The 288,358-nt window shown below is 45.2% G+C and overlaps 6 protein-coding genes, 1 long non-coding RNA gene, 2 other non-coding genes and 2 pseudogenes across 34 annotated transcripts; 6 read left to right on the top strand and 5 right to left on the bottom strand.

Annotated features, from left to right (window-relative positions):
- Window positions 1-47,971: 47,971 nt before the first annotated feature.
- IGFL1 (IGF like family member 1) lies at window positions 47,972-49,501 on the bottom strand. The gene is made up of 4 exons (XM_004061013.5): window positions 49,444-49,501; window positions 49,082-49,135; window positions 48,726-48,969; window positions 47,972-48,422 (listed from the first exon to the last, which is right to left on the bottom strand). Exons 1-4 carry the CDS (start codon window positions 49,466-49,468, stop codon window positions 48,413-48,415), a joined length of 333 nt encoding a protein of 110 aa, XP_004061061.1. The 5' UTR covers window positions 49,469-49,501; the 3' UTR covers window positions 47,972-48,412.
- Window positions 49,502-54,698: 5,197 nt separating this feature from the next.
- LOC129528579 (large ribosomal subunit protein uL11-like) lies at window positions 54,699-60,343 on the bottom strand (annotated as a pseudogene).
- Window positions 60,344-62,014: 1,671 nt separating this feature from the next.
- Window positions 62,015-198,125, bottom strand: IGFL2 (IGF like family member 2). 14 transcript variants are annotated; one of them, XM_063701469.1, is made up of 11 exons: window positions 127,634-127,744; window positions 126,508-126,720; window positions 115,072-115,125; window positions 114,659-114,926; window positions 110,624-110,738; window positions 94,170-94,275; window positions 86,207-93,442; window positions 82,944-83,096; window positions 82,292-82,346; window positions 81,920-82,180; window positions 80,915-81,078 (listed from the first exon to the last, which is right to left on the bottom strand). In XM_063701469.1, the coding sequence occupies exons 2-5, from the start codon at window positions 126,557-126,559 to the stop codon at window positions 110,639-110,641; spliced, it is 474 nt and encodes a 157-aa protein (XP_063557539.1). In that variant the 5' UTR covers window positions 126,560-126,720; window positions 127,634-127,744; the 3' UTR covers window positions 80,915-81,078; window positions 81,920-82,180; window positions 82,292-82,346; window positions 82,944-83,096; window positions 86,207-93,442; window positions 94,170-94,275; window positions 110,624-110,638. The 14 variants fall into 14 exon arrangements, 5 of the variants coding, with proteins under 5 accessions (XP_063557539.1, XP_055225765.1, XP_055225766.1 ...); XM_055369790.2 differs by lacking the exon at window positions 127,634-127,744 and having other exon boundaries at window positions 126,508-126,738; XM_055369791.2 differs by lacking the exons at window positions 86,207-93,442; window positions 110,624-110,738 and having other exon boundaries at window positions 127,634-127,741.
- On the top strand, window positions 94,797-114,299 carry LOC129528578 (uncharacterized). Of its 3 annotated transcripts, XR_010131992.1 has the most exons (5): window positions 94,797-94,902; window positions 95,972-96,023; window positions 101,515-101,632; window positions 110,893-110,966; window positions 111,328-114,299. It is a non-coding gene; the product is annotated as an uncharacterized lncRNA (long non-coding RNA). The 3 variants fall into 3 exon arrangements; XR_008673858.2 differs by having other exon boundaries at window positions 110,893-114,299; XR_008673859.2 differs by lacking the exons at window positions 110,893-110,966; window positions 111,328-114,299 and adding an exon at window positions 102,046-102,112 and having other exon boundaries at window positions 94,818-94,902.
- On the top strand, window positions 137,894-144,818 carry LOC134757690 (homeobox protein TGIF1-like; annotated as a pseudogene).
- On the top strand, window positions 142,375-152,167 carry IGFL3 (IGF like family member 3). Its single transcript, XM_063701193.1, has 3 exons — window positions 142,375-142,504; window positions 151,174-151,227; window positions 151,339-152,167. The coding sequence occupies exons 1-3, from the start codon at window positions 142,375-142,377 to the stop codon at window positions 151,611-151,613; spliced, it is 459 nt and encodes a 152-aa protein (XP_063557263.1). The 3' UTR covers window positions 151,614-152,167.
- Window positions 152,200-155,599, top strand: LOC101145317 (uncharacterized). Its single transcript, XR_010131989.1, has 3 exons — window positions 152,200-152,235; window positions 153,952-154,027; window positions 155,141-155,599. It is a non-coding gene; the product is annotated as an uncharacterized protein (transcript).
- A 36,907-nt stretch (window positions 198,126-235,032) lies between the features above and the next one.
- CCDC61 (coiled-coil domain containing 61) lies at window positions 235,033-280,252 on the bottom strand. Of its 8 annotated transcripts, XM_063701466.1 has the most exons (16): window positions 275,642-276,268; window positions 272,548-272,706; window positions 272,213-272,295; window positions 269,014-269,171; window positions 267,431-267,592; window positions 260,433-260,643; window positions 260,237-260,319; window positions 259,446-259,615; window positions 259,276-259,351; window positions 258,836-258,975; window positions 258,600-258,678; window positions 258,365-258,422; window positions 257,519-257,591; window positions 247,702-257,379; window positions 247,487-247,598; window positions 235,033-235,210 (listed from the first exon to the last, which is right to left on the bottom strand). In XM_063701466.1, exons 1-14 carry the CDS (start codon window positions 275,652-275,654, stop codon window positions 257,282-257,284), a joined length of 1,563 nt encoding a protein of 520 aa, XP_063557536.1. In that variant the 5' UTR covers window positions 275,655-276,268; the 3' UTR covers window positions 235,033-235,210; window positions 247,487-247,598; window positions 247,702-257,281. The 8 variants fall into 8 exon arrangements, with proteins under 8 accessions (XP_063557536.1, XP_030860414.1, XP_030860415.1 ...); XM_031004554.3 differs by lacking the exon at window positions 235,033-235,210 and having other exon boundaries at window positions 246,903-247,598; XM_031004555.3 differs by lacking the exons at window positions 235,033-235,210; window positions 247,487-247,598; window positions 275,642-276,268 and adding an exon at window positions 280,192-280,252 and having other exon boundaries at window positions 257,055-257,379.
- On the top strand, window positions 235,215-240,075 carry IGFL4 (IGF like family member 4). Of its 4 annotated transcripts, XM_055369788.2 has the most exons (5): window positions 235,217-236,308; window positions 236,678-236,725; window positions 236,803-237,086; window positions 237,307-237,400; window positions 237,828-238,082. In XM_055369788.2, the coding sequence occupies exons 1-4, from the start codon at window positions 236,290-236,292 to the stop codon at window positions 237,349-237,351; spliced, it is 396 nt and encodes a 131-aa protein (XP_055225763.1). In that variant the 5' UTR covers window positions 235,217-236,289; the 3' UTR covers window positions 237,352-237,400; window positions 237,828-238,082. The 4 variants fall into 4 exon arrangements, with proteins under 4 accessions (XP_055225761.1, XP_055225763.1, XP_055225762.1 ...); XM_055369786.1 differs by lacking the exons at window positions 237,307-237,400; window positions 237,828-238,082 and adding an exon at window positions 237,462-237,670 and having other exon boundaries at window positions 235,215-236,308; XM_055369787.2 differs by lacking the exons at window positions 237,307-237,400; window positions 237,828-238,082 and adding an exon at window positions 239,688-240,075.
- PGLYRP1 (peptidoglycan recognition protein 1) lies at window positions 252,693-256,433 on the top strand. Its single transcript, XM_004061009.5, is given in 4 exon segments — window positions 252,693-252,806; window positions 252,808-252,980; window positions 256,024-256,145; window positions 256,252-256,433. Coding segments are annotated over 4 exon segments (591 nt in total).
- On the bottom strand, window positions 256,620-256,730 carry MIR769 (microRNA mir-769). Its single transcript, NR_106352.1, has one exon. It is a non-coding gene; the product is annotated as a microRNA mir-769 (primary transcript).
- Window positions 280,253-288,358: the final 8,106 nt, after the last annotated feature.

The raw sequence follows: 288,358 nt of genomic DNA, 5'->3' as shown, positions 1-288,358 counted from the left end.
TTTGAATGATGTCAGAGACTCGAGAATGCGCGGCTGGTCTTCAGTGGTCCAGTACTTGGCCCTGAGTGATTTAGGCAGATTGATGTGTGAGGGTCAGATAGAGGAGGTGGCTGGGGTATGAACTGGGGATGGAATGGAGGGTTCGTAATATGATTTTTATATGCCTGTAAAGGATTTCGGGGGAGATGTTAACCACTTTGGCTGTGTAGGGGCAAAGAGGGAACACATCCTCAGTCACCCTCTGAAGGTCCAATGAAAATGAAGTGACAAAAGGCAGACTAGTAGAAGAAGGCAGCATATAAATGTATTTTTAACATGCATTGCCCAGGGGACTCACAGGAGAATGATTACCCAATAACCCAATGAGGTACAGATACTTCTTAGCCTTTTTCATAGGGAAAGGGGACATGGGGGAAATATGGCAATTTGCGTGATATTCAGTGATTTTTAGGGGGAAATGAATGGCCCTAATGCTCAGACAATGGTTAGTGTCAGGCCTCTGAGCCCAAGCTAAGCCATCATATCCCCTGTGACCGGCACGTACACATCCAGATGGCAGGTTCCTGCCTTAACTGATGACATTCCACCACAAAAGAAGTGAAAATGGCCTGTTTCTGCCTTAACTGATGACATTATCTTGGGAAATTCCTTCTCTTGGCTCATCCTGGCTCAAAAGCTCCCCTACTGAGCACCTTGTGACCCCCCACCCCTGCCAGCCAGAGAACAACCTCCCCCCTTTGACTGTAATTTTCCTTTACATACCCAAATCTTATAAAACGGCCCCACCCCTATCTCCGTTCCCTGAATCTCTTTTCCGACTCAGCCCGCCTGCACCCGGGTGAAATAAACAGCCTTGTTGCTCACACAAAGCCTGTTTGGTGGTCTCTTCACATGGACGCGAGTGAAATTTTGGTGCCATGACTCCGATCAGGGGACCTCCCTTGGGAGATCAATCCCCTGTCCTCCTGCTCTTTGTCCCGCGAGAAAGATCCACCTATGACCTCAGGTCCTCAGACTGACCAGCCCAAGGAACATCTCACCAATTTTAAATCAGGTAAGTGGTCTCTTCTTACTCTCTTCTCCAACCCCTCTCACTATCCCTCAACCTCTTTCTTCTTTCAATCTTGGCGTCTCCCTTCTCTTAATTTCAGTTCCTTTCCTTTTCTGGTAGAGACAAAGGAGACGCATTTTATCTGTGAACCCAAAACTCCGGCACCAGTCACAGACTTGGGAAGACAGTCTTCCCTTGGTGTTTAATTGTGTGGGGATGCCTGCCTGATTATTCACCCACATTTCAGAGGTGTCTGACCACGTGGGGATGCCTGCCTTGGTCCTTCGCCCTTAGCAGCAAGTACCACTTTTTTGGGGGGCAAAAACCCCCCGACCCCTTCTCTCCATGTCTCTACCCCTTCTCCACTTTCCTGGGGGGCAAGCACCCCACACCCCTTCTGTGTCTCTACTCTCTCTTTTCTCTGGGCTTGCCTCCTTCACTATGGGCTACCTTCCACCCTCCATTCCTCCCTCTTCTCCCTGAGCCTGTGTTCTCAAAAACTTAAAACCTCTTCAACTCACACCTGACCTAAAACCTAAACCCCTTGTTTTCTTCTGCAACACCACTTGGCCCCAATACAAACTTGACAATGGCTCTAAATGGCCAGAAAACAGCACTTTCGATTTTTCCATCCTACAAGATCTAAATAATTCTTGTCGTAAAATGGGCAAACGGTCTGAGGTGCCTGATGTCCAGGCATTCTTTCACACATCGGTCCCTCCCTAGTCTCTGTTCCCAATGCAACTCGTTCTAAATCTTCCTTCTTTCCCTCCTGCCTGTCCCTCAGTCCCAACCCCAAGCATTGCTGAGTCTTTCCTCTTTCCAATCTTCCTTTTCTACAGACCCATCTGACCTCTCCCCTTCTCCCCAAGGCTGCTCCTCACCAGGCTGAGCTAGGTCCCAATTCTTCCTCAGCCTCTGCTCCTCCACCCTACAATCCTTTTATCACCTCCCCTCCTCACACCTGGTCCAGCTTACAGTTTTGTTCTGTGACTAGCCCTCCCCCACCTGCCCAGTAATTTCCTCTTAAAAAGGTGGCTAGAGCTAAAGGCATAGTCAAAGTTAATGCTCCTTTTTCTTTATCCCAAATTGGATAGCGTTTAGGCTCTTTTTCATGAAATATAAAAACCCAGCCCAGTCCATGGCTCATTTGGCAGCAACCCTGAGATGCTTTACAGCCCTAGACCCTAGAAGGTCAAAAGGCCGTCTTATTCTCAATATACATTTTATTACCCAATCTGCTCCTGACATTAAATAAAACTCCAAAAATTAAATTCCGGCCCTCAAACCCCACAACAGGACTTAATTAACCTCAGCTTCAACGTGTACAATAATAAAGTAGAGGCAGCTAAGTAGCAATATATTTCTGAGTTGCAATTCCTTACCTCCACTGTGAGAGAAACCCCAGCCACATCTCCAGCATGCAAGAACTCCAAATGCTCCAAATGCCTGAACCGCAGCTACCAGGGGTTCCTCCAGAACCTCCTCCCCCAGGAACTTGCTACAAGTGCTGGAAATTTGGCCACTGGGCCAAGGAATGCCCACAGCCTGGGATTCCTCCCAAGCTGTGTTCCATCTGTGTGGGACCCCACTGAAAATCGGACTGTTCAACTCACCTGGCAGCCACTTCCAGAGCCCCTGGAACTCTGGCCCAAGGATCTCTGACTGACTCCTTCCCAGATCTTCTCGGCTTAGCAGCTGAAGACTGACACTGCCCGATCATCTCAGAAGCCTCCTGGACCGTCACAGATGCTCTAGGTAACTCTCACAGTGGAGGGTAAGTCCGTCCCCTTCTTAATCAATACGGAGGCTACCCACTCCACATTACCTTCTTTCCAAGGGCCTGTTTCCCTTGCCTCTATAACTGTTGCAGGTATTGACGGCCAGGCTTCTAAACCTCTTAAAACTCCCCAACTCTGGTGCCAACTTAGACGATACTCTTTTAAGCACTCCTTTTTAGTTATCTCCACCTGCCCAGTTCCCTTATTAGGCCGAGACACTTTAACTAAATTATCTGCTTCCCTGACTATTCCTGGGCTACAGCCACACCTCATTGCTGCCCTTTTCCCCAGTTCAAAGCCTCCTTCACATCCTCCCCTTGTATCCCCCCACCTTAACCCACAAGTATAGGACACCTCTCCTCCCTCCTTAGCAACCGATCATGCACCCCTTACCATCCCATTAAAACCTAATCACCCTTACCCCACTTAATGCCAATATCCCATCCCACAGCATGCTTTGAAAGGATTAAAGCCTGTTATCACTCTCCTGCTACAGCATGGCCTTTTAAAGCCTATAAACTCCCCTTACAATTCCCCCATTTCACCTGTCCTAAAACCAGACAAGGCTTACAGGTTAGTTCAGGATCTGTGCTTTATCAACCAAATTGTTTTGCGTATCCACCCTGTGGTGCCAAACCCATATACTCTCCTATCCTCAATACCTCCCTCCACAACCCATTATTCTGTTCTGGATCTCAAACATGCTTTCTTTATTATTCCTTTGCACCCTTCATCCCAGCCTCTCTTCACTTTCACTTGGACTGACCCTGACACCCATCAGGCTCAGCAAATTACCTGGGCTGTACTGCCGCAAGTCTTCACAGACAGCCCCCATTACTTCAGTCAAGCCCAAATTTCTTCCTCATCTGTTACCTATCTTGGCATAATTCTCATAAAAACACCCAGGCTCTCCCTGCCAATCGTGTCCAACTGATCTCTCAAACCCCAACACCTTCTACAAAACAACTCCTTTCCTTCCTAGGCATGGTTGGATACTTTTGACTTTAGATACCTGGTTTTGCCATCCTAACAAAACCATTATATAAACTCACAAAAGGAAACCTAGCTGACCCCATAGATCCTAAATCCTTTCCCCACTCCTCTTTCCGTTCCTTGAAGACAGCTTTAGAGACTGCTCCTACCCTAGCTCTCCCTGACTCATCCCAACCCTTTTCATTACACACAGCCGAAGTACAGGGCTGTGCAGTCGGAATTCTTACACGAGAATTGGGACCGCGTCCTGTAGACTTTTTATCCAAACAACTTGACCTTACTGTTTTGCCTAGCCCTCATGTCTGCATGTGGCGGCCACTGCCACCCTAATACTTTTAGAGACCCTCAAAATCACAAACTACGCTCATCTCACTCTCTACGGTTCTCATAATTTCCAAAATCTATTTTCTTCCTCACACCTGACACATATACTTTCTGCTCCCCGGCTCCTTCAGCTGTACTCACTCTTTGTTGAGTCTCCCACAATTACCATTGTTCATGGCCCGGACTTCAATCTGGCCTCCCACATTATTCCTGATACCACACATGACCCCCATGACTGTATCTCTCTGATCCACCTGACATTCACCCCATTTCCCCATATTTCTTCTTTCCTGTTCCTCACCCTGGTCACACTTGGTTTATTGATGGCAGTTCCACCAGGTCTAATCGCCACACACCGGCAAAGGCAGGCTATGCTATAGTACAAGCCACTAGCCCGCCTCTTAGAACCTCTCATTTCCTTTCCATCATGGAAATCTATCCTCAAGGAAATCACTTCTCAGTGTTCCATCTGCTGTTCTACTACTCCTCAGGGATTATTCAGGCCCCCTCCCTTCCCTACACATCAAGCTCGAGGATTTGCCCCCACCCAGGACTGGCAAATTAGCTTTACTCACATGCCCTGAGTCAGGAAACTAAAATACCTCTTGGTCTGGGTAGACACTTTCACTGGATGGGTAGATGCCTTTACCACAGGGTCTGAGAAGGCCACCACGGTCATTTCTTCCCTTCTGTCAGACATAATTCCTTGGTTTGGCCTTCCCACCTCTATACAGTCCTATAACAGACCGGCCTTTATTAGTCAAATCACCCAAGGAGTTTCTCAGGCTCTTAGTATTCAGTGAACTAATGGTCTTTTAAAAACACACCTCACCAAGCTCAGTCACCAACTTAAAAAGGACTGGACAGTACTTTTATCACTTTCCCTTCTCAGAATTTGGGCCTGTCTTTGAAATGCTGCAGGTTACAGCCCATTTGAGCTCTTGTATGGACAATCCTTTTTATTAGGCCCCAGTCTCATTCCAGACACCAGACCAACTTGGACTGTGCCCCAAAAAACTTGTCATCCTTACTATCTTCTGTCTAGTCAACTCCTATTCACCGTTCTCAACTACTCATAAATGCCCTGCTCTTGTTTACACTGCTGGTTTACACTGTTTCTCCAAACCATCGCAGCGGATATCTCCTGGTGCTATCCCCAATCTGCCACTCTTAACTCCCTCTTAAAGTAAATAAATAATCTTTGCTGGCAGGGCTATGCTGAACCTCCCTAGGCACTCTCTAATTGGATGTCCTAGGTCCTCCCAATTCTTAGTCCTTTAATACCTGTTTTTCTCCCTGTCTTATTCCGTTCTTTTTTCAATTCATACAAAACCGTATCCAGGCTATCACCAATAATTCTAATGACAAATGTTTCTTCTAACAACCCCACAATATCACCTGTTACCACAAAATCTTCCTTCAGCTTAATCTCTCCCACTCTAGGTTCCCACGCCGCCCCTAATCCTGCTCAAAGCAGCCCTGAGAAACATCGCCCATTCTCTCTCCATATCACCCCCAAAAATTTTCACTGCCCCAACACTTCAACCCTATTTCATTTTATTTTTCTTATTAATATAAGAAGACAGGAATGTCAGGCCTCTGAGCCCAAGCTAAGCCATCATATCCCCTGTGACCTGCACGTATACGCCCAGGTGGCCGGTTCCTGCCTTAACTGATGACATTCCACCACAAAAGAAATGAAAATGGCCTGTTCCTGCCTTAACTGATGACATTATCTTGTGAAACTCCTTCTCCTGGCTCATCCTGGCTCAAAAGCTCCCCTACTGAGCACCTTGTGACCCCCACCCCTGCCAGCCAGAGAACAACCTCCCCCCTTTGACTGTAATTTTCCTTTACATACCCAAATCTTATAAAACTGCCCCACCCCATCTGCATTCGCTGACTCTCTTTTCCAACTCAGCCCGCCTGCACCCAGGTGAAATAAACAGCCTTGTTGCTCACACAAAGCCTGTTTGGTGGTGTCTTCACACGGATGCGAGTGAAAGTTAGTAAATAATTTTCTTTGCCAGTTGAATAAGATGGAGAGCAGACAGTGGTTTGGGATGCAGTTTGCCTGGCTTTCAGGTGTGGTGTTTTATTTTCAGCCTTTTTCTCTGTGATGTAAGTTTTTCTTTCTTTTTTTTTTTTTTTTGAGACAGAGTTTTGCTCTTGTTGCCCAAGCTGGAGTCCAATCTCCAGTGCGATCTCAGCTCACTGCAGCCTCCGCCTCCTGGGTTCAAGTGATTCTCCTGCCTCAGCCTCCCGAGTAGCTGGGACTACAGGCGCATGCCACCACGCCTGGCTAATTTTTGTATTTTTAGTAGACACGGGGTTTCACCATGTTGGCCAGGCTAGTCTTGAACTCCTGACCTCAGGCGATCCACCCGCCTCGGCCTTCCAAAGTGTGGGATTACCAGCATGAGCCACCGCACCCGGCCTTGTGATGTGAATTTTAATCTTCTAGGGTTAAGGAAATTTCAGGGAAGGCAACTGTGTTACTCTTTGGCAGGTCCAGTTTCTTGATAGATGAGGGAACTTTCTTCTTCTCCCTCCCCTCCCCTCCCCTCTCCTCTCTTTCTTTCTCTCTTTCTTTCTTTCTTTCCTTCTTTCTTTCTTTCTCTCTTCCTCCTCTTCCTCTTCTTTTTTTTGAGACAGGGTCTTGCTCTGTCACCCAGGTTGGAGCTCAGTGGGGCAATCTTGGCTCTATGCAGCCTTGATCTCCCAGGCTCAAGCCATTCTCCAACCTCAGCCTCCCAAGTAGCTGAGACTACAGGTGTGTGCCACTACACCCAACTTATTTTGTTTGTTGTGGAGACAGGGTCTCGCTGTTTCCCAGGCTGGTCCGCAACTCCCAAGCTCAAGCGATCCTCCCACCTCAGCCTCCCAAGCAGCTGGGACCACAGGCACACTTGACCACGCCTGGTTAACTTTTAACATTTTTTGTAGAGACAGGGTCTTCCTGTGTTGCCCAGGGTCATCTCAAACCCTGGGACTCAAATGATCCTCTGGCCTTGGCCTTCCAAAGTGCTGAGATTACAGGCATGGGCCACTGCATGTGGCCTGGTTTATTTTCTTACTTTCCAGATATGTCAGTTTTGCTTGACAGAGAGAAGCTGAGGTGGGCAGAAAAATACTCAGACTATGATTCAGAGCTGAAAGAAAATCTTGGCAAACCTCAAAGGGTGCTTCACAACAAAGATTTTCCACTTGAGGAGTCCTGCGTTTGGAAGAAACGTCCAGGTCATTGCCCAGGGAGTGCACGATCTGGTCTCCCAGGCTATGACAGATCCTGAAGGTATTACAGCTAAAGTAAAGCTAACTATGCTCTGTGGCTGACCCGTGGGTGACATGGTTTGGCTCTGTCCCCTCACCCAAATTTCATCTTGAATTGTAATCTCCAGATGAGGAGGGAGGGACCTGGTGGGAGTGGACTGGATCAAGGGAGCAGTTTCCCCCATGCTGTTCTCATGATAGTGAGTGAGTTCTGATGAGATCTGGTTGTTTCATCAGTGTCTGGGAGTTTCCCCTCCTCACTCTCTCCTGCCACCATGTAAGTAAGATGTGCCTTGCTTCCCACTTCACCTTCCGTCATGATTGTAAGTTTCCTGAGGCCTCCCAGCCATGCAGAACTGTCAGTCAATTAAAACCTCTTTCATTTATAAATTACCCAGCCTCAGGTAGTATCTTTATAGTGTGTGAGAACAGACTCATACAGTGGGCTTCCTTTCTTTTTTTCTTTCTTTCTTTTTTTTTTTTTTTGAGATGGAGTCCTGCTCTGTCCCCCAGGCTGGAGTGCAATGGTGTGATCTCAGCTCACTGCAACCTCTGCCTCCTGGATTCAAGCGATTCTGTTGCCTCAGCCTCCCGAGTAGCTGGGACTACAGGCACGTGCCACCACACCCGGCTGATTTTTTGTATTTTTAGTAGAGAGGGGGTTTCACCATGTTGGCCAGGATGGTTTCGATCTCCTGACCTTGTGGTCTGACCACCTTGGCCTCCCAAAGTGCTGGGATAACAGGCAGGCGTGAGCCACTGCGCCCGGCCAGTGGGCTTCCTTTCTTACAGGAAGATCTGAGCAGCACACATCCGTGGTTGCCCATCTCCGAACAGAACCAGTTTCCATTTGTTGCCAAAGCCCTGCAGAGATAAACTCCTCACACTGCCATACAGCACTTAGAAAATCTCTTTCTCTCTCTCTCCCTGAGCCATAGTTTTCTTACGAGACTGACATCTTAAGGTGATTTTGTGATTTAATTAACTAATACATGGAAATACAGAACTTGAATAGTATTTATTCAATAAAAGAATGCTTTCATGTTATTGCTGTTGTCCTGGTGTAATACCTAACCTTGTTTTTATATGAATAGACTCTCCCTTAGCTGAGAAAACCGGACAGACTCCATTTGGCTCCTTCATTTGCAAGACATCCAGGACTCCTTACCGACCCCCTTCCTCAAGGAGTTAACTCGTGTAAGCTGACTCTCAGCATATCAAAGAGTCCAATTAACTGATAAGGTACCGTGGCAATCAATGTCCGTAGTTCCCAGGAATTCGCTCAGGAGATAGTGCCATAAAGCCCCCGTGTTTGTGTCCGGCAGAGCCCTCACGCCTATCACCTCATGATGAATTTAAAGCCCCTGCACCTGGAATTCTTTGTTTTCCTGTAACCATTTGTCTTTTAAATTTTTTATCTGTTTTACTTCTGAAAGATTGTTACAGCTAGATTCCCCCCCTCCCCTCTCTAAACCAACGTATAAAAGAAAATCCAGCCCCTTCTTCGGGGCTGAGAGAATTTCGAGCGTTAGCCGTCTCTCGGTCGCCAGCTAATAAAGGATTCCTGAATTTGTCTCCAAGTGTAGCGTTTCTCTAACTCGCTTGGGTACAATACTGGTAAATGTTTTCTTGTTGTTTTTCTTGTTGTTGTTGTTTTTGGAGACAGGATCTCTTTCTGCCACCCAGACTGCTAAGCAGTGGCGTGATCATGGCTCACTGAAACTTGGAACTCCCAGGCCCAAGCGATCCTCCCACCTCAGCCTCCCAAGTAGCTGGGACCACATGTGCATGCCATCATTCCTGGCTAATTTATTTAAAAAAAATTTTTTTTTTTAAAATAGAGATTGGGTCTCACTGTGTTGCCCAGGCTGGTCCCCAACTCCTGAGCTCAAGTGATCCTCCTGTCTCATATCTAAGAGTCTTTTAATAAATCCTGACAGAAGATGGAAAGCTGAAGACTAATACTTATAAAAACAAGAAGGCTGGGCGCGGCGGCTTATGCCTGTAATCCCAGCACTTTGGGAGGCCGAGGTGGGCTGATCACTTGAGGTCAGGAGTTCGAGACCAGCCTGGGCAACATGGTGAAACCCTGTCTCTACTAAAAATATAAAAATTAGCTGGGTGTGGTGGTGTACTCCCAGCTATTCAGGAGGCTGAGGCAGGAGGATCTCTGGAACCTGGGAGGTGGAAGTTGCAGTGAGCCATGATTGTGCCACTGCACTCCAGTCTGGGTTGACAGAGTGAGACTTAGTCTCAAAACAAAACAAAAAATAAAATACAGTATTCTTAGATATGATACCAAAAATATGAACAACAAAAGAAAAAAATAGATAATTTGCATTTCATCAGAATTAACACTTGTGCTTCAAGGGATACAGTCAAAAAAGTGAAAATAACACACAGAATGGGAAAACCTATTTGCAAATCATGTATCTCCTAAAGGACTTGTACCTAGAATATAGAAAAAAACTCCTGCACTTCAATAATAAGACTGATAAATCAACTAAAAATGGTCAAAGGATCTGAATTGACATTTCTTCAAGAAAGATATACAAATAGCCAATATGCAATGAAAATATACTTGACATCATTAGTCTCCAAGGAAATGCAAATCAAAACCACAATGAGATGCCTCTTCACACCCACAAGGCTGGCTAGAACCACTTCACACCCACGAGGATGGCTAGAATTAAAAAGTGAGAATGATAACAAGTGTGATGAGGATGTAGATAAATTAGAGCCTTCTGGCCGGGCGTGGCGGCTCACGCCTGTAATCCCAGCACTTTGGAAGGCCGAGGCAGGCAGATCATGAGGTCAGGAGATCGAGACCACCCTGGCTAAACAGTGAAACCCCATCTCTACTAAAAATACAAAAAAAAATTAGCTGGGTATGGTGGCACGCACCTGCAGTCCCAGCTACTTGGGAGGCTGAGGCAGGAGAATTGCTTGAACCCAGGAGGTGGAGGTTGCAGTGAGCCAAGATTGCGCCACTGTACTCCAGCCTGGGTGACAAAGCGAGACTCCGTCTCAATTAAAAAAAAAAAAATTAGAGCCTTCATACATTGCCTGTGGAATGCGGAACGTTTCAGCTACCACTTTGGAAAACAGTCTGGTGGTTTCTCAAACAATTAAGCATAGAGTTACCATATGACTAAAAATCACAGGGATTGGAAAGGAAGAAATAAAATTGTCCTTATTTGCAATGACATGATTGTCTACATAGAGAATCCCAAGGAATCTACCAAAAATCAAAAAATAAAACCAAAACCTCAAGACAGAAAAACCACAAAACCTCCTACAGCTAACAAGCAAGCTCACCATGGTTGAGATAGACAAGATAAACATACAAAATCAATTGCATTGATGTAGATCAGTGAGAAACAGCAAAATTAAAGATAAAATCAATACCAAATACAACTGCTTAACAATGAAATATTTAGGTGTAAATCCAATATTATATGTACCAAGCGTGGGCAACATAGTGAGACCCTATCTCTATAAAAAAAAATTTAGCCAGGTGTGGTGGCATGCACCTGTGGACCCGGCTACTCAGGAGGCTCAGGTGGGAGAATTCCTTGAGTTTGGGAGGTGAAGGCTGTAATGAGCCATGATGGCACCACTGCACTCCAGTCTGGGTTACAGAGTGAGACCCTGTGAAAAAAAATGAAGAAAAAGAAAGGGAGGAAGGAAGGAAGGAAGGAAGAGAGAGAGAGAGAGAGAGGAGAGAGAGAGAGAGAGAGAAAGAAAGAAAAGAAAAAATCAAAATGAAACAAACAAAAAAGTACCAGACTTGTATCCTGAAAAGTAAAAGCCTCTGATAAAGTAAATCAAATACTCTCTAAAAGAATGAAAAGGTATAGTATGTACATGGACTAGAAAGCTTAGCATAGTAAACATGTCAATTTCCCCTAAATAAATACACAGGTTGAACACAATTCCTTTTTTAGATATCGACTAGATTATCCTAAATTTTTTTATGGGAATGGCAAAGCAACTAGAAAGTGTAAAACAATTTGAAAAAAGAAGAATTGGCTGGGTGCCATGGCTCATGCCTGTAATCCCAGCACTTTGGGAGGCGGAGGCTGGTGGATTACTTGAGGTCAGGAGTTTGAGACCAGCCTGACCAACATGGAGAAACCCCGTCTCTACTAAAACTACAAAAATTAGCTGAGTGTGGTCATGCACGCTTGTAATCCCAGCTACTTGGGAGGCTGACACGGGAGGATTGCTTGAACTTGGGAGGCGGAGGTTGCTGTGAGCCGAGATCACACCACTGCACTCCAGCCTGGGTGACAGAGCGAGACCCTGTCTCAAAATAAATAAATAAATAAATAAATAAATAACCCAGAATAAAGTGAGAAGAGTCAGTCTACCCAATTTAAAGACATCTAGCTGCAGTAATCAAGACTGTGTGGTATTACTGGCAGAGGAATAGAGAAAATAATAGAATAGGAACAGAACAGAGAACTCAGAAATAGACCCACACAAATATGTGCAACTTTTTTTTTTTTTTTTTTTTTTGAGACAGGATTGCCCAGGCCGGAGGGCAGTGGAGTGATCATGACTTACTGCAGCCTCGAACTCCTGGCCTCAGGTGATCCTCCCATCTCAGCCTCCCAAAGTGTTGGGATTACAGGCGTGAGCCACTCTGCCTGGGCCCGGCTGATTTTTGACAAAAGCGCAAAGGGAAATCAATGGAGGGAAGAGAGCTTATTAACAAATGGTGCTGAGCAATTGGACATCCATAGGAATAACAAAACAAAACAAAACAAATCAACCTCTCTCCTCTCTCACACCTTATATAAAAACTAACTCAAAATGGATCACAGACTTAAATGTAAGACATAAAACTACAAAAATTTTAGAAATGAACATACAAGAAGATCTTTAGGATTTAGGGCCAGGCAAACAGTTCTTAGATTTGACATCTGAAGCACAGTCCATAAAAAGAAAAATTGATAGTTTGGATGTTATGAAAAGGAAAAACTTTTGCTCTAAGAAAAACCTAGTTAGGCCAGGCGCAGTGGCTCACATCTGTAATCCCAGCACTTTGGGAGGCTGAGGTGGGCAGATCACAAAGTCAGGAGATCAAGACCATCCTCGCCAACGTGGTGAAACCCCTTCTCTACTAAAAATACAAAAATTAGCTGGGTGTGGTGGTGCACGCCTGTAGTTCCAGCTACTTGGGAGGCTGAGGCAGGAGAATTGCTTGAACCCTGAAGGTGGAGGTTGCAGTGGGCCGAGATCGCGCCACTGCAGTCCAGCCTGGGCAACAGAGCTAGACTCCGTCTCAAAAAACCCCCCAAAAAACAAAAAACAAACCCAGTTAGAAGGACAGATAGGCTATAGTCTGGGAGAAAATATTTGCAAAGCACATACCTGACAAAGGACAATTATCTAGAAAATGTAAAGAACTGTGAAAACTCAATAGTGAAAACAAAATCCATTAAAAAAATGGGCAAAAGACCTGAAGAGGATCTGGCATGGTGGCTCATACCTGTCATCTCAGCAGTTTGTGGAACCAAGGTGGGAGGATTGCTTGAGCCCAGGAGTTCGAGACCAGCCTGGGCAACATAGTGAGACCTTGTCTCTATGAAAAAATCAAATGAAAATACAAACTTTTTAAAGACATGAAGAGACATCTCAATGAGGAAGAGATACAGATGACATGTAAGCAGATAAAAAGATGTTCAACATCATTAGCCATTAGGGAAATGCAAATTAAATTAAAATGGCTAAAAATTTTGAAAACCGCAACGCCATTAAAAGCTGGCAAGGGTGGAGATAAATTGGATCATTTATACCTTGCTCTGAAAAACAGTTTGGCAGTTTCTTAAAAAAAACTTAACATCCAGGTTGGGCGCAATGGTTCATGCCTGTAATCCCAGCATTTTGAGAGGCTGAGGTGGGAGGATTGCTTGAGCCTGGAGTTGGAGACTAGCTTGCACAACATAGAGAGACCCCCATCTCTATGAAAAAGAAAAGAAAAGAAAAAAATTAGGCAGGCGCGGGGGTGCGGGCCTATAGTTCTAGCTACTTGGGAGGGTGAGGCAAGAGGATCACTTGAGCCCAGAAGATTGAGGCTGCAGTGAGCTGAGATCACACCACTGCACTCCAGCCTGGGCGACAGAGCAAGACCGAGAGTCACAGATGGCCTGTTCATTCCCTGCCTGTCTGGGGATGGGACCAAAGGCATATTATTTGGGACAGGTAAAAATCCTGTCAGTATATATGCTCATGTACAAGGACGATTAGCAGAAAAAGTAGTTGGAATCCCCTCGTGTCAAGGACAGGGAGAGAAATAGGAAGAACTTCATTGTTTTGTTTTGTTTTAAATAGAGACGGGCTTTCACCATGTTGCCCAGGCTGGTCTCAAACTCCTGGGCTCGAGCGATCGCTGGGTCTTCCAAAGGTCTGGGATTACAGGCGTGAGCCACCCTGCTGGGCTGAAAGAGGAATTTAAAAAATGAATATGCCCCCCTCCACCACATGGGGGAGCCATAATCCACGTTAATATTTCAGAAGCAGACCCCCCCCCACAAGTGAGAGTCAAACCAGCTCTGATGTCCCTCCAGGCTGAGGATGTAATTTAGGGGCATTTAGAAAATTCAGCTGAAACTCATACAATTGCCTAAATGAACAGGTCTCCGAAGGATTTTCTTTCTCCAGTGTGGTTTGCCTAATTTTGTGGCCTCAGACAGCTGCTAACATTGTCCAAGTTTGGAGGTCCCAAATTTTCTGGCATCTTCAAAAAGATGCCACCTGCCCCCTTCACACTGCCTGGGTCAAAATATTGTGTTTTGCTTTTTGTTTTGAGACGGGGACTTGCTATGTTGGCTAGGCCGGTTTCAAACTCCTGGCCTCAAGTGATCCTCCTGCCTTGGCCTCCAGGCTGGAGTGCAGTGATGCAATCTCAGCTCACTGCAACCTCCGTCCCTCCGGTTCAAGAGATTCTCCTGCCTCAGGCTCCCGAGTAGCTGGGATTACAGGCACCCGCCACCATGTCCAGCTAATTTTTGTATTTTTTTTTAGTAGAGACCAGGTTTCACCATGTTGGCCAGGCTGGCCTCAAACTCTTGACCTCAAGTGAACTGCCCGAATGGGCCTCCCAAAGTGCTGGGATTACAGGCGTGAGTCACCGTGCCAGGCTTTGTTTCCCACCTTCTAAAATCCCATACAGGGTTAGATTATATGTGGGAACTGGCCATGGGCACCCTGGTGGGCACCACCCCTTATAACAGAGAAAGTTCCTAGTAGGTGTAGCTAACTGATTAACCTTTAACCTCTGCATTCCAATTTATTGGAGCTCCCATACAGATATGTGACTTTCCACTAGAGGATCTGAGATATATATGTGTGTGTGTATACATATATGTTGAGATGGAGTCTCACTCTGTCTCTGTCGCCCAGGCTGGAGTGCAGTGGTGCCATCGCGGCTCACTGCAAACTCCACCTCCTGGGTTCAAGCAATTCTCCTGCCTCAGCCTCCCAAGTAGCTGGGATTACAGGTGTACACCACCACACCTGGCTAAATTTCGTGTTTTTAGTAGAGATGGGGTTTCACTGCATTGGCTGGGCTGGTCTCGAAATCCTGACCTCAGGTGATCCACCCACCTTGGCCTCCCAAAGTGCTAGGATTACAGACGTGAGCCACTGTACCCGGCCGAATCTGAATGATATCAATTGAGGTATTGGAAAGCACTAGAAAATTCTATGAGGTATCACATGTTCTATGAGAACCCCAACTAAAGCAACAGTGTTACTCTCAGCGCTTCTGTAAGGGACACTGCAATATTGATGCTCCTGTGTTTTCTCACAGAATTACCCCATTAACCAGGGCAATCTAGTGGAGTTAGGAAAAGGATTGTGTCGTAATTCGAGAGAGCTGGGAAGATGGTCCTTGGGCTCCCTGGATCAAAATATTATAGAGTTTTATTTTTCCAGAAGAATCAACCAATGCAGGCAGAGCAAGCAGCCCTGGAGTTGGGCATTAAACCGTCAAGGATGTGGCGACTTAATAGCACGAGGCAGTGACAGCTGAGCGTCGAGGATGGGGTCTCCAGCCCTGTGTGGCAGAGCTGCTCCCTCCTGCCTGGCATTGTGGATCCCGAAAGTCCTCAACTTGCTCCTCCACAATTGTCAGGGGAGATGTGTTCCTGGCCGGTCCTTTGTTTCTGGCTTCCAGAAACCAGAAGCCAATTGCAGAGATAATTTCCTACCTCTAGGAATGGTGTCTGCTCTGATTCTGTAAGCAAATTCCAGCAGCAGGGCCGGGCATGGTGGCTCACACCTGTAATCACTTTGAGAGGCTGAGGGGGTTTGGATCACTTGAGGTCAGGAGCTCGAGACCCGCCTGGCCAACATGGTGAAACCCCGTCTCTACTAAAAATACAACAATTAGCTGGGTATGGTGTGCACACTTGTAAACCCAGGTACTCGGGAGGCCAAGGCATGAGGATCCTGGGAGGAAGGGGTTACAGTGAGCTGAGATCACGCCACTGCACTCCAGCCTGGACGAGAGTGACACTCTGTCTCAAAAAAAAAAAAAAAAAAAAATTTTAAATTAAAATTTAAAAAAAGAGAAAATTTTAGGATAAGGTGCTATGGAGAAACCTCAGAAAAACAGCCAAAGGTGACAGAATTCTTGAATAAAAATGGGTCATAGGGATTTGTATCAAAATAAGTTGACGGTGTTTCCAGTTTGTTGAGTAGAGCAGCCACGTGAGGGTTTTGGGTTCCTGCTCTCCTCCTCCCATCCTCCTCCTCCAAACGTTCTGCTTCATGAAGTGGGGTTAACCAGGGTAGGGATGTGGTCTGACCACTGTGAAAATAAATATTATTTAAAAGCCACTTGAACCACAACAGCACTTTAAGTGATATGACTGTGATCTGAGTCACATATGATTACAACTTCCGTTTCTCACATTACAGGTCAACTCACTTTCTTCTTCTTTTTCTTTTGTTGTTGTTGTTTGCTTTTGAGACGGAGTCTCGTTCTGTCGCCCAGGCTGGAGTGCAGTGGTGTGTTCTCAGCTCACAGTAACCTCCACATCCCAGATTCAAGCAATTCTCCTGCCTCAGTAGCTACCCAGATCTCGAGTAGCTGGGATCACACCTGGCTAATTTTTGTATTTTTAGTAGAGACGGAGTTTCACCATGTTGGCCAGGCTGGTCTTGAACTCCTGACCTCAAGTGATCCACCCACCTCGGCCTCCCAAAGTGTTGGGATTGCAGGTGTGAGCCACTGCACCCAGCCTAATTCATGTTCTTATTTTTCTTGTTCTGTATAATGACTAGGGAGAATTAAATCACTTTGGGGCAAAAATCACTGCCTTCTGGTGTTTGTTTGTTTTTAGACAGGGTCTGGCTCTGTCACCCAAGCTGGCAGGTAGTGGCGCGATCTCAGCTCGACTCTACCTCCCGGGTTCAAGTCATCCTCTTACCTCAGCCTCCTGAGTAGTTGGGACTACAGGTGTGTGCGACTGTGCCCAGTTCATTTTTGTATGTTTTGGTAGAGGTGGAGTTTTGCCACGTTGCCCAGGCTGGTCTTGAGCTCCTATATATAAAATGTCATATATATATGACACATATATATGACATTTTATATATGTATATCATATATATGTCATATATATCATATGTATATCTCATATATATGACAAAGACAGAGGAGTCTAAATAAATGTATGTACTTCTTCAGAGACAGGGTCTTACTCGGTTGCCCAGATAGGAGTGCCGTCTACTCCACTTCCACCCCCAGGGCCGGGCAGGTGACGCTTTGGCCCCTACCTGGGAGACACTAGAGCTCACACTGTGGGCACCTCTGGAGCTGACTGGGGAGATTTTTCTGAATCCTTGGCTCCCGCTGGGTCTGGACACCCTGTGGTTCCCTTGTCACAGGATGGCCTCACACCTCTTCTGCTGTCCTGGGCCCTCGCACTGATTCACGTCTAGAAGGCGACCAGGTCATGGAGCAAACTTCAGTGCATGTCTCAGCTCTAGATTCACAGGGTCAGCTGTGAGACTGTGGATGTGTGAGTGTGGGAGGGTGACGACGACCCCAGGAGTGTCCTGCAATTTCCTATTTGCCAAAGAAGCCTCCGTTCTGGAGGAGAGAGGGACAGAGGGTGGAGGGAGCATCGGTCCTCTCCTGGCTCTCAAAGGACCTGGCATCAAATCCACCATGACACATACCCTGTCTGGGACCTGTCTCGCTCCAGGGCCCAGCATGTCTCTGCAGGAAGGCAGGGCATCCCACGATATCACCAGCTCCTCTAGGAGTATAGGAGCCAAGGAGCTGCTGAGACCTGCTGATCACCCACTCACTCCACTGCAGCCACCCCAGAGCCATGGCTCCCGAGGCCACATCTTGGGTAAGGAGGACAGGACCCCATTCCCACCCGAGCCCATCTCCCATCTCAGCCACCACCGAGGCTCACTCCCCACCCCAAACTACACCTCATCCCTGTTCCCATGCCCGGCCTCCTCCTCAGACATGGCTCCATCACAGCAATTCCCCATCCACAGCCCCCGGGTCAGCCTCATCCACAGCCATTTCAGTCCCCAAACCACTCCCCAAAGTCTTGCCTAGCGCTAGTTCCAATCCCAGCCCCATCTTCTTCTAAATGTTGGTGCCAGTCACACCCATAGCACAGCACCAGTCTCAGCGCAGTCCCTTCCTTCCCTGACCCCAGCTGAGCCCCCAGCTCTGAGCTCCTCCAAAACCAGGAAACAACCACATTGCCCTGAACCCTAGGCCCATTTCTTCTGAGAGTCCTGCCTGCACCCCTTGACCACAGAGAGATTGAGGGTGGAGAGGGCATCGATCCTCTCTTGGCTCTCAAAGGACCTGGCATCAAATCCACCACGACACAACCCCTGTCTGGGACCTCTCTCACCCCAGGGCCCAGCGTGTCTCTGCAGGAAGGCAGGGCAAGGTCAGCTTCTAGCCCTTCCCTGAGTCTCAGTCAGGGCAGAAACTCCCTCGGAGCCCCCCTTCCCCAGGCTGGGCTTCCAAGGATCGCCTGTGGTTTCCCGATCACCCCCTCTTCCCCTTCCCTCTCCCACAGCAGTCTTGGCCTCTCTCTGCATCCTCAGGCTCCTGTGCTCACACGGAGCCCCAGGTGAGCCCAGGAGGGACTGGGAAACTGGGGGATGAGTGTGGCTCCGAGGGGACCCCCCGCTGGGACCCATCTACCAACCATCTGACCTCACCAGCTCTGTCTCCTCCAGTGGCCCCATAAGTGCTTACCTCATGCTCTGCCAGCGGCATGTGGGATGTGGGGGCAAGCTCTACGACCCCTTGCGGCACTGTTGCTATGACAGTGCTGTCGTGCCCTTGGGCAGGACCCAGAAGTGTGGAAACTGCACCTTCAGTGTCGCTTCGAGCAGTGCTGCCCCGGTCCCTCAGCTCCCAGGCGTCCCTCATGGTGAAGACGAAAGGCCAGAAGTACTCCTCAGCCCTGACCTCGGGTGACAGGCTTTCTCGTAGGTGAGATCCGGTCCTCTCCATGGCATTGTGTGTGCAGGGGAGCGAGGCGCTGCATACTTGTTCTGCGCTGGGTGGAGTCCCCATTCTCCGTGTCTCTCTGTCTCTGTCCTCCCGCCTCTAGGTAGTGTCATCTTCATTTATAATGGCGTTGTTTTAAATTTTAATAATAGACAAAAAAGGCCGGGCGCGGTAGGTCACGCCTGTAATCCCAGCACTTTGGGAGGCTGAGGCGGGCGGATCACGAGGTCAGGAGATCGAGACCGTCCTGGCTAACAGGGTGAAACCCCGTCTCTACTAAAAATACAAAAAATTAGCCGGGCATGGTGGCGGGCGCCTGTAGTCCCAGCTACTCGGGAGGCTGAGGCAGGAGAATGGCCTGAACCCAGGAGGCGGAGCTCACAGTGAGCCGAGATTGTGCCACTGCACTCCAGCCTGGGCGACAGAGAGAGACTCCGTCTCAAAATAATAATAATAATAGACAAAAAAATCTTCTTTCCCTATTACACTCCATCAAGTTTTACTTGACAATATTTGTGCAGTTAGCTTTAACACCTCCAAAGTAATTTTCTAAAGCTTCCTCCTGAAAAATAGCAAAATTTAGAAATGCAGATTGAGATGAAAATTTTTTGTAAATATTGTTTGGCTTTGGGAACAATGACCAAAATGTTTAATACTTCCCGTCCCAGAGGTTTATTTACTTTTTTTTTTTTTGCCTCTATTCAATCCACCTCTCCTTTTCCCTCCACTTGTTTCTCTTCCTCCATCTGTTTTGATTTCCCTCTCAGAACTTTGCTCTTTCAGCATCGTTGTCACGAGGCAGTGGCAGCTGAGCACCGAGGGCGGGGTCTCCAGCCCGTGTGGCAGAGCTGCTCACTCCCGCCTGGCAGGAGTCCATCAACAGATAAAGCTAATAATGGCAAACTGATATATGAGAAAGGTGGCATTATACATTAGAAGAAAAGGGATGAAACTAGTCAACAAGTAATTTTAGATTCAATAGGCCACATAAGGATGCAGAATTTATTTTTTTTCTGGTGACTCAAAGCCAACAAGAATGAAGAAGTGGCCAGGTGGCCGGGCACGGTGGCTCACGCCTGTAATCCCAGCACTTTGGGAGGCCGAGGCGGGCGGATCACGAGGTCAGGAGATCGAGACCATCCTGGCTAACACGGTGAAACCCCGCCTCCACTAAAAAATACAAAAAAATTAGCCAGGCGTGGTGGCGGGCGCCCGTAGTCCCAGCTACTCTGGAGGCTGAGGCAGGAGAATGGTGTAAACCTGGGAGGTGGAGCTTGTAGTGTGCGAGATCGCGCCACTGCATTCCAGCCTGGGCGAGAGAGGGAGACTCCGTCTCAAAAAAAAAAAAAAAAAAAAAAGTGGCCAGGTGCAGCGGCTCACGCCCGTAATACCAGAACTTTGGGAGGCTGAGGCAGGCAGATCAGCTGAGCTCAGGAGTTTGAAACCAGCCTGGGCAACATAGTGAAACCCCATCTCTACAAAAACTACAAAAATTAGCAGGGCTTGATGTGAGCCTGTAATCCCAGCTCTGGGGAGACTGAGGCCCAAGAATCGCTTCAGCCTGGAGTTGGAGGTTTCAGTGAGCCAAGATCCCACCATTACACTCCAGCCTGGGTGCCACCCTGCCTGGCCCAGGTTTATTCACTTTTTAAAATTAGATCTAGTTTTATGTTCTTAAGTATCACTTTATGGTTTCCTTACCACAAATCTTACATATTTCTTGATACAATTAATTCCTGTGTAACATAACCTTTTGCAATACTCTACTTTTTTACATTTCAATTCCCCTGGTTATTGCTAGTATAACATTATCTGTTGATGTATGTACATTTAATTTATATTCAGTCAAAATATTAAATATTCCTAATCCATTTATCTTCTTTTAAGGCAAATCTTTTGGGTTTTCTGGATATACAAACATATTGTCTAAAAATAATAATATCTTTTCTTCCAGTGCTCATTTCTTTTCCTTTTTTTTTTTTTTTTTGGGGGGTGGAGTTTTGCTCTTGTCACCCAGGCTGGAGTGCAATGGTACAATCTCAGCTGACTGCAACTTCTGCCTTTCAGGTTCAAGAGATTCGCCTTTCTCAGCCTCCCGAGTAGCTGGGATTACAGGGATCCACCACCATGCCTAGCTAATTTTTGCATTTTTAATAGAGATGGGGTTTTGCCATGTTGGCCAGGCTGGTCTTGAACTCTTGACCTCAGGTAATCTGCCCACCTCAACCTTCCAAAGTGCTGGGATTACAGGCGTGAGCCACCACACCCGGCTCTAACTCATTTCTACATGTTACTGTATTGCGATAGTTAGCAACACCAAAGTAATACTGAATAATAGAGATTGAAGAAGACATATCTGTCTTATATGGATATTAAGGAGAATAATATGATGACTTCTGTTGGTTTATAATAAACATCTTCAAATGTATAAAGGTTTTAAAAATCCTATTTTACTTAGTCATACTTTCATATTAGAAATTTCTGCTGAAGGTATTTCATCAAATTCTTTATTCATAATTATATATGTATAAAATCATATGACTTTCCTCCTTTAATTAGTTTGGTTAATTAAGTTAGTAGCCATTTGCTGAGAAAGTACGGTGTGCCTGCTGCTGTTTGGGATCTGAGGACCCAGCACTGAACCAAGATGTTAATTCCATAATCTCAAATTCTATTGGTCATTTCAAAAATTAAAAAGATAAAAGACCAGGCATGGTGGCTCGTATCTGCAATCTCAGGATTTGGGGAGGCCAAGATGGGAGGATTGTTTGAGGCCAGGAGTTTGACACCAGCCTGGGAAACTGAGTGAGACCCCATCTCTACAAAAAATTAAAAAGTTAGCTAGGTGTGGTAGCACCTGCCTAGGTACTCAGGAGGCTGAGGCAGGAGGATCACCTAAGCCCAAGCATGGAGGCTGCAGCAAGCCATGATTGTACCATTGCACTCCAGCCTTGGTGATGGAATGAGCTTCTGGATCAAAAAAGAAACCACCAAAAATGAAAGAAATAGGGATAGTTCCAGTGGCAATAGTTCTATGACGAAGAAACATATTATGAAGGCATAGGGTGATCGCTGATGCTATTTTAGAGAGAATGGTATGTGAGGCTGCCCTAAGAAGGGATATCTCAGTAGAGCTCTGAAGGGAGTTGGGTTAGAACACTGTGAAGAACGCAGAGGGCAGTAAGGCGGGCAGTGCTGTGTGAAGACGAGTTAGGGCAAAGCTGGTACTGCCTTATGTCCAGAATGGCATTTTTTTTTAGGTAAAATTCACATAATGTCAAATTAAGTTTCTAAAAATGTACAACTCAGAGGCAGTGAGTGCTTTCACAATGTTGCGCAACTATTACCACTATTTCCAAACAATCACATCACCCTAAAGGAAGCGTGTATCCATGAAGGAGTCACGCCTCATTTTCTCCTTCTTTCAGCCTCCAGCAACCACTAGTCTTCTATCTCTATGAATTTGTCTCTTCTGGATATTTTGTATAAATGGATTCATGCAGTATGTGAGATGACAGGCTGGATGGGGCTCGTATGTGAGCTCTTAGTTGACAACATTGAGGAGCACTAGCTGTCACAGGGACAATGTTTATTATAGAAAGGATTTATTTAAAAAAAAAAAAAAACAGCTGGCTATGGTGGTGGTGCATGCCTGTAGTCCCAGCTACTCTGGAGGCAGAGGCCAGATGATTGCTTGAGCCCAAGTTCATCCAGCCTGGGGAACATAGTTGAGACCTTGTCTCTGGAAAAAAAAAAAAAACCCAAACCAAAACCCCAAAAACCCTGTTCTCTTTTATCTCCATGGAAGAAATGAGCCCAAGGAGGGCACCTGGAGAATCGTCAACATGAGAAGTCCAGCATTCGCTGATGCATCCAAACTAGTGCCAGCATTAGTTTTGCCCAAAGTGTCACAAAGTCCCTCATGGAGGTATCTCTTTCTGCTTTTAGAGAGGTGTTAAAGGAGAGTGGTAAATAATAGGTTTTGGTTTTATTTATCCACTTAAAGTAAAATGTTTACTCAGTACCTCTGTGTACCTGGCCCTGTGACACAGGGTGAGGTCACTGTGTTGCTCATGGTTTGTTAGTGTGTAGAAATGCAATAGAGTTTTGAGTGTCAATTTCACACTTTGCAACTTTGCTGAATTTTTTGTTAATTCTTTTTTTTTTTTTTTTTTTTTTTTTTTTTTGAGACAGACTCTCACTCTGTTGCCCAGGCTGGAGTGCAGTGGTGCAATCTCAGCTCACTGCGACCTCTGTCTCCCAGGTTCAAGCGATTCTCCTGCCTCCATCTCCTGAGTAGCTTTGATTACAGATGCGTACCACCACACCCCGCTAATTTTTTGTATTTAGTAGAGACGGGGTTTTGCCATGTTGGCCAGACTGGTCTTGAACTCCTCCTGATCTCAGGTGATTCACTCACCTCGACCTCTCAAAGTGCTGGGATTACAGGCGTGAGCCACTGCGCCCGGCCTTGTTTGTTAATTCTAACAGGTGTTTTATTTGGGAGGTGTGTGTGTGGAAGGTTTAGTGTTTTCTATATATAAGATTATGTTTCTGTGAATAGAGATGCTTTTACCTCTTCCATTCCAATTGGATGCTTTTAATTTTTTTAACCACCAAAACAATTCTCTATTATTTTTTTGGTCATGAAGTCCTTGTAATGATAGTAGGGCTTGGTACCATGTTGGTGTCACACTCTGCCAGTCATCCAAAGAATATGCCAGACTTTTTTTTTGTTTCAGCTCCTGTGTCTACTAGTACGTCACTGGGCCCATCAGGTGGCTCACCAAGAGAATTTCAGTAATGGATTTCGGCTCTCTGTGCATAATAGATGACAGTCCTTACGAAGGATTCCGTTTGTCTTAGAGCTGAGAGATTTGAACCTGCTGCAGATGTCACATTTAAATTCTTGGATGGGTTTTTATCATCAGTTTCACCTCCTCCTCCTCTTCTTCCTCCTCCTTTTCTCTCTGGATGCTTTTAATTCTTTTCTTTTCTTTTTTTTTTCTAAAGGTTCTGGCTAGCACCTCCAGTACAATGTTAAATAGCAGTGGTAGAAGCAGGTCTCTTTGTCTTGTTCCTGATCTTGGAGGAAGAGCCTTCAGTCTTTCACCCTGGAGCTCGCGGCCTAGAGAAGAAGACACAGAAATGAGCAAATTATGCAAGTTAATGTATCATTTCAATTAGTGATATGTGCAACAGCAAGTAGCACAAGACATATTAATGTGTAGAATTTTGTCTCGGAAGGAGGAGAAACTTTCTCAAAGAATCTGCGTCCTGAGTAATTGGTAGGAGTAGGAAATCTATTAAGGTGATAGATACTCTAGCAGGGATTGCCCTAATTTCTTTTTGGCGTTGGCCCCACTTAACAACGGAATAGGAAAACCTCCAGGAAAGAAGGAAGCTAAAGAAACCAGACTGGTTAACCAAGGAACCAGATCTGTTGCCTAAAAGTGAATCATCAGGTTCGTGGCTATTCCTGTAGGGCATGGTAAATGGCCACAACACATGGCCCTGAAGTTTGTTCTTCTTTCTGACTTTGGTGGAGTTCAATTTATTGGTGTTTACTATTTTGCCTGGACTTTTGGTGTCACATCCAAGAAATCTGCCAACTCCAATGTCAGGAAGCTTTCTCCCAATGTATTCTTCTAAGAGCTTTATAGTTTAACTTTTGCATTTAGGCCTTGGATCTCATTAGTTTTTTGAACTAATTTTTGTGTATGGTTAGAGATAAGGGTCCAACTTCATTTTTTTTTTTTTTTTTGAGATGGAGTCTCGCTCTGTTGCCCAGGTTGGAGTGCAGTGGCGCGATCTCGGCTCACTGCAAGCTCCGCCTTCCAGGTTCACACCATTCTCCTGCCTCAGCCTCCCAAGTAGCTGGGACTACATGTGGCCGCCACCACACCCAGCTAATTTTTTGTATTTTTTTTAGTAGAGACGGGGTTTCGCTGTGTTAGCCAGGATGGTCTCGATCTCCTGACCTTGTGATCTGCCTGCCTCGGCCTCCCAAAGTGTTGGGATTACAGGCATGAGCCACCGCGCCTGGCCTGTTCTTTCTTTTTCAAAATTATTTTGTCTATTCAGGGTCCCTTAGGAGTCCATGTGAATTTTAGGATTTTTTCTGTTTCTGCAAAATTGTCATTGAGATTTTGATAGAGATTGCTTTGAAGCTGTAGATCACTTTGGGTAGTATGGACATTGTTACAATATTAAATCTTCCAACCCATGAACACAGACTGTCTTTCCATTTATTTGTATCTTCATTATTTTTTTTCAACAATGTTTTGTAGTTTGCACTATACAAGTCATTTGCTCTCTTGGTTAAGTTTATTCTGAATTATTTTATTCTTTTTTTATTTTTATTTTTTGAGACTGAGTCTTGCTCTGTGGCCCAGGCTGGAGTGCAGTGGCACGATCTTGGCACACTGTAACCTCCGCCTCCCGGGTTCAAGCAATTCTCTTGCCTCAGCCTCTGGAGTAGCTAGGATTACAGGCGAGTGTCACCATGCCCAGCTAATTTTCGTATTTTTAGTAGAGACGGGGTTTCACCATGTTGACCAGGCTGGTCATGAACTCCTGACCTCAAGTGATCCACCTGCCTCAGCCTGCCAAAGTGCTGGGATTACAGGCGTGAGCCACCATGCCTGGCCTGAAGCACTTTATTCTTTTTGATGGTATTATAAATGAGGTAGTTTTCTTAATTTCCTTTTTGGCTTGTTCATTGTTAGTGTATAGAAATGCAAGAAATTTTTTTTTTTAAGTTGAAGTCTCGCTCAATATCCCAGGCCGGAGTGCAGTGGCACCGTCTCAGCTCACTGTAGCCTCTGCCTTCCAGGTTCAAGTGATTCTTCTGCCTCAGCCTCCCGAGCATCTGGGATTACGGGTGCCCACCACCACACCCAGCTAATTTTTGTATTTTTAGTAAAGACTGGGTTTCACCATATTGGCCAGGCTGGTCTTGAACACCTGACCTCAGGTGATCTGCCCACCTCGGACTCCCAAAGTGCTGGGATTACAGGTGTGAGCCAACACACCCGGCCTAATTTCATATATACAAATATATAAATATCTCTCTCTCAACAGTGGTAGAACATACATTTTTTTCAAGTCTATGTTAAACATTTATGCTAAATTGATCATATGATGGGTCATAAAGAAAGTCTCAGCTTCCAAAAGATGAATATTATTAAAAGTAGGTTTTTGAGCTGGGTGCTATGGCAGATGCCTATAATCCCAGATACTCAGGAGGCTGATGTGGGAGGATCACTTGAGCCTAAGAGTTCAAGTCTAACCTGGGCAACATAGTGATACCTCATCTCTAAAGAAATGTTCTCTGGGACTCCCAGCTTCCAGTCAAGCGTGTAAGAGGCTTGGAACTCATCACTGCATCTTAACAGAAAGTGAATACTGAACAAAGTAAAAAATTAACAACTCTTACATCCATTAGAGGAGTGGGATCACAGGGCAAACCACTGCCCTTAAGATTTCGAGAGACAGGCAGGTGGATACAGAGAATCAAAACTACTGCAACAGAAACCCATGACCAGAAACCCCTGTGGGAACCAGTACCAGGACAGGAAAACATGAAGTCTAATGAATGAATTCCTGGAGGCTCAGGGTGGAGCAATCTGAGAATTAAAAACTCCAGGGGGCCCAGTCTAAGGGGAGCCTCTGCACTTTTCTAAGAGTTTTACCTCCAGGAACCCTATCAGGTTCTCACAGTGAACATGGGAGAAAAATCTCCTTCATGGTCTGGCATGAAGTGGGAAGGGGGAAAGTAACCGCTGTGAAACACACCAGAGTATTCTGTTCTTCTTAACAAGCTCTGCCATTAAGAGAAAGCATTTTACCAGAGTCTAAATTATTAGGGTTTTTATCAGAGCCTAAATGACCTGGAGGAAGAGAGTATTATTTTTATACAGGACAGTAAACAAGTATTCTTTGCTCTAAAGGGAAACCTTACCTCTATCTTCCAAGGCAGTTCACTACACAAACATCCTTGAAAAGAGTGTGGAACAAAAGGACAGTCAATGCCTCACTGCCAGGCCCCAAAAATGCAAGAGATCCACGGGGAATTGTTTCTGACACCAACAAACCAATATTTTTGCAAAGTAAATAAACACATGAGCAAGGTGATAATAGTGTGCCGGAAAACGCTGCCCTGCTGCAGTGGTGACTGTGATAGTCCCGGGTGTCTGGGAAGACACGCCAGGATCACAGAGTGGGGCCTGGTTTTAGAAGAATGCAAATCTGGTCATGAGTTTCACTGCTTAAAATTATTGAGTGATGGCCAGTCGCGGTGGCTCACACCTGTAATCCCAGCACTTTGGGAGGCCGAAGGAGGGTGGATCACCTGAGGTTGGGAGTTCAAGACCAGCCTGATCAACATGGAGGAACCCCATCTCTACTAAAAATACAAAAAATAAAAATAAAAAAAATTAGCTGGGTGTGGTGGTGCATGTCTGTAATCCCAGCTATTCAGGAGACTGAGGCAGGAGAATTGCTTGAGCCTTGGAGGCAGAGGTTGTGATAAGCCGAGATGGCGCCATTGCACTCCAGCCTGGGCAACAAGAGCAAAACTCTGTCTCAAAAAAAAAAAAAAAAAGAAAAGAAAAAAACAAAAAAATTATTGAATGACTCCCCACCACCTCTAGGATGAAACCCAGGCTCCCAGCTTGTCCCACAAGGCCCTTTGCTACCTGGGCCTGCCTTCCCCTCCAGCACCTTCTCTACCTACACCCACGGCGTCCCTTTTTCATCCAACCAAAGAGTCACTCCTTGAAACAGTGCAAACAGGCTTCCACAGCATGACTCACCTAGCAGCACCTGCTCCCAGTAACTTAGTTCCCTTCAGGGTTTCTCTTTCTCCCCATCTTCCCACCCTGCTTCCAACTTCCCTCACTGATAGAGAATTAAGGACTCACTCTATGCATCCCATAGGACTCATGCTTACCTCTCTCATTGTCTTGTCTTGCCATTGGTCACTCTCCTGGGTATTTGCCCAACCCAAATGCACCCTAAATTATTAGAGATATGCATGCAAAGCATAAAACTTTCAGCACATGGTTTTTGAAAATTAAAAATGAAAATCTCCTTCCCCTCCTTTTACCTCCCCCCTCATTTGCTCGTTTGCACTCCTCAGAGACCAATGCCTTTAGCAGTTTCTGCCTTCGGTACCTTTGAAGTTTCCTATCATACTCTCATAATTCTGTCTCGTGACTTTAGGGACCCAGGTTTACCATTACTAGTTGTGGTACTTAACCTCTCTGAGCTACAGTTTCCTCTTTAAGCACAATGAAATGACGTATAAGCATCCAGTAAAGTCAATGTGTTTGTAAATATCATGTAAACTGGGAACCCCACACATATGTTGGGTCATAAAGAAAGTCTCAGCTTGCAGAGGATGAACATTATTAAAAATAGGTTTTTGAGCTGGGCACTATGGCACATGCTTATAATCCCAGATACTCAGGAGGCTGATGCCGGAGGATCACTTGAGCCCAAGAGTTCAAGTCTAACCTGGGCAACATAGTGAGACCTCATCTCTAAAGAAATGTTCTCTGGGACTTCCAGTTTCCAGTCAGGCATGTAAGAAACTTGGAACTCATCACTCCATCTTAACAGAAAGTGAATACTGAACAAAGAAACAATGAACAATTCTTCTTACATCCATTAGAGGAGTGGGATCACAGGGCAAACCACTACCCTACGATTTGTTGAGACAGGCAGGTGGATACAGAGAATCAAAACTACTGCAACAGAAACCCATGACCAGAAACCCCTGTGGGAACCAGTACCAGGATAGGAAAACATGAAGTCTAACGAATGAATTCCTGGAGGCTTAGGGTGGAGCAATCTGAGAATTAAAAACTCCAGGGGGCCCAGTCTAAGGGGAGCCTCTGCACTTTTCTAAGAGTTTTACCTCCAGGAACCCTATCAGGTTCTCACAGTGAATACTGGAGAAAATGTCCTTCATGCCCTGAGTTTTGAGCTGTCTGAGAACATGACAGCCCTGGAACAGGTCCAGTAGCATCCTACTAATCTGTCAATGCTTTTATTTTGTTATGCTTTCTGTGGCTTTTCATGCCCCACCCTTTTTAAGAAACCACTGCTTCTGCACACCTCCCTAAATATGGGTAAGTTCATACCCTATAATAATCTCCCGTGTAAAGTCACTGACCCATTTCCACCGCTGCTCTCTCATCTGCTGCTCTGAAGCCTAAACCATGGTGCCCAGAATCTTCGGTAAGTCATCCCCAGCCCCAAGTTGAGCTAATGCCTAATGTTATCCCTAAGGTACCTCTGAACTTCAAACTTAATTTTCTCTTTTCTGTTTAATTCTCGGTTTCCCACCTCATAATCACCCGTGTCCTCTCTGACTGCATTGCAATCTCTCTCCCCACCTGCAAATTCCAGAAGCTTAACCCTTTCCAGAGCCCTCCCTGCCTTTCTTCACCTGCCAAGCCCAGTCCCCAGGACCTACATCCAGAGTCAGTCCCAAAATCCACTGTGAGCTCTTACAGCAACCAAAGAAACTCAGAGACATCATCTTGTGGCCCAGTGATCATGATCCGGTGACCCCAGAAACATTGTCATTCTCCTTCTGCTCTCAGCTGATCTTTGGTTTTGAACTCCTGGGCTCAGACTCAGAAGGGACCACAGATGAGAAGGGGTGTGGTGAGTGGAGGGAGAAGAGAGGAGGGAGGATTATAGCACTGTGGATAGGGTTGGGGACTCCCAGAGGTCCCCTGTCAGCTCATCAGCTCTGACTCTTCCAGATATTGGACTGTGGTTGTGCCAGTTGACACTCCAGAGTGGAGACCAGATCTGCAATCTCTTGGGGCTGTAATAAGGGGGTCATCCTGTCCTTGAACAAGACCCAGCTCTGTGGTCCCAACTGCACTTCTGGCCCTGCTTCCAGCACTGCTGACTGGAGCCCCTGGGCTCTCAGCTCCAGGCAGTAGTGAGGCTCCACGTCCCAGGAGTGAGGCCTGACTACCCCAGGAGTGTGCTCAAGTAAGGGCAGCCCAGGCGGTGGACGGAGTTTTGTTGTGTGTATTCCACCAAGGTGAGCAATGCCTGCTGTGTTCACTAACTTCTTTTTGCGCAACCATCAATCTCTCTCTCTCTCTCTCTCCCCCTCCACTGCCCCACTCTCCTCTCTTCCCCTCCCTGTCTTTTCCCTCCTCTCCTTCCTTCTCTTCCTTTCTCTCTCAAGTTGAAGGAAGAGTAGCTCAGTCATCTTCCAGAATTGCTTTTTAGCTCCGAGTCACCTGGCTTCACAGCCCCCGACCACCGTATGCCCACTTAGCTGTTCCTCCCCTTCCCCTCCACCCTCACTCTTGGCAACTACCAGTCTGCTTTCCATCTCTATGGATTTACCTATCTGGGACATTTCATATAAATGGAATCACACCATATGTGACCTTTTGTGTCACTTTCTTTTTTTTTTTTACTTTGCTTATTGTTTTCATTGTTACAATGTCTACAATTGTATCCCCATTGTAGAATTTATTAGTACTTCATTCCTTTTTACAACTGAATAAATTCAATTGTATCCATGTATCAGCATTCATTTATCCATTCATCTGTTGATGGACACTTGAGCTGTTGTGAATAGTGCTGTTATGAACACACATATACATGTATTTGCTTGAGAACCTGTTTTCAATTATTTTGGGGTGTACATGTGGGAGTGGAATTGCTGCACCACATGGTAATTCTGTTTAAGTTTTTGAGGAATTGGCAAACTGTTTTTCACAGAGCTGCATCAATTACATTCCCACCAGCAGTGTCTGAGGGCTCACATTTCTCTCCAGATTCTTCAACCTTTGTTATTTTCTATTTTCCTGTTTATTACAGTCATCTGGGTGGGTGCGTATGATATCCTGTGTAGTTTTAATTTGCATTTCCTTAATGAATAATGACGCTGAATATCTTTTCCATGTGCTTATTGGCCATTTGTATTCCTTTTTGAAAAAAGTTTATTCAGATTTTTTCCATGTTTTAATTGGGTTGCTTATTTTATTATTATATAGTTGTAAGAGTTTTAAAATATATTCTGGATACTCATCCCTTATCATATATATGATGTGCAAACACTTCTCTCACTATGTGGATTGTCTTCATTTCCTTGATGCTTGCAGTGCATAGGTTTTTAATTTTTGATGAGGTCTATTCTTCCTTTTGTCTCTTGTGTTTTTGGTGTAATATCTAAGAAAATATTACCTAATTTGAGGTCATCAAGATTTACTTCCACGTTTTCTGCTAGGAATTTTTTTTAGGAAATTGACAAAGAATAATTGTGTATTTACATTGGGTAAAATGTGATGATTTAATGTAGGCTTAACTTGTTGAATGATTAAATCAAGTTAATTACGCTATCTATCACCTCAGGTACTTATAATTTTTTTATTTTGTTTATTTTTTGTTTTTGTAGAGACAGGGTTTCATTGTGTTGACCAGGCTGGCTTGAAACTCCTGGCCTCAAGTGATTCTCCCCACTTGGCCTCCCAAAATGCTGGGATTACAGGCATGAGCTACCGTACCTGGCCCTTAGGATTTTTAACATACAAGATCATGTCATTTGCAAATAGAAACCATTTTACTTCATCTTGCTCAATCTGAATGCATTTTCTCTTCTTGCCTAACTTTCCTGGCTTGAACCTCCAGAACTATGTTGAATAGAGTGGTAAGAGTGAATATACTTATCCTGTTCCTGATGTTAGGGGGAGAGCATTCAATCGTTCACAATTAAGTATGATGTTAGCTATGAGTTTATTGTAGATGCTCTTTAACAGGTTGAGGAAGCTCTCTTCTGTTCCTAGTTTGTTCTTTGTATTTTATCATGAAAGAGTGTAGATTTTGTCAAATGCTCTTTCAGTATCATTTGAGAGAATTATGTGACTTCCTCTATAGTCTAGTAATATGGTATATTATATTGATTGATTTTCTTATGTTGAACCAACTGCATCCCCGGGATAAATCCCACTTGGTCATGATGTATCATTGTTTTTTTTTTTTTTTTTCGGAGTCTCGCTCTGTCACCCAGACTGGAGTGCAGTGGTGCGATCTCGGCTCACTGCAATCTCTGCCTCCCAGGTTCAAGCAATTCTCCTGCCTCAGCCTCCCAAGTAGCTGGGACTACAGGAGCGTGCCACCATGCCGGGCTAATTTTTTGTATTTTTAGTAGAGACAAGGTTTCACCATGTTAGCCAGGATGGTCTCGATCTCCTGACCCCGTGATCCACCCACCTTGGCCACCCAAAGTGCTGGGATTACAGGTGTGAGCCACTGTGCCCGGCTGATATATCATTCTTTATATATGCTGCTGGATTTGGTTTGCTATATTTTGTTGAGGATTTTTGAATTTATATTCATAAGAGATGTTGGTCTGTAGTTTTTCCTTTTTAATTTCTTGTGATATCTTTGATTTTGGTGTTAGGGTAATACAGACCTCAGAGTAAATTGGAAAGTTCTGTTTGACTTTTTTGAAAAGTTTGTGAATGATTGGTATTAATTCTTCTCTAAATGTTTTGTAAATTTTACTGTCTGGGTCTGGAGGGGCATTTCCAGTATATGAGCATTCCCCTTTCTCTGCATCCTTGCCAGCATCTGTTATTCTTTGTCTTTTTGATAAAAGCCATTTTAACCGAAGTGGGACATCTCAATGTGGTTTTGATTTGCATTTCCCTGATGATAAGTGTTGTTGAACATTTTTTCATATATCCGTTGACTATTTGTATGTCTTCCTTTAATACATGGCTATTCAGACCTCTTGCCCATTTAAAAATCAGATTCTTTATTTTTCCCAGCAATACAATTACATACATATTGTCTCATGCCATGACTTTTAAAACCAGTTAAGGGAAGAAAGGGTAAGAAATAAGCGATTATGCTGTTTTTATAAGTAATTACACAATTACATATAAGCAATAATTATATAACATGCATATAAGTAATAATTACATAATTACATATGAACAATTATGCCTTTCTTAGTGCTCTCCAGAGGGTGCAGCCCTGAGCATACGCACTGTCTCTCTAACTACTCCAGATAGTTATGGCATAAGCTGGCCTCTTTTTGACTGTCCTTTCCTTGATGTTTCTGTTAAGCTTCTGGCTTGTCTGCCTCTGTTGGTATCACTTGCATCTGTTAGACTCCTCTTATTGTTAATTGATTGCTCTATTCTTTTTAATAGGCCTATAGCACAATGCATAAATCATTCTGTGGGCTGATTAAAGTCTAGCTTCTTTGCCAAGTCAGAGTGTTGCCAGGGTTTGAGGCTGTCTCTCACTCCAGGAGGGCCCTTCTTAGTTATCTCTTTTTCTGATTATCTCTGTTAAGCTTCTGCCTTGTCTTTTTGTTTGTTGTTGCTACTGCAAACCCTTTTTTTGGTTTTTCAGCACCAAAATTTCCTTTTTTATTTTTTCAATGTCATTGAGCATCAACTTCTCCACACTCTATTTCAAGTAAAGCCAGTTTTAGGGATACTTGTGGAGCTCTCTGTTCTGATGGCCTCCCTCTCCCCCGGGCAGAACTGCTGAGCCACTGGACTGGAGCTGGTGTCAGGGACAGCAGCCAGCTTCTCCTGCAGCGATGTCTTTCCTCTACAGCTAGAACACTGGGAGGGGGTGGTAGCTGCTCCTCTTCTCGGTTTGCCCTATCTTGTGTGGAACCTCTGCCCCATGAATGAACTCAGGCAGGATCAGTGAAGCCCAGTGTGCTTCACCTGCTAAACCTGGCGTGGAACTTCCACGCTAGGAGGAGGGGCTGGATGGGAGAAGGAGCCCCGGTGCTGTAAGCCACAATTTCTAACTAATATAGCACATCCGCAACATGGAGACAGCAGGATAAAAGATGCTGGTGCACTGCCCTTTCTGGACTGAAACTGTAGCCCTAGGCTGGGAGCTAGGGAGAGGTGGAGTCCCATTTTCTTGACTGTGACTGACCATAATAGAGCTTCAATTACACAGAGTTGGCTGGGGATGTGGGGAATAGGAGTAATGTGTGGCTTAAATGCCCTCAGACTCTTGCTGCTGTTTACAGATTGAGTATAATGTCTTTTTCTTTTTCTTTCTTTCTTTTTTTTTTTTTTTTGAGACAGAGTCTCGCTCTGTCATCAGGCTGGAGTGCTGTGGCGTGATCTTGGCTCACTGCAACCTCTGCCTCCGAGGTTCAAGGGATTCTCCTGCCTCAGCCTCCGAAGTAGCTGGGATTACAGGCATGCGCCACCACACCCGGCTAATTTTGTATTTTTAGTAGAAACGGGGTTTCTCCATGTTGGTCAGGCTGGTCTCGAACTCCCGACCTCAGGTGATCTGCTCTCCTCAGCCTCCCAAAGTGTTGGGATTACAGGTGTGAGCCACCGCACCTGGCTAACAGAATTTCTTGAATAAACATTTCTTCGTTTGCGATATGCCCTAGGGACAATTTCCAGAGACTTAATTAGTTGTTTTTATTAAAAATTTTTTTTCACCAGTTAAATGGTTGTTTTGCTGGGAGGAGGGCGCCCATGCTCTTCACACTGGCTTTTGGAAATCCTGCTTTATAGTTTGAAATCTTTTGCTTTTAAGTCTATGATCCATTTCAAATTAATTTTCACATTTGGTGTGACATAAGGGTCAAGATACATTCCCCCCATATAGATATCTATTAAAAGGACTAATGTCTGCCTGGTGAGTTGTAGTGGTACATTTGTCACAAATCACTGATTGTCTATGTGTGGATCTGTGTCTGAACTCTGTTTTTTTCCATTGATTAATTTGTTTACCTTATACAATACCACACCCTAAATTATGATAATTTCATAAAAATTCCTGATCTGTTAGTGTAAGTCCTATAACTTTGTTTAGTTTCTTCAATATTGTATTGTCATTTTCATTTTCTGTCATTTTCATTTTCTGATCCTTTTTTTTTTTAATTTGTGCAAGTAGAGTCAGGGTGTCACTGTGTTGCCCAGGCTAGTCTTGAACTCCTGGGCTCAAGTGATCCTCCTGCCATGGCCTCCCAAAGTGCTAGGATTACATGTGTGAGCCACCACACCTGGCCATCATTTTCTGATAAATTTTAGAATCAGTTTGTTAACTTATACAAAACCTTGCTGTAATATTTATTGAGTTTGCCTTGAATATATAGATCAATTTGGGGAATATTGACATCTTTATTACATTGAGTCTTCCAAAGCATAAATATGGTTTATTTCCCATTTGTTTAGGTCTTCTCTAATATCTTTCAGCAGAGTTTTGTAGAGGTCTCTCACTTTCTTTAGATTTAATTCTAGGTATTTGTTATTTTTGATGTCATTGTAAATGGTAATGGAGAATTGACTTCTATCTAGAGCCACAAAACAAACCTCAACGAGTTCTAAAATCTTGAAATTTAACAGTGTGTTCTCTGACTATAAGTTGATCAAACTAACGATTACAGAAAGATCTTCAAGCACTTGGAAGCTAAGCAACACAACTCTAAATAACTCATGGTTTAAAGATGAGTCTCAAAGATTTTTAAAAGTATATTTAACTTAATGAAATGAAAATACAATATATCAAAATTTGTGGAACATATATAAAGCAGTGCTAAGTGTGAAATTTATTGCACTAAATAGTTGTATTAGAAAAAAGGAACGATCAGGTAAGGCACAGTGGCTCAAGACTGTAATCCCTGCACTTTGGGAGGCCAAGGCAGGTGGATCACCTGGGATCAGGAGTTCAAGACCAGCCTGGCCAACATGGTGAAACCCCATCTCTACCAAAAATACAAAAATTAGCCGGGCATGGTGGCGGGTGCTTGTAGTCCCAGGTACTCAGGAGGCTGAGGCAGGAGAATTGCTTGAACCCAAGAGGCGGAGGTTGCATCGTGCCACTACACTCCAGACTGGGTGACAAGAGTGAAACTCTGAGAAAGAAAGAAAAGAAGAGAAAAGAAAAGACAAGACAAGACAAGGAAGGGAAAGGAAAGGAAAAGAAAGGAAAGGAAAGAAAGGAAAGAAGGAAGGAAGGAAAGGAAAAATCAATAATCTAAGCTCCCACAGCAAGAACCTAGAAAAAAATAAGAGAGCAAAATAAACCAAAGCAAGGAGAAGGAAGGATATAATAAAGAGGAAAGCAGGGGTCATGAAAATTGAAAACAGAAAAACAGTATAGAAAATCAATGAAATAAAGAGTTAATTCTTTCAAAATATCAATAATGTATAAATTTTTGGCAAAACTATCAAAAACAGAGAGAAGACACAAATTATCAATATCAATAATGAGACAGGAGATAGCACTATAGGTTTTGCAGACACTAGAAGACTAATAATGGAAAACTAGGAATAACTCTACACAATTGGACAACTTAGGTGAAATGGACCACCCATTTAAAAGCACAAATGAGCACAACACACCCAATATGAAATACATCATTTTAGTAACCTTATAACTATTAAGGAAATTGAATTTAGAATTTAAAATATTTCCTAAAAAAGAAATCTCCAAGCCCAGATGGTCGACTTGAGGATCTACCAAATGTTTAAAGGGAAATTAACACCAGTTCTGTACCATCTCATCCAGAGAATAGAACAGGAAGGAATACTTCCCAATTTATTTTGTGAAATCAAATTACTGTGTTACCAAAACCATAAAAAGACAAAGAATGATGACAACAACCAAGCAATAAAACTATAGATGAGTATCCCTCATACAAAAATCCTTGGCCAGGCACGGTGGCTCATGCCTGTAATCCCAGCACTTTGGGAGGCCAAGGCGGGCAGATCACCTGAGGTCAGGAGTTTGAGACCAGCCTGGCCAACATGGTGAAACCTCATCTCTACTGAAAATACAAAAAATTAGCTGGGTGTGGTGGTGCACGCCTGTAATCCCAGCTACTCATGAGGCTGAGGCAGGAGAATTGCTTGAACTCAAGAGGCGGAAGTTGCCGTGAGCCGAGATCACATCACTGCACTCCAGCCTGGGCGAGAGGGAGACTCCATTTTTAAAAAAAAGAAAAATAAATTCTTGACAAAATATTTGTAAATGAAATTCAGCAATATAAAAACTAATTACACACCGTGACTATTAGGCTTTATTCTAGAATGTAGGCCTGGCAGAATATTTCAAAAATCACTATCAATGGAATGCACCATATTAACACGCAAAAGAAGAAAAATAACAGGACCACATCGACTGATGCTGAAGAAGCATCTGACAAAATTTAACACCCACTCATGATAAAAACTCTCAGAAAAATAGGAATGGGGGGGACGTCGTTTAGGATTCTAAGAATGTGGTGAAGTTTACCGGTTGGGAAAAGCATGGAGCAGCTGTTAAAGATTAACCATGATTAAGATTAAGGTGATTAGGAAGGAGGAAGGAAGCTGAGTAAGACTGGCAAGGAGAGAATAGGAGTGCAGAATTGTTTTAGAGATAGGATTGGGCTTGAGTGGGTCTTGTTTTGTTTGCTTGCTTTGCTTTTTGAGACACGGTCTTGCTCTGTTGCCCAGGCAACAGATTTGGCCAGTCAGGCAATTGTTTTTTATTGAAATAGCCTGCCTTGTTAACCACATCATTCCTTTATTTAGATGAGTCCATTAGTACATTTTATGTTTCTAGCCCTCTTTCTTAATAACCCAGTTCCATTTAAGCTATTTGGAATGTGAATTCTAAGATGTTTTGAATTCTTCTCTCTTCATATGTGACTTCTGATTGAAGACGGCTTTTTTTTCTTTTTTCTTTTTTTTTTTTTTTTTGACAGAGTCTTGCTCTGTCACCAGGCTGGAGTGCTATGGCGCAATCTCAGCTCACTGCAACCTCCGCCTCCTGGGTTCAAGCGATTCTCCTGCCTCAGCCTCCCGAGCAGCTGGGACTACAAGCATGCGCCACCATGCCCAGCTAATTTTTTTGTATTTCAGTAGAGACAGGGTTTTACCATGTTGGCCAAGATGATCTCGATCTCCTGACCTTGTGATCCACCCGCCTCAGCCTCCTGAAGTGCTGGGATTACAAGCGTGAGCCGCTGCGCCTGGCCATTTTTTTTCTTTTCTTTTTTTTTTTTTAGAGGGAGTCTGGGTCCCTTGCCCAGGCTGGAGTTCAGTGGTTCCATCCCGGCTCACTGCAACCTCTACCTCCTGGGTTCAAGTGATTCTCCTGCCTCATCCTCCCAAGTAGCTGTGATTACAGGCACATGTCACCATGCCCAGCTAGTTTTTGTATTTTTGTAGAGACGGGGTTTCACCATGTCGGCCAGGCTGGTCTCAAACTCCTGACCTCAAGTAATCCACCTGCCTTGGCCTCCCAAAGTGCTGGGATTATAAGCATGAGCCACCGCGACCAGCCTGACTTCTGATTCAAGACGGCTTTCATAACACTTGTTTATCTACCTTAAATTCCTTGCTTAATCATTATAATTACAGCCTGCTGATTTCCATTGTCCTTTGTCTCCCCACTGTTTGGTAAGACTCATTTAGGAAAACCACAGCCTTATCTAAATCCAGTTCTCCACCTATCCCCTTCCTACATCTTTAAAACCATATATGGCTAGAGAAAAATACAAAACACATTGACTTGTAGTGAGCCAGGGTGTAGCCTGCAAGTGGTAGAAATATCTGGCTCCCATGGGCCAGATGGGGAATCAACAGGTATATAGCTTCACTGTAGCGAAAATATCGTGTAGTAAGAACACAGAACACCTGCTTAGAGCTATATCATTGTTAGATAAATGCCGATAGCAATATTACACGTATTAGTCTGTTCCCATGCTGCTAATAAAGACATAGCTGAGACCAGGGTAATTTATAAAGGAAAGGGGTTTAATGGACTCACAGTTCCACATGGCTGGGGAGGCCTCACAATCATGGTAGAAGACGAAGGAAGAGCGAAGGTATGTCTTACACGGTGGCAGGCAAAGAGAGAAAGAGCTGAGAGAAAGGGGAAACCACTTATAAAGCCATCAGATCTCGTGAGACTTACTCACTACCGCAAGAATAAGTCTTATGTGGGGAAACTGCCCCAGTGATTCAATTATCTCCCACCGGGTCCCTCCTACAACATGTGGGAGTTATTGGAGCTACAATTCAAGATGAGATTTTGGTGGGGACACAGCCAAACCATGTCATTACACAATGCATAATAATGTTCATGCACTTCTTAACTGAGAAAACAGAGTCGGGGAAGCCAGAGGGGATTCCCCTGAGTGTCTCCCTGAGATGCTTGGGGAAGGTGTAATTTACTTATACCTTCCCCAAGTAAAGAGAAGCAGCTGTAAAATGGAGACGACTCTCCAGAATTGCCAGAATTGAATCTTTTCAAATATTTGTATAATTTGCTTTCAAATAAATGGCACCTAGCTGAGATCTTTGCTAATGTCTTGCAATACTTGGTGGAGCAAAAAACATTCCAAATTGATCTCAAGAGTTGTCTGTTTAAGTAGTAGAAATCAAGTGATTAAGCTCATTGTCTGAACATTCTGTGTGGCCACAAGGGAGACACAAGGGCTCCATGGCACTGTATGGGAGGTATGAAAACGAAATAGAGATAGCTAAATGACATGCCCAGGGCAGCTCACCAAGTAGATGCAACCAGAGAGAGCAAGAATCAGACTTTGTACTGAGAAAATAACTGAACTTAGTTAGACTGTACCATTCATGAGAATGACATGGAAATGCACATTCCAGAGTACTGTGTCTTGATTTTCCCTGCCTCTATTTTCTGTCGGGGCAAATTAATTCTGAACACAGTTCATGGCTGTCTTCTTTTCCTTAGGCTCAGCATAGCTGTCAACAGTCTCCTACCTTGTAGGGACAGCCTGCTGTTTCTCATATTCCATAGGTCTAATTTATTGTTGACTTACCCAACCTCTCAAGGAGAAAATGCCAGTGCACTTATTTTATCTTTCGATAACTCCCTTCCTGAACTCCTTATCAATATGAAACTCACCCTGTTGAAAGACCTAGACGGAAGATATTACAAGGAACCAACAGGAAATTCAGGAAAAGTGAGAATTTTTTTTTACCAAATGATAAGTTTTATAAGATAAGAATGAAAAGTAGTTCCTATACAGGTAAAATTGGTGCAAATAATATATTGTTACACCAGAAGGAATTTGATGCTCTGAAAAAATTTAACCAGGAATCTGCTTTGCAAAAAAACCTCAACATTATATATGATGAAGATTAATGATATAAACACCCTTAATTCAAAAGGTCTTATTTTTGCTTTGGGTTAAGCATGCAGAAATCTGGAGTAGTCCTTGGCAGGGAATGTTCTTGCTGTTGACTCCAGAGATATGGACTTTGGAAGTAGAAGGCATTAACCTGGCTCTAAGTGAATGGTTATATAGTCTAAGGTAGAAGAAATTGTGTAAAGCCTAATGGCCAAAAGTGGCAAATTGTCCTGATTATCAAGGGGGGGGGATTGGGTAGCTACCACACAATGGGCAGAAGACAGTATAACTATACCACTCACACAAGGCATTCTGTGGGATGCCTCTTAGAACTTCTATGTGCCACAGTAAAACATGGGAAAACTACAACAATTCACTACAGAAAAGACTCCTAATGGCATATATACTTCAAGAATGAAGACGTGGGTAATTTCACCAGGTTAAAAATCACAACCAGAGCAAAGCAAAGCAAAGTCCTCTGTGAATATACACAGAGGCCACAAGAATAAATAAAGAATAGCATGGCTGGAGGGAATAGACACAGAGAAGGGGTTGGACTACCAATCTGGGAAGTGGCAAGGGAAACTGAGTCGCTCACAATATCCTCTATTCACCTTATCTTTTTTATATATGGAGTTGTAGAGAAATCATATCTGCAACAAGAGAGGGATGTAAAACAATTCTATTAAAGAGAGAACGAGGCTGCAGTTGGGACAAGAAAATGTTGGGAATTACTAGGGAGATACTTAGACAATGCGTGGGAGGCCTACTTAAGATGGAAATGAGGTTTCAGGTGATAAAATGGAAAAAAATTCAAAAAATGGCAGCACTCTAAGCAAGTTAAGGAGAACGTCTGATGCAAGAGGTTGGTTTGTGGAGGGAGACAGAAAGACAGTGAATCAATTGAACTTCAATAAACTAATGGTATTGCATGTAAAACTTGAAGACTGAGTTCAAGGTCCCAATGAATATACTTTTTTTTTTTTTTTTTTTTGAGATGGAGTCTCGCTCTGTCACCCAGGCTGGAGAGCAGTGGCTCGATCTCGGCTCACTGCAACCTCCGCCTCCCAGGTTCAAGCGATTCTCCTGCCTCAGCCTCCCGAATAGCTGGGACTACAGGCACGTGCCACCATGCCCAGCTAATTTTTGTATTTTTAGTAGAGATGGGGTTTCACCAAGTTGGCCAAGATGGTCTCGATCCTATGACCTCGTGATCCGCCCACCCCGGCCTCCCAAAGTGCGAATATAAATTGTAATTATGTACTGAGTTTGGAGTTTATAGACCCTAAACTGCATTCTAACAATGGAATGATTGATTTTTTTCGGGGAGAGAGGGAGAGGGTGATTCATGTAAGGATGAAGAGAAGACAATATAGTCATTAAAAAATAAAAAAAAATCACAATCAGATGAGGTGGTTGCTGAGAGCAAAGAGATTATAGAATGGAGTGAAAGACATTTTTTTTTGGGTGGAGTTTTGCTGTGTTGCCCAGGCTGGTCTTGAAATCCTGAACTCAAGTGAGCCTCCTACCTCAGCCACCTGAGTCGTGGGAATTACAAGCATGTGCCACTGTGTCTGGCTTGAAAGATGAAATTTTTAAATGCCAGCTTTAGCCTCAAGGCCAGTTGCTGAAACAAGGACTAAGTTGGACTTTTATATAATCTTCCTCACTTTGAGGTGAACATATTTTATTTATTTTTTTCTTTTTTTCAGACAGGGTCTCAATCTGTCATGCAGACAGGAGTGCAGAGGTGTGATCTCGGCTCACTGCAACCTTTACCTTCCAGGCTCAAGTGATCCGCCCGCCTCAGCCCCCTGAGTAGCTGGGACTACAGGCATGTACCACCATGCCTGGCTAATTTTTTTTTATTTTTTGGAGAGATGGGGTTTCACCGTGTTGCCCAGGTTGGTCTCGAACTCCTGGACTCAAGCGATCCTTCTGCCTTGGCCTCCCAAAGTGCTGGGATTACAGACACGAGCCAACATGCCTGGCCTATGTGGATATATTTTCTATGTTAACTGATTCCGTTGCTGTTTGTCTCAATGCCTTCATACTCCTCTATCTAGTATTGGTTTATATTGTTTGATTCTTGGTATTTACAGTATGAAATAGTAAGAGAGGTTGTTAATCATCTGGGAGATGGACAATGCATTTTCAAACCCTTCTTCTCTAGAGAAGATTAAAAGTCTTTAGGTGGTAAAACTGATAGTTGCATCACATTACTTGGAAAATGGTATTGTTGCTGCCTTTATTTGGAAGTTGAAAATGTCTATAATGGGTGTCAATAGACGCTTATTTTTGAATGGGGTGGACTGTGCTAGACTTTCTATTATCACCTTGTCCCCAACACCCACTCCCTTCTGAGATGGGAACCACATTTTCCAGAATCACTTCCCCTATATGGGGCCCAGAAGGTGAATTGCATGATGTGAAAAATTCAGGGATAATGGGCACTATCATCATGTCCTCATGCAATTCACGTTCTGACCCCTCATAAAGCGACTACATTAGTCCATTTGCATTGCTATAAAGAAATACCCAAGGCTGGGTAATTTATAAAGAAAAGAGATTTAATTGGCTCATGGTTCTATAAGCTGTATACAGGAAGCATGGTGCCTGCATCTGCTTCTAGTGAGGGCCTCAGGAAGCTTACAATTATGGCAGAAGGCAAAGGAGGAGCAGGCATGTCACATGGCAAGACAGGGAGCGAGAGAAATGTCAGACTCTTGTTACCAGCTCTTGCACAAACCAACAGGGCGAGAACTCACTTATTGCTGTGGGGAGGGCACCAAGCCATTTGTGAGGAATCTCCTCCCATGACCAAAACACCTCCCCAGGCCTCACCTCCAATATTGGGGATCACACTTTAACATGAGAGTTGGAGGGGACAAACATCCAAACTGTGTCACAGACAAGGGCAGGTATTTGTAAGTTTTCAAAACCAGAGCTAGACTGTGCCCCAACCACAGATGCTGTGCCAGATGTTGTATCTTTATTGGGGCAAATCAAAACAGGGTTTGATCCTTGGTATGCAATTATTGATCTGGCAAATGTGTTCTTACCAAAACCCTTCAGTAGGAGTGGAATTCTGCTTCCAGAAAGACCAGGTAGGCATATGTTTCCATATCTCTCCTGCTCAGTACAGCTATAAAACAAGCATAAGAAGACTCAGAAAGGTAGGGTAAGAAGGCAGACGAAGGGAGGACCTTGGGACCACAGAAATGGCCGAGCAGGGAGGTTCCCTGAGTTTTCTTTTTTGCCTCATATATCCTAGATGCAACTCATGAGAAGCTGGAGAAGCTGGAGAAGCTGGCAACTCAAAAAGGCCAAAGGGTGCAGACAATAAAAGCCCCAGACAAGCGTATAGAACCACACGCCGTCTTTTCACTTGCCGTAAGTGTCACATTTTTCTTCTTTAATGTCACATAAGAGCAATATTTCCTTCAGGTATCTAATCACAAGAACCACCGCAAATTCTAGATCCATGAGATCAGTCTTTCCCTGGAGAATTCATGTAGAGATCCCTGATCACACATTTGTCAAATAGAAAGTTTCCCAGAAAATCAGATACCATGTGTTATGAAAGAAAAGAAAGTATCTAGTCACTAAACACCTAGTTTAGAATAAAACGCCAAACACCCAGTTTAGAATAATTTCCCAAAAAGTGTTTTCCTAAAGTAATTGAAATTTTTGAAAATTGTATGAGGAGAAAGTACATTTGATTTTCTTCCTTTCTCTGACTCTTGCATCCTTCATTTTCCTTCTGCCTGTGTGAATCCCCCAGGACTGCCATAATCAGGGGCACCAGAGGGGTGGCTCGAACAGGAGAAATTCAGTTCCTCACAGTTCTGGAAGCCAGAAGTATGAGATCAAGGTGTTGGCAGGATGGTTTCTTCTGAGGGTCTATCTCTTGGCTTATCCATGGCCAACTCCTCCCTGTGTCTTCACATGGCCTCTGTGTGTGTGCCTGTGCCCTAATCTCCTCTTCTTATAGGGACACCAGTCAGCTTGGATTAGGACCTGCTCATATGACCTCATTTTACCGTAATCGCCTTTTCAAAGACCTTATCTCCAAATACAGTTATATTCAGAGATACTGGGGTTAGGACCTCAACACATGAATTTAGGGGGAGACATAGGTCATCCCATATTAATGTCCAAACAAAATTTATTACTTCACATAGTCATGCCCCAAATGAAAATTAAACAACTCAAAATTAAATAGAATTTTTAAATTTCATCATTTATTATTATTATTATTATTATTTTTGAGATGGAGTCTCACTCTGTTGCCCAGGCTGGAGGGCAGTGGCATGATCTCAGCTCACTGCGAGCGCCACCTCCTGGGTTCATGCCATTCTCCTGTCTCAGCTCCCGAGTAGCTGGGACTACAGGCGCCCGCCACCACGCCCGGCTCCTTTTTTGTATTTTTAGTAGAGACGGGGTTTCACCATGTTAGCCAGAATGGTCTTGATCTCCTGACCTCGTGATCCGCCTGCCTCAGCCTCCCAAAGTGCTGGGATTACAGGCGTGAGCCACCACGCCCAGCCGATTTCTTTGTTTCTTTTTTTTTTTTTTACTATCAATGTTATTTTTTGTGAGAGATAGCACACCAAGTATTGCTATAAATATTAGGATTAATTCTATTGATGTGCTTCATGATCATGTATATTTTATGAAGATTTATTAGATCAAAAATTACAAGATTTATCTTAATCACTCATATTAACTGTATATTTTAGCACTATTTTTATCTATTGGAATATTTTCATAGCTATAGTTAGTAAAATTCACCATAATCATTAATTAGAGCCATAATTACACTTTATAATAAATATACATTTATACTTTAACTGATGGATAAAACATCAACCTAAATATCCAAAAGGAAATTTTTAATCAAGTGACTTCTAGGAGGGTGCCTGTTCTGACGGTGGCTATTCAGGAACAAAGAGCAAATCTGAAGAAAAGGCCTGGTTCCCACTCTGGCCACACCTGTTGCCACACTCATGGGATGTGCTGATCACAGCAAGATCACAGGCTAAGTGTGGGGCCAGCAATGGCCTCGCTCAAGGCACTTTGTGCTGAGGACACGTGACAGCCTGTGTGTGTGTGTGTGTGTGTGTGTGTGTGTGTGTGTGTGTGTGTGTGTGTGTTTGCTTCTGTTTTTCTGTGGGTAAATACATGACCCAGTAATTTCTCAAAATAATTTTATTCTTACTATATAAGATCCACTCCATCACAGCTCTTTCTGTTCTGCTTTCTTGTTTATTGGATACCTCTTCAGGCCCAGGACGGCTCATGGAGCAAACAAGGACCCTCCCGAGGGCGAAGGTCCAAAGCCTGGATGATGGGGTGGGGCCCAGGATGGGTGCCAGGGGTCTGGAGGACATGAGTGGATGAAGGCCCTGGGCTTCAGCTTCCTTTTGGTGGAATGTGGGTGATGAGGTCCGACCATGCAGCGCTGCTGTGAGGACCAGGTGAGAGGATCCCTGGGAGGTGGCCAGTGACTTGGTACCTCAGTGACTGTTCTTCATCCTCATGGATGTTCAGAGAAGACTTGCCCACTCTCTCCACCAGACACAACCAATAAAACCTCTGAAAATTTCAGCCGAACTTTATAGCACTTTCATTCTTTTCCAATTTATTTGATGCTATTTAAATCAGTCCTGGTGATTCTGGGATGCCTGAGATTCCTGTCCCTTAGAAGGGACGTCAGGTGCCTTCTGTGCGCACGCGTGGCATTTGGGCGGGAACCCAGAGCCCCGACTCTGGGCTTGTTGAACTCGGGTCCAAGTAGGGATTCACCACGTTGGTGTAACGTGTGGTCTGTGTTTCAGATTCTTGCGCCAGATGAGGTGATGCTTTGATGTCAATACCTCGTGTTGGGGAAAGGTTGGGGATCTGGACCAGTGGTCTAGGGGGCCTGTATGGGGCAGGACCCAGACACCTGAGGATTCCAGGTTTAAGAAGGGCAGGGCTGAGCGAGGCCTCTCGGCGCGTGTAGGTGCCTTGGGCACCTACATCCTGCTGTGCGGCTTCCGTGGGGGCGTCCAGGGCGGGGTTTGAGCCGGGAGACCCGCCTCTCTCCTGCTCTCACGGAGTCACTTAAAACTTTTTAGTTTTCCACTTAAATGACCAAATGAGATCATTTCATGGGGTGGTGGAGGGAGTGCAGGCAAGGAGAGTCACATGTGGACAGGGTGAAGGTTTAGGACGCTCACTGTGGAGGATGAGGAAGCAGCCACCCCGTGGGTGGGGTAGGTCTGTCGCTCTCTAGGCGCTAGCACAGCTCTCATGCCCTGCAGAATCCTAGCGTGGGGAGGCAGAGCTCACCCAGCATTGGGTGTGCTCCCACTGATAGGCCCTGAGCTAGGGTTAGGCCTGTGAGACAGGGCGTTTGCCCTGTGATGCCAGATTGCTGCCATGGTGATGTGCCGGGTCCAGAGTTCCCGCACGTGCAGACACCTGGCCACCGGGCCCGTCTGGGGCCACTGAGGCGAGGCTGCCAACTGTGGGGCGATGATGGAACCCTTTGAGTCAGAATCTGCCCAGGGAAGCCATCGGGCAGTCCGGGAGCCTGGGTTGGCCTCGGGTGACTGAGGCCCAGGGACGCAGGTCTGGGCCCTGTGCAGACCCCCTGGCCCTGAGAAACAGGACCCAGAAAGGTGGTGGCTTCTTTGACTTTGGGGAATCCAGGTTGGTGGAGACCCTAGGGCTGAACCCTCCCTAAGGAACCTGCTTCTGGGTTGGGTAAGCAGCAGCGTGGCCCCTCCTTGCGATCTATTCCACATCAGCACTGGCCACGAGGGTTTGTCCCTGGCACAGGGCCTGAACAATGTGCTTCAGGTGCCTTGGCCAGCCTTTGCTTCCTCCTTCCAACCCCGAGGGCTCCTGCATAGCCCACATCCTCCACACCCCGCCCCACCCACTCCCTCTCAGGCTCCAGCTTTGGCCCAAAGTCAGACTAAGTGTGGCATCTCTGGGCGTTGGACCTGCCGGGTGGGTTTTCCACGATCCCAGGGGACGCGTGCCTGGGATGGGTGTGTGGCAGATCAGGTTTCTGTTAGCGACCAGAAGAGTCAGTTTCCACTAAACTTTATTTTTGATGAATGCATACCTTAAACATTATAGAACTGGATAAACTAGTGCCTGGGGACGAGGGCGGGAATGAGAAAACAAGCCCATTAAAACCCCAGCTGGGTTTTCTCAGACCCTAAAATCTGATCAAATAATAATAGCATTCTTCCACATATTCCTCATACTGGGGTCCATTTAAGATTAAGAAACTTTCCAAGACTCTGGAGAAAGCTTTCCAGACCCTGGACACTACCTAAAGATTAGATATTGATACGAATGAAACACGCTGTCTTGCAGGTGCACTCCGCACATAGGCGTGGAGCTTAGAATGCATATAAGCACTAGAAAAAGAAGTTTGTAGCTTTGAGTTGGTCCGGTAAGCTACTCTGACCTTCTCCCCACAGCCGGTTGCAGAAAGAACCTCCGTTCTTTCCCAGTCTGTCTGCATCTCCTTAACATACATCAAGAACGAACAGCCGGATCCTGTTCTGTCCCAGAACTGGTGGGAGAGGAAGTGCCTCTCCGAAGCCCTCTCGCGATCCCCACCTCCTCCCCACCCCACCTGGGCTGCTCCTGATGCTGTGACTGGGTTCAGGGAGCCATGGGGTGGTGGAGGCTGGTGTAGGATGGTGGCCCCTGTCCCAGGGGTGGCCAGGGTCCTAGTCACTGAGCATGAATAACAAAATAATAAATTTAAAAATAAATGGAAAAAGAAAAAATAAGTGTGTGCATGAACAGAACAAATGGAAAGGCCCGGATGCCTCAGGGTGACAGACAGAAGGGGCCCCACGTCATCCTTCGTGACCCCTTTCAACAGTCCAAGCTCTCTAATTCATGAATTCTACAGCATTAATTTATAAAGTACATAAATTTATTATGATCCTGTGCTTTGCTCCTGGATAGAAGAGAACTTGAGATGATGGAAAATCTCACAGAAGGGTGAAGGGTTCCCCAGCCAGCCTTGGGGTGGTGCCTGGTTGATGTTGGCCATAGGGGTCATCAGGAGGGGTCAGGGTCCCTGGGCCCCCATCAGCACACGCATCTCACGCTGTCCAGAATTCTAGAAGGGGACCTGTGGGCCTCCTCAGGGCAGCTGCAGGGTGGGCCTCAGACAGGTCACAGAATGAGGTGGGCGCTTGAGTGTGTGTTTCTCTGGCCCCCAAACAGCCACTCAGCATCCCAGATCTCAGGTAACACCAGCCTCTTTCTCCAGGCCCACCCAGGAAGGAGAATCCAGGAGTCATCGTTCCCCTGATGTTCCATTAGCTGACACTGGAGACAGTGACAGAGAGAGATGCTGAGCAGGACAGAGATGGCCAGAGATGGGGGCGACACTGAACAGGGGCAGAAATGAGGACAGGAGAGCCAGGAGGAGAGGACAGCGGGGTAGAGAGAGTGAGATTGTGAGAGGGAAATAAAAATGGATGGAGACACAGGTATAGGGAAAGGGAGAGGTGGATTGAATAGAAGCAGGGGGCAGAGACAGGGAGACAAGGAGAATGGGGGCTCCACCCAGGGCAGAACAGGCATGCAGCTACCCTGCACCCACAATCCCATGGAGGGGACAGGACTCACCTGCGACAAAGCCTGTCATCCGAGGTCCGGGCTGAGTCGCAGTTCTGGTTTATCAGCTTCACCATGAAGGTCCAGGGACAGCACTGCTCAAAGCAGACTCTGAAGGTGCAGTTTCCACACGTCTGGGTCCTGGCCAAGGGCACGACGGCATCATCATAGCAACAGTGCTGCAGGGGGTCGTAGAACTTGTCCCCACATCTCTTGTGTGGCTGGCACAGCATCAGGTAAGGAGTCATGGGGGCCACTGGAGGAGACAGAGCTGGTGAGATCCAGGAGGTGGTGGCAGGTGGGTCCCAGCCTGGGGTCCCCTGGAAGGTGTACCCCTCCTCCAGCTTCCCAAACACTCCTGGGCTCACCTGGGGCTCCGTGTGAGCAGAGGAGCCTGGAGATGCAGAAAATGGCAAAGACAGCTGTGGGAAAGGGAAAGGGAAGATGGGGTGAGTGGACAGCCACAGATACGACTGGCACTGACATTTAGAAGAGGATTGGGTGGAACCAGGGCTCGGTATGGCTTTGAGCAGCTCAGGGACTGAAACAGCGCTGTGGATGGGGCTGATCTGGGCACTATGGTTGGGGAATTGCTGTGAGCAATTCACGCCTGGAGATTTGGCTGGGCATGGGAACAGGGATGAGGTGTAGTTTGGGGTAGGGAGAGAGCCCTGGTGGTGGCTGAGATTGGAGATGGGCTCAGGTGGAAATGGGGTCCTGTCCTCCTTACCCACGATGCAGCCTCGGGGAGCCATGGCTCTGGGTGGTTGCAGTGGAGTGAGCAGGGGATCAGCAGATCTCAGCCACTCCTTTTATCCCATATTTCTAGTGGAGCTGGTGATGTCATGGCATTTCCTGCCCTCCTGCAAGTCCTGCAGAGACAGGCTGGGTCCTTGGGCAGGAGAGGTGCCAGGCAGGGTACGTGTCATTGTAGCTTTGATCTCACCTTTGTAATCAGGAGAGAAGCGGTACACCCTCCACCTTCTCTGTGCTATGTGCCCCAATCCTCCCCCACACTGAGTCCTCTGGAAAATAGGAAGGTTCAGGATGCTCCTGGCATTAACACTCTCCGACACTCACATGTCCACACAGCGATTCCACAGGATCCTACTGAGCTATGAATTTCCTCAGTTTCCTTGGGACATTGCTAACCCATGACATCATTTCAAATGGGCCCATTAGGTCCCAACCTCACAACCGAAACACATGGTCAAGAATCCAGTAACTGCTCAGTCACCTGCAGCTCATGGCATTCAGGTGGGAGAGACTGTGTGACTCAGGCACCTGACTTTCACAGGTTTGGAAGGTGGGAGTGGAGCTGGCGGGACCCCTGGGACTCACACTCCTCTGGGGGCTCTTCAACTCCTTCTCTGTCTCATTAATGGTCATTTACCCAGGACAGGTCCACTTGGGAGCCCACATGTCCCAGGCTTCGTGTCAGACACTGGTGATGCAGTGCTGAGTAGAAAACGCAAAGTCAGTGTCTTCGTGACGTTCATGACAGTGAGAGGAGAGAGAGAGAGAGAGAAGGTAGGAGAATAAAACTCCTGATTTTGGTTATTGTCGTTCTTGTGTTTGGTGTCATTATCACTGTGAAGTTCTGGTGGAGAAATTCCACATCCCCCCTGAGATTCTCAAAGGCGTTTTTCCTTAATGTGCTTTTTCAGAGGGTTGGGTTGTGATTTTCCCTGAGAAGAGCCATCTTGGGGTCAGGATGTGAGGACAGAGGGGAAGGAGCTGTTTTGGGTCAGTTCTGTGCCCCCCTACCCCCGCCCAGCTTCTGCAGGAATTCCTCCGCTCAAGCTCACAGGCCGCACATGGCATGGACAAGCCGTTCTCCTCCGGGCCAGGCAAGGTGACCTGTCACCCTCTAGGCATCATGGCTGGCTCCTAGCAGGGCATGGATGTGGTTAGATTTGTGTGTGTGGAAGATCCTGCATCTGTGTTCCTGGGGAGCACGGATAGGGGCTTCTCTCTGGAGGCAGGAGACACAGGAAGAGGCTGCAGAGAAATGACTTCAATAAATACCAGAGTGCTCAACACCCACCTTCTCCCTCGACAGAGCAGACCCTGCTTCCAGCACCATCTCCCTGTCTGCTCCCTTGGCCTCCATTCCTTGCTGCTGTGGGGTACAGCAGTGTTTTCTAGGACACAGATTAGGATGTGCTAGTAGCATGGAAAATCAATTTACTTGGGCATAAACAATGTTATTTTTAAGTGAAGAAATGGGTTAGAAAATGGGACAGTGTGCATTCACCAGAATGCTGTGCTCAACTGTTTATGACACTTTAAAAAATTATTTATTTATTTTTTTGAGATGGAGTCTTGTTCAGTTCCCCAGGCTGGAGTGCAGTTGCACGATCTTGGCTCACTGCAACCTCTGCCTCCCAGGTTCAAGCAATTCTCCTGCCTCAGTCTCTGAGTAGCTGGGATTACAGATGCCCGCCAACACGCCCGGCTAATTTGTGTATTCTCCATAGAGACGGGGTTTTACCGTATTTGCCAGGCTGGTCTTGAACTTCTGACCGCAAGTGATCTGCTCACCTCAGCCTCCCAAAGTGCTGTGATTACAGGTGTGAGCCACTGCGCCCAGCCTGTTTAGGACCCTCTTATTGGGACTGTGTATATTCCAAGTAATGATGGAATATTATTATATTGTTCTATCATATGATATTATTATATGATAGCATAGCACATATCTAGAACTAGATATCTAGTTTCTAGAGGGAGTCACAGCCAAATGGTGAGGACACTTGGGAGCACAGAAGCCTCCAGGATCATCTCCTTCTTCTCTAAGAGCCACTGACATGTCTCCCCTTTGATGTCTTCCATAAAGGGGTAGAGTTCTCAGGTCCTTGGTTCCAGGCATTTTCTGGGAGGCTGCAGTGGAGCCCTGCACTGGTCTTACTGTCTCTACCAAGAAGAGGCAAGGCTGCCTGCATATGAGCCAGAGTGAGAGAGTGGAGCACCTTCCCCAGGGCAGGGGCAGGGTGGGCACCTCTGAGGAGGGAGGAGTCCAGCTGCTCCTTCCTGGCCTCTCAGAGCAGCTGAGTCAGCGCAGCATCTGGAAGGTGGAGGGAGATTTTAGCAGATCATGGGGGCCTCGGAGGCTGGGACAGTGTGAGGCCAGTGGGCACCCGTCCAGGGCTCCCTGGACACTAAGAGCCCCCGACTAGACATGAGGAGGCTTTAGGGTCAGTCAGCCCTGCGTTCAAACCCTGTCCCTGCACCTTCCTGAGGTGTCAGAAGAGTCTGTGTACACAGCCATGTCCAATCCCGCCACCAATCCCTCGGAGTCCCCCTTCCTAACATGCCCACTCTGGAGCGTCCACATCTGGGCATGGGTCTGTCTTCTGCCTGGGGACTCAGATGTGTGAGGTGGGACCAGGATTTCCCAGTGGAAGCCTGTCCTCAAGTGTCTGGAGAAGATCCCAGGTGTCTGGACAGTAAATGTAAACCCTGACCTCAGACGACCATCACCATCATTCTCTCACCCACTTCCTGGATCCAAGCAGGACACGGGCTGAGGTTCTGCTGCTGGTTGTCAGTGACACAGGCTGGGCCAGGACCCAGATCTCCTGACCTCCTACCCAAGGGCTGCCAAACTCCCCAGGCCTGGCCCCTCTGGGAAGGGCAGGAAGGCTCTGTTCACAGACACTCCTGGAGGACACCCAGGTCTGATGTTCCCAGTGCTCCCGGGCAGGGCTGGCAGATCTTGGCTTCTAGAATGTGAAACCCCAGAGGATGTTGGCATTTCCCGCTGTCAGCAGCTCCCCCACTGCTTGCCCTTTTACGCCAGGAAAAAATAGGAATCTCCCTCCTGGCAGCTTTGGAGTGGCCTTTCCATCTGCCCTCAGGGAAGCCCTGCTAGGAAACAGGTGGGAATGAGGTGGAATTTCAGGTGTGCAGGTATGTCAGGTATGTAGAAGGAAGGCCGGGTTTCCCCAGGCCAGAGGCCCCTCTGCTGCTGGCTGACAAGGAGGTCTGTGTGAGTCATTTTCTCCAAACACAATGTTGGGATTTCAGAAGCTCCCAGCAAGGGGGGTTTCTGTTGACCAAAGCCTGATCCCTGCTCTGGCAGGATCCTTCGTATGATGCAGACCAGTGAATTAAGAGCCTCCATGTCATAGGAGGGGCTGGAGGAGAGGCCCCAGGGTTTGCCACCAGGAATGAAGCTAGAACAATTAAGATCCGGATGCCAGTTCTGTGGCTAGAATAGTGTCTCAGCAATTCAGGGCCATCACCTGGACATGAGATGTTCCTGTGGCTACACCGAGAGACACAATGGCTGCGCTGCCCAGAGATTCAAATGCATCCAGAACCCCAGCTACAAGGTCCTCTGGGAAGGAAAGTGTGAAGCTTCCAGCCTCTGCAGGCAGAAGGTCCTGAAGATGTAGGCTGGATTCCAAGTGTCCACACCCACATCCTGCACACCCTCCCTGGTTCTCACTGCCCTTGGCTTAACACAGCTAATTGGGAGAGCCACAGCATCACCCCTGCTTCTGCACCCAATACCCCATCCTTCTTCATTCTTCTTCTTTCACTTAAATGTCACCCATCCTCTGAAATCTTCTTGAGCATCAAGGCTGAGGTCAGTCACCTGTTACCTCCTGATGGCACTGTGGTTGTCATCTGCCATGCCCTCACCACAGTTCTTTGTGGCTTTTCTGTTAAGGCAGACACCCCAAAATCAGGTCTCTGCTGTGGTTTCTGATCATCAGCAGGAAGTGAACAAGTCTTTTCAGTGACCAAATTGATCGAGGGCTTTATTTTTAGTTGAACCAGAGCAGACCATTCAGCACCAGAGGTCTGGACAGTTCTTTTTGTTCTCCCGCCAACACTCTCCACCAGTTAAATACACATTTTTGCTTAACTTTTCATGTGTGTATGTGTGTGTGTTTTCAAGTGTGCAATTCAGTGGCATTTCACAATATTTTGCAATTGTCTGTGATAATCTGAGCAAAAAACTTTATAATTATTTCCAGACTCTCAAATACATTATGACCCCAGGACAGTTAAGACCACAGAACCTCCTCTGTGAAAAGGTTTTTCCTCCTCTGCTCTACAGGAATTTAATCTCCTTCCTGTGTGAATGAATGTGCTTGTTCTGAGAAGGAAGGAGGGTTCCTCTGAAAAAAGTCATTTGGGATCCAAATTTGGAGATGTTCCCTTTAGGGAGGCTGACACACTCTTGTCAATTTTTGCTTTCCCTTTTCTTTGTGACTGTGTGTAACCCACGTGATGAAGTCACAACTATTTTTCCTAGTAGTTTCAGCCAAGGGATTTATAAACATAGTAAGCTGGAAGGCTCTGAGTCTCACCCGTCTCTACCCTCTCCTAGCAGGTGGTTGATGCTATTGGCAGCCTGGGCTCCTGCAGCCCTGCATGTGGCTGTGTCCTGTGTTAGGAGGGCTAAGCGGGGGAAAGGTGGGCTGCGGAGTCCAGCTTTAGAGCGTCCCCCATGCATCTGACTCTGTAGGGCACAGCTGAGAAGCAGCTTCACAGGGAAGCCCTGGGGCTGTCTGGAAGACAGGGAGGTTTGAAGACCTGCAGGCAACAAGTCTCACCAAGTCACCATGACAGGACAGACAGGTTGAGTGAGACACACCCTGAACATAGGGCTTTCATCGTCAATTCACTTTTTTCATTCATTCATTTAATACACCCTGTGCACTTACTCTGTGCCAGTGGATTCTATGGCCACAGTTGTGACTTAGTTCCAGGTCCTGCCCTCCTGGTTTTCATAGTCCAGGGAGGACAGAGACACCTCTCCAAACAGTGACGACCCAGGGTGAGCAAGGCTGGGAGCAGTGCCCAGGGCACCAGAAATGGCTTCCTGGAGGAGGGCACCAGGAGACAATCGTTGGATGGCTCTGGCTTTCCCACCTTTCTTCTTGCCCAGAGTTCCCAGAATCACTGTAGAATGCACTAGAAGTGCGTGTTAGTTCATTTTCATGGTGCTATAAAGAATGACCTGAAACTGGATAATTTATAAAGGAATGAGGTTTAATTGACTCACTGTTTTTCATGACTAAGGAAGTCTCAGGAAATGTACAATCATGGCAGAGGGTGAAGGGAAGGCAAGGCACGTCTTCCATGGTGGCAGGAGAGAAAGAGAGGGAGCAGGGAACTGCCACACACTTTTAAGCCATCAGATCTCATGAGAACTCGACCACTATCACGAGAACAACAACAGGGAAATTGACCCCATGATCCAGTCACCTCCCACCAGGTCCCTTCCCTGACACATGGGGATTACAATTTGAGAGAAGAGTTGTGTGGGGACACAGAGCCAAACTATATCAGAATGCACCATCCTAAGAAAGCAGGAACTGCCTGAAAGTGCCCGGGCTTCGTTTCTATTCTTCCCAGAGAATGCAACAACTTGAGCTACAGAGAAACTGCCCAGGACAGCCCTGGCCTCATTCCCACCCCTTCTAGAGGGGGTCTCCTGTAACACTAGCCCAGGACGTGTCCACCACATATAAAACCAAGAGCTGACTGCTGAGTCCTCAGCTGTGGTGCAAGTGGGGCAAGCATGGGAGACTCTATCTGCCCTGGTCCGTGCTCCTGAGCCTCGGGGGACCAGTGAGGCATGAAGCCTAGGCTTCCGCTGTCCCTCGCTGCCTGTCTGTAAGTAATTAACCTGCTTTGTCGAACTGGCTGTGGTTGTGGGTGTTCTGTTTACCACACTCAGTGTAGTCAGAGTGCAGCCCAAGATGCAGTGGCTGAAGTGTTCAGACCCCTATTCCGGGTGGTTAGCGCAGTGGTGACCTTTGCCATCCTCCCTGCAGTGGGAGTCCTCCCTTGGGATTGGTAACTCATGAGTGCTGCAAATTTGGCAGAGTAAGGGGGGGTCCAATCTGATGAACCCATGGCTTACCAGGTGTGCTGTAACATGAAAATGTTTGTTCTTTGGCCCTCTTCCTATTATGATGCTAAACTTGGAACTTCCTGAGTGACAGGAGTGTCTTTTGTTATTCCTAATGAGCCTCTTTCAGATCACACAGCATTAGCTCATGCTAAAAATATGACTTAGGGTAGGACCCCCAGGTAGCCTCAGCATCACAGCAGTCACCAGAAGAAAGACCAAAAGATTTGAGGATTAGAGGGAAGGAACCTTTGGTGTCACCCACTAACCTCCAAGAAAGGTGATGATGGGGAGGCGATAAAGACCAAAGTATAAAAACTTTTTTTTTTTTTTTTGAGACAGAGTTTTGCTCTGTCACCCAGTCTGGAGTGCAGTGGCACGATCTTGGCTCACTGCAACCTCCCCCTCCCAGGTTCAAGCAATTCTCCCTGCCTCAGCCTCCCGAGTAGCTGGGATTACAGGTGCCCACCACCACGCCCGGCTAATTTTTGTATTTTTTAGTAGAGATGAGGTTTCCCCATGATGGCCAGGGTGGTCTTGAACTCTTGACCTCAGGTGATCCACCCGCCTTAGCCTCCCAACGTGCTGGGATTACAGGTGTGAGCCACCATGCCCAGCCTAAAAACTCCTGAACAAGAAGAATTGAACTTCCTGGCTGCTGAACACATGGAGGTGCTGAGAGGATCTGGAGTCCAAGGAGGCCATGGAAGCTCCCACCATACCCATCGCTTCCCCTGTCCACCTCCCCTTATGAGCCTTGGTGAGAACTGGTCTTTCTTCTCAGTGCACCCGAGCTACAGGCAGGCCCTAAGCAGGGAATATAAGTGATCAGATTGTGATTCAGGAAAGTCCGTGTGTCCTTCTGTTGGGAGGAGGCTGGTTGGGAGGATTGAGATGGGAGCAGGAGACCAGGCAGGAGGCTGATGGAGCAGAAATACTCATGCAATTTCCAGAGTCCTGCAGGCCCACTTGCTCTCATGGGTGGATGAGATAAGCACTCACATCCCCGACCCCATTTCTCACTCTCACTTCTGGCCTCCCCTCTCCTGCAGCTGCAGGGTAGAGCAGTGATCTCCAACATGGGGATTGTGACACTTTTTCAGGTTGCGAACCAATTTATTTGTCACCGTGGGTATCTTAGATATTAAACTAGCATCAGTAAAGAATAGAGGAATGTGCACGCTACAGTATCTTATTCGTCTGTTTAATTAAACTTTGTTTTGGGCTGTGTGTAAGCCATAAATAATGTGATATGAGTTTTTCCTAGTGAGTCACAGCCAGTTACTACACACTGGGAGGAAAAAATCCTCTGGGCACAGGTTCACCTCGTCTTTCCTAAAATCACTGACTAGCTGCCCTGGCCTGTTGCCCCAAAAAAACAAGTTGAGAGCTCACAGCCTCAGTCCTAGGTCCTTCCTGGGCGGGCTGAGATTGGGCTTGGCATTCAGCCTGCTAAAAAGAGGGTTGAATTTAGGTCTGGAGACCAGCCAGTGCCAAGGAGAAGCACATTCCTCAGGGCAGGGTTGGGTTGGCGTCTCTGGGGAGGGAGGAGCCCAGCTGGCCGTCCTTGGCCTTGGTCCTGATCTCTCAGGGCAGCTGAGTCAGGCTGGGAAGAGAAATCAGCAGAGGGAGATGATGACAGAGCTGGGGAGTCACAGGCTGAGTGGGAGGGAGGGCAGCAGGACCGACCCGGGGCTCCGTGGATGCAAGAGCCCCTGTCTCAGCAATCCTGAGACTTTGCGGTCACACACACCTGGGTTGGAACCTTTTCTTTACATTTTCTCAAAGGGTTAGATAAGCTATTTTCTAGCAGCCCTTTCATCTCCCTGTATGGCAAGAACATTCAGTTTTGGAGATTATCAGCTTTCCAGTCCTTAGTCACATCCACTGCACATCTGGGCAGAGCATGTGCTCCCTCTCTGCACAGCAGAAGGACATTCAAACCCCTCAAAACCCAGCCCACATGCAGCAACCCTCACCATGGGCCCATGCACAAAAAATAGGCAAAGCCACCTGCCTAAGTGCCCACTTGCTTCACACTGGACCAAGCCTGAATCCTTCTTCTTGGGGAGTGCTGACACTGGGTTCTATTTTGGTTATAAAATTTATTTTATATCCATGAGCAACTGTGTCTCATTTCTCCTGAAATCGATTACAATTCCAAGGTGGGGAATTTTCCCAGCAAGCAGCAGGGGCCACTAAAACCCCATATCAAAATTCCCAAAGAAGCAGCCTGTGCCTGTCCCCCATCCCAGAGCTGCCCACTCTGGGTTGTCACTGTCCAGGGACAGTGGGCCTGAAACTCTTTGAGGACAGGAAGCCGGGCTGCATCACTCACTGCCATGTCCCTAGTTATTGGGGACCCCATCTCTTTCCAGGGTCACAGGACTCTCATGGCTTCCTTGGAAATAAGAGTAAACTCCAACTCCCATTGGTCACATTTTGTCACCCTAGTTTCCTCTATGTAAGAAAGAACCTGGCATGAGGGCCCCCTGCAGCTCATAGACACCATCTGGACGGGACTCAGGCACTCCTGTTCCAGCCCAGAATCCCCCTCAGTCCTGAGCTGAGCCCCTCCAGAAAGGCAAGCAGCCCCTGATCCCAGATGCCCCAGGCTGGCCTCAGGAAAGACTTTCCCACAACCCCAGGTGCTGCTGGGGAACCTGAGCTTCTGGAACGTGGCACACAGGAGAGCATTGGGATTTCATCGTGTCGTGGGCTTGCCCTCTGGAATAAGTGCAGAAGAGATTGAGTCATTATCCTGGTGACACCTGGGTGTGATTTCCACCTGGCCTCAAGGAGTCTCTCCCAGATGACAGGCAGGAATGTGGTGGAATTTCAGATGTTCAAAAAGAATATTAGGAACGCAGATGTCACTGAGGGAGAGGGTTGGGCCTCACCAGTGCCTGAACGCCCATCCTCTGATATCCACCTGGGTGGGTGGAGTGCTCTGTGTTCCACCTGCACACTTCACGCACGTAGGCTGGTCCCTGCTACCTGCAACAAGAACTTAGGTCCCAGCCCCTGAAAGAACTGTAACACGAACAGGGCTGAAACATGACCTCCCACTCTGCACATTACCAGTAACAAGAAGCAGAGAAAAGCTGCAGCTTTTTGAGGACTGGAGACCTACGGGTTTGTCAAGCTAGGCTGTGACACCCTCTTTGGGGCTCTGTAGTTCTTGGTGTCTCCAAGCTTCCAGGCACTGCCATGTTCCCTTGTCCAGATGTACCACATGCAGCTTCTGCTGCAGGCACCTGCATCTGGGCCAGCCACGGCCTTGCATGGAGATGGCATCTATGCCAGCTCATGGAGCTGCCCACTCCACCAAAGCAGCCAGAGTGCTTGGCTGTGCACAGTGGCCAGACCTCACGCTCGCTTGCTTACACACCGCTCACCACTCCATGCCCGGCTTGCCTGTGGCAGGTGTGGGATCTGGCGTGGTAGTGTGGTCTGAGTGCAGCCAGGCCGAGTGGGTGGATCAAGCCCAACAGGCAGGAGCAATACTCAAGGAGTCTCAGGACCATGCGACAGCCCTGAGTCTGCTGAAGTGCTAAATCTGAAAAATCCCTCAAAGGCCAGTTCTTTAGGTTTCACAGTAGTGATGTGATCTACAGAGACAGTGTTGGGGAAGTGGCTGGCAGCATCTTTTGCCTTTCCCTCAAGATGAAACCAGAGATTTTCTTCTTTTTTTTTTCCAGTTGCCAAATGATCTTTTATTGAAATATTTTCCTCTGTGCTTCTTAACTAGCTGGGCATTCCACAGCACCACTGTTGATGTCATCTATGATGTCATGAGGGTGGCGGCCATCAACATCACAGCCCACAGACTGGGCAGTCCCCTGGATCTCTTTAATGGTTCCAGAGAGTTATCTGGCTAACGATTGGTGCCGCATCTGTCGAGCAATGTCAGCAACCTCATGAAAAGTGATATTCCTACTGCGTTTAATGTTTTTCTGTTTCTTTCTGTCTCTTGGTGGTTCCTTGAGGGCTTTGATGATCAGGGCAGAGGCAGAAGGCGCCACCTCAATATGGGCCTGTCTGTTTTCAATGTTCAGTTTTACTGTAATCCTATGGCCCTTCCAGTCACCTATTGCCTTGTCAATGTCATTACCAACCTTTTTTGGAGACAGACCCAGGGAGCTAATCTTGGGGGCCAGCGCAGAAGTGGCACCGACTTCACCGCCAGTGCACCTGAGGCATATGACTTTGATCTTATTGGGGTCAAACTTCAGCGGCATGGTGGAGGCGGCTGGTGTCAGATGAACCCGGATTTGGGACGACCGAAGAAAGGTGCACCTTGGCCTCCTCCAAGCCAAAAGCTGAAAGCAAAGCCAGAGATTTTCTAGCATCCAGTTCCTACATACTAATGCCCAGGGAGCAGAGAACTACACACCTTCTTTTTACTCACCTTAAGTGTCACATTTTTCTTTTTTAATGTCACATAAGAGCAATATTTTCTTCAGGTATCTTATCACAAGAACCACCACAAATTCTAAATCAGTGAGATCAGCCTTTCCATGGAGAATTCATGTTGACATCCCAGTCCCATTTTGTCAAACAGAAAGTTTCCCAGAAAATCAGATACTATGTGTTACGAAAGAAAAGAATTTAGTCTTGAAAAATTAAGGATTCACAAGACCTCAAGGGACAATCTATAAAGAAGTGAATGAATGAAGAGAAACTTCCCAGTGGCTCACGCCTGTAATCCCAGCACTTTGGGAGGCTGAGGCGGGTGGATCACGAGGTCAGGAGATCGAGACCATCCTGGCTAACACGGTGAAACCCCGTCTCTACTAAAAAATCCAAAAAATTAGCCGGGTGTGGTGGCGGGTGCCTGTAGTCCCAGCTACTTGGGAGGCTGAAGCAGGAGAATGGTGTGAACCCGGGAGGCGGAGCTTGCAGTGAGCAGAGATCGCGCCACCGCACTCCAGCCTGGGCGACAGAGCGAGACTCAGTCTCAAAAAAAAAAAAAAAAAAAGAATCAACCAGGAGGCAGAGGATGACATTTGACTCAGCAAACAGTCTACACATGGTCTGAGTGTCCCTTCCTAGCCTGTGTGAAAAGCCTGTGAAAGATGTTTTCTACAATGACTTTGGCGATATAGGATGACAAGCAAATTTGTTACCCAATGAATAGCTTAAAAGGAAACCAATAATGGAAACTCATGGATGGTGGGAGGCACCTCACTCCATGCCTGTCTTCTGATGTTCATATGTTTTCTGCCTTTGCCTGACAACTCATCTACCTCCCAGCACACAGCCAGAGGCACATGTTCAGCACCACGGACAGAGCCCCATTCATCCTGGCAGCACGTTGTGTGAGGATGGAGGCAACTTGAGAGTTTCCCACCCTGGGATACAGAGAGCTCTGGGAAATGTGTAAGAAACATATCCTGGGATGACAGAGTCAGATCTGAATAAGAAGTCTGAATGAGCCCTCAGGAGGCTGAAATCAGAGAACTCTGCAGGGACCCCAGGGCCCAGAACCATTGTTAAACAAACCATGTATTTGTGCAAGCAGCCTGTGTCATTCCTCCCTGAACCCTAGTCCTACAACATGAGATCCCAAATGGCCTGAGCCCTGTTCAAACCTCCACTACTTTCCAAGCCCACCTGTCCCCACTATACAACCACCAGTGGTGCGGATGGGTAGATTAGGACTCTCCCAATACAAGGCTCTAGTTGCTTCCAACGTGGGGTTAACTTTGAAGAGACCAGAAAAAACAATGATAACACCAGCATTTTCCAATCAGCTGTAACAGAATATTGAAGAGGTTTGGCTGTGTTTTCCTGACGACTGTCAAATAAGACCTTATTCTAGGTATCCTAGAGACATCTCACTTTCCAGTCCAAATTTGACATAAAAGTGGTTTAAATAACACCCAAATTCATGAAGCATTCCATAAAAAAATTAATCAAAAGGCCAGCTCAGTGACTCATCTCACTTTCCAGTCCAAATGTGAAGAAAAAGTGGTTTAAAAATTAATAAAAAGGCCGGCGTGGTGAATCACACCTGTAATCCCAGCACTTTGTGAGGTCGAGGTGGGCGGATGGCTTGAGGCCAGGAGTTGGAGACCAGCCTGGGCAATATGGTGAAACCCCGGCTCTGGCTACCCATCTTGTGCTCTGTGTCTCTGGGTTTCCCGACAAGAACCTGTCCATTCTCTCTGTGTACCCTTCCTGCCTCTGCTATGCAGCACATTCCCAGGCCCTCCCTGGAGTATGTGCCTCCTCTCTCACTTATCTCTCCTACCCCTCTCATCCTCTCAGCCCTGCTGCCAGGCTTCCAAATGCTCCCTACACTCTCTGGCAAATGTCCATTTGTAAGATTTACCCTAGTGCTAAAATTCCTGAGAGACCTTCTCTTTTCTCTAGACCCCGAGGCTGAAGATGAATATCACCACCAAGGAACAAACTGGGGCAAAAAATGATGAATCTAGAATGTTATCAGATTTTTTAAAAATAAGTTTTATTGTTGCTGTGATTAGCAGTCAATTTTCAAGCTTGAACTCATTCTTCAGTGCTGCCAGCTGCCAGAGGACCCCTGAAGCCTCACACTGCCTGTGGACATGCTGTAGGGATGGACTCTCTTAGAAGGCTACATTGCAGGAAGTCACTCACATGTCTATGTCTAGGGCAATATCATTCCCAGGCAGTTATTAGTAATATATTCTAAAGAAGGAACTGAGGCACGAGAATAGGGTCTGGAGACAAGGAGCCTAAGGCCAACCCACAGCTGACTTCTTGGAATTAAACCAAAGGGAGAACTTCAGCCTTTGATGGCCATGGGCCAAGCCTTCACTTCGGCCTCTGATTGGCCGCCAATCAATTCTTCATTTGCATAGGATGTAACTCCACTTCAGTCTCTGATTGGCCACGTGCCAAATCCTTCATCTGCATAGGGTGCAACCAATTGGAGGCCTCTAAATGGTACCCCAGGGGGGTTACCAACACTCAGGGCTCTTGAGCTGCTTGCTCGAGCCCACTCCCACTCTGGGGCGTGTATTTTCACTTCAATAAATCTATGTCTTCCTCTTCCGCTGTTTTGCTTGTGATTTTTGTTCAATTCTTTGTTTAACATGCCAAGAGCCTGGACAACTCACAGTCAAGACTTTCCATTGGTTACAGAACCTTAGCCAGGAGTCATAATATCATCAGGTTTCAAATATGTTTCCTCTTCAACTATTCAAATAGTTCTATTAATAGTAAAAACTTCAAAACACTTAAAACACTAAACACCCAGTTTAGAATAAAACGTCAAACACCCAGTTTAGAATAATTTCCTGAAAGTGTTTTCCTAAAGTCCATTATTTTGAAAATTGTTTGAGGAGAAAGTACATTTGATTTTCTTCCTTTCTCTGACTCTTGCATCCTTCATTTTCCTTCTGCCTGTGTGAATCCCCCAGGACTGCCATAATCAAGGGCACCAGAGGGGTGGCTTGAACAGGAGAAATTCAGTTCCTCACAGTTCTGGAAGGCAGAAGCATGAGATCAAGGTGTTGGCAGGATGGTTTTTTCTGAGGGTCTATCTCTTGGTTTATCCATGGCCAACTCCTCCCTGTGTCTTCACATGGCCGCTGAGTGTGTGTCTGTGCCCTAATCTCCTCTTCTTATAAGGACACCAGTCAGCTTGGATTAGGTCCTGCTCATATGACCTTTTACCGTAATCGCCTTTTCAAAGGCCTTATCTCCAAATACAGTTATATTCTGAGATACTGGGGTTAGGACCTCAACACATGAATTTAGGGGGAGACATAGGTCATCCCATATTAATGTCCAAACAAAATTTATTACTTTACATAGTCATGCCCCAAATGAAAATTAAACAACTCAAAATTAAATAGAATTTTTAAATTTCATCATTTCTTTATTACTTTTATTTTTTTATTTTTTTGAGATGGAGTATCGCTCTGTCACCCAGGCTGGAGTGCAGTGGCATGATCTCGGCTCACTGCAAGCTCTGCCTCCTGGGTTCATGCCATTCTCCTGCCTCAGCCTCCCGAGTAGCTGGGACTACAGGCATCTGCCACCACGCTGGGCTAATTTTTTGTATTTTTAGTAGAGACGGGGTTTTGCCGTGTTAGCCAGGATGGTCTCGATCTCCTGACCTCGTGATCTGCCTGCCTCGGCCTCCCAAAGTGCTGGGAATACAGGCGTGAGCCACCGTCCCTGGCCGATTTCTTCTTTTTTTTTTACTATTAACGTTATTTTTTATGAGAGACAGCATGCCAAGTATTGCTATAAATATTAGGATTAATTCTACTGATGTACTTCATGATCATGTATATTTTATGAAGATTTATTAGATCAAAAACTGTAAGATTTATCTTAAAGTTATCACTCTTGGATTAACTGTACATTTTTAGCACTATTTTTATCTATTGGAATATTTTCATAGCTATAGTTAGTAAAATTCACCATAATCATTAATTAGAGCCATAATTACACTTTATAATAAATATACATTTATACTTTAACTGATTGATAGAACATCAACCTAAATATCCAAAAGGAAATTTTTAATCAAGTGACTTCTAGGAGGGTGCCTGTTCTGACAGTGGCTATTCAGGAACAAAGAGCAAATCTGAAGAAAAGGCCTGGTTCCCACTCTGGCCACACCTGTTGCCACACCGATGGGATGTGCTGATCACAGCAAGATCACAGTCAGGCTAAGTGTGGGGCCAGCAATGGCCTTGCTCAAGGCACTTTGTGCTGAGGACACGTGACAGCCTGTGTGTGTGTGTGTGTGTGTGTGTGTGTGTGTGTGTGTGTGTGTGTGTGTTTGCTTCTGTTTTTCTGTGGGTAAATACATGACCCAGTAATTTCTCAAAATAATTTTATTCTTACTATATAAGATCCACTCCATCACAGCTCTTTCTGTTCTGCTTTCTTGTTTATTGGATACCTCTTCAGGCCCAGGACGGCTCATGGAGGAGACAGGGACTCTCCCCAGGTCGAAGGCCCAAGGCCTGGATGATGGGGTGGGGCCCAGGATGGGTGCCAGGGGTCTGGAGGACATGAGTGGATGAAGGCCCTGGGCTTCAGCTTCCTCTTGGCGGAATGTGGGTGATGAGGTCCGACCATGCAGCGCTGTTGTGAGGACCAGATGAGAGGATCCCTGGGAGGTGGCCAGTGACTTGGTACCGTCACCTCAGTGACTGTTCTTCATCCTCATGGATGTTCAGAGAAGACTGGTTCATTCCCTCTGGTGGCCCTGTCTGTCCACCAGACAGGACCGATACATCCTCTGAAAATTTCATCACTTTAGGCAACACTTTCATTCTTTTCCAATTCATTTGATGCCATTTAAATCGACCTGGTGATTCTGGGAAGCCCGGGATTCCTGTCCCTTTGAGGAGACGCCAGGTGCCATCTGTGTGCATGCGTGGCATTTGGGCGGGAACCCAGAGCCCCGACTCTGGGCTTGTTGAACTCAGGTCCAAGGAGGGATTCACTACGTTGGTGTAAGGTGCGGTCTGTGTTTCAGATTCTTGTGCCAGATGAGGTGATGCTTTGATGTCAATACCTCGCGTTGGGGGAAGGTGGAGGATCTGGACCAGTGGTGTAGGAGGCCAGGATGGGGCGGGACCCAGACACATGAGGATTCCGGGTTTCAGAAGGACGGAGCTGAGCGAGGCCACTCGGCGCACGCGCGGTGCCTTGGGCGCCTACATCCAGATGTGCATCTTCCGTGGGGGCGTCCCGGGGCGGGGTCTGAGCTGGGAGACCTGCCTCTCTCCTGCTCTCCTAGAGTCACTTAAAACTTTTTAGTTTTCCATTTAAATGACCAAATGAGATCATTTCATGGGGTGGTGGGGGGAGTGAAGGCAGGGAGAGTCACAAACAGAAAGCGGCCAAGACAGCTGTGGGAGAGGGAAGGGGAAGATGGGGTGAGTGGACAGCCACAGATACGACTGGCACTGACATTTAGAAGAAGATTGGGTGGAACCAGGGCTCGGTATGGCTTTGGGCAGTTCAGAAACTGAAACAGGGCTGTGGATGGGGCTGACCCGGGCGCTGTGGATGGGGAATTGCTGTGAGTAATTCACGCCTGGAGATTTGGCTGGGCATGGGAACAAGGATGAGGGAACAGGGAGTTTGGGGTGGGGAGCGAGCCCTGGTGGTGGCTGAGATGGGAGATGGGTTCGGTTGAGAATGGAGTCCTCTCCTCCTTACCCAGAACACGGCTTCGGGGAGCCATTGCTCTGGGGCGGCTGCAGCGGAATGAGCTGGTGATCAGCCGATCTCAGCCACTCCTTGTATCCCATATTCCTAGAGGAGCTGGTGATGTCACGGCATGTCTGGCCCTCCTGCAGAGACAGGCTGGGTCGCTGGGCAGTAAAGGAGCCAGGCAGGGTATGTGTCATAGTAGATTTGATCTCAGACACTTTGAGAACCCAGGGAGAAGCGGTGCACCCTCCGCTTCTGTGTCCTGCATGCCCCCTCTTTGGCAAACAGGAAGGTGCAGCATGCTCCTAGAGTTATCGCCCTCCCCCACTCACACAGCCACACAGTGATTCCACAGGATCCCATTGAGCTATGACTTTCTCCACTTTCCTTGGTACATTGCTAACCCCTGACATCCTCCAATCAGGTCCTGACCTCACAACCCAAGCCCATGGCCCAGGATGCAGTAACTGCTCACTCACCTGCAGCTCATGGCATTCGGGTGGGAGAGACTGTGTGACTCAGGCACCTGACTTTCACAGGTTTGGAAGGTGGGAGTGGAGCTGGCGGGACCCCTGGGACTCACACTCCTCTGGGGGATCTTCAACTCCTTCTCTGTTTCATTAATGGTCATTTATCCAGGAGAGGTCCACTTGGAAGCCCACATGTCCCAGGCTTTGTGTCAGACACTGGTGATGCAGTGCTGAGTAGAAACTGCAAAGTCAGTGTCTTCGTGACGTTCATGACAGTGAGAGGAGAGAGAGAGAGAGAGAAGGTAGGAGAATAAAACTCCTGATTTTGGTTATTGTCGTTCTTGTGTTTGGTGTCATTGTCACTGTGAAGTTCTGGTGGAGACATTCCACAGCCCTCCTGAGATTTTCAAGGACATTTTTCCTTAACGTGCTTTTTCAGAGGGTCGGGTGTGTGATTTTCCCACAGAAGAGCCATCTTGGGGTCAGGATGAAAAAACAGAGGGGAAGAAGCTGTCTTGGGTCAGTTCTGTGGGCCCCTCCCGGCTTCTGCAGGATTTCCTCAGTTTGTGAGTTCACAGGCCACACCTGGTATGGACAAGCCATTCTCCCCAGGGTTATTCCCAGCAGGGGATGTATGTGGTCAGATTTGTGTGTGGAAGATCCTGTATCTTTCTGGGGAGCATGGACAGGGGCTTCTCTCTGGAGGCAGGCGACAAGGGAAGAGGCTGCAGCAGAAATGATCTCACGATAAATACCAGAGTGCTCAGCACGTACCTTCCCCAGGGGAAGAGCAGACCCTGCTTCCAGCACCATCTCCCTGTCTTCTCCATTGGCCTCCATGCCTTGTTGCTGTGGGGTAGAGTGTTGTTTTCCAGGACACAGATTAGGACGTGCTGATAACACGGAAAACCATCAGTTGGGCATAAGCAATGTTATTTTTTAATTGAAAAAAAAAAATGGATTAAGAAATGGGACAGTGTGCCCTAACCAGAATGCTGTGCTAGATTGTTTATGACACTCTTATTGGAACTGTGTGTATTCCACGTAATGGTAGAGTATCATTCTATCATTCGATCATATTATACTATTGTACAATAGAAGTAGGGAAGCTGCTGAGAGCAGGAAATGCCAAGTCCTCAGAGGTTTCACATTCCAGGAACCAAAATCGGCCAGCCTGGCCTGAGAACCTGGGTATCATTCAGGAGTGTCCGTGAACAGGGCCTGTCTGCCCTTCTCAGAGAGACCAGGCCTGGGGAGTTGGGAAGCCCATGGGTGAGAGGTCAGGAGACCTGGGTTCTTGCCTGGCCTGCGTCACTGACCAGCAGCAGCACCTCAGCCCGTGTCTTGCTTGGATCCAGGAAGCGGGGTGAGAGAACAGGCAGGGCTGGCAGATCTTGGCTTCTGGAATGTGAAACCCCGGAGGATGCTGGCATTTCCGGCTGTCAGCAGCTCCCCCACTGCTTGCCCTTATACGCCAGGAAAAAATAGAAGGAATCTCCCTCCTGGCAGATTTGGAGTGGCCTTTCCATCTGCCCTCAGGGAAGCCCTGCTAGGAAACAGGCAGGAATGAGGTGGAATTTCAGGTGTGCCGGTATGTCAGGTATGTAGAAGGAAGGCCGGGTTTCCCCAGGCCAGAGGCCTGTCCGCTGCTGGTTGACAAGGAGGAGTCTGTGTGAGTCATTTTCTCCAAACACTATGTTGGGATTTCAGAAGCTCCCTGCAAGGTGGCTTCTGTTGACCAAAGCCTAATCCCTGCTCTGGCAGGATCCTTCGTATGATGCAGACCAGTGAATTAAGAGCCTCCATGTCATAGGAGGGGCTGGAGGAGAGGCCCCAGGGTTTGCCACCAGGAATGAAGCTAGAACAATCTGCTGAGCTGAGACTCAAGATGCAGGTGCCATTTCTGTGTCTGGAACAGCCTTTCAGCCATTCAGAGCTATGCCTGGATGTGAGATGTTACTGTGGATACACCCAGAGACACAATGGCTGTGCTACCAGAGATTCAAATGTATCCAGAACCCCACCTGCAAGGCCCTCTGGGAAGGAAAGTGTAAAGCTTCCAGCCTCTGCAGACCAGAAAGTCCTGAAGAAGTTGGCTGGATGCCAAGTGTCCACCTCCACATCATGCACACCCTCTGTGATGGTTAGTACTGAGTGTCAACTTGATTGGATTGAAGAATGCAAAGTATTGATCCTGGGTGTGTCTGTAGGGGTGTTGCCAAAGGAGATTAACTTTTGCATTAGTGGGCTGGGAAAGGCAGACCCACCCTTAACGTGGGTGGACACTGTCTAATCAGCTGCCAGCAGAGCCAGAATATAAAGCAGGAAGAAAAACGTGAAAAGGCTAGACTGGCTTAGTTTCCAGCCTACGTCTTTCTCCCGTGCTGGATGCTTCCTTCCCTCGAACATCAGACTCCACGTTCTTCAGCTTTGGGACATGGACTGGCTTCCTTGCTCCTCAGCTTGCAGATGGCCTATTGTGGGGCCTTGTGATTGTGTGAGTTAATACTACTTAATAAACTCATATATATATATAAATTGTGTCCCTCTAGAGAATCCTGATTAATACACCTTCCCTGGCTCTCACTGCCCTCGACTTAGCACAGCTCCTTGGAAGAACCACAATGTCTCTCTGGCTTCTGCCTCCAATTCCCCCATCCCTCTTCATTTTTCATTTTTCCCTTAAATGTCACCCACCTTCTGGAATCTTCTTGAACACCAAGGCTGAGGTCAGTCACCTGTCACCTCCCGATAGCACCGTGGATGTTATCTGCCACGCTCTTACCATGTTTCTTTGTGGCTTTTCTGTTAAGGCAGACACTTGAGAATCAGTTCCTGCTAAGGTTTCTGATCATCAGCAAGAAGGGAACGAGTCCTTCCAAAGGTTTCTGATCATCAGCAAGAAGGGAACGAGTCCTTCCAGTGACCAAACTGATGAAGGGCTTTATTTTTAGCTGAACCAGAGCAGAATATTTACCACCAGATGTCTGGATGTTTCTTTCTGCTCCCCCCGCTGCAGCCCCCACAATTAAGTATATGTGTTTACTTAAGTTTTCATGTGTATGTGTGTGTTTTCAAGTGTGCAATTCAGTGGCATTTCACAACGTTTGGCAATCATCTGTGATATTCTGAGCAAAAAAGTCCACAGTCATTACTGGACTCTAAATACATTATGGCCCAGGATAGTTAAGACCAAAGGACCAGTGGAAGGTTTTCCTTCTTCTTTGCAGGAATTTAATCCCTTCCTGTGTGAATGTGCTTGTTCTGAGGAGAGGGGAGGAGGTTTCCTCTGAAATAAGTCATTTTAGATCAAAGTTGAAGAAGCCACTCCCCTGAGGGAAGCTGACATATTCTTGACAATTTTTGCTTTCGCTTTTTGTGTGTGTGTGTGACTGTGTGTAACCCAGTAATGATGCCACACCTATTTTTCCTAGTAGTTGCAGTGAAAGGATTAATAAACTTAGGAATCTAGAAGGCTCTTGTGAGTACCAGCCATCCCTACCCTCTTCTAGCAGGATGCTGATGCTGTTGACAGCCTGGGCTCCTGCAGCCCTGGACGTGGTGTGTCCTATGTTGGGAGGGCTAAGGGGACAAAAGGTGTGCTGTGGAGAAGAGCCTTAGTTCTTCCCCAGTGCATCTGACCCCGTAGGGCACAGCTGAGAAGCAGCTCCATGCGGAAGCCCTGGAAGGGAGAGAGCTTTAAAGACCTTCAGGCAACAATTCTCACCAAGTCACCATGACAGGACAGACAGGTTGAGTGAGACACACCCTGAACACAGGGCTTTCATCATGCTTTCACTTTTCTTTCATTCGTTTAACACACGCTATGCACTTACTCTGTGTCAGTGGATGCTGGGGACACGACTGTGACTTAGCTCCAGGCCCTGCTTTTCTGGGTCTTATAGTCTGGGGAGGACACAGACCCCTCCAAAAACAGTGATGACCCAGGGTGAGCAAGGCTGGGAGCAGCGCCCAGGGCACCAGGAATGGCTTCCTGGAGGAGGGCACCAGAAGACAAGCATTGGATGGCTCTGGCTTTCCCACCTCTCTTCTTGCCCACAGTTCCCAGAATCACTGTAGAATACACTAGAAATGTGTATTAGTCCATTTTCACACTGCTAAAAAAAACTACCTGAGACTGGGTAATTTATAAAGGAAAGAGGTTTAATTGACTCATAGTTCTGCATGCCAAGGTGGCCTCAGGAAATGTACAATCATGCTGGAGGGTGAAGGAAAAGCAAGGCACGCCTTCCATGGTGGCAGGAGAGAAAGAGAGCGAGCCGGGAACTTCTACACACTTTTAAACCATCAGATCTCCTGAGAACTCCCCCACTATCAGGAGAACAGCATGGAAAAAACTGCCCCCATGATCCAATCACCTACCAGATCCTTCCCCTGACACATGGGGATTACAATGTGAGATGAGATTTGTGTGGCAAGACAGAGCCAAATTATATAAGAATGCACCATCCTGAGTAAGGAGGAACTGCCTGAAAGTGCCCAAGCTTGGTTTCTATTCCTCCGAGAGAATGCAACACCTTGAGCTAAAGAGAAACTGCCCAGGACAGCCCTGGCCTCATTCCCATCCCTCCTAGAGGGGGTGTCCTGCCACACTAGCCCAGGGCGTGTCCACCACATATAAAACCCAGAGCTCACTGCTGAGTCCTCAGCTGTGGTGCAAGTGGGGCAGGCATGGGAGACTATCTGCCCTGGGCAGTGCTCCTGAGCCTCGGGAGACCAGTTTGAATGTCCTTCTGCTGCCAAGACAGAAAGCACATGGTATGCCCAGATGTGCATTGGATGTGACTGAGGAAGAGCTGGGAAGCTGACAATATCCAAAAATTGAATGTTCTTGTCGTACAGAGAGATGAACAGTCATGAAGCCTAGGCTTCCGCTGTCCCTCGCTGCCTGTCTGTAAGTAATTAACCTGCTTTGTCGAACTGGCTGTGGTTGTGGGTGTTCTGTTCACCATGCTCAGTGCAGTCAGAGTGCAGCCCAAGATGCGGTGGCTGAAGTGTTCAGACCCCTATTCCGGGTGGTTAGCGCAGTGGTGACCTTTGCCATCCTCCCTGCAGTGGGAGTCCTCCCTTGGGATTGCTAACTCACAAATGCTGCCAATTTGGCAGAGCAAGGAGAGTCCAATCTGATGAACCCATGGCTTACTGGGTGTGCTATAACATGAAAATGTTTGTTCTTTGACTCTTGTTCCTACCATGAAGCTAAACTTGGAATTTCCTGAGTGATAGGAATGTCTTTTGTTCTTCCAGATGAGACTCTTTCAGATCACACCAGCTGAGTTCATGCTAAAAATGTGATTTAGGGGCCAGGTGCGGTGGCTCACACCTGTAATCCCAACACTTTGGGAGGCCAAGGCGGGTGGATCATCTGAGGTCAGGAGTTTGAGAACAGCCTGGCCAACATGACAAAACCCCGTCTCTACGAAAAATACAAAAATTAGCTGGGCATGCTGGTGGGCGCTTGTAATCCCAGCTACTCGGGAGGCTGAAGCAGAAGAATTGCTTGAACCTGGAAGGCAGAGGTTGCAGTGAGCTGAGATCATGCCACTGCACTTCAGCCTGGGTGACAGAGTGAGACTCCCTCTCAAAAAAAAAAAAATGTGATTTAGGGAAGGGTCCCCAGGTAGCCTCAGTATCATGCCAGTCATCACAAAGACCAAAAGATTTGAGGATTAGAGGGTGGAAACTTTCAGTATCACCCACCAACTTCCAAGAAAAGTGGCAATGGCGAGGAGATAAGGACCAAACTTCATAAAAACTCTTGAAAAACTAGAGTTGAACTTCCCACTTGCTGAACATGTGGAGGTGCTGAGAGGATGGAGTGTCCAGGAAGGCCAGGGAAGCTCCCACCATCCCCATTGCTTCCCCTGTCCATCTCCCCTTATGAGCCTTGGTGAGAACTGTTCTTCTCAGTGTACTCAAGCTACAGACAGGTCTTAAGCAGGGGATAGAAGTGATCAGATTGTGATTCAGGAAAATCCGTGTGTCCTTCTGCTGGGAGGAGGGTGGGTGAGAGGATTGAGATGGGAGCAGGAGACCAGGCAGGAAGCTGATGGAGCAGAAATTCTCATGCAATTTCCAGAGTCCTGCAGGCCCACTCGCTGTCATGGGTGGATGAGATAAGCACTCACACCCCCGACCCCATTTCTCACTTTGCCTTCTAGCCTCCCCTCTCCTGAAGCTGCAGGGTAGAGCAGTGATCTCCAACATGGGGATTGTGACACTCTCAGGTTGTGAATCAATTTATTCATCAACATGGGTATCTTATACATTCAACTAGAATCAAAAGAAATAGAAGAGTGTGCATGGCACAGTGTCTTATTCATCAGTGTTCAATTAAACTTTCTTTTGGACTGATGTAATATGAGTGCTTCCTAGCAAGTCACAGCCAAACAGTTACTAAACACTGGAAGGAAAAATCCTCTGGGTATAAGTTCGCCTCCATCTTTCTTAAAAATCACTGACTACCTGTCCGGGCATGTTGCTCCCCTCCCCTCCGCCCCCCCCACACACAAAGAATTCAGAGCTCACATTGTCAGTTCTAGGTGCTTCGTATGCTGAGACTGGGTGTGGCATTTGGCCTGGTTTTCTGTGCTAAAAACAGGGTTGAATTTAGGCCTGGAGAGCAGCCAGTGCCAGGGAGAAAAGCACATTCCTGAGGGCAAGGCTGGAGTTGCCATCTCTTGGAAGAGAGGAGCCCAGCTGGCCCTCCTTGGCCTTGGTCCCCATCTGTCAGGGCGGCTGAGTCAGGCTGGGTAGAGAACAGCAGAGGGAGATGATGACGGGGCAGGGGGTGTCAGAAGCTGGGTTGGAAGGAGGGCAGCAAGGCAGGGCCAGGGCTCTGTGGATGCAAGAGTCCCTCTCTCAGCAATCCTGAGACTTTGTGGTCAAACAGCCCTGGGTTGGACTCTTCTCTCTACATTTTCTCAAAGGGTCAGATAAGCTATTTTCCAGTAGCCCTGTTCATCTCCCTGTATGACAACAACATTAGATTTTTGGATACTGTCGGCTTCCCAGCCCTTCCTCAGTCACCTCCAATGCACATCTAGGCACACCATGCGCTTTCTGTCTTGGCAGCAGAAGGACGTTCAAACCACTCAAGCCCCAGCCCACATGCAGCAACCCTCACCATAGCCCCATGCTCAAAAACTAGCCAAAGCCACGTGTTTAACGGCCCATTTGCTTCACACTGGACCAAGCCTGAATCCTTCTTCTTGGGGAGTGCTGACACTGGTAATGTGGCGTCATCATCTGGGGTAAATACACAAGGTTCATTGTCTCAAACCAAGAAAATCGAGTACATGGACACAAGAAGTGGGTTTAGAAGCAGGGGTTTAATAGGCAAAAGAGAGAGAAAGAAGAACAGCTCTCTCTCTCTCTCAGCACCTGAATGGGACTTCCAGCCTACAGCAGAGTGCACTGGATTTTATAGACGGGTTTGAAGAGGTGGTGTCTGATTTCCATAGGGCCCACAGATTGGTTGTAAATGACAGCTGTGACATTTACATAGTGCTCGAAGAAGCTGACCACCCCACCCTAATCTTATTACGCAAATGGACTTTCCACTTGGTGGATGCCATGTTATCTGCTTTCTACTGTGCATGTGGTTGGAAAAGAAAAGGGAAGATGGAGCTGCCATTTTGAAAATGCCTAGTCCCAGGTAGCCTTTTCCTATTGGCACAAATGCTGGCATTCACCTGTGGAAGCTTCTAGCCTGCCTTTCTATGTCTGCGGCTTGATTTTAATGGCTGCTGTTTGTTAGAAAAGTATATGATTTGGAGGGTGCTTTTCATTAAAAGAAAAACCTTACCAAGGACTTTCTTACCTTCACTATCTGCCTAAAATAATTTCTTCTTAACTCCTATATTACTGGGTCCTATTCAGGTTATAAAATTTATTTCATGCTGGGCACGGTGGCTGACGCCTGTAATCCCAGCACTTTGGGAGGCCAAGGCAGGTGGATCACCTGAGGTCAGGAGTTTGAGAACAGCATGGCCAACATGGCAAAAGCCCGTCTATACTCAAACTACAAAAAAAAAAAAAAAAAAAAATTAGCTGAGTGTGGTGGCAGGTACCTGTAATCCCAGCTACTTGGGAGGCTAAGGCAGGAGAAGTGCTTGAACCCGGGAGGCAGAGGTTGCAGTGAGCCGAGATCATGCCACTGCACTCCAGCCTGCGCGACGGAGTGAGACTGTCTCAAAAACAAACAAAAAACAAAACAACAACTTATTTCATATACACGAGCACCTGTGTGTCATTTCTCCTGAAGTCCATTACAATTCCCTGAGGGATTTTTCCCAGCAAGCAGCAGGAGCTGCTAAAACCCCATATCAAAATTCCCGAAGCAACCGCCTGTGCATTCCACATCCCAGAGCTGCCCACTCTGTGTTGTCACTGTCTAGGGACAGTGGACCTAGAGCTGTTTGAGGACAGGGAGCAGGGCTGTCCCACTCACTGCCATGTCCCTAGTTATTGGGAACCCTGTCTCTTTCCAGGGTCACAGGATTCTCATGGCTTCCTGGGAAATAAGAGTAAACTCCAACATCTGTTGGTCATATTTTCTCACCCTAGTTCCCTCTATGTAAAGAGCACCCTGGCATGAGGGGCCCCTGCAGGTCACAGACACCATCTAGACTGGACCCAGGTATCCCTGTCTTAGCCCAGCAACCCCCCTCAGTCCCAGGCCCAGCTCCCCCAGAAAGGCAAGCAGGCCCTGATCCCAGGCACCCCGGGGCTGGCCTCAGGGAAGACTTTCCCACAACCCCAGCTGCTGGTGGGAGACCTGAGCTTCTGGAACATGGCACACAGGAGAGCACTGGGTGTCCTCCTCTCATGGGCTTCCCCTCTGGAACAAGCGCGGAAAGGGCTGAATCATTATTCTGGTGGCATCCGGGTATGATTTCCACCTGGCCTCAGGGAGCCTCTCCCAGGTGACACACAGGAATCTGGTGAAATTTCAGATGTTCAAAAACAATGTTAGGGCTGGGATCAGAGACTCACGCCTGTAATCCTAGCACTTTGGGAGGCTGAGGTGGGTGGATCACCTGAGGTCAGGAGTTTGAGACCAGCCTGACCAACAAAGTGAAACCCTGTCTCTACTAAAAATACAAAAATTAGCTGGGTGTGGTGGCATGCACCTGTAATCCCAGCTACTTGGGAGGCTGAGATAGGAGAATTGCTTGAACCTAGGAGGCAGAGGTTACAGTGAGTCGAGATTGCACCATTGCACTCCAGCCTGGGCAACAGAGTGAGACTCTCTCAAACAAAAACAAAAACAAAAACAAAAAAACCCAGAATGCTAGGAATGCAGATGTTACTGAGGGAGAGGGTTGGGCCTCACCAGTGCCTGAAGGCCCATCCTCTGATATCTGCCTGGGTGGCTGGAGTGCTCTGTGTTCCATCTGCACACTTCAAGCTTGCAAGCTGGTCCCTGCTACCTGCAACAAGAACTTGGGTGCCAGTCCCTGGATGGTTGAACTGGATCCCTTCCTGCTTAAATGCTCTGCAGCAGCAGCAAAAACTGTAAGAAACCACTGAAATTCAAATCAGGAGAACAAAGCAGCTCTAGTGCAGCTGGCCAACTGTACTGGGGTGTTGGCCAACTCTCTGGCGTCAGGCCTCTGAGCCCAAGCTAAGCCATCACAACCCCTGTGACGTGCACGTATACATCTAGAGGGCCTGGAGCAACTGAAGAACCACAAAAGATGACATTCCATCATTGTGATTTGTTCCTGCCCCACCCCAACTAATCCATCAACCTTGTGACATTCCTCCCCCAGACAATGAGTCTCATGATCTCCCCACCCTGCACCTTGTGACCCCCACCCCTGCCCACAAGAGATAACCATCTTTAACTGTAATTTTCCACTACCTACCCAAATCCTATGAAACTGCTGCACCCCTATCTCCTTTTGCTGACTCTCTTTTCAGATTCAGCCCAGTTGCACCCAAGTGAAATAAACAGTCTTGTTGCTCACACAAAGCCTGTTGGTGGACTCTCTTCGCACGGACTCATGTGACATTTGGTGCCGAAGACCTGAGACAGGAGGACTCCTTCGGGAGACCGGTCCCCTGTCCTCGCCCTCTCTCCGTGAGATCCACCCATGACCTCGGGTCCTCAGCCCAGCCGAAGGAACTTCTCACCAATTTTAAATCGGGTAAGTAGCCTCTTTTCATTCTCTTCTCCAACCTCTCTTGCTAGATATCCCTCCACCCTTTAATCTCTCCCTCCCTTAATTTTGGTTCCTTTCCCTTTCTGGTAGAGACAGAGGAGACACGTTTTGTCCATGAACTCAAAATTCTGCTGCTGGTCACAGACTCGGGAAGACAGTCTTCCCTTGGTGTCTAATCACTGTGGGGATGCATGTCTGATTATTCACCCACTTTCCAGAGGTGTCTGACCACTGCAGGGACGCCTGCCTTGATCCTTCACCTTGGTGGCAAGTACCACCTCCCCTGGGTGGCAAGTACCAACCCCCCTCTCCATGTCTCTACCCTCTCTTTTCTCTAAACTTACCTTTCTACTACGGGCAACCTTCCACCCTCCATTCCTCCTTCTTCTCCCTTAGCCCATGTTCTAAAAAACTTAAAACCTCTTCAACTCTCACCTGACCCAAAACCTAAGCATCTTATTTTCTTCGGCAACAGCATTTGGCCCCAATACAAACTTAACAATTGTTCTAATGGCCAGAAAATGGCACTTTTGATTTCCCCATCCTACAAGATCTAGATAATTTTGTCGAAAAATGGGCAAATGGTCTGAGGTGCCTGATGTCCAGGCATTCTTTTACACATCGGTTCCTCCCTAGTCTCTGCTCCCAATGTGACTCATTCCAGATCTTTCTTCTTTCTCTCCTGTCTGTTCCTTCAGTCTCCACCCCAAGCTCTGAGTCCTTTAAATCCTCCTTTTCTGTGAACTCATCTGACCTCTCCCCTCCTCCCCACGCTGCTCCTCACCAGGCCAAGCCAGGTCCCAGTTCTTCCTCAGCTTCCACTCTCCCACCCTATAATCCTTCTATCACCTCCCCCACTCACAACCGGTCCAGCTTACAGTTTTGTTCCGTGACTAGCCCTCCCCAACCTGCCCAGCAATTTCCTCTTAAGAGAGGTGGCTGGAGCTGAAGGCATAGTCAAGGTTAATGATCCTTTACATCTTAACAAAATTATCCACTACCCTGACTATTCCTGGACTACAGCCACATCTCAGTGCCGCCCTTCTCCCCAACCTAAAGCTTCCTTCACGTCTTCCTCTTGTATCCCCCAACCTTAACCCACAAGTATGGGACACTTTTACTCCCTCCCTGGCAACCAATCACACGCCCGTTACTATCCCATTAAAACCTAATCATCCTTACCCCGACGTGCTGCTGAGGACACAGCAGAGACATAATAGCGGGCCATGTGCCATCACTGGGAACATAGATTGTCCTCAGGCCTTGATGACTCAGAGAGTCAGGGCTGGGTTGGGGACGCGTAAAGGCTTGGGAGCCCACAGTGGTTGCCTCACCCAGCCTGGAAGGCCAGCGATGTCTTCTAGGAGAAGAAGACATTTGAGCTACTATTTCAAGAATGAATGAGAACTGCGCCTGTTTTGACAAAGCTCAACCCAGAGAGGCCAGAATGCAAGGTAGGAAGAGGAGACTGGAGTGGGCAGCAAGGCTGGGGCATTTTTATGGGCCCTTGGAGAACTCCAGTCTATCCTGAGGGCACTGACCATGGCCCAGGCCTAAGCAGGGGATGGAAGTGATCGGATTTATGTTTGTAGAACATCCCTGCATCTCTCTTGTGAGGAGGGTGGAGAGGAGGGTTGAGTCTGGAGCTGGGTAATGGTGCAATCACAAGGGGCCTGCAGTCCTCTTCCTCCCTTGTGGAGAGGGGACAGCGTGTTCTCCTTCTCCATTGCTCCCTGCTCTCCTGGCTTCTCCATTTGCAGCTCAGGAAAGAGTAGTGTCCTCCATACTAAGGGTGGCAACATTTTATTGGGTGGTATAACTGCTTGAGTATGTCATAGATCTAATTTTTTTAATTCAAGAAACAGACACAAAAATGGGTTAGTGTACACTGCACAGATTTTTATGAACTGCCTTATAGTGAAATCTTCCTTCATGACTGTGGTAAGTCACATATTGAGGCAGAATTTATATTTTTTCCAGTGAAGCAAAACCAACAAGAATGAAGTGGTCAGGTATGGTGGCTCCTGCCTGTAATCTCAGCATTTAGGGAGGCTGACGAGGAAGAATTGCTTGAGGCCAGGAGTTCAAGACCAACCTGGGCAACATGGCAAAATCCAGTCTTTACAAAAGTTCTTTTTTTAAAGCTGGACATGGTGGCACACACCTGTGGTCTCAGCTATTTGGGAGGCTGTAGCAGGAGGAACGCTTGAGCTCAAGAGTTCCAGGTTGAAATTAGTCATGATAAGACCATTGCACTCTAGCCTGGGCAACAGAGTGAGACCCTGAACGAAAGAAAGAAAAGAAGAAAAGAAAAGAAAAGGGCCGGGTGTGGTGGCTCACACCCGTAATCCCAGCACTTTGACAGGCTAACTCAGGCTGGTCACCTAAGCTCAGGAGTTCAAGACCAGCCCGGGTAACATGACAAAACCCCATATCTACAAAAAATACAGAAATTAGAATTAGCCGGGCATAATGTCATGGGCCTGTAGACCCAGCTACTCAGGGGCTGAGGCAGGAGAATTTCCTGAGCCTGAGAAGTGGAAGTTTCAGTGAGCTGAGATCACATCACTGCACTGCAGCCTGGGTGACAGAACGAGATCTTGTCTCAAAAAATAAAATAAAATAAAAATTTTAAAAAATTAGGGCAGGTGCGGTGGCTCACACCTGTAATCCCAGCACATTGGGAGGCCCAGGTGGACAGATCACGAGGTCAGGATGGTGAAACCCCATCTCTACTAAAAATACAAAAATTAGCCAGTCGTGGTGGCATGTGCTTGTAATCCCAGCTACTCGGGAGGCTGAGGCAGGAGAATCGCTTGAACCAGGGATTCAGAGGTTGCAGTGAGCCGAGATCGTGCCACTGCACTCCAGCCTGGCTACAGAGCGAGACTCCGTCTCAATTAAAAAAAAAATTTAAAAAGGAATGAAGAAGTGTGCAGGCATGGCCTGGCTTCCTTCTTGCCTAAGTGCTGCTGACTTAGATGCCCCAACACATCTTCCAATAACGAGCTTCATCTCTCAAACCATGATTCCAGGCATTTCCTGGGATGGCTCAAGGCAGGTAGAGGCCTAGATGCAGGTGGGAGAAAGCAGGTTTCTTGGGTCAGGATTAGGATTGTGTCCCGAGGAGAGAGGAGTCTAGCTGACCCTCCTTGGCCTGAGCCTGATCTCTCAGGGTGGCTGAGTCAGGCCTGGGGTGAGACAGTGGAGGGAGATCATGACAGCGCAGGGAGCTCTCAGAGGCTGGGAAGTGGGGAGGGTGGCCAGGGCTAGTCCAGTGCTCCTGTCTCTGCCCCTTCTCCAGGTGTCAAAAAAGCCTTTGCACACAGTGCTGTCCAATGCCTCCGCCAGCCCCGTGGAGTCCCCAACCCTATCCAATCCATTGTCTGGGGACAGGTCTGTCTTTGGCACTGGAGCCCAGCTCTGTCTTGGTGGAACTGATCCTCAGGGGTTGGAACTCTACCTCTACCCACGGTGAAAGGAGGTTCTGTTTTTCTGACAAGTAAGGGCAAGATCCTGACCTCAGACAGACATTTGTTTAATTCTCCCATACCACTTTCTAATCCAAGCAAGACACGGTCCGAGGACCCACTGCTGGTCACAGACACAGGCTGGACCAGAGCCCAGGTCTCCTGAACTCCAGTCCACAGGCCTCCAACTGCTGCCCTACCCCGCCTCCGCTGGCCCAGCCACTCTGGGAAGGGGAGGCAGGCCTTGGTCACAGATATCCCTGGATGAGACCCAAATCTGACATTCCCAGGGTTCCTCGGTGGGGCTAGCAGAGCTGGGCTCCTGGAATGTGAAACTGTGGGGGCCTTGACATTTCCCACTCTCAAAGGCTCTCTCTTCACTTGCTCTTTTGTCCAGGAATAAATAGAATGACTCTTCCACCTGGCATCTTTGTGGTGTTAGTTCCATCTGGCCTCAAGGAGCCCCTCCCAGGGGATAGGCAGGGATGGGGTGGCATTGCATGCGTGTACAGGAGGGATGGAAGCTCTCCAGCCTAAACACCTCTCTTTGCTGGCTGATGAGGAAGCTGTATCACTCATTTTCTCCGAGCATAGTTATCAGAATTGAAGGGGCTGATCTCTCTCTCCTTGCAAAGGGGCTTTGGTGACCAAAGACTGGATGGTGTCAACCTGGTGATCAAAATGGTCAGAATCTAATTTAAAGAGAGTTTATTCCAGCACGAATGTTGAGGATAGCCCACCCAGAAACACCAACTCCAAAAATTGGAGCCAGCACCCAGAAACTTATGGTTTCATTTCTATATATGAAACTGCCTTGTAGTGAAACCTTCGTTCATGACTCTGGTAAGCCACATACCGAGGCAGAATTTATTTATTTTTTCCAGGGACGCAAAGCCAACAAGAATGAAGGAGTGGCCAGGTATGGTGGCTCATGCCTGTAATCCCAGCACTTAGGGAGGCTGAGGAGGAAGAATTGCTTGAGGCCAGGAATCCCAGACCAGCCTGGACAACATGGCAAAATCCAGTCTTTACAAAAAAATTTTTTTTTAATTGCTGGGCATGGTGGTACACACCTATGGTCCCAACTACTTGGGAGGCTGTGGCAGGAGGATTGCTTGAGCTCAAGAGTTCCAGGCTGCAATTAGCTATGATCAGACCACTGCACTCCAGCCTGGGCAACAGAGTGAGACCCTGAAAAACAAAAAGGAAGGAAGGAAGGAGGGAAAGAAAGGAAAAAGAAAGAAAGGAAGGAAGGAGGGAAAGGAAGGAAGGAAGGAAGGCAGGACGGCAGGAATGAAGGGAGGGAGGGAGGTAGGGGGAGGGGAGGGGCCAGGTGTGGTTGCTCACACTTGTATCCCAGCACTTTGGGAGGCCAATGCAGGCAGGTCACTTAAGCTCAGGAGTTCAAGACCAGCCTGGGCAACATGACAAAACCCCATCTGTGATGGGAGGAGGGCAGCCAGGGCCAGTCCAGGGCTCCTGTCCTGGCCAGGCACAGTGACTCACACCTTTAATCCCAGGACTTTGGGAGGATGAGGAGGGAGGATCGCTTGAGCCCAAGAGTTTAAGACCAGCCTGAACAACATGCTGAAACCCTGTCTGTCCAAAAAATACAAAAATTAGCTGGGCACAGTGGTGCACACCTGTGGTCCCAGCTGCTCTAAAGGCTGAGGTGTGAGGATCACTTGAGTCTGGGAGGTTGAGGCTGCAGTGAGCTGTGATTGAGCCACTGCCCTCCAGTCTGAGCTGACACTGAAGACAGAGACACTGAGCAGGCCAGAGATAGGGGAGAGACTGAACAGTGCAGAAAGGAGGACAGGAGAGCCAGGAGGAGAGGCCAGCAATGTTGAGAGAGTGAGGTTGTGAGAGGAAAATAAAAACGAAGGGAGGAAGAAACACAACTGTAGGGAAAGGGGGAGGTGGATTGACTAGAGGCAGGAGGACAGACACAGAGAATGGGGGCTCTACTCAGGGCAGAAAAGGCATGCAGCCCCCCAGGACCCACATTCTCATGGAAGAGACAGGACCTCACCTGTGACAAAGCCTGTCATCTGAGGTCAGGGTCAAGGAGCACTTCTGGCCTTTCATCTTCACCATGAGGGACGCTGGGGGACTGAGGGACCAGGGGCAGCACTTCTTGAAGCAGACTCTGAAGGTGCAGTTCCACCCCTCTGGGTCCCATCCGAGGGCAGGATGGCATTGTCATAGTAGCAGTGCTGCAGAGGGTCACAGAACGTGTCCCCACATCTTGCCTGTGGCTGGCACAGCATCAGATAAGCACCCATGGGGGCCACTGGAGGAGACAGAGCTGGTGAGGTCCAGGTGGAAGGGCAGGTGGGTCCCAGCCTGGGATCTCCTGGGAGCCACACCCCTCCCCCAGATTCCCAGCCCTTCCTGGGCTCACCTGGGGGCTCCACATGATCACAGAAGGCTGAGGATGCAGAGAGACGCCAAGACAGCTGTGGGAGAAGGAAGAAGAGGAGGGCTCTGGAGGAGGCCACGAGCCATCTTTGGGACCCCAGCCTGTGGCAGCACTGGGTCCAAGGGGGTCTCTGTCCTGACTGGAGCTCGAGGAAGGGCTAGAAGGTGATCTGAGGTCAGGCGCAGTCTCCCTGTGCTCAAGAGTCCTGGGCAAGGCCAGGGAGTGCAGGCAGGACTCTCAGAAGAAATGCGCCTAGGGTTCAGGGCAATGTGGTTGTTTTCTGGTGTTGGAGGAGCTCAGAGCTGGAGGCTCAGCTGGGGTTGGGCAGGGAAGGGGCTGAGCCGAGACTAGCGTTGTGCTATGGGTGTGGCTGGCACTGACATTTAGAAAAAGACTGGGTGGGACTGGAACCAGGGCTAGGCATAAGTTTGGGGAGTAGTTTGGGGACTGAAACAGCTGTGGATGGGGCTGACCCAGGGGCTGTGGATGGGGAATTGCTGTGATGGAGCCACGTCTGAGGAGGAGGCCGGGCATGGGAACAGGGAGGAGGTGTAGTTTGGGGTGGGGAGTGAGCCTCGGTGGTGGCTGAGATGGGAGATGGGCTCGGGTGGGAATGGGGTCCTGTCCTCCTTACCCAAGATGTGGCCTCGGGAGCCATGGCTCTGGGGTGGCTGCAGTGGAGTGAGTGGGTGATCAGCAGGTCTCAGCAGCTCCTTGGCTCCTATACTCCTAGAGGAGCTGGTGATATCGTGGGATGGCCTGCCTTCCTGCAGAGACATGCTGGGCCCTGGAGCGAGACAGGTCCCAGACAGGGTATGTGTCATGGTGGATTTGATGCCAGGTCCTTTGAGAGCCAGGAGAGGACCGATGCTCCCTCCACCCTCTGTCCCTCTCTCCTCCAGAATGGAGGCTTCTTTGGCAAATAGGAAATTGCAGGACACTCCTGGGGTCGTCCTCACCCTCCCACACTCACACAGCCACAATGTTACATCTGACCCTGTGAGTCTAGAGTCGAGACACGGACTGAGGGTTGCTCCATGACCTGGTCCCCTTCTAGATGTGAATCTGTGCGAGGGCCCAGGACAGCGGAAGAGGTGTGAGGCCATCCTGTGATCAGGGAGTCACAGGGTGTCCAGACCCAGCGGGAGCCGAGGATTCAGGAGAATCTCCCCAGTCAGCTCCAGAGGTGCCCACAGTGTGAGGTCTAGTGTCTCCCAGGTAGGGGCCAAGGCGTCACCTGCCCGGCCCTGGGGGTGCAAGTGGAGTGGATTTTACTGCTGTCCAGACAACAGAGTGAGACCCTGTCTCTAAATAAATATATACATTTAGACTAGACTCCTCTGTCTTTGCATGTATATAAGCAAAGACAGAGGTGTTTTTATCAGGATTACAACATTTTTCATACAAGGTTGGCACATCATTACAGCAAGTTGCTTATAGGCAATGTTTCTCTATGAGAAGGGCACATTTAACATTTTTTACAAAGGGTGTAATAGTCATGGTTTTTCTGTTATCTGATCTAAGCAAGGCAGGACAACAAAGGGGAACTTAATTGATAACAAGGGTCATTAATTAACAGGGCACCACTGGGTGGACACAGTGGCATCTGTAATTCCAACACTTGGGGAGGCCGAGGTGAGAGGATCGCTTGAGGTCAAGAGTTTGAGACCAGCCTGGGTAACATGGCAAAACTCTGTCTCTACCAAAAAATACAAAAATTAACTTGGCATGGTGGCACATACCTGCAGTCCCAGCTACTTGGGAGGGTGAGGTGGGAGGATAACTTGAACCCGGGAGGTGGAGGTTGCAGTCAGCTGAGATCATGCCACTGCACTCCAGCCTCTGGGACAGAGAGAGACTCAGTCTCAAAAAAAAAAAAAAAGTCTTGGTCAGATGCAGTGGCTCATCCCTGTAATCCCAACCCCTTTGGAGGCCAAAGCGGGAGGATCACTTGAGGCCAGGAGTTGGAAACCAGCTTGGCCAAAATAGCAAGACCCTGTCTCAAAACAAAAAACACTACCAAAAAAAAAAAAAAAATATATATATATATATATATATATATATATATATATATAAAATGAGGAAGCCTGGGTCTTGTTCTGTCACCCAGGCTGGAGTACAGTGACACAATCTCAGCTCACTGCACTCTGCTTCCCGGGGTTCAAGTGATTCTCCTGCCTCAGCCTCCCTAGTAGCTGGGATTGCAGGTGCCCGTGACCATGTCTGGCTAATTTTTGCTTTTTTAGTAGAGATGGGGCTTCACCATATTGTCCAGGCTGGTCTTGAATTCCTGATCTCAAGTGACCCACCTCCCCCGGCCTCCCAAAGTGCTGGGATTACAGGCGTGAGCCACCGTGTCCAGCCCTTGATTGGTTTTTGCTTGCATTGTCCCTGGCGAAGCCATTGAAAAGCTTTACTGCTTTCTGCAGCAGAATGGGATCAGACCCAATGAGTGATGAAAGTTAAAATAAACAAACAAAGTCAGAAGACTCTAAACCCAAGCGCTTGTGCCAGAGGCATACCCTGGAGTCTACATCGGCCTCCCAACCCCAAATCAGTCTCTTTTCTCCTCTCCCTCCCATTATGGCCCTGCGTCTTCCCTTTCTGGGCTGAGTTTTGTAGTATCTGTTTTCTGTGGGCTCTTGAAATTATACTAGAAGTATGATTTTTCCTTTATTAATTCTATATTTAATAACTTTTTTGTTAAATTTAGAAAGGAAGGTGACATATCTCTAACATATCTAGAATGAAGTCTTTCTTGACATGCCTCAGAAAAACATACCTGCTTCTCCCCCACTTTGAGGTCCAGTCCATTGAGAAATGCTGGCATTGTGGGGATGGTGCATACTGAGGGGCCTGAGGGGAGATGGAGCTTGGACTGGAGGCTCAATCATTCCTGGTGTTCCTAGCACCACAGATGACTGAGCGGGACTCCCGAATAGTCAACCCTTCTTCTGAGGGCGAGGGCCAGAGTCTCAGGGATTGTCTTTTCTGAATTTTTCTTTTTGATGGTAAAAAGATCCAGGTCCGTGATTTTGCAGAATACCCTAAAGCCACATGCATTTTTGGTCTCTTCAAAGTCAACCCCCACCCCCCACGGGGGAAGGAATGATGCAAGGCTCTTTGCCCCACAGGAGAGGGTTGGGGGATTACCAGGGGGCGTGATAAATATCCTCAGCCTTGGCAAAGAGGGCTGGGAGGGTCTGTGGTAGGCTGCAGATACAGTCCTGATTATCTCTCCTTCCTCATTCACACACTTGCAAAATATGACTTTACGTCTATTAAGATTTGGTATCCATGTCCCCATTCCCTTGACTGTCTTCACCCTGTGGAATTTGTGGTCTATAGGACACTGTGGAGTGATCGATCATGTGCCAGTTTTGAGTTAAGACTTTGCTCAAGGACTCTGGTACTTCCACTTTCTCAGGAAATTAAAGCAATGTGAACACCCTCTGGCCAGCCTGTTGGAGGGTGAGAAACCACATGGAGGAGACAGAGCCCTGATGTCCCAGCTGAGGACATCCCAGAAAAGCCTATTTCCAGACAACTGAGGACAGGTGAATGAGTTATTTGTAGATGAACCAGAATCCAGTCTATCTACCTGCTGAGCACACACATGTGAGCGACCCCCCCATCAAGGTCAACGGAGCCTGGCCCAGATCAACAGAATCACGAGATGACCTATGGACTCAGGAGCAATCATGATATGGTTGTTCCATGACACTGAATGTAGAGGTCGTTGATTCTGCAGCACCAGCAAACTGACACATAACACCATGTTTAATATTGGGTTCTGGGCTTTGGGGTCCCTGCAGAGTTCCTGATTTCAGCCCCGAGGGCTCATTCACAAATTTATTACTCAGATTCTACCCTGTCAACCCAGGACGTGTAACTTACACATTTCCCAGTGTGGGCAGCAAGCTACCCAGGTGCCGAGGCAAGAGACCGAGGGCACGAGCTGTTCCAGTATAATAAAGAAAACATATAAAATAAGAATAGTTATACTAGATATAGATCGTAGATATGATTATATATGAACATTACTAATCATTAGTCTGTAGCAATTACTCTTTATTCCATTATAATAATAATCTTCTCTCTACAATTATAACTTAAGAGAAACCAGGCCATACAGAGATAGGAGCTGAACGGACACAGTGAGAAATGACCAGAAGACAAGAGTGTGAGCCTTCTATTATGCCCCGACAGGGCCACTAGAGGGCTCCTTAGTCTAGCGTTAACGCCAGTGCCTGGGAAGATGCCCGTTACCTAGCCGACTTTGGTCTAGCGGTAGCGTCAGTGCCTAGGAAAAGCACCCACTACTTAGCAGACTGGGAAAAGGAGTGTCCCTTTCCCCGGGGGAGTTAGAGAAGACTCTGCTCCACCACCTCTTGTGGAGGGCCTGACATCCGTCAGGCCCGCCCGCAGTTATCCAGAGGCCTGTCTCCCTGTGATGCTGTGCTTCAGAGCAGTCACGCTCCTGGTCCGCTTACATGTTCCATCCTGTACACCTGGCTCTGCCTTCTAGGTAGTAGCAGAATTAGTGAAAGTACTAAAAGTCTCTGAAATGCAAAAATAAAGGCATAAACTGTCTCCTTTCTCTCCACCTCGGCTGCCAAACAGGGAAGGGCCACCTGTCCAGTGGATACATGACCCACATGACCTTACCTATCATTGGAGATGGCTCACACTGCTCACCCTGCCCCCTTGTCTTGTATCCAATAAATAACAGCGCAGCCTGGCATTCGGGGCCACTACTGGTCACTGTGTCTTGGTGGTAGTGGTTCCCCGGGCCCAGCTGTTTTTTCTTTTATCTCTTGGTCTTGTGTCTTTATTTCTATGATCTCTCGTCTCCGCACACGGGGAGAAAAACCCACAGACCCTGTAGGGCTGGTCCCTACATCCCAGGACTCTCTATCCCACTGTGGAAGACTTCGCAGTTGCCTGCCATGCTCCCACAAAGAGCTGGCCACCTGCCCCAGGATGAATGGGGGCTCTGTCCGAGTTGCTAAAGGTGTGCCTCTGGCCATATGCTGGGAGGCAAATGAACTGTCAGGCAAGGGTAGGAAATATGTGGGCATCAGAGGACAAACAAGGAGTGAGGTGCCTCCCACCAGCCATACATCTGAAGTGCTGTCAGATGGTCATAGGGGCCAGCTGGGTATGGGTCCCCAACAACCAGGAAGGACACTGAGCATCTGAAAACCATTGGTCATGGAACACAGAACCCACGGGGAACACTATGGGTTCACAAAGACCCAGGAGGTCTACTGTAAGCCTCAGTATAGAGAGAGGAACACACTGAGCTTCTGATCACCCATTATCAAGGCTGTGCTGCTTTATGTTGATAGTCCAAAATTATCCTGCATGGGAGTTGGTCCACACAAATTATAATCACAAAGGCAATACAGAGGAGAGTGGGGGGGGCGGTCACAGGAATGAGCGTCACGGTGGCTGGCGATGGACCTTTCACTTAGCTGATCATGTGCAAACAGCAGGATTCATGATGAACTGCTCCACCACAAAACAAATAAACGGGTGTCTACAGTACACACACTGGGCCCCCCACTAACCCTGACATGCACAAGATGCCCTGGGGTTACCTGCCTTTCTGGGGGCTGGACCAAGGACCGATCTGGAACAGGTAAAGATAGGGAGAAATAGGTATTGGGGGAGGGTGAAACTGGAACTTTTGGAGACTCTCATAAATTATTCAAGAAAGCACTAACCCCATTTATGCCTAGTGTTCCATTATTGGAATGCCAAGCATGTGGGAATTATTTATATCCTATTGCTCAAGGTCATCACCAAGGTCCGATTTTTCAAATTTAAAAACTGTAACCTCAGATACAAACGGGTTAATGCTCACCGTCTCTGATCAAGTAGCACACACCAGCAACACGATCTCAGGTTTAAACGGGTTAATGCTCCCCATCTCTGATCAGGTAGCACACATCAGCAGCACAACCTCAGGTATAAATGGGTTAATGCTCCCCATCTCTGATCAGGTAGCACACACCAGCAGCACAACCTCAGGTATAAACGGGTTAATGCTCACCATCTCTGATCAGGTAGCACACACCAGCAGCATCGACTGGGTCCAACCACCAGCAGGTCTGACATCTTTCAAGTGCTAAAGAAAAGCCAGGTCTAGTCTCCCTATAAGCAAGTGCTCATCCTTAGGAACCCCCCCTTTCTAATGTCTCCCCACTGTGAAATACTTTACACTATCTACCAGGTTCCTCCTGTTTTATAATCGTGTGATCTGAGAGCAAAACTTAAATAAACTTAGGTTATTTTTTTCTTTCACACTGAAGAGCAGGCTCGTTAAGAGAGCAGGCATCTTGTCTTTCCTGTTAGCCAGGGACTCCCTGTGCCCCTAAACAATGCCTGACACATAGCAGCGGACTTCAGTGTTTTTCAATTGTACACTTTAGTGAAGCGTAGAAAAGAGACGCCTAATTTGCTAATTAACACCCCATATCTGTCCCTGTAGCCATCAAATCTATGCTGTGCTGAAAAGCCTTCCTTCTTGTAATATCTTCTGGAAGGCCAGACTATCAACTGGATAGAGGTTTCCTGGGGAAGGAGGACAAGTGACTAGGAGGAGAAACAGGATGTGATGTTCATTTTATCAGCTGGGCTTTGATAAACTTGTGGACAGTGAATCTGATAAGCAGCCTCCATGTGGGACCATATCCAGGCCGTAGCACTCTTTCCCTGCAGGAACAAGGTCAAGGAATTTATTCCGCAATAGCATGGGGTCAACACCGATAAGAGCCTGCCACCGCTGCCAGGGTCCTGGAACGCTTCTGTGGACACCGCAGCTGGGTAATATCCCATCCAAAATTCTCTGGAGCGCCAGAGAAAACCGTCTAAAAGTGACTGCCAGGTGGCGCCCGACAAGCGGCATGGACGGCACCAGGTCTGATCTGGGTCTTCGGGTCGGCGGGGGTGCCCTGCCTGCGGCCTGATCCATGGCCGTTTCCTGGTGCCCCTTGGACGGAGTTTCTTCACCCAGGGCTGTCGGCACGCAATCAGCCCGGCCCCAGTAGGGAGTCTTGGGGAAATTCGGGGCGAGCCTCCTGTGATCACTGGGCCCTGCCAAGCAAAGGACACACTCACCTCGAGCCTTCCTGGCTGGAACAGGAGGTTCCCGAGACCTGGAGAACGATTAGGAAATTTTCCTAGAGTCTCGTAAAGACTACCCAGCACCAGATGGGACCGAGGCCGGGCCGATGACGCCCACCATAGGCCTCTCAGGCCATCACTGATCTGTCCCTTCCTTCAGAGTGAGTCTTAAAAATTTCCCGGGGCTCACAGGACTGCCTGCCTGGCATGTGCATGACCTTGGGAGGCCGGGGTGCGAGGTGTGTGTAGGGGACCCTCTGTCGTCAACTTCAGTAAATCAAACCCATTTCATGGATAAACTTTAGTCAATGTTATAACAACAATAAACATCAGTAATAATAACAACAACAATAATAAAACAACCTCAATGATCCAAGCTCACTGTATAGACTGGGTATATTAACCAGGTCCGGTATTTTCAAAGCTCTGGGAATAAACAGGCTTCTCTTCAGAAGAAATTAAGGACCAGGTCTCCTCACATCCAACTTTTAGAAAGAGAGGTGCCCAGTATTGGCTCTGACCACGCTGTGTGACTGCTAGACTCCCACACCACCCTACAGTCCCCACCTTTATCCAGCAGAGGGAAGAGCCCAGGTTCCTTGATTTGGCAGCTGCTATCTGGATTTTCTAAGGGAGCAGGAGTGAAGGCGGGTGCCTAAATCTCCCCATCATTGCCTCCTCCCCATGTCTCTGATTCTGAGCACCCACAGTGGCCCTTCCCCAGGCTGGACTGGAGGCATGGCCCACCCTAAGGAAGGGCAGTAGACACAAGGAGACTGAGCTGGCAGGCAGAGAGAGGAGCAGCTGCCCAGAGAAGAAGAGAGGAACTGAGAGGGAGGGGGGTAGAAAAAAGGAAGAAACTATCAGCAGAGTGAACAGACAACCTATAGAATGGGAGAAAAATTTTGCAATCTGTCCATCTGACAAAGAGCTAATATCCAGAATCTACAAAGAACTTAAACAAATTTACAAGAAAAAAACAAAAACCCCATCAAAAAGTAGGCAAAGGACATGTACAGACACTTCTCAAAAGAAGACATTTACGCAGCCAACAGACACACGGAAAAATGCTCATCATCACTAGTCATCAGAGAAATGCAAATCAAAACCACAATGAGATACCATCTGACGCCAGTTAGAACAGCAATCATTAAAAAGTCAGGAAACAACAGAAGATGTGGAGAAATAGGAATGCTTTTATACTGTTGGTGGGAGTATAAATTAGTTTAACCATTGTGGAAGACAATGTGGCGATTCCTCAAGGATCTAGAACTAGAAACACCATTTGACCCAGCAATCCCATTACTGGGTATATACCCAAAGGATTATAAATCATTCTACTATAAACACACATGCACATGTATGTTTATTGTGGCACTGTTCACAATAGCAAAGACTTGGAACCAACCCAAATGCCCATCAATGATAGACTGGATAAAGAAAATGTGGCACATACATAACATGGAATACTATGTAGCCATAAAAAAGGCTTTGCAGGAACATGGATGAAGCTGGAAACCATCATTCTCAGCAAACTAACATAAGAACAGAAAACTAAACACCGCATGTTCTCACTCATAAGTGGGAGTTGAACAATGACAACACATGGACACAAGGAGGGGAACATCACACACCGGAGCCTGTCGGGGGGTGGGGGACTGGGGAAGGGATAGCATTAGGAGAAATACCTAATGTAGATGACGGGTTGATGGGTGCAGCAAACCACCATGGCACATGTATACCTATGTAACAAACCTGCACTTTCTGCACATGTACCCCAGAACTTAAAGTATAATTAAAAAAGAAAAAAAAAGAAAAAGGAAAGCAGTGACATTGAAAGAAAGAGAGAGGCACATATAATTTTGAACTACCCAAGTAGACACCATGCATTTTGTGGTTGATTATGACCCACAAGCAAAATTATACATGTGTTGAATGCAATGAAAACCTTACCAGAACAAAATTAGAAGTGTGTCCAATAAAATTAGAATTAAATAATGAGAAAATGTGATCTCCATCATCACTGGAAAATTAAGAAATATGCTGACAGATATCCCTTAAATCAAATAGGAACTCAAAAAGGAAATAACCAATTTTGGGGGCAAAAACCGATGCAACTAGAAGGGGAAAAAATGCTGAAAACCTAGAAGGCTGGAGAAATTAGAGAAGCATGGGAGTGATGGGACTGAGGAATTAGTACAGAAGCGAAAGACAAGGAGAAACCTGTGACAAGAGTCTGCAAGGCTGGGCGTGGTGGCTCATGCTTGTAATCCCAGCACTTTGGAAGGCCGAGGCAGGCAGATCACCTGAGGTCAGGAGTTCAAGACCAGCCTGGCCAACATCATGAAACTTCATCTCTACTAAAAATACAAAAATTAGCCAGGCGTGGTGTCAGGCACCTGTAATCCCAGCTACTCGGAAGGCTGAGACAGGAGAATTGCTTGAACCCAGGAGGCGGAGGTTGCAGTGAGCAGAGATCACCCCATTGTACTGCAGCCTGGGTGACAGAGTGAGACTCCATCTAAAAAAAAAAAAAAAAAAGTCTGCAGAAAGAAGAGAGAGACAGAGTAGGGGAGAGACTGGGAGACAGAAGAGGAATCAGGAGAGACTGGGAGGGGTAGGCTGAGGCCCAGCCTGGGAGAGAGAAGAAAGAGTGGCTTGGAGGGAAGAAATGAGAGAGGGAGAGAAGGCTGGAGAGAGAGGGAGAGAGAATGGAAACTGGGAGAGTCTGTGATATGCTTTGGCTCTGTGTCCCCACTCAAATCTCATCTCGAATTGTAATCCTACATGTCAGGAGAAGGACCTGGTGGGAGGTGATTGGATGATGGGGGTGGTTCCTTCATGCTGTTCTCATGATAGTGAGTGAATTCTCATGAGATCTGATGGTTTAAAAATGTGGCACGTCTCCCGTCTTGCTCTCCTGCTGCCATGTATGACATGCCTTTGCTTCCCCCTTTGCTTTCCACCATGATAATTGAAGTCGAGTTTCCCGAGGCCTCCCCAGCCATATGGAACTGTGAGACAATTAATCTCTTTTGTTTATAAATTACCCAATCTCAGGTAGTAGCTTTATAGCAGTGTGAGAATGGAGTAATACAGTCTGGGAGAGATGGGGAGAAGTGGGAAGCATTGAGAAGAGTATGAGGAGAAAGGGAGAAAGGGGTGAGGTGAGGAGAGACTAGAGAATGTGAGGAGAGACAAGAGAGATGACAGAGAGAGGCAGGAGAGATGGGGAGAAACCACAAGACAGAGGGCAGGAGTGTAGGGAGAGCAGGCAGGGAAAGGCAGGGCCACACTGACCCAATGTCCTTCAGCAGGTGGATGGAGAAACTAATGGCAGTACAGTCATCAGCAAAGTCCTGCTCGGCAATGAAAAGGGACGATCTGACACATGCAACACCGTGGCTGACACGTGCATCGAGAAAGAAAGGATCCAATCTCTAACTCACACAACAAGTTCAGTGCACGGAACGGATGGAGTTTACTGTATGTACATTATGCCTCAATCAACTCAGCTAACAAAAAAGGACTTGAGCTATGCCTGTGACATTATAAGTTTTTTCTTGTACTTGGCTCAAGTTTTCGTTTAGCAAATAGAAATTATGTTAAGATCTCAATATAAACAGTAATTAAGAATGCACTAAAAAAACACAAGCAAATTGTGAGAGAAAAAATGTTCTGAGCATCCAGAATTTTTTTTTTTTTTTAGGCAAAGTCTTTCTCTGTTGCCCAGGCTGGAGTGCAGTGGTGCGATCTTGGCTCACCACAACCTCCGCCTTCCAGGTTCAAGCAATTCTCCTGCCACAGGCTCCCTGGTAGCTGGGACTACAGGCATGCACCACCAAGCCCAGCTAATTTTTGTATTTTTAGTAGACACAGGGTTTCACTGTGTTGGCCAGGCTCATCTCGAACTCCTGACCTTGTGATCTGCCCACCTCGGCCTCCCAAAGTGTTGGGATTACAGGTGTGAGCCACTGTGCCTGGTCCAGAATTCTTTATCCACTGAAAATACCATTCAAAAATAATGATATAAAATTAGTACATTTTTATGCACACAAAAGTTCAGGGAAATTGTTGCCAGTGAACACGTATTATAGGAGATGCTAAAAAGAAAGTTCTTCCTAATGAAAGAAAATGATGTCTGACTGGAGACCAGATCTGGAGGGAGAAAGGAGGGGTGCTGGGAAGGTAATCAGGTTGTAACAATCCTACAAGTTCACCTTGCCCACTGCCCAGAGAGCCAAATATACTGAGAACCGGTATTGTTGCAAAGACTTTTGTTATTTCATGGCTAGCCAAGCAACGAAAACAGAGAGAAACTCCTCAAACCCGTCTCTCCAAGAATTTGGGGGCCAGGGCTTTTTAAGGATCCTTTGACAGGCAGGGAGCTGGGAAACTGAAACAGTTGATGACATCACAGGGATGTCTAAAGCTGTCTTCACGCAGCTGAGTCAGTTCCTGGGAGGGAGTCTCAGGACCAGGCGGCAGCCCTGGGTCTGCCGAAGTGCTAAATCTGAAAACTCTCTCAAAGATCAGTGCTTTAGGTTTCACAATAGTGATGTGATCTACAGAGGTAGTTGGGGAAGTTATAAATCTTGCAACCCCCTGTTATATGACTCTGGGGCAGGAAGCAACTTATAGAAAAACAAGTTAAGTGATGGCAGGTCATTGTTTGACCACGCCTATTCTTTAGCAAAATTCAAGTCCCCTTCCATAATTTTAAACTCACCTTATGAATGTGGCTTCAATCTCTGGACAAGAAGGAGGGTCAGTTTCCCTTGTCTGCAAGTTGAACTATAAGTTAAATTCCTCTCATAGTTATCTTGGTCTCTGTGCTGGAATAAGAAAAAAATAAATAAATAAATAAAACAGAAAACACACAACACACAACCAAATGTAGCAGTGAGGCTGGAAGCAAGATGGAGTCAGTCATGTTTGATTTCTCTCCTTACTTATAATTCTGCAAAGGAGGTTTCAATGTTGGGATGGCAAATATTAAGTATCAACTTGATTGAATACAAGAATGCAAAATATTGTTGCTAGGTGTGTCTGAGAGGGCATTGCCAGAGGAGATTCACATCTGAGTCAGTGCACTGGGAGCAGCAGACCCACCCTCAATCTGGGGAGGGCACCATCCAATCGGCTGCCAGCCCAGCTAGGAAAAGTAGGCCAAAGAAAACGGAATGAGTCAACTTGCTGAGTCATCCAGGCCTTCATCTTTCTTCTGTGCTGGATGCTTCCCTGCTCTTGAACATCGAGACTTCAGGTTCTTCGACTTTTGGACCCTTGGACTTACACCAGTGGTTTGCCAGGTGCTCTCAGGGCTTCGGCCACAGACTGAAGCCTGCACTGTCAGCTTCACTGTCATATTTTTCAGGTTTTGGGACTCAGACTGAGCCACTGCTGGCTTCCTTGCTCCTCAGCTTGCAGATGCCTATTGTGGGACTTCACCTTACAGTCATGTGAGTCAATTCTCCTTAATAAACTCCCTTTCATATATACATATATCCTATTAGTTGTGTCCTCTAGAGAACCTTGACTAATACAAATGTAGTAAATATAAAAGGCTATTTTAAAATTATCAAAATACCGCTGGGCGCGGTGGCTCACGCTTGTAATCTCAGCACTTTGGGAGGCCGAGGCAGGCGGATCACAAGGTCAGGAGTTCGAGACCAGCCTGGTCAATATGGAGAAACCCTGTCCCTACTAAAAATACAAAAATTAGCCGAGTATGGTGGCAGGTGCCTGTAGTTCCAGCTACTCGTGAGGCTGTGGCAGGAGAATTGCTTGAACTTGGGAGGTGGAGGTTGCAGTGAGCTGAGATCGTGCCACTGCACTCCAGCCTGGGCAACAGAGCGAGACTCTGTCTCAGAAAAAAAAAGAAAAAAGAAAAATATCATCAAAATACCAGTGCCTCAGTAAAGCAGGTGTTTTCTTGGCTCTCAATCAAGATGGAGTTAGGGCTAGTCTGAATACGAAACTCCATTGCAGCATTCCTGTTTCTCATATATGAATATATACATCACAGATGCGTGTATTTGTCTTCTGGAGAGATGGTGAGGTGTTACCAACGAGAGGGAAAACCCTGGGGGAATCTCTATAATCTCTGCCACCCCCAACCAATAGCAATGTTTTTTTGTTTTTGCTTTTTTTGAGACAGAGTCTCACTCTGTCACCCAGGCTGGAGTGCAGTGGCACAATCTCAGCTCACTGCAACCTCCACCTCCTGGGATCAAGCAATTCTTATGCCTCAGCCCCCCGAGTAGGTGGGATTACAGGCATGCACCAACACTCCCAGCTAATTTTTGTGTTTTCAGCAGAGATGGAGTTTCATCATGTTGGCCAAGCTGGTCTTGAACTCCTGACCTCCCCTCGTGGCCTCCCAAAGGGCTGGGATTATAGGCATGAGCCACTGAGCCCAGCCCAACAGCAATGTTTGTCCTGAGATGCCACTGTTCAGTAAACGATCCACCCATCCTCATAAATGCTCTTCCATTCTACCCTCTTTCCTGCTGTGCTCGGATTCATCAGACCCGATGTGAAGCCTGACTGAGCAGAGTGGAGACCAGCAGCTGCACGTCAAGTAAGGAGGACCCCACCCGAGCCCAAGTCAGGCTGCTCAGATCCTTCCCCTCCTGCAAACCCCTGCCTCTCACAGACCCTGCACACCACAACCAGCTCTGCTCGGACTCCTGCACCCTTGCCTCTCACAGACCCCCCACCCCATGACCAGCTCTGCTCAGACTCCTGCACCCCTGCCTCTCACAGACCCCCCACCCTATGACCAGCTCTGCTCAGACACCTGCACCTCTGCAGCCCTGCCTCTCACAAACCCCGCACCCCACAACCAGCTCTGCTCAGACTCCTGCACCCCTGCCTCTCACAGACTCCCCACCCCATGACCAGCTCTGCTCAGAGCTCACCCTGCAGTCCTGCCTCTCACAGACTCTGCACCCCACAACTAGTTCTGCCCAGACCCCTGCATCCCTACCTCTCACAGACCCCCCACCCCACAACCAGATCTGCCCGGACCCCTGCAGCCCTGCCTCTTTCTCCTCCTCACCTATCCTCGTCTCTCCCACCCTGGTCTTCTCTCTCTGCCTCTTCTCTCTGCTCTACTCACTGTGTTGATTAAAAAACCAAACTCTGTAAAATATTTAAAGAGGTTTATTCTGAGCCAATGTGAGTGACCACAGTCTGGGGAACAGAGTCGAGGAAGTTCTGAGAAAGTGTGCCTGAGTTGGTCAGGTTACAGCTTGGTTTTACATATTTTAGGGAGACAGAAGCTACAGGCAAAGACATAAATCAATACATGTAAGGTATACATTGGTTCAGCCTGAAAATGCAGGGCATTTTGAAGTGGGGGCTTATGGGTCATTGGTGGATTCAAAGATTTTCTGATTGGTTGAAAGAGCTAAGCTATCTCTAAAGACTTGAAGTCAGTAGAAAGTAATGCTTGCGTTCAGATAAGGGAAGTTGTGGAAACCAAGGTTCTTTTTATGTGGATGAAATCTCAAGGTAGCAGGCTTCAGAGAGTATAGATGATAAATGTTTCTTTTTAGACCTAAAAGGTGTCAGACTCTCATTGAATCTCTCCTAGATCTGGGAAAGACCTAGAATGGGAAGGAGATTCTGTACAGTTGTAAATTTCTCCCATAAAAAAATGGCTTTGTAGGGCCATTTTAAAATATGTCAAAGAATTATATTTTGGGGCAAAATATTTTGATTTCCTTCAGGGCTGGCTATCTGTAGTGTGATGTTATAAGACAGTCAGGTTGAAATTTGGTATCTTATTGTCACAGTCTGTTGTGTTAGCCTTACGATCTCTATTTTTTTTCTTTTTGAGACAGAGTCTTGCTCTGTTGCCCAGGCTGGAGTGCAGTGGCACGATCTTGGCTCACTGCAACCTCCGCCTCCTGGGTTCAAGTGATTCTCCTGCCTCAGCCTCCTGAGTAGCTGGGATTACAGGCATGCACCACCATGCCCGACTAATTTTTGTATTTTTAGTAGAGACAGGGTTTCATCATGTTGGTCAGGCTGGTCTCGAACTCCTGACCTCATGATCCACCCGCCTCAGCCTCTCAAAGTGCTGGGATTACAGGTGTGAACCACCGCACCCAGCCATGCTCTCTATTTTAATGTTAATGATGGTCAGTTGTGCCTAAACTCCAAGAGGGAAGGGATTGAACACAAGGGGTGTCTGACCTCCCTTCCCATCATGGCCTGGAATTTAGTTTTTCAGATTTCTCTTGGGTCCCCTTGGCCAAGAGAGGCTCTGTCCAGTTGGTTGGGGAGCTGAAGATTTTATTTTTGGTTTAGAGCTCCTCCTGGTCTCTCAACTGCCCCACTGCATCTCCCAGCCCATCTGCAGTGCCCCTCATCTCCCCCAGCTGCAGCCTCCATCCTCACCCTCCTGTGTCCAGGTGCGGGTGGAATCACAGGACAGCAGGGAGTGAGGGGTAGGAGGACTCTCCAAAGGGATTTGGAAGGGTCCCTGGACCCTAAAAATGTTGGGGCTCTTGACTACCTTGGACCATGCCCCCCAGAGTTTTCTCATTCTTTCTCATTCTTTGATGGCCTGATGTGCATAATTACATCTTTTTTTATTCTTATGTGGAGTATTTTATATATAATGCGTATATATATGTATATGTATATTACATTGCCTGATTCATAGTTCAGTACACATTTGATAAAGGATTAAGTAAACTATCTGTATATTGTTTTGAGACGGAGTCTCACTCTATCATCCAAGCTGGAGGGTAGTGGCACGATCTCAGCTCACTACAAGCTCTGCCTCCCAGGCTCAAGTGATCCTCCCACCTCAGCCTCCCCAGTAGCTGGGATTATAGGTGCCCACCACCACACCGCTAATTTTTGTATTTTCAGTAGAGACAGGGTTTCACCATGTTGGCCAGGCTGGTCTCGAACTCCGCCTCAAGCAATCCTGCCACCCCAGCCTCCCGAGTAGCTGTAACTACAGGTTTGCACCACCATGCCCAGCTATTTTTTTTTTTTTAGTAGAGGACAGGTCTTTTGAAACAATCCAGTCAAACAAAATTAAGGGCTAAAAAAGAATGAAGATGAGCAAAACCTTCAGGATATCTGGAACCACATAAAGTGATAAGGGCAGTGGGTAGGGTAATGCGTGTGCTTAGAAGAGCTTGGACTCCCCTTTTCTTCTCCCAACTGGGCAATAGATTCAGTCACATTGCCTCCAACTCGGCCTGAATGTGGGGTGCAGCCCAGTGATAAACTGAAAATGGTGCTTTCGGCCTTGGACCAGAGAGGATGGGGCACCTCTCAGGCAAGCAGCATGGGCAACAGGCTGGGGGGAGTGTGGTCCGGTCACATCGCAGTCTCAACAGCAGCCTGCTGCAGGGTGGCAGGGACCCTCCCAGGGGTGAATGACAGCCCCTAGGATCCCCACTTCCCCCTAGGAGCAGCACCCACATGTGTAGATCCCTGGCACCTGGGCTCTCAAATGGCTCCCAGTTGAGGTTATTCCAGGTTCAGATGCCTGTGGGCTTCTGTGAGGGCTCCCTTTCTGCAGCAATGGCCCTGTGCAATCTTTAGGCAGCTCTGTATGTCAGGCCTGTGGCCTTAGTGGTTGAGGGTTTCTCCCAGAGTCAAGATCATAAAAGTTCATTTTGGATCCTTGCGGGTTTCTCTCTCACTGTTTTCCTGCATCCCAGAGCATCTCCAGCTCTCAGTGTGTCCCCAAGTGGGCGAGTGGCCTCAAACCCTCTTGTTACTTACTTCTGCTGTTTCCTGTCTCTTGCCTGGTCAATGCTAGAATTCTCTCCTAAACAATATATTCAAAATGTGAATATCTACTTCCTGTTTTTGTTCCTCTCTGTGGAAGAGGCACATACTACCTGCATCTAGTCATCCAATTGGATCCTTCTCCAGTTTTCTTTTCTTTTTTTTTTTTTGGCATTAATTTTGATTTTTAAAAATAGTGCCGGGCTGGGAGCGGTGGCTCACGCCTGTAATCCCAGGACTTTAGGAGGCCGAGGCGGGCAGATCACGAGGTCAGGAGTTCAAGACCAGCCTGACCAACGTGGTGAAACCCCGTCTCTACTCAAAAAAAAAAAAAAAACAAAACAAAACAAAACAAAAATTAGTCGGGCATGGTGGCATGCACCTGTAATCCCAGCTATTCAGGAGGCTAAGGCAGGACAATCGCTTGAACCAGGGAGGCGGAGGTTGCAGTGAGCCGAGATTGTGCCACTGAACTCCAGCCTGGGTGACAGAGCGAGACTCCGTTTCAAAAAAAAAAAATAGTGCCAGGCACGGTGGCTCATGCTTGTAATCCCAGCACTTTGGGAGGCCGAGGCAGGAGGATCACTTGAGGTCAGGAGTTCGAGACCAGCCTCGCCAACATGGTGAAACCCCGTCTCTACTAAAAATACAAAAAAATTAGCCAGGTGTGGTGGCGGGCGCCTGTAATCCCAGCTGCTCGGGAGGCTGAGGCAGGAGAATCGCTTGAACCTGGGAGGCAGAGGTTGCAGTGAGTAGAGATCATGCCATTGCACTCCAGTCTGGGTGACACAGCGAGACTGTCAAAAAAAAAAAATTGCACAAAGCATTACTTATCTTATTCATTTTTTGGCACAAAGTATTACCTTACTCATTTTTTGACACCCTCTTAAATTTTGCACCACAGATGTATACCTCTCTCATTCAACTCTATTCCCTGCCCTGCATGGAGGCATTGTAGAGTGATGTTTAAGAACCTGGGCTCTACAGTTAGATACCTTGGGTTCAAATGCTGATTCTGATTCTTACTATCTTTGTAGTCCTGAGTCAGCTACTTAACCTCACTGTGAATTATTCAATTTTATTATCTGTAAGTTTGAAATAGGAATTAGTATTAACAGATAAATGTGTTGGGAGAATAAAATAAGGTAATACATATAAGAAAATTAGGGTAATATTTTGGATATATTATGTGCTCGATAAGTGTCAGTCATTATTAGTTTTCAGAGACAGATTCATGTATTAATATATTACTTCTCTGGGAGGAATATATAGACCAAGTTATTAATAATTTACTAATTTTTAAAAACTCTTCTATCATTCTTGCACTTCTCAGACTTCAAATATCACAATATTTGAACACCCAGATTCTTGACAAGCAAGTTTTAAAGATTTTAAAATTCAGATAATTGGTCTTGGTTTGTAGTAATATCACACCTGGTAATTTGGATCAGTCCTTTTGCTAAAGACAATAAAAGAAGCTGAACAAAATACAAAAACATCTTAAAAGCATCAATGACCTAACAAGGTAACGAGCAATTACCGAGCCACATTCCAGAAGAGGATGGGAATTTAGAGAGTTAATCTGGGAATTTGGTTGGAGTCACCTGCCAATTCCAAAGAGGGTCTGAGAGACTGGGCTGCATTTTTGACAGCTCCCAACCCCAGGGTTAGAAGCATAAATGTCAGAGGATATCAAGTGTGGGGAGCACTGGGGAAAGGTCTTTCCTATTGCCCTACCCACTCCTCATACATTTATTATATGGAGGTGCCTTTACTTGTCACTAGGGAAAATTGAGAACAAGTCCTCAATGTTTTCCCACCAACATCCAGTTTTTCCATGATTGGGAAACTTCCAGTTATGCTGAGGGTGTTACCAGCCGCTTGTTTCTTTCCCACCTGATATTTTATTCCTCCTCCCTCTATGTAGTTTTTGTTCTGGAAAAACAAGGAGGAAGAGTTCTTACATAATTGTAATCTCGTGTCAGATCTCAGGATGTGGATCTCCAGAGCCAGCCACAAGGGCGGGTCCCCTGCACTTAGAAGGGCCCGGTGTTGGTTTTATGCTTTGCTGTCACTGTGTTGAAATCCAAAACACATATTAAACAAGCAGCGCTGCGTGTTCACTTTGCACTGAGCCCTGAAAATTCTGTGGTCGGTCCTACCTCGACTCCAGGTCCTGTGATAGCTCACTTGTGCTTTTCTGGGTGAGGAAAAGGTGGGTCTGTATTCGCCAGTGCTAAGTCCTTTCTCAGCCCAGGCAGGCAGGGGTGCTACCTGCTCATCTGTCCTGTTTCTGCTCCCTCCTCTAGGTGGCCTTCCAGGACTTGACTCCATATGCATGTTCTCGTCCATGGGCTCATACCCAGTCCAAAGGACTTTACCCCAGCTCCATCTTTGCCCAGACACACTTGAGGCTGCAGGGTTTCGGTAAGAACACAACTGCCAGATCAATAATTGCATACCAAGTATCAAACTCTGTTTTGATTTGCCCCAATAAAGATACAACATCTGGCACAGCATCTGTGGTTGGGGCACAGTCTAGCTCTGGTTATGAAAGTTTACAATTTCCTGCCCTTGTCTGTGACACAGTTTGGATGTTTGTCCCCTCCAACTCTCATGTTAAAGTGTGATCCCCAATGTTGGAGGTGGGGCCTGGGGAGGTGTTTTGGTCGTGGGAGGAGATTCCTCACAAATGGCTTGGTGCCCTCCCCATAGTAATAAGTGAGTTCTCACCCTGTTACTTTGTGCAAGAGCTGGTGACTTGAGTCTGACATCTCTCCTGTTCTCTGTCTTGCCATGTAACGTGACTGCTCCTCCTTTGCCTTCTGCCATATTGTAAGCTTCCCAAGGCCCTCACCAGAATCAGATGCTTGCACCATGCTTCCTGTATAGCTTATAGAACCGTGAGCCAATTAAATCTCTTTCCTTATAAATTGCCAAGCCTCAGGTATTCATTTATAGCAATGCAAATGGACCAACGGAGGTAGTCTGCTTTATGATGGGTCAGAACGTGAATCACATGAGGATACGATAGTGCTTGTCATTCCTGAATTTTCCACATCATACAATTCACCTTCTGGGCTCCATATAGGGGAAGTGATTCTGGAAAACGTGGTTCCCACTTCAGAAGGAACAGTGGTGTTGGGGACACGTTGACAACAGAAAGTCTAGCACAGTCCACCCCATTCAAAAATAAGCATCTACAGACATTTTCAACTTCCAAATAAAAGCAGCAACAATACTATTTTCCACCTAATGTGATGCAACTATTCATTTCACAACCCAAAGACCTTTAATCTTCTCTATAGAAGAGATATTTGAAAATGCTAGTCCATCTCCCAGATGACTAACAACCCCTTTTGCTCTTTCATGCTATAAATACTAAGGATCAACCAATATAAACCTATATTAGATAGAGGGGTATGAAGGCATTGAGACAAAAAGCAGAGGACTCAGTTAATACAGAAACTATATTCACATCAGCTGGGCATGGTGGCACATGTCTGTAGAGCTACTCAGAGGGCTGAGGTGGTAGGATTGCATGAACCTGGAAAGTGAAGGTTACAGTGAGCCGAGATCGCACCACTGCACTCCAGTCTACACGACAGAGCGAGACCTTGTCTGAAAAAATATATATATATACACATCAAAGTGAGGAAGATTATATAAATATCTAACTTAGTCCTTGTTTCAGCAGCTGGCCTTGAGGCTAAAGCTGGCATTTAAAAATTTCTTCTTTCAAGTTAGACACAGTGGCACATGCCTGTAATCCCAGCTACTCAGGTGGCTGAGGTGGGAGGCTCATTTGAGTTCAGGAGTTCAAGACCAGCCTGGGGAACGTAACAAAACTCCACCTGAAAAAAAATTTCTTCCGCTATCCATTCCATAATCCCTATGCTCTCAGCAAACACCTCAACTGGCTGTGATTTTTTAACCTGGTGAAGTTACTCACGTCTTCATGAAGTATACATTCCCTCAGGAGTCCTTCCTGTAATGGATTATTATCATTTTCCCATGTTTTACAATGGGACGTGGGAGTTCTAAGAGGCATCCCACAGAATGCCTTGTGTGAGTGGTATAGTTATACTCTCTTCTGCCGATTGTGTAGTAACTACCCAATTCCCCCCTTGATAATCAGGACAATTTGCCACTTTTTACTATCAGGCTTTACACGATTTCTTCTACCTTAGACTATATAACCATTCAGTTACATCCAGGTTAATGGCTTCCACTTCCAAAGTCCGTATCTCTGGAGTCAACAGCAAGAACACTTCCTGCCAAGGACTACTCCAGATTTTTGCATGCTTAATCCAAAGCAAAAATAAGACCTTTTGAATTAGGGATGTTTCTATCATTAATCTTCATCACACATAATTTTTTTTTGCAATTCAGATTCCTGGTGAAAGTTCTTCAGAGCTTCAAATTCCTTCTGGTGTAACAATATATTATTTGCACCAATTTTACCTGTATGGCACCCACTTTTCATTCTTATAAAACTTATCACTTGGTAAAAAAAATTCTCACTTTTCCTGAATGTCCTGTTGGTTCCTTGTAATATCCTCCATCTAGGCCATTCAACAGGGTGAGCTTCATACTGATGGGGAGTTCAAGAAGGGAGTTATCAAAAGATAAAGTAAGTGTACTCGCATTTTCTCCTTGAGAGGTTGGGTAAGTCAACAATAGACTAGACCTATGGAATATGAGAAACAGCAGGCTGTCCCTATAAGATAGGAGACTGCTGAGAGCTATGCTGAGTCCAAGGAAGAGAAGGCAGTTGTAAATTGTACTCAGAGTTAATTTGTCCTGACAGAAAATGGAGATAGAGAAAAATAAGACACAATACTCTGAAATGTGCATCTCCATGTCATTCCATGAATGGTATGGTCTAAGTTTGATTGTTTTATCAGTACAGATTATCTTCGAACTCATCTGAGTGAGCAAGTCACCACTCTTGCCCAATAGCTTCTCTCTGTCAATCTGAACCCCACCCATAATCTGGTCTTGAATAGCACCTCCCTCTGGCTGACTCCCCTTGACTTAGCTCCTGGCTCTTGACCCAGAAAGTGACTCATTCAGGCTATCACTTATCGGGGCAAGCAGTCCCCGATAATTCAACGTAGGTTCTTTTCTGTTTTCCCTAAGTGTCGGCCAGTCTGAGAAATAAAGGGAAAGAGTACAAAAGAAAGAAATGGTAAAGCTTGGTGTCTGGGGAAGACATCACAGGTCGGCAGGTTCCATGATGCCCCCTGAGCCGTAAAACCAGCAAGTTTTTATTAGCAATTTTCAAAGGGGAGGGAGTGTACAAATAGGGTTTTATTAGCAATTTTCAAAGGGGAAGGAGTGTACGAATAGGGTGTGGGTCACAGAGATCACATGCTTCAAGGGCGACAAAAGATCACAAGGCAGAAGGTCAGGGCGAGATCACAAGGTCAGGGCGAAACTAGAATCACTAATGAAGTTTCATGTCCCGCCGTGCACGCATTGTCATTGATAAACATCTTAACAGGGTTCAAGAGCAGAGAACCGGTCTGACTAGAATTCGCCAGGCTGGAATTTCCTAATCCTAGCAAGCCTGGGGGCGCTGCAGGAGGCCAGAGCGTGTTTCATCCCTTATCTGCAACTGCATAAGGCAGACACCCCCAGAGCGGCCATTTTAGAGGCCCCCCTGGGAAGGCATTATTTTCCCAGGGCTGTTAATTATTAATATTCCTTACTGGGAAAAGAATTCAGCAATATTTCTCTTACCTGTTTTCCGTAATAAGAGAAATATGGCTCTGTCCTGCCCAGCCCACAGGCAGCCAGACTTTAAGGTTATCTCCCTTGTTCCCTGAAAATCACTGTTATCCTGTTCTTAAGGTGCCCAGATTTCAAATTGTTCAAACACACATGCTTTACAAACAATTTGTGCAGTTAACGCAATCATCACAGGGTCCTGAGGCAGCATACATCCTCAGCTTATGAAGATGATGGGATTAAGAGATTAAAGATAGGCATAGGAAATTATAAGAGTATTGATTGGGGAAGTGATAAATGTCCATGAAATCTTCACAATTTATGTTCTTCTGTTACGGCTTCAGCAGGTCCCTCCATTCGGGTTCCCTGACTTCCCACAACAATCACTGATACACAACAGTGAGTGACACCAACACAGGGAGTCTCAAGCTTGAGAGCCCGATTCTTACTCTCTCTCGGTGCACCCACTTAGTAAGCTACCCTGGACATGTCATTTAGCTATCCCTATTTTATTTTTCATATCTCCCATATGGTGCCATGGAGCCCTTGCATCCCCCTTCTAGCCACCCAGAATGTTCAGAAACTGAGCTAGTCATTCAATTTCTACTACTTCGGCAGAAAATCTGAGATCAATTTGGAATGTTTCTTGCAGGACATTAGCAAAGATCTCAGCTAGGTACCATTTATTTGAAAGCAAATCATACAAATACTTGAAAAGATTAAATTCTGGCAATTCTAGGGTGTTATCTCCATTTTTTTTTTTTTTGAGACAGAGTCTCACTCTGTTGCCTAGACTGCAGTGCAATGGCACGATCTCAGCTCACTGTAACCTCTGACTCCTGGGTTCAAGCAATTCTCCTGCCTCAGCCTTCTGAGTAGCTGGGATTACAGGCACCCACCACCACACCTGGTTGATTTTTGTATTTTTAGTAGAGACAGGGTTTCTCCTTGTTGGCCAGGGTGGTTTTGAACTCCTGACCTCAGGTGATCCACCCACCTCAGCCTCCCAAAGTACTTTATTTAAATAAAGGCATTATTCTTTGCTCACCCATATTCTCATACAATTACTCCTAGTTTTGTTCTCATTAGGTCTCCAACACTATCACCAATACAGATTTATTTATTTATCCACCTTGAAAACATCTATTCACTCTCTCTCTCCACTTTCTTCTTTTGAGTGGCATTATTTTTGCTTTAGAGTGTATTGCCTTTATTTTACTTTGTATTTTTATGGTCATTGTTCTTTCTCTATCACTGCATTCAATTGAAACAATCTTGATATTTCTACTGTCTTCAGGTTGATTCACCTAATTTAGTCCACTGAAATTCAATTTATATTGGATTGGGCAATTCTATTTTTAAGGTCTTAAAGATTTCTGAAAACATTTTTAATTTATTTTATTTTTTAGAGATAGAGTCATGCTCTGTTGCCCAGACTGGAGTGCACTGGTGCAATCATAGCTCACTGCAGCCTTGACCTCCTGGCTCAAGTGATCTTTCAGCCTCAGCCTTCTGAGAAGCTAGGACTACAGGTACATGCCACCAGACCTAGCTAATTAAAAAAGAAAAATTTGTGGAGCTAGGGTCCCACTATGTTGGATATAGCAACCAGTGGGCAAACAAACACAGTTTCCAAATAATCTTAGTGGAGAAAAAAGGTACACATACACATACACACACACACACATACACACATACACACAAACACACACACACACTCAATCTACTGATCTATTCAGGAAAAATAAGTACAGAAAAAAACAGGGAAAAAAATTACACCATGTAGGATATGCCAACCTTAAAGGAATAAGCTGAAGCAAAATTATATAAGTAGAACTTTATTTGGGCCAAGCTTGAGAACTGCAACCTGGGATCATGGATGCAAGTTGCACTGAATGCACACTCTGCTTAGCAGCAGTTACAAGTGGATATTTAAAGGCAAAAAAGGGGGACAAGCAGTGGGGTTGATACAAAGTTGTTTATCAGGAGTTTTCATGGGTTTACAGAAATGGCACTGGTTAGTGACTGGCTACATATTATTAAGTTATAGGGTGTGGGTTATAGTGTCAGGTGTGGCATTATTAGGTTAATTTATAGCTACTTGTGGCAATAGCAAGCAGTTTCCAGAGATGAAGATATAGCTCAAAGGGAGGAGTATGACATGATTGTATGTTTCATTTTAATGCCTCTCTGGGCCTGGAAATTGAAAATATTTTCATTCCTTAGATAAAAGTTCTTTTCTCAAAAACGTAAGAGTGAAATGCTTTAAATAAGACCAGACATTTGCCCAGCAACTGCCTGTCCAAACTAAAAACTGATGCCACCCTTGTTATTAATCTTTTTAACCAACGATAATGTTTTTCAAAACAATCATGTAATCCTTGTCTGGGTATGGCAGCTCATGCCTGTAATCTCAGTGCTTTGGGAGGCCAAGGCAAGAGAATCATTTGAGGCCAGGAGTTTGAGACCAAGATGGGCAACACAGTGAGACCCAGTCTCTACAAAAAATACAAAAATTAGCTGGCATGGTGATATGTGCCCGTAGTCCTCGGTATTCATGGCTTTGACTTTGTTTTAGCCTTTCCTCCTTCTAGATAATACATATTAAGATATCATAGTAGGACACTTAGGCTGCCATAACAAAATACCACAGACTGGGTGGCTTAAACAACAGAAGTTAATTTTCTCACACTCTGGAGGTTGGAAGTCTAAGATCAAGGTGCTGGTCAATGCCGTTTCTGTTGAGGGCTCTCTTTCTGGCCTGCAGACAGCCGCCCTCTCACTGTGTGCTGACATGGCCTCTTCTTTTGTGTGTGCAGGGAGAGAGTACAAGCTCTCTGGTGGCTCTTCTTATAAGGACACTAATCCTATCAGATCAGGGCCCTACCCTTATGACCTCAAGCACTTCCTTAGAGGCTCCACATTCAATTACAGCTACAGTGGGTTTCAGGGCTTCAACATATAAATTTTGAGGAAGACATAAACATTCAGTCCATAATAGATAATGTATTTTTGTCCAGTAAAGTGTGAGCCCTGGTCCCCGTCCATATCGGTAGGGGATGCCATATGTTGCACACAGCTGCTCTAGTCTTTTTATGGTGGTTTTCTGGGTGGCACGCTTGCTGGGATATGCCTGCATTAGCCCCATTGTAGGGGTCTGCACAAGTCAAGGCATAGCAGCAGCCATCAGATACGGGCAAAGGTCCTATATAGTCTACCTGCCACCACGGAGCCAGGCTCCGACCCTGGCTGATCTGCCCAGTATCATGCAGGCAAGGGGCTGCGGTTCTCCTGCACACACGTAGGACATTATTGACAGATGCGTACTATGTCTTTATGTCATAGTGGTGGGCACCAGTTCTTCACTGTGGCCCAAAGGGTACCTGTTGCGGGAAGTCAGGGACCCCAAACGGAGGGAACGGCTGAAGCCATGACAGAAGAACGTGGATTGTGAAGATTTTAGGGACATTTATTAGTTCCCCAAATTAATACTTCTGTAATTTCTTATGCCTATCTTCACTGCAATCTCTAAACATAAATTGTAAAGATTTCATGGACACTTACCACTTCCCCAATCAATACCCTTGTGATTTCCTATGCCTGTCTTTACTTTAATCTCTTAATCCTGTCAGTTGAGGAGGATGTATATCATTCCAGGACCCTGTAATAATTGCGTTAACTACAAAAATTGTAAAGCATGTGTGTTTGAGCAATATGAAATGCGGGCACCCTGAAAAAAGAACAGGATAACAGCAATTATTCAGGGAATAAGAGAGATAACCTTAAACTCTGACCGCCGGTGAGCCGGGCAGAACAGAGCCATATTTCTCTTCTTTCAAAAGTAAATGGGAGAAATGTCGCTGAATTCTTTTTCTCAGCATGGAACGTCCCTGAGAAAAAAGAGAATGCGCATCTAGGGGTAGGTCTCTGAACTGGCCACCCCTCCGGGGCGTACCTGTCTCTTATGGTCGAGATTGCAGAGGTGAAATAAACTCCAGTCTCCCATAGCGCTCCCAGGCTTATTAGGAAGAGGAAATTCCCACCTAATAAATTTTGGTCAGACCGGTTGATCTCAAAACCCTGTCTCCTGATAAGATGTTATCAATGACAGTGGTGCCTAAAACTTCATTAGCAATTTTAATTTCGCCTCAGTCCTGTGGCCCTGTGATCTCGCCCTGCCTCCACTTGCCTTGTGATATTCTATTACCCTGTTAAATACTTGATGTCTGTCACCCACACCTATTCATACACTCCCTCCCCTTTTGAAAATCCCTAATAAAAACTTGCTGGTTTTTGTGGCTTGTGGGGCATCAAGGATCCTACCAATGTGTGATGTCTCACCCGGACGCCCAGCTTTAAAATTTCTCTCTTTTGTACTCTGTCCCTTTATTTCTCAAGCCAGCTGATGCTTAGAAAAATAGAAAAGAACCTATGTGATTATCGGGGCAGGTCCCCCGATAGGTATCTTGTTCTTAATGTCCTTTTTGTTAGCCAGTGGGCCACATCTTCTGTTTCTAACACCTTTTTGGAAGTTAGAAACAGAACTTCATCCAGTAGTCCACCTGCTGATTTCCAGGTGGTGCAGGTGCTGTGCAGGCATCCACATGCTAGGCCATTATATGCATGTCCGAGATACAATGGAGAATGTCCTTCCACATGTCAGCCTCCCCAAAGGGGGCGGCCAGCTACCATCCAATCCGGTGTTTCCCACTGTAGTAGCCACATGGTAAGTCCCTTAAAGATGGACCAGCTACTGATGCACAGGACTATTGGGTCCGGCTCACAGAAGAGACAACCCAGGCGGCTCACAGCTCAGCCCATTGGCTATTATGTCCTTTGCCTGTATCAAGCCAGATACTATCAGTGGATGGCTGGATGACCATGGCTATCCAAGTGCAGGCATTGCCTCGTGACAAGCCACCTCTGTACCAGGCCTGGTCAGAAATTGGGCCCTGTCCCTCTTGCTTGAGGAGGTAATTTGCGGAGGCTCAGTGTCTGTGTCAAAGGCCCTCCTTCAGCTGTCATGTAGGTGACAGGGCCACGCACCAAATGGAGCCCTGTGCTAGTTAATGTGCTCCCTGTGCTAGTTAATGTGCTCCTCTGTGCAAGCATGCATGCTATTTGGCCACACTCTGTGTCTGGGCATTCCCAGACTTTGGTTTCTGGAAGGTGTCCTTCAGCCAACCTGCTATGGGGTGCTGGCTGCAGACTAGAATGGGGCCCCCTTTGTAACATCCTCCCCTTGCTGTAAGGCATGATATGTAGTGTAGCATTGTTGATCCATGATTCTACAGATAACTTCAGCACCCTTCCATAGTTGGGACCGGAATACTACAGGCACATATCTCTGTCCTCACCTTTGCCACAGGCTGCGCCCAAACCTCTTGGAGTAATTGGTTATGTCAAATTTACAAGGCTGTCCCTGCCCTAGAACACCCAAGGTTTGTATTCACTTCACTGTGAGTTTAGCTTGTCCAAAGGCATCATCCTCCTTTGTGGACCAGTCCCAGTGGGCCCCTTTCTTGACTAAGCAGTACAAGGGCCTAACAAGTTGGGCCACATGGGGAATAAAAAGACACCAATACCCTAGAAGGCCTAAGAAGGTTTGCAACTGCTTTGGTGTGGTAGGACACAGTTAGGCCTACACCATATCTATAATGACAGATGGAACAACTTTAGTCTTACCTGACCAGACGACACTCAAGTATTTGATAAGCCTGGACCCTGAACTTTGTCGACATTGACCGCCCATCCTCTGTTCACGAAGTGAGACAGCAAGGTGGGGCCTGCAGTTTGTAAGCTGAAAAAAGACTCAGTAGTTAGTGATATCATCAATGTAATGCAAAACACGTGCCTTCTCCAGCGCACTCCATCTACTCAGGTCAGCGGCCACTATAAGGTTATGTAAATATCCCTCACGCAAGACGTAAAGGTCTATTGTTCTCCTTTACCAGGTGACTGTAAATTGGTCTTGACCCTCTGAGGAAATGGGGATGCTGCAGAAGACACTGGCTAAATTGATAAAATGGTATGTACCAAGTGCTTCTCCTATCCTCATCAGGAAGCAGGTGATCAACTGGGGCCTCCAGCCACCCCTGCTGATGTTCTCCAGCTGACAGAGGTTTGAATTCTCCCTGGGATGGAAACCCCAGAGGGAGGGGTGGGCTGCCATCTTTGCTGTTTGGGTGACTTAGCTGTTTCAGCCTTTGGGTATTGGAGAGTCTGAGCTGACTGGGGGCAGAAGAGGTCCCCCAGCACAGCACAGCTGCTCCACCAAAAGGTGGTCAGACTTCTTCTTTAAATGGGTCCCTGATCCTGTTCCTCCTCACTGGGTGAAATGTCCCAACCAGGACCTACAGTCACCCCTGTTTGTGTTCTCCATCCTACAGAGATTTGTAACCACCCTGGGACAGAGCTCCCAGAGGGAGAGATGGGCCACTATCTTTGCCATTTAGATGATTTAGCTGTTCCAGCTTTCAGGCCTCAGAGTATCTGAGGAACCAGGGGCTGACATGGACCCCCAGCACAGCACAGCTGCTCTACCAAAACATGGCCAGACTGTTTCTTTAAGCAGGTCCCTGATCCCATTCCTCCTCACTGGGCCGGACCTCCAAAATGGGGTCTTCAGCCATCTCCTACAGGTGCCTTTGCATTGGCAACAGGCCTGTACCATCCTGGGATGAAGCTTCAGGGAGGGACTGCTGCTATTTTTGCTGTTTCACAGTCTTCACTGGTGATACCTCCAGGTACTGGACTATCTGAGGCAACTAAGGACTGGAGCAGGCCCCCAGAATACCACAGCAGCCCTACAGAAAAGAGGACAGACTGTTACATTGGTGCCCATTCCCATGTCTCCTCATCAGGTAGATTCTCCAAGCCTAGGCCTCCAGCCACCCCCCGCCAGAGCTATGAAGCCAGTAGCAACTCAGCAACTCCATGAACAGAGCCTCCAGCGCCATCTGAAAGCCCCTCTGCCACTGCCTCTGCAGTGGAACTGTCCTTGCCACCCTCAGACTAACAAAGGAGCAAAGGCCCTAAGTGCTTTATTCACACCTCCAACAAGCTGCAGTCAACCCAAGGAGAGGAGATCAGTCTGTTTCCCATGGGTCCCATACTCCCTCTCCCACTGCTCATCACCAGGCAGGGAACCCCTGGCATGGACCCACGGCACAGATGCTCCACCTTGAGCTGACTGCACTGAGTGGCTGCTGACCTTCATCTCTCTGGAATGGAGCCCCCAGGAGACAAGCAAACAACCCTTGGCCACAACCACTAATAAGATCCCTTCCTCTGCTGCTTCCAACTTGAGGAAGGAACATAAACACTGAGATCACCCCAGAGCTGCAGTGGGCAGCCCAGGAGTCCCAAGTCATAATCACAGCCAGCACTCAAGAGGGAGAGGAACCCACACTTTCAGAGCATTGTGAGAAAACACAGCTGCAACTGTGAGGAAACATAGGGGAGCCATACAACTGACCAATAAGCCTAAGTGCCACCTGCTGGATCACACCCCAAAGCGTCAACATAAATAATACCTTACTAACATATCCGGCCTCTGAAACCAGAGACAAGAAGTCAGCTTCAAATAAAGACCCCACACAAAGCCTCAGCCCAGGAAAAACATCCAGAAAAGAAGTCTATTGACTGTACTTAATCTACACTGCGGTTAAAGAAACACCCACACACAGAGATGAGAAAGAAGCAATGCAAGAACTCCAGTAACTCAAATGGCCAGAGGGTCATATGTCCTCCAAACGACCACACTAGTTCTGCAACAATAGTTATGAACCATGCTGAACTAGCTGAAATGACAGAAGTAGAATTCAGAATACAGATAGAAACAAAGATCACTGAAATTCAGGAGGATGGCAAAACCCAATCCAAGGAAAACAAGAGTCACAATAAAGTGATACAAGAACCAAAGGACAAAATAGCTGGTATAAAAAAGAACCTAACAGGTCTGACAGAGCTGAATAACACAACACAAGAATTTCACAATGCAATCACAAGTATTAACAGTAGAATAAACCAAGCTGAGGAAAGAATCTCAGAACTTGAAGACTGATTCTTTGAAATAAGAGAGTCAGACAAAAATAAAGAAAAATAAAAAATAAAAAGAAATGACCAAACCTCCAAGAAGTATGGGATTATGTAAACAGGCTAAATTTATGAATCACTGGCATCCCTGAAAGGGAGAGGGAGAAAGCAAACAACTTGGAAAACATATTTCAGGATATTGTCCATGAAAACTTTCTCAACCTTGCTAGAGAAGCCAACACACAAATTCAGGAAATACAGAGAACTCTTGCAAGATTCTACACAAGGAGATCATCCCCAAGACACATAATCATCAGATTTTCCAAGGTTGAAATGAAAGAAAGAATGTTAAAGGCACCTAGAGCGAAAGGGCAGGTCACCTACAAAGAGAAGCCCATCAGACTAACAGCAGACTTCTCAGCACAAGCCAGAAGAGATTGGGGATCTATATTCAACATTCTCAAAGAAAAAGTCTTCAACCAAGAATTTTATATCAAGCCAAACTATGCTTCCTAAGATCCTTTTCAGATAAGCAAATGTTGAGGGAATTCATTACCACCAGGTCTGCCTTACAAGAGATTTTGAAAGGAGCACTAAATATAGAAGGAAAGACCACAACCAGCTAATACAAAAACACACTTAAACACACAGACGAGTGTCACTATAAAGCAACCACACAAACAAGCCAACATAATAACCAGCTAACAGCACAACGACAGGATCATATCCACATATATCAATACTAACCTTTAATGTAAACAGTCTAAAGGCCTCACTTAAAAGACACTGACTAGTAAGCTGGATAAAAAAGCAAGACCCAATGGTATGCTGTCTTCAAGAAGCCCATCTCACACTTAATGGCACTCATAGGCTCAAAATAAAGGAATGGAGGAAAATCTACTAAGCAAATGGAAAACAGAAAAAAGCAGGAGTTGCAATCCTAATTTCAGACAAAGACATTAAACCAATGAAGATAAAAAAAGAAGGGCATCACATAATGGTAAAGGGTTCAATTCAACAAGAAGACCTAATTATCCTAAATATATTTGCAACCAACAGAGAAGCACATAGATTAATAGAGGAAACTCTTAAAGACCTTCAAAGAGACTTAGACTCCCACACAATAATAGTGTACTTAAAAACTCTCCAGCCTTTCGTTTCAGCAGAACTGAGTTCAATCTCTTTCCTCCATTGCAATAGTCTTGAATAGTCTTCCTTGCCTATTTAAATCCAAAAAAAAAAAAAAGAAAGGAGACGACATTGGGTACAGGTGTGTACATTGGAAAAACCACTTTATTTATTTCCTGATAATCTACTGTCATTCTCCATGTCCCATCAGTCTCCCACATGGGCCATACAATGGCTTGGAGCTGCATCATTTTGTAAATTCCTCAGGCTTCTCTACTGGTACACATATTACCCTAGCCTATGTTTCTGAGATGCCTTAGTGAAAGTTGATTTTCTTTCTATGTCTTCTCAGGGAAAATGTCTTCTGCTACAGAGAAAAAGAAACCAAGAAATTACGAATAACAGACAAGGAGATAACTGAAAATATTTGAGAAACTGCTAGAGATTAGACTACAGGGCCAGGGCTCTTCAAAAGGAGTGATGAAGACATCTAGACTCCCCTCCTCATTTCCACCTCCCTTCCCCTGACCCCCTGGCCAGGGACGGGGTCCCTACCTTTCACATTTACTGGAGATGGGAGATGAGTGGCACTGGGAATTCACACCCTGAACCTTCAGCTTCACAACAAAATCGTTTGTGAGGCCAAAGGAATCAAGACAGCAGAGCTCAAAGCAGGGCCAGAAGGTGCAGTGGGGACCACATTGGCGGGTCTCGCTCAGGGACACGATGGCGTCATTGTAACAGCACTGCTCCAAGGGGTTGTAGATCTTGTCTCCACACCTGGGTGCCGGCTGGCACAGCCATGGTTCTGAGCCAGCGGGAGCTGGACAGATGGACAGACATTGTTGGTGTGAGCTCAAGGATAACCAGGCACTACATCCCCCAATCAGGAGCCCTCTGTGAACCCCCATGCCCACTTTCCAAAGTCAGCCTCCTTCCTCTTCACTCTTGCCCATCCTTGTACTCACCGATGACTTCCCTTGGACACAAGAGGAGGAGACAGACTGACACATAAGCAGGAGCTGGGAGAGAAAGAAAGGAGGTTAAGGATGGGGCTGGAAGTGTGGCCACTAGGTTGATCTCAGGGAGGGCAGGCCAGGGTGGGGAAGGCTTAGTTCCGGATTAGCTCTAAAGGCTTGGGTTTGGAACTATCTTTGCATAGGATCTAACTGACACAGTTAAGAGTCCAGACAGCAGGGCCAGAGAAGCATGGACCCTTCTAGGAAAGAGAATGCAGGGAAAACTCTTGGAATATCTTCGTTTATGATTCTAAGAATATGGTGAAGTTTACCAGTTGGAAAAAGGAGGCAGCAGCTGTTAAAGATTAACCATGGTTAAGATTAAGGTGATAAGGAAGGAGGAAGGAAGCTGAGTAAGATTGGCAAGTGGAGAACTGGGGTGCAGGATTGTTTTGGAGATAGGATTGGGCTTGAGTAGGTCTTTTTTTGTTTGTTTGCTTTTTGTTTTTTGAGACAGGGTCTTACTCTGTCACCCAGGCTGGAGTGCAGTGGTGCCATCTTGACTCACCGCAGCCTTGAACTCCAGGGCTCAAACGATCCTCTCACTTCAGCTTCCTGAGTAGGTGAGACTACAGACATGTGCCACCATGCCCAGGTAATTTTCTATTTTCTGTAGAGACGGACAGTAGGTCTAAAATTTGGGGCTCTCCTCATTTGTTTTGCAGTTTCTGACACCATGACTGTGGGTGAAGGTTGAGAGATAAAGGAAATGGAAAAAAATGATGGAATATGAAGGTTTTTTTATGGATGCAATCACCTGACTAACATAGTGATCCAAGTTCAAATATTCCATGGTTGAAAGCATGTACAGGCAGGTGAAAACATGTACAGGCAGCTTTTGAAAGCATGTACAGGCAGGTGACAATGAGGTTATGTGAGCAAAATAAGAGGAAGGGTGTTCGTTTTTGTCTTCTGTACTTGCAAATGAAAGATGTTCCCCTTATACTATAACCTTTTTCCTCTCCTGGGCTACTCCATATCAGAGAGTGAATGCAGCCAAGTCCTACTCCATGTTGTGGCTTGAGGAAGCTGATGGCCTCCAGTACCACCGGCCATTACCAATGAACATGAAACCAGAGAAGGTGGCTCTTCCCATCTATTTTAATCCCCCTTCTACTAAACACCTTCTAATTCTATATTTCCCAGGCACTGTATCCTTAGAAGTTTCAAAAGATGATGCCCCAAACCACTTTGTTTACTCCCTGGAGAACTATTTGGAGTCATATCCACAGTTTTCACGTGATCTAGCAGAAGTGCACAGGCACCATAAACTCCAAAAGAGAACCAGAGAAGAGTGACAGCTGCGATTTTTTCATGGAGTTGTTGTGAGGATCCAAAGCGCATGTGGTTCTAGAGTGCAGATTGTAATAATAGTAATAATAGTAAGTGGCAGATGATATGTGATACAGCACCTGAGAGTGCAGCCCAGATAAACAAAATCACAAGGTAAACCGATGCCTATGAGGAAGGCAGCAAATCTGGCAGGACCCGGGCAGTAAGGAAGCCAGCCCTCAGTGATGACGACTGATCTGACACTCCATCCCCCACCTGCTGCCACAACTTGTGGGGGAGCCCTTACTCTTAATCATCCTGACCGCATCAGTAACCTTAGGGAGGGCTCTTCTCTCCCAAGCTCCATTCTTAGCCTCCCATGCACGTTGAAGGGTATTGGCCTCCTTTACAGAGCCTAAGAAGATCAAGAATCTGGATATTCTTGATGAGCCTCACCTGCCAGCTTGGTTATTCAAGAAAAGTTGTACACGAAATTAACAAGAAAAGGTACAAGTGTCAAAACTGTTTTAGCTATTCTAGTTCCTCTGCCTTTCCATATATAGAATCTTGTCTATACCCACTCGCCCCCCCAAAAATAAAATCTTGCTGGGATTTTGATAGAAATTGCAATCAGGCCGGGCGCGGTGGCTCACACCTGTAATCCTAGCACTTTGGGAGGCCAAGGTGGGTGGATCACAAGGTCAGGAGATCAAGACCGTCCTGGCTAACAGGGTGAAACCCCATCTCTACTAAAAATACAAAAAAATTAGCCAGGCATGGTAGTGCGCACCTGTAATCCCAGCTACTAGGGGGCCTGAGGCAGGAGAATCACTTGAACCCGGGAGGCGGAGGTTTGCAGTGAGCCAAGATCGCGCCACTGCACTCCTGTCTAGGTGACAGAGTGACACTCTGTCTCAAAATAAAATAAAATATAAATTGCAATCAATTTGGGGGGAACTAACATCTTTACTAGTTGAGTTTTACAATCCATGAAAATGGCATGTCTCTCCATTTATTTCTTTCAGGAGCATTTTGTAATTTTCAGCATATAAGTCCTGTACATGTTTTGTTAGATTTACACCTTTTTCATTTTTGAACAATTGCAGGTGCTATTTTGTTATTAATTTCAATGTCCACATGTTCATTATTGGTATAAAGAAACACGATTGATTTTTTCTATGTTGATCTTGCATTCTGAAACCTTGCTAAACTCACTTATTAGTTATAGGAGTACATTTTTAGATTCCTTAGGACTGTTTACATAGACAGTTGTGTGGCCTACAAATATAGGAACAGTTTTATTGCTTACTTTCCAATCTGTATAAATTTTAATTCTTTTTTTCCTTGACTTATTGCCCTGGTTAGAATGTCCAGCAATACACTGAATAAGAATGGTGAAAGCAGACTTCCTCTCCTTTGCTCAGTCTTAGGTGGAAAGCATTCACTTTTTCACCATTACTTATTATATTAGTTGTAGGGTTTTTGTAGATGGACTTTATCGAGTTGAGGAAATTCCCCCTATTCCTGTTTTTCTGGGAGTTTTTAAAATCACTAATGGGTGTTAAATTTTATCAGATGCTTTTTCAGCATCAATTGATGTGATCATGTCATTTTTCTTGTTTAGCATGTTAATATGATGGATTACACTGAAAGTGATTTTTGAAATATTCTGCCAGGCTTACATTCTGGAATAAGCCCTACATAGGCATGATGTGTAAGTATTTTTTTATATTGCTGAATTTAATTTACAAATATTTTGTCAAGGATTTTTGCATGAAGGATATTGGTCTATAGTTTCATTGCTTTGTTGTTGTCATTGTTCTTGTTTGTCTTTTTATGATTTTAGTAGCAAAATAACTCTGATTTTATGAAATGAATTGAATTCCCTCCTATTCTATTCTCTGGATGAGATTGTGCAGAATCGGTGTCAATTTCTTTTTAAACATTTGTTAGATTCTCAAGTGCAACCATCTGGGCTTGGAGATTTCCTTTTTAGGAGATATTTTAAATTCTGAATTCTATTTCCTTAATAGTTATAAGGCTACTAAAATGATGTATTTCATATTGGGTGTGTTGTGATCATTTGTGCTTTTAAATGGGTGGTCCATTTCATCTAAGTTGTCAAATTGTGTAGAGTTATTCCTAGTTTTCCACTATTATTCTTTTAGTGTCTGCAAAACCTATATCTCCTGTCTCATTCCTGATACTGACAATTTGTGTCTTCTCTTTGAATTTTTGAGAGTTTTGCTAAAACTATCAAAAGATTATTGATCTTTTCAAAGAATTAACTCTTTATTTCATTGATTTTCTAGGCTGTTTTTCTGTTTTCAATTTTATCGACTCCTGCTCTCCTCTTTATTATTTCCTTCCTTCCTTCTTGCTTTGGGTTTATTTTGCTCTTTTATTTTTTCCTAGCTTCTTGATGTGGGAGCTTAGATTATGGATTTTTCCTTTTTTCTAATACAACTATTTAGCACAATAAGTTTCACACTTAGCACTGCTTTATATATGTTCCATAAATTTTGATATATTGTATTTTCATTTCATTAAGTTAAATATAGTTTTAAAAATCTTTGAGACTCATCTTTAAACTATGAGTTATTTAGAGTTGTGTTGCTTAGCTTCCAAGTGCTTGGAGATCTTTCTGTAGTCATTAGCTTGATCAAATTATGGTCAGACAACTTACTCTGTTAAACTTCAATACTTTAGAACTTGTTGAGGTTTGTTTTACGGCTCTAGATAGAAGCCAATTCTCCATTACCATTTACAATGATATCAAAAATAACAAATACCTAGAATTAAATCTAAAGAAAGGTGAGAAACCTCTGCAAAACTCTGCTGAAAGATACTAAAGAACACCTAAGTAAATGGGAAACATACCATGTTTATGCTTTGGAAGACTCAATATAACAAAGATGTCAGTGTTCCCCAAATTGATCGATAAATTCAATGCAAATTCAATAAATATTACAGCAAGGTTTTGTATAAGTTAACAAAGTGATTCTAAAATTTATCAGAAAGTGATGGTTGGGCACGGTGGCTCACACCTGTAATCCTAGCACTTTGGGAGGCTGAGGCAAGAGGATTGCTTGATCCCAGGAGTTCAAGACCAGCCTGGGCAACACAGTGACACCCTGACTCTATACATATTTTTTAAAAAATTACCAGAAAATGAAAATGACAAGATAGCCAATACAATATTGAAGAAACTAAACAAAGTTATATGACTTACCCTAACAGATCAGGAAGTTTCATAAAACTATAATAATTTAGAGCGTGGTATTGCAAAAGATAAATAATTTTATCAATGGAATGAAACAGAGTTCAGATACAGATCCACACACAGACAATCAGTGATTTATGATAATTGTACCACTACAACTCACCAGGCAAAGATTAGTCCTTTTAATAGATATCTATATTGGGGGGGAATGTATCTTGACCCTTATCTCACACAAAATGTGAAAATTAATTTGAAATGGATCATAGACTTAAATGCAAAATATTTCAAACTATAAAGCAGGACTTCCAGAAGTCAGTGTGAAGAGCATGGGTGCCTTCCTCCCGGCAAAACAACCATTTAACTGACGAAAATTATTTTTTTTATAAAAACAACTAGTTAAGTCTCAGGAAATTGTCCTAAGGGCATACAGCAAATAAAGAAATGTTTATTCAAGAAATTCCACTCAATCTGTATAGAGCAGCGAGAGTCTGAGGGCATTTAAGCCACAAATTATCCCTATTCCCCACATCCCCAGCCAACTCTGTGTAACTGAAGCTCTATGCTGGGTAGTCACGGACAAGAAAATGGGACTCCACCTCTCCCCAGCTCCCAGCCTAGGGCTACAGTTTCAGTCCAGAAAGGGCAGTGCACCAGCATCTTTTATCCTGCTGTCTCCATGTTGCGGATGTGCTATATTAGTTAGAAATTGTGGCTTACAGCACCAGGGCTCCTTCTCCCATCCAGCCCCTCCTCCTAGCATGGAAGTTCCACGCCAAGTTTAGCAGGTGAAGCACACTGGGCTTCACTGATCCTGCCTGAGTTCACTCATGGGGCAGAGGTTCCACACAAGAAAGGGCAAACCGAGAAGAGGAGCAGCTACCACCCCCTCCCAGTGTTCTAGCTGTAGAGGAAAGACATCGCTGCAGGAGAAGCTGGCTGCTGTCCCTGACACCAGCTCCAGTCCAGTGGCTCAGCGGTTCTGCCCGGGGGAGAGGGAGGCCATCAGAACAGAGAGCTCCACAAGTCTCCCTAAAACTGGCTTTTCTTGAAAAGAGTGTGGAGAAGTTCATGCCTAAGAACACTGTACAAAAATATCTGAAATTTTGGTGCTAAAAAACCAAGAAGAGGGTGGTAATTCCATGACAGTAGTAACAAGAAACAAAAAGACCAGCTGGGCGCAGTGGCTCACGCCTGTAATCCCAGCACTTTGGGAGGCTGAGGCGGGCAGATGACGAGGTCAGGAGATCCAGACCATCCCGGCAAGCACGGTGAAACCCCGTCTCTACTAAAAAAAAAATACAAAAAAAATTAGCCAGGCGTGGTGGCGGGTGCCTGTAGTTCCAGCTACTTGGGAGGCTGAGGCAGGAGAATGGCGTGAACCCAGGAGGCAGAGGTTGCAGTGAGCTGAGATCACGCCACTGCACTCCAGCCTGGGCGACAGAGCGAGACTCCGTCAAAAACAAAACAAAACAAAACAAAACCCAAAAATCCAGGCAGAAGCTTAACAGAGAAAATCAGAAAAAGAGATAACTAAGAAGGGCCCTCCTCCTGGCGTCAGAGACAGCCTCAAACCCTGGCAACACTTTGTCTTGGCAAAAGGGTTAGACATTAAGCAGCCCACAGGCCTATTAAAAAGAATAGAGCAATCAATTAACAATTAGAGGAGTCTAACAGATGCAAGTGATACCAACAGAGGCAGACGGGCCAGAAGCTTAACAGAAACATCAGGAAAAAATAGTAAAAAAAGAATGAGTTCCTGTCCTTTGCAGGGACATGGATGAAGCTGGAAACCATCATCCTCAGCAAACTAACACAGGAACAGAAAACTAAACACCACATGTTCTCACTCAGAAGTGAGAGTTGAACTGTGAGAACACATGGACACAGGGAGGGGAACATCACACCCAGGGGCCTGTCAGGGGCTTGGGGGAAAAGGGAAGCAGCACATTAGGACAAATACCTAATGCATGCGGGGCTTAAAACCTAGATGACGGGTTGATAGGTGAAACAAACCACCATGGCACATGTAACAAACCTGCATGTTCAGCACATGAATCCCAGAACTTAAAGTAAAAATAATATATATATATATATACACACATATATAATTTGTAATAAAAAGGCAAAAGCTACCCCAAAAAAAGAACCCAGCTAAAACCATAATTATCTGGAGTAGTTAGCGATCCAGCACTCATGCCCAAGGCTGCACCCTCTGGAGAGCACTAATAAAATAGAATTGTGTAATAATATAAGCAATTATATAACTTGTAACTACTTATTAAAACAGTATAATTGCTCATTTCTTATCCTTTCTTCTCTTAACTGGTCTTAAAAGTAATGGCATAAAACAATATGTACATAATTGTATTGCTGGGAAAAATAAAGAATCTGATTTTAAAATGGGCAAAAGATCTGAATACCTAGTTCTCAAAAGAAGACATACAAACACTCAAGTATATGAAAAAAGTATATGAAAAAATGTTCAACATTACTTACATTAGGGAAATGCAAATCAAAACCACAATAAGATACCTCATCTCAGTTAAAATGGCTTTTATCAAAAAGACAAGAAATAACAGATGCTGGCAAGGATGCAGAGAAAGGGGAATACCCATACATGGGAAATGCCCATCCAGACCCAGATGGTGAATTTTACAAAACAATTAAAGAAGGCTTAATACCAATCATTCACAAACTTTTCAAAAAAACCAAACACAACTTTCCAGTCTATTCTGAGGCCTGTATTACCCTGATACCAAAACCAGACAAAGACATCACAAGGAAAAAAAACTACAGACCAACATCTCTTATGAATGTAAGTTCAAAAATCCTCAACAAAACATAGCAAACCAAATCCAGCAGCATATATAAAGAACGATACGCCATGACCAAGTGGATTTATCCCACGGATGCAAAGTTGGTTCAACATATGAAAATCAATTAATATAATACACCATCTTACTAAACTATAGGAGGGAGACACGTAATTCTCTCAAATGATACTGAAAGAGCATTTGACAAAATCTACACTCTTTCATGATAAAATACAAAGAACAAACTAGGAATAGAAGAGAATTTCCTCAACCTGTTAAAGAGCATCTACAATAAACTCACAGCTAACATCATACTTAATTGTGAACGACTGAATACTTTCCCCCTAATATCAGGGACAAGACAAGTATATCCACTCTTACCACTCTATTCAAGATAGCATTGGCGGTTCAAGCCATGAAAGTTAGGCAAGAAGATAAAATGAATTTAGACTGAGAAAGATAAAGTAAAATGATTTCTATTTGCAAATGACATGATTTTGTATGTTAAAAATCCTAAGGACCAGGCACAGTGGCTCACTCCTGTAATCCCAGCATTTTGGGAGACCAAGTGGGGAGGATCACTTGAGGTCAGAAGTTTGAAACCAGCTTGGTCAACATAGCGAGACCCCATCTGTATAAAAATAAAAACATAAAAAAATTAGCCAGCGATGGTGGCACATGCCTGTAGTTCTAGCTGCTCAGGAAGCTGAGGCAGGAGGATTACTTGAGCCCAGGAGTTCGAAGCTGCATTGAGCTATGATCACACCACTGCACGCCACCCTGCATGATAGAGTGAGATTCTGTCTCAAAAAAGAAAAAGAAAAAAAAAAAAAACCTAAGGAAGCTACTATGACCTAAAGACTAACAGAAAAACTCAACAGGATTGTAAGATAAAAGAGATCAACATATAAAAAGCAATTGTATACACTAGTAAAAAACCATCTAAATATGAAATTAAGAATATAATTCCACGTACCAAAGAGAATAAAATACTTATGAATAAATTGAACAGAAGAGGTGCAAGATTTGTGCATTAAAAACAACAAAACATTGTTGAAAAGAATTAAGAATATGTAAATAAATGGAAATACATCCATGTTCGCAAATTGGAAGACTTAATACTGTTCAGGTGCCAAAAATCCCAAATTGATCTATAGAATCAATGCAATCCATATCAAAGAACTTTTGTGAGATGAAGTGTCACTCTGTCACCCAGGCTGGAGTGCAGTGGCGTGATCATGACTCACTGCAACCTCCGCCTCACAGGCTTAAGTGATCCTCCCACCTCAGCCTCCCAAGTAGCTGGGACTACAGACGCACACCGCATGCCTGGCTAATTTTTTGCATTTTTTGGTAGCGATGGGGTCTCACCATATGGCCCAGGCTGGTCTCTTAACGCCTGAGATCAAGCCATCCACCTGCCTTGGCCTCCAAAAGTGCTGGGATTACAGGCGTGAGCCACAGCACCCAGCCTTCTCTGAGGAAATTAATCAGTTGATCCTAAAACTCATATTGAAACATAAAGGACCGAGAATAACTAAAACGATCTTGAAAAAGAACAAAATTGTAGAATTGATACTTCATGATTTCAAAGCTTACCACAAAGCTATAGTGACAGTGTAGGAGCTGACACACAGGATAGACATATAGATCAATGAATAAAACTAACAGTCAGAAAATAAACCCTTAGATTTGTTGAAATCAAATTTCAACAAAAGTGCTAGGACTATGAAGTAAGGGAACAAATGATTTTTCAACAAATGGTGCTGGGAAAACTGTATATTCATACACAAAAGAGTGGGCAGAAAGAGGATCTCTTCCTCATGCCATACACAAGGATTAACTCAAAATGTATCACAGACCTAAATACAAGAGCGAACATATAAAACTCTTAGCAGAAATGTAAAATAAGCAACCCACAGAAAGACAAATACCACACCATCTCACTTGTATGTAGAATCTAAAAGAGTTGAACTCATAGAAGTAGAGAGAAAGGCAGTTACCAGAGGATTGGTGTGGGCAGATGGGCAACAGGGAGATAAGCAAACGATATGAAGTTACAGTTAGACACGAAAGATAGGTTTTAGAGATCCACTGCAGGGCACGGTGACTATAATAAATAATAGTGTATTGTGGGCTAGACGTGATGGCTCATACCTGCAATCCCAGCACTTTGGGAGGCCAAGGAGGAGGGTTGCTTAAGCCTACAAGTTGGAGACCGGCCTGGGCAACACAGTGAGACATCGTCTCTATGAAAAACAAAATTAGCATGGTGTGGTGGTGCGTGCCTGTGGTCTCAGCTACTTGGGTGCTGAGGTGGAAGGATCACTTGAGCCTCAGAGGTAGAGGGTGCAGTGAGCTGTGATCACACCACTGCACTCCAGACTGGGCATCAGAGTGAGACCCTGCCTCTTAAAAAAACAAATGGTGTGTTGTATATTTCAAAATTGCTGAAGAGTATATTTTAAATGTTCTAGTGACAAAAAGTAATAAGTATATTAGCTGGTAGATATGGTAATTAATTTGATTTATCATTTAACAAGGCAAACATACATTAAATCATCATATTTTACCCCATAAATATACACAATTATTCTTTGTCAACTTCTTAAAAAGATTCCTAGCAGAAAACATACAAGTAAGTCTTAATGACCTTGAGTTAGGTAATATTTTCTTAGATATTACACCAAAAGCACAAGAGAGAAAAGAAAGAATAGACTTCATCAAAAATTAAAAACCTATGCACTGCAAGCAATAGCATCAAGGAAATGAACACAATCCACATAATGAGGAAAGTATTTGCAAATTATATATATGATAAGGGATGAGTATCCAGCATATCTTCTAAAACTCTTACAACTAAATAATAATAAAATAAATAACCCAATTTAAACATGGACAAATCTGAATAAACTTTTTCTCAAAAAGGAATACAAATGGCCAATAAGCACATGGAAAAGACACTCAGCATCGTTATTTACCAAGGAAACACAAATTAAAACTACACAGGATATCACACCCACCCACCCAGATGACTGTAATAAACAGGAAAATAGAAAATAACAAAGGTTGAAGAATCTGGAGAGAAATGTGAGCCCTCAGACACTGCTGGTGGGAATGTAATTGATGCAGCTCTGTGGAAAACAGTTTGCCAGTTCCTCAAAAAGTTAAACAGAATTACCATGTGGCACAGCAATTCCACTCCTATGTGTACACTCAAGATAACTGAAAACAGGTTCTCAAGCAAATACACATATACATATGTTTGTAACAGCACTATTCACAATAGCCAAATGGTGGAAACAGCCCAAGTGTCCATCAACAGATGAATGGATAAATGAATGCTGATACATGGATACAATTGAATTTATTCAGTTGTAAAAAGGAATGAAGTACTAATAAATTCTATAATGGGGATATGCCTTGAAAACATTAAGTTAAAAAAAAAGTTACACGAAAGGTCACTTATAAATGCTGTGATTCCATTTATATGAAATGTCCCAGATAGGTAAATCCATAGAGACAGAAAGCTGACTGGTGGTTGCCAAGGGTGAGGGTGGAGGGGAAGGGGAGGAACAGCTAAATGGGCATGCGGTGGTCGGGGGCTGTGGAGCCAGGTGACTCGGAGCTAAAAAGCAATTCTGGAAGATGACTGAGCTACTCTTCCTTCAACTTGAGAGAGAAAGGAAGAGAAGGAAGGAGAGGAGGGAAAAGACAGGGAGGGGAGAGGGGAAGAGAAGAGAGGGGGATGTGAGACAGAGGGACACAGGGAGATGGGGAGGGGGAGGCGGAGAGGGGAAGGGGGAGAGGGGAAGAGGGGGAGAGGTGGAAAGGGTGAGGGGGGAGAGGGAAAGAGAAAGAGAGAGAGAGAAAAAAGGGAGAGAGAGAAAAGAGAGAGAGAGAGAAAGAGAGGGAGAGAGAAAGAGAGGGAGAGAGAAAGAGAGAGAGAGAGAAGAGAGAGAGGGAGAGAGAGAGATGGTTGCCCAAAAAGAAGTTAGTGAACACAGCAGGCATTGCTCATCTTGATGGAATACACACAACAAAACTCAGTCCACTGCCTGGGCTGCCCTTACTTACCCAGCACACTCCTGGGGTAGTCGGTCCTCATGCCTGAGACACTGAACCTCATGATTTCCTGGCGCTGAGAGCCCAGGAACTCCAGGCAATAGTGCCTGGGCTACAGGGCTGGGTCTGGTTCGAGGGCAGGATGATCCCCTCATCACAGTCCCAACAGATTGCAGATCTAGTCTCCACTCCTCAGTGTCAACTGGCACAACCACAGTCCAATATCTGGAAGAGTCAGAGCTGATGAGCTGGCAGGGGACCTCTAGGAGCCCCCAACCCTATCCACAGTGCTATAATCCTACCTCCTTTCTTCTCCCTCCACTCACCACACCCATTCTCACCTATGGTCCCTTCTGAGTCTGAGCCCAGGAGTTCAAAAATAAAGATCAGCTGAGAGAAGAATGACAGTGATTCTGGGGTCACCAGATCATGCTCATGGGGCACAAGATGATGTCTCTGAGTTTCTTTGGTTGCTGTAACAGCTCAGAGCAGATTTTGGGACTGACTCTGTGTGCAGGTTCTGGGCATTGGGCTTGGCAGGTGAAGAAATGCAGGGAGGGCTCTGGAAAGGGTTAAGCTTCTGGAATTTGCAGGTGGGGAAGAGAGATTGCAATGCAGTCAGAGAGGACACGGGTGATTATGAGGTGGGAAACCAAGAATTAAACAGGGAAGAGAGAATTAAGTTTGAGGTTCAGAGGTACATTAGGGATAACAGTAGGCATTAGCTCAACCTGGGGCAAGGGTTACCTTACCGAAGATTCTGGGCACCATGGAGCTTCAGAGCAGCTGATGGGACAGCAGCAGTGCAAATGGGTCAGCGACTTTATACAGGGACTTACGTAGGCTATGAACTTATCCACATTTAGGGAGGTGCCCAGAAGCACTGGCCTCTTGGAAAGGGTGGGGCATGAGAAGCCACAGAAAGCATAAGAAAAAACTGCATCAACAGCTTAGTAAGATGTTCCTGGACCTGTTCCAAGTGGCTGCTACCTTCTCAGACCTCTCGAAATCTCAGAGTAAAGGCTTCCCTAGAACCTTTCAAAGCCGTGAGTGAGTGTCATTCTTTGAACTCTGCCCACGGCAAAGCGACTTGAAAGAGACTCCTTGGCTCTCACTTACCTGAGAGCATACTACTCACCAAACATCACAGCTGGTGATGAAACTTCATATTCATCCACCCTGAAGTTTCAAGGGGTCCCTCTACTCCCCATCTCAGTCCAGCTCCAGACCTGCACTATGAGAAACAAACGCACCCGTCCAAACCCAAAGAATGGACTCAGAGACACAGAAAACAGTGGAAGCAAGACTTTTAATGACGGTCTTGCAAGATTGAACGTCTGGTAGGCAGGCACACCCAGTACGGTTACAACAAGCAATTTATCCCCTAGTGCACAAGTCTCTCCCCTGGTTCCTCGTAGGCTAAGTACGATGGGGTCACAATCTTCCCAGACGTCGCCTATTGGTTGCTGGGTTGAGGCTTTTAGGTGTTTTCTTTAGGATTGTCTCACTGCATTTTGTTGCAGCCTATAATGCACTGCAATCAAAGCCAGCTCCAGGGCTTTTCAAGTATTTGACTTATGACCTAGGCAGTCAGGCAAGCTGATAAGAATAGATAAAGTGAGCTATTTTGCTGGCTAGTAAACTTTCATTCTAGACTAAACTCTGGTTTGGGAGAGGGTAACTAAGGGGACCCCGACAAGCATGCACCAGCTATGGGCCTAGTATATTCTGTCCTTCCATAGTTTGTGGGCCTCAGCCTATCTGAGGTACTTTGTCTTGGAAATGGACCACCATATCCATTATTATAATTGTAGACAGCACTGTCTATAATTCTTCAGAGTCATTTAGGGGAAACTGTGAAGATGCAGCATAATCTAGAAAAAGAGCAGGGGCTGTAAAAACCCTGCCAGGGAGAACAGAAAAGGAACAGACAGTGATAGAATAGACATCTGGGATTCATAGAATAGATGGAAAGGCAGCCCCTTTTTGTTGTTGTTTCTGGAGTGCTTTGTCCAAGGAAACGCTCCTTCTGTGTTTCTTACTGTTATTTTATTGTCACCATCACTATTATTTGTGTCACGGGATAGCATGTGGGCTATTATTAGAATGCACTCCTGTGTTTTCCATTGACTTCCTTCCCATCCCACAGTGAGACGGGTGGGAGGGTGAGACAGAGATCAGGAGAGGTGTTAGGGCTTTATAAAAGTGCATTGTTAGTAGAAGAGTTCTGGACCTGATAAGTGAATTTAGAAAGGTTGTAGGGTATGAAGTTAACACACAAAAGTCAATTGTATTCCTTTATACTGGCAAGAACTAGTGGATACAATAATTTAAAGAAAAAAAATGCCATTTACAATACCCCCCTCCCCAAAAACTGAACTGGTATACTGTAAATCTAGGAGAACATGTAAAGGATGTGTACGATTAAAGTATTCAAGGAAACCTTAAATACAGAGTGGTATATCATGTCGTGGTTTGGAATCTGTAATTTAGGTAAGATGCCAATTCCTTCCAAATTATCTACAGATTTAACACAATTCCAATCAAACCCAAGCAGGATTTGTCTGAGAGAGAAACAAAATAACTCTAGAATTTATACAGAAAAGCAATGGAAACTAGAATGGCCAACACAATTTTGGATGAGGAAAGACGGTAGAGGACTCACACTATCCAATTTCACAATTACTCAAGCTACAGTAATGACAACAATGTAGTATTGGCAAATGGATAGACATGGATAGACACATAGAACAAAGGAACAGAATAGGTTCCAGAAATAAACCCAAACAAATATAGTAAATTGTCTTTTGGCAAAGATGTAAAGGCAATTCAATGGGGGAAAAGATAGTCATTTCAACAAATGGTGTGAGACAATGGGCATGCATATGAAAAAAAAAAGAAGACTTCTACCAAAGCTCACACTCTATACAAAAGTTAACTCCAAATGGTCTAGATATGAAAAGTAAAACTACGTATTTCAAGAAGAAGGCATCAGAGAAAACATTTATACCTTGGGAAAAGACATCAAAAGCATTATCCATTTTTTAAAAACAGATTGGACTTATCAAAATTTTAAAGTTAAACTTGATGAACAAATTGTTAAGTGAAGCAACAGACAAGCTACCAACTGCAGAAAGTGTCTGTGAATCACATCTCTAACATAGGACTTGAATCCAGAGTATATGAAAAACTCTCAAAACTCAAAGTGAAACAACAAACAAAATCATTAAGCATCGGCAAAATATCTGAACAGATGCTTTACAAAACAGGATATACAGATAGCAAATAAGCACACGAGAAGTTGTTCAACACCATTAGCCATACTGGAACTACAAATTAAAACCAGTGAGATACTATCTCCCATCTACTAGAATTGGTAAAATTTAAATATATATATTAAATAAATAAATACACACACACACACACACACACATATATGAGTGTGTCCTTAATTCTCTACCAGTGAGGGAAGCTGGAAGCAAGATGGGAAGGTGGAGAGAAGAAACCCTGAAAGGAACTAAGAGTTACTGGAAGGAGGGCTTTAATCTGGTGAGTGGGTCATTCACTGGTAGGTAAGTCATGTGTGGAAGCCTGTTTGGGGTGTTGCAAGGATTGACTGTGTTGGACTGGACGAGGGAGGGCCACTGGGGGTGTAAGTGAAAAAGTACCGGAGTATGTGTATTTAGATATTATGAAATTATACACAAACATATATGAAAGAGAGAGAGAGAATATCGACAATACCAAGTGCTAACAAGCAAGTAAAGACACTGAATTTCTCATATTTTACTGATGGAAATGAAAATGGTATATATATATAATTCCGAAAAACATTTTGGCTGTTTTTATAAAATTATACATTTACCATACAACCCATCATTCACACTCCTGTGTATTTATCCCAGAGAAATGAAACTTATGTTCCCACCAAAAAAGCACAATCGTTCATAGTATTTTACTTGTAATAGCAAAAAAGTGGAAACAACTCAAATATCTATCAACAGGGGAAATGGGAGACACACCGTGGTACACACACACAATGGAAACTTTTGAGCAATAAAAAGACAAGGAACTATTTACATACACCATGACTTGGCAAGATCTCAAAGGCACCATGTCAGATACAAGAAGTTGGTCTCAACAATTACATAGGTAAGAATCAACTTAGCCTTTCCTGTGACACTCAGGAAAGGCAAAACTATAGGAAAGAGTGAATGCCAGGGGTTGGGGTTGGGTTTGGGGTGATGGAACTGCTCTGTAACCTGATTTTGGTCGTGACTACATGAATCTATACCTGTGTTTAAATCCATTAAGTTGTGCATAGAAAACAGTCAACTTACTGTATGTTTTTAAATAAAATAAAATCAGGGTGTGGAAACTGACCTTTGTATTCACTTATTTATTCAGAAATAATTTTGAATACATATTTTATACTAACTGCTGTTCTAGCTGCAAAGAATATAGCAGTGAGCAAAATAAGGGGTTTAATTTTGTTTAGAAGACACAGAAAATAAACATCGAGTAAGTATATTTGATATGATATGATATGAGATATGATATGATATGATACGATATGATACGATATCAACCAATGATGTATGCCATGGAAAAAATAACAAAGGAGTTTAGGAGATAGAGAATTACGTGGACAGGTATCAGCAAGTCATGACTTGAGGGTCGACTGCCAGAAGCTAAGAATAATTGTGTTGTATCAATGGTCAAAAAGATCAAAAGAGGAGTAACATTTCATGACACATTTAAAATATATGAAATTATATGAATTATATGAAGTTGGCATTTCAGTATCCATAAATAAGGTTTTACTGGAACACAGCCATATTCACTCATTCATTCATGTATTGTCGTCATGCTTCTTCACTACAATGGCAGAACTGAGTGGTTGCAGAAGAGACTTATGTTTTGCAAAGCCTGACTCTTTACATAAAAAGTATGCCAACCCCTGCTGTAAACAATGCTAAGTGAAGGTGGTCAGGGAAGGCCTCTGTGATGAGTTATTTTCTGAGCAGAGGCCTGACAGAGGTGAGGGGTGGGCCCACAGGTTACTGGAAGAATCCCCTGGGGTTCTAGCCCCAGTTGGGGTTGCCTGCATGGGGCACTCAACAAATAACAGAGGCCATGTGTTGGGTCTGAATGAGGGAATGTGAAGTGGCAAGTGATGGGTCACAGTAGACCAAGGGCCTGTTTATATAGCTCAGTAGGCCACTGTGCACAATCTTGATATTCTCTGAGCCACAGGGAAGCCCTTGGAGGGGTTTGAGCAGAGACAATATCTATAGTGCCTGGCAAATGGGAAGGGGTTTATAAATGTGAGCTATTGTTATTGCCAACGATACCATCTGATAATATAGTTGACTCTTGAACAATGTGTGGATTGGGGTGCTGACACCCTTGGGCAGTTGAAAATCTGCATATAATTTTTGATTCCCTAAAAATGTAACTACTGGCTGGGCCTGGTGGCTCACACCTGTAGTCCCAGTACTTTGGGAGGCTGAAGCAGGAGGATTGCTTGAGCCCAGGAATTCAAGGCTGGAGTGAGCCATGATTGCACCACTGCACTCCATCCTAGGTAACAGAGTGAGACGCTTGTCTCAAAAAAAAAGAAGAAAACAAAAAACGTAACTACAAATAGCCTACTGTTGATGGGCAGCCTTACTGATAACATAAACAGTAAATTAATACATAGTTTGTATATTCTATGTGTTATACACTACATTCTTACAATAAAGTAAAATAGAGAAAAGAACATGTTATTAAGAATCACGAGAAAGAGAAAATATATTTACTATGTGTTCAGTGGAAGTGGATCATCATAAAGGTCTTCATCCTTGTCTTCACACTGATGAGGGTGATGAGGAAGAAGAAGCATTGGTCTTGCTGTCTCAGGGGTGGCAGAGGTGGAAGAAAATACAAATGGACCTGCATAGTTCAAGCCTGTGTTGTTCAAACATCAACTGCAGTAACATGTAACAGTCAACCCCTGCATTTCCACCCAGCAACCTCACACAGCCAGTGCATTTATAGGAGTTAAATGAAATTTTCTCTCATTTTGTAATGTACAGGTATTCTTCACTATATAAACTTACACTATAACAATATTTGCTGTGAAGGCTTGACAGTGATAAGCTAAATGAGATTATCTGTATCAAAAGCTGTTATAATGTGCATGTAGAAGCCAGTGGAAGCTTTTAAATTGGCAGAAGTACAGGCAAAAGGATGCAGAGTGCAATTAGCCAATGTCAGCAGCTCTCTGGGCTTGTCTGTACATACAGAGCAGTATCTCTCATCTTCCCTACCATTTTCCAGAGGCTTTCACCCAGCATGGGTCCCAGTAATAATATCTGTCAGCCACCAGTCGTGCTACCTACTAAAGTCCAATTTAAATAGTCTCTTTCATATAATTATTTAAACATAGATAGATAACATACTTGTATATTTATATTACATCACAGTGCATTGTTTTTTCATTGCAGAAGGAATAGATAATTTGATTCAGATATTACGCAACATATTTCTTACTTCAGATACCCATACTCACCAGTGAGTAAATGTTAACAAAGAATAACTCTTCTCAATGCTATATTTCACGTAGAAACCCTGGATAGACTGCTAGAAAGCTTTTTAAGAGTATTTTTGTAATGTTTGAGGAAATTACCTGGTGGTATTAACTGGGCTAGGAACATTATTATTTTTGTCACTTAAAATAATAGAATGCAAGTTTCTACATTCTGAAAATTTTCCATCCAACATACTTCCCAAGATGGATTCACTTGGCATGATAAGGGGTGTGTGTGGGGTCCCAGTTTACATGAACTTTATACACACATTTACGTTATTGGATGCTTGTAAGTCATTATTTCATTGTGCTTAAAGAGGAAACTGTAGCTCAGAGAGGTTAAGTAAATTTTTAGAATTCCACAACTGGTAATGGTGTACCTGGGTCCCTAAAGTCATGAGAGAGAATTATGAGAGTATTATTGGAAACTTCAAAGGTACTGAAGCCAGAATCTGCTAACAGCACTGATCTCTGAGGAGGGCAAATGAGCAAGGGAGGGGTGAGGTAAAAGGAGGAGAAGGATACTTTATTTGTAACTTTTAAAAACAGAAGTTTTGTTCTTTGCATGCATATCTTTGATAATTTAGGGTGAATTCGGGTTGGGCAAATACCCAGGAGACTAACCAATGGCAAGACAATGACAGAGGTAAGCATGAGTCCTGTGGGATGCATAGAGTGAGTGCTTAATTCTCTATCAGTGAGGGAAGTTGGAAGCAGGGTGGGAAGATGGGGAGAAGGAGAAACCCTGAAGGGAACTAAGAGTTACTGTGAGGAGGGCTTCAAGCAGGTGCTGGTAGGTGAGTCATGTTGTTGAAGCCTGTTCTGGGTGTTTCTAGGAGTGGCTGTTCAGCTGGATGACGGAGGGCCACCGTGTGTGTAGGTGGAGAAGGTGCTAGAGGGAAAGGCAGGCCCAGGTAGTGAAGGGCCTTGTGGGATGAGCTGGGAGCCTGGGTTCCATCCTAGACATGGTGGAGAGTCGTTCAATAATTTTAAGCAGTGAAACTCATGACCAGATTTGCATTCTTCTAAAACCAGGCCCCACTCTGTGATCCTGGTGTGTCTTCCCAGACACCCGGGACTATCACAGTCACCATTGCAGCAGGGCAGCGTTTTCCGGCACACTATTATCACCTTGCTCATGTGTTTATTTACTTTGCAAAAATATTGGTTTGTTGGTGTCAGAGACAATTCCCCATGGATCTCTTGCATTTTTGCTGGCCTGGCAGTGAGGCATTGACTGTCCTTTTGTTCCACACTCTTTTCAAGGATGTTTGTGTAGTGAACTGCCTTGGAAGATAGAGGTAAGATTTCCCTTTAGAGCAAAGAATACTTGTTTACTGTCCTGTATAAAAATAATACTCTCTTCCTCCAGGTCATTTAGGCTCTGATAAAACCCTAATAATTTAGATTCTGGTAAAATGCTTTCTCTTAATGGCAGAGCTTGTTAAGAAGAACAGAATACTCTGGTGTGTTTCACAGCGGTTACTTTCCCCCTTCCCACTTCATGCCAGACCATGAAGGAGATTTTTCTCCCATGTTCACTGTGAGAACCTGATAGGGTTCCTGGAGGTAAAACTCTTAGAAAAGTGCAGAGGCTCCCCTTAGACTGGGCCCCCTGGAGTTTTTAATTCTCAGACTGCTCCACCCTGAGCCTCCAGGAATTCATTCATTAGACTTCATGTTTTCCTGTCCTGGTACTGGTTCCCACAGGGGTTTCTGGTCATGGGTTTCTGTTGCAGTAGTTTTGATTCTCTGTATCCACCTGCCTGTCTCAACAAATCGTAGGGTAGTAGTTTGCTCTGTGATCCCACTTATCTAAGAGTTGTTAATTTTTTACTTTGTTCAGTATTTACTTTCTGTTAAGATGGAGTGATGAGTTCCAAGCCTCTTACATGCTTGACTAGAAACTGGGAGTCCCAGAGAACATTTTCTTCAGAGATGAGGTCTCGCTATGTTGCCTACGTTAGACTTGAACTCTTTGGCTCAAGTGATCCTCCCACCTTAGCCTCCTGAGTATTTGGGATTACAGGCTTGTGCCGCTGTGCCCAGCTCAAAAACCTACTTTTAATAATGTTCATCCTCTGGAAGCTGAGACTTTCTTTATGACCCAACATATGATCAATTTAGCGTAAATGTTCTATGTAGACTTGAAAAACATGTAAGTTCTACCATTTTGATATATATATATATAGATAGATAGATAGATAGATAGATATAGATATAGATATAGGCTGGGCGTGGTGGCTCATGCTTGTAATTCCAGCACTTCGGGAGGCTGAGGTGTGTAGGATCACCTGAGGTCAGTTCAAGACCAACCTGGCCAACATGGTGAAACCCCGTCTCTACCAAAAATACAAAAATTGGCCCAGCATGGTGGTGCACACCTGTAATCCCAGCTACTCAGGAGGCTGAGGCAGGAGAATCGTTTGAACCCAGGAGGTGGAGGTTGCAATGAGCTGAGATCATGTCACTGCACTCCAGCCTGGGCGACAAGAATGAAACTCCGTCTCAAAATGTGTGTGTGTGTGTGTGTGTGTGTGAGTGTGTGAAATATATGTGTATCTCATACTATATATACATATATACATATACACATATAAATATATACACACATATAAATATATATAGACATATACACATATAAGTTTGGTTATGTGTGTTAGTTGCATTGTTCAAATTTTTAGCACATTCTGATTTTTTGTTCTCCTTATTACATAAGCTATCCCAAAAAGTGTATTAAAGTCTTTCACCACAGTTGTGAACTTGCTTATTTCCACTTTTATTTTAGTTACTTTTTTCAAGCTAAGTAATTAGGTATATTCAGATTCATAATTATTATATGTTCCATTTGGATTGATCCCTGTGTCATTATTACTTGTCCTGCTTTATCTCTAGCTTTATCTTTTGCATTAAAGCCTACCTTGGTATTCACTTAGCTACAGTAATTTTCTTTTGCTAGTGTTTGCATGATGTATCTTTTCTACATACTAATTTTTAACATTTCTGGAACCTCATATGTAACATAGATTTCTTACATGTGCAAAGAGGTTCTTTCTTAAATTCAGCCTTAAAATCTTAGAATTCAATTTGAATGATTTCGTTTTTTAAAAAAAAAAATTGGTTTTGATTGGGGAGAGGAGCTGAGATGGCCAACTAGATGCAGCCAGGAAGAGCTTCTCCCACCAAGGGACTGACCATCAAGAAGACCAGCATACACCAAGCAGATCTTCTAAAGGAAGGCATTGAGAGTGGAGTGAGGGAGGCAGGCCCTCAGCTGCAAGGGGAGGAAGCTGGAAACCCTGCACAGGGTTGCTGAGCATGAGGACTTGTTCCTGGCCCTGAACAGCTCCTGGGGAAGTAGGGAGTTAAATAGGCATGGAGTGGCCCACTCTTGCCAGAGACCTCCAGAATCCTAGCTGCAAAAGGTCCCACAGCCCCCATGGACATTTGCGCTGGCACAGAGAGCTGCTTGGAGAGTTGGCAGGGACAGGACTCTAGCCTGTGTAGAGCCCAGAGAGTCTGGTTTGGAAACAGCTGCAGTGGAGCATGGACAGGGATGCTCATTCTCCAAGGCTCACCTTGCTCCTCTAGGTGGCTTTGGCCTTTCTTGACTGTCAGACCTGGACAGAATAGGACTATCTTGCCTAGGAGATGGGGCCAGTCTGATACAAGTGCCTCTCAGTGTGCTGGCCTCTCCCAAGTTCCCTACCTGCCACATCTGTTTGTGGCAAAGCCTCAGTTGCCAAACTAAGGTGCTTCCCAGGGGCCACTGCCTTAGCCCTTTCACCAGTAGACCCTGTCCAACTATCAGAGAGCCTCTGCAGACAGGTCCCACCAGGATGCACCCAGCCAAAGCCTCCTCTCACCACTTTGCCAGCAAGCACTCACCCACAGCCTCCCCTCAACACTTTGCCAGCATGCACATGCACACAGACATCAATGCTCCACCACCACCAGCACATGTGTGAGTGAAGATCCCACTGCTGTGACCCAGATGAAGCACTTTTGTCAACACCCCACGTTGGAGTGTCGTTGCTAGCAAATGGGGAACACCTTAGCCCCTCTAGTGCAGTAGGTGTTTAACCCTGAAGATCCAGGGGACAAAGCCATGGGCCTGGTACCAGCTCCCCAGGGTTAGACGATGCAGCCCAGAAGTGCTGAGCTGAGCCTTGGCCCCATGAAATCATCCAGAAATGAAACCAGTTGACTAAACCCAACTTATACCATAGTTAAACCCTCAGGGGAATCAAAGAATGTAAAACCCAAAAGCCCCATCCAAAGGACAGCAACTTCAAAGATTAAAGCAACTTCAGCCCACACAGATGAGAAAAAACCAGCACAAGAACTCTGGCAACTCTAAAAGCCAGAGTGTCTTCTCACCGCCAAATGACTGCACTAGCTTCCCAGCAATGGTTCTTAACCAGACTGAAATGGCTGAAATAACAGACAGAATTCAGAAGCTGCATGGCAATGAAGATCGTCAAGATTTAAGTAGAAAGTCGAAACTCAATCCAAGTTATCTAAAGAATCTACTAAAATGATTCAAGAGCTTAAAGAGTAAACAGCCATTTTAAGAAAGGACCAAATAGATCTCACAGAGCTGAAAAACTGACTACAAGAACTTCATAATATAATCAGAAATATTCACAACAGAATAGACCAAGCTGAGGGAAGGATCTCAGAGCTCAAAGACTGGTTCTTTGAATCAACTCAGTCAGACAAAAATTTAAAAAATAATTTTTTAAAATGAAGAAAACCCTCTCCCTGAAGCCGGGGACCAAGGCTGGGCCACACTGGCCGCATAGGTGTCCCCATCCTGGGGCACGCAGGGTCCTGCTCCTCTGCACTGACTCATGGAAACAATGAAAGGTATTGTTGCAGCATCTGGCAGTGAGACGAAGGATGACGATTCCATGGACATTCCCTTGGACCTTCCTTCATCCTCTGGCTCAGGCAAGAGAAGGAGAAGGGGCAACCTGCCCAAGGAGTCTGTGCAGATTCTTCAGGATCGGCTGTATGAGCACCATTACAATGTCCATCCTTCCAAGCAAGAAAAAGCACTGTTGTCCCAGCAAACATATCTGTCTACACTACAGGCCTGTAACTGGTTCATCAACGCCCGCCACAAGCTTCTCAGATAAATGAGCCTACGAAGGAGATAATATTTCATGTGGTGTACGCATCCTGACACGCTGAGAAAGGATGGCAAAGATCCAAATCAGTTCACAATTACCCGCCGTGGGCCCAAGATTTCTGAAACAAGCTCTGTGAAGTTGGTGATGGGCATCAAAAACTTCATGCCAGCTCTAGAGGAGACCCCATTTCATTCCTGTACAGCTGGGCCAAACCCAACCCTAGGGAGGCCATTGTCTCCTAAGCCGTCTTCCCCAGGATCAGTTTTGGCTCGTCCATCAGTGATCTGCCATGCCACTGTGACTGCATTGAAAGATGTCCCTTTCTCTGCCAGTCAGTTGGTGTGGGACAAAACACAGATATACAGCAGGTAGCAGCCAACAACTTTACAGACACCTCTCTCATGTGCCCAGAGGACATGTGTAAATCTAGACCAAGTACCAATACACAGAGTAGTCTTTTCAACACTCCTCCCCCTACTCCAACGGATCTCAACCAGGACTTTAGTGGATTTCAGCTTCTAGTGAATGTTGCACTCAAACGGGCTGGAGAGACAGAGCTTCAGCCAAAACTTACAGCTTAACCCATTTTCAAGCAAAACAGTTCTCAGAAATGTCATGATTTCTGGGGTGATGGCAAGAGATGAATTGCATTATTTTATATTTTTTTATTAATATTTGCACATGGGATTGCTAAAACAGCCTCCTGTTACTGAGATGTCTTCAATGGAATACAGTCATTCCAAGAACTATAAACTCAAAGCTACTGCAGAAACAAAGAGTATTCTTTTTTAAATGTTTATTGGTAGATTATTCATAATGTGAGATGGCTCCCAATATCATGTGATTTTTTCCCCTTTCCTTCTCCTTTCTTGTTATTTTTTTACACTGTGCAATTCTTAGAGAACCTATAGCATCTTTTCATTCCCACGTGGAACAAGATGCCCACATTCTGCCTATTTAATAAATTTTCAATTCTTGTTCAAACAAGTATGAATCTAGTTAATTGATGACTTTTTTCATGACATAATATTTTCTTAAAAAAAGAATGAAACCACCAAGAAATCTGGGACTATATAAAGAGACCAAACCTACCACATATTGGCATCCCTGAAAGAGAGGGAGAGAGGGCAAGCGACCTGGAAAAAACATTTGAGGATGCTGTCCATGAAACTTTCCCCAACTTTGCTAGAGAGGTTGACATTCAAATCTGGGAAATTCAGATAACTCCTCTGAGATACTATACATGAGGACCATCCCCAAGACACAGTCATCAGATTCTCCAAGGTCAATGTAAAAGAAAAAATATTAAAGGCAGCTAGAAAGTAGGGGAAGGTCTCCTGGAAAGGGAATCCCATTAGGCTAACAGTGGACCTTTCAACAGAAACCCTACAAGCCAGAAAAGACTGAGGGCCTGTATTCAGAATCCTTAAAGAAAAGAAAGTGTTTGCTGCCACACTTTGAAAAATGTTGACATGGGTGAAGTCTGGAAGCCAAGAATTGTTAGATAATTGTCAGCTAATAAACATTTACACAACTGTTACTGGAAAAGAGATACAGAGTCAGGAGTCAAAGGCAGTGGGATGTTTCCACTCAGGGCTGCAAGCCTGTCCAGGAAAGTCTTCCCTTTGAGGTGGAAATTAGTTCTAGATCTACACAGCCACAGAAGACTGGAATGGAGGTCAACTTGCTATTCCTCCAGCATGTTTCTTGCATCAGTGAGGTCCTACCTCCCTCACTGAAGGACCTCAGATCAAAGGTCTCAGGAACTTGTGTGCTACTTCAGTGAGGTTCCTGTAGGAAGTGACTGAAACCTTTTATCTAACCCTCTTCTCTCCCCTACACTAAAGGGGATGGTTCGGATGGTTCAGAGCAGGGGTTCTGGCTCTCGGGGGAGATGCAAACAACTCTGACCATGAGTTAAACCCTGTAGTTAATGGATACCAAATAGAGAAATACAGACTCTAAGAAAACACAAAGCACTATCCCAGTTGGGAGGGCACAAAGGAGACATGATCATCAAAAGCAATGTGGGATTCTGGATTGGATCCTGAAGCAGGAAGTGGACATGAGGGGACAACTGATAAAATTAAAATAAAGCCTGTAGATTCATTAATAGTGTTAGTCAATATTCATTTCTTGCTTTCAATAATTGCATTAAGATCATTTAAGATGTTAACATTATGAGAATCTGTGTGAAAGACAGAAAGAAACCAACTGTACAACTTTTTTGTAAGTTTAAAATTATTTCAAGATAGTAGTTAAGAAAATTTTGTAAATGATACCTACAGATGTATCAAGATAGTGACAGTGAATATTCATTAAAGAGATAATCAGGATGCCCAATGATGCTTCCTTGTGCCTAAAACTGCAATTACAGAGCTGCTCCTCTTCTCAGTATTATGTACCTAGGGCTCTCCTTGAGACAGAGAAGAGTCAGGGCTTGGCTTCATCTCACCCCTACTAGAGCAGAGGTCCCCAACCCACAGGCCATGGACTGGTACCAGTGTGTCTCCTTTTAGGAACTGGGCTGCATAGCAGGCAGTAAGCAGTGACTTAGTGGGTGGAGCTTCATCTGTATTTACAGCTGCTCCCCATCACTCACCTTATTGCCTAAGCATAGCCTCCTGTCAGATCAGTAGGAGCATTAGATTCTCATAAGAGCATGAACCCTATTGTGAACTGTGCATGTGAAGTATTTAGGTTGCACACTCCTTATCTAATCTAATACTCCTTATCTAATATGAGAATCTAATGTCTGATGATCTGTCACTGTCTCCTGTCACTCCCAGATGAGACCATCTAGCTGCAGAAGAACAAGCTCAGGGCTCCCACTGATTCTACAGTATGGTGAGTTGCATATGTAATATATAATGTATATTATTTCATTATATATTACAATGTAATAATAATAGACATAAAGTCCACAATTAATGTAATGTGCTTGAATCATCCTGAAACTATCCCCCTCCTCCTTTGTCCATGGAAAAACTGTCTTCCTTGGGAAACCAGTCCCTGGAGCCAAAAAGGTTAGGGACTGCTGTACTACAACATTCCTGCTGATCACAAAACCCACGCCACTACCTCATTGCTAACAGTCCTTTAACTTAAAGAATCCCAAGAACTGGTCTTAGGAGACAACCAAGATTCCAGAAAGAATGTTGAACAACTGATTCACAGCCTTGCTGCCACAGGCCAGACCACCAGGTGGTCTCTTCCTCAAGAAAACCATCCTAAGCAGATACTGCTGACCTGCATACCCTACACCTCTCCTGCTTTGCCCAGCCCAGCCTGCATACCCTACCCCTGATGTCAATTCCCACACTTTGCCTAATAAAAAAAGCCCTACCAGCTCTTTTCAGGGAGTCATCAGGGAATTCTTTCTCTCTTGTGCTGCCTCTCTTATGTCCAGGAATAATCTCCAATGAAGCTTTGTCTGGGAAAACTATTTTGACCTCATGTCAGTTTCTATTGCATTGAGAGCCCAAGAACCCATGACCAGTAATGCATTATTTAGGGGCTTGCCTGGGATCATGGTGTAGAAAATAAAATAAGTAGAGGTTCCTCTTCAAAGGGACTTTCCTCCCAGTCTAATTGAGAATAGATAGTAACCTCTCTTAGAAGCAAAATTTACTCAAAGACCTGTGCTAATATTCTTAAATATCTGCTAGACGTAATAAAGAAATCAATATACTCTGCGTTCTTAGCTACCACATTTTAGCCTAGATATTTGCCCTGGCATGCCTGAACAGGCCCAAGCAAGCATTAGGTCATAGCCTATTCCTCTTCCTTATTTGGAAGTGCTTTTGCCTCTCTCAGCATTCCACAAGTTACTTCCTGTCTTCCTTTGTTCTCCTCTGCCTTTGCCTCTTTGGGGAAGTTCTAAGTTGCTAGCCAATCAGGTCAAGTACAGAATGTGAGGTCCCATTCCAGCCTATGGAAGCCGGACACAGCAGTAGGGTGGCATATCAGGTTATAAATGACCCTGTCTCCTTTGTTCGTGTGTGCTCTCATGGCAAGACTGCTAGCAAGCGGCCCTCTTTCTGCAGAAAGTAAACTAGCCTTGCTGAGAGATCCTTTGTCTCAGTGTTGATTTTTGTGACACCGAGCACCCATTCGCAACAATGGGATGTGGGGAGCCTTTCTCTCCCTGAGGGGGAGACTTGTGAGCTGATGGGACTACTGGACAAGATCCCTTCACGGCTGACAAGCAGCTGCCTGAACTTCCGATTCAGTGTCGCCATGCTGGTTGAGTCTTTCTCCAGCCTGCCAGCCCTCCTTGCCTCCCCCATCCCTCCTGCAGGCAATGCTTTTCTCCCTTCCCTTCTTGCTTTCTCTCCTTTTCACTTCCTAACTTTTCTGTCACTTAGGGTGCCTTGTCTCTCCTCTCCTAATCCTTAGTGGTTTGGGTCACGTGAACGGATATCTGTGAGGGACAGGTTGAAATCGTTGACTACCTGGATCTGATCAACTCAGCAGGCAGTGGGACAGGGTGTACCTTTTCCCTGGCCTAAGTTGGTTTGGGTTCCAGTCCCAAGAAAAAATTCTATCCATCCCTCCCTCCCTTTCTCCCTCCTTCCCTTTCTTCTTCTTTCCTCTCCCTCTCCCTCCCTCTCTCCCTCTATCGTTTTCCCTCCCTCTTCCTCTCCCTCTCTCTCCCCTTCTCTGTCATACTGGCCCTCAATCCTGTAACTCTATTCAAAACCCCTCACCACTTCACTTTCTCTTTGCCACACCATGTGAGGAGGGGAAGCCTGTGGACTTTTCTGTCATCTATCTGTTTGGGTGTGTGAGTCTATCAACTTTGGGTGCTGGCTTTTTAAGGAGAGAATTGACAGCATGTGGAACCAAAGTTTGTGTCACTTATGTCCCAATGAATTTTTTTCTTTCTGTGCATTTAATTCAATATCTTATTTTCCCATGCAACCCACTGGTTGGCCTCTTGTAAAAAGGAGAGACTTTTGCCTATGGTTCCATGAAATGGAAAGGGATCATTTTCTTTTGTAACGTGGCTTGGCCCCCACAGCTATGCCACAGGGAGCAAGGTCACCAAAGTTGCTCAGAAAAAGAGAACCCAAAACCATAGCATGCCAGCAAAAGGGTAAGAATTTCTTACCAGCCAGGCTTCTGGACTTTCTCTGTGTGTGTGTGAAAACTGGTTAAGTGAATGACAAAATTCACTGTTTCCCTCCTCTGCAAGGCTTTAACCCATTTCCTGTTGGCCAAGAATATTCTTATCTTTAATACTAATGTAAAATCGTATACATTTCTGTTACGTTAGTATTAGAGACAAGTTCTGTTTAGAAACAACTCCAAGAACAGTTTTGTTTTTGTTGTTGTTGTTTGAGAGGGAGTCTCGCTCTGCTCCCCAGGCTGGAGTGCAGTAGCATAATATTGGCTCACTGCAACCTCCACCTCCTGGGTTCAAGAGACTCTCCCACTTCAGCCTCCTGAGTAGCTGAGACTACAAGCATAGGCCACCATGCCCGGCTAACTTTTGTATTTTTAGTAGAGACAGGGTTTCACCATATTAGCCAGGCTGGTCTTAAACTCCTGGCCTCAAGTGATCTGCCTGCTTCAGCCACCCAAAGTGCTGGGATTACAGGCATGAGCCAAGAAGGGGTTTTTATGTTTTATTTTCACATTGAAAATCAGTCATATTCGCTTCAGCCTCGAAGAGCATGTTTACGTAAAATTAAATGGGTGTTGACAGCAAACTAGACCTAATAAAAAAAGAAGTCGATAAACCTCTGAGACAGAAAGTATTAAAACATTAGAATGCTCATCCTTTCCAAAGCCAAACAATGTTTACAAAAAAATTTCATCTGAATTCCCATTTTTAAATTTTGCTATTTTTTAGGAGGAGGGTTTAGAAAATTACTTTGGAGCTCTTAAAGCTGACTGCACAAATATTGTCAAGTAAAGCTTAATGTAGTGTAATAAGGAGAGAAGTTTTTGTCTATTATTAAAATTTAAAACAAAGCTACTGTAAATGAACCAGACACTACCTAGAAAAATTACACATAAATCAATTGAACAGAGTCCATCAACAGATAAAGCTAATAATGGAAAACTGAGATATAAGAAAAGTAACATTGTACATTAGAAGAAAAGGGATGAAACTAGTCAACAAGTAATTTCAGATTCAATAGGACATTCATTAGCAAGAAAACTAACTTAGACTCAGCATCACATCTTATAGAAAAAGTTATATGTGAATAAAAATGACTAAAAAGAAAGTAAAAATATAGAACTATTCATAGAACTTTAAGTTGGAGATGGCCTCCTTACGTAAGCGGAAGCCAAAAAAGTGGAAAGAAGATGTAGGGCAGTGGTGAAAGACACTGCTGCATAAAAATTTAAAATATCTCAAAAAAGAAGACTCCACCAGCATTACTGAGAAACAAACACAAAGGCTTGAAAAACATGCGAGGAAAACATATAACAGACAAAAGGTTAGTATCTCCAATATACAAAGAGCATTTATAAATTAATAAGAAGGAAGCAAACAACCCAAAACAATTATTCTGAATAGTGTATCATTTACAGAAAAGGAAATATACATCATTAAACATAAAAATAATGAGAAATACTGGGAACCTTCATCCAAGCTCATAAATTTCTTCTAATCTTAGTTCTTGCTCACTTTATTTTTTAATTTGGAACCTACCAAAGATAATAAATTCCTCTTTTTGCCACAGCTTAAGCTAGTTTAAACTGGCAAGCAACCACTTGCAAGTAACCAGTTTATAAACATAATGAAAAGGTGCTTCCAAGAACCTCAATATACAGCATGTAGACAAACAAATGCCATATTTAAAATAACATGGTATATTCTTTAACTCATCATCTGATGCTCGCTGGGGGAACTAAAATATTTATCAAAACTCTAAAGAAGTTATTGCCCTGTGAGATAATGAAAAAGGCTGTTTTATAGGAAACGTGTACTTCACCCACTTAGTTCAGGAGATCATACCCTGTAGTATTTGGTTTAAATAAACAGTGAACCTGAACCCTTGAAACTGCATGCAGTCCATCTCACATGCAATTACACCCATAGGCTCAAAATAAAGGGATGGAGGAAAATCTACCAAGCAAATGGAAAACAGAAAAAAGCAGGAGTTGCAATCCTAATTTCAGATGACTTTAAACCAACAAAGATAAAAAAAGACAAAGAAGGGTATTATGTAATAGCAAAGGGTTCAATTCAACAAGAAGGCCTAACTATCCTAAATACATATGCACCCAACACAAGAGCACCCAGATTCAGAGAGCAAGCTCTTTGAGACCTTCAAAGAGATCTAGACATCCATACAATAATAGTGGGAAACTTCAATACCTCACTGACAGTATTAGACAGATCATCGAGTCAGAAAATTAACAAAGATATTCAGGACCTGAATTCAGCACTGGATCAAATGGGCCTGATAGACATCTACAGAACTCTCCACACAAAAGCAACAGAATATACATTCTTCTCACCACCACATGCCACACATTGAAAAATCAACCACATAATCAGACACGAAACACTCCTCAGCAAATGCAAAGGAACTGAAATCATAACAACCACTCTCTCAGACCATAGCACAATCAAATTAGAAATCAAGACTAAGGAATTTGCTCAAAACCATACAATTACATGGAAATTGAATAACCTGCCCCTGAATGACTTTGGGGTAAATAATGAAATTAAGGCAGAAATCAAGAAGCTATTTGAAACTAATGAGAACAAAGATACAATATACCAGAATCTCTGGAACACAGCTAAGGCAGGAGTAAGAGGGAAATTTATAGTACTAATTACCCACTTCAGAGAGTTAGAATTCAGCTTCACAACCTAACTTCACAACTAAAAGAACTAGAGAACCCAGAGCAAACAAACCCCAAAGCCGGCAGAAGACAAGAAATAATCAAAATCAAAACTGAACTGAAGGAGACAGAGACACACACACACACACACACACACACACACACAAATCAAAAGATCAACAAATCCAAGAGTTGGTTTTTTGAAAAAAATTAATAAAATAGAACACTAGCTAGATTAAAAAAGAAGAGGGAAGATCCGAATAAATACCATTAGAAATGTAAAGGGGGATATTATCACTAACCCCACAGAAATAATAACCATCAGAGAATATTATCAACACCTCTATGCACATAAACCAGAAAATCTACAAGAAATTGATATATTTTTGGACATATACACTCCCAAGATTGGACCAGGAAGAGATTCAGTCCCTGAATAGACCAATAACAAGTTCTGAAATTGAATCAGCAATAAATAGCCTACCAACCAAAAAATTTCCAAGACCAGATGGATTCACCGTTGAATTCTACCAGATGTACAAAGAAGAGCTGGTACCATTCCTACTGAAAGTATTCCAAAAAATTGAGAAGGAGGGACTCCTCCCTAACTCATTTTATGAGGCCAGCATCATCCTGATATCAAAACCTGGCAGACACACAACAAGAAAAGAAAGCTTCAGGCCAATATCCTTGATGAACATCAATGCAAAAAATCCTCAAGAAATCCCGGCAAACCGAATCCAGCAGCACATGAAAAGTTAATCCACCATGATCAAGCAGGCTTTATTCCTGCGATGCAAGGTTGGTTCAACATATGCAAATCAATAAATGTGATTCATTGCATAAACAGAACTAAAGACAAAAACCACATAATTATTTCAGTAGATGCAGAAAAGGCTTTTGAGAAAAATTCAACACCTCTTCATGTTAAAAACTCTCAATAAACTAGGTATTGAAGAAATATACTTCAAAATAACAAGAGCCATCTGTGACAAACTCACAGCCAACATTATACAGAATGGGCAAAAGCTGGAAGAATTCACCTTGAAAACTGGTACAAGATAAGGATGCCCTCTTTCACTGCTCCTATTCAACATAGTATAGGAAGTCCTGGCCAGAGCAATCAAGCAAGAGAAAGAAATAAAGGGCATCTAAATAAAAAGAGAGGACATCAAACTATCCCTGTTTGCAGATGACATGATCCTGTATCTAGAAAACCCTACAGTCTCCACAAAAGCTCCTTCAGCTGATAAGCAACTTCAGCGAAGTTGCAGGATATAAAATCAAAGTACAAATGTACATTTTTTTGTACAATGTACAAAAATCACTAGCATTCCCATACACCAACAGCAGTAAAGCCAAATCAGGACTGCAATTCCCATTCACAATTGCCACAAAAAGAGTAAAATACCTAGGAATACAGCTAACCAGGGAGGTGAAAGATCTCTACAAGAAGAACTACAAAATAGTGCTCAAACAAATCAGAGATGACACAAAAAAGTGGGAAAACATTCCATGCTCATGGATAGGAAGAATCAATATCGTTAAAAATGGCCATACTTCCCAAAGTGTTACAGGATCCTTGGGGTGTCGCTTCACCAACCAGAAACTTCTGTGGCCAGTGGCTCCTTTGCTCAAGTAACCAAATACCACCTGTACCCCAATAACTTACGAAAAAATTAAAAGTAGATTTTTTAACATTTTAAAAAAGTAAAATTAGTGACTCTAAAAAAAAAGAAATTGCATGCAGTCTGTCTGTTGTCTATCAATCTAACATCTATCTAATATCCAACCACCCATCCATCCATCATCTATCTATCTGCCTACCTACCTATCTACCCACCTACCTACCTACCTATACATCTTACCTATCTACCTATACATCCGTTTAAGAACAATTTTCTGGGAGGATTGATAATTTTCATTAAATCAGCAAAAATTGTCCGGGACCTAAATTATGTTGAAACTTAGTGCCAGACAGAAAGTTATTTCTTCCTTCAAGAAAATTTAGACTAAGAATGATTGCCTATGACCTAAATTGTCAATAGTTCATGGAACAAGATGTGTATATTTTGTTCTTTCTTTCTTATTCTTTCTCTCCTTCCTTCCTTCCTTCTTCTTTCTTTGCAACAGCATCTCACTCAGTCACCCAGGCTGGATTACAGTGGTGCCATCACAGCTCACCACAGCCTTCCGAGTAGCTGGGACTGCAGGCATGCACCACCATGCCCAACTAATTTTATTTTTGTTTTCTGGTACAGACAGGGTCTCGCTTTGTTGCCCAGGCTGGTCTTGAACTCCTGGCTTTAAGCTGTTCTCCCGCCTCAGCCTCCCAAAGTGCCAGGATTACAGGTGTCAGCCACTGTGCCCAGACTGTTTTGCAGCTTTCTTAAGAAAGCACAGTTGAGGAGAGAAAATACTAAAAGCTTGACACACGCCAGCTACTGTGCTGGGAGCTTTTCAAGTATGACTTCATCTGATCCTCATAAATATACTAAGTTTCAAATTAGAATGACTCTCCTCCACTCAGAGATGTACATATATATTCTACATTCCCATACCCTTGAACTAGTGATGCATCTTATCATCAATAGGGTCTTGCAATAGCTGTCAGACAAGCAGAGTGACATAGCTGCTGCCACTTGTACAGGGACGAACTAAGTCTTCAGGTTAATATTCTTGACACTTCAATTAAGTTGTGTGGATTGCTTATGTTTCATGTGTTGAGTGTAACTGTCATTTTAAATATCAGAAAACACCATGATTTGGCTCGTGTGTTGTGTGTGCAGAATGACACATTAATAGAAGACGATGACGTAAATTTACTGTTAATGAAGCACATGCTCATTGTTTTAGGAATGAACCCAAGTACATATTTTCTTGCAGATCAACAACCAAGTGCTTTATGGGGCACAAGAAGATAAAGGGATGAAGAGTATCACATTTTGTTTCTGAGACAGGCACAAAAGGATTGCCTAGCACAAGGAAAACAACATAATGAAAGGCAGAAGGAGTTCTCAAAATCTCTAGGAATAGATGAAAGAAAATTCAAAGAAAGAAGGGGCTAGTGTCACCAGTTCAATGATAACTTGCAGTATGGGTGTCAGCAGCTTAGAATAAAACCAAACTTTGCATGACCAATGCTGTTGGTAGAACTGAGAATGATGTTGTGTAAGAAAGCACAGGAACCAATCTGGGGTTGAAAGATGATTCACAGGAGGCAGTCTCCAAATGTGGAGACATTTTAAGAAATCTTTAACAGATTTATTTCCCATATATTTTTGTTTTTCTATTCGCCTTCCAAAAGTCTACATCTCAACATGTTGCAAGAAGCTCTGTTAATAAACATTCTAAGTGATGAGATTGCATCTTAGAGTTGCAAAACAACAGTGTATCTTTCAATAACATCTTAGTGTTAATGAGATACAACATAAGGATTTCTCTAAATGATTATCATTATAAAATGCATTAAAAATTATCCCTTCAAGCTGCCCCTTGCCACCTCTGCAAGATGAAAAATTAAGTATACATTAACTTCCCAATGCCCAATAGTAAAGCTGAAGTTTCATTTGGAATAAGAATGATAATTGTATATTAAAGATGTTATTATTTGTCCTTTGTATTTTACCTAATCAAACTCAAACGTTTCTTTTTAACATTTGGTAGTAAACAAGCTGACAGCCTGGGCTCACTAGGAATCTTCACATTGTTGGCCTTCTTAGGTTCCGGGGTAGGGAAGAGCAGCCTTGTGCATCCAAACCACACCCCACACCTCCGCACGTGTACAGGAAGCTAAGAATGAAGCTCAGAAAAGGAGAACCATTTCAAAGGCTATGGTACAGGCTGGATGAACTTAAGTCAGCAACTCTTCCCTATGCTGTGCCAGCAAGTGGAGGATGGAAAGTCTGGCCAATCCTTAGACATTTTCTGATTGAATCATCACACATCCATGAAGACTGAGGTCCTTTCCACAGCTTCGGGATTATTTGAATTTGTCCAAGCCCTTCCCTAGCTGGCACTTGCCTGGCAGGCCTCAGTTTGCCCTGCCCTTCCCTCTGTCTGCACACCTAAGTACTACACACACCTATGTACTACATCACATATCATTGGCCACTAATATAATATGATTATGAAAAGCAGGTGTTTAGTACTTTCCCTGACCATGTAACTAAGATGCTGGAGGTCTCTGAATCCTCACACCAAGCACACCAGGAGATTTGGGCCACTGCTATTCTCCACCCCTACCCCCTTTATTGGAGTTTCCAGAGCCGTGGCTCGACTGCTAGAGCAGGTGACAACTCTAATGACTCCAGAGCAAAAAATAAAGTGGCTTCATAAAGGGTCCCCTTGACATTTCCAGAGACGTCGTGCTTGGGGAATATAGAAGAAGCAAGTATTAGGAAGGGGAGGATGTGAAACCAGATGGGGAAGTGGCTGAAGCATTCTCTCTGATTGGAGCTTAGTTGGGCACTGTCTCCTCAATGTCGGAGCTTGAAAACTCTTAGAAGCCTAACTTGGAGTAGGACCAGCCTACACTCATTCACCCTGAGGTCTGCAATAGTATACAGAGAATGCAATGAGTCAGTCTGCAACATTCGGCTCTGTGGTCCCTTATGCCACCCAGTCTCCTCCTTAAAGAAACTAAGGAATGTGCTTGGGAGACTTTGGTTATCTTCAAGGAATGTGCTTGGGAGACTGCAGGTGGCATGATCAGCAGCCATCCAATCAGTAAACTTACCAGGTTAACAGACAACCCCATTTAGGCTGTCTCCATAAGTTCCAGCCTTTTACCACTCTTCTTCAATTCTCCTAGAGCATCTTTGGAAGCATGAGGCCACGATGCTGCATCTTGGGCAAGTAGGACCCCAAATCCAAACATCATCTCATCTCATCCCCAGTGCAGCTCCCAAACCTCAACCCGATTTATTCCTCTTTATCTCTAACATTATTCCAGCCTCCTGTGCCCTACTAGTCACCTCAAAGGGTGACTGAGCGTGCTGCTCAGGGCCTGCCTGAACGGGATCCCATACAGACTTAGCCCCAAGTGATAATCTCCACCTTTAAACCACCCTAACCTCTGTTTGTTTGTTTGTTTGTTTGTTTTTTCCATACTTGTCACATTCTCAGCTCCATGTTCAACCTTTTTTCTTTCTCCCTTAGCTCTTGTCTGCTGGATAACAGTCTTCCTCCTCCAGTGTTCAAAAGCAACTACAGGTAAGGACAGGACAGGGAAAAATGAGGAGGGAAGAGGTGGTGTTGGGAAAAGAGACTGGGAATTGAGTATCTGTTCTTCCTTGGATGTACACCATCAATGTCTGCCCCCAGACGCTCCTGTTGGCTCAGGACTGTGGCTGTGCCAGCCGGCGCCCAGGTGTGGGAACAAGATCTACAACCCTTCAGAGCAGTGCTGTTATGATGATGCCATCTTATCCTTAAAGGAGACCCGCCGCTGTGGCTCCACCTGCACCTTCTGGCCCTGCTTTGAGCTCTGCTGTCCCGAGTCTTTTGGCCCCCAGCAGAAGTTTCTTGTGAAGTTGAGGGTTCTGGGTATGAAGTCTCAGTGTCACTTATCTCCCACCTCCCGGAGCTGTACCAGGTAAAGGTCCCTACCTTGCTCTTAACTAAAGGAATGAGGGAGGGATGAGGGATACAGAGGGCTTGAAGAGGAACTCCTGTTTGTGGAGTTCTAATGGCAAAAGAGTCAGGCTGGTGGGAGCAGGGGAAAGCAAAAAGAAGCAGCAGATAAGCTATAAGTCTGCCTTTCTTCCTGGTCGAGGACAAACAGTCCTCCTGCATAAATAACTCGCAATCTTCTTGCACCCAGCTATCACCAGATGCTCAGCTGGTAGAAAAATGCAAGCCGTGCAGTTGCCTTCCTGATGTAAAAAAACATGCTAAATAATCCAGTGTCGGGAAGACAAAGATGTTTTGCTTCTCTGAAGAAGCTTATAATAATATACAGTATATGTATATGCAGGGAACAATTGGTCAAAAGTGGCTTTTTGTTTCCCCAAGGGGAAAGACTGGCTTTGTAATTATAATTTTTTCCTTACTTTACTTAAAACTGGTAGAGTCTAAGTATTGTATGAAGTGTCCATGATTCTGTCAGTAAATTTGAGCATATTTTTATTAGTTAATGTCAGTTTAAGTAGTCCTTTTGTTTGTTTCTATTTTTAAGGTGAAATCAGTAAGATACCTGGAGAAAAGCTGCAGTGAGAGGAGGTCAGTATCCTTTTTCAGGAGGAACTGATATCTCTGGCTAAATATCTGTCCTTTTATTATGGTTTCTAAATCAGTTATTTTCTTCAGCTTTAATTTCATAAAATTAAAAAAACTATTAAAAAATTCCTGTAGCTGTTGGAATAATTAAAAATTCTGGTGCAGTGGTGGTATACCAATCTTTAGAATTCTTAAGTAATCTAATGTTTCAAGTTGAGGTCGTGCTTGGGAAAATCATGTCATAGCATTTACATTATTTTCAAATGTCATTTTTTTTACCCTGGAAAGAAGTAATAATGTTCATCATAACCCTAGCAGTCTGGACAGTGAGCTAAACAAACCCTTGGAAGATTACATTTTAATCAAGTAGACTAGGAATACAAAAAACAAGTTCTTCCTCCCCTTCCTCCCACCTTTACAATCTTACTGGAAGGGTGTTCGGAAATTAAAATTTGTGTTTGCTAAGACTTTATTCTGTTGGGGGTTTTAAGAGGTAATACATGTAATGTAAAATGTATGTAAACCATTGCAGTTTTTTGGGGCATTTTTCCATGCAACAGTAAGTTGTCTGACAGTAACCGAATGTAACTTACAGAAAGTAATTAAAAGTTATATTCAGAATAATAGCAATCAGGCCTTGGATGTTCTTTATTAAACTCTTTTCAGGCAGTAAACTTTACCAAAAAAATCTGTCATTTTCTAAAGTCCTTGTGCTAAAACTGTTGACTATGGAAAACAAACAACAAAAAGGAATGTTTTTAGTCTGCTGCTATTATTAACATTTATTATCTGTATCTTTTGGCTCAGGAAATGACTTCACCTATTTGTTCCATAAGCTGATCTTTAACAGGGTCAGCTAGCTAACTGGGCTGTGTAAACAGATGTGCTGGGAGAAAATTATAATATTTAGTATTTGTCCTAAATATCAAAAATATTTTGACAAGTTTCTTTTTAAGATAGTTTCTAAAGCCTTACCCTGGCTAAAGATGTTTTGTGCAAATTATATATAGCCTGCCTGATCTACCAACATGGCACAGAGAATCACAATCAACAATGTGGGGAAAGTCAGGGCAATGGAAGTGGATGTACACTTTTTATTTTGAGGGCTTCAACCAAATTGTCTTGGAATTAAAGGTGTATTTCTGCAGCTTTCAGTACAGAGAAAAAGAAGAAAGTGAAGCTGTGTCAGTTTTAACATTAGCTATATCACAGCATGTTTTAAAAAGATAGATGAAGTCATTTGCATAAAGGTACAGCATTGAAATACTATGTTGTGTTTGTTTTTACATTTTTACATTTTAAAAATGCAGTAAAAGCCAAGTTAAATTTCATTAAAAAAGAAACATGCAAATCAGCTCACTGCAACCTTGCCATTATCAGTACTCTAAGTAGCTCTCTCCAGCACAAGCACCATCCTATAAAATCCCCAGCAAGCCTTTGTCTCTTTGCAGTCAACTCCGCACTTGCTGTTTTGCCTTTGCTTTCTTGCAACAATTTTTCTACGTTTTCTAAAAAATCTGCCTTTCTTTACCTACGTTTTCTAAAAAATCTGCCTTTCTTTACAACTGTCTTGGTGAATTCTTTTTACTACTCACGTGACACTAACATCAGATAGTCGTCACCTGCAACACCGTTGTTTTATCTCTGGCTAATTCTGACATCTTTCCTCTCTTCTCCTTGTCTTTGTCTCATAATTCCTCAATTTTTCTTTCTCCACAGCTGAGAGAAAATACTACTCCTCTCAGTGAGCTGTTGAGATGCATCTTGGGAAGATGCTCAGGCTATGAGTGTTGGAGTAAGTAGGATGGGAGGAAAATCTTAGAAATTTTCTTTTCTTCTTCTTCTTTTTTTTTTTTTTTTTTCAAGACAGGATCTCACTTTGTCACCCAGGCTGGAGTGCAGTGGCATGATCTCAGTTCACTGCAGCTGCAGCCTCAACCTCCTGGGCTCAAGTGATCGTCCTACCTCAGTCTCCTGAGTAGCTGGGACTACATGCACATGCCACCACATCTGGCTAACTTTGGTTTTTTGGGTTTTTTTTTGGTAGAGACAGGTTTTCATGATGTTACCCAGATTGGATTCAAACCCCTGAGCTCAAGCAATTTGCCTGCCTTGACCTCCCAAAGTGCTGGGACTATAGGAGTGAGCCACCACTATAGTGGTGCCTGGAACTTTCTAAGCGCTGAAAAATGTACATGTTCCATCAAATATGTATCTTGAAATGCAAACAAATTATTTTAAAAAGGGCTACAAGTTGGATATGAATTAAAAATAAACCTAAGGCTTCTTAAGTTTATTTTTTAATTTTTTATTTTAAATTGACAAATTATAGTTGTATTTATGGGGTACAGCATGACTGATGAATTCAATGTGGAATAATTAAACTCAAGGAAATTAACATATCTATTACCTTCAATATTTCTCATTTTTCTGTGGTAAGAACACTTGAAATTTACTCTCTTAATAGTTTTGAAATATACAATACATTGTTTTTTTACTATATGCATCATGCTATGCAATAACCAAATTATAGAAGTTTATAATATCTGTATCTCTTTGGTAAATTTCTCATTCATATCCCAAACTGAATTTCTGATTTCTCTGTATTGGTTTTCAGATTTCTATTGCATTGCATTTTCTTTAAGATCAATATTTTTAATTCTTTATCTGGCATTTTGAGGAATTCTTTGTTATTGGGATCTGTTGCTGGAAAATTGTTATGATCTTTCATGTGGTGTCCTATCTTCCTGCTTTTTCATGGTGACTGTGTCCTTCTGTTGATATCTACACATCTGGTGTAGCAGTCAAGTCTGTTAAAGTCAAGTTTGTTAAAATTGCTTTTGTAGGGGATAATTTTTTCCTGAGGATATATGTTGTTAAGACACTTTGATTTGGGACACTGTGATAGGAACAGGAGGCACGTCCTGTACCCATAAAAACCCCAGGCTCCACTGGCAGACAGCAGACAAGGGGAGAAGAGACGAAGCAGCTGGACATCGGAGACTACAGTTGAACTTCGGAGAGAAGCAACTTGACTTCAGAGGGATGGCTCGATGACATAGCTTTGGAGAGGAGCCCAGCTGGGGATGGCCAGACTTCAGGGGAAGAATGCCTTCCTGCTTCATCCCCTTTCCAGCTCCCCTTCCTGCTGAGAGCCACTTTCATCGGCAATAAAATCCCCCACATTTACCATCTTCAATTCGTTCATACAACCTGATTCTTCCTGGACACTGAACAGGAGCTCAGGATACAGAGGGCTGTCACACCGAGCTGTTCAACACCTAAGCCATTCATGGATGGCAGAGCCAAAAGAGCACTGACTGTAACACTCCCTCTGAGGCTTCATGAGTTGTGGGCATCCCCCAGATGCTGCTGCAGGGCCAGTACACAGTTGTGCTCCTGCCAGTGCCCAAAACACACCCACCCCGGCTCCTGCATCCCCTTGCCGGCAAGCTCCACCCCCACCCCACCCCACCCACTGGTGAGCAATTGAGCACTACAGGCTGAGCGAGTGAGGCACCTCTGTCACAAGTCTCGTGAAGGGGTTAGGGAAATTATCCCAATTGATCTGCAGTAGAGTGGTCTTTGCATGACTTCTTTGGCAGTATTCAGGGTCAGTGGTATCTGTGATTTCCTCAGTGGCTTAAGCTACAGCTATTAGTTGAGGTTGTAGTAAAGTTTAACTGGGAACTTGGACGTCAACTAAGCCAGTCTTTGGCCCCAGTAGTAGCAGCAGTGGGATGAGAGTGACTGTTTTTAGGCCCCAGAGCAGCATACCCTGGCTCCAGTTAGTAGGTTCTAGGGGCTGATTCTTGGGCCTCCAGATGTCTGGCTTAGAAGCTTGCAGTGGGAGCGATGATCCCTGTGTGTGGGCAGGTTCTCAGACCTCTGGGCAGCTGGTGTGGCATGGGAGATAGCAGTAGCAGTGGTAGAACAGCTCAGTGGGACCCAAGCCCTCCATGCTGGTGTTACAAGAAGATGCGATCAGTTGGCAGGCTTGTCCCCAGTCCCACAGTCACTTGTAGCACTGCAGTGGTCATTGTCCTAAGTGTGGTGTACCCTGGAGAGCTTGGACTACCCTGTTTGGTAAAAGAGCTTAGTCTACCCTGTTCCTCTCCCAGCAGGGTGTGGAACACATCACCTCAAACTCACCTGGAGGGCGGGGCACAGCCAAGTGTTAAACTCTCAAAATGGTGCCAGCTGTGGGCTTGTGACCAGACAAAACAGAGATCCCTCCCAGAAAAGCATCATCCCATAGCAGGGTGTTGAGTATTATCCTGAGTATGTATAAGGGAGTCTGGACTCCCTGTCCCTCCTAAACCGGGCCACAGCTGCAGCCACGTCAACTCAAACTGAGGCCAAGGGCAGGGCACAGCCTGAACTTAAACTATGGAAACTGCACCTTGGGCCTGCAACCAGAGAGGCTGAGGTCCCTCGCAGGCAAGCAGCATGGGCAAGAAGCTATGGGGAATGCAGTCTGCTCACATCTAAGTCTCAACTTCAGCCTTCAGCAGGGAGGCAGTAACTCTCCCAGCGGTGCATGGGAGTGCCTGGTCTCCCCTCTGCCTCCTTGCAGCAGTACAGTGGCAGCAGCTGTCTGTAGATACCTGATGTCTGGGCTCTCAAAATGGTGCCCATCTGAGGCTGCCCAGGGTTCAGATGCCTGTGGGAGTGTGTGGGGGTTCCCTTTCTGGAGCAACATCTTTGGGCAGCTTCATATGTCAGGCCGGAGGCCCTAATGAGTCCGGGGTTTCTCCCATAGCCAAGATTATAAAAGCCTGTCTGGGAGTGTGGAGCCCAGGGGCTTTCTCTCTTACTGCTTCCCCACACATTCCAGGAGCCTCTCCCAGCTCAGTCAATCCCAGGTGGGCAAGCTGCCTCAAACCCTTTTCTTACTTCTGGTGCTTCCCATCTCTTCTCTGGTGAACCCCAGCATTCTCTCCTAGACCATTTGTTTGAAATGTGAGTATCTACTTGCTATTCTGGTTTTCTCTGTGGAGGAGACAAACATACCTGCATCTATTCAGCCGTTATGATTCATCTCCAAAGTCTATTCCAAGTTATAGAAGTTTGAAAGGCTGCTTCTAGACTATCGGTGGTTTAATGTTAAAGACATTTATGAACACTAAACTTCTCTTTAAAATTTTTTATTGTTTTAATTGCCTCCTGTTTACCTTGTTTATAAGAAAAGGATTCCCACCCTAGGGCTGTGGGGATGGCAAAACACAGGACGTTAATTCTGGGTGGATAAAATCAACAGCAGATTATTAGCCCCACGTATGCTCACAGCCTGAGGGAGGACACTGCATGCTAAGTATGGCCACAAAGGTTGCATTTAGGAGCACCTAACAAGCAGGGGCTATGGAAGGCAGGCTCTGCAGTGTCAAGAGAGTGAGGTGGTCCCTGGTTCCTGCAGGAAGAAGTGCTATCTCCATTCTGGGGCCTGTAGTCCCAAGCAAGATTCATTTTAAAAATGAACAGATGGTAGTCCGGGCGTGGTGGCTCACACCTGTAATCCCAGCACTTCGGGAGGCTAAGGTGGGTGGATCACGAGGTCAAGAGATCGAGGCCATCCTGGCCAACATGGTGAAACCCCGTCTCTACTAAAAATACAAAAAAATTAGCTGGGCGTGGTGGCACGCACCTGTAGTCCCAGCTACTTGGGAGGCTGAGGCAGAAGAATCACTTGAACCTGGGAGGTAGAGACTGCAGTGAGCTGAGATTGTGCCAGTGCACTCCAACCTGGCGACAGAACGAGACTCCATCTCCAAAAAAAAGAATGGATGGATTTACAGAATGAATGTGACTGGGCTGCTTGAGTGATTTCAGGGTCTGGCGGGGAACTAAAACCAGCTATTCAGGAATAAACAGGAACTGTAACCAGTCTCCTTGATAAGGAGGGTTGTTTGGCTAAGGGACCTTATCCACAAGAGCAGAGTGAGGGGAAACTTTGTGGTTCAGACTTGTAAGGCCCTCCCAATGTCCCCAGCTATCAAGGACGTATATAATGTTGGGCCTTAATTTTAGGTCTTATGCAATACTTATGCACGAAGATGTTTACACATGCTTGTGCTTCTTAGATAATACAGTGTTTGTTTGAAAGGTAGAATTAGGAAACAACAACAAAAAATCAAAGATAACACAATTCTCCCACACAAACTGAATGTTTTAAATCTCTTGACTAGAAGTGCAAATTTTTTTTTTTTTTTTTTGAGACAGAGTTTCATTCTTGTTGCCCAGGCTGGAGTGCAATGGCGCGATCTCAGCTAACTGCAACCTCCACCTCACGGGTTCAAGCGATTCTCCTGCCTCAGCCTCCCAAGTAGCTGGGATTACAGACACCCACCACCATGCCCTGCTCATTTTTGTATTTTTAGTAGAGACAGGGTTTCACCATGTTAGTCAGTCTGGTCTTGAACTCGTGACCTAAGGTGATCCACCTGCCTCAGCCTCCCAAAGTGCTGGGATTACAGGCATAAGCCACTGCACCTGGCCCAAAATGCAAACATTTTTAAAATGAATCTTGCTTGGGATTACAAGCCCCAGGATGGAGATAGCAAAAGTTAGAAGTTTGATGTGGGTGGTGAATCTGCTAACAGAAGAATGCTAGGCATAAGGAGACACATAAAGTTCTAGGAGCTAAACTGGACCTCAGAACCAATGCCAGCAGCAGGAATTGTCAGATTGTCCATCAGTGGTAGAATTTTTACACTGCCTATGTCCCTGTGAAGATCTAATTTTCTTGACTGTAGAAATCTGCCCATGTGTGAGAACAACAGCGTGGTGTAACTTCCTGGGCTATGCCACTCAAGGAAGATTCTCTGAAATGCTGTAGGAGACCCCCTAGTGTCAATGTGACACCTGAAAAGCCAGGTGCTGTGGCTCATGTCTGTAGTCCCAGCTACTCATGAGGCTGAGGCGGGAGAATCACTCGAGCCCGAAAGTTCCAGGCCAGTCTGGGCAATATAATGAGACTCCATCTCTATTAAAACAAAAACAACCTGGAAACTATACAGGGGTGTGTGTGTGTGTGTGCGTTAGCTGAACAGGACACATTCGTAAACTAAAGTTGGTAACAGAAGGGATTGGGGTAGGGCACAATGGCTCATGCCCGTAAGGCACAATGGCTCATGCCCGTAATCCCAGCACTTTGGGAGGCCAGGGCTGGAGAATCACTTGAGCCTTGAGTTTGAGACCAGCCTGAGCAACAGAGCGAGAATCTTGTCTCTACAATTTTTTTTTATATATACTAGCCAGGCTTGATGGCACATGCATGTAGTCCCAGCTACTTGAGAGGCTGACGTGGGAGGATCCCTTGGGCCCAGGAGTTTGAGGCTGCAGTGAGCTATGATTATACCACTGCACTTTAGCCTGGGTGACAGCACAAATTCTGTCTCTAAAAAATCAAGCAAGCAAGCAAACAAACAAACAAAAAACAACAAAAAAGAAGGGACTGGAAACCACCAATTCAATCAGAAAAAATAATTGACTTTTAAGAGAATTCTTCTTGGCCTGGTGCAATGACTCACACCTGTAATCCTAGCACTTTGAGAGGCAGAAGTAAAATGATCACTTGAGGCCAGGAGTTCAAGACCAGCCTAGGCAACATAGTGACACCTCATATCTACAAAATATCTACAAAATATAAAAATTTAAAAAGAGATAAATCTTTCTAACTGCAGCCTCAATTAACCTTTATTCTCTAGGTATATTGAAAAACTTACTGAATAAGCTTAGCTCAATTAAAGCTTAAAATTATTTTAAAAATAAATAATAAAGTACCTTACATAATGAGAAAAAAATAGTCAAAATAAAGCTCAAGATTTTAAGGCTTCATTTTAGAATCAAATCCTTGCCTACTTTTACTCCAATCAATTAAGTTTATGCCAAACCAGTATATAAAATTTTTACTAGTTATTATAATTGCCTAATTTAATATAAGATAAACAAGTTAATTAATTTAACTTGTGTAAGTTGTACAATATAAATAATTTAATATAAGTTAAATTCAAGTGTGAAAAGATTTACTGGCTCTATTAAAACTAAAAATAATAAGCAAGGTAATAGGTATGTTAATTAGCTTGATTTAATCTTTCCACAAAGGTACCACTGTAGGTTGGTATGACTTTCCCAGAACTCCGTTACATGAATTAGAACATCACATTGTATCAAATAAATGCACACAATTATAATTTGTCCATTAAAAAAATACTAATTGGCCCGCTTCAGTAGCAAGCACATGTAATCCCCACAACCCAGGAGGCTGAGGTAGGAGGATTCCTTGGGGCCAGAATTTCGACACTAGCCTGTGCAACAGAGTGAAACCTCATCTGTAAAAATTTAAAAATTGTTCTAATTAGAATAATACTAATTAAAAATTACTTTAAAGCAAATGCTTTGGAAAGATTCAATATATCTGAATCAGCAAAGAGACATTGTTCTTATTTGCTAGAGGCAAAGCAATGTATTTTTTTAATTACTAAAATCTAGGATTTCCCAGTCAGACTATTACGTAAATGTCCTTAAACTCATAGCATTTTTACAGAAAACCACAGGTAGATATTGCCAGCAATGCATTATCAATGGTGTTGCTGCCAGAAAGACAATGAGAGCTCTTTTCTGTAAGCTCACACTCACAGAGAAAATTATTTGGTATGTCTTAAAAGACTGGGAAATGAGGAGATATACCTAATGTAAATTACGAGTTAATGGGTGCAGCACACCAACATGGCACATGTATACATATGTAACAAACCTGCATGTTGTGCACATGTACCCTAGAACTTAAAGTATAATAATAAAAAAAAGATTGGGAAATGAACAATCCAAAAATAGAATTAACAGTCCCACTTATAACATCAACAAAAGGAAAAATGGACCCATCATCAGTCACCAAGACCTGAGAACAGAGAGTGGCAGCCCCTTCACACAGGCGGCAGAGCAAGGAAGCTGTCAGCCAGCGAGCCTCCTGGAGTATACGTGAGATGGGCAGAACTGGGGACATCAGTTCTCTACAGCAGCCCTGCAATGAGGGGCTGGAGTGGTATAGAAAAAATTCCAACGCTTTTTGCTGGTAAGTGGCTCTACTCATTCATTTATCCCTGTCGCTGGTTCCCTTCTTGAAGCTTGAAAATAATCTGAACTTTCCATGTCAAGAGCAGCTGGCCTCCTCCCATACATTAATTTTCTGTATTGGCTGCAAACACAAGATTAAATTACACAAAGAGTCGGGTAGTGAAACTGCTCCCACTCAGGCTGAGTCACCAGATTCACCCTGAGGTGAATCTGAATCAGGCTGAGGTTTCTGGGGTTGGCTGTTAGCTTGGGTCTGCATAGCTACCTCTCAGAGAACACAGTGGCCACAGCTCCCAAGCTGTAGCTGTTTCTGCCTCCCCTGACCCAGAACTGCTACTTCCCTCAACATTTCCAGTGATTCGCTGCATTTCATTTTGTCTTGTGTTTTCTACTGACGCCGCCTTATTTTTGTTTTATGTGCCTTACCTGACATTTTGGGGGTTATTCACATTTTTTAAATGTATTTTCATTTTCCCTGTAAGAGAGAGCCTGTGTTTCTGGCTTGCAAACCAGGCTGGAGATGGCACCTTCCCCAGAGCTCAGGAATTCTGGGTGAGGATTGAGTGTGGGGAATGTCATGAGATTTAGCCTGCTCCTGTAGGCAAAGGGCCTTTTGAAACACACAAGTGGGGATAGTTAGGTATTTCATACACATAACATAGTTGTGATACGAAAACCAGAGAAAGATAATCACCAAATATTCTAGGACACTGGTCCTCAATATTAGCATGCACAAGAGTCACTAGGGCTATGGATGAACATAGGTGTGATACAAATGCCAGAGAAAGATAATCACCAAATATTCTAGGACACTGGTCCTCAATATTAGTATGCATGAGAGCCACTAGGGCTATGGATGAAAATGCAAATTTCTGGGCCTTACTCCCAGAGATTCTGATTCTGTAAACCTGTGGGGAGTCCAGGAATCTGCATTTTCAAAAAGCACCTGTATTAGTCAATTTTCACACTGCTATGAAGAGCTGCCTGAGACTGGGTAATTTATAAAGAAAAGTGCTTTAATTGGCTCACAGTTCCGCTTGGCTGGGAAGGTCTCTGGAAATTTACAATCATGGCAGAAGGCAAAGGGGAACCAAGGCGTATCTTACATGGTGGCAGGAGAGAGAGAAGGAGAAAGTGCCACACTTTTTAACCATCAGATCTCAGGAGAACTCACTCACTATCACGAGAAAAGAATGATGGAAACTGCCCCCATGATCCAATCACCTCCCACCATGTCCCTCCCTAACATGTGGGGTAATTCAAGGTAAGATTTGGGTGGGGACACAGAGCCAAACCATATCAGCACCCATGACTTTAATAAATGGAGTTCGCCAATAACTTCTGTGAAAACAAAGACTAACCAAATAAGAAAGCAAAGGCTATCTATTCTACAACAAAGAAGTCAGCCACCATCACTTCCATTTTGGGAGAGACTCAAAGACCAGCAGAGGAGTAGGAAAGCTTTATAGTGGAAAAGGTATCATCCTTTATTTCGCATGTTCCCTGATTGGAGGCTGTTGGCATGGGGAAGCTGAGGATAGCTAACTAGATGCACGGCATCCTATGGGATTGGTTTAGGGTACATATTTGGCTTTCCTAGGTTGCTCCTAAGTTAGAAACAGGAACAAAAATTTGGGAAGCTGTCAGTTATTAATAAAGTCCTGGCCATTTGGAGCTGACTGTTACTGGAGTTACTGTTTAGTTTCCTGGATTGTTACCAGAGAAAGTCTGACTTCCTACAAGTGTGACTTACAGCAAGTGGCTTCCTGGGCTGTTTATTGTAGAAAAGTGGGTTGATTTCCTAGGCAGGCTGCTGTAGGTTATGGGTCAGAGTTCTGTTTTTATATGTGGTCTGGCCATTGTCTGTATATTTTGTCTCTCATCTCTAAGAAATACAGCCATAAACCAAGCTCTTTTTGTAACACAGAGCAGAACTTCAATACAGGGGACTGCTTTCTTCATTATTGCTGTCATCTATTTATTGCTGCTTTTTGACAGTGATGATCTCAAGGCTAAAACGGCTGAACACCCCATTTAATTAGGGTAGTTCAGGGCTCTAACTTACATGCTTTACACAACCATTGCCTTCTTAGACATGGCAGATAACAAGCATGGAATATTATTGCTAGTCTTGGCTTTGTGGTGTAAAGCTGGTTTTCATACAGCTCCCAGAAAGCTCTCTACAGACATCAGTGGAGCCAAAAGTCTTCAAGCTTTATCCCATCTTATTTCCTGCTTCTCTTGTGCCCATGGGTCATTGTCTTTCCTGTGACAACTGAGGTTAAAGATAAATCTTGGTTTTCTCCCTTTATGGCTTCCACAATGCTTATCTTCTTTGTCGTAATCCTGGATATCTACGTGGATTCCATTTGTTCAGTCAAAATGGAAGTTTCCAAATGTCCCCATGATTGATCCTTTCCTGTTTTTATTAGTGCTTTGGAAATTTCTGAATACATCCAACAACAGTCTGACTTCAGGCTATGAACAAAATGGCATACCAGGAAAGTGCAGAACACATCCTGTCTGGAGGAGTGGTAGTGAGTGCTAGGTCTTCATTTTGTCTACCAATGTCTTTTCATCTCCCTCTAAGAGAGGACGGAACGCTTTTTGCCTCTGTAGAATCATTCTATGATGTGTTGACCAGCAGTCTGGGTCTCATCTCAGATGTATTTCACACACTGTATGACAGATGTGTTTTAGTCATGATATTTATTGCTGCCCTGATGAAAAGATGGAATGCAATGGGATTTTTCTCCTATGGGTGCACCCAAATAGAAATTCTCTCTCAATTTATTAATAGACTTTTTCTTTTCTCCAAGAAAATTCCATTTGTATTTCAATTGGTATTAAAACAAACTTACAAGTGTTTTGAAGGAATTGACCTCTTTCCTAAAATGCACCTTTCCACTCTGAGCAGCAGCTCTAATGTACTGTATTTCCTTGACACCATTACCAAGTATGAGCCACATCATCGATTTGATAGCAGATTTGTAAAAACCAAACCAAAACATTACATTACATCCAGAATGTGATGATTCTTCCAAATCACTTTCAGCCACTGGCAGCCATCACAGCGACAGGCTGTCTACTCCCACTCCTCCTCTGCAGGCTTAAGCTATTAGAAAATCTATTCTCTAACATATTTGAAAGTTCTAAGGTCAAACAAGTTTTAGGGCTGCTTGATTCAGCCACTCATCCATGTCCTCAAGGTCCCAGCTTGTGTTCATCTATGCTTTGTGGTCCTGACTGTACTGGTTTCGCCTCCAGGCTCCTGGCACATGGATGGAACAGTTCTGGTATCACATCCAAACACAGCAATGTCCAGAGATCCAAAGAGATTCTCAGTCTTTTTCTTAGGAAGGAGGGACCTTCCTAGAAGCCCCATAGCTTTTTTCCTTTCTCATTGGAAAAACAGGGTCACTAGTCCACTCTGAAACCAATTTCTGACATGGGGTGGGGGCCACTATAATTATTTAAGGCCAAACAGAAGGTACCCTCAGGTGGTGGTGGTGGTTTTTGTCATAATTGCAGATCTTGGACCTCCAAAATAAATGTGAAGCACAACAAAGAATACTTGCCTATTAGTTAAATTGCCTAATTTAAACTCTCAGTTTTGTTGAATTACTATTACTGGAAATTAAACTGCCTTTTGAAAGTTAGCTGGGAGCTTCTGACACACAGATGTTCGGCATCTCAGGGATAATTCTTCATAAAAGGAATAAACTGGTCACTCCAATTTCTCCTAGCTTTGAAAGTCGTAGAGTCTATTCTGCAGGACTATTTAATGAAGCAGTTTTGAATGCAACAGGAAAAGTTCCATGTAACAAAGCTTTCTGTTTCACCATTTCATCACAATGTAATCTTTTTTATTTGTACAGACTCGGGGTGTACATTTACAGGTTGTTACATGGATATACTTCATAATGGTGAGGTTTGGGTTTCTATTAATAGATTTTTCTAATGGCAAAACTTGTTTTTGTGTTAGTCAGTGGTTCAATTGATCCTCTAGGACTAGATACACATATTAACACCAGTCTCAGCTACAGGGCTGGTAGTAAACCTGATTGGTATCTATGCCCATAACAATACCTATTAAGCTACTCAATGAAGATGTGACTCATCTAATCATAGCCATTAGTATCATATACGTGGACACCATGACTGTGAAACAGTTACAGCCATTAATGAGGCATGAGTGCTAGAAGAAAGATGTATTTCCATATGTTTTGGCAGACACACTTGGCAATGTGGGTGTGATCATATTCATTATGCTCACAGAGCGGTGTGGGTGGCTTATTGCTTAACTCTTCTATTCTCTTTTTATTGCCATATGAATACCTCTCAGTGTTGTCCCATTAATTAAAGATGCCTGTCAGTTTATCAGGTCATCCTTTTGAGACTACCACCAGAATATCCAACAGATATACATACTTATTTTAAAAACTGAGGCTTCATATTACACTGAGACCTTCACTTTTTTATATCATTCTGCCACTATTGGGACAGGACCAACTGATATAGAGGTGACATCCAATGTGCTGGAACAAAGAATGGTACTGCAAGTTGTAGGAGTAAAGATGCTAGATTAAACAATTTAACAATTCAAGTGGAAAAAGGGTTACTTTCAACATACGTCTGATCTAAGAACTGGATTTTATAATGTTCTGGCTATAACAAAACAAACGAAGAGTATAAAGTACTGCAAAAGACGGTACTTACATCATGTAAGATAACTCAACAACTACCCTGGGGTATGAGCAATAAAGAATAAATGACTCAGTATTTATGTTGCTAGAAGTAAAAAAAAATTGTACATAATTATAAAGAAACATGTCACCATATTTTAAAAAAATAATAAAGCTCCTCATTATTAAATCAAGGAATATTTCTTACAGGAAATTTAAATACAGAATGAAACATTAATTGTATAAGTAAAATAACTGTTATTTAAATTACATATAGAAACAGAATTTTAAAATATAAGAACATGATGTATCGTATCATCTTGGAAAACAGACAAATAGTAATGAGTTCTAATTAAGATAAAAATCACTTCTGGGTGTTTACTTCTTGTCAGAAGGTATCTCCACTATAAACTGTATTTGCATGCTTAAAACAAACACCTACAGTAAACATTGAACAACTTTTTGCATAGCCAAAGGATAAAATAGCAAAAAAGTTGTATTTTTATGGATTCTCTGTGTATAAAACTGGTTCCTAATTGTAACAAGTCCATTAAGTAAACTCTACATTGCCACTTTAATTGTATACTAAATTATTTGGAAAAATTGCAGCCACTGATATGAAACAAGCAATGAGAATATGAAAGTATAACATTAGTTTTTGATGTATCATAAAACCAACACTGGAGAGCCACAGGGGACAAGGGGAGCCCCCATCCTCAGCCAAAAAAGGCAGTGAGTGATTGTGTTGTTGCAGGAATCAGGAGGACCAGAGAGACCTGAGGGTGAAATACAGGAGGATCTTTATTGAGTATACTCCGACCCAGCAGACTTAACATCCAAAAACTGCGCCCTGAACAAAGACAGGGTCTTGCTTATACACCTTCTTCTGAGTGGCATGAAAAGTGAATGTACAGAAGCAGAACAAAGGCAGTTTATCAAACAGTGACAGGTTCATAATTCAGGTTTACGTGTGTCTCTTGCTATGTGGCCCCGATGGCTGTTATCTAGCTTTTGCTCAAAGGAATCTTGTCCAAACTTATGTCCTTTGCTGTGGTGCCTGGAGGGCTACAATCTAGGCTTACTCGAGCATGTCTTGTGACCTTTGTTATGCAGCTCAGACGAAAAACAGAAACTTACAGTTATTAGTGTCAGGCCTCTGAGTCCAAGCTAAGCCATCATATCCCCTGTGACCCGCATGTATACATCCAGATGGCCTGAAGCAACTAAAGATCCACAAAAGAAGTGAAAATAGCCAGTTCCTGCCTTAACTGATGACATTCCACCATTGTGATTTGTTCCTGCCCCACCCTAACTGATCAATTGACTTTCTGACAATACACCCTCCCCACCCTTGTGATAACTACTTTGTGATATTCCCCCGCCCTTGTGAATGTATTTGTATGATACACCCTCCCCACCCTTGAGAAGGTAATTTGTAATATCCTCCCCTACCCTTAACAAGGTACTTTGTAATATTCTCCCCCACCCTTAAGAAGGTACTTTGGGCCAGGCGCCGTGTCTCATGCCTGTAATCCCAGCACTTTGGGAGGCCGAGGTGGGTAGATCACGAGGTCAGGAGATTGAGACCATCCTGGCTAACATGGTGAAACCCCATCTCTACTAAAAATACAAAAAAAATTAGCTGGGTGTGGTGGCGGGCACCTGTAGTCCCAGCTACTCGGGAGGCTGAGGCAGAAGAATGGCGTCAACCTGGGAGGTGGAGCTTGCAGTGAGCCAAGATTGCGCCACTGCACTCCAGCCTGGGCAACTGAGCAAGACTCCGTCAAAAAAAAAAAAAAGTACTTTGTAATATTCTCCCCATCCTTGAGAATGTACTTGGTAAGATCCACCCCCTGCCCACAAAACATTGCTCCTAACTCCATTGCCTATTCCAAACCTATAAGAACTAATGATAATCCCACCACCCTTTGCTGACTCTCTTTTCGGGCTCAGCCCACCTGTACCCAGGTGATTAAAAAGTTTTATTGCTCACACAAAGCCTGTTTGGTGGTCTCTTCATACAGACACACGTGACATTTGGTGCCAAAGACCCGGGGGAGGGGGACTCCTTCAGGAGACCAGTCCCCTGTCCTTACCCTCACTCCATGAGGAGATCCACCTACCATCTTGGGTCCTCAGACCAACCAGCCCAAGGAACATCTCACCAATTTCAAATCAGGTAAGCGGTCTTTTCACTCTCTTCTCCAACCTCTCTTGCTGTTGCTCCACCCTTCAATCTCTCCCTTCCTTAATTTTGGTTCCTTTCCCTTTCTGGTAGAGACAGAAGAGACGTGTTTTATCCATAAACTCAAAACTCCAGTGCTGGTCACTCCAGACAGTCTTCCGTTGGTGTTTAATCACTGTGGGGATGCCTGCCTGATTATTCACCCACATTTCAGGGATGTCTGATCACTGCGGGGATGCCTGCCTTGATCCTTCACCTTGGTGGCAAGTACCACCTCCCCTGGGTGGCAAGCACCACCTCCCCTGGGTGGCAAGTACCACCCCCTCCTCCTCCATGTCTCTACCCTCTCTTTTCTCTGGGCTTGCCTCCTTCACTATGGGCAACCTTCCACCCTCCATTCCTCCTTCTTCTCCCTTAGCCTGTGTTCTTAAGAACTTAAAACCTCTTCAACTCTCACCTGACCTAAAACCTAAGCATTTTATTTTCTTCTGCAACATTACTTGGTGTTAATACAAACTTGATAATGGCTCTAAATGGCCAGAAAATGGCACTTTTGATTTCTCCGTTCTACAAGACCTAGATAATTTTTGTCAAAAAATGGGCAAACAGTCTGAGATGCCTGATGTCCAGGCATTCTTTTACACCTCGGTTCCTCCCTAGTCTCTGCTCACAATGCGACCCATCCCAAATCCTTCTTTCTCTCCTGTCTGTTCCTTCAGTCTCCACCCCAAGCTCTGAGTCCTTTGAATCCTCCTTTACTACAGACTCATCTGACCTCTCCCCTCCTCCCCAGGCTGCTCCTTGCCAGGCTGAGCCAGGTCCCAATTCTTCCTCAGCCTCCACTCCCCCACCCTATAATCCTTCTATCACCTCCCCTCCTCACACCTGGTCTGGCTTACAGTTTTGTACCGCAACTAGCCCTCCACCACCTGCCCAACAATTTCCTCTCAAAGAGGTGGCTGGAGCTAAAGGCATAGTCAAGGTTAATGCTCCTTTTTCTCTATCAGACCTTTCCCAAATCAGTTAGCCTTTAGGCTCTTTTTCACCAAATATAAAAACCCAGCCCAGTTCATGGCCCATTTGGCAACAACCCTTGGATGCTTTACTGCCCTAGACCCAGAGGGGCCAGAAGGCTGTCTTATTCTCAATATGCATTTTATTATCCAATCCAGTCCCGGTATTAGAAAAAGTTCCAAAAATTAGATTCCGGCCCTCAAACCCCACAAAAGAACTTAATTAACCTCGCCTTCAAGGTGTACAATAATAAAAAAGAGGCAGCCAAGTGCCAACATATTTCTGAGTTGCAATTACTTGCCTCCACTGTGAGAGAAACCCCACCCACACATTTCTAGCACACAAGAACTTTGAAACTCCTAAACCATAGCAGCCAGGCATTCCTCCAGGACCTCCTCCCCCAGGATCTTGCTTCAAGTGCTGGCAATCTGGCCACTGGGCCAACGAATGCCCACAGCCTGGGATTCCTCCTAAGCCATGTCCCATCTGTGCGGACCCCACTGGAAATCAGACTGTCCAATTCGCCTAGCAGCCACTCCCAGAGCCCCTGGAACTCTGGCCCAAGGTTCTCTGACTGACTCCTTCCCAGATCTTCTCAGCTTAGTGGCTGAAGACTGACGCTGCCCGATCACCTTGGAAACCTCCTGGACCATCACAGGTTTAGGTAACTCTTACAGTGGAGGGTAAGTCCATCCCCTTCTTGATCAATATGGAGGCTACCCACTCCACATTACCTTCTTTTCAAGGGCCTGTTCCCCTTACCTCCATAACTGTTGTGGGTATTGACGGCCAGGCTGCGAGACCCCTTAAAACTCCCCCACTCTGGTGCCAACTTGGACAACATTCTTTTATCCACTCCTTTTTAGTTATCCCCACTTGCCCAGTTACCTTATTAGGTCAAGACATTTTAACTAAATTATCTGCTTCCCTGACTATTCCTGGGCTACAGCCACACCTCACTGCCACCCTTTTCCCCAGTTCATAGCTTCCTTCGCATCCTCTCCTTGTATCTCCCTACCTTAATCCACAAGCATGGGATACCTCTACTCCCTCCTTGGTGACCGATCATGCACCCCTTATCATCCCATTAAAATCTAATCACCCTTACCATGCTCAACGCCAATATCCCATCCCACAGCAGGCTTTAAAAAGGTTAAAGCCTGTTACCACCAGCCTGTTACAACATGGCCTCTTAAAGCCTACAAACTCTCCTTACAACTCTCCTATCCTACCTGTCCAAAAACCAGACAAGTCTTACAGGCTGGTCCAAGATCTTTGCCTTATCAACCAAATTGTCTTGCCTATCCACCCCATAGTGCCAAACCCATATACTCTCCTATCCTCAATACCTCCCTCCACAACCCATTATTCTGTTGTGGATCTGAAACATGCTTTCTTTACTATTCCTTTACACCCTTCATCCCAGCCTCTCTTCACTTTCACTTGGACTGACCCTGACACCCATCAGTCCCAGCAACTTACCTGGGCTGTACTGCCGCAAGGCTTCAGGGACAGCCCCCATTACTTCAGTCAAGCCCTTTCTCATGACTTACTTTCTTTCTGTCTATCTGCTTCTCACCTTATTCAAAATTTTGACAACCTTCTACTTTATAGCCCACCCTACAAGTCTTCCCAACAGGGCACCCTCCTGCTCCTCCAACATCTATTCTCAAAAGGATATTGCATATCCCCCTCCAAAGCCCAAATTTCTTCCTCATCCGTTACCTATCTCAGCATCTTTCTTCATAAAAACACACGTGCTCTCCCTGCTGCTTGTGTCCGGCTAATCTCCCAAACCCCAACCCCTTCTACAAACAACAACTCCTTTCCTTCCTAGGCATGGTTAAGGTACTTTCTCCTTTGGATATCTGGTTTTGCCATCTTGACTAAACCATTATATAAACTCACAAAAGGAAACTTAGCTGACCCCATAAATCCTAAATCCTTTCCCCATTCCCCTTTCCATTCCTTAAAAAACAACCCTAAAAGCTGCTCTCCCTAACTCATCCCAACCCTTTTCATTACACACAGCTGAAGTACAGGGCTGTGCAGTCAGAATTCTTACACAAGAGCTGGGACTGCGCCCTGTAGCCTTTCTGCCCAAACAACTTGACCTTACTGTTTTAGCCTAGCCCTCATCTCTGTGTGCGGCAGCTGCTGCTGCTCTAATACTTTTAGAGGCCTTCAAAATCACAAACTATGCTTAACTCACTCCCTACAGTTCTCATAACTTCCAAAATCTATTTTCTTCCTCACACCTGACGCATATACTTTCTGCCCCCGGCTCCTTCAGCTATATTCACTCTTTGTTGAGTCTCCAACAATTACCATTGTTCCTGGCCCAGACTTCAATCTGGCCTCCCACATTATTCCTGATACCCCACCTGACCCCCTTAACTGTATCTCTCTGATCTAACTGGTATTCACTCCATTTCCCCATATTTCCTTCTTTCCTGTTCCTCACCCTGATCACACTTGGTTTATTGATGGCAGTTCCACTAAGCCTAATCACCAATCACTAGCAAAGGCAGGCTATGCTATAGTATCTTCCACATCTATCGTTGAGGCTACTGCTCTGCCCCACTCCACTACCTCTCAGCAAGCCAAACTCATTGCCTTAACTCAAGCCCTCACTCTTGCAAAAGGACTACGCATCAATATTTATACAGACTCTAAATATGCCTTCCATATCCTGCACCACCACACTGTTATATGGGCTGAAAGAGGTTTCCTCATTACACAAGGGTCCTCCATCATTAATGTGTCTTTAATAAAAACTCTTCTCAAGGCCGCTTTACTTCCAAAGGAAGCTGGAGTCATTCACTGCAAGGGCCATCAAAAGGCATCAGATCCCATTGCTTAGGGCAACGCTTACGCTGACTAGGCAGCTGAAGAAGCAGCTAGCATTCCAACTTCTGTCCCTCATGGCCAGTTTTTCTCCTTCTCATCAGTCACTCCCACCTACTCTCCCACTGTAACTTCCACCTATCAATCTCCTCTCACACAAGGCAAATGGTTCTTGGACCAAGGAACATATCTCCTTCCAGCCTCACAGGCCCATTCTATTCTGTCATCTTTTCAGAACCTCTTCCATGAAGGTTACAAGCCACTAGCCTGCCTCTTAGAACCTCTCATTTCCTTTCCATCGTGGAAATCTATCCTCAAGGAAATCACTTCTTAGTGTTCCATCTGCTATTCTACTACTCCTCAGGGATTGTTCAGGCCCGCTCCCTTCCCTACACATCAAGCTCGGGGATTTGCCCCTGTTCAGGACTGGCAAATTGACTTTACTTACATGCCCTGAGTCAGGCAACTCAAATACCACTTTCACTGGATGGATAGAGGCCTTTCCCACAGAATCTGAGAAGGCTACCGCAGTCATTTCTTCCCTTTTTTCAGACATAATTCCTTGGTTTGGCCTTCCTACCTCTATACAGTCTCATAACAGACCAGCTTTTATTAGTCAAATCACCCAAGCAGTTTCTCAGGCTCTTGGTATTCAGTGGAACCTTCATACCCCTTACTGTCCTCAATCTTCAGGAAAGGTAGAACGGACTAATGGTCTTTTAAAGACACACCTCACCAAGCTCAGCCTCCAACTTAAAAAGGACTGGACAGTACTTTTACCTCTTGCCCTTCTCAGAATTAGAGCCTGTCCTCGAGATGCTACAGGGTACAGTCCATTTGAACTTTTATATGGACGTACTTTCTTGCTCGGACCCAACCTCGCCCCAGACACCAGCCCTCTAGGTGACTATCTTCCAGTCTTCCAGCAGGCTAGACAGGAAATTTGCCAGGCTGCTTATCTTCTCTTGCCTACTCCAGATTCCCAGCCATATGAAGACACCCTAGCTGGATGATAAGTTCTTGTTAAAAATCTGACCCTTCAAACTCTACAACCTCGATGGACTGGACTCTACTTAGTCATCTCTAGTACCCCAACTGCTGTCCACCTGCAGGACCCTCCCCACTGGGTTCACCATTCCAGAATAAAGCTTTGTCCGTCAGACAGACAGCCTGATCTCTCCTCTTCCTCCTGGAAGTCGCAAGTACTGAACCCTACTTCCCTTAAACTCACCCGCATTCCTAAAGGATAATAGTAACCCTTATAAGCCTAATACATCCTATCATTTTTATTAGGTCTCTTCGTCCTTACCCTACTCTTCCCAACAAAGCTTTACGCAGTCACCCCTCCCACTTGGACTGCACCCCAAAAACTTGTCATCCCTACTATCTTCTGTCTAGTCATATTCCTATTCACCATTCTCAACTACTCATAAGTGTCGTGCCCCTGTTTACCCTGCCAGTTTACATTTTTCCTCCAAACCATCGCAGCGGATATCTCCTAGTACTATCCCCAATCCGCCACTCTTGACTCCCTCTTGGAGTGGATAGATGATCTTTGCTCACAGGGCACACTCCAATACTTTCACCCTGATGAAGCCCTATTCTTTACTTTTACACTCACTCTTATTCTCATTCCTGTTCTTGTGCCACCCTCTACCTCTCCCCAGCTACCTCCACCACACTATCAATCTCACTCACTCTCTCCTAGCCGTTTCTAAACCTTCTTTAACAAACGATTGCTGGCTTTGCATTTCTTTTTCCTCCAAAATCGCCGAGGCTTTGACTTACTGCTAAAAAAAAGGGGACTCTGTATATTTTTTAAAAGAAGAGTGTTGCTTTTACCTAAATCAATCTGGCCTGGTATATGACAACATCAAAAACTCAAGGATTGAGCCCAAAAACTCGCCAACCAAGCAAATAATTAGAGTGAACCCCCTTGGGCACTCTCTAATTGGATGTCCTGGGTCCTCCCATTTCTTAGTCTTTTAATATCTGTTTTTCTCCTTCTCTTATTTGGACCTTGTGTCTTCCGTTTAGTTTCTCAATTCATACAAAACTGCATCCAGGCCATCACCATTCTATATGACAAATTTTCCTTCTAACAAACCCACAATATCACCCCTTACCCCAAAATCTTTCTTTAATCTTTCCCACTCCAGGTTCCCACGCTGCCCCTAATCCTGCTCAAAGCAGCCATGAGAAAAATTGCCCATTATCTCTCCATACCACCCCCAAAAATATTTTGCCGCCCCAACACTTCACCACTATTTTGTTCTATTTTTCTTATTAATATAAGAAGACAGAAATGTCAGGTCTCTCAGCTGAAGCTAAGCCATCATATCCCCTGTGACCTGCACATATACATCCACATGCCCTGAAGCAACTTAAGATTCACAAAAGAAGTGAAAACAGCCAGTTCCTGCCTTAACTGATGACATTCCACCGTTGTGATTTGTTCCTGCCCCACCCTAACTGATCAATTGACTTTGTGACAATACACCCTCCCCGCCCTCGCAATAATGTACTTTGTGATACTCCCTTGCCCTTGTGAATGTACTTTGTACCATACACCCTCCCCACCATTAAGAAGGTACTTCATAATATTCTCCCCCACACTTAAGAAGGTACTTTGTAATATTCTCCACACCCTTGAGAATATACTTTGTAAGATCCACCCCCTGCCCGCAACAAAATTGCTCCTAACTCCACCGCCTATCCCAAACGTATAAGAACTAATGACAATCCCACCACCCTTTGCTGACTCTCTTTTCGGACTCAGCCTGCCTGCACCCAGGTGATTAAAAAGCTTTATTGCTTACACAAAGCCTGTTTGGTGATCTCTTCACACAGACGCACATGAAATTAGCTATAGAAAAACAGGACCTCATAAAACTTACAGAGTGGGTACAATCACACACTGGAGGGGGTTCAAAGGGACTTTTACTTACGCTAAAGACACAGGGAAAATTTATTTCTTTGTTACCCCTGGGAAAGTCTCCAGAGCACATTCCTTCCAGCTCTAGCCACTTAGATAATGTTATCAGGCCCTCACCTGGGTCCAGGCTATACCTGTTACTGCCCTTGGGATGTGTCAGCATAGTACAGAAAGCTTGCCTTTTTTAAACTTATTTTTCTCTCTCTAACGTTCTCTCTTTATTTGCCCACCTCAATGTTACCTAGCCTTGGAAACTGTGCTTTTTCCATGGATGTGCAACCTGTGAATCAGGAGATCTCACTCATGAGCCCACACCACCAGGGCCTTAGGTCCCAACCACAGAGCTGCACAGTCTCAACAGCGGTTGGGCCGGAGTCTGCCTACGACTACCGAGTTCTGGGGAGGAGGGCCAGCCATCATCACTGCAACTGCAGCTGCCTGCTGCTTATGACGTCTGAGCTCCCATCACTGCGGCTGCCTAAAAGGCTGAACCCCCACTGGGGAAGGGCAACAGCCATCACTACAGCTCAGAGCTGCCGTTTTTCCCCTGCTGGTGCCAGGGAGATTGGACGTCTTGGACCCAGAAGGTATTCCCCACAGTGCAGCACACCAGTTGTGGCAGATTGTGGACTCTGCCTCTTTAGGCTGGACCCCGACCCATCCCTCCTCACTGGGCGAGGCCTACCTGCAGGAACTTCAGCTACCCCAGCCAGGGCCTTAGGGAAAAGATTCTGATCTCCCTGAGCCTGAGCCCCTAGTGGGAGGGGTGGCCATGGCCTTCACAAACCAGCAGACTTAGTCTTTCTTCCACTAGCTCTGAGGAATCCAGGCAGCCCAGATGAGTGGGTTTCCACCCAGCACAGCACATCCCCTCCACCAAGGGACAGCTAGAATGTTTCATTAAGTGGGTCCCGGATCCTGTGCCCCGCGACTGGGTGAGACCCCCCCCAACCAGGTGTCACCAGACACCTTATACAGAAGCGTTCCTACTAGCATCAGGTCAGTGCCCCTCGAGGACAGAGATCCCAGAGGAAGGAGCAGGCATCCATCTTTGCTGTTCTCCAGCTTCCTCGGGTGACATCTCCAGCTGCAGAAGGGACCCAGGTGAATAGGGCCTGAAGTGAACCCTCAGCAAACTGCAGCAGTCCTACAGAAGAGGGGCCTGACTGTTAAAGAAAAACAAACTAACAGAAAGCAACAACAACAGCATCAACAAAGAAGTCACCACAAAAACTTCATCCAAAGGTCAGCAGCCTCAAACTAGACAAACTTATGAAGATGAGAAAGAATGAATGAAAAAAAACACTGAAAGGAAATTAAATTTTGGGACCCCAAATGCATCTGGCTAAAAGGAAGAGTCAAGCTGGGAACTGGGTCATGCAAACTTGCCTCCCACTTTCAGTTCCTAAATAAGATGGCTACAAGATGAAAAGCTACATGCCTCCCCCATATTTGCCCACAAGGATATTCCTAGTGAATGGTTAAAACTTCACCATGGCAATGCAAATTGATAGCTTATCTTTCCAGGTGCTGTCATCCTGGCCCACAGACACTAATGCATATCTGATTGTTTCCCTACCACATTCTGTTTGTGTTATCTTATGTAAAATGCTGATTCCCCACATTTTTCCTCTGCCCCTTTTATGTCCTTGTATGTAAAAATGCAGATTCACTTGCATGAAAACTGTATACTTCTCAATATCCCACCCTTTCCCCTTTAAATTTGGAGCCCTTAAAATCATCTTCAGAGAAAGGCATAGACCTGTTTCCCGGGTGCATCCTTAACTTTGGCAAATAAATCTCCTAAAATGATTGAGACTTGTCTTGTCATTTTCCTTGATTAACAGTCAGCAGCCTCAAAGATTGAAACTAGACAAACTCATATAGATGAGAAAGAATCAATGAAAAAACGCTGAAAACTGAAAAGGCCAGAGTGCCTCTCCTCCTCCAAATGATCACAACTCCTCTCCAGCAAGGGTACAGAACTGGGTGGAGGCTGAGATGGAGGAGTTGACAGAAGGCTTCAGAAAGTAGGTAATAAACTTTGCTAAGCTAAAGGAGCATGTTTAACCCAATGCAAAGAAGCCAAGAACCATGATAAAGGGTCATAGGAGCTGCTAACTAGAATAACCAGTTTAGAGAGGAACATAAATGACCCGATGGAGCTGAAGAACACAGCACAAGAACTTCGTGATGCGAACACAGGTATCAAGCAGAAGGATAAATATCAGAGCTTGAATACTATCTTGCTGAAATAAGGCAAGCAGACAAGACTGAGAAAAAAAGAATGAAAAGGAATGAACAAGGCCAGGCACGGTGGCTCATCCCTGTAATCCCAGCACTTTGGAAGGCTGAGGCAGGTGGATCATGAGGTCAGGAGTTCAAGACCAGCCTGGCTAAGATGGTGAAACCCCGTCTCTACTAAAAATACAAAAATTAGCCAGGCGCAGTGGTAGGCGCCTGTAATACCAGCTACTTGGGAGGCTAAGGCAGGAGAATCACTTGAACTCGGGGGGCAGAGGTTGCAGTGAGCTGAGATTGTGCCACTGCACTCCAGCCTGGGTGACAGAGTGAGACTCCATCTCAAAAAAAAAAAAAAGAAAGAAAGAAAGAAAAAGAGCAAACAAAACCTCCGAGAACTATGAGACTATGTAAAAAGACCAAACCTATGACTGACAGGAGTACATAAAAGAGATGGGGAGAATGGAACCAAGTTGAAAAACACACTTCAGGCTATCATCCAGAAGAACTTCCCCAACCCAGCAAGAGAGGCCAACATTCAAATTCAGGAAATCCAGAAAATCCCAGTAGGATACTCCATGAGAAGATCAACCCAAAGACACATAATCATCAGATTCTCCAAGAATGAAGTGAAGGAAAAAATGTTAAAACAGCCAGAGAGAAAGGCCAGGTCACCTACAAAGGGAAGCCCATCAGACTAACAGTGGACCTCTCAGCAGAAACCCTACAAGCCAGAAGACAGTGGAGGCCAATATTCAACATTCTTAAAGAAAATAATTTCCAAACCAGAATTTCATATTTGGCTAAACTAAGCTTCATAAGCAAAGGAGAAATAAAATCCTTTTCGGACAAGCAAATGCTGAGAGAATTCATCACCACCAGGCCTGACTTGCAAGAGCTCCTGAAGGAAGCACTAAATATGGAAAGGAAAAATCAGTATCAGCCACTGCAAAGACATGCTGAAGTACAAAGACCAATGACACTATGAAGAAACTGCATCAACTAGTCTGCAAAATAACCAGCTAGCATCATGATGACAGGATCAAATACACACAACAATATTAACCTTAAATGTAAATGGGCTACATGCCCCAATTAAAAGACACAGATTGGGCCTGGCACAGTGGTTCATGCATGTTGTGCAATCCCAGTACTTTGGGAGGCCGAGGCGGGTGGATCACCTGAGGTCAGAAGTTCGAGACCAGCCTGACCAATATGGTGAAACCACATATCTACTAAAAATACAAAAATTAGCCAGGCATGGTGGCATGCACCTGTAGTCCCACCTACTTGGGAGGCTGACGCAGGAGAATCACTTGAATCCAAGAGGCAGAAGTGCAGTGAGCTGAGATCATGCCACTGCACTCCAGCCTGGGCGGCAGAGTGAGACTCCATCTCAAAAAAAAAAAAAAAAAAGACACAGATTGGCAATGTGGATAAAGAGTCAAGACCCATTGGCATGCTGTATTCAAGATTCAAGAAGCCCATCTCCATGCAAAGATACACATAGGCTCAAAATAAAGGGATGAAGGAAAATTTACCAAGCAAATGAAAAGCAGGAAAAAGCAGGGGTTGCAATCCTAGTTTCTGACAAAACAGACTTTAAACCAGCAAGGTTCAAAAAAGACAAAGAAGGGCATTACATAATCGTAAAGGGATCAATACAGCAAGAAAAGCTAACAATCCTAAATATATATGCACCCAATACAAGAGCACCCAAATTCATAAAACAAGCTCTTAGAGACCTACAAAGAGACTTAGACTCCCACACAATAATAGCGGCAGACTTTAACACTCACTGTCAATATTAGACAATCATTAAGACAGTAAATTAACAAGGGTATTCAGGACTTGAACTCAGCTCTGCATCAGGTGGACCTGATAGATATCTACAGAACTCTCTACCCCAAAACAACAGAATAAACATTCTTCTCAGTGCCACATTCTAAGTGCCACATGGCACTTACTCAAAAACTGATCTCATAATTGTAAGTAAAACACTCTTTAGCAAATGCAAAGGAACTGAAATCACAACAGTCTCTCAGACCACAGTGTAATCAAATTAGAACTCAAGATTTAAAAACTCACTCAAAACCACATAACTACATGAAAATTCAACAACCTGCTCCTGAATGACTCCTGGGTAAACAATGAAATTAAGACAGAAATAAAGAAGTCCTCTAAAAACAATGAGAACAAGAGACAATGTACCAGAATCTCTGGGATGCAGCTAAAGCAGTATTAAGAGGGAAATTTATAGCACTAAAATCCCTACATCAGAAAGCTAGAAAGCTCTCAAATCGACACCCTAATATTGCAACTAAAAGAACTAGAAAACCAAGAACAAATCCCAAAGCTAGCAGAATACAAGAAATAACCAAGATCAGAATGGAACTGAAGGAGATAGAGACACAAAAAACTCTCCAAAAAAATCAATGAATCTAGGAGCTGGTTTGAAAAGAAATTAATAAAATCAATAGACTGCTAGCTAGACTAAAAAAGAAGAGAGAAGAATCAACAGACACAATAAAAAATGATAAAGAGGATAGCACCACTGACCCTGCAGAAATACAAACAGCCATCAGAAAAACATTATAAACACCTCTACGCAAATAAACTAGAAAATTTAGAAGAAATGGACAAATTTCTGGACACATACACCCTTCCAACACTAAACCAGGAAGAAGTCAAATCTCTGTATAGACCAATAACAAGTTCTGAAGTCGAGGCAGTAATAAATAGTCTACCAACCAAAAAAAGCCCAGGACCAGATGGATTCACAGCTGAATTCTACCAGAGGTACAAAGAGGAGCTGGTACCATTCCTTCTGAAACTATTCCAAACAATTGAAAAGGAGGGACTTCTCTCTAACTCATTTATGAGGCCAGCATCATCCTGATACCAAAACCTGGCAGAGATACAACAAAAAAGTAAAACTTCAGGCCAATATCCCTGATGAATACCAATGCAAAAATCCTCAAAATACTAGCAAACTGAATCCAGCAGCATATCAGAAAGCTTATCCACCACGATCAAGCTGGCTTCATCCCTGGGATGCAAGGCTGGTTCAACATATGCAAATCGGTAAATGTAATTCATCACATAAACAGAACTAATGACAAAAACCACACAATTATCTCAATAGATGCAGAAAAACGCCTCTGATAGAATTAAATATCCCTTCATGTTAAAAAACTCGCAGTAAACTAGGTATTGATAGAACATAGCTCAAAATAAGAGCCATTTATGATAAACCCACAGCCAATATCATACTGAATTGGCAAACCTGGAAGTATTCCCTTCGAAAACTGGCACAAGACAAGGATACCCTGTCTCACCACTCCTGTTCAACATAGTATTGGAAGCTATGGCCAGGGCAATCAGGCAAGAGAAAGAAATAAAGAGTATTCAAATAGGAAGAGAGAAAGTCAAATTGTCTATGTTTGCAGATGACATGATCCTATAACTAGAAAACCCCATTGTCTCAGCCCAAAAGCTCCTTAAGCTGATAAGCAACTTCAGCAGTCTCAGGATATAAAATCATTGTGCAAAAATCACAAGCATTCCTATACACCAACAATAGACAAGCAGAGAGACAAATCATGGATGAACTCCCATTCACAATTGCTACAAAGAGAATAAAATACCTAGAAATACAGCTAACAAGGGATGTGAAGGACCCCTTCAAGGAGTACTACTAACCACTGCTCAAGGAAATCAGAGAGGACACAAACAAATAGAAAAACATTCCACACTTGTGGATAGGAAGAATCAGTATCATGAAAATGGCCATATTGCCCAAAGTAATTTATAGATTCAATGATATTCCCATCAAACTACCATTGACATTCTTCACAGAATTAGAAAAAAACTGCTTTAAAATTCATATGGAACCAAAAAAGAGCCCATATAGCCAAGACAATCCTAAGCAAAAAGAACAAAGCTAGAGGTATCACACTACCTGACTTCAAACTATATGACAAGGCTACAGCATGGTACTGGTACGAAAACAGACACACAGACCAATGGAACAGAACAGAGATCTCAAAAATAAGTCCACACATCTACAACCACCTAATCTTTGACAAACCTGACACAGACAAGCAATGGGGAAAGGATTCCCTATTTAATAAATGGTGCTGGGAAAACTGGCTACCCATATGCAGAAAATTGAAACTGGACCCCTTCCTTACATCTTACACAAAAATTAACTCAAGATGGATTGGATTCGAGACTTAAGTGTGAAACCCAAAACTATAAAAACCCTAGAAGAAAATCTAGGCAACACCATTCAGGACATAAGCATGGGAAAAGATTTCATGACCAAAACACCAAAAGCAGTTGCAACCAAAGCAAAATTGACAAATGGCACTTAATTAAACTAAAGAGTTTCTGCACAGCAAAAGAAATTATCATCAGCATGAACAGACAACCTGCAGAATGGGAGAATGTTTTTGCAATCTATCCATCTGACAAAGGTCTAATATCTAGAATCTACAAGGAACTTAAACAAATTTACAAGAAAAAAAAAACCCCATCAAAAAGTAGGCAAAGGATATAAACAGACACTTCTCAAAAGAAGACATTTATGTGACACACAAACATATGGAAAAAAGCTCAACATCACTGATCATGAGAGAAATGCAAATCAAAATCACAACAAGATACTATCTCATGCCAGTCAGAATGGTGATTATTTAAAAAGTCAAGAAACAACAGTTGCTGGCAAGGCTGTGGAGAAACAGGAATGCTTTTATACTGTTGGTGGGAATGTAAATTAGTTCAACCATTGTAGAAAACAGTGGCAATTCCTCAAGGATCTAGAACCAGAAATACCATTTGACCCAGCATTCCCATTACTGGGTATATACACAAAGGAATATAAATCATTCTATTATAAAGATACATGCACATGTATGTTTACTGCAGCACTACTCACAACAGTAAAGACATGGAATCAGCCCAAATGCCCATCAACGATAGACTAGACAAAGAAAACGTGGCACATATACACCATGGAATACTCTGCAGCCATAAAAAGGAATGAGATCATGTCCTTTGCAGGGACATAGATGAAGCTGGAAGCCATTATCCTCAGCAAACTAACACAGGAACAGAAAACCAAATACTGCATGTTCTCACTCGTAAGTGGGAGCTGAACAATTAGAACACATGGACACAGAGAGGGGAACAACACACACTGGGGCCTGTCAGTGGGGGCAGGGGAGGGGAAAGCATCAGGATAAATAGCTAACGCATGCAGGGCTTAATACTAGGTGATGGGTTGATAGGTGCAGCAAACCACCATGGCACACGTTTACCTGTGTGACAAACCTGCATGTCCTGCACATGTATCCCAGAACTTAAAATAAAATAAAATTTAAAAACACACACAAAAAAAAGAAAAAGAAAAAAACAAAACTACAGCAAAACAAAAACTGATTGGGGTGAGGTAATGGAGACTTTCACTTTCAGCTCTATAGACTTCTACCATTTTGAATAGGACATATATATTCATACATTGCTTATCCAATAAAATCAATCTAAATATTTTTTTAAAACCAACCCCTCTGCAAAATAAGTTTTCTTACTTTTGATAAAAAGGAAAACTCAACTGGCCATTTTTGTGTGGGTCTATTTCTGGATATTCCATTACATTCTATCGATCTATATGTTCTTCCATTCACCAATAAGATACTGTCTTGATTACTACACCTTTATAAAAAGCCTCAGAATCAGGTCCCTAAACTTTGCTCTTCTTTTACAAAATTGTCTTAGCTATTCTAGTTCTTTGGCCTTTCCTTACACATTTTAGAATCAGCTTTACAATACTGACCCCCCACCCCTGGCAAAAAAAAAAAAATCCTCCAAGGCTGTTAAGTTTGCTTTGAATGTACATATCAAGGTGAAGAATACTGACAACTAACAATGAGTCTTCCAGTCCATGGCTACAGTATATCTCTCCTTTTATCTAGATCTTTATGTCATCAGTTTTTTAACTTTCATGCATACAGATCCACACATATTTTGTGGATTCAGGCCTAGATATTTAATTTTTGATACAATTTTAAATTGCTTTTAATTTCAAATTTGAATTGTTCAAACAGACAGTGAACAATTCAAATTTGAATTGTGCCATAGACTATTGTTTATAGTCTACAGAAATACATTTTATTATTTTATATTAATTGACTGGGTAGTCTGTGAACTTGCTAACCTCATTTATTTGTCCTATGAATTCTTTATAGACTCCTTGGGATTTTCTACATCGGCAATAATGTCTGTAAATAGACAGTTCATCACTTATTTTCCAATCTGTATGCATTTTAGCCTCATTACACTAGCTAGGACTTCCAGTACAAAGATGAATAGAAGTAGTGAAAATAGACTCCCTTGCCTTGTTCCCGACCTTAGGAGGAAAACATTTCATCTTTACCATTAAATATGACATTAGCTGTAGGACTTTTGTAGATGCCTTTTACAAAGATAAGCAAGGTCCCTGATATTTCTAGTTTTCTGAGAATGCATTTTATTCTGCTTATGAATGTTTTAATTACTCAGAAACCCATATACACTTCCAGTGAGATATTAATGTCTTAAGTTTTATATTTTGATCACCATTAGAGAAATTATCTTTATTAACAGATGCATTTTATAAAGCTGAGATTTTCATAATCATAAAGGCAATTTCCTCGTCAAGTGTCCAACTATTTCAAATATCAAGGTCTTTAAGCAAAGATCTTCAAAAATTTTATAATTGAAAATAAATCACCAATAAAGAGAGGCAACTTCTACTAAATATTTAGTTGTTATTAAACTAATATTTAATTTTAATTTCCTTACAGACTTAAGTTTATTAGCTTGAGGTGAACTTTAATAGTTAAAAATTATTTATCATTTTGAAGTCTTAAAAATATCATTTTGTCAATTTTAAATTGTCACTTTTCTGGTTAAGGCTACCTTGTATATAAAAGTATCAAACTTCCCAAAAACATTTTGGAGCCATTTCTACTTAGAGAGACAGTATGCCCTTTTAAAAGATCAACTACATTATAACTTAGATTATCTGATAAAATAACAATTTCAATAAATGGTCAAAAGTTAGGTATTACAGACAGGCATGATGGCTCACGCCTGTAATCCTGGCACTTTGGGAGGCTGAGGCAGGAGGATAACTTGAGGCCAGGAGTTCAAGACATGCCTAGGCAACACAGTGAGATCCCATCTCTACAAAAAAAAAATTTTTTTTTTGAGACAGGGTCGCACTCTGTCACCCAGGCTGGAGTACTAGAGTACAGTGGTGCAATCTCAGCTCACTGCAGCCTCAGCTGCTCAGGTTCAAGTGATTCTCCCACCTTAGCCTCCTGAGTAGCTGGGACTACCAGTGCACATCACCAAGCCCAGCTAATTTTTGTATTTTTTGGTACAGGCAGGGTTTTACCATGTTGACCAGACTGGTCTCAAACTCCCAACCTCAAGTGATCCACCTGTCTCAGCCTCCCAACATGCTGGGATTACAGGTGTGAGCCACTGTGGCTGGCCAAAAAAAAAATTTTTTTTTAATTAGCCAGGAGTGGTGCTGTGTGCCTGTAGTCCCAGTTACTCAGGAGACTGAGGCAGAAGAATCGCTTGAGCCCAGGAGTTTGAGGGTGCAGTGAGCCATCACCACACCACTGCAGGCCAGCCTAGGTGACAGAACAAGACCCCAATCTCTAACAAACAACAACACAAAGTTAGTATTGCATTAAGAAAAGAAACAACCTCAAAATGTGAATCAAGAAAGAGCCTTGACAGTGAATGAAAGTAATTATTTAACTTATCTTGAAATCCAGGTTTGAACGTAAAAAATGTTTACCAAATGTGATTAATTTCTCCCCATTATAGAAGAAATGTGACACTTCAAACTTTTGATTATGGTATATACACTTAATGCATTGCATTTTTATAGATTTTAGTTTAACCAGTAATTCAGAAAGGCATTAAAACATAAATTGAAACTTTATTTTTATATAAAAATTTATCATGCTGTTTGAGTTCATTTTTTAAAAATATTTTTGTATTTGTCATTGAAACTGTTGAGGCTCTCAAATTCCATAGCTAATGACTGTGTTTCTTTAGCTAAATAATTCTTTCAACTAAAGACATTAAGTGCACAGTCATCTTTCAGCTCTTGTAGCTGCTTCTGTATATCAGCAACAAGAGTAAGAAATCAGAAACATTAGGACTCTAAGTTGAACAAAGGCTTTCATTTCATGGTAAGCCTGTTTTACACCTACAATGAATGACATCAGTCTTTCTTACAAAACATATTATAAATAAACTAGGATATAACAATAGGTTATCTCAGCAACAAAAATACAACTCCTAAGGAGAAACACAAACGTGGAAAACACAAGTGTTTCTTCTAACAGAATAATTTGTATACTGATTAAAGTTTTTGACTGTGTACTAATTTGAAAGAAATATGTAGGCCAAGCACCTTACATGCCAAGCACCTTACAGAACTGAAGACATTCTAAGTAACAGTTTGCCTATATTCTTTCATAAATATCCCCCCTTAATGGCCTCCTCACACTAAAACGTGCTGTTTAAAAACATAAATGTGGACCACTTCTCAGTGGAATCCTTCCCTAGATATCTACTTCTTACAAATGTTTTTCTATGAGGCTATAGGCATTTGGGAAGAAGGGCAGAGCAAGATGGTGCATTAGGACTCTCTAGTAATCATTGCCCACACGGAAACATCAATTTGAATGATTCATGCACAAAAATACCTTCAAAAGAGCTAAGGAAACCAGGTGAGAGATCACAGTACCTAGTTATAGCATAATAAGAAAAGATGCATTGAAGAGAGTAGGAAGAACAATTTTATGTCACCCAAATTACCCTTCACTCAACCCCAGGCAGCATAGCACAGAGAGAGATACATACTGTCTGCTTGGTGGAAAGAGAGGAAAGTAAACAAAATTTTGCCCTGGACCCTAATACTGGATCTTCCACAGTAAAACCCTGCATTAGGCAGACCCCTGCAACCGCTCAACCCGTATCAGTACCTATGGACTAAGCTTCCAGAGCTGCCCTGGAACCAGACGGGAACCCACAGCCCCTGCAAGGCCAGCTCAATCCGCAGTTTGCATCACTGCTAGCCTGGGCCCTGGGCTACAGACAAATCTTGGCAGTAGGCAGGCATCAGCAGCCACAGGCTTCAGGCATATGCCAGCTCTGTGCCAGCCTCAGAAGCCATGAGATTCCAGCCGGGCAACGTGCTTGTCATCACGTACCAGCATAGGTCACCCTCTAGAGTTGTAATGGCCACAGTGGCACAGAGATCACACCAGTCTGTCCAGGCTATCTAGACAGGCTTATTGTTGAAGGGCATTCCCAGACAAAGCCAGTTTACAAAGACTGGAAATAAGTACCTATTTCTTAAAATATACAGATGTTGACGTGTGGCCACAAGATCAAGAACAATCAGAGAAATATGACATTAGCAGGGAGACAAAATAAAGCACCAGTGACTAACAATAAAGAGATGGATAAATATGAACTCCTTACTAAACAATTCAAAATAACTTTTTAAAGGAAGCTCAGCAAACTTAAAGAAAATACAGAGAAATAATTCAAAGAAATGAGGAAAACAGTAAGTGGCTAGAATAAGAAATTTAGCAAAGACTGAAATAATTTTAAAAAACTCAAACAGAAATCCCAGAGCTGAAAAATACAATGAACAAAATTTTACATGCAATACAGAGTCTAAACAGCAGAACTAATCAAGTAGAAAAAAGAATCTGTGAACTTGAAGACAAGTTATTTGAAAATGTACCATCAGAGGGGAAAAAAGAAAAAAATAATAAAAGGAAATGAAGAAAGCTTATGGGATTTATGAGACAGCATCAGAAGAGCAAATGTTTGGGTCACTGGAATAAAAGAGGGAGAGACCAAGAGGTAGAACGCTTATTTAAACAAATAATAGCAGAAAATTTTCCAAACCTGGAGAAAGATGTAAATATCCAGGTACAAGAAGGTCAAAGGACTCTAGCCAGATTCAATCCAAATAAGATTACCCCAAGCCATATTATAAGTAAACTGCCAAAAATCAAAGACAAAGATAGGATCCTGAAAGCAACAAGAAAAAAGAAGCAAATAACATATAAGGGAGTTTCAATATGCTCACCAGCAGACTTCTCGGAAACTTTACAGACCTGAGAGAGTTCAAAGTGCAGAAAGGAAAAAAAAAAAACCTACCACCAAGAATACTATACCCTAAAAGGATCTTCTTCAGAAATGAAGGAGAGATAAGACTTGCTCAGACAAACAAGTGCTGGGGGAGTTTACCTCCACCAGAGCCATCTTACAAAAAATGCTAAAGGGAGTTTTTCAAGCTGAAAGAAAAAAATGCTAATGAGTAACACAAAAACATATGAAAGTACAAAATTCACTGGTAAAAGTAAGTATACAGTCAAATTTAGAATTATACTGTAACAGTGGTGTATAAATCACATGTATTTCGTGTGAAGGTTTAAAAACTATTAAAAATAATCACAATAATTTGTTAAGAGATATGCGACATAAAAAGATGTAAATGATTACATCAAAATTCAAAATACAAGGTGCAGAGCAGTAAAAGTGTAGAGGTGGGCTTTTTTGTTATCAAAGTTGTTATCAGCTTAAAATAACATATGATAACTATAAGGTTTTCTTGTAACTATAAAGTTTTTTTGGTAACTACAAACCAAAAACCTATAATAGATAAAAACACAAAAATAAAAAGTAAGGAATCAAAATATACTGCTAGAGAGAATCACTTAACCACAAAGGAACAGTAAGACAGGAAGAAAGAAACAAAGGATCTATAAAACAATAAACAAAATAGCAGCAGAAAGTCCTTACCTATAAATAACTTTTAAGATCTACCAGAGTCTACATTAGCACCTTTAACTCACTCATGTTCATAGAATGACTTCCTTTTCCTATTTCAATCCTTTATAGCTTTGCTGATTATTTCCTCTGCCTGGGACATCCTTGTTTTGTTTTGTTTTTCAATCTTCTCAAACCCCAATCAACATACAACAGTAGGCTATGATATTACTTCATCTGTGAGATCTCAAATGACATGATCACTCCAGAAGAGCTCTAGATATGTCTTTATCTTTGTATTCTCATTGCCTCTTCTCACATTGTTTTGTAACTTCATTTATTGTCACCCAAATGCCTCAACTCCAGAACAGATATTATCTTCTTATTTTTATATTTCTAGTGCACAATTAAGCTCTTAATATATAGAAAGTGTTCAATAAATCTTTGTAAATCAATGACAAGAAGCTGAATGGAAGAGTTTTAATTTCTGGTTAGCAGTTAGCCAAGTAGATGAATGATGGCACCATTCAACAATATAATGAACACAAAGTGTAAATATATATGTTACAATTGAAGGTTGTGTGTTAAATTTTAGTTGTTTTGATATTGAGACTCAGTGGTGCTGAATAAAGTCTGACAATTAAACATATGGGTTCATTAGTTAGTACAGAAAAAAAGCCCTTATCTTAAATAATAAACAATGTAAATGGATCAAATTATCCAATCAAAAGACACAGAATAAAGGAAAGACTTTAACACAGCTGACTAGATGCACTGGGTACTTGCCTCTTTTATGGAGAGGAAACAAAATAGTCCACAGATAATGACACTTCAAATAGATCATCTGAAAGAGGACATTAGAATTCAACAGAGAAGTAATGGGAGGCACCAAAAGCAAGGAAGGAGAGAAAAGTGAAGTGGCCTGCTGAGCCAGGATCAACTGGGCGAATGGTGAGAGACCCCCAGTGGTCCACATTTCTACCACTGATTCCTACAGTCCTAGCCACAGGAGAGCCCCTCAGCCCTCACAGGTCCTGAGACTAACATAGGGAGCTGTCTGGAGACTGCACTATGGCATTGCTCCAATGAGATGGAGTCCCACAAACTCCTAAGTCCTAATCAGCTGCATCAAGGCACCATTGTATGAGCTCCACCTCCACTAGACTGCATCCTTCCCTGGGCCAAACAGCCCTCACATCCCGATATCCCTGGAGCCCAAATGACATTCCCCACCTACTGCCAGGACCAAAGTGGAAACTGATGACAGCAACCCTTTCCCATCAGTAAAGGGGCAGTCATGCATTTTCTCATGCCCCAAGGACAAATTCCACTGCCTGCTGCCACTTGCAGGCTACAGTTGAGGCACAGGCAAAGCACACATGCCCCAGCCACCTGCCTAACGCTGCTCCCACTAAAAGCAGTCTCACTGTTCCCAGTAGCATGGCCGCAGTGCAGCTCCTGCTGCCCTCAACTGAGCATTCCACTGGCAGCCTGGGGATCACCCTATCCCTGATTACCAGAGCCAGTGCCTACATACATCATCTGGGGGCCTGAGAACAGGTCTGCCTGGCACAGCTCCACCTCCCCAGTACCTGAGCAGCCATCAAAGGGGCCTGCAGATCACGCAACCTGGTCTACTACTGATAGCACCTGAACACTTCTCTTAACATCTGAGGTTAGGCCCAACCAGCCTGCCACTACCACCACAGCCAGCACCCACCTGCAGGTGCCACCTGTGAGCCTGAGGAATGGCCTGCCTAGTGCACCCCAGCTACCACCAACATCAGCACAGACTGCTTGGGTCTCAGAGGATTGTTCCATCACTGCTACTGCCATTGCCCATGCTACTTATGCCCAGGGCCCAAGAACCTGTCCACCCATCCAAACACCACTGCTATTCTCAATACCTGATCAAGCGACCTGGAGGACCAACGATTGGCCTGCCTGGACCTGCTAACACTGATGCCAGTGTATGCCACCCTGGGGCCCAAAGACAGGCACATTCAGCCCACTACTGCCACCGTGGCCCAAAACCTGGCCCACCTGGCATCCCAGTCTCCAGCAAAACTTCATAATAGCCTTCACTAACAATTGCACCCTAAGTCACTGAGAAAATGACAGACACCACTGATGCTGTTTATAGCCAAAATAAATCATACAGAGACTACACTACTGCACGTACCCACAATCAAAGCCAAAATTCCCTACCCAACCAACATCATAGATACAACTTCAGGAAAAAAATCCTCCCCATGAGAGCAAATTCAAAAAATTGGAAGAAGCCACTCTTACACCAGATGTGCAGATATCAATGTAAGAACACAAGAAACATGAAAAAGTAAGGAAATATCCAAAGGAACACAATAATTCACTAGCAACAGATCCCAATCAAAAAGGAATTTATGAGGCCAGGTGTGGTGGTGAATGCCTGTAATCCCAGCACTTTGGGAGGCCGAAGTAGGCGGATCACTTGAGGTCAGGAGTTTGAGATGAGCCTGGCCAACACGGTGGAACCCTGTCTCTACTAAAACTACAAAAATTAGCCAGGCATGGTGGTGCGCACCTGTAATTCCAGGTACTCAGGAGGCTGACATACAAGAATTTCTTGAACACAGGAGAAGAAGATTGGAGTGGACAGTGGAATACCACTGCACTCCAACCTGGGAGACAGAGTGAGACTCCATCTCCAAAAAACAAGAAAAAAAAGGAATTTATGAAATCCCAGAAAAAATTCAATATGTTGTTATTAAAGAAGTGAGTTGTTCTCAATGACATACAATACAAAAAAACCAACAATATTAGAAAAACAATTCGGGCTATGAATGAGAAATTTATCACCAAAGAGATAGGTATCATTAAAGAGAACCAAAGATAAATTCTAGAACTGAAGAATCCATTGAATGAAATAGAAAATACACTCAAAGGCTTCAAAAATAGACCATATCAAGCAGAAGAAAGAATCCCAGAACTTAAAGATGGGTCTTTTGAAGTAACCTAGTCAGACAAAAACAAAGAAAAAATAATTTAAAAGAATGAGTAGAGCCTACATGAAATATGAAGCACTATTAAAGCAATAAAATATTTGAATTGTTGGTGTCCCAGAAGGCAACCAATGTTCCTGTATGGTTTCTTTGTTGTTGCAAAGAACAAAAATGCAAAGGAGAAAAGAAAATCCTTTTCATACAAGCAAATGCTAAGGGACTTCATTACTGCCAGACCTGCCTTACAAGAGTTCCTTAAGGGAGTGTTAAACATGGAAACACAGCCGCCCCGTCCGGGAGGTGAGGGGCGCCTCTGCCCGGCCGCCCCTACTGGGAAGTGAGGAGCCCCTCTGCCCGGCCACCACCCCGTCTGGGAGGTGTACCCAACAGCTCACTGAGAACGGGCCATGATGACAATGGCGGTTTTGTGGAATAGAAAGGGGGGAAAGGTGGGGAAAAGATTGAGAAATCGGATGGTTGCCGTGTCTGTGTAGAAAGACGTAGACATGGGAGACTTTTCATTTTGTTCTGTACTAAGAAAAAATTATTCTGCCTTGGGATCCTGTTGATCTGTTACCTTACCCCCAACCCTGCGCTCTCTGAAACATGTGCTGTATCCACTCAGGGTTGAATGGATTAAGGGCGGTGCAAGATGTGCTTTGTTAAACAGATGCTTGAAGGCAGCATGCTCGTTAAGAGCCATCACCACTCCCTAATCTCAAGTACCCAGGGACACAAACACTGCGGAAGGCCGGAGGGTCCTCTGCCTAGGAAAACCAGAGAACTTTGTTCACTTGTTTATCTGCTGACCTTCCCTCCACTATTGTCCTGTAACCCTGCCAAATCCCCCTCTGCGAGAAACACCCAAGAATGATCAATAAAAAATAAAAAATAAAAAATAAAAAAAAACATGGAAACAAAACGCCATTACCAGCCACCACAAAAACACACTTAAGTATATAGCCCACTGTCACTATAAAGCAACTATACAATCAGGTCTACATAACAACCAGCTAACAACATGATGACAGGATCAAACCCTCACATATCAATATTAAACTTGAATGTAAACAGGCTAAATGCCCCACTTAAAAGACAGCGGAGCATGTCAGATAAAGAAGCAAGACCCAACTGTATACTGTATTCAAGAGACCCATCTCAAATTAAATGGCTCAAAGTAAAGGGATGGAGAAAGATCTATCAAGCAAACAGAGAACAAAAAAGAGCAGGGGTTGCTATTCTTATTTTAGACAAAACAGACTTTAAACCAATAATGATCAAAAAGGAAAAAGAAGGGCATTACATAATGATAGAGGGTCAGATTCAACAAGAAGACTTAACTATATGAAATACACATGCACCCAACACTACAGTCTGGAGTCAAGAGAGACTATTTTGGAGCTTTAAGTTTTTTTGTTTTGTTTTGTTTTCTTTTGGTGTTTTTTGTTTTCCTTTTTTTTTTGAGCTGGAGTCTCACTCTGTTGCCCAGGCTGGAGTGCAGTGGCGCAATCTCGGCTCACTGCAGGAGCTTTAAGTTTTAATGACTGCCCTGCTGGGTTTCAAACTTGCACTGGGGCCTGTAGCCCCTTTCTTTTGGTCAACTTCTCCCTTTTGGAAAGCGACCCAATAGCTGTACTCCCATGGTATGCTGGCAGTAAATAACTTGTTTTGATTTTACAGGCTCATAGGTGGAAGGAATTCATGTCCAGATGAGACTTGAGTCTTTTGACTGAGTTGATGCCAGAATGAGTAAAGACTTTTCAGGACTGTTGGGAAGGCATGGTTGTATTTTGCAATGTGAGAAGGACATGAGATGTGGAGCCAGGGGTGGAATGATATGGTCTGGATCTTTGTATTCCCACCAAATCTCATGTTGAAATGTAATACCCAGTGTTGGAGGGGGCACCAGTGGGAAGTGCTTGTATCATGGGGACATATCCCTCATGAATGGCTTAGTGCCATCCCTTGGTGATAAGTTCTTGTAAGATCTGGTTTTTTAAAAGTGTGTGACACCTCCCACACACACTCTCTCTCTCGCTTCTGCTCCCACTGTGCCTTCTGCTATGATTGTAAGCTTCCTGAGGCCTCCTCAGAAGCAGATGTTGGCACCATGCTTCCTGTACAGCTTGCATAATTGTGAGTCAATGAAAGCTCTTTTTTTATATAAATTATCCAGTCTCAGGTATTTCTTTATGGCAATGTAGGAATGGCCTAACATATTAATATATCTGAAGAGAGAGACAGAGGCAGTAATAGTAAAGAGAGAGAGCAATGCAGTAATAGTAGGGGACTTCAACACCCCACTTTCAGCAATGGACAGATCAACCAGACAAAACAAAATCAATAAAGAAACATCAGATTCAAACTATACTCTAGACCAAATGAACTTAATAGATTTACACAAAACAGTTCATCCAACAGCTGCAGAATACACATTCTTCTCAACTGCACATGAGCATTCTCCAGGATATATCATATGTATGCCACAAAACAAGTCTTAACAAATTTAAGAAGATTGAAATCATATCAAGTATCTTTTCTAACTCAATGGTATAATACTAGAAATCCGTAACAGGAGGAACTTCAGAAACAGTACAAAGACATGGGAATTAAACAACATGTTCCTGACCAATCATTGGGTCAGTGAAGAAATTAAAAGCGAAATTTAAAAATTTCTTGAGACAAACAAAATGGAAACACAACATAACAAAATCTGTAGGAAAAAGCAAAAGCAGGTCTAAGAGGGAAGTTTATAGCAGTAAATGCCCACCATTGCACAAAACTGGTAGTGCCAGAACACCCTCACATAATTGACTATTCCCAAACAACCGAGGATCAGAGGACTTTGTTCCAGGGCCTATCCCAGAAGCCAAGTCAACCACTGTCAATGTGCAAAATCTCTAATCACTACCTCTTCCAACTTACTCTCCTCTCAACTTTCTGTGGCTAAGGTCCTTCCCTTTCTCTCTTCCCACTCTTTGTGACTCTTCTGTCCTCTCTGTCACTGTCTCTTTCTGTCTCCTTGTCTCTCTCTCCTTTCAGTCTATACATATGGCTGAAAATAATAGTTCAAATAATAAAGTAATATATTTTCTTGAAAAATGTTGTGTATGTTCAGAAATAGAGATTATACAGCCATGGTTGGTATTCTCTCATCGCACCTCCTCTCCTCCCCAAAGTAACTGTGTTTACAACATAGTGTCTGAATTTTTCTATATTCTACACATTTGCATACATATTAATATAAATGTACACATGTACCACACTTTAGTCTTTATGGGATAATGTTATACACACCCCTTTAAATCCCTAAGAGCACATATCCATTTCTTACAGCTGCCTAGATTTCCATTTTGTGAATAAGTTTCAGTAATTTATTTCATTAGTCTTCTGTTGAAAATAATTTAAGTTGTTCCCAACTTTTCACCATTGCTCTAAAATATCACAAAAAAATAGTCTTATACGTATGTCTTTGTGCACTGCATCCAGTCAGTAACAGCCCTGGAAGTAGAAATTCTAAAGCAAATTGTTTATGATGCACTCAGTTATATGTTAAGGAAAAACTAATTGAAAACTAAAACAATAAACAAATTATCTTATGTAACAAGAATTATGAGCTACTGTGCGTCCAGGGTTTCAGTTCTAGGAATTTAAACATATAGGACAGCTGCCAATAAAATGCACTGAATCCAAATGCCCCAAAAGAGAAAATGTCATGTTTATCGGAGGTTTTCTTTCTGGAGATGTCACCCATGGTTATGTAATTGTGCAAGTCCTTCTTAACCATCCCACACCCAGGGGGAAATTACCACCTACTAAGAGGACAAAAGAGATTCCTATGCAGTTTGTCAAGGAGAACTACCCATATGACTAACTGACTACATCAGAGAGTTACATCTATAGGCTCATCAGCTGTCCCACATTTTGTCAAAATAACGTTCCTATCAAAAATGAAGACACAACTTCAGCCCAGAAGATCAAGGCTGCAGTGAGCCATGACTGCACCACTGCGCTCCAGCTGCGTGACAGAGTGGAGTGTCTTCAAAAAAAAAAAAAAAAAATGGAGACACAGTTAACAGCTCAGGGAGCCAGAAGTCCCTGCTTCTACCCTCTCTCTTACAGGGCGGCTTGATCCTACTTATCTTGGTTGTGTACAATATGCCTGTCTGTATCAGCTCCGCATTTCTCCTCAATGTGTTTTCCCTCTCTTCAGTGGCACACAAGCAAGTTCAGGGGTTTAGTATGCACTGAACTAGGAAACCAGCCAAGTTTACCTCCACCCTGTGGGGATCAAGAGAATTACAGTCTCTCTAAAGAGAAACACCTTGCCCCAAAAGGCTACCCTCTTTTTGCCTTCCAGTTCTCCCCTTATACTTGTAGACAGTTAAACTTCTCTCCCACCTAGGAACCCAGGAGAGTTTAACTGTCTTAATAATGATAGTAGTAATAGTAAATACATCTTCATGGACCCAGATATGGGGAAACAGAAAAGGAAAGTAACAGTAATTTGAACTGAAGAGAAGATGGTGTGAAAACTAGACTCCTGAAAGCATGACTGGCCTGCTAACCAAGGACATGAATAGTACTAACAAGGAATTTCCTCATTAAAGAGTGAAAGAACGAAACAGCCAATATAGAAGTGTATACTCTGCTAAAATAGCCTTCAAAATGAAAGTGAGGATTCTCCCATTTCTAGCCATGATGGTGTTAACTGAAACTAGACAAGCTCTCTTGACATTAACAACTATAAAACTGCACACAGAATAAAGTATATGAAGCCACTGTGTTTAGGCACCAGACAACAGGTAGCACAAGACTGCAATTCCACAAGGGATGGACATTTACAGGGTGAGCCCTTAGATAAACAAGTTATTTGTCAAAGAACAATTTCCCAACTGCAATGCAGATAGCTGGGATCTGAGCACAGGACAGCAGTTCTACAGCACTGAGGGCATTCAGGGCAGCTGGTGAGGCTGGAGTCTCTGAGGTATGGTATCAAAGAAGAACTGTGCAGAGGTAAGCACCACATGTCCTTGTGGAGTCTTCCCCAAATTCCTGGCTGAGGGCTAGGCTGCATATACACAGACAAGACTATCTGTCTGATAAGACAAGGCTCATCAGACAGGTAAGGCTTAAGGAAGAACTATCCTAGAATAGAGGAGAGTAAGGAAACACAATAACGAATTGCAACACTGAATTCTGGATTGCTTCCTAGACCAGAAAGCGGACAGGAGTGGGACAACTGATGGAACTCAAATAAGGTCTGCAGATCGGTTAACAGTATTATGTCAATATTAGTTTTCTGGTTTCAATAATTTTATTAAGGCTATGCAACATTAGAGGAAGCTGAGTGAAAAACACAAATTCACCATACTGTTTTTGCAACTTCTTTGTAAGTCTAAAATTATTTTAAAATAATAAGTTAGACAATATTTTAAATGTTGCATATAAAAATGCAATCACGATAATGAACACTTCCTAAAGATGCAATCAGGATGCCTTCACATGCTCCCTCAAACCTGAAATAAGCGTTATGTATCTAAGGCTCTCTCTTCAGCGTTATGGATCTAAGGCTCCCCTGACCTTTGATGTGGCCTGGTTTAGCCAGTCCAAACCAGATGCAGATAGTTGTGTGGGAAGCCTGGCGACACAGACAGTTACACTATCACCCACAAGATAACTGGCCAATTGTGGGCTGGGTTTAAAAGATGGGCTGATGATCCCCAGTGCGTGATGAGCATGGCAGTAAAAGCACAGGGAGACCAGGTTCCCATCCACCAATGGGAAGCCTGCGCTACAGTGTCCACCTGGACAGGAAGTGATGGACACAGTCCTGAAAGCACAGCAGGCACTGCTCCCACTCACCAATGGGCAGCCTGCCCGGAGAGTCAGCCCTGGACATCAAGGCTGGAATTCCCTTTCTGGCTCAGCAAAATTACCAGAGACCAAACCACAGACACCACAGAACTCCTTTTCCTAGTCAACACTGTCTGACTCTTTCCTGACAGAAGTCTCAAACCAAGACCACCAACAGGGACAGGGCCACACATCTCAACACTGACACCACACCCCCTTGACACTCAGAATGCTTAAGTCCTGAATCAGAAGATCTCGACCTCTTTTTGGAAAGTTATTTCTTTAACTCATGATTTACACAGATACAAAGACTTGGTCAGAAGGACCAAAATACTTTCTGAAATTAGAAACAAAATTATGATAACATTCAAATAGAATCATTCCCATGAACAAGCCATGACTCACAGAATTTAATTACTAAGTAGCTGTCGTTTTCACACCTCTTTCCTTTTAAATTTATTTTTTTTATTTTAAAAAATAAACAGAGATGGGATCTCCCTAAGTTGACTCGCTATGTTGATGAAAATGGTCTCAAACTCCTGGCCTCAAGTGATTCTCCCATCTCGGCCTCCCAAAGTGCTGGAATTACAGGCAGGAGCCACGGCTCGCAGCTTAAATGTATTCTGCAGTGCTAGTTCTTCCCCTGCCCCAGGATAAAAGTTAGGTCAAATCCCATTAATTTTTTGGTCATTTTATTTAATAAATATCTGCCCGTGACTCATTTAAAATGGCTTTAAGTATGTAAAAGTGAAAACGACAATCTTGATTTAAACTTACATTTTCACTGTCTCTTCCAGCTCTGACCTGCAGTCAGGTGGTAGCCTGAACTCGAGGAAGGGATGTGGCCCTCTGACGCACGTTTTCCAACTTATCACGGTCAAGAATCTTCCTCCATTTGCTGACTTAGTTTCTGAATCTACTGTGTTTAGGGCTCAAGGAGAGACGCCAGGGAGCAATAGGGTTCTTCCTTGATGGGCAGCATTGTAGTGATCTAAAATTGACACTGTTCTGAGTTTGCAAATACTTGAAACTGACTCCTTGAGGGAAGGCTTTTTTGGCTTCTATGCAGAAATCTGTCATCTGAGCTTCCTTTGATGAGGGCAATTTCATCTGGAGTCGCTTTGGATATTTACAACCCTCATCCACCATGAAAAGTTTCTGACTCAAATCCAGGCTGCAATCGAGCTGGCAGAAGTGGTGCAGACTACGATGCAGCTAAAGCAGATGAGTACCTGCCATTCAGGTACAGGCGACGTACAGGCGTTTCCAAAGCGCCTGAGGCCTGGAAACTCGGGTGGCTGGCTGGGGGATCATGGCCAGGGGCGAAGAACATCTGAGCCCGTGTGACTTGGGTCTCATTCGGGCTATAGGGGTGCAAACAGGCTCCAATCCGCGAGGAGGATGCACTAAAGTGACCCGCTTAGGCTGCAAAACCAGGTGCACCGTGGTACGCACGACTCGCTGAGCTCCATTTTCTAGGCGGGGAACTCTGAGGCCTGACGCCCACGAGGGGAGCGGCAGTGACTTGACGCACCTCCTGGGCAGCCAAAACAAACCATTGCAGAGGATTCTTGACCCACGCAACGAGCAGCCCCAGCCATGAACTCTGCAGCATCCCAATTGTCCAGAACGCCCGAAACTGGCAAAGGCTACTGACACCAAGGCGGTTACTGCGACGGAAACATGCCGGCCAAAGCCGCCTCACCCATCGCCTGCGCGATGTCTACTGACGACGCCTGCGCGATGTCTACTGACGACGCCTGCGCGATGTCTACTGACGACGCCTGCGCGATGTCTACTGACGACGCCTGCGCGATGTCTACTGACGACGCCTGCGCGATGTCTACTGACGACGCCTGCGCGATGTCTACTGACGACGCCTGCGCGATGTCTACTGACGACGCCTGCGCGATGTCTACTGACGACGCCTGCGCGATGTCTTCTGACGACGCCTGCGCACTGCAAGGTGGGCGCCGCTCTCCATTTTCTGAGCAGTCTCCTACTGCCATCTAGTGTTGACTACTGGGATATCGGCTCAAATACCCCCAGAGAGAGTGCGTCACATGCCTTTTGACGGACTGTGGTGAATTGATATACAGCTATGTTTGCTGCATTTTAAAGTGAGCCTTGACTCCACACTTGAATGCTGTTATAACCCCTACAAAAACTAATGGACAAAAAAGACCAATGGGTTAGGGAGTGAAGGCCTTTGGGTAATACAGGAGCAGGTGGTTAGTAGTCAGCTCCATTGTATCAAAATACCTCATTTTGTTTATCCATTCATCTGTCGATGGACCCTTGGGTTATTTCCATCTTTCGGCTACTATAAGTAATGCTGATATGAGCATTGACGTCAAATATCTTTTTGCGTCCCTATTTCAATTGTGTGGAGTACATACCTACGATTGGGATTGCTGGGTCGTATATTAATTAATTCTATATTTACCTTTTTGAGGAACTCCCATTGTTTTCCACAGCAGCTGAACCATTTTACATTACCACCAGCAATGCACAACACCTGTTAATTTCTCCGCATCTTTACCCACACCTGTTAATTTCTGTTTTTTTGTTAATAGCCATGCTAGTTGGAGTGAAGTACTATCTCCATGTTATTTTGATTTGCATTTCCCTAATGATCAATGATGTTGCGCATTTTTTCATGTAATTATTGGCCATTTATGTATTTTATTTAGAGAAATGTCTATTCAAATCCTTCTCTTGTCTCTTAAATGAGTTATTTGTTCCCGTTGTTGAGTTCAGGAGTTATTTATATATTCTGGATATTAATCTCTTATCAGAAATACGATTTTTAAACATTCTCTCCATTCTGGGGGTTGTCTTTTCCAATTACTTTTTATATGGGTTATATGATTTAATCACAGTGTCAAAGGCACGTTTAGCGTGCACCCACCATAGCACTGTATGACTTTTATAGGCTCTCGAAACATCTATCCTGCGACCCCTGCAGGCAAGAAGATAGAGAGGGTACTCCAGCCGGTATCCCCGTATTCCTCCCTAGATGGCAGTAGGAGACTGCTCAGAGAAGAGAGCGGCGGATTCCGCAGTGGAGCGCTCCCGCGGGCGCCTCCAGCAGAGCTCGCGCAGGGGCGCACGGGGGCGGCAGTGTAAGTAGTCGCCATGTTTCTGTCGCTATCACTTTCTTGGGGGTGTCACTGATCACTGGCTATTGCGACTACCAGACGCTCTGGACACTTGGAACGCTCCTGAGTTTGCGGCTGGGTCCACTTCCTGAATGGTACTAGGATCCCCGCCTCTGGTTTCTTTTGGCTGCCCCCGAGCTACCTCAGTCTTTTTCAATGTCAGGCGGTCCAAGTTCCCTGTGGTGAAAATGGAGCCCAGTGAGTCGTGCCCATGGCAGCGCACCTGGTTTTGCAGCGTGGGCAGGTCACAGGTGCATCTTCCACGGGGATTTGAGCCAGCGTGCACCCCCATAGCGCGACTGAGATTCCAAGTCACACCCAGGTTTTGGCCTCGCAAATCCGCCTCTGCTCCCAGCTGGCACCTGAGTATGCAGGTCGCAGCCCGCGATTTAGAAACACCAGCACCCGGGTGAATGCCCACGGCTCCTCAGCTTTCGCTGCACCGACGTCTGCACCACGCCCGTCAAGCTCAGCTGCATCCTGACTCTGGGTTGGAAACTTCGTGGTGGATGATGCCTGTAACTACGCAGATGAAATCAAGACGCAACAGCCCTCATCGAGGGATGCTCAGGTGAGAGATCCTCAGCATTTGTGTCTCTAAAGAAGCCAAAGGGGGCCTTTGAGGTAATCCGCTTTACATATTTGAAAAGCCCATGGATAATCACAATAACGTTAGGAATCTCACACCCTCTTTGTGCTTCCAGCACCAAAAGAACAGAAGCTAGGTCAGTGAACAGGGAAGACGCATAGGTAGAAGTGCCGGGCAGCCAGGAAAGATAGAGTGAAACGTATCTTTAAATCAAGAGTTTTGTTTTCACTTTTACATATTTCTGGGCATTTTAAGTTGACAACACCAGGATATTTATTATTTATATTTATTATAAATAATGTATTTATAATAAAACTAAATAATATATTTATATTTACTAAATAAAACTAACCGGGAAAATGTATACAATTTGACCTAAACTTTTAGGATCAAGGAAGAACTAGAACCACGGAATAAATTTAAAAGGAAAGAGGTGTAAAAAAGGACTGCACAGTCCTTGGAGAAATGGCACATTCTAGATCTGGAACAGAAAATATACACGATGAATCCGGAACATCTTGTGCCAGAAAATAAGGAAGTGCTGAAAATAACAATTACAATAATGATATAACCCCACATTGATCACAATATGTCAAAGGGGCACAAGGGCCAACAGAAGAGCTCCCAGCGGCCAAAGCTGGAACAATTTGAGCAAGAAATGAATTCGGTGGTATTGGGTTATGACCCTACTGTGGTCTGAATTTTTGTGTCCCTCCAAGATTCACGTTGAAACTTAATCCTCAATGCAACAGTGTTAAGAGGTAGGTTTATAGGAGATGATTAGGTCACGAAGGCTCCTCCCTCATGAGTGGGATTAGTGCCCATATAAAAGTGCTGGAGGAAGTCTGTTCTTGTTTCCCCTTTCTGCCATGTGAAGATACAGTGAAAGATGTCATCTTTGAAGCAGAGAGCAGCCCTCACCAAACACTGACTCTGCAGGTGTTTGAAAGTTTGGACTTTCAAACTTCCGGAAACTGTGAGAGATAAATTTTTGTTGTTTATAAATTACCCAGTCTACGGTATTTTGTTATAGCAGCAGGAATGGACTAAGATAAACCCAAAGTTTAAAATAAATACTCATGAGTTCCTACTGGTATAAATAAATGATTGAATAAATAAGTGGGGAGAAGAGACAAATCTCCAATACAGAAGAATTCCAAGTAATATATATAAATACAGCACCATCAAGGAAGGAAAGCCCAACTCCTCACTTTTTAAAATGCAGGCTGCAAATAATGACCTGGCTCCAAAGAGTTCAATGTGGAAAGGGGAGAAAAAGAGTAACTTTACACTGGAGAAAAATACCACATCAGCCAGGTAATCGGTGTCATAATCATCAGTGATAAATCATGTTGACAGTATCTCCTTGATAGGATGTGATAGAAATGGTACTTTACCTCTGTTATCTTGCTCCCCAAAACCAATAATGTCAGTCTAATCATTAGAGGGAAAAATCACACAAATTCCAATAGGGTTATTCTACAACCTTACCAGTGCCCTTCAGACCCTGGTAAGGATCTGAAGCATCTTGTGCCAGAAAATAAGCAAGTTCCTTACCAGTACTGCTCATAACTGTGAAGGTCATCAAAAACAAGGAAAAATCTGAGAAACTGTCACAGTCAAGAGGAGGCTAAAGAGACAGGACAACTAAAGGCAATGGGTCCTGAATAGGATTCTGGAACAGAAAGAGAACATCTGGTGAAAATGAAGAAAACCTAGATAAACTATGGACTTTAGTTACTAACGGGGTATCAATATCCTTTCATTAATTATAATAAATACTAACGTAAGAAGCTAAAAATAGGGGAAGCTGGTTTCAAGGTATTTGGAAGCTTTTTATACTAGCTTCTTAATTTTTCTGTACATCTAATGCTGTTCTAAAAATAAATTATTCTTTAAACTATTGAAAACTCTATTTAAGTGGTAGGTTTAAGATAGCCACAAATTCTTTCTGTTCTTCCCATTGAAAGGTGGAATTGAATCCCTTCCTCTTCAATCTGGGCTTACCTTGTGACTTCCTTGACCAGTAGAATGTGGTGAAAGTGTCTTGATTTCCATGTCAGGGACATGATTTTCATCAGCTTCTTGGAATACTTGCATGTGGAGCTTGGCTTCTGTAATGGTTAATACTGACTGTCAACTCGATTGCATTGAAGGATGCAAAGTATTGATGCTAGGTGTGCCTGTGAAGGTATTGCCAAAGAAGATTAACATTTGGGTCAGTGGGTTGGGAAAGGCAGACCCGATGTTAATCTGGGTGGGCACCATCTAATCAGCTGCCAGCTTGGCTAGAATAGAAAGTAGACAGAAAAATGTGAAAAGACTAGACTGTCTCAGCCTCCCAGCCTACATCTTTCCCTCATGCTGGATGCTTCCAGCCCTCAAACATCGGACTCCAAGTTCTCAAATATCAGACTCCGAGTTCTTCAGCTCTGGGACTCGGACTGGCTTCCTTGCTCCTCAGCTTGCAAACAGCCTATTGTGGGACCTTGTGATCATGTGAGTTAATACTATTTAATAAACTCCCATATGTGTATATATACATACACATATATACATATGTAGATATACATACATTAATTATAATAAGTATACATATACATATATGGGAGTTTATTAAGTAGTGTTAACTCACACGATCACAAGGTCCCACAATAATAAGATACATATATGTGTGTGTGTATATATATATATGTATATATATATCTCCTGCTCGTTCTGTCCCTCTAGACAACCCTGACTAATACAGATTTCTTGGGAGGAAGCCCAAGTAGCCCTGTGGAGGCACTAATATGAAGAGGAACTAAGACCCCCCTAGCCAATTCCCTGAACTGAGCTCCCAAATGACACCCAGCACCAGTTTCTCAAGCACATAAATGAGCCATTCTGGAAGCAAATCCTCCAGGCTCAGTCAGGCCACCGTAGCTAACACTGTGCGAAGGAGAAATGAGCCTTCCCCACTGAGACATTCCCAAGTAATGTATTAGAGAAGGAAAGAAATGTTGATTTTTTAAGCTACTAAGAAAGGAAAGAATATGCCTTGTAATTATGTGCCATCAATCAGGTTTTTCAGCAAAATCATTTTATGTGTTACAATAATTTGGCTTCTCATTACAAAAAAATACTTTCAGTCATTCTGACCATTCTATCTTTAAAGACTCCCAGTGTCCAGAAAAGAAGTTGAGATTGTGAGTCTATAATCCAGGATTGAGGATCCTGACTGTAGAAGAGAATGTGATGTCAGAGTGTTGAGATATTTGCCAAGTTCTCAAGAATGATCCCAGAATGATTCTCTGTCAGGAAAGTTCCAGGCAGCATGGACTGGGTGGAAGAGTGCTGTTACTCTTGTGTTAGTAGAGACTGTGCCAGTTCAGTCTCTGGCCATTTTTCTGGGCCACATAGGGTGTGGTAACTTTGTCTCCCTTTGGTTACGGGACCGCATCCATCACACAGAGGGCCTAGACCTGGTGCAGCACCTGGCTGGTTATCTTGTGGGTGATAGTGTTATTCTGCTAGGGCCCCAAGGCTTCCTATGAAACTACATGTGTATGAGTCAGACATTATACCCCAGGCTACAGATAGCTCAAGGGAGCTCCAGTTACATAATATTAAGGAAAGAAGGAACTCTAATTGCAATTACAAGAATAAGGAGGCCTATTAGGGCATCCTGATCATATCTTTAGTGAGTGTTCACTATCACTATCATAATAGTATTTTGTAGGTATCATTTAAAATACTTTTTAACCTGCCATTTTGAAATAATTTTAGATTTACAAGAATGTTGTAAAGCCAGTACAGAGTTTTGATCTTTCACCCAACTTGGTCTAATGTTAACATCTTAAATGATCCTAATACAATTATTGAAAGTAGGAAATGAATGTTGAATCTACAGGCTTTATTTTAGTTTTGTTGGTAGTCCTCTCCTGTCCACTTCCTGCTCCAGGATCCAATCCAGAATCCCACATTACTTTTGATAATGTCTCCTTTGTGCTCTCCCAACTGGGATAGTGCTTTGTGTTTTCTTGAGTCTGTATTTCTCTATTTGGTATCCATTAACTACAGGGTTTAACTCATGGCCAAAGGTATCTGCATCTCCCCCGAGATCCAGAGCCCCTGCTCTGAACCATCTCCTTTATCTCTCTTACACACCAAGCCAACATTTTCTCTGCCCTAAGTCAACCCAGGGCCAGGTACCAGACAACTAGAGGCTGCCACTGTATTTCACACCCTGCCAATATTATTCAAACTGACCAGTTGTGAGCTGCATCTCCTGCCCTGTTCTGCCTTTCCCACAGAACACATCATAAGGGCTCTGGCCTAGGTTTTTGCTCACTCCTGCCTCTGTCTCCTGATCACACCTGGGGCTTCCCCACATGCCCCTGCTTCACATTCTGTGCCTCTAATTTCTACAGAAACTGTGAGTGACATTAAACATCTTTCAATGGCATTGGCGTCTCCCTGTCATCACCTCCATTGATTAAAATCCCATGGGTATAAATGAGACAAATACTTCTTAAGACTTACCTCTCTGCTAAGCTTTGGGTGGTCTAGAATGTGCATGTGCAGACCAGTCTTCATCCAGGAACTTTGGTGGACCCCACGTGGATTTGGGGGGCTCGCACTTCTTCACTGATGCCACACCTAAGGGATTCCAGTTCCATCAAGCCATCCAGAACCTTAGTTCTGCAGAACTGCTGTGCTATACTCAGATCCTTGCTACTTGCACTTCCGTTGGGAAACTGTCCCCAGGCAGAGTCCAAATATCCAGGTGTTCAGTCTGTGACTTTACTTTCAGAGATTGACATTTTATCCTGTCTTTGTTCACCACCTGAAAATAGTGGTCTCATTTGGTTCATCCAGTTTTACTGTTGTCAATAGCAGGAAAACCAGTCTCGTTGCAGTCACTGCCCTTAATGGCTGTAAGTTGGAGAATCCTCACCTTCATTTTTTTCTGTTTTGTAACAGGGTCTCACTCTGTAGCCCAGGCTAGAATGCAGTGGTGTCATCTCAGCTCACTGCAACCTCTGCCTTCCAAGTTCAAGCCATCCTCCCACCTCAGACTCCTGAGTAGCTGGGACTACAGGCATGTGCCACCATGCCTGGCTAATTTTTTATTTTGTAGAGATGGAGTTTCACCATGTTGCCCAGGAGTTGCTGGTCTCAAACTCCTAGACTCATGTGATCCACCTGTCTTGGCCTCTCAAAGTGTTGAGATTACGGGCGTGAGCCACCGTGCCCAACCTCCTTACCATTTTTGAAGGCTATTTTAGAAAGGTCTTTGTTGGCTGTTATTTTCTTTTACCTCTGTAAAAATATTATTCCACCACTTGAAATTATGAATTCATTCTGCTGGTGTCCATGATCAGCAGACCAGGCTTACAGTTTCAGGAGTCCTGGTTTCACACTACCTCCTGTCTAATGCAAGTCACTACTGTCTTTGTCTTACACCTCCCCATCCCCACTTCAATGAAGATTATTTGTTTGGTTCCAGGACCACACCCATTTATTCGTGTGTTTATGTTTATTTGATATGAAACTTCTCCAGATCCCTGGATGGGAGAGAAGCAGAACCAACTAGTGATACTAGTGATATAAGAGGAGTACTGGAAACCAGAAAGAGGGTGGCCTTTCAGGGAAGAGTATTGTGCTTGCAGAGAGGCTGTGTCTTCTCCTTACCCCCAACATAGTCAAGGGAGAGGCAAATAAGACTTGTGTCCTCATTCAGTGCATACTGAGCCCCTGAACTTTGCTGACTTGCTGGTGTGCCGCTGGCGTGAGGGAAAGCACATTGAGGAGGTTGGCTGAGCTGATACACATAGGCAGAGAAAAAAAGAAAAAAAAAAAAAACAGGATCATGTATTTTGAGTTCCTGATTCCTGAGAGTCATGGAAGGTGAATCCCATGCAGGCAAACAAACGCCATCTTGGGATTCTAGAGAGCATCATGAATGGAGGGCCGCAGGCTTGTTGGGAGCTGTACTCCACTGGGCAAATATCGCAGACCTCTGGAGAGTATGGTGCCATGCCATCACCTGGGGTCACCTGGTGATTAGGCGATTCAGTTTGAGGATGATTAATTTTTCCCCCAAATACAAAACATCGACCAAGAAAAACCCTTCAAAACACTTTGCACAACCCAAAATAGGGTCCAGATGCCCTGATAAGGAGTATTTCAGGCCCACCCATGTAAGAGAGAGGGTGAAGCAGGTACTTCTGGCTCCATGAACTGCCGATGTGCCTCCATGTTTGAGAGGAGCTTTATTTTGACAAAATGTAGGACAGCTGATGAGCCTGTAGATTTGACTCTCTGATGTTGTAAGTGAGGGTGCTTCTCCTTTAAATATCTGTATGGTCATCACTTTTCACCTAAGAGGGGATTGGGCGTTTTGAGCTGGGTGATGGGTAGTTAAGTCAGCAGCTTTCTGGACTCTGCACAATCACACAACCATTAGTAACACCACCAGAAATAAAATTCCTTTTTTTTTTTTTTAGTTATTGAAATACATTTAATGCTTGGTATTGTGAGCATGCAGAAGAAAGAAAATAAGACTACAAAATGAAATAAGGGCTAGAATTTAAAGCCAATGTATAGGAAATGTTCTAAATTGTGCAAGTCATTAACAGCCAGATGTTCCCCTATGATTCCGAACATGAGTCTCCAGTGCCAAGTTCCAGCCCGAAGTCTGTTGGACTCTCAGAGAAAATGTATAGTAACAAAAGCAGCCAAGACTTGCATGGCGTCAGCTCTTATTTCTCCTTGAGTTTTTGTCCCGTGGATATGAATCACTAAGAACACATGCATTCCTCAAGTTTTAGGAGATAAGGCAAAAAAAAAAAAAAATCTTAGGGATTTGCTTCAATTCTTATTTGAGCTTCGTGGGATGCAAACATAGGAGACTAAAGCAGAAATGAGTATTGCTTCAGTAAACATGAGTCCACCCAGCTTAGTGAACAAAACAAGCGTTACCCTCCTAACCTTCCTGATAACAGGAATGTCTTGTTTGAAGTGTTTGGAGTCAGTGCATTTTACTGGCTGCCATTCAAAATATGTTTCAATTCTTAAAACTGAAACCCTGGACCTGTTCATTCATGTTTATTGCTTTAGTCTAATCTATTGTTTAGATTTTTCCCTATGCATATGGCTCAGAGCATCTTACACAATTTGCTTCAGAATTTTCACATCTATTGCTGTTGACTAAACACTCTAAAGTGCCCAAATATGTACATACAAGAATATTTGTTGCAGAATTTTTAGAGTAAGGCTGAAATATTGCAAACAACCTACATAATTTTCAAAAAGAAGACAAATGAAATAAATTACAATTTATCCATAAAATAGAAATCTAGGCAGCCATGAGAATTATCTGTGATCTGTGAGCTTTTAGGGCTTCAAGGGGGGGATGTATGATATTTATAAGAAGGGAAAAGTGTGGCATATATGTACACTTATATGTATTCAACTATGCAGAATTTATGGGAAAATACAAACACTACATCTTAAATGCAGTTACCTTTGGGGAGGGTAGGAAGCATGATAAAAATTATCAATGCTCACCATGTAATCTTTACTTCTCAGACTGAACATTTTTATTAGAATACATTTGTTTCTTATCTGTATTATTATTTTAGGTGATATTTGAAAATTGAGTGAGAAAAGTCAGTCAGACGAGAGAGAAGAATACAGAGGGTAGGAAGAGACAGAGCAAATGACCTCAGCAACACAGAATCCAGATGGGGAGAAAATTGGGGGAAAGAGGTGGAAGATTTTGCTCATAGCATTGGCAGTGCCTGGCCTCTGAGGTGGGCTCTAGAACAAAGTGTCCACTCCCTTTCATGTCTGGGGACAGTCAACCATGTGAAAAGGTTTTCCAGGGAGGCATTTTCTCTGAGCACCTGTTCTATACAGTACTGATGGGACAGCTTTCCCACGTACTGCCAGCAGCCCCGATCCAGAACTCAGCACTGCCCCTCCAGTCAGAATCAGAGGACCGAGGGGAAACATGCTCTCCTGCCCCTAATCACAAATGAAACTGTCTTTATCATGAAGATATTCACTTGGTGAGAACTTAAGTCAACTGGACAAAGAGATGTAGGTCTCCAGTGCTCAGAGTGAATGTGTCTTTTGCAAAATCCCGAATGTGATTGCCCTGAGGCTGACATGGGGCCAGAAATGCCTGAGTCATCTCTACCTCTTCCTCTATGAAACCACATAATTGCCTCAGACTGAGCTCCCAATGCATTTAATTGTTTTGATCAAAGTCTTTCCCGGCAGTTCCTCAGAAGGAAGGATTGGGCCTGGAGGCCTACCCAGTGAGGGAGTCAGAGGCCGCCCAGAGATGAACAATTCTATCTGTGTGTGCACCACCCTCCTACCAGACTTTGAAACCCTTCAACAAACAAGGGCTTTGGGATCCCCAAAATGAATCCCAAGCCCCTGTTTACAGAATCAACAAAGCAGGATGACAAATAAAGGAAAAGTTCAAATCTGGTAAACGTATCCCACAATTTGCAAGCAAAAAAATTGAGAACTATTTCTTTCAATTCCGCACACAATTAAGCATCATGTTTGCATTCAGTCTTGTTTTATGTTGGATTCCATCCTGATGAGATTCGACACTCAGAGCTCGAGGTCTTTACTATCTTAATGTACCCTGTATCCCAGGACCTCAGATTACTGTCTAAGCCACTGCAAGGAAACATCAGCTCTGTCTGCCCTGGTGGGTCTTTCTTCATCTGGAGAGATAAAGAGATTGTTTAAGATCGGTGTTCAGAGACACATGGTGACACATGGTGGCTCAACTGGTTGAAGAGCATCTGTGACAAAAGGTGGAGAGATGGAGAACAGAGCAGGGTCCCCTCTTGGGAGGACCCAGTTATTGAAACTCCTTTCTGCTGCTCTCTCCCCGCTTCAGCCTGGAGCATGGCAGGGATTCCTACCTGGGTCCTTCTTTGATTATGGGGGAAGGTGCAGTCAGAGTTCACACCTGAAATCTTTTGACTCAAAGTCTTTTGACCCAAGGGACCAAAGAATTTTCGTCATCATTGCTGGAAGTGGAGCATAGGAGCAGGTGAATCCACACCTGGGTAAATGGCACTAGGGCTTACTCATGGGCTTATCCATGGAGCAGTTCTCCATGATGTCACAGATCTGGTTTCCACACCTGGGGGCTGGCTGACTGACTCTTTCCTGAGGGATAGATCAGATGTGGGTCCCAGAGAGAAATAAACCTGGCTCCCAACCTGGGGCCCTGTCAGAGCCCCATCCTGCAACCCCACAAATTCCTCCTCCATTCTGCTTGTTCATCACTCTTTCCTCACCTGAAACTCACTCTGAGCCTGAGCACACATGGATGAGGATGCAGACAAGCCCCTGTGGGAAACGAATGGGGTCAGCAATGAGGCTTATGTGCAGTCATCTGTTTCCTGTCTGGGGAATTTTCTAGGCCAGCTTTTGTTCTGGCTAAAGCTCAGCATTACTTTGGGGCTAATTCTTTTGGGATCGGGCTCATCGGGGTAGGGGCACTATTCCTGGGAGCTGGTCTTGGGCTCTCTGGAACCCAGGAAGGTGAAGGCATGCAAGGAAGCTCATAAAAGAGCTGAGATGAGAATCCAGGGAAGGGAGTGAGCTTCCTGGATGGGTGGAGGGCAAACTGGGACTGAGGTGCCACAGAGGCAATGAGGAAAACAGCGAGGGCCTGGGCTGAAAGCGGATGTCCAGATAGTAGTGTTAGGTATAGGCAAAGGTGGATATGCTGGGGCTGGGGTTGGAATTGAGATTGGGATCATCCTTACTAAAGGTTTGGCTTCTGTTTGCCGTGGCTTTGAAGCAGGCACAAGGAGACTGGATGGGAGAGTGTCAGAGGATCTGAAATGGGGACTACGATTGAAGCTTGAAGCCCCTGTGAGCCTCTGGGAGGTTCTTTTATTGACCACAGCAAGACTGCAGAGTTCCCACTCCCAAATCTCTCCAGTGAGAACCAGATTGGACATGAGGACATGCCCTTGGCTGAAGGAGAGGAGCTGAGATGGTTTTAGGAGTACGATTGGGTGAACATAATTCATGATTACTTGCTCTTAAATGTTTTCATTCCTCAACTTTAAATTTAAATGGTTGATATAGGTTGAATGTCCTCTCCAAATCTCATGTTGAAATATAATCACCAGTATTGGAGGTGGGGCCTGGCCTTGTAATCCCATTTACAATAGCCACAAATAAAATGCCTAGGAATTAACCAAAGAAGTGAAAGATCCCCATAATCAAAACTATAAAACATTGATGAAAAATTGAAGAGGACACCAAAAAATGGAAAGATATTCCATGTTCATGGATTGGAAGAATCAATATTGTTAAAATGTTCATACTACCCAAAGCAATCTACAGATCCAATGCAATCTCTATCAAAATATCAATGACATTCTTCACAGAAATAGAAAAAACAATTCTAAAATTTATGTGGAACCACAAAAGACCCAGTATAGCCAAAGCTGTCCTAAACAAAAAGAACAAAACTGAAAGAATCACATCTCCTGACTTCAAATTATGCTACGTATCTATAGTAACCAAAACAGCATGGTACTGTCATAAAAACAGATGCATAGACCAATGGAACATAATCAAGGACTTAGAAACAAATCCACACACCTACAGTTAACTGATTTTCAACAAAGATGCCAAGTACATACACTGGGGAAAAGTCTCATTGATCTCTTCAATAAATGATGCTGGGGAAGGTGGATATCCACAGGCAGAAGAGTAAAACTAGACCCCTATCTCTCATCATATACAAAAATCAAATCAAAATGGATTAAATACTTAAATCTAAGACCTGAAACTATAAAACTAGTACAAGAAAACATCTGGGAAACTCTCCAGGACGTTGGTCTGAGCAAAGATTTCTTGAGTAATACCTCACAAACACAAGAAACCAGAACAAAAATGGACAAATGGATCACATCAAGTTAAAAAAGCTTCTGCAGGCTGGGCACAGTGGCTCACACCTGTAATCCCAGCACTTTGGGGCGCCAAGGTGGGTGGATCACAAGGTCAGGAGATCGAGACCATCTTGGCTAACACAGTGAAACCCTGTCTCTACTAAAAATAGAAAAAATCAGGGGGCGTGGTGGTGGGGCCTGTAGTCCCAGCTACTCGGGAGGCTGAGGCAGGAGAATGGCGTGAACCTGGGAGGCGGAGCTTGCAGTGAGCCGAGATCGCGCCACTGCACTCCAGCCTGGGTGACAGAGCGAGACTCCCTCTCAAAAAAAAAAAAAAAAGAAAAGAAAAGCTTCTGCACAGCAAAGGAAACAATCAATGAAGTGAAGAGACAACACACAGAATAAGAAAAATATTTGCAAACTACCCATATGATGAAAAATTAGTAAAAAAAGAAAAGAAAAGAAAAACTAGTAACCACAATACCTAAGGAGCTCAAACAACTCTATAGGAAAAAAAATATAATAATCTGATCAAAAGAATCGGTGAAAGATCTGAATAGACATATATCAAAAGAAGACATACAAATGGCAAACAGGCATATGAAAAGGTGTTCAATATCATTGATCTTCAGAGAAATGCTAATCAAAACTGCAATGAGATATCATCTCACCCCAGTTAAAATGGTTTATATCCTTAAGACAGGCAATAACAAGTGCTGGCAGGGATGCGGAGAAAAGGGAACCCTCATACACTGTTGGTAGGAATGTAAATTAATACAACCTCTGTGGAAAACAGTTTGAAGATTCCTCAAAAAACTAAAAATAGAGCTACCATATGATCCTACTGCTGGATATATACCCAAAAGAAAGGAAGTTAATATATCGAAGAGATACCTGCACTTCCATATTTGTTGTAGCACTGTTCATAATAGCCAAAATTTGGAAACAACCTAAGTATCTATGGGGTACTTACACACAATGGAGTACTATTTAGTCATAAAAAGGAATGAGATCCTGTCATTTGCAACAACATGGATAGAACTGGCGGTCATGCCAAGTGAAATAAGCCAGACACAGAAAGACAAACATCACCTGTTCTCACTTATTTGTGGGATCTAAAAATCAAAACAATTGAACTCATGGAGATAGAGATTAGAAGGATGGTTACTGGAGGCTGGAAAGGGTATGGGTAGGGGGCGTGGTTAATGAGAAAGTGTATTGAGGGTAGGAGGGATGGTTAATGGGTACAAAAATATAATAAATGAAGAAGATCTAGTGTTTGATAGCACAGCAGAGTGACTATAGTCAATAATAATTTAATTCTACATTTTTAAATAACCAAGAGTGTAATTGGATTATTTGTAATACAAAGGATAAATGCTTGAGGAGATGGAAACCCCACTTACATGATTATTATGCATTGCATGCTTGTATTAAAACATCTCATGTACCCCATAAATATATACACCTACTATGTACCCACAAATATTAAAATTAAAAATAAGAATAAATATTTTGGCTTTTCTAGGTCCTATAACAAGAATCAGCATGTAAACTTCCAGGAAGAAAAAAGCTGTTGGAATTTTTTTTTTTTTTTCAGGTGGAGTCTCGTTCTGTCACCCAGGCTGGAGTACAGTGGTGCTATCTTGGCTCACTGCAACTTCCGCCTCCCGGGTTCAAGCGATTCTCCTGTCTCAGCCTCCCAAGTAGCTGGGATTACAGGCACGTGCCACTATGCCTGCCTACGGATTTTGATTTTGATTGCACCAAATCTATACCTCATTTAAGGAGAATTACTTATTAAAGATATTAAGAAATCCAATCCATGAGCATGGAATAGCTCTGTTTATTTCAAAATTCTTGAATTTATTGCAGCAATGTTTTGTAACTGTCAGTGTTAAGATCTTGTACACTTTTATTAGATTTATTCCCAACTTTGGGTCTTTCCTGACCCATCTTATTTAATTGAATTTGGTTTACTTCCACTCAGTGCCTCAATTTGGCTATTGATGTTGAAGTCAATAAATATGGAGCATCTCCTCTGTGCAGGGCTCTGTGCTAGATGCAGAGTGTATGGCAAGACATTTCTATTATAGTGCAGGACATGAAATGGACATTAAAAGGATAATTATTGAAATATCATCTCTTTTAAAGTGCCTGTAGGGAAAGTAAAGGTTTCAAATGGGAGTTGATAAAAGGGAACCTTGACAAAATCTGGGGAGTGAGTGAGTGAATGCTTCCAAGGAAGTGCTCTTTGAACTGAGTTAGTGATGACATAAAAGAGGACAGAGGGATCGTGTATGTGTGTGTGTGTGTGTGTGTGTGCTTGCGTGTGTGTTCTAAATGTTCTTTTGAATAGAGAAAAGGGAGGCTTTGGTGATAGCTCTGGAGGGCATCTGTAATGATTGCAATGAATTTAAATAATAGAGTAAGTGCCCCATCACTCCGTGCCAATTCAGGGTTTATATTCACTTTGCTGAACTACTAGCTCCAAGCTCTTTCTACCACAATAAAAATAATCATACATGAGTAAAGGTCGTTCTTAATTAAAGGCAAGGACGCTTGACCGAACTTGGGTTCAAGGCCCATCTTAGGCAGATTAGAATCCTTCCTAAGACTTAAGAGGATGGAGGCCCCTCTCAGTAAAGTCCCTCTATGTGCTAAGAACAGGTTTGGCACTACAGGATGTTAAGTGCTATTCTCTTTGGATTAATCTGCCTTGCACTCTTTGCTAATGGCTGTGGGTGACAGGATTAGGCATGTACAGGATCATGAGACAATAGGACATGGGGAAATTTTCTTCTCCTCAAAGGGGGAAACTTGAGAGCTGATGGGACTGCTGGAAAAGATTCCTTCGCAACCAAGAAGGGGCGGCCTAAACTTTTGATTCAGTGTGGCTGCAATGGGTGAGTCTTTCTCTGGCCTCCCTGAGTTCTTTGCCTTCCCTACCCTGCCACAGGCAATGCTTTTCTCCCTTTCTCTCCTTTCTCTTTTCTCTCTTTTCTGTTACTCAGGACAACTGTCTGCTCCTTCATCTTGCCCAGAGACCACATGTTGAAAGATGTCCTTGGGAGCTTAACCTTGTAACGATGTGGCAGTACTTTCTCCTGGCTCTACCTTCAGGGAACATGAATTTAGGGGTTCATATCACAGTTAACTCTAAAAACTATCTTGAGCACTTAAAAGCCTGTGCAAGCTCAAAATTGGCTGCTGTAGGCTCCTTCTGGGAAAAGCAGCAGAAACTGCTCAGTGCTGTAGCTCAGTAGGTAAGGCTGTGCCATTCTCCAGTGGTGGCCTGGGTTCAATCCTGGCTTAGGGAATCAGTGCTTTCTGGTTTGATATCTGTGTGACCTTTACCATTTGTTGATTCTTTTCCCCTCCACCAACCATCTTGAATTTTCCTTTCTCTGAGCATCTGGAAGGTTTTCCTTTGGTAAAGTTCAAAAGCCAGAAATATTGGCAGTTTTGCCTGGCTAAAGTTGGGTAATAAGAAATTTTAAAGGATTTTTTAAGAGCACTATGGTTAGAAGTCAGCTTTTTCAAGTTCTAGCATCATGGAACTCCTTGGGGAAAACAGGAAGTGCTACAGACCACATTTTGGGAAAAACCTGTTTTCCTCGTGAAACCCTAGGAATTAAAAGTGGATAGATTCCTCTCAAAATCGAAGACTGTGTTCTGTTTTGCATTGTGTTATGCGATGGTTTTGATTTGGGGGAGTATCAGAAATTACTTTGCATTATGAGAGAACTTTGGTGTGTAATAACTAGATAGGAAATATACTTTGGTAAATAACTAGTGGCAGTTGTTTGGGAATATATGGCTCTTTGCTTTTTTTGGAACAGAAAAGCATGCTCTTGACCACCTAAAAAGTATGGAAATGCCCTTTCCCCCCACCTAGACATAAGACTCCTATGGGGGATGGGTTAATCACAGAATGGGCTGATTGACTTTGGGTTGCCTAGCAATTAAATGCATGGTAAAATTATTGCACTGTCTTGTTCTGTAGCATTTCTTTTGAGGATCCAGGACCTGGTATAAAAATGAGGCCCTTAATTTTGGGGGATCTGTTTTTGCCTTCCAGCTGTGCCTGCTTGTTAGGCTGTAGAAACTGCATGCTTTCCTGGCCCTGTTCCTCCAAAGACTCCACCCTGCCAGTAATCCAATTAACAAACTGGCATATGAACAATCTTACAACTACTGGATCTTCTTCTGTCTGTCTGTGTAGTTACATGTGTTGTGTGTAATGTTTATATGAAAGAGCTTTAATTAATTGGTTTAAAAATAATAAGAGCTTAAATCAAATATTTTCTCAGAAAAACAAAAACTATAATGCCTTTTAGTTCATGTGACTTATGTAATCTTCAGGAAAAAAAGTTTTACATGCAAGGTGTGTAAAAAAAGTGAAATGTGTTTTTGGTAAAAGATTATAAGAAGGCATGGGAATGTGGATTGTTTTTGCCTAGATTAAAGAGTTGAAGGATTGTTTTAAGTTTTAAGACAGAATAAAGCTGAAGGTTTAAGCAAGTTGTGAAAGGTTTGTGAAAAATTGATCTTGTGAAAGAAATTCTGTGTATGATTTGTTGGCTAAAGTTAAAGGGGTATTACTCAGTTTTTTCCATGAATTGAACATTGGAATAAAAGTACAAAAGGTTTATCTTAGAGCACTGATCTGCTCTTTAAAGAAAATCTGTTAAGGGTTAATAAGTTTACGAGAATCTTACCTTATGGTCAAACTGATTAAGGTTAAATAGATTTGTCTATAAAATTTTATTAAGAATTAGGTTTAACATTAATAGTACACTAATGCAAAGGTGGCATTTGGCTTATTTGATGCAAAAATCATACAAGAAACACTGTCAAATATGAAATGATGTTTGGCTTTCTTTGGGCTGTATTTGTGTAAATATGTATTGGTATGTGTTCCCAAATCATGAGAAACTCTTATTATTCTAATATAACTTAGTGTACATTATCAGTAATAATTATAATTGTTATGTTAAATTATTGTGTGCCACAAGGTAACCAAATATCTTTGTCAATCGTATCTTTGACTATGGCTGTCCTAAGACTTTATGGCATCCACAGATCATTGTTTTCTTGTTTTAATCCTCTTCAAAAGGTGGTTTGTAATCAGCTATAGGACTCTAGCAGATGTTCTTAAATGCAGGTTTTCTGATAACTTTGGAGATTGTGACATTAGAATAAGGGAAAAAACTTTCAGGACTCTCATGGAGAGCTGAAATGTTCATGAATATCAAACAGAACAGAAGTTATCTGTATGGACTGAACTAATAGAGTACTGAAGTAATCTTTTTTGGCTTTTTGCTTAAAATGTTGTGGATCCTCTGTTTTGTTTTTCAGAGTCAAGGAAACTTTTCTCTTGAGCTATTGACAGCTTAACTACTGTGAACAAAATTTGGAGCATATTTGTTTCTCTCTGCCTGATTTCTCCAAAATTTGGAAACTATTTGTGAGTATTCTTAACTTATAGCAATATAGTTATTTGCATAAGTACAATAAGGATCTGTTTTCTTTTGCAAACAGACACAATTGGAGAAACTGGTGATTTTACCAAAGCTTTGATTGGAATGGTATGTTTTCCTTTAAGGAATCAAACTTGACTTATAAAGCCAATAAAAGCCCCTTGGGAAACCTGGCCTCATGCCTTGTCTACACAGTCCCTGTACAGGGTTCCTGACCTGTGGTAAGTAAAGAATGTCACTTTCTGATTGGCCCAGGAGCCCCAGGTTATCTTGGGACCTCAAGAGGAGAGGAATTTACCCAACTCAGGTATTTGAGGGTGCAAACTCACGGCTGGGCTCAGCTTTTAAAAAGTCTTATCTGAGATTCATTTTATGAAACACAGTTCCATCAAAGTCAATTTTAAAAGCCTCTGTGAAAAATAATTATTATTGCTGCACTTTATACAAATAATTAGGCCAAGTATAATAAAGCAAATTGGTTTTGCCATGATTTGTCTTTAGTAAAAAATGGGAGACTGGAGAGAGAAAAATTATGTTTCAAGAACTGTGGTACACCTGTTATTAGATTCTAATCTCATCAGTTGTTTTTGAGGGTTTTCTTCTGCAATTTAGACTGACTGCTTATTCCTGTGAGCCAACCAGTGATCTCTGGTTGCAGTTCAGAATAAACAAGAAAGACAGATACCACCTTTTGTCAGAACTCGGAGTTACAAGTGACCCTCACCATAACTATGCTTTCTGAGCTCCTCTCTACCCTGAATACAAGAGACCCTAACAGTTAGGCAGGAATATCATTGCCCCTATTCAGCCTGAAGAAGTTACAGAATATGGATCTTCCTCCTTCCACAACCCTTAGGATTAAGAGTTGCCTTGTAAAAGGGAGGGGGGAAATGTCAGAGACATTTGAATCAGAACAACTCCACCTTGAATAGGGGCTGGGTAAAACAAGGCTGAGAACTGTTGGGTTGCATTCCCAGATGGTTAAGGCATTCTAACTCACCGGATGAGGTAGGAGGTCAGAACAAGATACAGCTTATAAAGACCTTGCCGATAAAACAGGTTGTAGTAAGAAAAGCCAGCCAAAACCAAGATAGCAACAAAAGTGACTTCTAATTGTCCTCACTGCTCATTATATGCTAATTACAGTGCATTAGCATGCTAAAAGACACTCCCACCCACACCAAAACAGTTTACAAATTCCATAGCAACATCAGAAAATTACCCTTTATAGTCTAAAAGGGGAGGAACCCCCAGTTCTGGGAATTGCCCACTCTTCCTGGAAAATTCATGAATAATCCACCCCTTGTGATATGATTTGGCTGTGTGTAGCCTAGGGACTTGATATCCTGCATCCCAGTTGCTCTAGCCATGGATAAAAGGGGCCAAGGTACAGCTGGGGCCATGGCTTGAAAGGGTGCAAGCTCCAAGCCTAGGCAGCATCCACATGGTGTTGAGCCTGCAGGTGCACAGAGGTCAAGAATTGAGGTTTGGGAACCTCCGCCTAGATTTCAGAGGATGTAGAGAAATGCCTGGATGTGCAGTCAGAAGTTTGCTTCAGGAACAGCGCCCTCATGGAGAACCTTTGCTAGGGCAATGAAGAAGGGAAATGTGGGCTTGAAACCCCACACAGAGTCCCCACTGAGGCACCGCCTAGTGGGGCTGTGAGGAGAGGGCCAGCGTCCTCCAGACCCCGGAATGGTAGATCCACCAACAGCTTACACTGTGCACCTGGAAGAGCCATAGACACTCAACACCAGGAGTGAAAGCAGCCACAAAGACACAGAGGCAGAGCTGCCCAAGACCATGGGAACCCACCTCTTGCAGCATAACTTGGATGTGAGAAATGGTGTCCACGGAGATATTTCAGGGCTTTAAGATTTGGCTGCCCTGCTGGATTTCTAACTTGCATGGGGCCTGTAGCCCCTCCATCTTGGCCAGTCTGTCACATTTGGAATGGGTGTATTTACCCGATACCTGTACCCCCATTGTATCTGGGAAGTAACTAAGTTGCTTTTGATTTTACAGGCTCCTAGGTGGAAGGAACTCACCTTGTCTTAAATAAGACTTTGGACTATGGACTTTTAAGTTAATGCTGAAATGAGTTAAGAATTTGGGGGACTGTGGGGAAGGTATGATTGGTTTTAAAATGTGAGAACATGAAATTTGGGAGGGGTTGGGGGCAGAATGATATGGTTTGGCTGTGTCCCTACCCAAATCTCATCTTGAATTGTAGCTCCCATAATTCCCGCCTGTCATGGGAGGGATGCAGTGGGAGGTAATTAAATCATGGGGACGGGTCTTTCCCATGCTGTTCTCATGGTAGTGAATAAATCTCAAGAGTTCTGATGGTTTTATAAATGAGAGTTCCCTTGCACAAGCTCTCTCTTTGCCTGCCACTATGTAAGATGTGGCTTTGCTCCTCCTTGCCTTCCGCCATAATTGTGAGGCCTCCTCAACAAGGTGAAACTGTGAGTCAATTAAACCTCTTTCCTCTATCAATTACCCAGTCTTGAGTGTGTCTTTATTGGCAGCATGAGAGCAGACTAGTATACTTTGTTTATCTTATAATCAAGAAATAACCATAAAAATGGGCAACCAGCAGCCCTTGGGGCTGCTCTGCCTATGGAGTAGCCATTCTTTTATTCCTTCACTTTCTTAATAAACTTGCTTTCACTTTAAAAAATAATTATTATTATTATACATGAATGTTAGCACGGCTGATTTATGGGGAACTAAAATCGTATCCATTGATGTTTCTGGATACAAAAAGTTTCATATTCCCCTTCACAGCCAACTCAAATCCAGTTATAAACCACAGCTATATTTTGGTGTATTCTTTCCTCAGCCCTGAGGAAAAATGTGGTTAATATTTTACTCTAAAAATGAGCCTCTCTTGCCCTCTCTAGACTCCTAAGCTTAAGAGTCCACTACCTCCCTGCCCCACAAGAAAAAAACATAAGAAAATAATAGAAGAAGTATTTCTTATTTTCTATATTTAAGTCTCAAGGTTTTTAATATGTTGAGACTGATTCTTTAACATTTTTAATGGATACTTATTACTACATAAGTTGAAAGAAAAGTCAAAGTTCTCATATTCGGATGTACTTTTGGTCATTTGGATCAAATCCTTGGAGATCTTCACATATTTTCAAATTTTTCTACCTTATTGTCCAGAAAGGAAGAAAATAACAGCCTTTGGGACTCTGAAGCCTAAGACAAAGAGTGTGCACATGATCAAAAGTGAGTGACTGGGGTGTATAGGGAGAGAAGAGGGTCAGGTCAAAGGTTTCAGGAATTTGTGTCCTCCTTCAGTGAGATCCTACAGGGAGTCTTATGCAAGGAATATGCTGGAGGAATAGCAAGTTGAGAAATGACGTAATGGGCTCCATTTCTGTCTTCTGTGGCTGTGTAGATGTAAAAAGAATTCCAGCTCAAAGGGAGGACTTGCCTGGACGGGCTTGCAGCCCTAAGTGGAAATATTTCATTGCCTTTGATTCCTGACTCCTCCTCGTCTCTCTGTGTATCCATTGTGTATTCATGGGCTGGCAAGCATCCAACAATTCTTGACCACCAGACCTCACCCATGTCAGTATTTTCCCAATTCATCAGGAGGCGTCTCCAGAATGTCACAGCAGACACTAAAACTCCAGGGGATCCCTGGATACATAGGGAGCGAGTGGAGGAGATCCTTGCCAGGGCACATTGATGCAGACAAGATGGAATTGGAGAATAATTGAAATGCCTCTTAATTCCAGTATGAGCCTCCTGAGGTGAACTTCATATAAGGGACTCTAATTAGCTGTCCAATGGAACTTTCGGCAATGATCAGAATGTTCTGTATCTGAGATGTCTAATGTTGTAACCACTAGACAATATGGCAATTGAGCACATGAGATGTGAACAGTGCAGCTGAGGAACTGAATTTTTCATGTTATTTAATTTCAATTAATCTAAAGTTAAACCACATGGTGTAGCACAGCCTTAGTTTAGTTAATATTCCCTATTACTTCTGCAAGTCCTATTGATTGCGTTTGGAAAGTTCAAGGTTGAAAGATGGTGTTACCATTTATGCCACCTTTATATAAAAACTAAATTGGGCTGGGTATGGTGGCTCACGCCTGTAACGCCAGCACTTTGGAAGGCTGAGGCAGGCCAATCACTTGAGGTCAGGAGTTTGAGATCAGCCTGGCCAACGTGGTGAAACCCTGTCTCTACTAAAAATACAAAAATTAGCTGGGCATGGTGGTGGGCACCTGTAATCCTAGCTACTCGGGAGGCTGAGGCAGGAGAATCACTTAAACCCAGCAGGTGGAGCCTGCAGTGAGCCAAGATCATGCCACTGCACTCCAGCCTGGGCAACAGAATGAGTAAGACTTCGTCAAAAAAAAAAATTAAACTGAGCTCTCACAAAACTTTTTGCTGTCAAATTAAATTTTTACCATTCAGCTGTAAAATATTGAGAACAAAGTGTAAATATCTATGATTCTACATTCTGATCTTTCCAAGTATCTCTAAAGCTCTCTTTCCACTTATAAGGACCAGAACTGAAGGATGCAATTAATGATGTAGTTTTTTTCAATATAGGTAAACACTAATAAGCAAATTCAAATGAAGAGCTTTGACCTCATTTCAAAAGACTGGAAAATTTGTGGCCACAATGTTGAATGGAAATATTCTAGTTAAGATGGGTGTGATAAGATTATGGGAGGTATTCAAGATTCAATCCAGCCATGGGAGGCTAACAAAACATGCAATGATAGATCAAAGAAAACACGTTACTGAAGATTAGCCTGGTGGCACACACCTGTCCTGGCTACCCAGGAAGCTGAAGCAGGAGAAACTGTTGAACTCCTGAAGTTAGAGGCCAGCCTGGGCAACACAGTGAGACCCTATCTGGAAAAGAACAGAAAAGAAATGAAATGAAAAGAAAACATATTACTGAGAACAAATCTGCTGTTATCAAATGCCATTCCCAGGAAGGCATGTTACTTTACATGAGGTGCCTTCACAGTCACAGGTGAGAGCCTGGCAGAACTAATTTGATTACCTTTACCAAGTTTTACTTACTGCTCCCGTGGTTCATAGGGGACATATACAGCAGTTCTCTTCATTTCCCTTTTGAGAGAAACTGGGTTTCCCTCCTTAGTCACCAAGACACCAAAGATGTCCAAGTTGGCTATAGTCTCTCTTCAAGTGGCCCTATAAATACCCATACTGAAGGATGATAAAGGGATGTATTGATTTGGCAAACACATCAGCAATAGCTCCAGGGCTGATTCCCTCCATTTCAAATTTTGTTCTTGAAGACAGAAGGCCATCTTCCTTTATCTTCCAACTTTGAAGACTATAGATCTTCTATTCCTTTATCTCTAGGCTACTCACTGTTTTCCTCACATTCATCTTCCCTTGGAACCCTCAGGTTCTTACTTTCTCTTTGAGATTACAGAGGCTCAATTTTTTAGGTATTAGGTGCTTGAGGTATTTATGTCTTTGTTTATTATTTGGTGTGGGCATCATATGAAAAAAAATGGCTTTTGAGGTATTATTGAGAAAGTAGAGATATGAAAGTACACCACAAAAGACCTGAAAAAGCCAAAGCAATCTTGAGTAAAAAGAACAAAGCTGGAAGCATCACACTACCAGACCTCAAAATATACTACAAAGCTGTCGTAACCAAAATAGCATGGCACTGGCATAAAAATAGACACAGAGACCAATGGAACAGAACAGAAAACCTGAAAATTAATCCAAGTATCTATAGCCAACTGATTTTGACAAAGGTGCCAGGAACACTCATTGGGGAAAGGACAGTCTCTTTAATACATACTGCTGGGGAGACTGAATATCCATATGTAGAACAATGAAACTAGACTCCCATGGATCACCCTATACAAAAATAAACTCAAAATGATTCGAAGATTTACATGTAAAACCTGAAACTACAAAACTTATAGTAGAAAACAGGGAAAATGCTTCAGGATATTAGTCTGAGAAAATATCTTATGAATAAAACCTCAAAAGCACAGGCAATGAAAGCAAAAATAAATAAATGGGATTATATCAAAATAAAAAGCTCTGCACAACAAACAACAGAGTGAAAACATGACTTATAGAATGGAAGAATATTTGAAAACTATTCATCTGACTAGGCATTAATATCCAGAATATACAAAAAACTCAAACATCTCAATAGCAAAAACAAACAAGGTGATTTTAAAATGGGCAAATGATCTGAACAGACATCTCTCTAAAGAAGACATAAAAGTGGGCAACAGATATATGAAAAAACTACTCAACATCACTAATCATCAGGGAAATGCAAATTAAAACCATAATGAGGTATCATCTCACCTGAGTTAGGTTAGCTATTATGAAAAAGATAAAAAATAATGCTGGCAAGGATGCAGAGAAAAGGGAACTCTTACACATTGTTGATTAGAATGTAAATTAATACCACCACTATGTAGAACAGTATGGAGGTTCTTTAAAAACTATAAAAACAACCACTATATCATCCAGCAATCCTACTACTGGGCATTTATCACACACAAAAAAGGAAATCAGTATATCTAAGAGACATCTGCACCTCCATGTTTATTGCAGTACTATTCACAATAACCAAGATATGGAATCAACCTACGTGTCCAACAGCAGACGAATGAATAAAGAAAATATGGTATATAATCCCAGCACTTTGTGGGGCTGAGGTAGGTGGGATCACTTGAGGCCAGGAGTTCCAGACCACCCTGGCCAACATGGTAAAACCCCGGCTCTACTAAAAATACAAAAGTTAGCCAGGCGTGGTGGTGGGTGCCTGTAATCCCAGCTACTCGGGAGAATGAGGCAGGAGAATCACTTGAACCTGGGAGGTGGAGGTTGCAGTGAGCTGAGATCACGCCACTGCACTTCAGCCTGGGTGACACAGTGAGACAACGTCTCAAACAAAACAAAACAAAACAGATCATTTAAATCAGAACCAAGTGAAGTAACACAGATACCCTGGCTATATTGCAGTGTAAGTGACTAATATTCCCCACTTCAAATAATTGTTATTATTAGCCAACCCCAATTATACAACTTGCCTATCCCCAATTATACAGACATGTTGCATAAAGGGTACAGAAACAGATGGGCCTCCGTTGGCATGTTTACTGTCTATGCATACTTTCCACCGAGGTTTCCTCCTGCTTTTTTTTTTTTTTTTTTCTTTTCCGACTTCTCCCAAAGCTTTTCAATTCCCACCACTTCGAGCCCTGGGATGTTTGCTGATACAGAGTAGCAAGCATTTCCAAAAAAAAAAAAAAGAGATAACATATAAATACCTGTAGAATTCTAGGGAATAAAACATGTAATGTACATTTTAAGTATGTGTTAATAGTTTTCATGTCTGCAAAGCAATTGATATTTCTGCCTTTTTAGGCTGGGATTAATATACTTTTTTTTTTTTGGACGGAGTTTCACTGTTGTCGCCCAGGCTGGAGTGCAATGGCGCAATCTCGGCTCTCTGCAACCTCCGCCTCCTGGGTTCAAGTGATTCTCCTGCCTCAGTCTCCCGAGTAGCTGGGATTACAGGCATGTGCCACCACGTGGACCCAGCTAATTTTTGTATTTTTAGTAGAGATGGGGTTTCACCATGTTGGCCGGGCTCAGACTTTTTTGATGTAGGTATTTAATGCTACACTGCTTTTGTTGTATCCCAGAGGTTTTGACAGGTTGTGTCACAATTATCATTCAGGTCAAAGAATTTTTTAATTTCTATCTTTAATTGTTGTCCCAATGATTATTCAGGAGCAGGTTATTTAATTTCCATGTATTTGCATGGTTTTGAAGGTTCCTTTTGGAGTTGATTTCCAGTTTTATTCCACTGTGGTCTGAGAGAGTATTTGATATAATTTTGATTTTTTTTTAATTTATTGAGATCTATTATACCTGTTTTGTGGCCTATCTTATGGTCTAAGCTAATTCTGAACGTTCCCTGTGCTGAATAGAATGTATACCCTGCAGTCGTTGCATAGAATGTTGTGTAAATATCTCTTAAGTCCATTTGTTCTAGGGTATAGCTTAAGTCCACTGTTTCTTTGTTGACTTTCTGCCTTGATGACCTGTCTAGTGCTATCAATGGATTATTGAAGTCCTGCACTATTATTGTGTTGCTGTCTATCTCAGTATTTACATCTAGTACTAATTGTTTTATAAATCTGGGAGCTCCAGTGTTAGGTGCATGTATATTTAGAACTGTGATTTTTTTGTTAGATTAGTTCTTTTATCATTATATAATATCCCTTTTTGTCTTTTTTAACTGCTGTGGCTTTGAAGTTTGTTTTGTCTAATATAAGAATAGCTACTCCTGCTCCCTTTTGGTGTCCATTTGCATGGGATATCTTTTTCCACCCATTTACCTTAAGTTTATGTGAGTCCTTGTGTGTCAGGTGAGTCACTTGAAGACAGCCACGCACTTGGTTGGTGAGCTCTTATGCATTCTGCCATTCTGTGTCTTTTAAATGGAGCATTTAGGCCACTGACATTTAACATTAGTATTGAGATGTGAGGTACTATTCTCACATCTCAATACTACATGTTCATCATGTGTTATTATTTTTTGGTTTTGTTTTGTTTTGTTTCGTTTTGTTTTTTGAGACAAAGTCTCACTCTGTCACCCAGGTTGGAGTGCAGCGGCACGATCTCGGCTCACTGCAACCTCTGCCTCCCGGGTGCAAGTGATTCTCCTGTCTCAGCCTCCTGAGTAGCTGGGATTTACAGGTGCCTGCCACCACGCCCAGCTGATTTTTGTATTTTAGTAGAGACAGGGTTTCACCACGTTGGCCAAGCTGGTCTCAAACTCCTGACCTCAGGTGATCCACCCGCCTTGGCCTCCCAAAGTGCTGGGATTACAGGTGTGAGCCGCTGTGCCCAGCTCATTGTGTTATTGTTTTATAGGTCCTGTAAGATTTATGCTTTAAGGAGATTCTATTTTGGTGTATTTTGAGGATTTGTTTCAAGATTTAGACCTCCTTTTAGCAGTTCTTGTAGTGCTGGCTTGGTAGTAGTGAATTTTCTCAGCATTTGTTTGCCTGAAAAAGACTGTATCTTTCCTTCATTTGTGAGGCTTAGCTTCACTGAATGAAAAATTCTTGGCTGATAATTGCGTTGTTTAAGGAGACTAAAGATAGGACCTCAATCCCTTCTAATTTGTAGGGTTTCTGCTGAGAAATCTGCTATTAATCTGACAGGTTTTCCTTTATAGGTTACCTGATTCTTTTGCCTCACAGGACTTAAGATTCTTTCCTTCATCTTTTCTTTAGATAACCTGGTGACTATGTGGCTGGGTGATGATCTTTTTGTGATGAGTTTCCCAGGTGTCCTTTGAGCTTCTTGTATTTGAATGTCTAAATCTCTAGCAAGGCCAGGGAAGTTTTTCTCAATTATTCCCTCAAATATGTTTTCAAAACTTTTAGATTTCTCTTCTTCCTCCGGACCACCAACTATTCTTAGGTTGGGACGTTTAATATAATCCCAAACTTCTAGGAGACTTTGTTCATTTTTTTAAATTCTTTTTTCTTTGTCTCTGTTGGATTGGGTTAATTTGAAAGCCTTGACTTCAGGCTCTGAGGTTCTTTCTTCTACTTGTTTGATTCTATCACTGAGACTTTCCAGTGCATTTTGCATTTCTCTAAGTTTGTCCTGGATTTCAAGAAGCTGTGATTGTTTTTTATTTATGATATCTATTTCACTGGAGATTTTTCCATTCATATCCTGTATCTTTTTTTATTTCTTTAAGTTGGACTTCACCTTTCTCTGGTGCCTCCTTGGTTGGCTTCATAATCGATCTTCTGAATTCTTTTTCTGGCAATTCAGAGATTTCATCTTGGTTTGGATCCATTGCTGGTGAGCTAGTGTGATCTTTTGGGGGTGTTAAAGAAGCTTGTTTTATCATATTTACCAGAATTATTTTTCTGTTCCTTTCTCGTTTGGGCAGACTATGTCAGAGGGAAGATCTGAGGCTCAAGGGCTGATGTTCAGATTCTTTTGTCCCAGAGGGGTGCTTCCTTGATGTGGTCCTCTCCCCTTTCCCCTAGGGATGGGGCTTCCTGAGAGCTGAACTGCAGTGATTGTTATTTCTCTTCTGGATCCAGCCACTCAGTGGAGCTACAGGACTCCAGGCTGGTACTGGGGAGTGTCTGCGAAGAGTCCCATGATGTGATCCGTCTTTAGGTCTCTCAACCGTGGATACCAGCACCTACCCTGGTGGAGGTAGCAGGGGAGTGAAGTGGACTCTGTGAGGGTCCTTGGCTGTATGTGTGTTAAGTGCACTGGTTTGTGTTGGTTGGCCTCCAGCCAGGAGGTGGCGCTTTTAAGAGCGCGTCAGCTGTGGTTGTGTGGGGAGGATACAAACTTGCCCTAGGGTCACCTTTGAATGAGTATTCAGGTTTCTCAGGTGATGGGCAGGGCTATAGAGCTCCCAAGAGACTGTGTCCTTTGTCTTCTGCTCCCAGGGCCGATAGAGAAAATCAGGTGGGGGCAGCATTAGGCATGTCTGAGCTCAGAATCTCCTTGGCGGGGACTTGCTGTGGCTGCTATAGGGGATGGGGGTGTGGTTCCCAGGACAATGGAGTTATGTTCCCAGGGGAATTATGGCTATCTCTGCTGCATCACATAGGTCACCAGGGAAGTGAGGGAAAACCAGCAATCACAGACCTCACCCAGCTCCCATGCAGCCCACAACCCAAAAGGCCAGTCTCACTCCCACTATGCCCCCCTAACAGCACCAAGTTTATTTCCAGGCAGCCAGTGAGCAGGACTGAGAACTTGCCCCAGGCTACAAGCCTCCCAGCTGAGAAAGCAAGCAAACTCACAGTTTCTTGATTGTCCCACATAATCTGCAGTAGCAATCCACCTCCTTTAAAGGGCCTCTGGATTCTCTCAGCTTTCCTGGTATGTTCCTGTGGTTGTTCTTGGAGAAAAATTTCATGATGTGGGTCTCCACATGCTTCTCTGTCCCTCCAAGTGGGAGCTGCAAGTTAGTCCTGCCTCCTATCTGTCATCTTTTTGTACAGAGAGATTCCCAGCCATGGCCATCAGAGACCAGGACGCATTGATCAACCTATGTGTCTGTTCTTGTACCAGTACCATGCTGTTTTGGTTACTGTAGCCTTGTAGTATAGTTTGAAGTGAGGTAATGTGATGCCTCCGGCTTTGTTCTTTTTTGCTTAGGATTGTCTTGGCTATTTGGGCTCTTTTTTGGTTCCATATGAATTTTAAAATAGTTTTTTCTAATTATGTGAAGAATGTCAATAGTAGTTTAATGGGAATAGCATTGAATCTATAAGTTACTTTGAGCAGTATGGCCATTTTCACAGTATTCATTCTTCATATCCATGAGCATAGAGTGTTTTTCCATTTATTTGTGTCCTATCTGATTTTTTTTGAGCAGAGATTTGTAGTTCTCCTTGAAGAGGTCCTTCACTTTCCTTGTTAGCTGTATTCTTAGGTATTTTATTCCTTTTGTAGCAATTGTGAATGAGAGTTCATTCGTGATTTGGCTCTCTGCTTGCCTGTTGTTGGTGTATAGGAATGCTAGCAATTTTTGCTCCTTGATTTGGTATCCTGAGACTGCTGAAGTTGCTTATCACCTTAAGAAGCTTTTGGGCTGAGATGATGAGGTTTTTCTAGATATAGGATTATGTATCTGCAAACAAGATAATTTGACTTCCTCTCTTCCTATTTGAATACACTTTATTTCTTTCTCTAGCCTAATTGCCCTGGCCAGAACTTCCAATACTATGTTGAATAGGAGTGGTGAGAGAGGGCATTTTTGTCTTGTGCCAGTTTTCAAGGGGAATGCTTCAAGCTTTTACCCATTCAGTATGATATTGGCTGTTAGTTTGTCATATATGGCTTCTATTATTTTGAGGTATGGTCCTTCAATACTTAGTTTATTGAGAGTTTTTAACATAAAGGGATGTTTAAATTTTATCAAAGGCCTTTTCTGCATCTATTGAGATAATCATGTGTGTTTTGTTTTTAGTTCTGTTTATACAATGAATCACATTTATTGTTTTGCGTATGTTGAACCAACCTTGCATCCCAGGGATGAAGCCAATGTGGTCATGGTGGATAAGCTTTGTGCTGTGCTGCTGGATTTGGTTTGCCAGTATTTTACTGAGGTTTTTTGCATTGATGTTCATCAAGGATATTGGCCTGAAGTTTTCTTATTTTGTTGTATCTCTGCCAGGTTTTGGTATCAGGATGATGCTGGGCTCATAGGATGAATTAGGGAGGAATCCCTCACTTTCAATTTTTTGGAACAGTTTCCGTAGAAATTGTACCAGATCTTTGTACTTCTGGTAGAATTCAGCTGTGAATCCTTCCAACTTTGGGCTTTTTTTGGTTGGTAGGCTATTTATTACTCCCCAATTTCGGAAATCATAATTGGTCTATTCAGGGATTCAGTTTCTTCTTGGTTCAGTCTTGGGAGGGTGTATGTGTCTAGGGATGTATCCATTTCTTCTAGATTTTCTAGTTTATGTGCATAAAGGTGTTTATAGTATTCTCTGATGTTTGTTTATATTTCTGTGGGGTCAGTGGTAATATCTCCCTTGTCATTTCTGATTATGTTTATTTGATTATTCTCTCTTTTCTTCTTCATTAGTCTGGCTAGCAGTCTATCTATTTTATAAATTTTTTCAAAAAAACAGCTCCTGGATTCATTAATTTTTTGAAGGGCTTTTTGTGTTTCTATCTCCTTCAGTTATTGCTTATTTCTGTTAACCAATAACTTATCTTGGTTATTTCTTGTTTTCTGCTAGCTTTGGGGTTGGTTTGCTCTTGGTTCTCTAGTTCTTTTAGTTGAGATGTTAGGTTGTTAACTTGAGATCTTTCTAGCTATCTGATGTGGGTTATTTATTGCTATAAATTTCCCTCTTAACACCACTTGAGCTGTGTCCCAGAGAATCTGGTACCTTGTCTCAGAGTTTCAAGAATTTCTTGCTTTCTGCCTTGATTTCATTATTTACCCAAGAGTTATTCAGGAGCAGATTGTTCAGTTTCCATGTAGTTGTGTGGTTTTGAGTGAATTTTTAAATCTCGATTTCTAATTTGTTGTGCTGTGGTCTGAAAGACTGTTTGTTATGACTTCAGTTCTTTTGCTTTTGTGAGGAGTGTTTTACTTCTGATTTTGTGATCAATTTTAGAGTGAGTGCCATGTGGCAATGAGAAGAATGTATATTCTGTTGTTTGGGGTAGAGAGTTCTGTAGATATCTATCAGGTCCACTTGATCCAGAGCTGAGTTCAGGTCCTGAATATCTTTGTTAATTTTCTGTCTCATGATCTAATATTGACAGTGGGTGTTAAAGTATTCCACTATTGTTGTGTGGGAGTCTTAAGTCTCTTGTAGATCTGTAAGAACTTGCTTTATGAATCTGGGTTCTCCTGTATTGGATGCATATATATTTAGGATACTTAGCTCTTCTTGTCCAATTGATCCCTTTACCATTATGTAACACCCTTCTTTGTCTTTCTGGATTTTTGTTGGTTTAAAGTCTGTTTGGTCAGAAACTAGGGTTGCAACCCACGCTTTTTTCTGTTTTCCATTTCCTTGATAAATTTCTCCTCCATCCCTTTATTTTGAGCCTATGTGTGTCCCACATGTGAGATGGGTCTCTCGAAGACAGTATATCAATGGGTCTTGGCTCTTTATCCAATTTGCCATTCTGTGTCTTTTAATTCAGGAATTTAGCCCACTTACATTTAAGGTTAGTATTGTTATGTGTGAATTTGTTCCTGTCATCATGATGCTAGCTGGTTATTTTACAGACTTGTTTTGTTGGTTGCTTCATAGTGTTACTTGTCTGTGTATTTCAGTGTGTTTTTGTAGTGGCTGGTAAAGGTTTTCCCTTTCCATATTTATTGCTTCCTTCAGGAGCTCTTGCAAGGCAGGCTTGGTGGTGACGAATTCCCACAGCATTTGCTTGTCTGAAAAGGACCTTATTTCTCCACTTATGAAGCTTAGTTTGGCTGGATATGAAATCCTGGGTTGGAAATTCTTTTAAGAATGTTGAATATTGGCCCCCAATCTCTTCTGGCTTGTGGGATTTCCACTGAGAGGTCTGCTGGTAGTCTGATGGGCTTTTCTTTGTAGGTTACCTGGCCTTTCTCTCTGGCTGCCCGTAACATTTTTTCTTTCATTTCGACAATGAAGAATCTGTTGATTATATGTCTTGGGGTAAATCTTCTTATGGAGTATCTCACTGGGGTTCTCTGTATTTACTGAATTTGAATGTTGGCCTGTCTTGCAAGTTTGGGGAAATTCTCCTGGATGATATCCTGTAGTATGTTTTCCAACTTGGTTCCAATTTCCCTGTCTCTTTCAGGTACCCCAATCAGTCATAGATTCTGTCTCTTTACATAATCACATATTTCTCAGAGGTTTTGTTCAGTTCTTTTTGTTCTTTTTTCTCTATTCTTGTCTGCCTGTATAATTTCAGAAGGACGGTCTTTAAGCTGTGAAATTCTTTCCTCTGCTTGAACTGTTCTGTAACTGATACTTATGATTGCATTGTGAAGTTCTTGTGTTTTCCAGTTCCACTGGGTCAGTTATGTTCCTCTCTGAACTGGCTATTCTGTCAGCTCCTGTATAATTTATCATGATTCTTAGCTTATTTGCAATGGGATACAACATCCTCCTTTAGCTCAGTGAAGTTCATTATTACCCATCTTTTTTTTTTTTTTTTTTTTGAGACAGAGTTTCACTCTTGTCACCCAGGCTGGAGTGCAGTGGCGCGATCTCAGCTCACTGTAACCTCTGCCTCCCGGGTTCAAGCGATTCTCCTGCCTCAGCCTCCTCAGTATCTGGGATTATAGGCATGTGCCACCATGCCCAGCTAACTTTTGTATTTTTAGTAGAGAGGGGGTTTCCACCATGTTGGTCAGGCTGGTCTCTAACTCCTGACCTCGTGATCCACCTGCCTCAGCCTCCCAAAGTGCTGGGATTAAAGGTGTGAGCCACTGCGCCTGGCCTATTACCCACCTTCTTAAAACTACTTCTGTTAATTCAGCCATCTCGGTCTCAGCCCAGTTCTGTGCCCTTGCTGGAGAGGTACTGTGGTCATTTGGAGGAGAAGAAGCACTCTGGCTTTTTGAGTTTTCAGCATTTTTGCATTCTTTCTCATCTGTGTGAGTTTACCTTTGATTTTTGAAGTTGCTGACCTTCGAATGAGGTTTCTGTGGGGTCTTTTTTGCTGATGTTGTTGGTGTTTGCTGTTTGCTTTTCTTTTAACAGTCAGGCCACTATTCCGCAGGGCTGCTGTGGTGTGCTGGGGGTTTGTTCAAGACCCTAGTTGCCTCCGTTTTTCCCGTACCTGAAGGTGTCACCAGTGAAGGCTGCAAAACAGCAAAGATGGCAGCCTGCTCCTTCCTCTGACCAGTTGTTGACCCAAACATCCCTGTAGGAGGTGGCTGGAGACCCTTGTTTTGAGGTCTCACCCAGTCAGGAGGAATGGGATCAGGGAACCACTTAAAGAAGCAGTCTAGCTACAATCTTGCAAGGCAGATGTGCTGTGTTGTGGGGAACCCTTCCTCATCTGGACCATTTGTATTCTCCAAAGCCGGCAGGCTAGAATGGCTGAGTCTACTGAACCACAGAGATGGTGACTGCCCCCACAACACCCCCACCCCAGGAACTTGGTCCTGACCCAGGCAGACTCCGGCCTGTTGCTGTTGGCTGGCTGGAATTCCAAGCCACTGGGTCTTAACTTGTGAGGTGCTGTGGAAGTGGGGTCCACAGAATGACACTGCTTGGTTCTCTGGATTCAGCCCCCTTCATAGAAATATGTATGGAGGGATGTCCTCCCTTGCTGCAGATCCCAGGGCCAGAGTATGTAAAACTCCTGGGTCTCTGTGAGTGCCCCTGTGGCCGCTCTGCCAAGACTCCACACAGCTCTGTGTATTGGACCCAAATCCCTGGGCATGGGCTTATGTGGGGATCTCTTGATCCTAAGGTTGCAAATATCCATGGGAGAAGCATGGTTTCCCAGGCAGGGTTGCACAATCACTCACTGCTTTACTTGGCTGGGGGCAGGGGTCCCCATACCTCCACAGTGCTCCTGGGTAGACCATCACTCTACCCTGCATTTCTTCATTCTCCATGAGTTGAGAGTGACAACCTGTATATTTCAGTTGAAGATGCTGAATTCACTCACTCCTTTCATTCCTCTCTGTGAGTGCGGTGGACCACAGCTGCTTCTAGTCAGCCATCTTGCCCCCTTCCTGATCTATCCATTTTTTAAATGGACAATGCTTTTTGTATCTTTTCCCTAAGTCATAAGGATTTTTTTTATGTTTTCTTCTAGAAAATGTATAGTTTAACTTTTTATATCTAGATCATTTTGGAGTTAAATTTTGTAGGAAGTGTAAGCTTTGGTAGAAGATTTTTTTTTTCATATGCATACCCATTGTCCCACACCATTTGTTGAAATGACTATCTTTTCCCACATTGAATTGCTTTTGCATCTTTGTCAAAAGTCAATTTGCCATATTTGTTTGGGTTTATTTCTGAAATCTGTTCTGCTCCGTTGATCTATGTGTCTCTCCACTTGCCAATAGTATACTGTCTTCATTAGTGTAGCTTGAGTAATTGTGAAATTGGGTAGTGTGAGTCCTGTAACATTTTTCATCAACCAAAATTGTTTGGGCCATTCTTGTTTCCACTGCCTTTCCAGATAAATTCTAGAATGATTTTGCTTCTATCTGAGACAAATCCTGCTTGGGTTTTCATTGGAATTGTGTTATATCTGTAGACAATGTGGAGAGAATTGACATCTTAGCTAAAAAGCCCCATATTCTAAACTATGACATGATATACCACTCTGTACTTAGGTTTTCCTTGATTACTTTAATCACTAGTTTATAGTTTTAAGCATATATATCCTCTACATGTTCTCCTGGATTTACAGTATACCTAAGTATTCAATTTGAGTAGGGGGGCATTATAAATGGCATTGTTCCCCTCTAAATTTTTGTTTCCACTTATTCCAGGAGCGAGAAATACAATTGATTTTTGTGTGTTGACTTTGTATTCTACAACCATCTAAATTTACTTATTAGTTCCAGGAGCTTTTGGGGTAGGTTTACAGTAATGGCTCTGCCCTACTGCCCCGGTGACCTCAAACATCTCCACGTGGGCCACGTTGGTGAAATTAACTGTAGCTGATGTATGTCATGGCAGAACACTCTCTGGTCTTCCCAGAACGTGAGGTCATGGGAGGCTTGTGGGAAGCTGCTACAGCATCACTTGTCACTCACTTCCCTATGGATAAGGCAGGCCGCCATGACACAGCTTCTCACTGCCTCTGGCTTCTAGGGAGGGATGAGGCTTTCTACCTCCCTATATCATGGAGCCGCAAGCTGGATTCTCTACTCAGCAACAGGCATCCTATTATTCTTGTTCAGTCATCTGGCCCTTTTGTTTCAGTGTCACCCTGTATAAGGGACATGGTGCTGGCACCTGTGGCTCTTTCTTTCCCTGTCTGTGTAAGTAATAAAATGTCTGAATCTAAAAAGAGCTTGTTTTTGTCACTAGCAGAATCTATCAGACTCACCTCTTGCTTGACAGTGGGTTCTGTGGGATTTTCTACATAGATAGTCCAATTATACAGAGATCAATTCTAGTAATCAGCTTTGGGATTTCCCTCCTTAGTCACTTGTACTCTTCATTGCAGCTTTCCCTTTCAAGTGGTCATAAATTTCTTGGTTGCTGGCTCGGAGTTATAATGCGGTATTCACACTACTTAACTTGATAAACAGGAATGTAGTTCTTATAGGTCTGTTTCCTCAGCAGCTGTTCTGTGTAGGTGGGAGAATGTGTCTTTACAGGTGGGATTTCTGTTTGGATGTGTGGGAAAGGAGAAGGCATATTGATAAGTAGACAAACAGACATATCTATGCAAATACGCAACTGCAGAAATAGGCGAGGAGAGCTAGTTTATTGCATGAAATCAATACTGAAGAATTGGACATCCAGTCAAGAACGGAGAGGCCAGGCACGATGGTTCACACTTGTAATCCCAGCACTTTGGGAGGCTGGGGCAGGTGGATTTCTTGAGCTCAGGATTCCAAGACCAGAACATTGTAGGACCCTAACTCTATGAAAAATACAAAAAAATTAGCCAGGCCAGGAGGTGCCTGCCTGTAGTCCCAGCTACTCAAGAGGCTGAGGTGGGAGGATGGCTTCAACTTGGGGGGCAAAGGTTACAGTGAGCCAAGATAGCACCATTGCCCTCCAGCCTGGGAGACAGAGAGATACGGTGTCTCAAAAAAAAAAAAAAAAAAGAGAGAGAGAGAGAGGAGGGAGGAGGAAGAGATTCTAGAGACTCTCTACTAACAATGCACTTTTACAAAGCTCTAATACCTGTGCCTTATCCTTCTTTCACCCTCCCACCCTTCTCACTGTGACACAGGGAAGAAACCAGTAGAAAATGGAGGGGCATGCTCTAATAATACCCCACATGTAATCCCATCACACAGTGAGACACACAAGAGCATTTTCTTGGACAAGGCACTCCACAAACCAAAAAAAAAAAAAAAAAAAGGTGCTGCTTTCCTATCTGTTCTATGAATCCCAGAGATCCATCCTACCACCGCCTATTTTTGTTGTTGTTGTTCTCCCTGGCACAGTTTTGCAGCCCCTGCTGTTCTTCTAGATTATGCTGCAACTTCACAAATTCTCCTACGTGACTCTGAAAAATTATAGACAGTGCAGGTCTGCAGGTGAACTGAGACGGGGAGTAGAGGGACTCCTTGAAACTTCAGGGTGGAGGAATATGGGGAGCCTAGAGACAGCCGGTGTTTGGTGAGTAATTTGATCTTAGATAAGCAAGAGTTAAGGAATATCTTCCAAGTGGTTTTCCCTTGGGCGGTGTTCAAAGAAAGACACTCAGCAGAGTCAAAGCTTAGATAGCTTCCTGGGTAGCCTTTACCCTGAGGATCTGAAGGGTCTGAGGAGGCAGCAACCACTTGGAACAGGTCCAGAAGCATCTCATTAAGCTTTTGATGAATTACTTATGTTCCCTGCAGCTCTTTTTGCCTGACTCTTCCCAAGAAACCACTCCTTCTGCACACCTCCCTAAATGTCGGTAAGTTCATATCCTATATAAGCCCCTATGTAAAGTCACTGACCCATTTCCACTGCTGCTCTCTCGTCCGCTGCTCTGAAGCCTCAACCATGGTGCCCAGAATTTTTGGTAAGGAGACCCCAGCCCTGGGCTAAGCTAATCCCTAATGATATCACATCCCTAATTATTTCTGAACTTCAAAGTTAATTCTCTCTTCCCTATTTAATTATTGGTGTCCCACCTCATAATCACTGCTATGGTGACTGCATTGTAATCTGTCTCCTGAACTGCAAATTCCAGAAGCTTAACTTTTCCCAGAGCCCTCCCTGCCTTTCCTCACCTGCCAAGCCCAGTCCCCAGGACCTGCACCCACAGCCAGTCCCAAAATCCACTCTGAGCTGTTAACAGCAACCAGAGAAGCTCAGAGACATCATCCTGTGCCCCGTGGTCAAGACCCAGTGACCTCAGAATCATTCTTGCTCTCCTTCTGCTTCTCAGCTGCCATCTTCATTTTTGAACTGGGTTCAAACTCAGAAGGAGTCACAGGTGAGAACAGATGCAGTGAGGGAGGAGAGAACAGCATTAAGGTTGGTGGGGAGGTGGTCCTAGGCTGGTCCTTGCAGCCCATCCAGCCCCGACTCTTCCAGATCCTAGACTGTGGCTATGCCAGCCAGCGCCCAGGTGCGGGGAGTGGACCTACAACCCCTTGGAGCAGTGCTGTGATGACGGTGTCATCCTAGACTTGAACCAGACCCGGCTCTGCGGCTCCAGCTGCACCTTCTGGCCCTGCTTCCAGCACTGCTGCCTGGAGTCTTTGGGCTCTCAGAACCAGACAGTTGTGAGGTTCAAGGTCCCAGGCATGAAGCCAGATTGCAAGTCCTCCCCTATCACCAGGATCTGTGCCCAGGTAAGGATCTGATTCCAGTCCAGGCTGTGGGAGGGGAGAGTAGGGAATGGAGTTTGGTTGTCCATGTCCCACCCAGATGTGCAGTCTCTGCTGGGTTCCATACCTTCCCATCTCTCAGTAACCATGCAACTCTGTCTTTCTCCATGTCTCTGTTCCTTCCCCGCCGCTGCTGCTAGCACCCTCCCTCTTATTCCCCTCTCCCGCTTCTCTCCTTCTGCAGGAATACCACCCAAAAAGCCCTCTGTCAAGATCTGACCTCATCTAGACTGTTCTGGGGTAGCAGAGTCACAGAACACTCTAGAATCTAATACTTGGTAATTATACTGCATTGATTTTGTTGTTGTCGTTGTGACAGAGTTTCACTCTGTCCCCCAGGCTGGAGTGCAGTGGCGTGATCTCACCTCACTGCAACCTCTGCCTCCAGGTTCAAGCAATTCTCCTGCCTCAGCCTCCTGAGTAGCTGGGATTACAGGCATGCATCACCATACCTGGCTAATTTTTGTATTTTTAGTACAAACGGGGTTTCACTGTGTTTGATGTTTTTAACTATAAATATTACTTATTAAACTTCCCTTAAACTGAAAGCAGAAAACACATGTGCTATGGTTTGAATGTATCCCCAAAAGTTCATGTAGTAGAAACTTAATTTCCAATCCAACAGTGTTGGGAGGTGAGACCCTTAAAAAGTGATTATGTCATGAGGCCTCTGCCCTCATACATGGATTAATGTTGTTATTGCAGGAGTGGGTTCCTTATCACCAGAGTGACATCCTTATAAAGGATGAGTTCAGACCCCTTTCCCCTCTCGTGTGCATGGGCTCTCTTGTCTTTCTGCATTCTGCCATGGGGTGACACAGCAAGAAGGCCCTTGCCAGATGTGGACCCCTGGACCTTGGACTTCCCAGCCTCCAGAACCATAAGAAATAAATCTCTGTTCTTTTTAAATTATCCAATCCACTTCTGTTATAGCATCAGAAAATGTACAAGACAACATGTTTGTGGAAATTGCACTGGCTTATTTGTAGTTTTTTTTAAGCTACAAAACTAAGAACAAATTTTAGTTTATTGAAACTAAATGACTGGCAAGAGAGGAAGAATGAGCAGTTCCTATGCCATGGAGACCTTTGCCCTGGTCCTGCTGGTGGCCCTGCTGTGCATGAAGAGAGCTCAGGGTCTGCACTGCTACAGGTGCTTGGCAGTCTCGGAAAGGAACTCCTGCCGTGTGGTCATGGGCCTCTTCCAGGAGGGGATCTGTGTCTCCCAGAAAGTGAGCACCTTTCAGGAGATGAGGTCTTGCTTTGTTGGCATTTATCTTGCTTGGTGTTCTCTGAGCTTCCTGGATTTGTGGTTTGGTGTCTGACATTAATTTGGGGAAATTCTCAGTCATTATTGTTTCAAACATTTCTTCCATTCATTTCTTTTTTTTTTTTTTCCTTCTGGTATTGTTATGGAATCTTTGGGGTGTTGCTCTTTCTGGCTGGAAACCTCTGTGGCTGCTGGCACTTTTGCCTGAGTTCTTATCCTGCATCCAGGAAGAAAGGTACACAGACAAACGGAGGGTGAGCAAGACAAAGAGGAGCTTTGTTAAGTGATAGAATAGCTCAGAAGAGACCCACAGTGGGTAGCTCCTCTCTGTAGGCAGGTCATCCTGTCAAGTGTTCAGCCCTCAGCAGAGAGGAGGCCCTGGAGAGGAGAGCTCCTATCTGCAGCTGTTCATCCTGTCATCTTCCCAGCTCTCAGCAGAGAGGGTGGCTCCTCTTCTCAGCTGGTCATTCAGTCATCTCTCCATCCTCTGCCCTCCTCTGGCTGAGCCCATCATTTTTATGGACCTCAGAAGGGAGGAAGTGCATACCAATTGGTCCATGGGTGACCACGGGCACCCAGAAAAGGAACCACAAGTCCCCGCTCCTGGCCTGTGAGTCTAGCAGCCCAGCCCCCAGCCATGAGGCCCTCCCAGGCCTGAAGGTGAGGCCCTACCAGGGACGTGGCCCTTTCCACCCAGGAATCTGTTTGCCTCCTGCTGCTGTTCATGGCCTGCTGGGCTCAGCCCTACCTTTGCTCCAAGATTATGGTAGGCGACAACAACAGGGAGAAGCCAGGCAGCGGAAGCAGGCACTTCCAAGCCTGCAAAGGCAGGGGGGCACTTCTCAGGCTCCCAAGAGTGCAGGAATGCCTGAGGCTGCAGTTGCTGATTTGGGCAGCTGCAGTTGCAGGGGCAGGAGGAGGCTCCTGCCTGCTCCATGGAGCAGGAGGCCTGGGTCTGCAGCCACGCTTTGGGCAGGTGCAGCGGCACCCGGGAAGGCAGGGCTCCTGCCTGCTCCTGGCCCCCCAAGAGCACAGAGAGGCTCAGATCTGCAGCCACAACTTGGGCAGGGCTCCTGGCTGCCCTGTGGAGCATGTAGCCCTGGCTGTGCCCCCTCACAGCCTCGGGAGGGGACTCCTGATCCTCGCTGGGCCTGGGCTGGCATCTGGGGTAGGGGCGACATTGCCACAAGCTGCCTCATTACCCCGGCACTCAGGGATGGCCTAGGACAGAGTGGATCACGGGCCCTGGGCCAGGCCATTTGGAGTGACAGGTTTGGCAATCACTCCAATGCCCAGGTGGACACCAGGGAGGAGACCCCAGCGGCGCAGTGCAGATCCTCCTCCTGAGCCCCAGGAACCTAGCACCCTCAGCAAGGTCGGCACAGTGGCTTCGCCAGTGGCTGGGACCCTGAAGAGAGCACCACTCCCACTTCCCAGCTCGGGCCCCCAAATCATGGCCCCAGATCTGCATCAGGCCCCTTTATCCCACCATAAAAACTAGAAACAAGCTATCTGTGAAAATGCTTTGTGATGTGCCTGAAGGCACTGCTCTCCCACTGCGCTGCTCCCCCGCTACAGGCGACCCAGCCCAATCCCATGGTGCCAGCCCCCAAGACTGCAGCTGTGGAGGTGCTGTCCACCTCCTTCCTGCACCCTCCCTGCAGTGGCCAGCGTGATGGCAGCGGTCACACCAGACAGCCCACTGCTGTCATCAATATTACCATTAAGTGTATGTTACAGGTTTTGTTTGTTTTTGTTTTTGTTTTTTGAGACGGAGTCTTGCTCTGTCGCCCAGGCTGGAGTGCAGTGGTGCAATCTCGGCTCACTGCAACCTCTGCCTCCCAGGTTCAAGCAATTCTCCTGCCTCAGCCTCCCGAGTAGCTGGAACTACAGGCAGGTGCCACCACGCTCAGCTAACTTTTGTATTTTCAGTAGAGACGGGCTTTCACCATGTTGGCCGGCCTGTCTCGAACTCCTGACCTCAAGTGATCCACCCTCCTCGGCCTCCCAAAATGCTGGGATTACAGACATGAGCCATCATGCCCAGCCTGTTACCAGTTTTATAGTTGTCCCAGCATCCTTGGATATTCTACCTTTGTTTTTTTCAGTCTCTTTGTGGGCTGTAAGGAATCCTAATTATCCCACCAGGTTAAGGTTAGAGAGTGCCAAGAATAGAGTCACAGTATCAGTGGGGACGACAAGGGGAACCTGAATTTCAAAACCCATCAGTATCAAGGCACTCTTCACCCTCTCCCCACCAGGTATCACTGAAGGCTGTCAAGAACCTGGACTTCTACCCCGACCTGGCAGTGGAGACAGCACCTCAGCTTCCTTTCCCTGCTATAGTGGTGTCAAACAGAGCCAACTAAAATAAGATTTAAATTATTTCCAGAGTCTCATAATCTAAAATACAACATGTCCAGGTTTTTTTTTTTTTTTTTTTTTTGAGACAGGGTCTTGCTCTATCACCCAGGCTAGAGTGCAGTGATGCGATGATGGCTCATCTCAACACACCTCCTGGGCCCAAGCAATTCTCCCACCTCAGCCTCCCAAGTAGCTGGGACTACAGGCATGCACTACCATGCCCCGCTAATTTTTATATATTTTTTGTTTGGTAAAGAAAATGCATGGTTTTACCATGTTGCCCAGGCTGTTCTTGAGCTCCCGGGCTCAAGTGATCCACCCACATCAGCTTCCCAAAGTGCTGGGATTACAGGTGTGAGCCACCGTGCCCAGCCATAAATTTCTATGTCCGATTAAAGCAAGATGTCTATCAGTCTATGTGTTTGTGCACATATGAGGAAGATCCATGTTTGGAAGGTGCTATTGATGGTATAAGGCAGAACAGAGTGGTTCAGGACCAGCCATGTCAGAAAAACATATTTCAGCCGGGCACAGTGTCTCACACCTGTGATCCCAGCACTTTGGCTGAGGCGGGCGGATCACAAGGTCAGGAGTTCCAGAACAGCCTGACCAACATGGTGAAACCCCGTCTCTACTAAAAATACAACAATTAGCCGGGTGTGGTGGCAGGCGCCTGTAATCCCAGCTACTCTGTTGGCTGAGACAGGAGAATCGCTTAAATCTGGGAGGTGGAGGTTGCAGTGAGCCAAGATTGCGCCATTGCACTCCAGTGTGGATGACAGAGTGAGACTCCGTCTCAAAAAAAAAAAAAAAAAAAAAGAAAGGAAAAGTAAAAGAAAAACATGAGTTTCTCTGTTTTCATAGCATGTAGGCGGGGGGTGGCAAACCCAGCAGCAGCTGTTGCTTGATTCAGGCTGCAGTGCTGAATCTGGGGGGCGAACACAGCACTGTTCTTCCTTCCCCATGCCTCGTGAGCATGTGGCATTCTCTCCCCAGATGCTAGGGTTGCTCTCCTCGCATGGCCATAAGGTCAGCGTGTTACAATGATGGATCCGGATGGCAATGACAGCAGTGAAGGTTGTGCAAATTTGATCAGTAGCTTGATTCCAGTCAGTCTCATCAGAGAATGGGTCCTTACTGTTACAGGATCTTTGGAGTGCTGCTTTTCTGGCCAGAAACCCATGGCTGGTGGCACCTTTGCCCGAGTTTTGCTTGGACCCTCTGGGCTCGTTCTGCCCACTTGGCCTGGCAGGCTTCACTCAGCTTATACTACTGGCCTTGATCCCATGCCAAGGGAGACTGCGAGGGGTGTGTGAGCAAGCATGGGGTCCAGCCACTGCGCAGTCAGACGTGCCAGTTGCTGCCACGGGGCGGGCAGCTCCCGGTGCCAGCATGGTGCCGGCTCTCTGCGAGGCTGCAGCTGGACCCGGTGCCTCACTTCAGCTTCCCTGGCTGGAGCTGGGGAAGGTGGTAGCATCCAGATGCTTGGAGACACCAGGAGCTGCAGGGCCCCAAGAGGGAGTCATAGCCCTGGCTCAGGGAGCTCCCAAGTCTGGGCTCCCTGAAGGGCCACAGCTCTTGTCTCCTTCTCTTTGCCTGCAGCGTGGTGAGCAAGGGGCATGTTTCAGCCCTGTTTGTGTTACAGCTCTTTTAGCCTCGCCATTTAGTGGGTCCTAAGTTCTTGTCCTGCAACCAGGAAGAATGAGGTACATAGACAAGCGAAGGGTGAGCAAGATGAAGAGGAGCTTTACTGAGCAATAGACCAGCTCAGTCTCCTGCAGCAGGCAGCTCCTTTCTGCATGCAGATCATCCCAACAAGTGTCCAGCTCTCAATAGAGAGGGTAGCTCCTCCCTGGAGCTGGTCATCCCATCATCTGCTCCAGCTCTCAGCAGAAAGTATAGCTCCGCTCTGCAGCTGGTTGTCCCATCATCTGCCCTATGCTGGTTGATCCTGGGGCTTTTATGGGCCACAGAGGGGAGGAAGTGCATGCTGATTGCTCCACAGATGGCCATCAATAGGCCCCAAAAAGGCACCACAGGTTCATCCTCTGGTCCTGGGACTGGCAGCCCAGCCCCCAGCCTTCAGGCCCTCCCTGACCTCAAGGTGGGGCCTCACCAGGACCTGCCCCCTTCTGCCCAGGAGGCTGTCTGCCTCCTGCTGCCATCCATGGTGCCCAGGCTGTTTATGCCAAAGGGCACCTGCAGGCCAGTACCAAGCTGCCCTCAGCACCCCCTCAGCTTTCCTCCTATGCTCATCGGTGCCCAAAGTCTGGAGGGGGCTGTGGCAGGGGGCTGGTGTGTCAGCACTGCCCCAGGTATGTGCACACCCAGCCAGGCTGTGACAGTGCCTAGGCTCAGCCCCAACTTTGCTCTAAGATTGCAGTGGGTGCTGACAGCAGGGAGAAGCCAGGCAGCAGGAGGAGGCACTTCTAAGCCTGTGAGGGCAGGGAGTGCCTTCCCAGGCCCCTAAGAGTGCAGAGATGCCTGGGTCTGCAGCCATGGCTTGGGTGGCTGCAGCTATGCCTGGGGGGGTGGGGCTCTGGCCTCCTCCATGCAGTGGGAGCCCCAGGTCTGCAGCCATGACTTGGGCAGCTGCAGCTGTGCCCAGGAAGGTGGGGCTCCTGCCTGGTCCCAGCACCTCCAAGAGCACAGGGAGGCCACAACTTGGGCAGCTGCAGCTGCATCTGGGAGGGTGGGGTTTCTGCCTGCTCCATGGAGTGGAAGGCCTGGGTCCATAGCCATGACTTGGGTGGCTGCAGCTGCACCCGGGGAGCTCCTGCCCCACCAACTTGGAAGGGGCAGGGCTCCCACTTGTCCCCAGCTCCAACCGTCTAGTGGAGTGTGCAGCCCCAACTGTGCCACCTGCCCCCCACTGCGGCCCACGTGATAGCAGTGGCAGCTCCAGACGGGCCACTGCTGCCATCATTACTATGAGCATCTACATGAATAATGAATCACAGCTGCTAATGGACTTAGAAGTTTCCATTAGCAGCTGTGATTGAATTTCCAGAGTTCACAGCCTTATAAAGAGATATCTTTAGTCTGCTGGTCTATAGTCTTCCAAGTGGCAGAACAGGTGGCTAAGACATTGTCAACAACTCCAGAGTCAGAAGACGTAACATGTCCAGCCTTTAGAAATATTGTATAAAGCAGGGGTTGGTAAACTATAACCCACAGACCAAATCTGACCTGTGTGCGCGCACACACACACACACACACACACACACACACACACACACTATACGTGGCCTATTTTAAACAGCCAATGAGTTAATAACGGTTTTTACATTTATAAAACATTTTAAAGCACACATAGACACACAGACACACAGAGAGAGAAACGAATATGCAACAGAGATTATATGTGGTCCATAAAGCCTAAAATATTTACTACCTGGGGCTTATAGAAAAAGTTCGCCAATCCCTGGACTAAGGCAAGAGTAACAGTTTTCAATTCAGCCCATTTTAAACCAGTGCTTATCACCACAGTTGCTAATGGAGTGGGATGGCTGCTGTCACCTTGTGTTGGGGACCAGCCTCAACACCACCCGTAGGGTACCCAAAGTCCAGTGGCGACGAAGGAATGAGAAGAGACAGATTAAGAGTGCATAAAGGGTGGGGTGCCAGGGGGCCAGCTGCACTTTTGGAGACTGCAAAAGGTGCCAAACTCTGGTCTCCACACTATTGAGTACAATCACTTAGATCTAAGAAGCAGATATTCAGGGGTGAAACGGTGAAAGGGGGGCAGTGTGTCATACACCTAATCTATAGCAATGGCGGTTTAGGTAAATTGTCTTTGTGCTGAAGCAGCATAAACTTAACTACTGATTTATTCTTTAACTCATTGGAGAGCAGCTGTGGGGAGTGGGCGTAACTAGGAGCTGGCATATCTGGCCACATTCCAATGCTTCAAAGGAGTGTCTTTCTCCTTGAGCACAGTGCTTGTAAATAAGAGAGCAGGTCACGCTCTGGCCATGGGAACGTGATGGCAATTAGAAGGCTTTCCTCATCAGAGGCCTCCTGTGGCTTTCCACAACTTATTGTCCCATATTTTTTACGGCCAGTTTATGCAGGCACCGCACAAGCCCTTTTCCCAACAACCTTGTCATCACCAGCACCTTTTCTTTTCTTCTTTTGTAATTACTTTTTGTGTTGAACTCTTACAGACTCACAGGAAATTGAATAGTACATACAGTCCCACGTAACATTCATCCAGTATTCCCACAGTGGGAACATCTTATATAACCATAGTATAATATCAAAACCAGGAAAGTGACATGGGTACATTACTGTTAACTAGATTACAGAGGCCCTTATTCAGTATTCACCAGTTTTGCATTCCTGTGTGTGCACGCATGTGCATGTGTGTTTCTATGCAATCTGATCCATGTAAATATTTGTATACCTACCACCACAATCAAGATAGAGACCCACAAAGGAATCCCCTTGTGTTACCACTATAGTGGCATGCACACACACATACATGCACATACACAAACACACTGTATCTGTCCCTTTGCAAATACCAATCTGTTCTCCATCTCTGTTGTGTTCTTATTGTAAGAATGTTATATAGGCTGGGCGCTGTGGCTCATACGTGTAATCACAGCACTTTGGGAGGCCAAGGCGGGTGGATCACCTGAGGTCAGGAGTTCAAGACCAGGTTGGCCAACATTGGTGAAACCTCATCTCTACTAAAAATACAAAAATTAGCCAGGCGTGGTAGTGCACTCCTGTAATCCCAGCTACTTGGGAGGCTGAGGCAAGGAGAATTGCTTGAATCTGGGAGGCAGAGGTTGCAGTGAGAGTGAGCCAAGATTGTACCACTGCACTCCAGCCTGGGTGACACAGCAAGACTCCGTCTAAAAAAAAAAAAGTTATATAATTGGAATTGTACAGTATGAAATCTTTTGAGATTGACTTTTTTTCACTTAGCATAATGCCCTTGAGATTTATCCAGATTATTGCATGTATCAATAGTAGTTCTTTTTTTCTTTTATTTCTTAACCCAGTAATATTCCTGTCTTAGTCCATTTTTTGTTGCTTATAACAGAATACCTGAAACTGGGTAATTTATAAAGAAACAAAATTTATTTCTTACAGTTCTGAGGCTGAAACTGTGGGGTCCTTCTGATGACAGCCTTCTGGCTAGTAGGGACTCTACAGGGTGTTGAGGCAGCATGGGGCATCCCATGGCGAGGGGGCTGAGGATGCTAGCTAAAGTCTCTCTTCCTCTTCTTATAAAGCCACCAGTCCTACTACCATGATAACCCATTCATCTATTAACTCATTAATTCATGAATGTATTAATTCATTTATGAAAACAGAACTCTCACGACCCAATCACTTTTTTTTTTTTTTTTTTTTGAGGCACAGTTTTGCTCTTGTTGCCCAGGCTGGAGTGCAATGGTTCAATCTCGGCTCATTGCAACCTCCACCTCCCGGGTTCAAGTGATTCTCCTGCCTCAGCCTCCCGAGTAGCTGGGATTACAGGCGCCCACCACCACAGCCAGCTAATTTTTTGTACTTTTAGTAGAGACAGGGTTTCATCATGTTGGCCATGCTGGTCTCGAACTCCTGACCTCGGGTGATCCACCCGCCTCGGCCTTCTAAAGAGCTGGGATTATAGGCGTGAGCCACCACGCCCAGCCCATTTTTTTAAAGGAAATGAAACAAGAAGAAAAATGAAATGCCCTATGACTTTGGACATCAGCATAAAACTCAGTAACTCTGCTCTCGGTCTTTACATTATGGTTGCTATTACTGTTCGTAGGAGCCCGCTACTCCCTGGGAGAGGTAGGCCCTCAGGAAAATCACAGAACAGGATCCCTGTTCCGCTAAAGGGCTGCCCTGTGACTGACAGGTGCGGGAGAGAAAGTGCGCGAAAGAGGACAAACGGGGAGGGCGCGCCCTCTGGTGGCTGAAGGAGGGAACCGCGTAGCATCTTTTCTCCAGCGCCAAGAACAAGCTGAGGATGCGACCTGGGAGCCTGTTTCCCTGACCCGCAGCAGGCCAATCGGGTCATCCACGTGAAATATCGTATATCTGGCTTTTAAAAATAGTTATTAGATGTTTGTTAATTTGCTTCCTGTCTTCCCCACTAGAATGTGGGTACAGGAAGTCCTGGGGGTTTTGTTGTTGTTGTTGTTGTTTTGTTTTGTTTTGTTTTGGACAGGGTCTGGCTCTGTTGCCCAGGCTGGAGTGCAGTAGCGCAATCTCAGCTCACTACAACCTCTGCCTCCCGGGCTCAAGCGATTCTCCTGCCTCAGCCTCCCAAGTAGCTGGGATTACAGGCGCCCGCCACCACGCATGGCTAATTTTTGTATTTTTAGGGGAGACAGGGTTTCCTCATGTTGGCCAGGCTGATCTCGAACTCCTGATCTCAAGTGATTTGCCCACCTCGGCCTTCCAAAGTGCTGGGATTACAGGTGTGAGCCACCATGCCCGGCCAAGGAGGAGTTTTTTAACTGACTTAATTGTAACAGATTAAATCAGGGCAGCTAGTGAGTCTGATATTTAAAACTTCAATTTTCTAAAACATATAGGGAATAAATCTAATTTCCCCCATCCAAAAAAAAAAAAAGTGCACAAGTAATACAGTCTCTCAGGATTAAAGGCAACATAATAATCACTCATTGAAGTTGCAGTAAACGCTCACAAGGCATGTTTCAATTTTAGGCCAACAAGATACACAATAGGCCCAGTGCAGTGTCTCATGTCCATAATCTCACCATTTTTGGAGGCCGAGGCAGGAGGATCCCTTGAGCCCAGGAGTTCGAGTCTGCAGTGAGCTATGATGGTGCCACTGTCCTCCAGCCTGGGTGACAAAGCAAGACTCTGTCTCTAAAATGAAATTTAAAATAAAAATAAATTTAGAGAGTGAGGTGGGAGCCAGAATTTGAGGGCTGAGGAAGGAAGTCGAGGAGCCAGGCAGGCCAGGTCTTACCTCAGCTTCTTTCCTCGAGGTCACCGAGGTGCCGGGCAGAACCAGCTCCCAGGGACAGGGTACACAGCTACGCACAAAACTTATGGACTATACGAGCCGCTCCATCATCCACAATGCAAAAGGCCCTGTGCCACAAGGATAGCAAGCTCACCCTGTTGGAGTCAGAGTGAGAAGCTCAGGGGCTACCCTGAACCTGACAGCTGGATCCTGGGTGTTCGGCTTGACCACCTGGTCCATGGAGATGATCTTCAACTTTATTTAAAGTGTTTGTATTGTATGTAAAAATAAGTAAGTAAATATGGCTCACACCTGTATGTAAAAATAAGTAAATATGGCTCACACCTGTATGTAAAAATAAGTAAGTAAATATGGCTCGCACCTGTATGTAAAAATAAGTAAATATGGCTCACACCTGTATGTAAAAATAAGTAAGTAAATATGGCTCACACCTGTAATCCCAGCATTTTGGGAGGCCGAGGCAGGCAGATCACCTGAGGTCAGGAGTTCGAGACCAGCCTGGCCAACACAGTGAAACCCCCATCTCTACTAAAAAAAAAAAAAAAAAAAATACAAAAACTAACTGAGCATGGTGGTGGGCACCTGTCATCCCAGCTACTCGGGAAGCTGAGGCAAAAGAATTGCTTGAACCCAAGAGGCGGAGGTTGTGGTGAGCCAAGATTGTGCCACTGCACTCCAGCCTGGGCAACAGAGTGAAACTGTCTCAAAAAATAAATAAGTAAATACATTTTTTTAAAGATACAGACTAAATAAAACTCTCGCAATGGAAGGCTTCACTCCAGCTGGCTAATGTTTATATTCTTAGTGTCTTTAAGGGATCTGTGCCTCAAATGAAAGAACAGGCAAAAGAAAGGGAAAAAAGAAAATAAAAATTAAAAAAAGGAATGTGATGTGTAAATAGTCCTGTCTTTTTACAAAAGGCTGGCTTGGTGTTTTGTTGTCTTAAAGCTAAGGCACAAAGTTCCTGAATTCGTTCCAGGTTCCTCTATTTAAAACTTATACCCGGTGTGTCTGAAGTCCCCAAGGGAACAGGGTAGTCAAAGCATGTTCAAGGGCAGCAAGAAGGGGACAGTGGCTGCAGGAGTCAGAAAGAGGCTTTTGGGAGTAAGCAAGGTGAGGCTGGGATGGGGGCAGCCCATACTGTAGGCAGCCCATGCTGTTGGCCATGGGGAGGAGCTTGGGCCTCATTCGAGGAATCATGAGATGCCACTGAAAAATGTGACTCATTTTTGAGGGTGACTTTAGAAAAGATCTGAGCAGAGCTTTGGCTTCACAGAGGCCAGAGTGCATCCTGGGAGGTCACTGAAGAGGCAGGGCAAAATCGAGGTGAAAGGAGGTGGTGTCTGGACCAGGGTGTAGAGAATGGAATTAGATAGAAGAGTTCTAATTCATCACAGTGGCATTCCTTGGTGGTGGGTTGCATATCCATTCAATCAAGTAGCTATTTAGTGAGCACCTACCATGTGCTGGGCATTCTTTTGGGTACTGGGTACAACAGAGGAAGGAACAGGAATTAGTCAAGGATGGTGCTCAAATGTACGGCTTTTGTAATGGGAAGATGGTGATACCATTTCCTTAGACAGGAACTCCTGTGGGAGTGCTGATGGGGACGAGAAGGTCATGAGTCATTTTGCATTGGAGGTGCCTGTGGGACATCCAAGTGGAGGCGTCAAGTGGCCAGGTGGATACACAGATCCAGAACTCAACTGAGAGCTCCAGACTAGACATTGAAATACAGGAATCCTCTGCATTTTGACTGTGGCTGAAGCCATTATGTGGATAAGATCACTCAGCACAAAATATATGGTTTGAGGGTCCAGGAGGGAAGAATTACTCTGAAAAAAAGAGAGAGAAAAAAAAATACCAGCCAGAGAAGCAGAAGGAAAATCAAGGCAGTCTTACATCACAAAAGCTAAGGGAAATAAGTATTTTGAGAAGGAGGAAGTGGTCGACTGTGTCAATTGCTATCCAATTTCCCAAGATCATGTAGCTAATAAGGGGCAGAATGGAAATTTAAAACCAGATCTACCTATATAATAAACAGAACCTGGGCAAACGGCTAGGCATCTGGAAACAAGATCAGACCCCTACCTCACACCACATGCAAGTATACATTTTAGCCGAGATAAAGATCTAAAAGTAAAACACAAAATAATCTTTTTTAAATAGAAAAAGTTTTACAATCTTAGTGTGAAAAGTCCCTCCTAAGGCAAGACAGGAAACACAGAAACCATAAAAGAAAAACCTAGATATTTTTTAACAGATTACAGGAAAAGGTTTACAGCACATTTGATAAGACATAGGGTTAAGATCCCCCATATACAACTCAACAAGAAAATGATCAGAAGAGATGAACACACAGTTTGAAGATGGATGCTGATAGCCGTAAATATGTAAAAAGATAATCACCTCTCTAATGTTCAAGGAAATGCAAATAAAGCAATAATGAGATCTTGTTCTTTGGATTAGTAAAACATTTAAAAACTGATCACATTGTGGGAAAAATAAATACTAAAATCTTTTTGGTATTGTATTTACCAATTCCTATTAAAATTTTAAGTGTAGCTCTACTTCTTAATCCAGGCACTGGATACACAGGTGGATTCACTTCATGAAAATTCATAAGCTCACTACTCTATTAAGTCTATCAACTCTATAAAAAATGTGTTTACACACTTTTTATATTACATTATTCTTTAATGCTTCTAAAAAAACTGAAATACACAAAATGTACACACCCAAGAAGTCAAAAATCCCAATTATGGGATTCTTTTGTTCATTTTGCAAATAATAACAAAAAGGCAAACAACCCAATTTTTTTTAATGGGCAATGGATATGAATAGGTAATTGACAAAAGAGCAAGCCCAAATATAGACAGCAAATACAGAAAAATACCCAGTCTCCTGAGTGGGTATAAAAATGCCAAAGGAGCTGTCACTTTATACTTATAAATTTAAGAAGTGATAACACTGGCCAGGCAAGGTGGCTCATGCCTGTAATCCCAGCACTTTGGGAGGCTGAGGTGGGTGGATCACCTGAGCTCAGGAGTTCGAGATCAGCTTGGCCAACATGGCGAAACCCCATCTCTACTACAAATACAAAAATTAGCCGGGTGTGGTGGTACATGCCTGTAATCCTAGCTACCTGGGAGGCTGAGGCAGGAGAATGGCTTGAACCCAGGAGGTGGAGGTTTACAGTGAGACAAGAGATCATGCCACTGCATTCCAGCCTGAGTGACAGAGTGAGACTCTGACTCAAGAAAAAAAAAAAAAAGAAGTGATAACACCCACTTCTGGGGTCGGGGTGAGGAGGCTCCAAAACATTACTGGTGAAAAATATGAATTATTAATGGTTTTTTGGGGAAAATGATCTGGTAATATTAATTAAATATGTATACTCATTGACCTAATAACTCTGTGTTTATAATTTACTTATAAATGCACCAGTGCATAGGGATATATGTCTGAAAATATTTTGCGTAGTGTGGGGAAAATACTGGAAAACCTTCAAAAACTAAAAGATCCACAATGCTGAACTGATACTATAGCATATTGTGCAACTATTATAAAGAATAAATTAAAATTAGATGTACTGCCCTGGCGAGATGCCCATGAAATATTAGGTGACAAAAGGTAAACTGATGCACATGGTTTTGATTTTGTTGTTGTTTTTTTTTTAATGTCCTTATATAAGTTTGTAGGGAGGAGAATACGGTTTATAACTCTGCAGGCAGAAAGCCTGTAGCCAAACCCTGGCTTCACCACCTCCTGTATGTGATCATCCCCCCGGGCCTCAGTTCCGTCAACTGTAAGAGGGGTTAATAATAACATGGATCTGGCAAGCTTGTCATTGAGTATATGATAATTTCTGAAAAGTGCTACAGATGCCTGGTGCACAATTCAGTAACAGCATGAGTACAATGTATGTGAGAATGCAGAACACGGAAGATGAAAACACACCACACAGGTCAGGCACGGTGGCTCACGCCTATAGTAATCCCAGCACTCTGGAACACTGGCAGGTGGCTCACCTGAGGTCAGGAGTTCGACACCAGCCAGGCCAACATGGCAAAACCCCGTCTCTACCAAAAATATAAAAATTAGCTGGGCGTGGTGGTGTGCGCTTGTAATCCCAGCTACTCAGGAGGCTGAGGCAGGAGAATCGCTTGAAGCCAGGAGGCGGAGGTTGCAGTGGCCCAAGATCGCACCATTGCACTCCAGCCTGGGTGACAAGAGCAAAACTCCATCTCAAAAAAAAAAAAAAGGAAAATATTATTTATAAAATAGAAAATTAAAAAAAAATTTTTAAATACACATTTTTAAAAACCACTTGCAGGCTCTCACACACTGCACATCCAGGATTCACACGCAGGCAGCCTGGCTCTAGACGCGGGGCTCCAGTGCCTCCGGTGTCTCAGCCCGTGACTTCCCTGCTCCCAACCTCAGTTTACTCCACTGTGAAATGGACTTCCAGATACTCACCTCTTGAGTTTGCTGCAAGCGTAAATGGCATCAGGCTTGGACCTGGGGGAAGGAAGTGTTTTTAAAATGGGTAGCTTTGTTACCTCAGTCCTTGCGGGGAGAAGATGTGCCAATGCCCCGGGCCTCTGCGATGTAAGGTCCTGTTGAGTTGTTCAATGTTCCACTGAGAGGAGAGACAAGCAGGACCGGGATCCCGGCCCCGGGTCTTCCAGAAACGGCGGAACGAAGCGCCCAGGGGCCTGTGCGTCCCTCCCTGCTGAGCGAGGGGGCCTGTCATTGCCGTGGGCGTGACCCAGACCCCAACCACAGTGCATCCCGCCCTGGCCCAGCCAGAGAAGGAAGCTGAGTCTGGGGTCTGCTGGGCCAGCAGGAAGTCCCAGCAGGGTGTGAAGCAAGACTTTCCGGGCCACTGCTGGAATCCCCCAGCAGATAAAGGCGGCCCCTCCACCGGGCGCTCCTAGCGGTCTCCCGGCCCCTGCGGCCCTGCCACTATGTCCCGCCGCTGCGCGCTGCTTGCCTGGGCTCTCCTCGGCCTCCTTCGACTCGGAGCGGCTCAGGAGACAGAAGACCCGGCCTGCTGCAGCCCCATAGTGCCCCGGAACGAAGTGTAAGGCCCTGGCATCAGAGTGCACCCAGCGCCTGAGCCTGCCCTTACGCTATGTGGTGGTGTCACACACGGCGGGCAGCAGCTGCAACACCCCCGCCTCGTGCCAGCAGCAGGCCCGGAATGTGCAGCACTACCGCATGAAGACACTGGGCTGGTGCGACGTGGGCTACAAGTGAGTGTGGCGCGGAGGCACGGGCTGGACTGGGGACCCCAGAGGCAAAGGTGTGCAAGTGCCCGCCAGCGGGACCAGTTCTAGGCCCGGTACTGAGGCCACCTGGCTGACACCCTGAGCAGCTTACTGAACCTCACGAGGTCATTTCTTCCTCGGGTCAGCACGTGGGCCGGGGCAGGTGCTCACAGCACAAAGATGCGTGAGAAGGGGGGATGGGCTGAAATCCAAGCCCCGCTCCCGGGAAGAAGGGGCAGACTTTGCCTAACACACACCAAGGTGTCCGCCACGCCTTATGAAGGCGCCCCTTCCTGATGCCTGGTGCCTTTGTTAGGAGGCGGAAAACCAGGCTGACTCAGTGTGGAGCTGGGTTCCAGGGTCAGCTCATCTTATTGCTGGCTGAGGCCCGGGGCGGGTCCTCCCGGCTTCAGCTTCCTCCTCGGCAAAGTCAATGGAATCGCGGCCCATCTGCTCCTTAGATGAGCCAATACAGGCAAAGCACCTAGGAACTGCCTGGCACACGGGGGCCCGCAAAGCCACGGGCTATTACCATTAGGCACCTACTATGTGCCAGGCAGTGTGCCAGATGTGGCAAGGAGAACGGTGCCACTCTAGCCTCCTGGGGTTGAAAGACCAGCAGGGAGAAACAAGCCAAGGCCACAGGTGAATTCAGACGGTGATAGAGGCGATGGATAAAAGGAAAGAGGTGAAGGAGGGTGACCTCAGGCTGGGACCAGACCCACACAGGCTCCTTGGAAGGGTGGGGCAAGGGAAGGCCTCCCTGAGGGTGGCTGCCTTGGCTCTGGGATGGGGGAGCAGACAGAGGCCTGCAGGTGGCAGGGGGTGCTGGGGGCAAAGCCAACGGGGTTGAGTGGGCGGGTCCTGTGGGAAGGACAGGGTGGCTGAACACAGCCGGGCGAGCGGAATGAAATGAGGAAAGGGCCGGACCAGGCAGGGCTTTGTGGACCACAGTGAGGACTGTAGCTTTTACTCCGAGATGGGCGCCATGGGAGGCTTCCCCCCTCAGAGCAGGGACCAGGGCTAGTGTAGGTACAAGAGACTCCCTCTGGCTGCCGTGGGGAGAACAGACTGTAAGGGGTGCCGGCTGAAGCAGGCTGAAGCAGGTCCGGGGCCACGCCTACCAGCTACCTCCTCCTTAGAATGGGCTGCAGTCCAGCCTGACGGTTTCCACAGGGAGGGAACGTTTCAATCCTGCAGGCTCTCAGACCCAGGTAAGCATCAGAATCTCCTGCAGAGCTTATTGGAGGAACACGCAGGTCCCCAGAGACCACTTCAATAGCCCCCACCCAGGGGACACATGTTCTCAGGACCTCCTAAGGCTGTGTCTCACACACACACACACAAAACCCACCCAGAGAAGTCTAGAAGTGTCCAAAGGTATTCCCAGCCCTTCCAGTTCAAGATTTTATCAAAGACTCCAACTTCAATGTTTTGTTTCCAAGACTCAGGCGCTCTGATCCTAAGTGTTCCCATGAGGTCACGAAGGCCCGAGCCTCGAGTCCACATCACCACATACAGAAGCAGCCGCTGTCTGGCCCTCAGCTTTTAGGATTCCGAATCTGGTTCTAACGTTCTGAATCCCCTTTCCATGTCACGTCACCTTCTCTCTCTGAGCCTCGTTTCTTCACCTGTAAATGGGGCTTCTGACTGTACCCGCTTGGCGACAGTGGCTGAGGTTTCAATGAGATGCATTCATGCAACAAATGACCAGGGAGAACCAACCACCCCCGACCCCAGCACCATCATGCCAGGCTCCGGGAATATGGCAGGGCCATAACCAGCCAGTCCCAGCAGCCAGCATCACTGGGGCCAGATTCTGGGAGCTGGCTTCCTAAGCAGCAGATTCGGGACTCGAGATTCGGAAGTTCCAACATTCTGTGCGTCGTTAATGACACTGTGAGCGCGGGGGCTGAGTTGGCACATACTGCAGCTCCAAGGCACTGATCTTCTAGTTCATTCCCATTTGCCAAGTCAGACATGCTCAATCAGGCTGAATGAATCAGCCTTAAGGATCTGCTGCCAGGCTTGGAAACCTCAAAGAGGCAGGTGCTGGGGCTCCAGGGTCGGTATCTAGTTACGACCCCAACTCTGAGTCTCTGATCCTGTCCCCCAGTGGACCCCGAGGGCAGGAAGCAAGCTGGGGCAAGGGCAGAGTTCTGAGAGGCAGGGGGCTCTGAGTAGCTTTTACAAATTATGTCGCTTTCTGAGTCTCTGCTCTCTCTGCTTAAGATGAGGATGATAAGAGTCCCTGCCTTGGCTGGGCACGGTGACTCATGCCTGTAATCCCAGCACTTTGGGAGGCCAAAGGCGGGCAGATCACCTGAGGTCGGGAGTTTGAGACCAGACTGGCCAACATGGTGAAACCCCATCTCTACTACAAATACAAAAATTAGCCAGGTGTGGTGGCACATGCTTGTAATCCCAGGTACTCAGGAGGCTGAGGCACGAGAATCACTTGAACCCAGGAGGCAGAGGTTGCGGTGAGCTGAGATCATGCCACTGCACTCCAGCCTGAGCAACAAGAGTGAAACTCCGTCTCAAAAAAAAAAAAAAAAAAAAAAAAAAAGGCTCTGCCTCAGAGGGCTGTCCTGCAAGGATTCAGTAAAACAGGACTTCCACAAATCCTCTAGGGAGGCAGGAGAGAGCAAGGCACAAGAGCACATGGGTGGGGACCATGGAGGCCTGGTTAAAAACCCCAGCTGTGCCCCAGACAGGCTGTGTGACCCCGGGGCAGGTGATTCTACCGCTCTGATTCTGTCTATATAAAACGGGGGTGGTAGTGACTCACAGGGTTGCTGTGAGGATGAAGAAAAGGTGTATGCAGAGCTGTGCTTGGCACATGGCAGGGGCCCAATAAATGACCACAGTCATTGTTACTGTCGTGGGAAATTAATGGGTGAGAAGGATGCTGGGGAAGTTGTGTGCACCACGGCAGTAACGGAGGCAGGGTGAGTGGAGGAAGGAGGAGGAGTCCTCCTCGGGAAACCCTCCCTCACTCATCAAGCCCCCCCACCTCCCCATGCAGCTTCCTGATTGGAGAAGACGGGCTCGTATACGAGGGCCGTGGCTGGAACTTCACGGGTGCCCACTCAGGTCACTTATGGAACCCCATGTCCATTGGCATCAGCTTCATGGGCAACTATATGGGTGAGTGACTGTCCAGCCAGTCGGGATGGGGGCTGACACGGGGCCCTACACTATCACTTCCCCTTCGGGGAGGCCCCTGCCTGACTCCTACCTCTGCCTCCTCCAGATCAGGTGCCCACACCCCAGGCCATCCGGGCAGCCCAGGGTCTACTGGCCTGCGATGTGGCTCAGGGAGCCCTGAGGTCCAACTATGTGCTCAAAGGACACCGGGATGTGCAGCGTACACTCTCTCCAGGCGACCAGCTCTACAACCTCATCCAGAATTGGCCACACTACCGCTCCCCCTGAGGCCCTGCTGATCCGCACCCCATTCCTCTCCTCCCATGGCCAAAAACCCCACTGCCTCCTTCTCCCATAAAGATGTAGCTCAAAATGTGTTCCTCAGCATGTCCCACCACACACCTCCCCTCCTTCTCTCCCTCCCACAAGACCAAAGCCCTCCCACCCCTTCCCCTCCCAGCACTCTCCTCACTGGTGCTTGGAACCCAGAGGCCCCGGCCCTGAACCAAGACCCCGGAGATCCCAGCTCGAGAGCAACATCACAGCTCAGAACCCAGAGGTCTCAGGTCAGAGCCCAGGAATCAGCACCAAGGCAGCCTGGATGTCACCAACAGTGGGTCCTGGGGGTCCTCCTGGGCAGTGAACCACGCTGCAAGACACCTCCTTCCCACCACACAGCCAAAGGCATCCTGCGCAGAAACTTTGCTTGGACTCCTTTAGGGATGGGCTGCTCACTACTCCTCCCAGGTCTGCCCTTGCACTGTTTAGAGTGTACAAGCTTTTCCTAGGCCTGAGTCCCAATCTGCCTCCGAGGCACAGACACACAGGTCCCAATTATACCCCCCAATTTCTCTTCCTCCACATTTCTCCTCACTCCACCCTCACCCTTTAGTCATAAGCTGAGGGGTCCCCAGGGCAAATATGTTTATTTACAAAATGCACACATCCTCCCTCCCAGCATGCACTGCCTGGGGAGAGGGCAGGGTCAGGGCCTCACACACTTGAGACCCCAGGGGCAGCAGGAGGGACGGGGCCAGGGCAGGGACCGGGCAGGGCTGGAGGCCACCCTGGCCCCACCCCCCACACCATACCCAGCAAGTGGGTGGGGGATGGAGGGGCAGTACCCCTTCTCCACGTTATGACCGCATGTCCAGTCGGTTCATGTACTCCTGCAAGGCCTTCAGGCGTGCGTCTATTTCGGCCATGTCAGCCGCCTGGTGGTCCGAGCTGTACTCTGTGAGAGCAGGTGTAGGTATGGGGGCTGTGAGGGGCCTGAAGCCCCAGGGAGTTCCTGGGCCCAATATACCACTGCCCCCACTACCATTCCAACGGGTCCTGGGGCTGGGAGAGGGGATGTGGAGTCCCAGGCTCACCTTTGATGGGGACCCAGCCCCCGGAGTTGGCCAGAGATTTCTGATGGTGGCTGCGTTCCACGGCGGGAGACTTCTGGTGATGGGGAAGGTAGGAAAGGGGGTCACCCACCGTCCCTCTATTCCTGTCCCCCTAAATCCCACTGGAAATCCTGAGCCTAAGGACCTTGGGGAAAAATAAGGCCTGACACCTACTGGCCATTCATTATATGCAAAATAATCTCCTAATGTCCTCACAGAGCCCTCACCTCACATGTGAGGTGATGCCATTACCAACCCTGGTTAACTGATAAACAAAAACTAAGGTACAGAGAGGGTAAAGAACTGCCTTGAACCATACAGCTGGGAAGAGGAGGAGACAGGTTTTAAGACCTGACAGTCAGAAGCCAAAGCCCTAAAGAGCATCACGTGCCCCTCATTATTCCTTCTCCAATCTAATGCTCTCAAAACGTGCTGTTCCCAGGCCAGGTGCGCTGGCCCAGCCTGTAACTCCAGCGCTGTAGGAGGCTGAGGATGGCTTGAGGCCAGGAGTTCCAGACCAGCCTGGGCAACATAAAGAGACAATACCACCCCCTTATCCTGTCTCAACCCCACCCTGCCCCCCAAAAAAAGCCTAGTCCCAGCTACTCCATAGGCCGAGGTGGGAGGGTCTCTTGAGTCCAGGAGTTGAAAGCTGCCGTGAGCTACAATTGCCCCACTGCACCCCAGCCTGAAAGAGTGAGACGCACTCTTAAAAAAGCCCTATTGCCAAAGGCATTCAGAGTCGCCTCTGCACCTGATCCCCAGGAAGGAATCACAGGAAATGGGGGCAGCTGTGTTCCAGTGGTTTATGTTGCCCCTTCTACTCACCATATTGGACCCACTCCAGGGCGTTGGGCTGGGAGGCTTCCCACGGCGGCGGTGACCCCTGAGAAAAAGGAGTAACCAAGGACCAGTGGTGGGGAGGCTCTGGTACTTCCCACCTCCCCGACCTTTGTGGTTTCAAGGCCCCCAGTCTCCATCACCCAATTTCCCTGCAAAAGACTGTTTCTAGTCTCCCCAGAAACCCTTTGGAGGTGATCCTTTTCCCAAGTTCAAGTTTTACCCTCTGGAGAGCGACTCAGAGAAATCCTCCAAATCGCTGCAGGAGCTGGCAGACGAGCAGCGGCTGCGGAAACTGTCCACTAGAGGGAGACGGAGGGCGTGAGCGCTGGCCCTCGCTGGCCCCGCCCAGTGCTTCCCAGGCCCTCCCAGCCCGCCGGCCCTACCCAGTGTCTCCCAGCCCGCCCAGACCCGCCCAGTCCCGCCTAGCCCGGCAGCCCCGAGCTCCAGGCCAGTTACCTGAGGAGCTGCGGTTTCGGGAGCGGTTAGGGGCGTCCCGTCGGCCAGTCAAGGCAGCAGGGGGCCGGGTCTGGCGAGACCAGGAGACGGACGGACCGTCCCCGCTTCCCCCACTGCCTAAGCGGTTCCGCTGCTGCTGCCTGGGAAAAAAGAAAGGAGACGCCGGTCTGTACGCCCAACTCCTGCAGGCAAGGGGGTCACTGCGCCCCTAAAGGTTACAGCCACGCCAGCGAAAGCCTGAGGTGACAGGCCTACGAGCGGAAAGCATGCAGAAACACAGACGAGGAGGTAGGACGGACGGAAGGCAGAGCAGGCGGGGTATCCGGCGAGAAGCGAGCAGGTGGCAGGGGATGGAGACTGATGGTGGCGTGGAGAGATGAGCGCCCGGGAGCGGGCACGGGCCAGGGACAGGGGCAGGTGAGGGAGGAAGGGGCACTGACTTCATCTGGATCTCTCTCTGCTTCCTTTCCTTGGCTTTCACAAAGGCCGTGGGGTCGAAGCGGAGCGCGCGACCACCTAGGACGGCGTGGGAGAGGAGGCGGCTAGGTCCGCAGACTGGCCTTGGCAGCGCCAGTGCGTCCCCTCCCTACCGCAGGGCAGGGGCACAGACCTGTGGGCGAGGGCGAGGGGCGCGCAGGGCGGCCCCGACCCCGGCTCCCGCGGCCGCTCTCCCGGGATGAGGAGCGCGCGGCGCCGCGGCCTCGCGACGTGGAGCGCTCCCGGGACGATGAGGCCCGGTCCTCCCGCGTCGGGGGCGGCTGCACCGGCGGAGTCCGCCTCCTGAGACCACAGGGGCAGCTGTCAGCTTCCCGCCCGCCCCGACAAACTCAATCGCGAGACTCCTCTCCGACCGCACCTTCTCCGAACCCTCAGGCCTACCCCATCAGCTCCTAGACGTGCACTCCTGGGCCCACGACCCTCTCGATATCTTCCCCCCCCAGACCACCCAAACCCCTAAAACACCCCTCTGTCATTCCCCTACATCCTTTCAACACACCCCCTTCAACAGACCCTTCTTTCCGGAGTCTTCCACAACTCCCCGGAAACTCTTTCCAATTTTCCACCATCCACCCCATAAATGCCAGCGGACCTCACCCTGATCCCACCTGCTGCGCCGCACCCTTTCGCACCAGGAGACCCTAGGGCACGATCCCTTTCCCAGTCCCTCCTGAACGCCGCCCCAAGCCTGCGCATCTCCGCACAGCCCGGGTCCACCTCCTAACCTCTGCACCCAAATCCTGTCTGGACTCCAGACGGGGTCCGCTAAGCCCCGCCTCCCCTTCAGCCCCGCCCCCTCCACCCTACCTGGCCCCGCCCCGCCTCCCTTAGGCTCCGCCTCATCAGGCTCCACATCCTTAGGGCCGCCCATCCGCCCAGGCGCCTGGCAGGCCTCGCTCTCACCCGCTCTTGTACAATGCCAGCTCGCTGGTCAGCGTCTTCAGCCGGGCGCGCAGGTTCCGCTCCGATGCCTTCGCCTCCTCGAGCTGCCGGGAGGGGAGAGGGGCGCGGAGGTCCAGGCTGAGGCCGAGGGGCGCGGAGGTCCAGGCTGAGGCCGAGGTCCGCGCCTCGCTGGCCGCCCCGGGCCCCAGCTGCTCACCTCCTTGGCCAGACGGCGGCAATCCTGGCCGCGACGGCCGGCCACCCTGTGCCCGAGGCCGCGCTCCTGCCGCAGCTCCAGCTCCAGCCCGCGCACCAGCCCGCGCAGCGCCTCGGCCTCCTGGCGCGCCGCGCGCCCGGCCAGCGCCTCCTCGCGCGATCGGCCCAGCTGCGCCTCCAGCTCCCGCTTCTCGGACGCCAGGCGCGACACCCTGGGGAAGACGGGGAGAGAGCGCTGGAGAGAGAGGCATGGCCCCATTCCCACTACTCCATGGGGGTGGGACGCCTCATCATTTCACCTCCCCGGAAGGGGGTACACGGCTCCATCAGTCTCAACTGACCCCATGGGGAGGGGCAGGGTCCTATCATCTCCCCTGCGACGTGTGAGGAGGGATGTGGTCACATCACCCCCATCTCACCTCACGAAAAGGACATGACCCCACCACGCACAGGACACACACACACACTCCTCCCCCTGGTGCGGGTGAAGGAGTGGGAACACAGCCATGTGAGTTCCAATTCTAAACGATTTCATCAATCTGTACACACCCTGAAAGCCTAGCACTGCCTCCCTCCTCCTCCCACCTCGCCAGGCCAGTCTCCCAGTCACGAAATCCTCTACAATACAAATTCGATCAGGTAACTACCATGCTCAAAACCCTTCCTTGAGAAAATGTATACACAAGGCTATTCATTGCAGCACAATCTGTAATAGCAAAAGAGTGGAAATAACCAAAATGTATGTTAAAAGAGAACTAATTGAATTTCTAATACATCTACTCAATTGAGTCCCACAAAACTATAAAGAGGAAAGTAGAGTATCTCTGTGTCCTGTCACCGAGTGACTGCTGTGACACAGTGCGGTGCAGACAGTATGTTCAGAATGTCCCTTTTCATAAAAGAAATGAGAATTATAAATTATATGTTTATATTTTCAAAATTACAGAATAAACCAAAATCTATGGGGAAAAAAAGGATTATTTATGGGGAAGGGGAAAATGAACAGAAATTGGACTTCTCTGGCTGGACAAAGTGGCTCATGCCTGTAATCTCAGCACTTTGGGAGGCCGAGGCAGGTGGATCACATCTCAAAAAAATAAGAAAACCAGAAGTAAAAATAATTTTTAAAAAAATGTAAGAAATTGGACCTCTCTGAATGTACCCTCTTTTTCAGTTTTGGAACTATAAAAATATTTTATACAAATTAATTAATTAAATTTTAACAAATGCCATCACAAAAATTATAAAAGAAACTGGCCCAAACAGACCTAACTCTATATCAAAGTTGGTGGCACATTGGAGAATTATAGGAGGTGACTAAAACACATCATTTGAGCAAGCGGGATATAGCCTAAGGCCAAAAAGAACTACAAAGAAATCTTTTTTTTTTTTTTTTTCTGAGACGGAGTCTTGCTCTGTCACCCAGGCGGGAGTGCAGTGGCACGATCTTGGCTCACTGCAACCTCTGCCTCCCGGGTTGAAGCAATTCTCCTGCCTCAGCCCCCAAGTAGCTAGGATTACAGGCGCCCACCACCACCCCTGGCTAATTTTTGTATGTTTAGTAGAGACAGGGTTTCACCATGTTGGCCAAGATGGTCTCAAACTCCTGACCTCATGATCTGCCCGCCTCAGCCTCCCAATGTGCTGGGATTACAGGCGTGAGCCACCGCACCCGGCCCTGGAAATGTTAAACCTCATTCAAAATTCAATTATTAGTAATTACACTGGTATTGTTTAAGATAAAGCAAATAAATATGTTATCCCTAGAAACTAAGATTTTCATCACAAGAAAAGACATATAAGTAGGTCAAGTGTGGTGGCTCACACTTGTAATCCCAGCACTTTGGGAGGCCAAGGCAGACAGATACCTTGAGCCCAAGAGTTTGAGACATGCCTGGGCAACAAGGTAAATCCCCATCTCTACAAAAATTAGCTTGCAGCCAGGTACAGTGGCTCATGCCTGTCATCCCAGCACTTTGGGGGGCCAAGGCAGGCAGATCACCTGAGGTCATGAGTTCAAGACCAGCCTGGCCAATATGGTGAAACCCCCTCTCTACTAAAAATACAAAAAAAAATTAGCCAGGTCTGGTGGGGGGCACCTGTAATCCCAGCTACTCAGGAGGCTGAGGCAGGAGAATCGCTTGAGCCCAGGAGGCAGAGGGCAGAGATTGCAGTGAGCTGACATTGCACCACTGCACTCCAGCTTGGGGGACAGAACAAGACTTTGTCTCAAAAAAAAAAAAAAAAATAGCTTGGCATGGTGCCATGTGCCTGTAGTCCCAGCTACTGGGAAGGCTGAGGCAGGAAGGTTGTTTGAACCCAGGAGTCTGAGTTGACAGTGAGCCATGACTGCACTACTGCACTCTAGCCTGGGTGACAGGGCAAGACTCTGTCTCTTAAAAAAAAAAAAAAAATTAAATTAAGCGCAAAAAAAGATACAACTAAACTATATTGTTTAGGGATGCATAGTTCAGCTGGCAAAACCATAAGCAAATCAAGTGAGTGAGATTTGGTGCATTTGGGAGCATGGTTGGGGCAGGAGGGTCTCTCCCGGAAAAAGACATACGGAGGCTATGGGGAAATGACTACTTTTGATTTTTTTCTCCTTTTTTTTTTTCCACTCCTTTTTTTTTCTCCCTCTGTCACCCAGGCTGGAGTGCAGTGGCGTGATCTCGGCTCACTGCAACCTCCGCCTCCTGGGTTCAAGTGATTCTCCTGTCTCAGCCTCCCGAGTAGCTGGGGCTACAGGCTTGCGCCACCCTGCCCAGCTAAATTTTTGTATTTTTAGTAGAGACAGGGTTTCACCATGTTGGCCAGCTGGTCTTGAACTCCTGACCTCAGGTGTTCCACCCGCCTCGGCCTCCCAAAGTGCTGGGATTACAGGCGTGAGCCACTGCGCCCGGCCTCAATTTCTTAACCTGGGTAGTTGGTACATGTATGCTGGCTTTATGAGAATTTGTGAAACTGTACATTTATATTTTATACTCTTTGGGGTATATTATTTTTCACAACAAGAAAGTTAAGTAGTGGAAGCAGTGGGACTCTTGGGCAGGAGGGACGGGTCCCATCCCAGAGATTCAGGTGTAAGTGGTGTGTCTGGAGGAGTCAGGGCCTGCCCTGGAACTCCTCACTGCTCACAAAATTTTTTAAAAAAGAAAAATAGGCCAGGCACGGTGGCTCACACCTGTAATTCCAACACTTTGGGAGTCTGGGACAGGTGGATCACTTGAGACAGGTCGAGAGTTCGAGATCAGCCTGGCCAACATGATGAAACCCCGTCTCTACTAAAAATGCAAAAATTAGCCGGGTGTGGTGGCACACACCTGTAATCCCAGCTGCTCAGGAGGCTGAGGCAGGAGAATCGCTTGAACCCAGGAGGCAGAGGTTGCAGTGAGCAGAGATCACGCCATTGCACTCCAGCCTGGGTGACAGTGCGAGACTCGGTCTCAAAAAAAGAAAAAGAAATGGTGAATGTACAGGGCAGCCAGGGCACTGAGATTTTTCAAAGCTCCCGGGCAATTTGAGTGCATATCCAGAGTGAACCACTGCATTGGTTGAAAGGCCGAAGAGAACTTTATAAAAGAGGGAACCAGCTCTCAACAGCTGAAATCATCAGTCTCAACACCACCAAAGGAGGCATCTTGCCAAAACCTACCCCACATGTGATTAAACCTATATAGGGTTAGCCACCACTTCACTGCAAGTACAGGGGACAGAGAAGGACATTAAACACACCATGGCGATATAATCAGCAAAATCTATTTTTCATTTTTCCATCCGAGTATGCTTGCTGGGGAAAAATTCAGCAAAATCTAGACTGCAAAACTCTACAGGACAAATAACCTGATTTCTTCCACAAATAAGTAGCATGAAAAGTGGAGAGGGGAATATAAATTAAAAGAGATTTCAGAAATACATCAGCCAAGCTCAGTGGCTCGTGCCTGTAATCTCAGCACTTTGGGGGGCCAAGGCAGGTGGATGGCTTGAATTCAGAAGTTCAAGACCAGCCTGGGCAACACAGGCAAACCCTGTCTCTATAAAAAAATATGAAAATTAGCTGGGCATGATGGCATGTGCCTGTAGTCCCAGCTACTCAGGAAGCTGAGGTGGGAGAATCGCTTGAGCCCAGGAGGTCAAGGACACGGCGAGCCAAGATCGTACCACCACACTCCAGCCTGGGCAACAGAGCAAGACTAAAAAAAAAAAAGAAAGAAAGAAAAGAAAAGAAAGACCTCGACAAACTGCAATGTGCAGCCGTATTTAGATACAGGACGAATTCAAACCACTTGCAAAAAAGACACTTGAGAGGTGATCGGAGAAGTGTAAGTGTGAACGCATACGCAGTGGGTTTCAGATGACATGATGGAATTTTTGTGAATTTTGTTGGATGTGATGGCAGCACTTATATCCTTATATGTTAAAGATACACACTGATGCTTTTACAGAGGAGACACGAAGACTGGGATTTGCTACAGGGCAGGGGGTGGCAGTACATCAAACAAGATGGGCAAACGTGGGTAACTGTTGAAGCTGGGGGACAAGTACGTGCAAATTATACTACTGTTTACTTTGTGGTGCTGGAATTTTTCCTAATAAATCCTTCTTAAAATCCGTGGTTCCCCACACTCTCTAACAAGGAGCTTTCCTTTCTATTCAGCCCCTGCCCATCTGACTTCTCCCCTCCTCTCCTCCTGCCTCCCTCTCCCACAGGCTCCAGCCAGATGCAGTTCTCACCTCCCAGAACCTTCTCTCCTTCTTCTCCTGGCAAGAACGACTCCAGTCATCCGGGAAGCCTACCTGCCCCTGACATTCTCCGCTCTCCCAGCCCTCTATACCTTTCCTTCCTAGCACCAACCCCGGCAGACCTGGCATGTAGAGGAGTGTCCGTTTCCCATGTGGATCCCACCTTTCTGGGGGCAGAGCCTCCACCTGTCTGGTTCACTGCACAGGACCCCAGGCTGCATGGCCGGGCGCCCTGCATTCAACTCTATTCCACTTGTTAACAAGCTGGGTGGCCCTGGGCAGTTTCACTTCGCATCTCTGAGCCTCAGGCCATCTTTTCTCATTTGTGAAGAGGGACGATAATAAGAATGCCCGCCTGTTAGGCTGTAAGAATCTATTCACAGTGCTTAGACCATGTCTAGCATAATAAACATTAACTAGCGTCAGGCAGTGTGCCTGGCACAGTATGAACTCCATAAATGTTGGCTCAATGGATGAATAAATCTCAGAACCTTCCCAAACTCCCTAATTCCTGGCTGGGAAGAGGAAGATAAGAAGCCACTGAGCAGCGGTGGGATCTCAAGGCTCCTGTGGTTGGTGCCAAAGGGTGGAGGGCGCCACCTTGTGGCCATCTTGGGAAACACACACCCAGAAACACAAACCTAGAAACACACACACACACACACCCTGAGACAGAGCAAACGCGCGCACGAACACACACACACACACACACACACACACACACACACACACATACATACACACACACACAGCCTGAGAGCAGATCCTGAGGATAAATTTTGGCCTCCCCACTGCGGCCTTCCTCGGCCCAGCCGTACACAGGCGAGCTCCTCCAAAGACCGGCGGGGTTCCCCAGCCCCGTGAGCTCCCATAAGGACTGGTCCTCCAGGTCAGCACTTAGCGCTCTGTCCTGGGCTTGCAGCCACCAACAGTGCAAACAGCTGGGGAAACAACAGAGGCTCGGCGCTGGCTGCCTGGATCTAAGGTCCAGCCTAGCCATATTACCCACTGTGTGACCTGCGCCAAGTTCCCTAACTTCTCTGGGCCTCTGTCAAACGGTGATAATAGCAGTGCCTACCTTGTAGGGTGGCTGTGAGGATAAAATGAATTTAATCATAAAGCACAGAGCAGCCCTGGCATACAGTTAAATGTTCAGTAAATATTAGTTACTGGTAATATTATTACTAAAAATATTATTAGTCCTCCCCAATGAGCCAGGCCTCTTCCCGGTAGCGATCAAGCCCCAGATTCGTCTCCCCAACAGAACCAAGCACAAGGCAGGCATGAATATATACGCCACAGGCCTTTGCTTCTTTCACTTCATTCATTCCCTTGTTCTCACCGCATTCCCACCTAACACAAGGACTTTGCCCAGGCTGTTCCCTCTGCCTACAACACTTCCCCAGCCCCTGGGCCTGACCCATCCTACACCCCAGTGGAGGCCTGTGACAGCCTCCCACAGCTCAGGCTCCCTTTCCTGCCCCACTCATCTCCATCGGTAATGATATACTCAGGTGGTTATATACTTAGCACCCATCTCCCCCAGGGCTGGGCACTACGTGAGTGGCAGGGACGGGCTAGCACAGAAGGTGCACCCCATGAAGGTGGATTCACCTACATAGAGCTCGACCTCCCCCCAACCTTTGCACATGCTGCTCCCTTTGCCAAGAACACCCCTCCCATGCCAGGCAGGGTCAGGTACCCCACCCAGAGCCTTCACTGTCTGCAAACACATCTGCCTCCCTCTCTGGACTCAGAGTCCCAGGAGGGCAGTGCCAAGATAGTCTTGGTCACCACTATGTCCCCAGCACCACCCAGCACAAAGGTACAGAAGAGGGGCTCAGAGGCCGGGCGCAGTGGCTCATGCCTGTAATCCCAGCACTTTGGGAGGCCAACGTGGGCAGTTCACTTGAGGCCAGGAGTTTGAGATCAGCCTGGCCAACATGGCAAAACCCCATCTCTACTAAAAATACAAAAATTAGCCAGACATGGTGGCGCGTGCCTGTAATCCCAGCTACTTGGGAGGCTGAGACAGGAGAATCGCTTGAACCCGGGAGGAGGAAGCTGCAGTGAGCCAAGATCGTGCCACTGCACTCCAGCCTGGGCAACAGAATGAGACTCTGTCTCAAAAAAAAAAGAATAAATACGTAGTGGGCGAAGGACAGTCATCCTCCCCACAGGACCAAGCATGGGCCCCGCAGTGCATGATGGGAGGGCCCCCCACCCACCCCAGCTGCCCACCCCTCCAAGACTCACTGCTCCCGCAGGTGCCAGATCTCATTCTCCCGGGTGTCCCGAGTGTTCTGGCCCTCCAACCCTTGCAGGCGGCCCAGTTCCTCCTTCAGTGACCGGATGATGCCCTGCAGAACCACGGGGTCTGGCTTGCCCTGGTACGGGAGGGGCAGCGGGTAGTGAATCCTGAGGAGGGAGGATTAAAACCGTGGCATCTCAGAGGCCAAGAATGCACCTGAGGGTAAACACCAGCCTCTGAGAGCCACAGAGTACGAAAACACACAATTCCAAAAACTGCACTGTCCTAGAGGCTTATGAGCACACCCTCAAGGCCCCTCCCTGTCCCCGGACCCCTTGTTCCAGTCACCACCTGTGAAAGCCTCTTATATAACAATTTGGGGACCACTGGGATTGGCAGCCCTGGTGTAGTCTGGGGGAACTTCCTTGTCACACACTGCTGATGAAGGGAATGCTGGTATCATGTTACTTGCAGCCAAACACAATCCTAATTCAGATGCCACAGCGGGGGATTCTGGTTGGCCTGGCCTGGGTGACCCTGGCTTGGCTGGGGAAAGGTGAGCCATTGTGATTAACGGCCCCATGAGATGCTATTCACAGAGGATTGGTAACTTCCCACTAAGAAATCCAGTGGCTACTAACACATGGGACAGACACGGTCACCTAGCTACACAACTGCCATTCCCAACTCTCTTGCTGCCTCCCCCTATAAAGGCTAGAAAGCCAGATATTCATTTTCCCAGCATCCCTTGCATGTGACCACCTCTGGCCACATATTACAGGAACTCTGTTGGGAGTCTTCTGGGAACACTTTTTTTTTTCCTGATAAAAACAGCAAAGGCAATTAACAAACTCAGCCCTGTCCCTCTTCTTCCTGCCTTGATATAGATGCAATGTCTGGAGGATCCAGCAGCTATTTTGTGGCCATGAAGAGATAAAGATGAAGTCAAAAGGCCAAGCCGGGCATGGTGGCTCATGCCTGTAATCCCAGTACTTTTGAGAGGCTGAGGCAGGAGGATCACTTGAGGCCAGGAGTTCAAGACCAGCCTGGGCAACATGACAAAACCCCGTCTCTATTAAAAATACAAAAATTAGCCAGGCGTGGTTGTGGGTGCCTGTAGTCCCAGATCCTCTGGAGGCTGAGGCACAAGAATTGCTTGAACCTGGGAGGCAGAGGTTGCGGTGAGCCAAGATCACACCACTGCACTCCAGCCTGGATGAGACAGTGAGACTCCATCTCAAAAAAAAAAAGCCAACATATTAACGACAGTAAAGGGAAAAAAATAAAAAAAGAAAGAGCTTGAGTCCCTAGTGGAACTGTTAAACAGGTGGCAGACACCTACCTAGACATCTTGTTACGTGATGTATTATTTGTTTGATGTATTGTTTGTTTAGGGCACTGGTGATGGTTATTCTGCTACTTGTAGCCAAACACAATACTAAATGATACAAACCCCAACAGGGAAGATTCCCAAGGCAAGGCTTAACCAATATCACCTTGCCTGGGTGCCAGGGGTTCCTAAGGCCTACCCACATCCTCTCCCACCCCGCCCACCAGCCTGGCCCTGGAGCCAGACCCTTCTTCCCACCTGTCAAACTCCACGGAGTAGATGAGGATCAGGTAGCGCTTGGAGCTGAGCTGGGCCGATCTGGGGGCCAAGGAGCCTGGGCGGCCCCCCATCTTGCGGTTCCGCAGGGACTCCAGGTCTGTGTAGGTCAGCAGGTCCAGGGTGACTGACTCACTACTCTGTCAGGAGAGGAGAGGAGGAGCTGCCACAGCACCCGCCACTGCCACACGGAGGGCACCTAGCACACACCTGGGCCACAGTCCTTCCCGTTCTCTAGGCGGGCTAGGCTTTCCTACGCGAAGGCTGGCGATCAACATGGCCCTGTCCTAGGGCAGACACAAGGACTTCATCGAAGGAAGAAACCAGAAAGAACCTAAATGCTCAACCAGAGAGAACAGCTTAGACCTGTGACTCTCCGAGTGCTGTCTCCAGATCCCTGGGGGGGTCCCCGAGACCCTTTCAGGGATCTCCACTGAGGTCAAAGCTACTTTCATAATAATACAAAGACGTCATTTGTCTTTTTCACTGTGTTGACATGTGTGCGAATGGTACAAAAGCAATGGTGGGAAAAACTGCTGGTGCCTTAGGAGAAATCAAGCCCCTGGCACCGAATGGTACTGGAGGTTATTGTATCTCCCCAGTCTCAGTGGGGGGCTGGGGAAGAGAAATAAACAAACAAGTAAATAAGCAAATCAACCATAAAACACAGGAAATGAAACATCGGAATGTTCTTGATGAAGCAGTAAAAATTATTAATTTTATTGAATTCAGCCCCTAGAGCACACATCTCTTTATTATGTTGAGCAAGAAAATGGGAAGTACACATCAAGTACTTCTGTGCACGCCACAGTATGACGATGGTCTCGGGAAAAAGCACTTCTGCATCTGAGTTTTGAGCTAAATTAGTCACTTTTCATGGAACACTATTTTTACTTGAAAAAAAAAAAAACGACTGACAGACAAAACTATGGTTATTTAGACTCGGACTATCTGGCAGACATTTTCTCAAAAACGAACAAAGTGAGCCTGTCACTTCAAGAAAAACAGCTAACAGGTTGTCTTGCCAATAACAAAATTCGAGCTTTGCACTTAAAATTAGAATTTTGGAAAACTTGTATCTTCCACTGGGTGTCTGATAGCTTCTCGGTGTTCACAGACTTTCCTGGGGAAATCGGTGAGGATATTAACAAATGTGACTTCTGGATATTATATAAGGAAATGTGTCAACATTTGGAAAATCTGCACAACTTACTGAACCAATATTTTCCAAATGACCAATGCATGATGTTACAAAATCATCCGCAGGTAAAAAAATATCCATGCAAAATGCAAGATAAGTCAGTGGAATTTAATGTAACAATACAAAAAGTTCACTGATGAGGATGCAGATTCCACATTGCAACTAACCTTTAAGAAACTATCGTTTGTCCAGGCCAGGTGCGGTGGCTCACACCTGTAATCCCAGCACTTTGGGAGGCCGAGGCAGGTGGATCACTTGAGGCCAGGAATTCAAGACCAGCCTGGCCAAGATGGCAAAACCCCGTCTCTACTAAAAATACAAAATTAGCCGGGCATGATGGCGCATGCCTGTAATTCCAGCGACTCGGGAGGCTGAAATAGGAGAATTGCTTGAAATCGGGAGGCAGAGGTTGCAGTGAGCCAATATCATGCCACTGCACTCCAGCCTGGGCTACACAGATAGTGTCTCAAAAAAAATAAATAAATAAATACAAAAATTAGCCGGGCATGGTGGGCAGGCCTGTAGTCCCAGCTACCTGGGAGGCTGAGGCATGAGAATCACTTGAACCCGAGACGCGGAGGTTGCAGTGAGCTGAGACTGTGCCACTAAGCCTGGGCAACCGAGCAAAACTCTTGTCTCCAAAAAAAAAAAAAAAAAAAGATATCTAAATACCACCCATCCCTGTCACTCTAAGTTCTAACCTGCTTCTTCCCCACCGATTATTACTTTTAGGTTGGGCATGGTGGCTCACGATTGTAATTGCAACACTTTGGGAAGCCAAGGCAGGAGGATTACTTGAGATCAGGTGTTCAAGACCAGCCTGGCCAATACAGTGAAACCCCATCTCTACTAAAAATACAAAAATTAGCCGGGTGTGGCGGCACACGCCTGTAGTCCCAGCTACTCGGGAGGCTGAGCAGGAGAATTGCTTGAACCCAGGAGGCAGAGATTGCAGTGAGTTGAGATCATGCCACTGCACTCCAGCCTGGGAGACAGAGTGAGATTCCATCTCAAACAAACAAACAAAAACTTTTAAGTACCTGACATTATGTATTTTTTCATTTGTCTGTCTCTCCAAAATGTCAGCCTCATGAGGACAGGGGTTTTGTCTGTTGTTCACTGCTGTATCCCCAGTGTCCCCCACAATGACTGACACACTGTCAATGCTCAGCAAATGAAATGAATGAATGGCTATATTCACTGATGTGACTACATTTTTATGAGATATTGCTGAATCCTTTAAAAGCAAGTTGCAGGCTGGGCGCAGTGGTTCACGCCTGTAATCTCAGCACTCTGGGAGGCAGAGGCGGGTGGATCACCTGATTTCCGGAGCTCCACACCAGCCTAGTCAACATGATGAAACCCCGTCTCTACTAAAAATACAAAAAATTAGCCGGGCATGGTGGCGTGCGCCTGTAATCCCAGCTACTCAGGAGGCTGAGGCAGGAGAATCGCTTGATCCTGGGAGGCGGAGGTTGCAATGAGCTGAGATGGCGCCTCTGCACTCCAGCCTGGGCGACAGAGCGGGACTCCATCTCAAAAAAAAAAATAAACAAACAAACCAAAAAAAGCAGGTTGCAGAATACCTTGGAAATTATATAAACTATATATAATTACAGGTCTGCAAATGCATACACACACATACACACACACACACACACGTATCTGGAAACAAACAGAGACATGGAGAAATGACTGGAGTGATTTTCACCAAAATATTAACAGAAGCGAGTATTAGGGCTGGAGTGATTTTTACTTTCTTGTTTATATTTCTCTGTGACCTAAATTTTCTACATGAGAATAACTATCATTAAGTTCAAAATGAAGCATTTACACTTGGCAAAAGAAGAAAATGATCGCCCTCTTCCCACAATGAAAGAGAAGGTAGAGGGTCTTACGTACATCAGATGGGCATCAAGCCCCCTGGAACCTGGAAGACAGAACCCCCCTCCCACCCCGACCCGCCAACCCGGGCCCTACCTGAGTGAGGGCTGACTCCAGCATATGACAGAAGATGTTGAACTGTTTGAAGTTCCCTGTCTTGTGAGTCAAATCTTCAATGACTGGGTGGGGAGAAAAGTCTCTCCTGAGGTCTGACCGCTTGCCCAGCCCCAGGGCAATGCACCTAAGCTCTGCAATTCTACCCGACTCCAGTGTCTCTGGCTTGAGCAACAAGACCTACACCCCTCCCCACACTGGAGAGCTTCTGGTGACAAAGAAGAGGCAGGTGGGCAGGATTCAGGGTGGCCTGATATTCTGGGAGAAGCTGATCCCAGGAGAGGAAAGGTGAGCCCACCCCAGGCAGGCACACTCACAGCCAGCATCGAACTCGCCCCGCCACTGGTCAGCCGTCATCCGGTCCTCCACCTCCAGCTCCAGCACCTGCCCAGAAACCATCACCCGCACGGCATGCTCCACACCCCGGAAGACGTAGTCCACCTGCAGGCCAGCCGGCTGGTCCATGGCCAAGGTTGCTGGAGAAGGAGATGAGAGAGAAACCTAGAGGAGCTCAGAGCCCAGGCTCATGAGTTGGAAGGCCAGGCCTCATATCCTGGCTCCATCATTTACCAGCTGTGGCATCCTGGGAAAGCGAATTCACCTCTCTGGAAAATGGGTATAATAATGGCACCAACCTCGTGGACTTGTTGTGAGGATTACATTGGGCAATATGTATAAAAGTACTTGGTACTGTGACCTGGAGGCTGCTGTGTCCAATATGTGCTGGATACTAGAAATTCATGATTGCCAAGCCGGGCGCGGTGGCTGACAACTGTTATCCCAGCACTTTGGGAGGCTGAGGCAGGAGGATCGCTTGAGCTCAAGAGTTCAAGACCAGCCTGGGCAATGTGGTGAAACCCCACCTCTACTAAAAATACAAAAAAATTGTCAGGTGTGGTGGTGCATGCCTGTGGTCCCAGCTACTCGGGAGGCTGGAGGCAGAGCTTGCAGTGAGCTGTGATCTTGCCACTGCACTCCAGTCTGGGTGACAGAGTGAGACCCTGACTCAGTTAAAAAAAAAAAAAAGAAAGAAAAGAAATACATGATGGCCAACAAAAGAATCATGATTAATATTAGTATTAATTTATTAAGTCTTATACTCATTATATATTTATTATTATTCATTCATTCATTCAGCAAACATTTGTGGAGAAAAGTCAAGCTGGAAAGAGGGACGGGGGTATTGGAGTAGGATGAGCCGAACTTTTAAAAGGGGGTCAGAGCAGGCCAGGTGCGGTGGCTCATGCCTGTAATCCCAGCACTTTGGGAGGCGAGGCAGGTGGATCATGAGGTCAGGAGTTCCAGACCAGCCTGGCCAACAATGGTGAAACCCCATCTCTACTAAAAATACAAAAAAATTAGCCAGGTGTGGTGCCCCGTGCCTGTAATCCCAGCTACTCCGGAGGCTGAGGCAGGAGAATCGCTTGAAGCCAGGAGGCAGAGGTTGCAGTGAGCCGAGATGGTGCCACTGCACTCCAGCCTGGCGACAGGGGGAGACTCCATCTCAAAAAATAAAATAAAATCTAATATCAGAAAATACAATATTATGAGGCAAGAAAGATGATCCTTGAAACTCCAGGTAAGGGATTTTTAACCTTTTTAGAGTCCTTGAGCCTTTGAGAATCTAATGAAATTTCTGAGCCTTCTGCAGATAAATGAATAGTCCCACAACCTTTTGCAAGTTCACTTCAGGGGCCCCCAAATTACCACCCCCCAGGCCCATCCACAGATCTCTTTTCTCGGAGGCCCAAGGGCAATGGCGTAGGCCCTAGACATCCTGACAGACACCTCTCTCTAGATCACAGCTCTTAACTTCATTTGGGAGAAGAGTGCTTTGGAAGGGCTGATGAATTCGGGGATCCCCTTCCCCTGGAAAATTCACACTCTGGCAACTGTGCTTTCATTCTCTGATGGTTTATAAGTCCAGGTTAATAATCTCGATCTCGGCCGTGTGCGTTGGCTCACGCCTGTAATCCCAGCACTTTGGGAGGCCGAGGAGGGTGGATCATTTGAGGTCAGCTCGAGACCGGCCCCGCCAACATGGTGAAACCTCGTCTCTACTAAAAATACAAAAATTAGCTGGGCGTGGTGGCAGGTGCCTGTAATCCCAGCTACTCGGGAAGCTGAGACAGGAGAATCGCTTGAACCCGGGAGGCAGAGGTTGCTGTGAGCCAAGATCATGCCATTGCACTCCAGCCTGGGTAACAGAGCAAGATTCTGTCTCAGAAAAAACAAATAAATAAAAAATAATAATCTCGATCTCGCTGCAAACAAATTGCCGCATATCCCACATCCCCTGACCCCAATGCAGTGCGTGGCAGCACTGGCCCCGCCCCACTGGGTGTTCTAAACCCCGCCCATCAACCCCACCCCCTCCGGCTCCCAGAACCTATCAGCGGCAACACCGTCCGGGTTACCAAGGCGTAGGAGGCACCCACGGAACTGAACACCTGAGGAGCCGCACAGCATCACCGCCCCCACTCGTGGTCCCCAACTCCCGGGAGGAGACCGCACAGAGGAAGGGGACCCGCCACACCGCATCCCCGCCGCCAACTCCCCTTTCCCCACTGCTCGGCAGAAACCCCCCATACCCACCCCGCGAAGAGCAGCCCCTTTCGGCATCCCATTGCCTTGTCCTTAGCCCCCACCCCGCCCTGATCCCAGACACTGAGCCACCGAATACTCTGCCTAAACTCAATTCCCCTTGCACACTTACACCTCTCTCATCTCCACAAACTTCACCCGCTGTCCGGCCCCATCCCCTCCTCTAGGTATGTCCTAAGTGCTCAGTAACTGCTGATGGAATAAATCCCACACCCATGCCAGCTCCACACGGCCTCCCTGACCCCAGCTGCCCGTCACTTGTCCCCCAGATGGCCACGGAATTCTGGACTCCCCTTCCCCTCCTCTCTGCAGAACCTCCCACTCCACATATTCCAGCCCAACCCTCACGCTACATTCCCCGGAAACCAGCCCCCTCTCTCCCGTCCAAAGCCCCTTCATTCCATCCTGCTCTCCCAGATTTGGGGGCAGGGAGGCAGCCGCACTCTCCTCCCTACACCAGCCACCCACGGTCTCCTAGGGCTCCCGCATATTCAACTTCAATGCACCCCGTTATTCCACCTGCATTCTTCCCGCATATTTGCTCAAGGTTCTGCTCCACACATCCCACTTTCAGCCTGTATTCCATCACTCCCATATTTCACCTGGATCCTGTTCCCTCCCAAATTGCTTGTAACCCCACCCCCAACCCCCACTCCACCCGCACACACATTTTCCACCTCTCTTGCCTTTAGAGAGTCCTCTCTGAACAACCCCTCCTCCCCACTGACCCCACCACCACCGCCACTTCTAGGATTCCCCGGACCCTGAGCCCCCTCTCCCCTCCCGCCGCGGACCCTGTCCCTCTACCTGCATCCTCCATCCTTGCTTCGGAATGGCCAGTGGCTCATCCTGGTGGCTGATTTCATTCCAGTCCTGAGCCTCTCCCAGTTCCTCTTCTCAGCCTCTGCCTCCTTCCTGACCTCACGCATCCCAGCGGTGCCTTCGAGGCCCCGCCCTCACCAACCCATGACGTCACCACCCCATCCCTGCGAGCACTGTGCAGCTGCCCTGCAGGCCCCATCCTGGCCCACACACCTGACCCAGTTCTCGGGCCTCATGACATCATGGCGCTGGCACACTTACACCCAGTGTTTCAGCCCCCAGCTCTCTCCCTCTCATCATTCACTAGGATGACCCCTTTCCTTTCCAGCGTTACATCACCGCCCCTGGCTACACCTTCCAAATGGCTCTCCCCAGATAGCTCACAGATTTCACAGCTCTTACCCCGGGGCCGGAGCTGAAAACTCTCCACGCTGGGCTCACCAAAGACAAATCTACATCACTACCTCCCATACCAGACACGGGCAAATCACTGCCCTTGGCAGCCCGCACCTGATGGCTGTTTCCCCACACTCTGCAGCTCCCCACCACCGCCAACACATATTCCAGCCCAGCCATACCCTAGCTGGGCTCTCTCCTGCAGCAGCCCTCCGCCCCACATTCACACGCGTGGCCTGGCCTGGATGACCCCCTTCCCGACCCCATTCTGACCTCACCTCCCCACCACGTGGGTGAATTGAGGCTGGATAGAACCCCCCCTTCACTGCCCCAGAATACAGACCAAAGCCTTCCACATTGTCCCCATAGACTGTAGAGACAGAGAAGCCCTCTGGGGAACCAAGCAATGAAATCTCTACAGTGCACACTGCGGCACCGCAGTTCCCCCTGGGGCATCAACTCCCTCTCCCACTATCTCTCAAAGGCAAACTTTTGCCTTAGATAAGGACCATGCACACTTATTAACCCAATGAATGACTCACCCTAAATTCTGCTCTCTGGTGGGTATTATAACCATCCCCATTATACAGAGGATGAAACTGAGGCTTGTCTAGGATCCCACTATGAAAGACAGAAACATTCATCTTCCTTCCCCTTACCCAGCTGACCTTCCCTGACCACCTCCTGTTTCCTCCCAGAACTAACCCAAATGCAGCCTCACACCTTAAGCATGGCACATGCTGCAGGCTGGGTACTTCTGGGTTCAGATTCCAGCTGCCTTTATCCTTGGTGTGTCCTTGGGCAAAGTACTTGCCCTCTCTGGGCCTTCCCCCCATCAGTAAAGCGGGATAATAAGAGCTCCTATCTTATAGGGTTGTTGTTGAACTAAATTATTTAATGTATATAAGGTGCTTCAAACAGTGGCTGGCACTCCGTTACCATCTGTGTGATCTGTTGATTATTTGACAGACCAGGAGCCCGTGAGGGCAGAGCCATTTTAATCAATCTTGTATCTTCAGGGACTGCTTGTGAATTTAACGGGAGATGCCAGGGAATGGGGTTCTAGACACTGGGGATACAGCCAAGGTTTTCTCCCCTCGGCTCATTCCCTGTCATCCTCCAGGTCTCAGCTCCAATCCCCTCTCCTGCAGGAAGCCCTCCCTGACTCCCAGGCTGGGTCAGGAGCTGTCTCAATCACCACAGTGGCCCCAGCAAACTCTGAACCAGCCTAACAGTGTTTCTCACAGTGATGGCCAAGGAACATAATCCTTACCACAAGTGCTTATGAAAATGCAGCTCCCTAGGTCGGGTCCCAACTATACACAAGCAGAAACTCTGGGGGTGGGCCCAGGAATCTGCATTTCCTCCAAATTCCTTCAGACACTAAAGGTTCCTTCTGCCCTTGGGCGCCACAATCTGCCCAGTTTATTCCCCCACCTCTGACCCTACCACCCCACACATGACCCTCCTAGTTCAGCAACCCTGCCCCATACCACAGGGAGACCCCAAAGGGTGGTGAGGACAGTATAGGAGAAGCAACACTTTTTAAACACCATGTGCTCTTCTAGGTGCTGGGTTCCATATTCACATGGAGTCAAACACTCTAGTGGGGAGGTCCAAGAAGCCCAGTGGATATAAACCAACAATAATTGATGTGAGGACCAGGCACAGTGACTCACGCCTGTAATCCCAGCACTTTGGGAGGCTGAGGTGGGCAGATCACTTGAGGTCAGGAGTTCGAAACCAGCCTGGCCAAGATGGTGAAACCCCATCTCTACTAAAATTACAAAAATTAGCCAGGCGTGGTGGCATATGCCTGTAGTTCCAGCTACTTGGGAGGCTGAAACAGGAGAATCACTTGAACTTGGGAGGCGTAGGTTGTAGTGAGCTGAGATGATGCCACTGCACTCCAGCCTGGGTGACAGAGCGAGACTCTATCTCAAAAAATAATAGGCCCAGCACAGTGGCTCACGCCTGTAATCCCAGCACTTTGGGAGGCTGAGCTGGGTGGATCACCTGAGGTCAGGAGTTTGAGACCACCCTGGCCAACATGGCAAAACCCCGTCTCTACTAAAAATGTAAAAATTAGCTGGGCATGCTGGCCTACACCTGTAATCCCAGCTAGTTGGGAGGCTGAGGCAGGAGAATCACTTGAACCCAGGAGGTGGAGGCTACCATGAGCCGAGATCGTGCCACTGCACTCCAGCCTGGGTGACCTGCAAGAGTCCATCTCAAAAATAATAATAATAATCATCTATATCAGGTAGTGGTGTTATGAAGAAAAATAAAGCCAAGTGAGGGGCCATACGGTGAAAGGAGTTATTTTAGCTTGAGTAGTATTTTAGCAAGTGCCTGGTTGTGAAGCTGACATCTGAGCGGAGACCTGAAAGAGGTGTGGAAGAAGCCACACAGACACCTGAAAAGACCTGATCCAGAAGGACAGAACAGCGAGTACAAAGGCCCTGAGGTGGCAGTGCGTTCAGGGACAGCGAGTACAAAGGCCCTGAGATGGCAATGTGTTCGCTATGTTCAAAGGACAGAGAGGAGGCCAGGGTGGCTGCAGCAGAGTGAGCCGGGGACTGAGAGAAGTGATGGGAGTTGAGGGGAGGGAGGAGGAGGAACCCAGTAGGTTGGGGCCTCGTGGATATGGTGAAGACTTTTGCAGTGTAACGTGGGAGCCAGGAGAAGGTTTGAAAGGAGGAGCAACCTGACCTGACTTCTGTTCTACTAGTATCCCCCTAACAGTGAGAGGCAGAGAGCCCACCTGGAAGGCCACTGCAACAAACCAGGTAAGAGCAGGAGACAAACTGAGGCCAGAGTGGTAGCAAAGGAGCTGGTGAGGCGTGGTTGGATTCTGGATGTGTTTTGAAGACAGAGCTAATGTGATCTGCTAGACCATATATAAGTAAGACAAAAGGGAGAAGTGAAGAAGACTCCAAGCTAGCCGGGCACGGTGGCTCACGCCTGTAATCCCAACACTTTGGGAGGCTGAGGCGGGTGGATCACCTGAGGTCAGGAGTTCAAGACCAACCTGGCCAACATAGTGAAACCCCTTCTCTACTAAAAATACAAACAATTAGCTGGGTGTGGTGGCGGGCGCCTGTAATTCCCTTGAATCTGGGAAGCGGAGGTTTCAGTGAGCCGAGATCCCGCCATTGCACTCCAGCCTGGGCAACAAGAGCGAAACTCTGTCTCAAAAAAAAAAAAAAAAAAGAACACTCCAAGCTTCTTGATCTTAGTACCCGGCAGGATGAATGTCCCATCAACTGGGTTTGGAGGTTGAAAGGAAGAAATCGCAAGATTGGTTTGGGACAAGTTTATGTCTGAATGTCAGATGAACTTCCAAAGAGAGAAGAGTCGGCCACGATATGAGTCTGGAGTTCAGGGCAGAGATCCAGGCTGGAAATACACACGTGGGAGTTCTCATTAGATAAAGAGGGTGAAGCTAGCCAATGGTATAGACGGAGATGATGCCATTCTACTGATGATGAAGCTGAGGCACAGAAGGGTTAAACAACTCGCCCAAAGCCACAGTAATGATCAGTGGCAGAGCCAGGATTCAAATTCGGGATTCAACCCGACGCCAGAGCCCACATTCTTAACCATCAGTAGAGTAAGTTTAAGAGTTAATTCACCTAAAACACTTGGCAGGTGCACAGCACATAGCAAACGCCACAGGCATGATAGGGCTTCACATCTCTTTAAAGTACATGCTCATCCCTGGAGGTCTCCTTCCCTCCCTTCCTCAATATTGCTTCTTCCCACGACTTTCACCCAAATCAAAGCTTGTAAAGCATAGTGCGCTGTAATAACCCTCTGCCTTAAAACCTCCTACTAAATCGCCACGCTGCATTCCAAGGACATCTCTATATTTTACCATCTGCTGTCTCCTGCTTTACAACTTTCCCCATTGAAGACCCTCCTGCGATATACAGATCACCCCCAACTCACATGCTGCGCTCAGCCTCACAACCCCTCAATCAAGCGCCTACCCTTGTTAAAGGGCACCCTCCCTCCCGATTCCTACAAGGCCAGGTCAGCTGCCCACCGCAGCCCACTCTCCCCCGAGAGAAGCCCCTTCCCCTCCACCTAAGACCTCCACCACGGCCCGCGCACCCGCCACTCCCGCGGCCTCTCACCTTCTCCACTAGCAACCCTCCTCGCGAGCGGTTCAACTGACGAAGCTCCAGCCCCGCCCCAGGATCCGGCGTTCTCGCTTCTGATTGGTCAGAGCTTACCAGCAGCCAAGTTTCCATTAGCCAAAAGAGACGCCCATCACTCTGTCCCTCCCCCAGAGGAGAACCCGCCCTCCAAAGCTTCCAATTGGCTAACTCGGAAGAGGCTGTCCCAAATGGGTTGGGGGAAGCACCTAACGTCGGGCTCTTCTCTAATCACTACTGGCTAATAATGCTGCCAGTCATACAAAAAGGTTGTTCCCCAGAGTGGAAGGGAAAGAATCCCGGAAGTAGCCCCTTGACTCCACCTATTACCCCCTGCGGGAGGGTAGGCCGCGCCCACGTGGTGGGGAGGGCCTGGAAGGGAGAGCCGGGTGTGCATGCGCATGGGGAGATAGTGGCCGCGGCTCCGGAAACTGGGGAGTGGTCTCAGCATAAAGACAGGTTGAGATTTGTCATCGCTTGGTGCATTCCAAACCTGCACTAAGCATTTTGCAGGACTTGGCTTATTTAAACTTTATAACAGCCCTGCAAAGTTATTATGATTTCCATTTTACCACTAAGAAAACAGTCTCAGAGGGGTATAGCCACTAGCCCGGGTTCACACGGCTTTTGAACGACCCATATTTTAAACCGATCAGTCATGAACTGGAAGGATCCAGCTAACGGAATTGAGCGCGGGGATGGGGGAGGAGGGACCTCTTTAAGAAAGGAAAATAAAGTTTAAAGAAAAAAAAAAACACTGTATGACATGAAAGTTTACTTAGAATATGAAATAATAACAAATTACATATTTAAAAGAGCCAAATACCACAAACATTGCAAAATCCCAAAGGATAACGTAATGTTTTTATTAATTTTCTGCCTGACACACCTCTGTGATGTTTCCTACTTTTTCAGCTGCATGTTTCACAATATCCTTGTCTACAAAGAGAAAAGTAAGTTATCTTTCCTCTAGCGTGGTTGATGGAACTTTTTAAAAATTCATCATAATTTAGAACAAGTTTCAGCTTCACAAATCAGTATTGGTGATGTTATTGAAATCTTTTGGAAATCTAGAAAAACTTGTGGCCAGGCGCGGTGGCTCACACCTGTAATCCCAGCACTTTGGGAGGCCGAGGCAGGTGAATCACGAGGTCAGGAGTTCGAGACCAGCCTGACCAACCTGGTGAAACCCTGTCTCTACTAAAAATATAAAAAATTAGCTGGGCGCAGTGGCGGACGCCTGTAATCCCAGCTACTCAGGAGGCTGAGGCAGGAGAATCACTTGAACTCGGGAGGCGGAGGTTGCAGTGAGCCAAGATCGTGCCACTGCATGCCAGCCTGGGCAACAGAGTGAGATGCCATCTCCAAAAAAAAAAGAAAAAGGAAAACTTTCATAAAGTTTCATTCATATGTTAACTATGTTTTGGAAAATGTTTCCACAGACTAACTTCTGGCTCAATACTTTCAATTTTTTGTTTGTTGGTTTGTTTGTTTGCTGAGACAGGGTCTCGCTTCATCGCTGGGCTGGAGTGCAGTGGCATGTTCATGGCTCACTGCAGCCTTGAACTCCTGAGCTGAAGTGATTCTCCTGCCTTACCCTCCCAGGTGGCTGGTACTACATGCACATGCCATCACATCTGGCTAATTTTTTTTTAATTTATTTTTAGTACAGACGGGGTTTGACTATGTTGCCCAGGCTGGTCTCAAACTCCTGAGTTCAAGCAGTCCTCCCACCTCAGCCTCCCAAAATGTTGGGATTACAGGTGTGAGCCACCGCGCAGGCTTCCTTTCAATTCCTGACATTTCTGTTACACAGATGCTTCTGGAATGAGCCACTAAAAGATACATTCATGCCATTTAGTAGGCTGTGGTCTCGCATCTAGTGAGTTAGTAACTTACACAATAGAAGCATTCCGGGAAGCCATTTCTACACCATGACAACTAATTGGGTGGTTTAAGTATCCGAGGAGTATCTATGAACCACATAAAAATATCCCTGTAAACCCAATCTAAATGTATTCTCACTTCACCTTCCCCTCAGCTAAATCCCATAAATGCCTGCACTCCAGCTTGAGTGACAGAGCAAGACTCTGTCTCTAAGAAAATAATTAATAAATAAATAACAATTAAAAAAAAAAAGGAAACATGGATTAGAATCTGAAGGCTTTCCCTTACCAGCTGTGAGACCTTCCACAAGTCATGCCTCTTCTGGGAACTTCACTTTCTTCATCTGTAAGTGGAGTTCAATTCATTCCTTCACTTATTTCTTCACTCACTTGTCAGGCCATTTATTGAGCACCTGCTATGTTCCAGGCACTTTTCTGGGTACTGGAGGTAGAAACATCTGGTAACAAACAGGAAAAGCTCATACCCTAGTGAAAGGAAGGCAAATAATAACATATAGTAAATAAATAGGCCGGGCACGGTGGCTCACGCCTGTAATCCCAGCACTTTGGGAGGCCGAGGCAGGCGGATCACCTGAGGTCAGGAGTTCAAGACCAGCCTGGCCAACATGGCAAAATTCTGTCTCTACTAAAACTACAAAACTTAGTTGGGCATGGCAGTGCATGCCCATAATCCCAGCTGCTTGGGAGGCTGAGGCAGGAGAATCGCTTGAACCCGGAAGGCAGAGGTTGCAGTGAGCTGAGATCGGGCCACTACACTCCAGACTGGGCCATGGAGCGAGACTCCATCTCAAAAAAAAGAAAAAGAAAAAAAAGAAAGAAAGAAATGTCCAGGTCCGGGGTGATAAGTGCTACAGAGAAAATAAAGCAGAGTGAAGTGGATGGAACCAGGGGTTAGAGGGGCGGGAAGATGTCTCAGAAAAGCTGACTTAGAGCAGAGACCTGAAGCAAGTGACTGAGCCAGGAATTTATTTATTCATTTATTTATTTTGGAGAGAGAGCCTCACTCTGTCGCCCAGGCTGGAGTGCAGTGGCGCCCGGCTCACTGCACCCTCCACCTCCCAAAGTCAAGCAATTCTCCTGCCTCAACCTCCTGAGTAGCTGGGATTACAGGTGCCTGCCACCAGGCCTGGCTAATTTTTTTGTGTTTTTAGTAGAGACGGGGTTTCACCATGTTGGCCAGGCTGATCTTGAACTCCTGACCTCAAGTGATCCGCCTACCTCGGCCTCCCAAAGTGCTGGGATTACAGGTGTGAGCCACCACACTCAGCCTATTTATTTTTTTATTTATTTTTATTTTTATTTATTTATTTATTTATTTTTGAGATGGAGTCTCGCTCTGTGGCCCAGATTGGAGGTGCAGTGGCGTGATCTCAGCTTACTGCAACCTCCACCTCTTGGGTTCAAGCAATTCTCCTGCCTCAGCCTCCCAAGTAGCTGGGATTACAGGCGCATGCCACCATGCTTGGCTAATTTTTGTATTTTCAGTAGAGAGGGGGTTTCACCATGTTGGCCAGGCTGCTCTCGAACTCCTGAGCTCATGTGATCCACCCGCCTCGGGCTCCCAAAGTGATGGGATTACAGGCGTGAGCCACTGCTCCTGGCCACGCCAGCCTTGAGGGTACCAAGGTGGACCATTGCAAGAAGATGAGACAGTGAGTGCAAAGGCCCTGCAGTGGGAACATGCCTGGTGTTTCTAAGAAACAGCAAAGACATCAATATTGAATGTGTGGAGTTTGATAGAAGACGATGTCTGGGAGGATGCCTGAGACCAGGTTATATAAGGCCTTGTCGGCCCTTGTGAAGCCTTTTGTTTTACTCTGAGTGAGGTGGAAGCCATCGAAGGTATTAGGCAGAGAGGACATAATTTTACTCATGTCTTTTTTTTTTTTTTTTTTGAGACAGGGTCTCACTTTGTCACCCAGGCTGGAGTGCAGTGGCTCCATCTCGGCTTACTGAAACCTCAGCCTCCCTGTTTCAAGCGATCCTCCTGCCTCAACCCCCCGAGTAGCAGGATTACAGGCATGCACCACCACACCTGGCTAACTTTTGTATTGTTAGTAGAGACGAGGTTTCGCCATGTTACCCAGGCTGGTCTGGAACGCCTGAGTTCAAGCAATCCACCCGCCTCAGCCTCCCAAAGTACTAGGATTACAGGGGTGAGCCCCACCGCCTGGCCTACTCATGTCTTCAATGATCATTATGGTGGCTGCATTAAGAATAGGCTGTTAGCTACTCGGGAGGTTGAGGCAGGTGGGTTGTTTGAGGACAGGAGTTCGACACTGCACTCCAGCCTGTGAGAACCAATCTCTAAAAACAAAAATTTAAATTAAAAAACTTAGGCTGTTAAAATAATTTGGACATGGAAAACAGCCAGTTTCTCAGAAAGTTAAACAGAATTAACACATGACTCAGCAATTACACTCCTAGGTATATACCTGGGAATTAAAAACTGGTATTCAAATACTTGTACATGGATGTTCATAACAGCATTATTCACAATAGCTAAAAGGTGGAAACAACCCAAATGTCCATAAATCTATGAGCAGATAAGGCCAGGTGCAGTGGCATGCCTGTAATCTCAGCACTTTGGGAGGCCAGGGCAGGCGGATCACCTGAGGTCAGAAGTTCGAGACCAGTGTGGCCAACATGGCAAAACCATATTCGTCTCTACTAAAAATACAAAATTAGCCAGGCATGGAGGCGCATGCCTGTAATCCCAGCTACTCAGGAGGCTGAGGCAGGAGAATTGCTTGAACCCGGGAGGCGGAGGTTGCGGCAAGCCAATATCATGCTATTGCACTCGAGCCTGGGCAACAGAGCAAGACTCCATCTCAAAAACAAAAGAAAAAGAGAAAAGAAATGAAGTGCTGATAGATGCTACAACATGGATAATAAACCTTGAAAACATGATGCTAAGTGAAAGAAGACAAACACAAAAGGTCACATAGTGTATGATTCCATTTATATGAAGTGTCCAGAAGAGGCAAGTCCACAGAGACAGAAAATAGTGTTGTGGTGCCAGGGGCTGGGGGAAGGAGTGAATGGGTAATCACTGTTTAATGGGTGTGAGGTCTCCTTTGGGGGTGATGAAATGTTTTGGAACTAGATGGAGGTGATGATTGCACAACATTATGAATGTACTGAATGCCACTGAATTGCTCACTTTAAAATGGTTAATTTTCTGTTAATGTGAATTTCACCTCAATAAAAAAAGAATTTAAGCAACAGATTAAAAAAAATCATTAGAATGAGAGGTGATGGTGGCTTCCACGAGGGTGGTGACGGCGGAGGTGGTGAGAAGTGGTTAGAATCTATTCTGAAGGTAGAGCTGACAGAATCTGCTGATGGATTGAGTGTTGGGAGGAAGAGAAAGAGAGGAGTCAAAAATGATTCCAAGGGTCCTGGAGTGCAGTGGCGCGACCTCGGCTCACTGCAACCTCCGCCTCCCGGGTTCAAGCGATTCTCCTGCCTCTGCCTCCTGAGTAGCTGGGATTACAGGTACCCGCCACCACGCCTGGCTAATTTTTTGCATTTTTAGTAGAAATAGGGTTTCACCATGTTGGCCAGGCTGGTCTTGAACTCCTGACCATAGGTGTTCCACCCGCCTCAGCCTCCCAAAGTGCTGGAATTATAGGCGTGAGCCACCGCGCCCGGCCAACTCTAAGGTTTTTGATCTGAAAAGATGCCAAGATGAGGTTTCCATGTATTGAGATTAGATGAATTGCAGGTATAGGGAGACAGGAGGAGAATGTGAATCAGAAATTTGGTTTTGGAAGTGTTGGGGTACCCAGTAGACTTCCCAGTGGAAACGTTGAGAGGACAGGTGAATATGAGTCTGAGTTCAGGGATAAGATCCAACCTAGACTCATTGATGTGGGAGTCCATCACCAAAAGAGTGAGTGAAGAGAGAAAGGAGAAGAGAATCCAGAACTGAGCCCTACAGCCCTCCAATGTTTAAAGACTCCAAGGACGGGGAAGACTGCAGACGAGGAGCCAATGGGCCAGAAGGGAAGTCTTGAGAGTGGAGTGTCCTCGAAGCTGAGGGAGAAAATAAACCAAGGAGGAAGGCATGACTGTCAACAAGGAGGGAGCTCAAGTAATATGAGGACAGGCCACTGGACGACGGGACTCAGCCACATAGGGGTCATTGGTAACATCACCAAGAGCTGATTTGGAGCTGGGCACAGTGGCTTGCACCTGCCATTCCAGCTGTCTGGGAGGCTGAGGAGGGAGGATCACTTGAGCCTAGGAGTTCGAGACCAGCCTGGGAAACATAGGGAGACTCTGTCTCTACAAAACATTTTAAAAATAGCCAGACATGGTAGCACATGCCTGTAGTCTCGGCTACTCACGAGGCTGAGGCAGGAGGATCAGTTGGCCCCAGGAGTTCAGGACCAGCCTGAGAAAAAAAAAAAAAAAAACAGCTGATTTGGCAAAGTCACAGATTTGGGAGGAAAGGGAATCAGAGACACAAGATGAGTACAAATACCTCTGAGGATTGTGGTGTTTTATTTTATTTTATTATGTTATTTTTTGAGACAGAGTCTCACTTGGTTGCCCAGGCTGGAGTGCAGTGGCACGATCTCGGTTCACTGCAACCTCCACCACCCAGGTTCAAGCAATCCTCCTGCCTCAGCCTCCCAAGTAGTTGCGATTACAGGTGCCGGCCACCACACCCAGCTAATCTTTGTATTTTTAGTAGAGACGGGGTTTTGCTCATGTTGGCCAGGCTGGTCTTGAACTCCTGGCCTCAAGTGATCTACCCGCCTTGGCTTCCCAAAGTGCTGAAATTACAGGCATGAGCCACCATGCCCAGTCTCTGAGGATTATATTATAAAGAGCAGCAGAACATTGAAGCTAGAGCCAGACAAGGAGTTAAAAAAGCAGAGGCCCGGCGTGGTGGCTCGCGCCTGTAATCCTAGCACTTTGGGAGGCTGAGGCGGGCAGATCACAAAGTCAGGAGTTCGAGACCAGCATGGCCAACATAGTGAAACCCCGTCTCTACTAAAAATACAAATAGAAATACTACTACTACTACTACTAATAATAATAATAATAATAATAATAAAATTAGCCAGGCATGGCAGTGTGTGTCTGTAATCCCAGCTACTCGGGAGGCTGAGGCAGAAGAATCGCATGAACTCAGGAGGCAGAGGTTTCAGTAAGCTAAGATTGCGCCACTGCATTCCCGCCCAGGCAACAGTACAAGATTCCATCTCAAAGAAAAAAAGAAAGAAAGAAAGAAAGAAAAGAAAAAGCAGGTTTGTATTAGAATGTGCTTTGATGCCAATGAGAATGCTCCAGGAGATACCGGAGAATTGATGGTGCAGGAGAGAAAGCAGAGGCTTGCTTGACTGATGTCCCTGAGTAGGCGAGAGAGAAGGGGACCAAGTGTACACATGTGGAAGTCGGCCTTGGCTGAGAGTGTTTCTGCAGTTAACAGGAGAGAGGAAAACAATAGTCACAGGTAGGTGGGTAGATGTGTTGAAAACCTGTGTAAGGGCCGGGTGTGGTGCTCATGCCTGTAATCCCAGCACTTTGGGAGGCCGAGGTTGGTGGATCAAAGGTCAGGAGATCAAGACCACCCTGATCAACATGGTAAAACCCCATCTCTACTAAAAAAAAAAAAAAAAAATACAAGAATTAGCCAGGTGTGGTGGCGTGCACTTGTAGTCCCAGCTACTTAGGAGGCCAAGGCAGGAGAATCGCTTGAAGCCGGGAGGCGGAGGTTGCAGTAAGCCGAGATTGCACCACTGCACTCCAGCCTGGGCGATAGAGCAAGACTCCATTTAAAAAAAAAAACAAAAAACAAAACAAAACCAAAAAAAAAAACCAAGAAAATCTGAGGAAGTTTCCTGATGGCTTCTCTTCTCTCCAGGAACTAAGAACAGGGTCAAGGGTGAGGGTGAGGATGGAGAGGAGGTGGGCAAGGTTGGAGGAGGGAACCACAGGTAGGAAATAGATTCCCAGGAGGGTGGGAGAGTGAATAGACAGGACTGAGGTTGGCAGGCAGTCCCCAGCCCCCAGGTGAGTAATCGTGAAATTGTGGTGAGCTCAGTCTCACCACTGTATTATGTGTTTTTCTCCAGCCACGTTCAGCAGGTGCAGGTGCAGAGTAGGAAAGAGCTGGGTGACAGCCGTGTACCCTGCGGAAGTGCTGCTCTTGGGGATTCTCATAAAAACCTGCCTGTTGGCCGGGCGTGGTGGTTCATGCCTTTAATCCCAACACTTTGGAAGGA

Source organism: Gorilla gorilla, chromosome 20 (genome assembly GCF_029281585.2).
Source record: "Gorilla gorilla gorilla isolate KB3781 chromosome 20, NHGRI_mGorGor1-v2.1_pri, whole genome shotgun sequence".
Lineage (NCBI taxonomy): Eukaryota > Metazoa > Chordata > Mammalia > Primates > Hominidae > Gorilla > Gorilla gorilla.
Note: the sequence above shows the minus strand (reverse complement) of the source record. Positions and strands in the feature narration are given on the sequence as shown.

Bases quoted from the DNA above. Each gene is read 5' to 3' on its own strand.
- IGFL1 (XM_004061013.5), bottom strand. From the start codon at position 49,468: ATGGCTCCCCGAGGCTGCATCGTGG. The intron at 49,136-49,443 runs GTAAGGAGGACA...CCTTTCCCACAG, and splicing joins TCCCCGAGGCTGCATCGTGG to CTGTCTTTGCCATTTTCTGC. The intron at 48,970-49,081 runs GTGAGCCCAGGA...TGTCTCCTCCAG, and splicing joins CTGCTCACACGGAGCCCCAG to TGGCCCCCATGACTCCTTAC.
- IGFL2 (XM_063701469.1), bottom strand. From the start codon at position 126,559: ATGAGGTTCAGTGTCTCAGGCATGAGGACCGACTACCCCAGGAGTGTG. The intron at 115,126-126,507 runs GTAAGTAAGGGC...TTTCTCTCCCAG, and splicing joins CTACCCCAGGAGTGTGCTGG to CTCCTGCTTATGTGTCAGTC. The intron at 114,927-115,071 runs GTGAGTACAAGG...CCATCTGTCCAG, and splicing joins GTGTCCAAGGGAAGTCATCG to CTCCCGCTGGCTCAGAACCA.
- IGFL3 (XM_063701193.1), top strand. From the start codon at position 142,375: ATGGGACTACTGGACAAGATCCCTTCACGGCTGACAAGCAGCTGCCTG. The intron at 142,505-151,173 runs GCAATGCTTTTC...TTTCTCCCTTAG, and splicing joins CTCCCCCATCCCTCCTGCAG to CTCTTGTCTGCTGGATAACA. The intron at 151,228-151,338 runs GTAAGGACAGGA...GTCTGCCCCCAG, and splicing joins GTGTTCAAAAGCAACTACAG to ACGCTCCTGTTGGCTCAGGA.
- IGFL4 (XM_055369786.1), top strand. The intron at 236,726-236,802 runs GTGAGAACAGAT...TGGTCCTTGCAG, and splicing joins AAACTCAGAAGGAGTCACAG to CCCATCCAGCCCCGACTCTT. The intron at 237,087-237,461 runs GTAAGGATCTGA...TCTGTCCCCCAG, and splicing joins TCACCAGGATCTGTGCCCAG to GCTGGAGTGCAGTGGCGTGA.
- CCDC61 (XM_063701466.1), bottom strand. The intron at 259,616-260,236 runs GTGAGAGCGAGG...CTGTGGTCTCAG, and splicing joins CTGGCATTGTACAAGAGCGG to GAGGCGGACTCCGCCGGTGC. The intron at 258,679-258,835 runs GTAACTGGCCTG...GTCTCCCTCTAG, and splicing joins CCGAAACCGCAGCTCCTCAG to TGGACAGTTTCCGCAGCCGC.